The sequence below is a fragment of the Osmerus eperlanus genome, chromosome 10 (assembly GCF_963692335.1).
Source record: "Osmerus eperlanus chromosome 10, fOsmEpe2.1, whole genome shotgun sequence".
Taxonomy (NCBI): domain Eukaryota; kingdom Metazoa; phylum Chordata; class Actinopteri; order Osmeriformes; family Osmeridae; genus Osmerus; species Osmerus eperlanus.
The window spans coordinates 6,434,588-6,692,938 of record NC_085027.1 but is presented as its reverse complement, the minus strand read 5'-3'; the positions used below and the strand labels follow the sequence as shown (position 1 = coordinate 6,692,938).

Genomic DNA, 258,351 nt, shown 5'->3' with positions numbered 1-258,351 from the left:
CAACTTTCAGCCTAACCCCAGTGGCCTCAGCAAGAGGACCCACACACTGACATTTTCTGCCTTTCCACTTGCCCACACCTAATGAGACTGGGCCTGACTATTCAGAGGGAGGATAGAGGTTTCCTGAAACCCCAGCCTTCCCCTCATGGTGAGTCACCCCCCTCCATGTCACAGGTACCTTTGCCCCAAGCTGAGTATTGACCGTCACATCTCTTTGATCAATGGGTCTAATCTCTGGAACACTCCAGGGGGTAGCTAGTTGTTCATGGTGGAGGAAGTTGCTCCAGGCAGTTACATGTCAACTTGCCTCATCATCCCGGAGTGCACCTGATGGAGCCACTGATGGAGCCACTGATGGGGCCACTGATATGGAGGGTGGGGGTGGGGGGTAACACACTGGAGGGAGGGGAGCTGGGAGCAGGGAGGGGGACTCAGGGAGTCCTGTCTGTTTGTCTGTTGATCAGTTTGTCTGTCTCGTTGCTTGCTTGCCTGCCTGCCTGCCTGCCTGCCTGCCTGTCTGCCTGTCTGTCTGTCTGTCTGTCTGTCTGTCTGTCTGTCTGCCTGCATGTCTCTCTGTCTGTCTGATTATCTGTCAGTCTGTCAATCAGTCTGTCTGTCTTGCTGCCTGACTGCCTACTTGTATGTCATTCTGACTGCCTGTCTGCATCTTGAAAGGCCTAAGACCTGTCAGGACAAAGATGGAGAAAGTAAGAGAAATTAAAAACGTGCGATTCAAAAGATTTTCTGCCGAATAATAAACTTGATTGTCAACTGTGCCTTATTTCATGTTCATCAGGTTTGATACAGAGGGTTGGTCATCCAATGAGCCCTCAGACCACAGCTGTTGGGCCTTGGGCAGCTACAAATGGAGTGGAATTGCTTGCGTGAGTCCATTGCGTGAGTTAATGGATGGACAGCCTTCACCAGAGACACCATACACAGACCATAATAACTGCTCTGGAAAATATGACAATAATATGAGATAATTGGTGTGTTGCTATAGAGATAGGATCTGTTTAAAACGAGAAAGGGTACTCTGTGGGGAGCATTCCAGCTCTCATCTATCATTCAAGAAAAGCACCTTGTCTTGAACAGGATATTTGAGTATTTCTTCGTAGAACCATTTTTCATTAATTACATACTTTTTATTTGTTCAAGAAAAGGTTGAGAGTTAAGGTGCTTTAGAGACATAGAATAGATATGACAGCTACATATTGCACCAACTGGTTAAAAAAACAGTTTTCTGCCCAAGACTGCATAGCACACATTGTATACATTTCATTAGAGTGTATTTTAATCTCACCATTAGAATCGTAATTTCCTGTAACGTCTATGGGAACTGCACTACCATGACTGTTCTACTCACACAATCTACTTGACCGATGCCCTCTTGTGGTTTAGTGAGTTAAAGCATCTGTTGGCTCAACCTTTGCTCAATGTAACAGTATAGGGTGATCATGCATTTAGACAGGCTTGAGTTCATGTACTATTTTGCAGTCAGATGTAGTTACATTCACTCTGTTGCAAGGTGCGTGTATGTAGGGATGTGTATTTGTGTGTGTGTGTGTGTGTGTGTGTGTGTGTGTGTGTGTGTGTGTGTGTGTGTGTGTGTGTGTGCATGTAATGAGCAGCATAGAGACAGGAAAGCTCTCAGCACTCAGCTCTGAGCATGTTCTACTGGGTCCAGTATCTCTCTGGGGGTTGAGACCCCTATCAGACACACACACAGCCAGGAGCAGCACATTGCTTGAATGGATGTTTTCCAGAGTTTCAAAGGCCTGGCAGTCAGTCTGAATATCAACTGTCAGGTGAAGGTCCTGCTCTGACTCTCCGGGCAGACTGACCAATCTGTTTTTTCACCCCAGTCAGGTGACACCGTCACACTGACTTCCACCCCAATTTATAAACCTGTGGTTTCTATTACAGTAATGTCATACTTTGTGTCATGTCCAAACGAAACTGCTCTTCTCTCAGTTTTTCAGGGTTTGAAGGCCAAAGTCTGTTTTTGATTTGTGATCTCCCTTGTGTGCGTCTGTGTGTGTGTGTATGTGTGTGAGTAAATGTGTGTGTGTGCGTGTGCATGCGTGCTCCATTGTCAGCTCAAACATCTGGAGCTCACTAGTGTGAAAAGGAGGAGGCCTTGTAGAGGAACACAGTCGTGACTAACCCAAAGCTGAGCACATCCCCATCCAGCCTCGTGCTTTATGAGAGCTCTGTGTAATAATGATTAATGAATGCTCCAGCACACTTTTTGTATGGCTCTCACGCCCCCTCGCGCCCGTCTCTCGCTCTCTCGCCCGGCGGGCTCAGGTTGCACCCGGACCCAGACATCACAGAGCTGACTGGTCAGAGGGCCTGGCCTGTGTCGCACCAGATCAGAGACTACTGGATCGGAGGAGACATGAGACCTGTCCCTGTTGCATGTGTGTGTTTGTGTGTGTGTGTGTGTGTGTGTGTGTGTATGTATGTGTGCATAATGCCTAGGTCTAAAGATGTGTGAAGGTGTGTGTATGGGAACAAACATAGGTCACATACACACGGTCAGTATTTGTAGGATTTTAGAAACACGCCAATTAGGTATAGCAAAGATGGCATGAGCACACAAGTATCTCAAAATCTAGTTCACGTTTTAGACTATGCCCGAGGTGTGTCATTTAGCAAAGACATCAGAAATATTGGAGTCAGATGGCTGAGCGGTGAGGGAGTCGGGCTAGTAATCTGAAGGTTGCCAGTTCGATTCCCAGCTGTGCCAAATGACGTTGTGTCCTTGGGCAAGTCACTTCACCCTACTTGCCTCGGGGGAATGTCCCTGTACTTACAGTAAGTCCCTCTGGATAAGAGTGTCTGCTAAATGACTAAATGTAAATGTAAATATAAACATTTACACATACTGTTATGGTCTTCTCATAGCAGAGTGATGAGGAAAGATTCAGTAATACAATCTCCCAAAGACAGAACATTTTCAGACCAGACCAGTTCAAAGTGCTCCTCTCAATACAGTATAAACAATGATCTGGGAAATCCTAAACAAAAGCATATGATTCGTGTCTCTTTTCCAGCCATTTACTCTCGCTATTGCTCAAGTCAATGATTATTCCAGCCTTTTTAACACAGAACATTCTGCTCCACAGATTTGCTGAAAGAAAAGCATTCAAATACGGTGTGGGGGAGTGGGTCAAATCATTTAACACAGAATTTTTTTATCCCATTCTACAGGGACTCCGTGTCCTTGATTGTCCTCCCAACACTGTCAATAACAATAAATGCCAACTCTCAAGCCACAAAGCTAAGAATTCCACCATTTCCTGTTTATAAGCTTATGCTGCATTATGCCACTCCTCCTCTTTTCCTCCCCTTCTCACTCTTTCTCTTCCTGCATTCGCCACCGCAACTTCATTAGCTTCTCGTTTTCCACCAGCCTCCTCCCTTTGTTTCCTCGCACGAAAGACCACAGTTATGGAGCTGCCGGTTTCTTCCTGCTGTTTCATGACTGAATTCCCTCTCAGACCCATCTCCTCCATGGGTAACTAATTAAAGCAAAGAAGTCTTTAACAAACACAAGACTAACAGAATGGAGACAGGTGAGGAGCAGGTGCACAAGGCATGAGAATAGTTATATGGAAACACTTGGCCCATTGTAGCAGAACACATGCAGCATCTGCTTCAAAGGACAGTGAATGAATGTCAGATTTTTGAACTGATGTTGGAAGTCTCTAACCCCCATACGTACTTTCTTCTTCGTATAATTCACCTTGGGGAATCGGTGTATCAAAGTCTCTAACCCCCATACGTACTTTCTTCTTCGTATAATTCACCTTAGGGAATCAAAGAGCTTTTCTGAGGCGTGCTGTGAATAATAGGAAGTCTAGCTGGAGTCTCTCACAGGTGGTCCGGTCTGCGGTCCAGCCTGTGGTCTCTATGCACCTTTATATCTTTCAGCTTCAGTTAAGCTTCATCGTTTCAGACATAGTCCCCCAAACTTTCAGAGCAGGCAAAGTGTTCAAGTTCTGACCTTTGCCTCCTGTTGTAAACTTCCCCATGTGACCGGTTAGTCTCGAATAACGGCAGCATCATTGCTTCCTGGCTGTCTGCTGGGAGTTGTTCCTGTTGAGAAGACCCAGATCATGAATGTGGTTCAGCTCTGCTTAGCTCCGCTTCATGTTTTGCACACACAGTGATGACGGGTCACATCACCTCTGAGTTCAGCTGACACAAGGCCTCTCCTCCTCTATCTTTGGTACCAGTCCAGCTCCCAACCTTAGCAACTCTGAGCCTTTAGCATTTCACATTTACCGCCAGCTGCCAGCTGTACTTTTGAATTGTTCCCTCTACCTGCATACTGTACGTCATTTATTGTTAGCTGCTCACAGCTAACAGAGATGCCTTAATTTTAGCTACTAACCACCAAACATATGACAGTATCCATATAGCAGTAACCACTGTCTGCCACGAGAACTCCGGCAACTTTAGCACATTTTCAGCTAACAGATCTCCTTTACTGTTTACAACTGTTAAAAGACTGCTAACAGACCATTAGCCACTGACAGCAAACCGTCCTTTAGCGGGGGCCCTCAGCAAGGCTGGGCTCCGTGCGTCACCTCAGCTTTGTTTTCCTGCCAGGGGAAATTAATAAATGGGTCCACAGAGACGGAGTAAACAGATAATGGGAGTCATATGATTTTGTGACAGTGATGTCATTAGTAGGGAAAGGGGGGGCGGGGGGGGTTTAGGGATAATGTGAGTACCAGAATCGCCTCGTCCTGAACAAAGGCACACCTACTGTGTAGCTTTAGTCTATCTCCTCTCCTTCTATTTTCTCCTTTCCTCCTCCCCCTCTTTCTCCTCCCCCTCCCCTCCTCCCTTCCTCTCCTCCTCTCCTCCTCCCCTTCTCCCCTCCTCTTTTCACCTCACACACCCATGGAGTAGGTCACTGTCTACTGTGAGACCACATGTGCTCTTCGTCTTCCGACTCAGAGCTGTATACGTCTGTCTGCCACAAGGGAATCTAAACATCGTCCGATGGATGTTTACCTTGAGTGAATACTACAGACCATTCTCCTTGCCAGAAATGTGCAAATGACATCCCTGTTTGGTTGTGCACTGCCAAATCCTCTGGATTTCTATCCTCGCTCTCTCCGACTGACTCAAAAATAACCATAGCAAGCATAATACAGGTCATGCCCTTTACTTTCATCACTTGAGTTTGTGGTCAAACAGATCAAATAATAGACTACCCAGTGTAATACAGGTTTGTATTCTTCATTCGTTTAGGAGGTTTAGCACCCACTAGAGCTCATTCACAGTAACTGCCATATCTCCTCTCATTTGGTGTGTGCATTTTTAACAAGATATTATGCGTTCATGCTATGCCATTTTGCAAGATCGTATTATACTGATGGCTACACCAACATTGCCTCAGATCTCTGCACCCTGCCTTCATCAAGACCCATTCTGAATCCAAATGTTTTTTTTACAAGGATGAAATAGTCAAACCAAACATTTACACAGAGTGATTAGAGGGCTCCACTTACGCATGGCCACTGTCCCCATCTGCTCTTACTTACCCGTAACTTTACAATTTACAGAACAACTGCTTCTCACCCATTTCCAGACAGCCTCATAGCCCTATATAATAAACCCAGGCTCTTTAAAGACTGTAGGATTTATTTGTAGCCTGCGGTCCAATTTGTTTGGAATTTGCTTGCATTACTGGGCACACATATGAGGCCATTCTGCCTCTGTCAGGGCTCCAACGCATGACCTGTAGGTCTGTTAGGGCATGAGGGCTTAGTCCCTCTTCAGTAGAAAGACAGGAACGTTCAGGGCCTGAGGGTCTCTCTGGTTCACTGAAATTCAGGAGAGTTTCAGGTCTCTGTCGTAATAGGAGACCTGCACAGTCAAAGGAAATTGCAGCCTTTCAGGACTGGATGCATGAAGGTTATTATTATTATTTGAAGGATAATAGCATTGATCAGAGCAGAGGATAGGGGCTTCCTGTGACTGTCCTCCCTATCCCTAAAGAGGAAGAGAGAGGAGCGAAAATTTGAGGTCGGGAGAAAAAGAGAAAGATTAAGAGAAAAATGATGGGAAATGGGGTGAAAGACTGTGCTTCTCATAGCTGGGACTGATGGCCTGTCATCGCTAATCATTTCCTCTATCTGATTAGCCTGTGGTCCCTGGAGGGGGATTCATAAGGAGCTCCTCTCCTTCATTTTATTAAAGCACAGCGATTAGTCCGAGGAGCCTGCTGGTGCTGTGTGGACAGAGAGCAGGCCTTGGCAGCAGGCCAGCTGCTAAAACTGCTCCTTCTCTCTTTCTCTCTCTTCCTCCCCCTCTCTCTCTCTCTCTCCATCTTTGCCTCTCTCTCCCTCTCTCCCTCCACATCTACCTGTCCACAAACCCTCTCTCTCCCTCTCTTTCTATCCCTCTCCCATTCTCATTATTCCTCTCTCTCTCTCTCTCTCTCTCTCTCTCTCTCTCTCTCTCGCTCTCTCTCTCTTTCCCATACTCAGCTTCCTCTGGGACATTGTCACCTCCACACTCAAATTATAGGACGTTGGAACTATTTCCTTTGAATGGAAATGACATGATAAATATCCCCCATGTCGAGCCTCGTGTGTGTTCCACCACTTTAAGCACCTGACCCCCTCCTCTACCCTCCACCACCCCCTTCCCCCGAGACTGTACAGTGTAAGGGAATGTTTCTCCCAGCCGAGCTGTGGTGAATACAACACTATAAGGTCTAATCCTTTGACAGAAGTTCCACATGATCTTTTCAGAGCTCCTTGATTCACAACTCCCTGCGGGGTATTCAGTCTGTCAGCCCAGTTTTCCATTTAGCTTTTTTGCTACACCTGGATGAATGATACTTGAAATTAACACTAGATTGAAGATGTGTGAGGATTGAAGAAAATCCTTTGTCTGCCGTTCGTCTGCACTCGTCTCTCTTCTCGAACTTTGAACTTCTAATAGTTTTCTGCAAAGTGTCTTTATATGTGTCCTATAAGAGACCCTGTAGACTAGAGACTATTTACACCACTAGTTCCTGCTTTGCTGTTCCTCTGCTTGTCTCTATGGTTTCCGGCCAGTGAGTTCAACCGTAAGGTTGGCGGCACCACCGCAGGGGAATTGAGAAGGAGACACAAAGAGAGAGTGAGTGAGTGAGAGAAAGAAAGAAAAAGAGAAAAAAGAAAGAGACTAAGAAAAAGAGAGAATAAGAGGGAAAGAGGTTGTTTTGCATCCTTTGAGGTCATGGCCTTTCGAAGATGCATTCCAGTCCCTCTGAGGTTCGGTGATCCCCACTGATGACTGCACACACACAAAGTGAGACCTTGCCGCCTGACCACCACAGAGCTACTGTACTGTATGTTCTCAGGCCCTTCTGCAGATGTTCCACTCAATACACCCACAAGGACTGGACAAAGCTGCACTGTATTGTTTTTTACCGCTTCAAATGTGCAGGGGCCCCAGATGAGGTCTGAGTCATGTCAAAGCTCTTCCACCTGAGAGGCACTGGTCTCCACTGCTCTTGTGCACCTGCGAAAGAGCAGAGGTACTGTCCTGCTCCCCTCCTTCTCCTCCCCTCCTTCCTCCTGCCTCTCCCCCTCCCCCTCCCCCTCCCCCTCCTCCTTGTTTCTCCCCTCCTCCTCTTTCTAACCTTCCTGCTTCTCCACATAAGACTCCCATGCTGAAAACATTGGAGGAACATGTGAAGAAGGTGCATACGTGTGTGTGCATTTGTGTGTGTGTGTGAAAGTCTAATTATACTAAGAGGTGGCGTGAGTGCGGGTAAACAAAGCAAAGCAGCCCCTTGACAAGAACCTGATTCATTATGTTATTACAGTTTGTTCTCTGAAAGGCTAGACCTCAGGGTACCCCATATTCCAAACAGAGACCAAAGGACAACTCAGAGTAGCCTACCACACAAGGACAAAAACACTGTGACTTACTGCTGAGTCAAAACCATGGTACCAAGCCACAGCACATTCCCTCCCAGTCACTGTGCAGGTTTTTGGCTGGGAGCACACTCCAGACCCCTATCAAAGCCTGTACAATTGCAGAAGCGAAGTGTCAATAAATCAAGATTCGGGGAAAACAAAGGAGGGAGCGCAGCCCCAGCTGGAAGCCGTGGAGCAAAACAGCAGGAGGCTTGGGGAGGATGACCAACAGTAAATCCAACTCAAGTGTAAGTCCCTGTAGTGGACTGGTTCAGTCTTCTCTGGATTTGATAAAATCAACAAGGGAAAGAAAACACCTACATTTCACCTGTTTTTTATTTCAGAGGTGATGCCCTTGCTTCATAGTTGTTTTTATTGCCATGTCTCAGTACAGTAAAGGACGCCAGTTTGGGCCTCTTAGAGGTCCAGAAATGAGGCCAATGCTACTCGAACCTCCAGTCGTGTGTAAATGTGTCAGTGAGTCCCAATCATGTTAGAGGAGAGCATCTACTGTATAGTAAAAGCCCAGTTTGATCGAGTGAGGCTAAGCCCACCGCCTCAGTTCAGCGTATTTTCTTGTCCGTCACCGAGATGAAAACCCGATGTGAACACTTGCTGGACTCTGTTGGAGGTTGCATCCAAGGTCGTTCTGCTTTTGTTCGTTCCAATCAAAAACAATGTCCGCTTCAGTTGAGCTCAAAATGTTTACTAGTTAAGCAAATGGTTTTGAACCTTAAGCAGCGATGACAGTGATTCATGTGTTTGGAGCTGTCAGGTGTTTGCCAAGGGGCTGGAGTCATACTGAGGCGGGCTCCTCGCCGTCTCCAAGCGACTCAACCACAAACACTAAATAGATTCATTGCATTCAATAGTTAGTGCAAAAGATGCAAGACACAAAGGGAGGAAAATGGCAAGCAGGCTCATGCATATATACAACCACACACACACACACACAGACGTGCACACACGCACACTATCCTGGCTGTATTTCATCCACTGACAGATTTGGACAGGGCTGTTGCTATAGTACTATTGATGGCACAAAGACACATAAATCAAATAGATAACTGAATCAACTGACATTAATGTGAAAGGGCTGCAGTAAGCTATTCAGTCCAGCTTATGTTCATCTCAGTAATGATGTGTCTTGTTCCTCAGTGTCATAATGAGAAGATGGAGTGGGAGGACATTGGAATTGGCCGACCGACCTACTGTACATTCCAGAGGACAAGTGGATGAGCAGTATACTGGACTAAGACACTACTGGATGAATGTAGTGCACTAGGAGACTAGGGCACGAGGAGACTAGGGCACGAGGAGACTATGGCACGAGGAGACTAGGGCACGAGGAGACAACGGACGTTGATTAGAGAGTCGTTTAGATCTTGACATTGTATCCATGCAGTGCAGACAACCATCAAGCTGAGAGAGAAGACACAATAGTGTTCAGGTGTGCAACAACAATGACAACAACAACTAAAGCTACCTTGACCATCTCCGCCATTTCTGAAGCGATCTTGGAATGTTGTCAGAATGAAAATCGCTTTTGTTTCAGGGTTCGGACAGTTTCAGTGAACATGACCAATGTGGCCCCAGCCCTCAATGAAAAACACATTTTCTAAGGGTTTTGTTGTATGCAGATTGACAAACACCAAATAAAGAAAAAAAAATGTCAGTGGAGTGAGGAGCTGTGCTCCGTGGGAACTTGAGAAAGGGTGGCTTGTGTGGTCAAAATAATGACCAGGAGACTGCCGTCTAAACAACTGCTTTTCTCTGAGGTTCTTTAATAATGTTTCTTTATATATTTTATACATTTATTTAATTTGGAAGGGAATGTAACATGAGGAGAGTGAGGCAGCAGTTTAATTCAGTATGTTAGGCAAGTAAGGGGTGGGGGAGCAGTGAGAGGGTGGGGAGGGGTTGGTGGGGAGGTCTTGATGTGATTGGTTGGTGGAGAATGAAACCAGCTGTTGCTATTGACTGGTAGCCAACAAAGCCACTTGGGGAAATGAAGTTCGAGAAGACAACTGAATGCGGTGTTACCTAACATCCATGCTGACCATAGGCTTACTGACTCGCTGGCTGGCTGTCCACTGGGGTTGGATCACTTTGCACCCCTATCATCGTGGTAAACCTCTCTCTGTCTTACCTCAAATATTGCCCAGTTCTGCATGCCATTCTGTTTATGCCATTACCCCAAACCAGTACAACCACTGTGAGAACAAAGGCCGCTCACAAGAAAGGTTTCAATATGATGCACAGGAACACAACTTGATGTTTAGATACAGAATGCTTGATTGTTCTGCAATTTTATGGGTCTTCTAAAAGTTCTTAGAAATGATTCTAATTTAATTTATTAAAGGGGGTTATTATTAAATTGTATTGCTATATTATGTTATTAAAAACATAATCATGATAATGTTTTTAATATTATATTATATGTTAGACAATATGCATTTTTGTGGACACACCTCTGTGTTGACAAGTTTTCCAGCACAATTTTTTTTCCAATCCTTTATATTATTCTAATTTATATGATATCAGGACCTTGCCTTGCAATGGTTGGTATTTGCTACTCTGGTAGTCAGGTCATGGTGAGTAGGCTAAGTATGGTTCGATTATCTGGCAAACTACGTTCAGAGGAATTTAGGTTATTACATTTTTCAAAATTACATAAACGATCAAATTGGCCTAAAAAATAAATTCCAAAAGTTGAGAAGTTGGGTATTAATTCAATGTTTAGCAACCAATTATCAACCTAGTATGGACACACTTTAGTGAGATCGGAACAGAGATGCTAAAAATAAAAATGTGGATGCAACTTCGTTCCACAAGAGGACGATGTAGAGGTATGTCTACTCTTGTCAAACTGTTTTCTCTCCGCATAGTCAGCTCTTAAAAGCAGGAATGTAGGCTAATTCCGCCGGGGATTAGTGAAAGGACTCGCGCGCATCGCGACTCATGGCTATAAACCCATCTAGAATCGCTCGAGGGGGTCTGATTCAGTGCGCAACAGTTGGGACGGAGCTGCGTAATTCTGTGCCACTTATAAGCGCACGCTCTAAGTTACATTGAGAGTCTCATGTGTTTGCTCTCAGTTTATGATTTCTCTTTAAAATCCGCACAAGTGCGTCACTGACAAATGAAAACAGATCACGTATTTGGAGGCCAGCGACGTGTTTGATCTCAAGTCATCAAATTAACGTAAATCCTTCTGTCTCAAAGCGAGGGACATGGGTAAACTTTGCTGTGCGACGCTCTTACCATTCGTGACAATTTGTGTCATTTTTCTTTGGGAATCTGGAGCCAGTTCTATAAGAACAACATTTGGCGTAGACACGTCTGGGTAAGTTGCGCATTCTCGTACCGTTACAGAGCAGTGTTGGCAATATAGAAAATTAAAAGTTTATTAACTGATTCGTAAAATTAGGCTACTTAAATTCAGTCAATGTTTCACGGGAACGGTTGTCATTCCAATCACCTGTTTATTATGAACGACCTACTCAACAATGTAATGTCATAAGGTAGAAATGTAGCCTAAAACTGTATACAACAGTGTCTAAAGAGAACACAATTGGTTACCTGTAGGCAAAACACCCACAATATCAAAGTAGAGATATTCAAAGGCATTGCTGAATTAGGTATGGGCTATTGCTAGTTTGGGTTTAAAGGAGTTCCAGACAGCGCGTTCGTGCGCTCGCGCCCTTCGCAACATGTGATACACGGGAAATACCCTACGCTAGGCTACACACAAAAAGAAGGCAAACCAGTGAGTGCTCTCAATCATTCGCGGTACAGCGAGCCAAAAGACATTTGCTAGTAGACATATGATAGATCAAATTCATATGCCTAAAGAGAGTATCTCAGTCGGCTGGCATATGAGCAACGGGCGTATGCAGTTAATTATCTAATGGTGTCACGCCGACCCATTTGAGCATATTTAATTTCTGTACAGTAGCTTCATAATATATCCATCCTATATATATACATATTTTTTCATTTTATTGACACTAAACCGCCATGCATCTAGAGATTGAAAGCATCAATAATAACCGATTAGGCTGCCAGCTTCATAAGGCACAATCAAGTGTATTCCATAACTTTAACGTATTATTATTCTGACTTCATTTATTTTATTACTGTTATGGTGCCTTGTTGCTGTGCAAGAGAAGGCCATATGGGTTTTATGAACGTAATGAGAACTGATATGTTGTCAAATAAGATTGAAGACACACTATACCATGCTAGACAATGTGTAACGTATTATCTTGATTTTGTGTGTAAAACTGCTTTGGGATGTTTTTTCCCTGAGAAGTTTCCATTACGTAAAATGCAAAGGTGGTGAAATATGGATGCATTTGTGTTCTTTTTAATTATACCATTTATATTTGATTGGCAGGGCATGTTGAAGACGGCTGTAATATGCTTTTCGTTTGACAGTATATTTTCAACATGACCATATATCAGCTAATTCCCTTACTAACCCTTATCACACGTGTGTTCTTCTTCCTGAAAGGGAGGGGTGTCCTGAGAACAAGGTGTTGACGGTGGAGTACCCATGTGTTAAAACCGGCGGCCAGAATGGCACCTGTCTCAGGTAAGAATTGCCCTCCCGCCCTTCTTCCGGATGCCATTTTCCTTTCCTGACTGCAACCAGGTCCTCGACTTTTCCTCTGTTCTCCTTTACCACTCCTCTCTTTCACTCCCCCTGTTCTCTGTCCTTTCCTCCAACTCAGAATACTTGAGGAGAGCACTTAAGGTTGCACTCATCCTCAAAGCTGTTCCCTGATACGTGTAGACATAGTGAATAAGGGGGGCAGTAAAAGAGGTACGGATTTGAGAAATGACTTGTGAGATGCAGCACTGATCCCCTCTGAATCTGTGTTGCTCACCACACCTTTCCCAGAGCTGGACCCAGGACCAGTCTTCCCCAGGGCTGGGTTCAGACTCTCCTCTCCTACAGGGCTGGGACCAGGCCCCAACGTCTGCTCTGTGTCAATGTCAGCCTCATGGTTTACCAGGCCTCAGGTCTCCTTCAGTGTCTTGGCTTCAGACTGCTCCTGAAGTGGGGGTGGTGAGGAGTTTCTCCTGGCTCGTCTCAGAGAGGTCCTGGTATGGAATCTCCCAGCCCTGCTAGTTCTCATTATCACCATGATGGCCGTGCACAATAAGGAGTATAGTCAGAGCATGAACCAAGGCTGAGGAGGGCAGGGAGTCCTGCCAGGTCTCCGATTCTCTCTTTTTCCTCTTCATCTTAGCAGGGGAAGCTCAGAAGGAGATGTTGCTGTGGGTGAGAGAATCCATGCCAGCATTCTACCCCAAGACAGTGAGGATTCTCTCCTCCCCTTCCTTCTCTTCCTCTTTTTTCTCTTCCTTTTGTTTTCCTCTTGTTTGTCTACACCCTCCCCTAAAACTGAAAGGTGAATTATATTATTCCTTTCCTTTTGTATGTTTGTTTCTCACTGTGGGAGGTCAGGGCGAGCAATGCCAAGCGGAACCCGCAGGGAGTTACCCAGACCCATTTACTATCTAAAGGTCTCTTTCTTTGTCTCTTTTCCTCCCTCTCTCTATAATTCTCTCTCTCTTCTTCTCTCTGTCTCTCTCTTCTCTGCTTTTGTCTATATTACCATTGTCTTTGTTTTCTTCGCTTGGCAGAAACGTTGATGAGTTTACAAGTCCTCTACTCGGTTGCTCCCTCCCTCGCTCCCTCTCTCCTTCTCTAAGTGCTCTCAGCTGTGTATCAGGATAGGCTCTGCAGTGTCGATAAACCAATAAACGACTGATCCGTGTGTGTTGTTCAGCTCTAAACACCCTCCACAGCCAATTGCTCCAGAGAAGGACAGAAAAGCTGCATGCTTTGCTGAGGGCCTCTGTCTCACTGCAGAGCAACCATAGGGCTGCCCTGAGAAGACAGACAGATGAGTGTGTGGACGCATAAAAGATCCAAGCCAACTATTTGGGGGCTGGACTAGTGGACCCAAGTGCACAATACAAACAAAGGATGAGGAAGTCAATAAAAGGGCTATTGAATGAAGGATTGGGAGGGAACTGAAATGGAGGGCAAGGCAGGAGGGATGGGCAGGTTGGCAGGGCAGGTTGGCAGGGCAGGTTGGCAGGGCAGGTTGGCAGGGCAGGTAGGCACAGTTGGCAGAACGGGCAGGGCAGGTTAACAATGATATACAAGATTATAACAATAATACAGAGCAGCCATGAACAAAGCTAACATGTAACAACGATCTGGCAATGACTGACAGGCAAACCGGGGTAGATATTTTGCAAGCTGATGATGAGAGGCAGGTGTGTAGACTGAGGGAGGGAGGAATGATGTAATCGTGAGCTGGAGACTGAAACCACGCCCACCACACATACACACATCCACAGACACACAGACAGAGAGAGGGAGAGACTTGCTGCTAATAGGATGTGGAAGTTAAGGGCGGGACACCAACAAAACAGGAATATAATAGATTTTGCTTTCCAATTTAAGTTATTGTTCATAATCTGCTACTTGACAACAACCCTGTCTTGCTACATCAATTGTAGTGATAGATTGAGGGAAAGATGGATGGATGGAGAGATGGGGGGAGGGAGGGATGTCGGTGTAAGCTAAGGGTCTGAATCCATGTCTGTTTTCACTTGTCGGCTTGTCCAAACTGTTGTTTCAGTACAGTTGCAGGGGTGGTCCCAAGAGGACTGGAGAACTATGTTTAGATGTGGTATAGACATACACGCAATTCTTTCGCACGCACACACACACACAAACAAACACACTTCCAGGCATCATATTCCGGAGTATGTGGTTAGGTTTGGGCGAACACTGTTTTAACCTCAGGTCCCATGACAGAGAGAGAGTAAGAAGGGAAAAAACCTTTACTGTTGATGATTTTGAAATATGGTATCCAGAGAAACCTCTACGGTGAGTCATAGTGAGTTTGGGAAGTATTGTCTGAAATTTCCCTGCAAAGGGTCCTGATATGATCATTTGCGTCCTGGCTTTTTCCTGTTCGCCTGCCATTTTTGAACTGGAGATGGATTTCCAAGCATCTTACAAGTCATGCAAGAGCTCTCACGGGGGTGATCTTGAATGAACTGACATGAACTCACTAACTGGGCTTGACACACACATACATACACATACTCGCTATCAACTAAATAAATAACACAAATGTGCATAACGTGCAGATTTAATCATATGCAATCACTGACCACAGATTTAGAGTAGAACCGGCTTGTCATAACTCATTACACTGGTCAGACCCACTGCTCTGCTGTCCAATGATATGCCTCCGTGAGTGTGGTCACATAAGGAACACCCAAGGCAGGACACAACCAACCCCCCCAACTGCTACCTTTCAACTGGTCTATCACTTCTCCATTTCTCTCTCCCTCTCCTTCTCTCTCTTCCCCTCTTTCGTTCTTGTCTTGGGTGCCATTGTCCCTTTGAGAGTGGAATTTGTGTGTGGTGTGTGTGGCGGGCGATAGTTTCAGCCATTAAAACTCTGAGATAACAGCAAACAAGAAGACGCAGAGTATCGGCCAGCAGGGTCAACAACACCCCGACTTCACACACTTTCACTGCTGCCCCTGTTAGAACAGCGCATGTTCCAGAGTATGTGTGAATGTGTGTGTATGTAAGTGCTCCTAGTGCATTAAAGAGATTCTTTTACGTGGTGGTTTTATTCAATGTGCTGCATATGTGTGTGTGTGTGCATGTGTTGAGTGTGTGTGGAGACCATGAAGGCTCCAGAGGAGAGGTGAGAGCCAAGGATAATGCAGTAAATCCATAAGGAAACAAATAAAGAGAGCAGATGAGAGGGGGTCGAAAACTCTGGATGTACAGCTACTGACCCCCAACCCCCCCCCCCCCCCCCCCCCCCCCAACCGATACACACATACCATACACCGACACACATGCACACATGCACACATCGCTTCAGATCAACAGGGTCTACCGGGGCCGGCAGTAAACAAAACAGGGACATGACAAGGCGGAAAAGGAAGAGGAGAAGGAAGAGAAGGTGGAGTAGAGGGTTAGAGGAAGAGGAGGAGGTAATATACTACAGGGGGAGGTGGAGGGGGGCCATAGCATTCGATTCCAAATTAAATAAATCTGGTCTCTGGCAGACGGTGTGTCCCTCACGGTAGGGGCATGCCTGGAGAAGAGAGAAGAGGTCTATAAACAGAGCAGGAAAGGGATTCGCAGTGGGGAGTGGAGCTCAACAGGTCAGGCCCCTGGTTTTTACGGGGCCTTCATTCAGAGCTCCCCCCCATGTTAACCGGTGGCCCATACTGTAGCTGGCTGATGTTGGGGAAATGCTGAGGCCAGGCTGTTGAGGTAGACTGATGGATTTAAAACCAGAATGGTCGTGTAAGAAAGACTGTCCTCTCTTTCTCTCTCTCTCTCTCTCTCTCTCTCTCTCTCTCTCTCTCTCTCTCTCTCTCTCTCTCTCTCTCTGTCTCTCTCACACACGTCTTCCCTTTAAGTTTTCTTTATCCTCTTTCTCCCTCCCTCGCTCTCTCTCTTTCTATCTTCTTTTTGTCTCCCTCCTTCTGTGAGTGCGCTGTTATAATTTGAACTCTTACACCTTTGTTAGCCCTCCCCCCTTTCTCTCAAACTTGATCTTTCTTAGTATCTCTTAGTATATCTTAGTCTCTCTCTCTCTCTCTCTCTCTGTCTCTCTCTCACACACGTCTTCCCTTTAAGTTTTCTTTATCCTCTTTCTCCCTCACTCTCTCTCTTTCTATCTTCTTTTTGTCTCCCTCCCTCCTTCTGTGAGTGTGCTGTGTTTTCCACCTGGCTGCCGTCTGTACGGTCTGGCAGACACACAGACAGGAAGTGTTCCTCTCCCACGGCCCCTGAGCTCCCCGTGGAGGAGGAGCGGAGAGACGCTGCAGAGGACAGAGGGAGAATGAAGAGAGGGAGAGAGAAAGTAAAGGGTCGGAGGACAGGAGAGAGTGCACTCACATTCCTTTGTCTGCAGTGGTTGTAAAAGCAGAGTGCTTTTCTTTAGCAGGTGAGGAGAAGCAGGCCCGTGTGTATTTGTGCGTGTGGGTGTGTACGTGAGTGTGCGTGCGTGCATATGCGTTTGTGCGTGTATGAGGTGTGTGTGATGAATGTGTTCGTGAGGTAGAAATATTGGGGGGTGTGTGCGTGTGTTTGGGTCTGATGCATGAATGTGTTGGTCTGTGTACGTCCATGTGACACGCTATACAGCAAATCTTTCTGTTTAACACGCAGCACATAGTAATTGCCTTGATGTGTCCTTCCTGCCAATCACTCTGTGAAGAGACTGTCACTAATACACTTAAAAAAGAGCAAGAGAAAAATTTGGTGTTTAAATGACTTGTGTCAGAGTCCCGAATGAAAAACAGACAGGATCTGAGATAACAAGGACCAGATGCCTCAGGTTGTGTGTCTGTGTGTGTGTGTGTGTGTGGTCGGGGGCAGGGTAGGTGGAGCACAGGTTCAGCAGTCTAACAGCGGTCTGGTCAGATCAGCCCAGTGTGGACAGAAGGACCTCAGCATCCCAGCCCCTTTATTATGCTTCGTTTACTGAAGTTCAGGCACATCTCTTGCCAAAAGCGCGCCTGAAGTCATGACGTTTTCCATCAGAACAGCTCATTTAGCTCAACTCATTGTGAAAGGACGATTCATCACCACATGTAAGTCCATTGGGTTCCTTGAGCAAAACACCTCTCTCTCCTCTTTCTCCCTCCTCATTCTCCATTCTCTCTCCTGGTTTTCTTTCTGTGTGTTTTGGATGGGGATCAAGACTGAGCTGTGGGAAAAGAAACCTGTTCATTTTTCTCACACTTGTAGTTGACACAATAATCTATCTCAGCAATGTTACCCCCCCCCCCCCCACACTTCTGACGTATCATCACGTCAGCCAACGTCCCCCCTCCACCCACCTTCCTGTGATCCTACTGTGCATGGCCTGTACAACACCCCTCACGTAGGAAGTGGTCTAGTTTAATCATTTACATGGAATACTGATTTTATATTCACCTTCATCGTCCAGTCATATTTTTGACGTCTGATGACCCTGTACCTCAGGGGGTCTTTATGGGAACATCATGTTGGTTCATACCTCATGTTCCATAGCCCAATAGTAAGTGTGCTGTGCCCTTCTATGGTTGTGGGCTGTCACAGTTCATACCTCCGCCTAAATAAATCACCCAGCCATTGATTAGAGGCTGGCTTGCCGGTGTGTGTGTGCTGTTTGAACTCTAGGCCAGCTGGATGTTATGGAATATTTGTTTTTATTTGACGTAATATAAAAAATGAAGCGTAAAGGAACATTTGCAGCCGCTCTGATGAGACGTCACGACCTGGATCAGCATGGAGATATCTCCAGGGAATTCTCTATCCGAATGACCTCCAGGTTGTTCTCATCTGATGTGGGGAGGTTTTGAAAGGTCTTCAAGGCTTATCAGGTCGCTACCTTGAGTGGTGGTTAAGAGGTTTGGTGTGATGTCAGCGTATCGTCCTCCCTAAGAGGATGTCCACCCGTCGCCTGGTTTCCTGCCTCTGACAGGAGAGCCGTCATCGTCATTAGAAGTCATCTGTCATTGGTTAGGCCACGTTGCTTCACTGTGCAGTCTGGCCCTCCTCTCTCTCTCCCCCAACTTTCTTATTCTTCAATCTCTCTTTCACTGTTTTATCTCTTAAGCCATTTCATTCTTTTTCTCCTTTATTTTTCTCTCTTCCTCCATCTGTCCCTCCCTCTCCCTCCATATCATTTTTGACTGTTATTAGGGACCAAATGACCCTAACCTCCCAGTGGGTCACATGATTGTCCATCAATGGGGCTGAGAGGGGTCAGAGATTGAACATTCCTGGAGTGACACCAGAGCCCTATGGGGTCAGAGTGGCTAGAGGGCCCTGAATCTGACAGTCTGGCAATGGGTTGAGGTTGGAACTGAGGGCTAGGAACTGGAACTGGGGCTGAGGCTGTGACAGGGCTAAACTAGACACTCAACAACACACTTTAAGGCAGCGAAGACAGAAACAGTAGGAGGTAGTAGGAGAAGAAGAGGGGGTGAGATGGAGGAGCCTGTCTGTGCCTGAGAGGGAAGTGGGGCAGACCTTCTGAGCTCTCAGTCAAAGGCCCCTCTGTTAGAGGAGGGCTCTGATGTGTCCCCAGGGGGCCCGGCCCCTGGAAGTGTGCTGCCAGTGTAAATAAACACAGAGAGCACACACTCACACTCACCAAGCTAACACCTCCATATGTGTGTGTACTCACATGGCCAAGAACAGGCACTTACATACTAACACCCTTACCTGGACCGGCACCTCAGCCCAACACCTTCACACCTCCCAACAGCGGGAGGCGGAGGAGAATAGAGGCTCATATGCTGGTGCTGTTACTGTGACGCACAGGGACTGACACCTTCTAAGGTTTAGAGAGACAAAATCCGACAGCAGCGATTCCACAAAGGCTCAAGCATGTGGAGACGGCAGAATGTTATTTTACGGGAACGATGAAGCGATTCTAGGAACAGCAAAGGATGGCTCGCGCCGTGTAAACAGATACAAACATCAACACTTACTGCTCATTTTATGATCTCTTTTTCTCATTCTCTCTCACACACACACCCACACAAACACACACACGCGTAGACTCAGACAGCGAGTCTCCTGTCTCGTTGTTTTGAGAGGGCAGCGACCTTCACCTAGGTCTCTTCCTGTTCTTCTAACAGGACAGCCCCTCTCCAGGGATCACCAGCTCACAAACTGACACGCAGGCTGTGCCTCTCTTCCTCCACATCTCTCCCCATCCTCTTCCTCCGGCTCTTCCTGATGTCGTCGTCTCCCTCCCTCGTTCCCTGCACGCTGCCGTTCCTCCCCAGTTGCCATAACAACCCCACAAAGTTTTCTCCAGTCTCTGAGGAGTCTGACAGTTGGAGTGTTTACATACAGGAGACGCTACCCCCTGACACGTCACACAAACCTCACCCCCCCCTTTCCATCCACTCCTCCTCCCCTCCTCCGCCATCCTCCTATTTCACTCAATTAAAAAAAACTTCTCTACAGCCAAGGGAGTAGCTTTCTGGTTTATGAATTATATTCTTAACACGTTGTGACTGTAAACCTATTTAATGAAAGCATCATTCTTGTTATTGCGTGAGGGGGTTCAGTCCATGGAACCCTCTGCTTTCCAGACTTCCAGACTGTCCTACTCTTTTCAGAAAGGGGAAGAGTAGGGGGGGGCACTATAATGAATATCCCTCCTTTGTAGTGAATTCCTGCCGCGAACGAACAAATAAATCACACCAACCCCGGGTGGAAAACAATAACATGGTGTGCAGCCCCCTGGAGGGAGACCCCTGGCTAAAGTACATAATCTGCTGTGTAAAGTGATCCGGGCCCGGGCCTGGTTCTGGATCCTGTCTCACTGGTCCTCCCTGTAGCTCACTGCTGATTTTGGCAGCAGCACCTCCAGCCCAGGCCCTGTGTGGCCCCTCTCTGTCCCCCCGCCTCCCCCTGCAGGTAGCCCCTGGGTCACCTCCAATCTCCAGGACCCTGGATGAGGGGGTTGTTCTGATAAGGAAGCCCAGTGAGAGTGCTCTGAGGGCTGGCTTGGTAGAAAGCAGAGCCGGATGATCATAGTCTCAGCTTGGTAGAAACTATAGTCCCCTGGCACTGTCAGTGCAACATTAACAGAGCTAGTCCAGATCTCTTTTACCCTCTCTTAGATTTCCTCAAGGTCATACCGTTCAGGGAACAATTTGGAAGAAATCCTCAAAGGGTCAGGAAGCTGGCATCCAAGCAGCAGTGTTGATAATGTGAGAGTGGTATAAGGAAACTCTAGTATTCTCTATTTGTTGCGTGTGTGCCTGTGTGTTTGTTTGTGTGAGTCTCACAGTCAAGTGTTTGACAAGTCTGCCAGTGTCAAAGATCACTCTCACTAATAATATGTGGCAGACATTAACAAGCTGTAGCCAATTACTTGCCAGTACCCTGGCCTTTGGCACACACACACACACACACAAAGGCAGGGTGAGAACCAGCCGACAGGACAGTGATGGAGGTTTAGCAGCTTAGCAGTTTGGCCTTATAGGCCAATAGATCCCTGTCCATCAACAGACAGCAATCCCTCCCATTGCAAAACAATAACAGACAGGTCACCCAACCTCTGCCAATGCTCTGACCTGATTCTACAAGACTCTGTGGAACCAAGAGCCTGTCTCATTCATCAGAACCCCCATCAAGTGAGGATGTGTGTGGGTGTGTGTGTCAGTTTCTGTGTTTGTGTGTGTCAAAATGACTGACAGATGGTCTGTTGATGTTTACCAGGATACTGACAGATATTATTCTGCCTTTGCCTTCTCCACACCTCTCCACCTACGGCTCAGACAGGCTCCACATCTGCTCCACATTAGCCCAGCTTCTCCTCCCTGGGCAGAGACGTGAGAGAGAGTCCCTTGGTTAGGCACAGAGGTGGCCTTCGGCTGCCAGACCCCACAAGTCCCCAGTTCTTGTCCCAGATCCAGACCCCCCTTCACAATACTATAGGCTGTAGATTACCCCTCATCTGGCTTTCATCAAAGCCCTACCAGACCTGTCCTTCCCTGGGTTATTTTTCATTCAAGGGAAGGGGAGGAGAAGGAGGACACGAGAGGGGAATCCGGACAGGGTGATTTAGGGTTATGCTGCATGGAAGCTGGAGAGGAATAAAAGCAACTTGTCGTCTTGAGAGCGTTACGAATGGAGCACTGTGCTAAATTCTCCCTGACAAGAGCGTGCAGTCCTTGGGCATTCGTTTTTTTTTTCCACCCCATACTCGTCGAGGTCGGCGGCCCTGCTCTGTTTCGGTTCCGTGGTTCCGTTCCTAATCCCTGTAACATGTGGCGGATTGTTGTGTCTGGCGCTGCACCTTCCTCCGGCACAGCTGTCTCCTGGCTGGACCTCGAGCAAGTGGAACCAGAGCGGGATGTGAACCCGTGGACAGGCATGAACTGGCTGAGCCTGAGTGTTAGTGCAGGGGACAAGGGGGGTGGGGGGGGGGAAGGGGGAAGGGGGAAAGGGGGTAGGCAATGTTGTCTGATTGAAGACAGAGTAAATCGTAAAAACAGCATGGTTCCACCATGGTGATGAACTCTGTCAGAAGGACAGCTGACTCACTGCGTGCTGTCCATCTGGTGTGTGTGTGTTGTAATGATTGTCTGATGTTGTTTCTCTCCTGTTTGTTTGCAGGAGGAAATGCTGTGAAGGTTTCAGGTTTGTGATGGGCCAGTGCATACCTGAAAGTAGGTAAAAAAATGAGCATTAACATTAACATTATTATCATTATTATCATCAACATTAACATCTGTTCTATGGATAGATTTCATGTTCCACACAATGTCAAATGATTCTTTGTGAACACTAGAGGGCAATATTACTCCACTACTCCTAGAGTTTGTGAGGTCAATGCATTGAAAGCTAAGTGATAAACTAATGCTCTTCTTTGTGTCTGTGTGTGTTTGTCTTTGGAAGGTGTTGATGTGTGTGCTGGATCGCCCTGTGAACAACAGTGCACAGACAATTTTGGACGGGTCGTCTGCACGTGTTACCCTGGTTACCGCTTTGACCGGGAGCGGCATCGCAACCACCAGAACCCCTACTGTCTGGGTCAGTCCACTTCCTGTTTGTCTCTGATTGGATGCGTCATTGGACCAATTAGGACTAGCTACAGTTTCCTACAAAAAAATCACATTCACCACATGAAGCTTCCTTCGTTGTATACATTTTTACAGTTTAGTCATTTAGTAGACGCTCTTATCCAGAGCGACTTACAGTAAGTACAGGGACATTCTCCCCGAGGCAAGTAGGGTGAAGTGCCTTGCCCAAGGACCCAACGTCATTTAGCACAGCAAGGAATCGAACCGGCAACCTTCTGATTAATAGCTGATTCCTTAACCGCTCAGCCATCTGATATACTCTATATATTGTCTGAATTGCATGCCATATGTGAAGCGTGTGAGACATGATGTGGCTGCCTTCGTGTGTTCCATCTGCAGACATAGATGAGTGCGCCGAATCCAACGGCAGTGTGTGTGACCACGGGTGTGAGAACAGCGTGGGCAGCTTTCTGTGTGCGTGTCACACTGGCTACATCCTTGCACTTGACCGGCGCTCCTGTATCCCAAACCACAACTGTGAGTTTGAGCCCAAAGGCTTGTACACAGCGGTACACATATGGTATCTGTGATTATAGTGTGTTTGCGTGGGTGTCTACCACCAGGGGTGGCAAAAGTAAAAAAAATGTATGAAAAATATATTTTCGACCTTTCAAAACATTGTTTTCAGACCTTTTTTTTCGAAAATATATTTTCAACCTTTCAAAACTTTTTTATCAATTATTTTTTCAACCTTTCAAAACTTTTTGTCAAATCTGGTTTTCAATTTTCTTTTTTCATTCTTTCAAAACTTTTTTTCTTAACTTTTGTTTCGAAAATATTTGTAAAACTTAAAAGCTTTTTTTTCCACACACACAGTGAAAGGACAGGAGAGGAGAGAGAGATCATGCCACCAAATACAGATTAAAATTAAAGTAACAAGACTGTCTTGAAAATGTAAGAAGTAGAAAGTATAGATATTTGTATACAAATATTTAAGGAGTCAAAATAAAAAGTGGTCAAAAAAATAAATAGTGAAGTAAAGTACTAATACCAGAAAAATCTACTAAGTACAGTAACAATCTTGGTCTACCTCTTTACCACCCTGTGTATTTGAGAGTGTTCCTGACTGTGTGTCTTACCCAGTGAGCTCCCCAGGGAAGTCAGACACCTTAATGAGCGCAGGCTCCTGCTCCTTCACCTGCCAGGACTTTGTCACCATGAGGAACAGCCTACTGCAGCTCAAACTGAGGCTGGCCAGCAGCACTCAGCCACCCAACCAGGTACACTGTATGACCACACCCACTGTGGGACCACACACATACATTTTTAGTTTTTATTGTCACCTAAGTGGATGACCAACTGGCTTTATTGCACTGGTGTGTGTATGTGTGTGCAGGGGATGCTGTCCTATGGCCTGGCCAACAGCAGTGACAAGCCATCTCCTGGGAGGGTGGGGAAAGGGCCCGACACCTCCGGGCCCTCCGGTCCCCCTGGCCTTCCAGGGTCGCCTGGGGTCCCAGGTAAACGGTCCAAATCTCTCTCTGTCTCTCTCACTAACACACACACATCAGTTAAGTTATCAAGTCCTCTCCTGTCCACGTTTACCAGGACACCCAGGAGCTCCAGGGGAGAAGGGGGAGCGGGGGGAGACGGGGATGCCAGGGCTACAGGGACCAAGAGGGAACATGGGGCCAATGGGCCCCCAGCCTGATCTGGAGCACATCAAGAGGGGCCGCAGGGGGCCGGTGGTAAGATGACAATGCTGCTTCTCTCCAGGAACACTTCTCATACACATTAGCTGAGGTCAGCTAACAAGTGTTGTTTGCCACAGACAAATAAACCACAGATATGACAATCTGATATCATTAACTGATCATATTAACTGTTGTTTCCATACTCCAGGGGCCACCTGGTACAGCCGGAAGAGATGGACACAAGGTCATTATTTATCTCTCATTTCCACGTGAAATAACACTATGTCTGTGCATACATGCATGTGTGTTTGTGTGGATGGTCATAAACCTTGTTAATACATAACTTCTACCTAGTAAATGTTTATAAAGGTATTAACTGGAACATTAACAGTTTGGCGTTTCACGCTAGACTGAGAGGAGGCCTAGTGTGGAGTTATTGTTGGAAAAGACTTCCTATTTATGATTTTATCCGTTCTTCCTCAGGGAGATAGAGGAGCCCCAGGCCCCAGGGGTCCACCTGTGAGTCTGCACACTAGGCTCCCTTCCAACCCCGTCAGGAAGTCATACATACAAACTGCTGTACACAAAGCTTTCAAAGAAAAACATGATTACAGTAATATTGTTGTCCTGTTTGTTCCATGTTGATTGTCTTATTAAGACAATCTAGTCATTCAAAGGCAAGTTGAACCTTAATGTATTAATAGAGAATTCAGAGGAGCTGTATCTGAAAGAACACCTCCCGTCTCTCCTTAGGGTCCCCCCGGCTCCTTCGACTTCCTACTTCTCATGATGGCGGACATTCGCAATGACATCATTGAACTCCAGGAGCAAGTGTTTGGGAAGAGGCGAGGTATCTCCTTGGACAGCCCACCAAACTCCAGCGGGGAGGCAGACTTTATGGACCGGGGCTCTGGACAAGGAGAGCTCAGGCTCAAAACCTGACACCTAGGCAACTAGGTCACCTGAGGCAACTGTCAATCACACAGCCATGGGGAACCAGTTTTAGCTCCTACGGAGCATAAGACAATAAGTGAACTGACTCCTGTTGACTCCAGTGAAGCTTTGTCGCTACACACAACTATCAACTGTCTCCATGCCTCAGGACTGTCTGATGTTTAGAGACCTCATCTCTGCTTTCCCTTTGTCAGAGACAACAGACTGCAGAGAGAAAGAGAGAAAGGAGCTAATACAAAAGAGGACAGAAAAAAAGATACAAAAGAGCAATACAACCATGTATTGATCATTATTATATTTGTACATAGTTCTTTGCATATTACTAAGTGTTTTTTTCTCATGTGTGGAGGTGCTCGCTTGGATCATAAGCAGGTGTGTGTGTGTGTATGTTTGTGTGTGTGCATGTGCGTTATACATGTGCGTGTGTGTACCCATCTGTGTGTAGGCCTTGCATCTTAATTTAGTAAAGCAAAGTGTGCCACAGGCCTTGAAAACAACTGCTATTCAGAAACAGCATACACAATGAAATCACACATTCCAAAAGTGTAGACATATACTTGTAGTGATTAAAAAAGGGAAATGGAATGAATAAAACACAAAGGTCTGGCCAGCTGCCTGGTACAGGGTGATTTTCTTCAAGTGTGAACAGGCAGTTACAATTACTACAGACAAACATTTTAGTTCTGTTTTTTGTGCTTTTCAAAGAAAATCTTTTGACCCTCATTAAGTCAATGACAGTAATTACTTTACTTATTAGATACCACATTGTCACCAGTGGAGGGGGCTAAGCTACCGAAGATGAAGTTGCACAGGCATGGGACTGTCTTTGGTTCAGTGTTTTGGCTCTGTGTTTTGACCAGATAACAGAGAAGGTAAGCATGGCGGAATTTTGACTGGAACATCACCAGAGTGTTGACCAAACTCCTCTTCATAAAGCGAAGAGAAGTTAATCATGTCAATACTTATGTAAAACATGGTGGAACAGGGGTCTCTGGGGGGCTAACTGCCCCTGAACTATCGCGTGTTTCTTGCAAATTATCTCAAGTGTATGTATCAGGGGTCAGGGGTCAAATGCTTTGGCAGTGACAGCTGGAGGGATAATTACAGACCCTCAGTGTCAGCCAGTCTGAGCTCGCTCCCACCTATAATGACTGTGCACATGGATGAGCCCAAAATATGTTCTGTCTGAAAAATCACAGATATTTGCTTGATCTATGGAGAGGTGCACGCCATATACTCATGACTTTTCTTTGATCAAGACATGGATGTACACTTTTCAGTTCTCCGGATCCCTTGTTGTTGATAGGACAGGTGGAAGGGCGTGTGTGTGTGTCTGTGTGTGTGTGTGAACGTGCGTATGTGTGTGTCTGTCTGTCAAGTCTCTCACCTAACAGCTCCACCCCCTACCGTGCAGTTGCGGTTCCCAGTACAGACGTTGCTAGGAAACCTGGGATCATGAAAAACAACATTAAACAATTTGAGAACTATGTCAATGAAAGAAAAGAGAGAGAGACAGAGCCACTTATCTCACACCTTGTCATGCAATTGGAGATTACCTGATGGCTCCATAGGGAGGCAGTAGAGAGGGGGTCACATGAGTTTCTTCTGGTTTAACAAGACTACTGCTGTACCAGTGGTTGAGTGCAATATTACACAGTGAATGGTTGCTAGTTTTTCTGGTAAAAAAGACAGAATGAGCATTCTCGTTCTCTTTTCCCTATTTGTAATCAAATAACAACTTGTTGAATTTAATCTTGTCAGTTAGCCATAGTAAGCTTTCTATAGGCTACAATCCGTTAGTCATGTGGATAGCTAGCTAGCTCTTGATGGCCTCATCATATAACAATAGGTTGTAGCTAGTTATCCTTGACTCTTTGTCCCCCATGTTGCCCTCATTTCATGCCGATATGAGAAATAAAATGTTAAGTGACGAAGTGGAGCCTGTTGCCCAGTTTGTTTTGTGAGATCTGTGAGACAACACATTCACATGTGACACTGCATGTCCCTGGGTCCTGAGCAATTCACCCAGTAAATGTCAACTTCATACAATGCCTGGTTCTCGAGATAATCACGACACAGACTATACAGATTATATACAGACGATACAGATTATTGCCCATATGTTTACATGCACTCTAAAACAGGGGTCCCCAAACTTTTTCTGCGAGGGCCAGATCATTGTTCCTTTCTTTAATGTGGGGCCGGGTCGGTCTGTAACAGAAAATTACATGGGCCGTAGTGACTACCATTATTATTGTGGAGATTTTATTATGATTGTAAATGTATTTATTATGCTAGATTTGTTTATTATTTTGTTATGCACCATACATCCGTACATATCAAGGGATATATAGCCTATTAAAAGATCATTATTACTATCGTAATTACCTTTTTTCCTATTAATTGCTATTGAAATCAAAACAGTGACTTACTTATGCATATTAATCTTTTTTTTATTTTTATAAATGTTTTAAAAAAATGTCTCTGGCATTGTTCAGAGGGCCGGTCCAAATGCGTAGGCGGGCCGTATTCGGCCCGCAGGCCATAGTAGGGGGATCCCTGCTCTAGAACATAGTGCACACTGTCTTCAGTCTGATCTTCCCTGCTGTTATGCCTCAGTCGGGTTTACAAAACAGTGACAGGTATGTGAACTATGGTTGAGGAAGGAAATGACAGTCACTTGGTCCTCAACCGAATACATCTAATAGTTATACTCATCCTGTATTTGCCGTAGCAAACATTTCCATTTTATATTGGAGGCAATGCCACCATTGTTGCAGGTGAGGAGCAGGGCTAGGTGCAGCTATTCACTGGCAGATGTGGGTGAACATGAAGATGTGTCTGATAAAGCTGCACAAGAACCTCAGATAGCAAAGGCATTCCCCACTGACACGCTATAGTGTGTGTGTGTTTGTGTGTGCGTGTGTTTGTGTGCGTGTGAGAGAGACATAGGGAGTTCCAGAAAAATGTGTGTGTATACATGTATGATCATGTCCATGCCAAATTAATGTGAGTGTGCGTATGCTTTTGTCAGTGTCTAATTAAATGTGTGTTTATATCAATGTTCATATGTAGAGTACATATTCATACACGCTACCCACCAGTGGGTTATCCTGAGCCAGGAAGCAGAGGCAGTCACACACTGCCAGGCTGGCATCTGCCAGTGATGTCACTGATACGGCCACTAGCATTCCTGCAGATTGCCAGTGACCTTTCTCTCACCCCTCTGTTTTCCAGGTTCAGCAGAGACAGCCTGTCCAGCAAGCAGATAATCTTCATCAGTCATTCCTGCAGTGACGACATCCAGAAGACCTTATTGCCCTGGTCTATTTTCCATAGGGGGCACAAGTTGAGGACTTTAGTCCCAAGCAATGAGGACCTGTAGGACCTTTGCTTTACTGTACTTGGAGATACTTGCTCATCAAAAGCTGGCTGTGCTGGAGACCCAAAAATGTTGTTTTACACATTGAGTAGTAGAAATGAAGTTCCTTCTAATCATTTTTGGAATTTTTCCACAAAGATGGTCTTGGTGTGTGGGGGGCTGGATGTCAGGATTTAAACTTAGGTGTGCGCAGTGTTGTGTTGCCAGTATGAATCAACACCTAAGCTATGACGGTTGATGAGCAACTCAACTTTCCTCTATTTGTAGGTCCGTATCTCCTGCAGGCCCCTGGTCATGAAAGAGAGAGGAGAGAAGGAGAACAAACAACGTCTGTTAGAAGTGGTGGGCTCTGTCTTGGTCCATCTCCTCTCTGTGTCACATCTGCTGAAGAGTCAGGTGGAAGGGCAGAAGCACTGAAGGTGACATGGAATATGCTTTCCCTTTGCGTGTTGTTTACATAACCTGCCCAGACGTGTGCAGGTACAGAGAGGAAGAGAACTCCAAAACTCAGCCTCCCAGGTCTTGCATGACTTAGTAAATATTTAGGTGTTTCCAGGGTTGCTTAGCCATCGCAGGAGCGAGTTAAATAACAGGTGTCCATCACTGCTGGGGTATGCAGCTGCGTGCAACAGAGAGAGAGAGAGAGAGAGAGAGAGAGAGAGAGAGTACACACACAGACACATTTCTCTTTGAGTCTCTCACACGTACACACACACACATATACACACAAGCTCCTGCACGAAACATAGGCATGCCACTGAGCACCTGACAGGTGCAGGCGTGGTCTATTAGCAAGCAAGACACGCTATCTTGACACGCCAACTCATTCTTAAATCTGAGCTACGTGCCTGAGGCTAGAAGCAGGGCTGCATACTCTGAACCCTGCAGCTCCTCCACTCCATTTGGCCACATCCCACACGGCGGTACTACTCTGTCTGTAAGCCTGAAACTCAGAGCTGATCGGATGACTCAAGGGTCTATTGTACCTGGATCTGTAAATGTATGTCACTATGCGTGCATCTAGTGTCATGCTTTAAGTGCCTGTTTGAGTTTTCAGTACAATGAAATCTCTTTCTCAGAGAAGAACAATAATGGACTGTTCAGCCAAAAAAAGTTTCGATGAAATAGACAAGAGAAAGACACACCCGTATTTGTGAGGTGAACCTAGCTGGCCATACATTAAATAAAATAACTCACTATTAACAATCAGGGTTAGGGTAGGAAAGTTGGTAAGACGTGGAGAGGTAGTCTTTAGATGTATACATTTCTATACTCAACTTGAATATTGTAGATTTAAATAATATACATGCCCACTTTTGCAACTTGTTTCAGAAATGAATATCCCACAGTTTGATCAGCATATGCACATACATGCAGCTTCATTACTCCTTCCCATTGGACCAATAGACATAGAAATTAAGACTTCAATGCTTCATTTTATAATATAAATGATGCATCTGAAATCAGTCTCTGCACTGTTGTTCATTTTGGCAACATTAATCAAATGTCAAACCTGTCAAAAGTGTGGGCTAAACAGGAATAGTTGCCAAACACCTAGGAATATTTTCACAGGAAGGTTTCGCTTTATTGCCATCCTTACTGTTAGGTCGGATACAAAAATCCGAGAGGGCGGATTAATGTTGAGGCGCTGTGTAAACTCCCCTCGCCTCGAGCGCCTTGTCTCTACACCTCAGCTTCCTCTGCCTTTTACGAGCCGCTCGCATGCACACGGCAGAGCCAAGAGAGAGAAACCGGACAGACGAGTCTGTGGCCCGCCATAGGAGAAAAGAGAAAAAAGTGTGTTGTGTCGCCTCCAGTTCCGAAGCTACCTGTCTTGTGTGAGGACAACTGCTTCTTCTTATCATTGCTGCTGACCTCTTACAAGGCCTAAGGCAACAGATTTTTTTTCTTATTCTTACCTGGAATCGCAAATGGCCAATTGAGAATAGTTGAAAACGACGGTCTCAAGGTAGTCCATCACAGGGAATTGAGGGCCAGAATAGGCCTATAGGCTAGTCCACACAATTTTGTTACTTGTACTAAATCCGTTTTCTTATGTTTTCTTCATTTTCCAACCTACATTTTAGTTAGGTTACATGCTGTTGTGATTCTACAATGTCTTATCCACATCAAATCATTAGCCACTGTTTACAGTGACTGATCAGCAGGCCTGCAACCCTTTATTATTATATTATGTTCCCACGAATTCATCCCAAATTATCTTACCATGGCACCCATCCATGTTTTCTTGAAGGCAAATTTACATCAGTTGAATTGAGGTGATATAAACACTTTGATGACGTAACCAGTTTACGATCTTGACTTTCGTCCCAACAAACACAAGTTTAAACATGAACTGTCAATTGGCTCATTCAATACCAACAGCTCTACGCAATGGATGTGAATCTGAATGAATGTTAATCTCTCAGACCTGCTGTCCAATTACCTGTCATGTGAAATGGAGGAAGAGTTGATATTTTTTTGGCCAGGCCTCAGTGGGATGACAGGATTGACATGCCTGAGAACCACCAGCTCAACCAATGAGAACGATGGAGAAGGCCTGTTTTCACCAGGCATCAATAGCCACCATAATGTTGATTCAAGATTCAAAGATTGGCAAGCATTGTTGATATAAGATTTAAAGATCCAATCCAAAAAGCTTTATTTGGACATTCTGTATAAAAATTGTCATAATCTTATGTCTTATTTGTATCTCAAACAGTTGACAGGATAGCCTATGTTTCAGAAGTAGCTAGGCTACATACTATTTATGCTGAATCAGAGCTAGGGAAACATACATTACATAGTGTATAATGTTTTTTTCTTTTTTTCATCAATATCATTATAAACATTCACATTTACTCCATATCTCTATATCTATCCATATCAGATCATATAAATGTTTTGATAATTGGCCTACCAGTTGTCTACCAGTGAGTCCTGAGATGATGTGAGATTACATTAGTTATGTGCGCCAGACAAGGCTGTTGATCCTGTGGGATAATCTATCTCAGATTGTCACACACACCAGGATTTTGGCATGACACTGATGTTGCATTAGCGCAATTCTCCCAATGGTACCCAGGTCTTGGCTGACCAACCTGGGGGATAATTCAATTAGAGTCTGGCAACCAATATGGTGGAGACTAGAAACTAAAATGGCTTCCACCAAAACAAATGTCTGGCTTGAACAGGAGCTGTAGGACAGTATGTGCTACAGTCCTAGCTGTAGGACAGACACACACACAAACTGCCTGGATCTGTTGTAATCTACCTTTCCCTGGTTTGAAGTCATGTGCTTGTAAAACATGCTATGCTGTGTGTGAGTGTGTGGTCAATGGTCTGCGTGTGCCTGTAGTACGATTGTGTCATTAGCAAGCCATGCAGGAGTGTTTAAGTGGAAAGGTATATGTGTGTGTGTGTGTGTAGGCTATCCACTTGGCCTCCGCGGCCAGCTCAGTGTAATTGAATTATGGCCGAGTGCTGAGCGGCAGGCATTCAGGGTGTCTCCACCTCCCTGTTCAAACAGCACAAGAGCACTGGCCAGGCCACAGTAAGCCTGGCTGTCAAAGCACGTCAACCCCAGGCCTACCAGGGGGGACACTCTACCGCAAGGACAAGCATGCTAATTGCTAACGCGTCAGTGCTTTCCTATCATTAATGCTAACAAAAGGCTTAAAAGGACGTTTACTGATTGTTGGTGGACGTGCATTTTAAACAAAGTGGAACATTGATATGAAACTGAATGGGCCCAATAAGGCAAGTGAGTTGGAACAAAAATAGCAGTCAGTTGAAAGGGATGGTGACATTTTAATGTGAGAGAAAACAGAGACAGATCCTCTATTGAAGCTGGGAGGTAAATTCTGTTTTCATTACTATGTGTGTGTGTGTGTGTGTGTGTGTGTGTGTGTGTGTGAGTCTGTGTGTGTGAGTGTGTGCACGTGTTAGTGTATGTCTGCAGGTGCGCAAGCCAGAGGTGCCCAGAAACATGGGGCGTGATAGCAAGAACAGCAACACTCACATAAACATAATTTGAAGACAGTTGAAAGGCATTTTGATTTACAATCCAAAATGGCAGTTTGGCAGTGAGAGCAGCTTGTGGTGGCTTTTCATCTCAGTCTCTTTCACAGCATCCTTCCCTGCGGGCCTCACTGACATTTTCCAGGACATTTTCATCTGCAAAAACTTCCTGCATGATGAGAAAAAAGCACAGGTAAACAAATACAGTCATCAGACTGAAGCACGGCTGTCATGTGTTAATGGTTTTCTGCGCAAGAAATGTTGATTTAAGATGTGAACCTGTGATCTTGTCCTGTGTGTATATATGTGTCTGTGTGTGTTTGTTGTGTTTTATAAGGATGCACACACAGACATGCACGTCACTACTGATAGTGACAGTGATTACTATACCTGTTGGTTTGTTCGAGGGTGCAACAAAGAGACATGGTATAGTATTTGTGGCATAGTATTTTCTCTGATGGGGTCTTTCTCTCTGCGTGTTTCTTTGGGTTACATTCTTCATTGTGTACAAAATCGACTGTTGCACAACAGTGCTGGATATCACGCAAACCTGTGATGTAGGTGAATGGACATTTTGCAAGCACCTGCACACAGACAGAAACATCACACAAGCCATGAATCAACTTGCCCCAGATCCAATCAAAACACACAGTGCCATCTACTCTGGAATATTCAAACTGTACGATAGAGAAGCTGACCTGGTTCAGGTGTTTGTATCGGCAAACGAAAACAGAGGGTAATCAGTGTAAGAAAATGCTGTCTCTAAGGAACTCCTCTGGACTCTGGAGAGACAGACTGTAGCCCAGGTTGATGCATTCTATCTTATTGCGTGCAGCAGGCTATTCATTTTCACCAAAGATACATTTATAAAGTTCACACAGAGCACCCCGTCCTTAGAAAGAGAGGCCATCTCAGGTTTCATGAGCAATGGGGCGTTTCACATATAGGATGTTTCAAAAACACACACTCAAACACATTCCCTCCCTCCTGGCACGCACTCTTTTCCACAGCTCTCCTGAATGCACTCTGTTGCCCTCTGAGGTTGTTGTGAATATGATGGACAAGCCTTGGGGTTGGCGTGAGAATATCCTCTTAGATACTCTTGTCTTTACAGCTGGTGTGTGTGTGTGAGAGAGAGAGAGAGAGAGAGAGAGAGAGAGAGAGAGAGAGAGAGAGAGAGAGAGAGACTAAGATATACTAAGAGATACTAAGAAAGATCAAGTTTGAGAGAAAGGGGGGAGGGCTAACAAAGGTGTAAGAGTTCAAATTATAACATGTGTATAACATCTATGGGTGTAACAAAGGAAACATTTCCCTTTACATCCCGGGTGATCAAACCGCTGAAACTTGATAACTTTATTTGTGAGAGAGAGACGGAGAGGGAGAGAATCAAATAACCTTTGTCATTCACACATGTTGATTTGTGAATGGGAATTGCCTTCTAGGTTGTTTAGTCAGTGTGCAGACTTCGAGGCACTTGTAAACTGAAACACACACATTCCAACCCTGAGCAGTGTACTTGACAAAAGAGGTACAGATCTTAAGATAAAGGAGATACAGGAGTCTGTGAAATCCTTTCTGAGTTCACACTTCGTTACCGCACTCCACACCTGATATCAGAAGCTAAACGCCATACAATGTGTTGGGTGTCATTTGCAAGTCTAAGACTCCTTTGATGTTGTATTGCATCAGAGAATGGTAGGAGAAACTGATATGACCTCTGAATCCTTATTTTGAAGTAGGATTTTGTTGCCTTTCAGACAATCGATCTTGATAACTAGTTTCTGCAGCTTTATTCAAAGTAACAGGAGACGGTATGAGCCTGATGTTTTATCAATCCCTGACATCTCCAGTAACTAACCAAATTAACCTTGCAAGTAGCACGCCACTGTGAGGAGATAGGAATTGCTATCACTCACTGACTCACTTCCGTTTTTTTCATAACTTGAAAATGCATACAGTAACTCCCTGCTAAGCATTATTGGAACTGTTGGAAGTCAGACTTAGTCACAGTCTCATATAGTTAGTCATAGAGGATATGGCAGCACACAATGATGCATACCTATTCCTTGACTCACTGTTCTCCTCGCTGTCTATGTACACAGGTTTAAAACAAGCTGATCCACATCAACTTAAATGGAGGAGAGACAGCTGTTGTCACTTCCCCACCCATATGTGCATGTCTTTCATCTCCTCATTTCTGTCACTGCGGTCTCTCTTCCATCCCTTCTCTCCCTTCTCTTCCCCTGTCTCTCTCCCTCCTCCGGTTCCTTATTCTCTCATCCTCTACCTCCTTCGTACTCCGATTGTGTCCTCTCAGTCAGGCATGCTCTCCAAAATTGTGCCTAATGTCAGCCATGTGTGAAAGGTCATCTATTGTACATTTGCTGGCTTCAACTCACAGAGAATCATCACAGTATCTGTGTATAAAAGTGACAGGAAGCATATTGTTTAAAGTTATCAATTTAAGATCAAATATGTGGCTGGTTGGTGAAATCTCATTTGTACACTGATTATCCCCTTTTGTCATCCTGTTTCGCCCGGGAGACAAAAATGCTGCCTCCCCCTCCCTCAGTTACGACGCACTAAATTCTAACAAATATATTTTTTAGACGTTACACATGTTATACATCATTGGAAAGCTACGATTCTTGTGCTTCCATTGAAATAAACCAATTCAAGATCAAGTCGCAATAGCAAGCAAAGTCAACGTCTTTTTCCGGTGAACATTCCTTCAACAATGCCAAAGAAAAAAGTTTTACTCACCCTAAGTGGTTCAAATAGGTCCAGGTGTGCAAATCATGCCATCAAAACTTGATCTGCTTACAGTCCCAAGGGTTCAAAGTATCTAACCATGTAAAGTAATTCGTCCAAATACAATGTTTTACGTTCATGAATAGCCATTATCCTTTGTTTCATTATGCAAGTTAGCCGACGGAAGAAACAACTTGTTCACATAAAAATGTTCTTTTCTCCGGTTAGCAACGGAGTATTTACAATATGAAGGCATCAAAATGTCCGTTGAACCCTCCCCTTTTGATTGACACCTGATTGACCCAATAGGAGCTTCCATGCCCCGTTGACAGCCCTCTAAAGCCAACTAGGTCTGTGCGTCCCCCCCCCCCCCCCCCCCCCCCCCCCCACACACTCGTTCTAAACAAATTTCTCGAACTGGCTTCGACTGGCTCTGAAATTAGCTCGTTAGCCTTGTAGCTGACAGCTAGCTGAAAATGCCAATACCTCATTTGTATGCGTCTGTGGAGCCTTCAAAATAACAGTCGATTGCGCAATATGGTTGACAGAATCAGTGTTCTTTGTGCGCCAATCCTTGGAATCAGATAACGCACTACAATGTGTTCATGCTTAAGTTTTTGTGTTTCAGTAATACTAATTAGGGATTTAGCTATTATATATGATAGTTCTAAGTACCACCTTTCATTAGAGATAACAATTATGAAAAATAATACCTTTTTATCCTGAGTATTTGACCTTGGTTACAAAGGGTCATTTTGGAGTCTCCAAAAGGCCCTTTTAGAAAATGCCTGGATGTACTCTTATAAAAACATGTGTCAAATATGAATATATTGTGGTATTATGTTTGACTTTTGAATTTGAATTGGGTAAGGCTTCAACCTGTGGTCCAATTTAGTCTTCCAGCTAATACCTACCACCTCTAGGCCTCTTCAGGCCTCTGTTTTCAAAACAAAATCTAGGCGGAAATATAAATTTTCACTTTCCTTGTGTTCAAGCTTCTATTACTCAACACTAGTAGGACTGACAGGGGTCCTGACAACAGGGGAAATAACTTCAGAGTGTCAGCTTTCAAAAGAGATCATTTACATGCATGTACTCCAAATGGTTCAAGAACAGCTTCAAATTTACTTTGGGTATGCTGTTTAGGCGTTTTTAGGCACATTTAACAGGAGGCTTAACTGTACATTATTTAAATACATACTATTCATAATGACGGTGTTTGTCTTGGCCTTGTAAGTGACATGCCAGTGTATATCAGATTGTTGACCTCAAATACCGCATCAGATTGTAAGGAGCTCAATATAGCACATACCAGGCAAGAATAGCAGATCTAATACGGTGTTGGTTCCTGTAAAGGGGGAGTGTGTGCGTGCCACTACTGTTCCTCCTGCCCCTATCGTCAGTGCCATCTTCCACTGAAGCCTGCAGGATTTACCACCACTACGTGCCTGCAATCATATTCCTCTTGTGGGCAAACAGAGGAAGTGGGCACTATGGTGCCCAGAGCTTCCCCGGGAGACTCAACACGCCCGAACATTACACCAATGGATAAGGGGAGTGAGGGAGGGGAACTGAAAAAAGAGAGAGAAGAAGGGAGAAGAAGGAGATCAGAAAATGACAGGATATCCCGAGGCCGAACAGTAGCACACGAGTCGCATATACTTTGAACATGGAATAATTGCAGTGGCTCTTAATTGGCAGTTGGTTGTTAGGAACTGGCTGGGGATCAAATCGGAATAAGCTGTTCACACCTGACAGACAAAGTAATAAGCCTGTTGGCAGATTGATTTGTAGCCCAGTTTTAAAGTGACATGGAAACAAAGCATAAGAGAACTCAAACAGGACCTCTACACTTTCTGTAGCGGTCTGCCAAAAGTCCTCCACCGCAGCCTCAAATTCTCATCATCCACTGGTCAATCATTAACTTAAACTCAACTTGTTCTGTCAGTCACAGGGTTTGCAGCCCTTGGTGCATGCAGGGAGGGTAGTTTTGACAGAGTGTTCTCATCTGGGAACTGGAGACCCGCAGGGTGCAGAGAGAGGCAGCACGCCAAGAGAGGAGGAGAACAGGTAAAGCAGTTTCCTCCCTGTGTTACTGTAAGCAGGTGGAGGAGGAGGTGGATGGGTTAAATAGGGTGGGTGGAAAGAGAGGGAGGGAGGAAGAGAGAGTAAGGTAAAGGAGAGAGGCAGGTAGGGAGGGGGCAGGGTGGAGGCTTGTTGTCGTGTTTGTATTTGCAGGTAGCAGAGCCCCCGAGCCAAAGATTGGGTGTGTGGAGGGAGAACAGCTTGCTCCTACGGGGACTACAGTTTATTTAGGACAGGTACCTCCCTTTTCTCATTCATTGTTCTTTCCCTCTCACACGCACACACATATATGAATGCACATACCTGTGACTGTGTACACACATGCACACACGCAATGTATTGCGCCATGCGCACTGCAAAATTATACGTGTTAATTTAACACCGGGGGGGTTTTGGGTGTTCCAGATCAAAGCTGGAACACACATCCAGAAAATAAAGTGATTCACTGTTCTCTGTCTCTCCACTGCCTTTCTTTCACAATGTCTCTCTTTCTCTTGTTCTTTCTCTCACTTATCTGTTTTTCCACCTACCTCGTTAATTAGTTCAATATCGCTCTGTATCTCATTCACACACACACACACACACACACACACACACACACACACACACACACACACACAACCACCCACCTAAACTTGTTTAAACACATTGCACATTCAAAAAAATAAATAATATTCTCATCATTTTCTTCTTCTCTCAGTTCATCCGTATGAAGCATTGGCATGGTCATCATCGTTGCCACCAGGTTCATCAAACCCGTCAAAACCAGGGACAGGTGTTGTTTGTAATTCCAGTCTGGAAGCATGTCAGCATCACCACCTATCAGGCCATCAAGCTTCTGTTTTCTCCTTTGCGTGTAATGAAGCCAATGTGTCTCAGTCCTGGCATGCACAAATGATTAACTGGTGGTGAACAGACCTGATAAAGAGATAATGGCACACAAGTGCTCCACCGCTATGTGCGTGTACCTTTCAGACCTGGCCGTCCTCACACGAGACAATTACTCCACTCTTCAATTTGCATTCCCACCAAGACCCTTCCGGCAAAGTAAGAATAAATGTAAGAAACGTTATAACTTTACAAACATTGAACAGAGTCAACTTCTCTGTCATCCGTAGAGTGGAACGCTAGTCTGTCACAGTCATAAAACATTTGGTTTCTTCAAAAACAATGCAGTTGCACTCCTGTCCAGGTCAGGTGGGTTGAACCAGGATGGTTCTGAGGAAATGCTGGAACTCTTTCAAGTCGACCAGTGGAGTGATATGTTGGAGAGTGTATCTAAGGGGCACTCATGTGGGCTTACTATGGATGTTTATGAGTGCTCACAGGAAAGCTGCATATGAAGCAATCACCAAAGACTGCTTTAGGAAGAGGAAGCTGGAAAGTGAATAACACAACAATACCTCCTTATTGCTGATTATAGTAGAGACTATTGATGACGGGGCTACTCTCTTTAGCGGCACAGCCTCGGGTCACTTCCGGTTAGTGCCTTATACCTGGGAAAGCCCACAGAACAGCTGCAGCTTACAAGTACTAAAACAGAGACATGGCCCTATAGTGAAATGTACTACTGCTATTGCACTTACTACACTACTATACTCACTACTACTACAACTCTACAACTCTCACTACTTACTACAACTCTACTACTACTTCACTTATGATTACTACACTATCCCACTAACCACTACTGCTGACCACTACACTTACTACCATGCTTAGAAACTTAGCTTAGCTACAGTGTAACTTAGCCACAATTACTGCTGCTACACTACTACTGCTTAAGTACCACTGGGACTATGTGAATGTATGAATAATAGTGACAATGCATTTAGCAGAATTTACTGAGAGTGAGCAGGATCAATAGTTTTGTGTTGATGTTTAAGTTTAAATGTGTGTTTTTATGAATGTGTGTGTGCTTGTATTTGTGTATATGTATTGTAGAGTCTGTGTATTTTTGCAAGTTTTTGTGTTTGTGGGACTATGTGTGTTTGACAATGTAGCCTACATCTGTGTGTGTACACACACCAACACAGTAGCCGGTAGAGCCGGACATCCTGTGCTGGCAGGGTAAGGAGTATTGTTATGCTTGAAGCAGGTTCAAACAATTACTCAACAGGGCCCTAGGGATAAGCCTTTGCTGTCCAAGAAAAACACTACTCACTGCAGACACACATGCCTTACTACACACCCCACATAGATACAAACATACTTCGCCACATGCACAAGCCAACAGAATTATATACATACACCTCCCAAACTATGCACATGCAAAAAAAGCATTCCCACAATTACACAAACGCACACAGACACCCCCCCCCCCCCACACACACACACACACACGCACACATACATCATTGTCTATAGACTCAAGGTGGGGGCCTTAAGACGAGGCATAGTTAAACAGAAGTTGTTCTGTATACTCTCTAAATACTGTGCACAACATGCATTTTTTGTCAAGCACATGCTTTGACGTTTGTATATATATGATATGATATGATTGTTTCCTTGTACAGTTTTTGTTGACAGGACCATTTTGTTATAAAGGCTTTGTGAGTTACTTTTTTAAATGCTCACTATTTATTTATTGTTTGATTGAGGCCTAATTATTACCAGTGTGTTTTTACCATATGGGGTCAATGTAATACAAATCATGTGAAAAAAATACAGGACAGAACAATGAGACTTATTTAGCCTATTATTGTTTCATACGGCTATTATTATCCTAAGCATCAAAGCTAGGCCTATAGGCAACATATAGAACGGAAATATGCATACAAATGAACTGATTTCTATAGAGGAAATCCATGCGGAATCTAGCCAATCACTGTGAACTTTGGTATTTACACAACAGTAGCGTGCTTCCCCAAAACGGACCGTGATTGTTTTGATAAAACGGGTGACCCGCGAGCCTGGCCGATGCCTCCCTCTGCTCTTTTTGTACACAACCTCGCGACCCTTGGCACGGCCAGAGCAAACAGAGTCTGCACGCAACGGGCTGTGGCACAATGATTAACCCGTGGATGTGCTGTCGACTCATTCATTGGCTTGCAAGCAGTCCGCTGTGAGAAGAGAGGTAGAAGGGTAGACGACGTTAATGTGTCTCACGCATGGCTAGTTTTGCGTGTCACGCATAGCCGTATCTTCTTTCAATAGAGGTTAGGTCTGTCTTTGAACACGCGTTTCATATTCTCTTCCTTTTTATGTTCTCTTTCGCTCCCAGGGTCTCTGAGTCAGCGAGAAAACAACGTAGGCCTATGGCACCTTCGTGCCCAAATATAGAGAGGTGACAGAAAGATGGATGACCGAGATATTTCTGCACGCAACTATTGTTATCCCCGCAGAACTGAACATTGGCTAGCACAAGGACTGCTGGAGACGGAGACTGTTAGCTCAGTTACTAATCTGGACTGGTATACACTGTTGTCAGCAGGGGGAAGGTGATACAATTACTCCCCCTTCTCCCCCGTCCGCTGTCATGCTCCCTAACCAACCTCTTTGTGGTGGCTGCGAGTCAGAATGTTGCTCAATTACAGCTTGAGTGTGTGTACGATTGCGTGTTGAGAGGCGATAACAAGTAACGTTTAGCTGATCTTGATACCTAAATGTTGACCTTATTTTATATCGATTCTCACGCTATGGTTTAGCTCAAAGGTCATCAGTTTCTTTAATTATTGCCCCCAGTAGTATGTTAAGCTTTTCATCTTTTTGCTATCTCTTTTTATTGTATTAAACTATATCTAGAATACAAATGAATACATTCATTTTATATTTTATAAAATAGGAATGTGTATTTTATAATGTGTAGAATACATAAGTGCCTATCATTGTCGGTGTCTACTGAGCAAATGTATTCCCTGAATTTCGTGGGACTTATTTGGTCGAAAAATTCGATGTTAAACGAAGTTCATGCGGAGAGAATAAATTGAGTAAGTTTGTGTGAGGTCATAGTCAGCATTCATGTGTAAAGTGTCATGACCTGCAGTCCAACGTAATCCTATTAAGGTCAGACTGATCACAGCACACGCATAGCCAGAAGCCTGCTCACTTATGATCGACCTTCTCCATACTTCTCCTACAATTTCATACTTTGGACCTCAGAGGCCCAAAAGAGGCTGTTATGCAGTGTGTGTATATGTTCATTTCATGCAGATGGATCGTTTTCATGGGAGTTCAAAGAACACATCAAAACATCTGCTGCCATTCACAGCCATTTATCTGCAGGCACGTACACACGTGAACACACACATTGTAATGGAATGAACTGTATACATGTCCTCTCCATATGCTTAACTGCCTTATTGGCATACCCCAAAACATAGGCTACTCACAGGTACGTGCACGCACATATACACACCTGGTTTCAAGATAAGTGTGACAGGTTGTTTTAGAAGCTTAGATGTGACTGCATTCAGTCGTTAGACTAGTATCTCCCCAGAAAAAAAAGTGTTTTTATGAGCTTGCTTTGCTCAAGCGGGGAGCATGCCTTGGAAATGAACATTTGAGATAAACAAAACAGCCAATTGTCTGGTTCTATATCGATGCACATTCAAAATGCGATTGATGCAAAATTAAGAGACCACTGCACCTTTTTTTCAGAGCTGTATCTGTCTAGCCCTCAAATCATTTTGAATAGAGAATGTGAAAATATAAGTTTGTGATGAGAACATAGTTAAGAGAAAGGTCAGAGTGGCACCAGATGACAATATGCCAAATAGTGAAACTGATGGGATATTCACGCTCGTTTTAAAATCAGGGGAATTTCCATCACCGCCTCTCACGCTATATTCCCTTTCTTACAAAACCTATACACAACTGAATGGGCGATGCCGTTCCTTGGACATGGAAATTCTGAGTGGACTCGTTCTAAGAACAGTTGCATTACATCTGAACTTTTTAAAGCTCTTTGAAATTTCATAACAAGTTCTCCAGTTCACACGCAATAGGTACCTGCCATAGCTGGCATTACCGTGACTATCCCGGGCAATTGCTATTTGGTGGAGTTAAGCAGTTGACTCCAGTCCGGGCGTTTGCATGCCTGCATGAAGCCTGAGTGGCAGATCGCATGACTCAAAAGCCCAAGATCCTCGCATTTACAGAAGCTATAGCGCGCAAATATGTGCACCTCCGTGCCCAAGAAAAAGTCTCACGTCCTGCGCGCTTTGTTCTGCGAGTGTAAGACCCTTGTGTCTTTCCAGGGGCTGATGCCTTCGCGTGACTGACCAAGCAGATTTAGGATTGTCCCAAAGACAGATCCCACCCCTCCGCGCGGGAGCTCCGCGTTCTCACGCGAACTGCCCAGAGGCGCATGCAGCGTAGAGGGGCACAACGAGCGCGCCACAGGGGAGAGCCGGCCAGCCCACTCATCAGGTGGAGAATGAGAATAGATGAAATTATATTGAAAATGTAAAGATTGATGACACTATTCCCATGTTTATGGTTTATTTAAGTTAGTTCAGCCGAAGTTGAGCGTCTTCTTGAGTTTGGACATTAGTCATGGTCTTTCACTTAGGCCTATAATCTTTTATAAATGTATTTCTTTTGTACTTTACAGGTTCGTTTTTAGAACCCAGTTTACATGTTTATTAAGCTGGAACTTTACTACGTTAAAGATAGAAATTATTGGATATCTCATTTTTTACACTTATGAATATCGTCTTGGCGGGTTGAGTCGAGCGAACCACTATAGGCTACAGTGTAGTGGAAAAGGGTCATGGTTCAATATTATTGATTCAATATCATTCAACATCAATGGAAAGTCCCCCACCTGTATGCGTCGTGCGTAAATGTGAAACTCTCCAAAGAAATAATGGGACTCACTCAGACACATAAATACACGCCATATGAATTTATGGTAAATAACTGACAACATATGTAGCATATCCATTCCCGAAGGTGAATAGAATTCCTATTCAATGCATGCATTTAAATAGAACACTGCTGGAGGAGAACAGCGAGACAGAAACTGGGACTAATGAACTCATTTAGCCTTTCACCTCAGCAGTGCTGACAGACTACACCCCCCAGCATCCTCATCCAAGGGTCGGGGGAGGCAGGGGCTTGCCACGGCGTTCTCACGCAACTTAGCCAATCTTTAACTCGAGCGCTAACAGGTGCACTCACGCAATGGCTTCTGGCAGTTTTATCACGAAAACAGAGAATGACAAACTGTATGCAATGATCTAATCTGTCGATTTAGAAGCCTGTTCTAGCCTACCACAGATCACTAGACAATTGGTCAAGTAGCTGTGGATGTGAAGTAATTTGCAAAACAAAAGGGTTTAGCCCATGATATATTCTTATTTAAATGTATTTCAGGACACAAAGTAAATTTGCTATAAAACATGATTTAAAATGTACTGACTTTATATATGCTTCTATCAGACTTCAACCATACCCATTGTTTGTACAATAGAACTGTTTGACAGGTTAAGTAACATTTATCAGACTTTCAAGGTGAGTCCCTTGATTAAGGTCTTAGACTTGTTAGTTCCCCCGTCCGGAAGAGACTTGCACGCAATCGAGTAATTGCCTTGGGCCATAAAACAAATTGTCATCCCATTGATTAAATATACCGCGTATTTAGTAAGCTATTGTAGGATATAACGTTTCACAATGATATGGTCTTATATTCGTTCATCTTATCTTCTGGTTGAGGGAATTAATTAATTAATTATTATAATAAACATAATTGTATCTTCTGTTTGAGTAGCTGGCTACTATGTTAAATGCTGAGGCAACTCTCAGGCTTCATCGTTCGATCCTTGATCACGCTTTAGCGTGTGAAAATAAAGTTTAAAAAGATAAATGCTTTGGAGTTTTCTGAATTCGACTCAGTAAGATGCGTTGACAACAAATTGTGTCAAATAATTATATACACTTTTAATTCGTCTGTTATATGTCTGTGCAGTGAAACAAGTCGTTCCTCCACCCACAGTAAACTTCATTGATGTTTTCAGCTCTTTTTTTTTTTACCTCAGAGAGCGAGGGAACGAGATAGAGAGAGAGAGAGAGATTACGTCACAGACTGTAAGCAGCCAATTGAGCTGAAAGGCACACTATAAAACAAGTGCTCATTCAATGTTTAGACACAGCAAACTAAGAGTCAACTATTCTGGACGACAATCCTCACTAACAAAGAACTTAATCTATTCTCACAAGACGATCGACATCTAATTTCTTTCAAGGTAATTACATTTCCAATGCAGCATCTACTTTAAACGGGAAATGTAACTAAATATTTGAATTATAAGCCTGTAATTCATGTATTAGAATGCATAGAGTAATGTGAAAGTATAAAATATCGAACATTCTCTTGCAACGCAGTTGTAACCGCTCCTCTTCAGTGTGTCAGTTACCTGTTGCAGTAGGCTACTTGTTGTCATTGTATGGCTGCAAAATGTACGATTTTTCACGTGTAAGATCTTAAAGTATACTTAATATACTAATGCATGCATTGAGCCAGACAGTGTTGTTAACCTGAGTTTCAATTACTTCTTATGACTCATAGGCATATAATTAAACCACTATTTCGCTATAATTACATATTATACCCATCGCAAGGTACAATTTCCTCCTTTAAACCTCTGAATGCACACCTAAAACTCTTTTTTTTCTCAGGTTTGCAAAAGTCACAAATATCAAAATGGCTCTGATGATTCTACCCTTAATTGGGGCAGTGTCTGCAGCAGAGGGGCTGGTGGCCATAACAACCATTTGCTTGGTGTATCTGCTCCTCAAGTACTTGCACACAGATATTCCGGAGGGCTTGCGTCGCCTCCCTGGACCCAAGCCCCTCCCTATCATTGGAAACGTGCTGGAACTGGGCAACAACCCCCACCTCAGTCTGACCAAGATGAGTGAGCGCTACGGCCCCGTCTTCCAGATCCAGATTGGAATGCGGCCTGTTGTTGTCCTGAGTGGTGGCGAGACAGTGCGCCAGGCTCTCATCAAGCAGGGCGATGACTTCGCCGGCAGACCAGATCTCTACAGTTTCCAGTTTATCAATGATGGCAAGAGCCTGGCCTTCAGCACCGACCAGGCTGGGGTGTGGCGTGCCCGCAGGAAGCTGGCTATGAATGCCCTCCGCTCCTTTGCTACCCTGGAGGGCACCACCCCAGAGTACTCCTGCATGCTGGAGGAGCACATCTGCAAAGAGGGGGATTACCTGTTGAAACAGCTGAGCACCGTCATGGAGACGAATGGCTGCTTTGACCCCTTCCGTCATATTGTCGTGTCCGTTGCAAACGTCATCTGTGGCATGTGCTTCGGCCGTCGCTACGACCATAACGACCAGGAGCTTCTGAGTCTAGTGAACTTGAGCGATGAGTTTGGCCAGGTGGTGGGCAGTGGAAACCCAGCGGACTTCATGCCTTATCTGCGTTTCCTGCCTAGCAACACCATGAAGAAGTTTATGGCCATCAACACACGGTTTAACGCATTTATCCAGAAGATTGTCAGCGAGCACTATGCCAGCTATGACAAGGTAATTATTTCAATGCATCATGTTCATATCAGATTTTCTGCCATTGCAGTCACTATTGACATGTTATTTGTGATGTCAGTGATACTGAGGTTCTTCTTATTTACCACTTTTCAGGACAATATCCGTGACATCACTGACTCCCTAATTGATCACTGTGAGGACAGGAAGCTGGATGAGAACTCCAATGTCCAGGTTTCAGATGAGAAGATTGTTGGCATTGTCAATGACCTCTTCGGGGCAGGTGAGTCAAACTTCTCATCAGCTCACCTGTGACACGTTCATAAACTACATGTTATAAAGATGTAGTTGTCCCCCAGAGAGTTTCAGTGTTTCACGTTCCTGTTCCTCTTCCAGGTTTTGACACCATTAGCACTGCTTTGTCCTGGGCCGTTTTGTACTTGGTGGCTTACCCTGAGATCCAGCAGAGGCTTCATGAAGAGATAAGTAAGTGTGATATCACATTTATTTTGACACTTATTGCACACAATTGCTTTAAACATTGAGCATACTAATGTTTTGCTCTATCTTATCTTACATGCAGTCCTCTTAAGGTACACCAAAACGTAAACACCAACTTTGATCTGAACTTGATGTTCTCTTTTTTTTTTTTTTACAGAGGAAGTGGTGGGACTGAAGCGTTCCCCACGTCTCTCCGACCGCACAAAACTGCCTCTTCTTGAAGCTTTTATTCTGGAGATCTTTCGGCATTCCTCCTTCCTGCCTTTCACCATCCCACATTGGTGAGTTTCATCTGCTGAAAATCAGACAAAATACATTTTACATTTGGTAAATCTGGTTTACAGGATAATTAGTATGTTTTGTTTCTTTCAGCTCCACCAAAGACACATCCATCAATGGCTATTACATTCCTAAGGACACTTGTGTCTTCATCAACCAGTGGCAGGTCAATCATGACCCGTGAGTTGTATTTCTGCATCAATTGTTTTAAAAGTACAATCATTGTGTTTTTGTATCTCCAGTCTTATCCCTTCCTTATCTCCACTGTGCAGTGAACTGTGGAAGGAGCCTTCTACTTTTAACCCAGACCGCTTCCTGAGCAATGACGGCACAGAGCTCAACAAGATGGAGGGAGAGAAGGTCCTTATCTTCGGCATGGGCAAACGGCGCTGCATTGGCGAGTTGATCGGTCGTAATGAAGTATTTCTCTTCCTGGCCATACTCGTGCAGAAGATGCGCTTCAGAGAGATGCCCGGGGAGAAGCTAGACATGACTCCAGAGTATGGCTTGACCATGAAGCACAAGCGCTGCCATCTAAAGGCCAACATGAGGGCTATGGAGGTGGAGTGAGGTCCTTTTGACTTCTGTCAACTAAGATAAGGCATACATAGGCCAAATTCTGATTCAGACTTTTGTCACATGGGTGTTTTGGAGAGAGCAGTGACAGCTGTTAAAAAAGGGGCATTAACACAATCCCATTTTAAAGCATACAGAAAATCTGTGGCTTTCAGTTCTTCGAGGTTGTGCTTCTTGGTGATATCTGGAGAGACAGGCTGTTGAGGTGCCTCTGGGCCCTTAAGTACACATCTTTATGCATCAGATTATTTTGAGGAGACTAAATCCAACTGGTAGCAATACAATAAGAACCAAATTTAGGAATTTATGGTTGTTAGACTCATTGCTTTATTTGAATGTCACTGTTTTAAATGGCTACATCGCTTCTTTACTCAACAAAGTGCCTTCTCTCTTAATCTCATCCAGGTGGCCAAAGAGCCAAGACTAGAATAATTCTGTTTATAAGCTAAATATAAAAAATAGTCCATTGAGAACAGCTGTTGTATGTGGACATAAGACACCGAAGCTCTGTTTGCATCCCAAAATGTGATTGTTTCTGTATATGCTTAAGCTAATGTGTACTAGGTAGTACATTTTTGTGTCTAAAATGTGTATATATTGTGGTGACAGTTTCACTGAGGCATTGTGTAATTTATCAGGATACCAAAATACTTTAAATTCTTGACTTTGTAAACACATTTGTATTAGTATCTTGTATAATTAACGTTATGATGTAACGAAGGACTTTTTTTATTTTATAAAACATGCAGATGATTTGTGTTCAGTTGTTTTGTTGGAATTTCACATAAATAAATGAAAAGAAAAGCATCAACAACGGTATTTGTTTTTTTTTAACCGGGATTGCTTCTTTTTACGAACATACAAAAAAGAAAAGAAATGCATGAACAGTCTCGTGCACTCTCACCAAAGTCAGACATGTTTGTCGGCTTCAGTAAGCAATAATATACACCAAGCAACTATTCAGGTATTTTACTTGTTTGTTTATAAAGTGTCACCAAGACCTGTCTAAAATTCAACCATAGTTAATTTAAGAAAAATAATAACCGTAGCACAAAAATAAAAGGTAAAGGAAGTGACGCATCTAAGATCAGGAAATAAACATTCTTCGAGAGCTCCGACACGAAGTAGCTACTGATAACTTGCAAACACCGCGGAGATAGCAGTGTTTTTGTGGGGGTTTGTTGCTTGATAAGTAAGACTTAATGTATATATAATCATATATAATGTGCTTAATCACACGGGTTTTGGGATATTGCCTAAGTATGACAGAGAGCTAGCAAATGTTTGCTAGTACGTAACTAGCAAATGTGTGCATGGTGCCGGGTAAGGCTTTAAACTAGCAAGTATAGCTAGCTGAATAAATTTAAACAACGCGTCTGCCTTTTGTGGATCAAAATGCTTGAAATGAGTTTTCCGGTTTTGTGGAAACGACCCTACATTTTGTCCAAAGTATACCCAACCTGCTTTGTCAGTTAGCTAGAAAGCTATTTAAAAGTGTACTAACGTTTCCTTTGTTTTCCTGTCTTAAATCCATGATGATAGAATCATGGCTGCGGACTGGTTAGGCAGCCTGGTGTCCATCAACTGTGGCCTGACTCTGGGAGTGTATCAGGGCGAAGTCGCTTCCGTGGACCAGGCTAGTCAGACCATCTCACTCAGACAGCCTTTCCATAATGGGGTCAAGTGTCCTGTCCCTGAGGTCACATTCAGGTAAACGATTTGCTCATGTTGGAGGGCTAAATCCTCTCTAGACCATACACATTTAAATAGGCTCTGGTATTAAAAAACATAGCACAACAGAACTTATAATGGAGTATCAGGGTCAAATTGAAAGGTAGTCATTTAGCATCTGTATGTACTCTCAACAACATTATTTTGAACTATATTTGGTTTGATCTTTATTACCATCTGTGCCTGCAGTGCAATGGATATCAAAGAGCTGAAGGTCCTGGATATGGCCACTGGAAGCAGCTACAACAATAACAACAGCAGCAGCATCAGCAAGACCAGTTTGGGCCAGAGGGTTGTGACTGACATCCCTCCCAGCTACTCAGGCCACAGTAGCAGTCAGATCAGTAGGGGCAGCTGTGTGGTCAACAGCACCCAGGCCTCTACTTCTGCTCCAATCACCATCCTCACTCGCAAAGGTGCGTTAAGAGATCCTGTGACTTATACATATTAACACAAAGATCTTGAAGGAATTATTACCATCAGCCACAATATGCATGCTGTTCCGACGACACTTTCTCTGCACTGCTTCTTCTAAACCCTTCTCTGTAATTTAACAGCATAGTCAAAGCATGACTACAACTGAAATCATTAACTCTTACTTAACATCAGGATACATAATGTATTCTTGTGTAATACTGGCTTTAAATAGCCTACAAAAATGTCCTGGTATCAAACTTGCTTTGAGGCATTTTTGCTGGACAAGGTTTATTATGTTGGTATGTGTTGATGCGTACTACTGTTTTGAATCAATTCTTATTCTAAACTCTCACCCCAGTTTCAAGGGACTTTCCCCGTGTATGTTTTACCTGCATGTGTGTATGCTCTCAGATTTAGGCTTTGTGATAAAGTTGGTACGCTACAACAAATGAGTTAAGTCTATGAATATGCTGATAAACACGAATGCTTAGAGACCGAATGATGATGATGCCAAATGTAACAGTGATTAAGAAAGAAACACACTCACCCTGCCATGTTTATGTACGTTTTAAAATGGCACAGTCACAGACTGGAACCATCTTTTCTTTGTTCTTGGTTTGATTACAGAGCAGAAATGTCCCTGTGTTTATCTTTTTCCGTGTAAAGTGAAAGGAGGAAATGAAAGGACATATATCAGTGTCACACACAACTCCTGTCCTAATCCCTGGGCCCTTGCACATTTGTCAAGTGTCACTGAAGCTGAGCCAAGACATAATCTGACTGTCTGTCAGACTCGTTGTGTGTTGTGACTCACACAGGGCTGTATGAAATAAACAAGTCCTCATGAAATATCATCAAATAAACATAGGGTTTCTGTACACTCTTAGCTTGCATATTGAAACAGTGTTTCAATATAAACAATAATAATAATAAATGAGAAATGAAGGTTGGTGGTTCCAGGGTAAAACTTAAAAGAAGGACCTGCAGTGCCCTCTTGGTTGTATTTGGGGCTCGCTAGCATGATTTGTCCAATGCTTAAATCGTCAGTCTAGTTCACCTGTGCAGTTCCTTGACATGTAATACTTTTCTATCTATTGGTAGGCATATCGGTTTACCTGACAGCAATGTTTGGTTCTCAAAAATGTATCTGATTGCGTTACTATCTTCAGATGTGCCTTTTGAATGCGTCCAATACAGTTTTGGGCTGAGCTAACAAACCTTATAGTCTAGGGGCTAGCAGTCCTTGACCCGTAGCTAGCTGTTCACAGGTTCTGTTTATTTCAGTCTGATCTAGTCTTGGGTTCTTTACCATTTAGAGTCTCTGTTCTAACTAACAAGTCCGAGCCTGAAGGCTGTCAGCCAGGCACTGTGTGCTGTGACTTCCCCCAAGATTCCCATAGCGTGCTAAAGGCCTGTACCAAAGTTCCTCTTTACAATACGTGTGTGACTAAGATCAATAAACACCCCCTCCTCCACTCCCACCCCCCCTCCCGCGCTGTGTCTCTCTTCCTAAAGAGGAGATTATGCAAGGCCCAGTTTACGTGCCTCTGTGCCCCCTCTGTTTTCTGTCTGTTTCATCTCTCTCCCTCTCTCCCTCTCTCTCCCTCTCTCTCCCTCTCTCTCTCTCTCTCTCTCTCTCCCTCTCTCTCCTCTCTCTCTCTCTCTCTCTCTCTCTCTCTCTCTCTCTCTCTCTCTCTCTCTCTCTCTCTCTCTCTCTCTCTCCTCCCCCCCCCCCCCCACAGTCCAATCCAGTACAGGAAACCTGCCCCCCCACCTCCACACAGGAAGCTGTGTTGTCCCAGGGAGCTCAGAAGGCCAGGCCATATCAATTGTGGAAGCACTGTTTACCTTTGACTTTTTATTTTAATCTCCAGTTCTCGGGCCAGCGGCCAAGGAGCTAATGCACAAATTATATGGGGCCAAAGTGCTGAGTGGCAGGGGTTGGGCTGACCCTTTCACACGCAATGGCATGCTCACTGACTAGGCCTGGGGCTAGTCCATTGGGGAGGTGGGGGGGTTCTGCTTATGCAAGTCCACGGGTGCTACACAAACCTTTTCCAAATGTATCTGTCGTCAATCTTTCTGGGAGAATTGAATGGGAATGTTTGAATGGACTATCAAAATTATATCAACATTCCTGGAACCCCACTCCCCTCCCATTAGCCTGGAATCCACCCACCCCAAAATTCCTCAGAGCGAAACAGAGATTTACCGAAGAACGTATCATAAGGCTGTTAAACGTGTCCCCATATCCAGCAGACATCCCAATGTCAACATGTCAGATGAACTGGATGGGAAGTCGTGTGTAGGCCTGTTCCCCTGCCCCCAACTACGTTTAGTTGGGGGCAGGTTCACCTCTTCCTTCCTGCTCTTGATTGGATGGTGGATGTCACAAGGATAGAGGTGTGTGTGTGTGTGTGTGTGTGTGGGGTTCCTCCTGTCAATCTTACGTCTGTTCGCATGTGAACACACTTCCTCCCTCTTCGAGGCACGACGACAAGTCTCACGCGCTGTACGAGCTGTCACTCTGACCCACTTGTGTAGTGGATTGTTTTCTGACGACATGGCTCAACAGTGGCCATGCCAATATTGACATCCCATATCTTGTCACGTATGCTAAATCTCCGTATTGGCTCATTCACTGTAATGGCCTGCATGTAATTGTCTACATGTCTTGGAGCTTTGCCAAGGGGATGCAGGTATGTGGTTCACTGTCACCTGGCACTTGTAGCGTGAATCACAGCTGTGGATTCACTGGATTCACTCAACTGTTTGCTTCTCTTCCAAAGCACACATGAACAGTTAAATGAATTGAGTACTCTGTTCCTTATGTACCTATGTCTCTTAACAAGTGTGTCATCAGATCAAACACTTCAAGGTGATTTCAAACCACAGATCTGTGTTTTGGGAAGGTCAGGCCAACGTGAATGGTTCAAGGCTCAATGGTTCGGTTTGTTGTTGTGTGTCTTTTTTGCGTGAGAGCCTGAAGCACCTAGCTGTCACAGTGACACTCGCGTGCGACTATACCTCTCTCTTTCTAGGTTAGCGTGAGAGCTTGGCACTGTTCGAGTTGAACACCAGGTTTTTCCAGTTTTTTTTGTTCTCATCTTGGTTCTTTTTTCCTCTTTGTTTTGTTTGCACATGTATGTAAACGTTGTCAATCAGGGCCCCTGTATTGTTCCTCATGTTGAGGAGAGTATGCACTTACGATTAAATACAACGTTCATTAACACATAAGTCAATATTGAACAACTGGATGAGAAGCTTGTCGTTCCCGATAAGGACTTTTTGTACAGTTAGTGGAATCCAATCTGAATGCCTTCATCCTAGCTGCCTTCATCCCTAATGCCTTATTTGTTCCCTCAGGCCCTCAGGGCGTGTCCGGCGGCAGGGGCTCCGCCCAGGTCACGCCCAAGAAGAACGGCGTGAAGAGCGGCCACGTCGGAGGCCAGATGAGGCAGCGGGACGACGAGTGTTTCGGCGACGGCGTGGACGAGGGCCTGGACACCGACTTCGACTTTGAGGGGAACCTCGCCCTGTTCGACAAGGCGGCGGTCTTCTCGCAGATCGACGGCTCGGATCGCCACGGCAACCAGCGAGCGCGGCCCCGCAGCACGCCAAACGAGCAGACGCAGTCGCGTTACCGCCACGACGAGAACATCTTGGAGGTCAAGCCGGTGGTGTACCGGCAGATCAGCGTTCCTGTTCATGGAGGGAAGGAGTACTGCACCGGTAAGATGTGAAGGACAGACATCTAAACATGAGTCCTTACAACCTCTCAAAACACATCTCGGAACTCCAAGGTCCAGTGTGCTTTGAGAAGGAAGTGCCCCTTGAAAGGATCCCATGGTGGACCAGGAAATGAGTTTTGAGTTTCAGCTGTAGGAAACAGACACACAACCTCTCTTCGTCACACACACCCTCGCTCGTATATGCCCAGACTCAGACATGGCCTAAGATGCGTGTGTGTTGGGTCACCTCCCCCTGTATGCAGCTGCGCAGACAGGACATGGTGTACAAGCCTAAGAATAGCCTCTCAGACAGACAAATCACAAGATAATTGGGCTTTCTAATGGGACCCAAGCACGAGGAACAACAACCGTGAGGCTGGTCAGTGAAGCTAGCCGGCTGGGGCAAGAGGGGGCCACACAGCCTTGTGGAACAGCCCATATAGGATGCAAGAAGGCCAGACACAGTTCTCCACTCACTGACTTTTGGATGGAAATTGTAGAAGCCAAGTGGGGGAGTTGATACACTTGCTATGTCATTCTGTAATGTAACACAATGCACCTGATAGCCTTTTCCTTCTAGGAAAGGGGTAAATAGCTGCTTCCTCATTGGCCAGAGAGGCCACCTCCCCCTGTGGTCTGACTGTGAGGAATTCTACTTCAGGTTACTATTTAGCCTTTAACCCTTGTGCTGCCTTCGGGTCACATGACCCAAAGGTTCATAACGAACCATCGTTGTGTTTACACAATTTTACCCAATACAAAAACAAATAAAAATAATTTTCTTTTAACCTTCGCAATGTGGGGGGTCTGAGACAGCCCAACGGTTAAAAGAAAAAGCTTCACTTTGTTTTTGTATGCGGTAAAGTTGTCGCAATACGACGGTGGGTCACAATGACTGATGGGTCAGAATGACCCGAAGATAACACAAGGGTTAAGATTGAAACGTACTCCCTCTCCAATGTTCAATTCTGTTGGACCTTGATAGGATCGAGCCGTCCTGTCAGTCTTTCCTAACACAGCGTGTTACATAACTGGTTAGTAGATGGTGATAAGCCAGTGGTGCCCTCCATTAGCTGCAGCCCCGCAGCCCAGGTGTGAGGGGGGGTGTTCTGTGGGCGTATGTGCAGCCCTCTGTAACACGGCTTGTAAAAAGGGCTATACAAATACATTTAGATTTGCTCTGTGACAGGAGCAGGGACAGTACCCGGGCCTGTCCATAGCTTCGCCCCACCTGCACATCTCTAGCCTCTCATTCATACCTGCAGGCATCCACGCAGAAACTTAGTTGAGTAGACCTAAAGTCATGGGAGCCCTCACATGGGATGGTGTAACGTTGCCAAGCTTCTCTCCTTTGTGTTCATTGGTGACACACACTCCTAGAAACACACACACACACTGCACCTCCTGCAGTTCCGTTCATGCAAGGTGCGTACTGGGATCAGAGCTGCTGAATGAGGAAGACAAACCCCCTCCTACCGGCTGGGCAGGTCTGCGTCTAAATGCTGTCATCTTAATCCCCTTCCTCTGTACCCTGTAATTAGACAGGCCGTCCAGGGCTTTACATAAACAGCACCTTGCCTACCTCTCTCTCTCTCACTCACTCACTCACTCACTCACTCACTCACTCACTCACTCACTCTCACACACACACACACACAGGCAACAAGCCCTAGACTGCCTCGGCTGAATACCGGCCATGCCACTGTAAACATTTTAATCAACAATACCCCCGAGACTGAGACTGGGTTTAGAACAACAGACGCCTGGAAGGTTTGCGTTGGTGTAATGTTCCCATTGCACACAGACAGGGGGATGTGTGTTGACACTGCAGAGACTTGTTTACTCGTCTGGCTGTGCGGCCTGCTGTGGCACAGTGGCAATGTCGCCGCCTCTTGCGTGTATGGTGCACCCCAGACCCCACCAAGAGCCTTGAGCTCGTTTCAGTCTCCCCACTGCCGAGTAGCCCGAGCTGGGCTCTCTCCCGTCCTATCCCAGCCTGAGCTGGGCTCTCTCCCGTCCTATCACAGACTGAGCTTGGCTCTCTCCCGTCCTATCCCAGACTGAGCTGGGCTCTCTCCCGTCCTATCACAGACTGAGCTGGGCTCTCTCCCGTCCTATCACAGACTGAGCTGGGCTCTCTCCCGTCCTATCCCAGACTGAGCTTGGCTCTCTCCCGTCCTATGACAGACTGAGCTGGTTGTCTCTCCTGTCCTATCCCAGACCGAGCTGGGCCCTCTCCCGTCCTATCACAGACTGAGCCGGAGCACTACTCCCGAGTCTGGCCTGAGCCAGGTGTCTCTGGGAAAGGGAGGGCCAGAGACGTGTCTGCTCCCAAGTATCATTTGTTTCCCTCGACACGGAACCTGATGGAATGTTCCAATCAGTTGACCTGCATTCATCATCATTATGAGGTTGGGGAGGTGCAGCAACTGGCCTAGATGAGGTCCTCGGGGGCTGCAGTCCTGGAAGCCCCGCAGGCCTCATTCTCTTGCTATGCATCTCTCCTTTCTTCCTCTATCTCTCTTACTGTCTCCCTGTCTCTTTCCCTTCCTCTCTCTCTCCTTCCTCTCTCTCTCCTTCCTCTCTCTCTCCTTCCTCTCTCTCCTTCCTCTCTCTCCTTCCTCTCTCTCCTTCCTCTCTCTCTCTCTCTCTCTCTCTCTCTCTCTCTCGCTCTCTCGCTCTCTCGCTCTCTCGCTCTCTCGCTCGCTCTCTCTCTCTCTCGCTCTCTCCTTCCTCTCTCTCGCTCTCTCCTTCCCTCTCTCTCTTCCCTCTCTCTCTCTCCTTCCTTCCTCTCTCTCTCTCTGCCCCCCTCCCTTCACCTGTCTCAGCAGCAGTCTGCTCATGGCCTGAGTCCAGCCTGCGTGTATTGGTTTCAGCCTCCTCTGGCGTCCTTGTCATGCTTGAAGGATTGATTCCAGTTCAGTTTATTTTACCACCGCCGCCTGCGTGCTCCTCGCTACCCAGTTCAGCAGGTTGAGTGTTGCGTGTGTACCCGCACCCACCTTGCAGAGTGGGTGTGTGTGTGAGAGTGTGTGTTGTTTCCCTCGACACGGAACCTGATGGAATGTTCCAATCAGTTGACCTGCATTCATCATCATTATGAGGTTGGGGAGGTGCAGCAACTGGCCTAGATGAGGTCCTCGGGGGCTGCAGTCCTGGAAACCCCGCAGGCCTCATTCTCCTGCTATGCATCTCTCCTTTCTTCCTCTATCTCTCTTACTGTCTCCCTGTCTCTTTCCCTTCCTCTCTCTCTCCTTCCTATCTCTCTCCTTCCTCTCTCTCTCTCTCTCTCTCTCTCTCTCTCTCTCTCTCTCTCTCTCTCTCTCTCTCTCTCTCTCTCTTCCTCTCTCTCTCTCCTTCCTCGCTCTCTCTCTCTCTCTCCTTCCTTCCCCTCTCTCTCTCTCTGCCCTCTCTCTCCTTCCTTCCTTCCTCTCTCTCTCTCTGCCCCCCTCCCTTCACCTGTCTCAGCAGCAGTCTGCTCATGGCCTGAGTCCAGCCTGCGTGTATTTCGCGTGTATTTCAGCCTCCTCTGGCATCCTTGTCATGCTTGAAGGATTGCTTCCAGTTCAGTTTATTTTACCACCGCCGCCTGCGTGCTCCTCGCTACCCAGTTCGGCAGGTTGAGTGTTGCGTGTGTACCCGCACCCACCTTGCAGAGTGGGTGTGTGTGTGAGAGAGGCTGAGAACACAGTGTCGGAATGGGGAGGGTTAGGTCAGGGGGGAGAGGGGAGCAGGGGGTTGAGCTGCAACTGCAAGGGGAATTACAAGCAAACGCGCCCGGAGGCATGGTCAAAAAAGCAATTGGAGAAGAGGATAACCGCCCCCTCCCCTCACCCCTCACCTCCACTTGTCTTTCAGCCTCTTCAAAGTGGCGGGTTGCATGAGAAGGAGCAGTTGACTCGGCTGTGCTTATCGCTCGCGTGGTTTGATGAGGATGGGCTGTGCGGATCTACTTTCTTCCCCCCCTCCCCCTCCCCGCCTCTGTGTAACATATTACCTGTCTTTGTCAGGCTCTGAATGCGTAGGCGGGCCGTATTCGGCCCGCAGGCCATAGTAGGGGGATCCCTGCTCTAGAACATAGTGCACACTGTCTTCAGTCTGATCTTCCCTGCTGTTATGCCTCAGTCGGGTTTACAAAACAGTGACAGGTATGTGAACTATGGTTGAGGAAGGAAATGACAGTCACTTGGTCCTCAACCGAATACATCTAATAGTTATACTCATCCTGTATTTGCCGTAGCAAACATTTCCATTTTATATTGGAGGCAATGCCACCATTGTTGCAGGTGAGGAGCAGGGCTAGGTGCAGCTATTCACTGGCAGATGTGGGTGAACATGAAGATGTGTCTGATAAAGCTGCACAAGAACCTCAGATAGCAAAGGCATTCCCCACTGACACGCTATAGTGTGTGTGTGTTTGTGTGTGCGTGTGTTTGTGTGCGTGTGAGAGAGACATAGGGAGTTCCAGAAAAATGTGTGTGTATACATGTATGATCATGTCCATGCCAAATTAATGTGAGTGTGCGTATGCTTTTGTCAGTGTCTAATTAAATGTGTGTTTATATCAATGTTCATATGTAGAGTACATATTCATACACGCTACCCACCAGTGGGTTATCCTGAGCCAGGAAGCAGAGGCAGTCACACACTGCCAGGCTGGCATCTGCCAGTGATGTCACTGATACGGCCACTAGCATTCCTGCAGATTGCCAGTGACCTTTCTCTCACCCCTCTGTTTTCCAGGTTCAGCAGAGACAGCCTGTCCAGCAAGCAGATAATCTTCATCAGTCATTCCTGCAGTGACGACATCCAGAAGACCTTATTGCCCTGGTCTATTTTCCATAGGGGGCACAAGTTGAGGACTTTAGTCCCAAGCAATGAGGACCTGTAGGACCTTTGCTTTACTGTACTTGGAGATACTTGCTCATCAAAAGCTGGCTGTGCTGGAGACCCAAAAATGTTGTTTTACACATTGAGTAGTAGAAATGAAGTTCCTTCTAATCATTTTTGGAATTTTTCCACAAAGATGGTCTTGGTGTGTGGGGGGCTGGATGTCAGGATTTAAACTTAGGTGTGCGCAGTGTTGTGTTGCCAGTATGAATCAACACCTAAGCTATGACGGTTGATGAGCAACTCAACTTTCCTCTATTTGTAGGTCCGTATCTCCTGCAGGCCCCTGGTCATGAAAGAGAGAGGAGAGAAGGAGAACAAACAACGTCTGTTAGAAGTGGTGGGCTCTGTCTTGGTCCATCTCCTCTCTGTGTCACATCTGCTGAAGAGTCAGGTGGAAGGGCAGAAGCACTGAAGGTGACATGGAATATGCTTTCCCTTTGCGTGTTGTTTACATAACCTGCCCAGACGTGTGCAGGTACAGAGAGGAAGAGAACTCCAAAACTCAGCCTCCCAGGTCTTGCATGACTTAGTAAATATTTAGGTGTTTCCAGGGTTGCTTAGCCATCGCAGGAGCGAGTTAAATAACAGGTGTCCATCACTGCTGGGGTATGCAGCTGCGTGCAACAGAGAGAGAGAGAGAGAGAGAGAGAGAGAGAGAGAGTACACACACAGACACATTTCTCTTTGAGTCTCTCACACGTACACACACACACATATACACACAAGCTCCTGCACGAAACATAGGCATGCCACTGAGCACCTGACAGGTGCAGGCGTGGTCTATTAGCAAGCAAGACACGCTATCTTGACACGCCAACTCATTCTTAAATCTGAGCTACGTGCCTGAGGCTAGAAGCAGGGCTGCATACTCTGAACCCTGCAGCTCCTCCACTCCATTTGGCCACATCCCACACGGCGGTACTACTCTGTCTGTAAGCCTGAAACTCAGAGCTGATCGGATGACTCAAGGGTCTATTGTACCTGGATCTGTAAATGTATGTCACTATGCGTGCATCTAGTGTCATGCTTTAAGTGCCTGTTTGAGTTTTCAGTACAATGAAATCTCTTTCTCAGAGAAGAACAATAATGGACTGTTCAGCCAAAAAAAGTTTCGATGAAATAGACAAGAGAAAGACACACCCGTATTTGTGAGGTGAACCTAGCTGGCCATACATTAAATAAAATAACTCACTATTAACAATCAGGGTTAGGGTAGGAAAGTTGGTAAGACGTGGAGAGGTAGTCTTTAGATGTATACATTTCTATACTCAACTTGAATATTGTAGATTTAAATAATATACATGCCCACTTTTGCAACTTGTTTCAGAAATGAATATCCCACAGTTTGATCAGCATATGCACATACATGCAGCTTCATTACTCCTTCCCATTGGACCAATAGACATAGAAATTAAGACTTCAATGCTTCATTTTATAATATAAATGATGCATCTGAAATCAGTCTCTGCACTGTTGTTCATTTTGGCAACATTAATCAAATGTCAAACCTGTCAAAAGTGTGGGCTAAACAGGAATAGTTGCCAAACACCTAGGAATATTTTCACAGGAAGGTTTCGCTTTATTGCCATCCTTACTGTTAGGTCGGATACAAAAATCCGAGAGGGCGGATTAATGTTGAGGCGCTGTGTAAACTCCCCTCGCCTCGAGCGCCTTGTCTCTACACCTCAGCTTCCTCTGCCTTTTACGAGCCGCTCGCATGCACACGGCAGAGCCAAGAGAGAGAAACCGGACAGACGAGTCTGTGGCCCGCCATAGGAGAAAAGAGAAAAAAGTGTGTTGTGTCGCCTCCAGTTCCGAAGCTACCTGTCTTGTGTGAGGACAACTGCTTCTTCTTATCATTGCTGCTGACCTCTTACAAGGCCTAAGGCAACAGATTTTTTTTCTTATTCTTACCTGGAATCGCAAATGGCCAATTGAGAATAGTTGAAAACGACGGTCTCAAGGTAGTCCATCACAGGGAATTGAGGGCCAGAATAGGCCTATAGGCTAGTCCACACAATTTTGTTACTTGTACTAAATCCGTTTTCTTATGTTTTCTTCATTTTCCAACCTACATTTTAGTTAGGTTACATGCTGTTGTGATTCTACAATGTCTTATCCACATCAAATCATTAGCCACTGTTTACAGTGACTGATCAGCAGGCCTGCAACCCTTTATTATTATATTATGTTCCCACGAATTCATCCCAAATTATCTTACCATGGCACCCATCCATGTTTTCTTGAAGGCAAATTTACATCAGTTGAATTGAGGTGATATAAACACTTTGATGACGTAACCAGTTTACGATCTTGACTTTCGTCCCAACAAACACAAGTTTAAACATGAACTGTCAATTGGCTCATTCAATACCAACAGCTCTACGCAATGGATGTGAATCTGAATGAATGTTAATCTCTCAGACCTGCTGTCCAATTACCTGTCATGTGAAATGGAGGAAGAGTTGATATTTTTTTGGCCAGGCCTCAGTGGGATGACAGGATTGACATGCCTGAGAACCACCAGCTCAACCAATGAGAACGATGGAGAAGGCCTGTTTTCACCAGGCATCAATAGCCACCATAATGTTGATTCAAGATTCAAAGATTGGCAAGCATTGTTGATATAAGATTTAAAGATCCAATCCAAAAAGCTTTATTTGGACATTCTGTATAAAAATTGTCATAATCTTATGTCTTATTTGTATCTCAAACAGTTGACAGGATAGCCTATGTTTCAGAAGTAGCTAGGCTACATACTATTTATGCTGAATCAGAGCTAGGGAAACATACATTACATAGTGTATAATGTTTTTTTCTTTTTTTCATCAATATCATTATAAACATTCACATTTACTCCATATCTCTATATCTATCCATATCAGATCATATAAATGTTTTGATAATTGGCCTACCAGTTGTCTACCAGTGAGTCCTGAGATGATGTGAGATTACATTAGTTATGTGCGCCAGACAAGGCTGTTGATCCTGTGGGATAATCTATCTCAGATTGTCACACACACCAGGATTTTGGCATGACACTGATGTTGCATTAGCGCAATTCTCCCAATGGTACCCAGGTCTTGGCTGACCAACCTGGGGGATAATTCAATTAGAGTCTGGCAACCAATATGGTGGAGACTAGAAACTAAAATGGCTTCCACCAAAACAAATGTCTGGCTTGAACAGGAGCTGTAGGACAGTATGTGCTACAGTCCTAGCTGTAGGACAGACACACACACAAACTGCCTGGATCTGTTGTAATCTACCTTTCCCTGGTTTGAAGTCATGTGCTTGTAAAACATGCTATGCTGTGTGTGAGTGTGTGGTCAATGGTCTGCGTGTGCCTGTAGTACGATTGTGTCATTAGCAAGCCATGCAGGAGTGTTTAAGTGGAAAGGTATATGTGTGTGTGTGTGTGTAGGCTATCCACTTGGCCTCCGCGGCCAGCTCAGTGTAATTGAATTATGGCCGAGTGCTGAGCGGCAGGCATTCAGGGTGTCTCCACCTCCCTGTTCAAACAGCACAAGAGCACTGGCCAGGCCACAGTAAGCCTGGCTGTCAAAGCACGTCAACCCCAGGCCTACCAGGGGGGACACTCTACCGCAAGGACAAGCATGCTAATTGCTAACGCGTCAGTGCTTTCCTATCATTAATGCTAACAAAAGGCTTAAAAGGACGTTTACTGATTGTTGGTGGACGTGCATTTTAAACAAAGTGGAACATTGATATGAAACTGAATGGGCCCAATAAGGCAAGTGAGTTGGAACAAAAATAGCAGTCAGTTGAAAGGGATGGTGACATTTTAATGTGAGAGAAAACAGAGACAGATCCTCTATTGAAGCTGGGAGGTAAATTCTGTTTTCATTACTATGTGTGTGTGTGTGTGTGTGTGTGTGTGTGTGTGTGTGAGTCTGTGTGTGTGAGTGTGTGCACGTGTTAGTGTATGTCTGCAGGTGCGCAAGCCAGAGGTGCCCAGAAACATGGGGCGTGATAGCAAGAACAGCAACACTCACATAAACATAATTTGAAGACAGTTGAAAGGCATTTTGATTTACAATCCAAAATGGCAGTTTGGCAGTGAGAGCAGCTTGTGGTGGCTTTTCATCTCAGTCTCTTTCACAGCATCCTTCCCTGCGGGCCTCACTGACATTTTCCAGGACATTTTCATCTGCAAAAACTTCCTGCATGATGAGAAAAAAGCACAGGTAAACAAATACAGTCATCAGACTGAAGCACGGCTGTCATGTGTTAATGGTTTTCTGCGCAAGAAATGTTGATTTAAGATGTGAACCTGTGATCTTGTCCTGTGTGTATATATGTGTCTGTGTGTGTTTGTTGTGTTTTATAAGGATGCACACACAGACATGCACGTCACTACTGATAGTGACAGTGATTACTATACCTGTTGGTTTGTTCGAGGGTGCAACAAAGAGACATGGTATAGTATTTGTGGCATAGTATTTTCTCTGATGGGGTCTTTCTCTCTGCGTGTTTCTTTGGGTTACATTCTTCATTGTGTACAAAATCGACTGTTGCACAACAGTGCTGGATATCACGCAAACCTGTGATGTAGGTGAATGGACATTTTGCAAGCACCTGCACACAGACAGAAACATCACACAAGCCATGAATCAACTTGCCCCAGATCCAATCAAAACACACAGTGCCATCTACTCTGGAATATTCAAACTGTACGATAGAGAAGCTGACCTGGTTCAGGTGTTTGTATCGGCAAACGAAAACAGAGGGTAATCAGTGTAAGAAAATGCTGTCTCTAAGGAACTCCTCTGGACTCTGGAGAGACAGACTGTAGCCCAGGTTGATGCATTCTATCTTATTGCGTGCAGCAGGCTATTCATTTTCACCAAAGATACATTTATAAAGTTCACACAGAGCACCCCGTCCTTAGAAAGAGAGGCCATCTCAGGTTTCATGAGCAATGGGGCGTTTCACATATAGGATGTTTCAAAAACACACACTCAAACACATTCCCTCCCTCCTGGCACGCACTCTTTTCCACAGCTCTCCTGAATGCACTCTGTTGCCCTCTGAGGTTGTTGTGAATATGATGGACAAGCCTTGGGGTTGGCGTGAGAATATCCTCTTAGATACTCTTGTCTTTACAGCTGGTGTGTGTGTGTGAGAGAGAGAGAGAGAGAGAGAGAGAGAGAGAGAGAGAGAGAGAGAGAGAGAGAGAGACTAAGATATACTAAGAGATACTAAGAAAGATCAAGTTTGAGAGAAAGGGGGGAGGGCTAACAAAGGTGTAAGAGTTCAAATTATAACATGTGTATAACATCTATGGGTGTAACAAAGGAAACATTTCCCTTTACATCCCGGGTGATCAAACCGCTGAAACTTGATAACTTTATTTGTGAGAGAGAGACGGAGAGGGAGAGAATCAAATAACCTTTGTCATTCACACATGTTGATTTGTGAATGGGAATTGCCTTCTAGGTTGTTTAGTCAGTGTGCAGACTTCGAGGCACTTGTAAACTGAAACACACACATTCCAACCCTGAGCAGTGTACTTGACAAAAGAGGTACAGATCTTAAGATAAAGGAGATACAGGAGTCTGTGAAATCCTTTCTGAGTTCACACTTCGTTACCGCACTCCACACCTGATATCAGAAGCTAAACGCCATACAATGTGTTGGGTGTCATTTGCAAGTCTAAGACTCCTTTGATGTTGTATTGCATCAGAGAATGGTAGGAGAAACTGATATGACCTCTGAATCCTTATTTTGAAGTAGGATTTTGTTGCCTTTCAGACAATCGATCTTGATAACTAGTTTCTGCAGCTTTATTCAAAGTAACAGGAGACGGTATGAGCCTGATGTTTTATCAATCCCTGACATCTCCAGTAACTAACCAAATTAACCTTGCAAGTAGCACGCCACTGTGAGGAGATAGGAATTGCTATCACTCACTGACTCACTTCCGTTTTTTTCATAACTTGAAAATGCATACAGTAACTCCCTGCTAAGCATTATTGGAACTGTTGGAAGTCAGACTTAGTCACAGTCTCATATAGTTAGTCATAGAGGATATGGCAGCACACAATGATGCATACCTATTCCTTGACTCACTGTTCTCCTCGCTGTCTATGTACACAGGTTTAAAACAAGCTGATCCACATCAACTTAAATGGAGGAGAGACAGCTGTTGTCACTTCCCCACCCATATGTGCATGTCTTTCATCTCCTCATTTCTGTCACTGCGGTCTCTCTTCCATCCCTTCTCTCCCTTCTCTTCCCCTGTCTCTCTCCCTCCTCCGGTTCCTTATTCTCTCATCCTCTACCTCCTTCGTACTCCGATTGTGTCCTCTCAGTCAGGCATGCTCTCCAAAATTGTGCCTAATGTCAGCCATGTGTGAAAGGTCATCTATTGTACATTTGCTGGCTTCAACTCACAGAGAATCATCACAGTATCTGTGTATAAAAGTGACAGGAAGCATATTGTTTAAAGTTATCAATTTAAGATCAAATATGTGGCTGGTTGGTGAAATCTCATTTGTACACTGATTATCCCCTTTTGTCATCCTGTTTCGCCCGGGAGACAAAAATGCTGCCTCCCCCTCCCTCAGTTACGACGCACTAAATTCTAACAAATATATTTTTTAGACGTTACACATGTTATACATCATTGGAAAGCTACGATTCTTGTGCTTCCATTGAAATAAACCAATTCAAGATCAAGTCGCAATAGCAAGCAAAGTCAACGTCTTTTTCCGGTGAACATTCCTTCAACAATGCCAAAGAAAAAAGTTTTACTCACCCTAAGTGGTTCAAATAGGTCCAGGTGTGCAAATCATGCCATCAAAACTTGATCTGCTTACAGTCCCAAGGGTTCAAAGTATCTAACCATGTAAAGTAATTCGTCCAAATACAATGTTTTACGTTCATGAATAGCCATTATCCTTTGTTTCATTATGCAAGTTAGCCGACGGAAGAAACAACTTGTTCACATAAAAATGTTCTTTTCTCCGGTTAGCAACGGAGTATTTACAATATGAAGGCATCAAAATGTCCGTTGAACCCTCCCCTTTTGATTGACACCTGATTGACCCAATAGGAGCTTCCATGCCCCGTTGACAGCCCTCTAAAGCCAACTAGGTCTGTGCGTCCCCCCCCCCCCCCCCCCCCCCCCCCCCACACACTCGTTCTAAACAAATTTCTCGAACTGGCTTCGACTGGCTCTGAAATTAGCTCGTTAGCCTTGTAGCTGACAGCTAGCTGAAAATGCCAATACCTCATTTGTATGCGTCTGTGGAGCCTTCAAAATAACAGTCGATTGCGCAATATGGTTGACAGAATCAGTGTTCTTTGTGCGCCAATCCTTGGAATCAGATAACGCACTACAATGTGTTCATGCTTAAGTTTTTGTGTTTCAGTAATACTAATTAGGGATTTAGCTATTATATATGATAGTTCTAAGTACCACCTTTCATTAGAGATAACAATTATGAAAAATAATACCTTTTTATCCTGAGTATTTGACCTTGGTTACAAAGGGTCATTTTGGAGTCTCCAAAAGGCCCTTTTAGAAAATGCCTGGATGTACTCTTATAAAAACATGTGTCAAATATGAATATATTGTGGTATTATGTTTGACTTTTGAATTTGAATTGGGTAAGGCTTCAACCTGTGGTCCAATTTAGTCTTCCAGCTAATACCTACCACCTCTAGGCCTCTTCAGGCCTCTGTTTTCAAAACAAAATCTAGGCGGAAATATAAATTTTCACTTTCCTTGTGTTCAAGCTTCTATTACTCAACACTAGTAGGACTGACAGGGGTCCTGACAACAGGGGAAATAACTTCAGAGTGTCAGCTTTCAAAAGAGATCATTTACATGCATGTACTCCAAATGGTTCAAGAACAGCTTCAAATTTACTTTGGGTATGCTGTTTAGGCGTTTTTAGGCACATTTAACAGGAGGCTTAACTGTACATTATTTAAATACATACTATTCATAATGACGGTGTTTGTCTTGGCCTTGTAAGTGACATGCCAGTGTATATCAGATTGTTGACCTCAAATACCGCATCAGATTGTAAGGAGCTCAATATAGCACATACCAGGCAAGAATAGCAGATCTAATACGGTGTTGGTTCCTGTAAAGGGGGAGTGTGTGCGTGCCACTACTGTTCCTCCTGCCCCTATCGTCAGTGCCATCTTCCACTGAAGCCTGCAGGATTTACCACCACTACGTGCCTGCAATCATATTCCTCTTGTGGGCAAACAGAGGAAGTGGGCACTATGGTGCCCAGAGCTTCCCCGGGAGACTCAACACGCCCGAACATTACACCAATGGATAAGGGGAGTGAGGGAGGGGAACTGAAAAAAGAGAGAGAAGAAGGGAGAAGAAGGAGATCAGAAAATGACAGGATATCCCGAGGCCGAACAGTAGCACACGAGTCGCATATACTTTGAACATGGAATAATTGCAGTGGCTCTTAATTGGCAGTTGGTTGTTAGGAACTGGCTGGGGATCAAATCGGAATAAGCTGTTCACACCTGACAGACAAAGTAATAAGCCTGTTGGCAGATTGATTTGTAGCCCAGTTTTAAAGTGACATGGAAACAAAGCATAAGAGAACTCAAACAGGACCTCTACACTTTCTGTAGCGGTCTGCCAAAAGTCCTCCACCGCAGCCTCAAATTCTCATCATCCACTGGTCAATCATTAACTTAAACTCAACTTGTTCTGTCAGTCACAGGGTTTGCAGCCCTTGGTGCATGCAGGGAGGGTAGTTTTGACAGAGTGTTCTCATCTGGGAACTGGAGACCCGCAGGGTGCAGAGAGAGGCAGCACGCCAAGAGAGGAGGAGAACAGGTAAAGCAGTTTCCTCCCTGTGTTACTGTAAGCAGGTGGAGGAGGAGGTGGATGGGTTAAATAGGGTGGGTGGAAAGAGAGGGAGGGAGGAAGAGAGAGTAAGGTAAAGGAGAGAGGCAGGTAGGGAGGGGGCAGGGTGGAGGCTTGTTGTCGTGTTTGTATTTGCAGGTAGCAGAGCCCCCGAGCCAAAGATTGGGTGTGTGGAGGGAGAACAGCTTGCTCCTACGGGGACTACAGTTTATTTAGGACAGGTACCTCCCTTTTCTCATTCATTGTTCTTTCCCTCTCACACGCACACACATATATGAATGCACATACCTGTGACTGTGTACACACATGCACACACGCAATGTATTGCGCCATGCGCACTGCAAAATTATACGTGTTAATTTAACACCGGGGGGGTTTTGGGTGTTCCAGATCAAAGCTGGAACACACATCCAGAAAATAAAGTGATTCACTGTTCTCTGTCTCTCCACTGCCTTTCTTTCACAATGTCTCTCTTTCTCTTGTTCTTTCTCTCACTTATCTGTTTTTCCACCTACCTCGTTAATTAGTTCAATATCGCTCTGTATCTCATTCACACACACACACACACACACACACACACACACACACACACACACACACACACAACCACCCACCTAAACTTGTTTAAACACATTGCACATTCAAAAAAATAAATAATATTCTCATCATTTTCTTCTTCTCTCAGTTCATCCGTATGAAGCATTGGCATGGTCATCATCGTTGCCACCAGGTTCATCAAACCCGTCAAAACCAGGGACAGGTGTTGTTTGTAATTCCAGTCTGGAAGCATGTCAGCATCACCACCTATCAGGCCATCAAGCTTCTGTTTTCTCCTTTGCGTGTAATGAAGCCAATGTGTCTCAGTCCTGGCATGCACAAATGATTAACTGGTGGTGAACAGACCTGATAAAGAGATAATGGCACACAAGTGCTCCACCGCTATGTGCGTGTACCTTTCAGACCTGGCCGTCCTCACACGAGACAATTACTCCACTCTTCAATTTGCATTCCCACCAAGACCCTTCCGGCAAAGTAAGAATAAATGTAAGAAACGTTATAACTTTACAAACATTGAACAGAGTCAACTTCTCTGTCATCCGTAGAGTGGAACGCTAGTCTGTCACAGTCATAAAACATTTGGTTTCTTCAAAAACAATGCAGTTGCACTCCTGTCCAGGTCAGGTGGGTTGAACCAGGATGGTTCTGAGGAAATGCTGGAACTCTTTCAAGTCGACCAGTGGAGTGATATGTTGGAGAGTGTATCTAAGGGGCACTCATGTGGGCTTACTATGGATGTTTATGAGTGCTCACAGGAAAGCTGCATATGAAGCAATCACCAAAGACTGCTTTAGGAAGAGGAAGCTGGAAAGTGAATAACACAACAATACCTCCTTATTGCTGATTATAGTAGAGACTATTGATGACGGGGCTACTCTCTTTAGCGGCACAGCCTCGGGTCACTTCCGGTTAGTGCCTTATACCTGGGAAAGCCCACAGAACAGCTGCAGCTTACAAGTACTAAAACAGAGACATGGCCCTATAGTGAAATGTACTACTGCTATTGCACTTACTACACTACTATACTCACTACTACTACAACTCTACAACTCTCACTACTTACTACAACTCTACTACTACTTCACTTATGATTACTACACTATCCCACTAACCACTACTGCTGACCACTACACTTACTACCATGCTTAGAAACTTAGCTTAGCTACAGTGTAACTTAGCCACAATTACTGCTGCTACACTACTACTGCTTAAGTACCACTGGGACTATGTGAATGTATGAATAATAGTGACAATGCATTTAGCAGAATTTACTGAGAGTGAGCAGGATCAATAGTTTTGTGTTGATGTTTAAGTTTAAATGTGTGTTTTTATGAATGTGTGTGTGCTTGTATTTGTGTATATGTATTGTAGAGTCTGTGTATTTTTGCAAGTTTTTGTGTTTGTGGGACTATGTGTGTTTGACAATGTAGCCTACATCTGTGTGTGTACACACACCAACACAGTAGCCGGTAGAGCCGGACATCCTGTGCTGGCAGGGTAAGGAGTATTGTTATGCTTGAAGCAGGTTCAAACAATTACTCAACAGGGCCCTAGGGATAAGCCTTTGCTGTCCAAGAAAAACACTACTCACTGCAGACACACATGCCTTACTACACACCCCACATAGATACAAACATACTTCGCCACATGCACAAGCCAACAGAATTATATACATACACCTCCCAAACTATGCACATGCAAAAAAAGCATTCCCACAATTACACAAACGCACACAGACACCCCCCCCCCCCCACACACACACACACACACGCACACATACATCATTGTCTATAGACTCAAGGTGGGGGCCTTAAGACGAGGCATAGTTAAACAGAAGTTGTTCTGTATACTCTCTAAATACTGTGCACAACATGCATTTTTTGTCAAGCACATGCTTTGACGTTTGTATATATATGATATGATATGATTGTTTCCTTGTACAGTTTTTGTTGACAGGACCATTTTGTTATAAAGGCTTTGTGAGTTACTTTTTTAAATGCTCACTATTTATTTATTGTTTGATTGAGGCCTAATTATTACCAGTGTGTTTTTACCATATGGGGTCAATGTAATACAAATCATGTGAAAAAAATACAGGACAGAACAATGAGACTTATTTAGCCTATTATTGTTTCATACGGCTATTATTATCCTAAGCATCAAAGCTAGGCCTATAGGCAACATATAGAACGGAAATATGCATACAAATGAACTGATTTCTATAGAGGAAATCCATGCGGAATCTAGCCAATCACTGTGAACTTTGGTATTTACACAACAGTAGCGTGCTTCCCCAAAACGGACCGTGATTGTTTTGATAAAACGGGTGACCCGCGAGCCTGGCCGATGCCTCCCTCTGCTCTTTTTGTACACAACCTCGCGACCCTTGGCACGGCCAGAGCAAACAGAGTCTGCACGCAACGGGCTGTGGCACAATGATTAACCCGTGGATGTGCTGTCGACTCATTCATTGGCTTGCAAGCAGTCCGCTGTGAGAAGAGAGGTAGAAGGGTAGACGACGTTAATGTGTCTCACGCATGGCTAGTTTTGCGTGTCACGCATAGCCGTATCTTCTTTCAATAGAGGTTAGGTCTGTCTTTGAACACGCGTTTCATATTCTCTTCCTTTTTATGTTCTCTTTCGCTCCCAGGGTCTCTGAGTCAGCGAGAAAACAACGTAGGCCTATGGCACCTTCGTGCCCAAATATAGAGAGGTGACAGAAAGATGGATGACCGAGATATTTCTGCACGCAACTATTGTTATCCCCGCAGAACTGAACATTGGCTAGCACAAGGACTGCTGGAGACGGAGACTGTTAGCTCAGTTACTAATCTGGACTGGTATACACTGTTGTCAGCAGGGGGAAGGTGATACAATTACTCCCCCTTCTCCCCCGTCCGCTGTCATGCTCCCTAACCAACCTCTTTGTGGTGGCTGCGAGTCAGAATGTTGCTCAATTACAGCTTGAGTGTGTGTACGATTGCGTGTTGAGAGGCGATAACAAGTAACGTTTAGCTGATCTTGATACCTAAATGTTGACCTTATTTTATATCGATTCTCACGCTATGGTTTAGCTCAAAGGTCATCAGTTTCTTTAATTATTGCCCCCAGTAGTATGTTAAGCTTTTCATCTTTTTGCTATCTCTTTTTATTGTATTAAACTATATCTAGAATACAAATGAATACATTCATTTTATATTTTATAAAATAGGAATGTGTATTTTATAATGTGTAGAATACATAAGTGCCTATCATTGTCGGTGTCTACTGAGCAAATGTATTCCCTGAATTTCGTGGGACTTATTTGGTCGAAAAATTCGATGTTAAACGAAGTTCATGCGGAGAGAATAAATTGAGTAAGTTTGTGTGAGGTCATAGTCAGCATTCATGTGTAAAGTGTCATGACCTGCAGTCCAACGTAATCCTATTAAGGTCAGACTGATCACAGCACACGCATAGCCAGAAGCCTGCTCACTTATGATCGACCTTCTCCATACTTCTCCTACAATTTCATACTTTGGACCTCAGAGGCCCAAAAGAGGCTGTTATGCAGTGTGTGTATATGTTCATTTCATGCAGATGGATCGTTTTCATGGGAGTTCAAAGAACACATCAAAACATCTGCTGCCATTCACAGCCATTTATCTGCAGGCACGTACACACGTGAACACACACATTGTAATGGAATGAACTGTATACATGTCCTCTCCATATGCTTAACTGCCTTATTGGCATACCCCAAAACATAGGCTACTCACAGGTACGTGCACGCACATATACACACCTGGTTTCAAGATAAGTGTGACAGGTTGTTTTAGAAGCTTAGATGTGACTGCATTCAGTCGTTAGACTAGTATCTCCCCAGAAAAAAAAGTGTTTTTATGAGCTTGCTTTGCTCAAGCGGGGAGCATGCCTTGGAAATGAACATTTGAGATAAACAAAACAGCCAATTGTCTGGTTCTATATCGATGCACATTCAAAATGCGATTGATGCAAAATTAAGAGACCACTGCACCTTTTTTTCAGAGCTGTATCTGTCTAGCCCTCAAATCATTTTGAATAGAGAATGTGAAAATATAAGTTTGTGATGAGAACATAGTTAAGAGAAAGGTCAGAGTGGCACCAGATGACAATATGCCAAATAGTGAAACTGATGGGATATTCACGCTCGTTTTAAAATCAGGGGAATTTCCATCACCGCCTCTCACGCTATATTCCCTTTCTTACAAAACCTATACACAACTGAATGGGCGATGCCGTTCCTTGGACATGGAAATTCTGAGTGGACTCGTTCTAAGAACAGTTGCATTACATCTGAACTTTTTAAAGCTCTTTGAAATTTCATAACAAGTTCTCCAGTTCACACGCAATAGGTACCTGCCATAGCTGGCATTACCGTGACTATCCCGGGCAATTGCTATTTGGTGGAGTTAAGCAGTTGACTCCAGTCCGGGCGTTTGCATGCCTGCATGAAGCCTGAGTGGCAGATCGCATGACTCAAAAGCCCAAGATCCTCGCATTTACAGAAGCTATAGCGCGCAAATATGTGCACCTCCGTGCCCAAGAAAAAGTCTCACGTCCTGCGCGCTTTGTTCTGCGAGTGTAAGACCCTTGTGTCTTTCCAGGGGCTGATGCCTTCGCGTGACTGACCAAGCAGATTTAGGATTGTCCCAAAGACAGATCCCACCCCTCCGCGCGGGAGCTCCGCGTTCTCACGCGAACTGCCCAGAGGCGCATGCAGCGTAGAGGGGCACAACGAGCGCGCCACAGGGGAGAGCCGGCCAGCCCACTCATCAGGTGGAGAATGAGAATAGATGAAATTATATTGAAAATGTAAAGATTGATGACACTATTCCCATGTTTATGGTTTATTTAAGTTAGTTCAGCCGAAGTTGAGCGTCTTCTTGAGTTTGGACATTAGTCATGGTCTTTCACTTAGGCCTATAATCTTTTATAAATGTATTTCTTTTGTACTTTACAGGTTCGTTTTTAGAACCCAGTTTACATGTTTATTAAGCTGGAACTTTACTACGTTAAAGATAGAAATTATTGGATATCTCATTTTTTACACTTATGAATATCGTCTTGGCGGGTTGAGTCGAGCGAACCACTATAGGCTACAGTGTAGTGGAAAAGGGTCATGGTTCAATATTATTGATTCAATATCATTCAACATCAATGGAAAGTCCCCCACCTGTATGCGTCGTGCGTAAATGTGAAACTCTCCAAAGAAATAATGGGACTCACTCAGACACATAAATACACGCCATATGAATTTATGGTAAATAACTGACAACATATGTAGCATATCCATTCCCGAAGGTGAATAGAATTCCTATTCAATGCATGCATTTAAATAGAACACTGCTGGAGGAGAACAGCGAGACAGAAACTGGGACTAATGAACTCATTTAGCCTTTCACCTCAGCAGTGCTGACAGACTACACCCCCCAGCATCCTCATCCAAGGGTCGGGGGAGGCAGGGGCTTGCCACGGCGTTCTCACGCAACTTAGCCAATCTTTAACTCGAGCGCTAACAGGTGCACTCACGCAATGGCTTCTGGCAGTTTTATCACGAAAACAGAGAATGACAAACTGTATGCAATGATCTAATCTGTCGATTTAGAAGCCTGTTCTAGCCTACCACAGATCACTAGACAATTGGTCAAGTAGCTGTGGATGTGAAGTAATTTGCAAAACAAAAGGGTTTAGCCCATGATATATTCTTATTTAAATGTATTTCAGGACACAAAGTAAATTTGCTATAAAACATGATTTAAAATGTACTGACTTTATATATGCTTCTATCAGACTTCAACCATACCCATTGTTTGTACAATAGAACTGTTTGACAGGTTAAGTAACATTTATCAGACTTTCAAGGTGAGTCCCTTGATTAAGGTCTTAGACTTGTTAGTTCCCCCGTCCGGAAGAGACTTGCACGCAATCGAGTAATTGCCTTGGGCCATAAAACAAATTGTCATCCCATTGATTAAATATACCGCGTATTTAGTAAGCTATTGTAGGATATAACGTTTCACAATGATATGGTCTTATATTCGTTCATCTTATCTTCTGGTTGAGGGAATTAATTAATTAATTATTATAATAAACATAATTGTATCTTCTGTTTGAGTAGCTGGCTACTATGTTAAATGCTGAGGCAACTCTCAGGCTTCATCGTTCGATCCTTGATCACGCTTTAGCGTGTGAAAATAAAGTTTAAAAAGATAAATGCTTTGGAGTTTTCTGAATTCGACTCAGTAAGATGCGTTGACAACAAATTGTGTCAAATAATTATATACACTTTTAATTCGTCTGTTATATGTCTGTGCAGTGAAACAAGTCGTTCCTCCACCCACAGTAAACTTCATTGATGTTTTCAGCTCTTTTTTTTTTTACCTCAGAGAGCGAGGGAACGAGATAGAGAGAGAGAGAGAGATTACGTCACAGACTGTAAGCAGCCAATTGAGCTGAAAGGCACACTATAAAACAAGTGCTCATTCAATGTTTAGACACAGCAAACTAAGAGTCAACTATTCTGGACGACAATCCTCACTAACAAAGAACTTAATCTATTCTCACAAGACGATCGACATCTAATTTCTTTCAAGGTAATTACATTTCCAATGCAGCATCTACTTTAAACGGGAAATGTAACTAAATATTTGAATTATAAGCCTGTAATTCATGTATTAGAATGCATAGAGTAATGTGAAAGTATAAAATATCGAACATTCTCTTGCAACGCAGTTGTAACCGCTCCTCTTCAGTGTGTCAGTTACCTGTTGCAGTAGGCTACTTGTTGTCATTGTATGGCTGCAAAATGTACGATTTTTCACGTGTAAGATCTTAAAGTATACTTAATATACTAATGCATGCATTGAGCCAGACAGTGTTGTTAACCTGAGTTTCAATTACTTCTTATGACTCATAGGCATATAATTAAACCACTATTTCGCTATAATTACATATTATACCCATCGCAAGGTACAATTTCCTCCTTTAAACCTCTGAATGCACACCTAAAACTCTTTTTTTTCTCAGGTTTGCAAAAGTCACAAATATCAAAATGGCTCTGATGATTCTACCCTTAATTGGGGCAGTGTCTGCAGCAGAGGGGCTGGTGGCCATAACAACCATTTGCTTGGTGTATCTGCTCCTCAAGTACTTGCACACAGATATTCCGGAGGGCTTGCGTCGCCTCCCTGGACCCAAGCCCCTCCCTATCATTGGAAACGTGCTGGAACTGGGCAACAACCCCCACCTCAGTCTGACCAAGATGAGTGAGCGCTACGGCCCCGTCTTCCAGATCCAGATTGGAATGCGGCCTGTTGTTGTCCTGAGTGGTGGCGAGACAGTGCGCCAGGCTCTCATCAAGCAGGGCGATGACTTCGCCGGCAGACCAGATCTCTACAGTTTCCAGTTTATCAATGATGGCAAGAGCCTGGCCTTCAGCACCGACCAGGCTGGGGTGTGGCGTGCCCGCAGGAAGCTGGCTATGAATGCCCTCCGCTCCTTTGCTACCCTGGAGGGCACCACCCCAGAGTACTCCTGCATGCTGGAGGAGCACATCTGCAAAGAGGGGGATTACCTGTTGAAACAGCTGAGCACCGTCATGGAGACGAATGGCTGCTTTGACCCCTTCCGTCATATTGTCGTGTCCGTTGCAAACGTCATCTGTGGCATGTGCTTCGGCCGTCGCTACGACCATAACGACCAGGAGCTTCTGAGTCTAGTGAACTTGAGCGATGAGTTTGGCCAGGTGGTGGGCAGTGGAAACCCAGCGGACTTCATGCCTTATCTGCGTTTCCTGCCTAGCAACACCATGAAGAAGTTTATGGCCATCAACACACGGTTTAACGCATTTATCCAGAAGATTGTCAGCGAGCACTATGCCAGCTATGACAAGGTAATTATTTCAATGCATCATGTTCATATCAGATTTTCTGCCATTGCAGTCACTATTGACATGTTATTTGTGATGTCAGTGATACTGAGGTTCTTCTTATTTACCACTTTTCAGGACAATATCCGTGACATCACTGACTCCCTAATTGATCACTGTGAGGACAGGAAGCTGGATGAGAACTCCAATGTCCAGGTTTCAGATGAGAAGATTGTTGGCATTGTCAATGACCTCTTCGGGGCAGGTGAGTCAAACTTCTCATCAGCTCACCTGTGACACGTTCATAAACTACATGTTATAAAGATGTAGTTGTCCCCCAGAGAGTTTCAGTGTTTCACGTTCCTGTTCCTCTTCCAGGTTTTGACACCATTAGCACTGCTTTGTCCTGGGCCGTTTTGTACTTGGTGGCTTACCCTGAGATCCAGCAGAGGCTTCATGAAGAGATAAGTAAGTGTGATATCACATTTATTTTGACACTTATTGCACACAATTGCTTTAAACATTGAGCATACTAATGTTTTGCTCTATCTTATCTTACATGCAGTCCTCTTAAGGTACACCAAAACGTAAACACCAACTTTGATCTGAACTTGATGTTCTCTTTTTTTTTTTTTTACAGAGGAAGTGGTGGGACTGAAGCGTTCCCCACGTCTCTCCGACCGCACAAAACTGCCTCTTCTTGAAGCTTTTATTCTGGAGATCTTTCGGCATTCCTCCTTCCTGCCTTTCACCATCCCACATTGGTGAGTTTCATCTGCTGAAAATCAGACAAAATACATTTTACATTTGGTAAATCTGGTTTACAGGATAATTAGTATGTTTTGTTTCTTTCAGCTCCACCAAAGACACATCCATCAATGGCTATTACATTCCTAAGGACACTTGTGTCTTCATCAACCAGTGGCAGGTCAATCATGACCCGTGAGTTGTATTTCTGCATCAATTGTTTTAAAAGTACAATCATTGTGTTTTTGTATCTCCAGTCTTATCCCTTCCTTATCTCCACTGTGCAGTGAACTGTGGAAGGAGCCTTCTACTTTTAACCCAGACCGCTTCCTGAGCAATGACGGCACAGAGCTCAACAAGATGGAGGGAGAGAAGGTCCTTATCTTCGGCATGGGCAAACGGCGCTGCATTGGCGAGTTGATCGGTCGTAATGAAGTATTTCTCTTCCTGGCCATACTCGTGCAGAAGATGCGCTTCAGAGAGATGCCCGGGGAGAAGCTAGACATGACTCCAGAGTATGGCTTGACCATGAAGCACAAGCGCTGCCATCTAAAGGCCAACATGAGGGCTATGGAGGTGGAGTGAGGTCCTTTTGACTTCTGTCAACTAAGATAAGGCATACATAGGCCAAATTCTGATTCAGACTTTTGTCACATGGGTGTTTTGGAGAGAGCAGTGACAGCTGTTAAAAAAGGGGCATTAACACAATCCCATTTTAAAGCATACAGAAAATCTGTGGCTTTCAGTTCTTCGAGGTTGTGCTTCTTGGTGATATCTGGAGAGACAGGCTGTTGAGGTGCCTCTGGGCCCTTAAGTACACATCTTTATGCATCAGATTATTTTGAGGAGACTAAATCCAACTGGTAGCAATACAATAAGAACCAAATTTAGGAATTTATGGTTGTTAGACTCATTGCTTTATTTGAATGTCACTGTTTTAAATGGCTACATCGCTTCTTTACTCAACAAAGTGCCTTCTCTCTTAATCTCATCCAGGTGGCCAAAGAGCCAAGACTAGAATAATTCTGTTTATAAGCTAAATATAAAAAATAGTCCATTGAGAACAGCTGTTGTATGTGGACATAAGACACCGAAGCTCTGTTTGCATCCCAAAATGTGATTGTTTCTGTATATGCTTAAGCTAATGTGTACTAGGTAGTACATTTTTGTGTCTAAAATGTGTATATATTGTGGTGACAGTTTCACTGAGGCATTGTGTAATTTATCAGGATACCAAAATACTTTAAATTCTTGACTTTGTAAACACATTTGTATTAGTATCTTGTATAATTAACGTTATGATGTAACGAAGGACTTTTTTTATTTTATAAAACATGCAGATGATTTGTGTTCAGTTGTTTTGTTGGAATTTCACATAAATAAATGAAAAGAAAAGCATCAACAACGGTATTTGTTTTTTTTTAACCGGGATTGCTTCTTTTTACGAACATACAAAAAAGAAAAGAAATGCATGAACAGTCTCGTGCACTCTCACCAAAGTCAGACATGTTTGTCGGCTTCAGTAAGCAATAATATACACCAAGCAACTATTCAGGTATTTTACTTGTTTGTTTATAAAGTGTCACCAAGACCTGTCTAAAATTCAACCATAGTTAATTTAAGAAAAATAATAACCGTAGCACAAAAATAAAAGGTAAAGGAAGTGACGCATCTAAGATCAGGAAATAAACATTCTTCGAGAGCTCCGACACGAAGTAGCTACTGATAACTTGCAAACACCGCGGAGATAGCAGTGTTTTTGTGGGGGTTTGTTGCTTGATAAGTAAGACTTAATGTATATATAATCATATATAATGTGCTTAATCACACGGGTTTTGGGATATTGCCTAAGTATGACAGAGAGCTAGCAAATGTTTGCTAGTACGTAACTAGCAAATGTGTGCATGGTGCCGGGTAAGGCTTTAAACTAGCAAGTATAGCTAGCTGAATAAATTTAAACAACGCGTCTGCCTTTTGTGGATCAAAATGCTTGAAATGAGTTTTCCGGTTTTGTGGAAACGACCCTACATTTTGTCCAAAGTATACCCAACCTGCTTTGTCAGTTAGCTAGAAAGCTATTTAAAAGTGTACTAACGTTTCCTTTGTTTTCCTGTCTTAAATCCATGATGATAGAATCATGGCTGCGGACTGGTTAGGCAGCCTGGTGTCCATCAACTGTGGCCTGACTCTGGGAGTGTATCAGGGCGAAGTCGCTTCCGTGGACCAGGCTAGTCAGACCATCTCACTCAGACAGCCTTTCCATAATGGGGTCAAGTGTCCTGTCCCTGAGGTCACATTCAGGTAAACGATTTGCTCATGTTGGAGGGCTAAATCCTCTCTAGACCATACACATTTAAATAGGCTCTGGTATTAAAAAACATAGCACAACAGAACTTATAATGGAGTATCAGGGTCAAATTGAAAGGTAGTCATTTAGCATCTGTATGTACTCTCAACAACATTATTTTGAACTATATTTGGTTTGATCTTTATTACCATCTGTGCCTGCAGTGCAATGGATATCAAAGAGCTGAAGGTCCTGGATATGGCCACTGGAAGCAGCTACAACAATAACAACAGCAGCAGCATCAGCAAGACCAGTTTGGGCCAGAGGGTTGTGACTGACATCCCTCCCAGCTACTCAGGCCACAGTAGCAGTCAGATCAGTAGGGGCAGCTGTGTGGTCAACAGCACCCAGGCCTCTACTTCTGCTCCAATCACCATCCTCACTCGCAAAGGTGCGTTAAGAGATCCTGTGACTTATACATATTAACACAAAGATCTTGAAGGAATTATTACCATCAGCCACAATATGCATGCTGTTCCGACGACACTTTCTCTGCACTGCTTCTTCTAAACCCTTCTCTGTAATTTAACAGCATAGTCAAAGCATGACTACAACTGAAATCATTAACTCTTACTTAACATCAGGATACATAATGTATTCTTGTGTAATACTGGCTTTAAATAGCCTACAAAAATGTCCTGGTATCAAACTTGCTTTGAGGCATTTTTGCTGGACAAGGTTTATTATGTTGGTATGTGTTGATGCGTACTACTGTTTTGAATCAATTCTTATTCTAAACTCTCACCCCAGTTTCAAGGGACTTTCCCCGTGTATGTTTTACCTGCATGTGTGTATGCTCTCAGATTTAGGCTTTGTGATAAAGTTGGTACGCTACAACAAATGAGTTAAGTCTATGAATATGCTGATAAACACGAATGCTTAGAGACCGAATGATGATGATGCCAAATGTAACAGTGATTAAGAAAGAAACACACTCACCCTGCCATGTTTATGTACGTTTTAAAATGGCACAGTCACAGACTGGAACCATCTTTTCTTTGTTCTTGGTTTGATTACAGAGCAGAAATGTCCCTGTGTTTATCTTTTTCCGTGTAAAGTGAAAGGAGGAAATGAAAGGACATATATCAGTGTCACACACAACTCCTGTCCTAATCCCTGGGCCCTTGCACATTTGTCAAGTGTCACTGAAGCTGAGCCAAGACATAATCTGACTGTCTGTCAGACTCGTTGTGTGTTGTGACTCACACAGGGCTGTATGAAATAAACAAGTCCTCATGAAATATCATCAAATAAACATAGGGTTTCTGTACACTCTTAGCTTGCATATTGAAACAGTGTTTCAATATAAACAATAATAATAATAAATGAGAAATGAAGGTTGGTGGTTCCAGGGTAAAACTTAAAAGAAGGACCTGCAGTGCCCTCTTGGTTGTATTTGGGGCTCGCTAGCATGATTTGTCCAATGCTTAAATCGTCAGTCTAGTTCACCTGTGCAGTTCCTTGACATGTAATACTTTTCTATCTATTGGTAGGCATATCGGTTTACCTGACAGCAATGTTTGGTTCTCAAAAATGTATCTGATTGCGTTACTATCTTCAGATGTGCCTTTTGAATGCGTCCAATACAGTTTTGGGCTGAGCTAACAAACCTTATAGTCTAGGGGCTAGCAGTCCTTGACCCGTAGCTAGCTGTTCACAGGTTCTGTTTATTTCAGTCTGATCTAGTCTTGGGTTCTTTACCATTTAGAGTCTCTGTTCTAACTAACAAGTCCGAGCCTGAAGGCTGTCAGCCAGGCACTGTGTGCTGTGACTTCCCCCAAGATTCCCATAGCGTGCTAAAGGCCTGTACCAAAGTTCCTCTTTACAATACGTGTGTGACTAAGATCAATAAACACCCCCTCCTCCACTCCCACCCCCCCTCCCGCGCTGTGTCTCTCTTCCTAAAGAGGAGATTATGCAAGGCCCAGTTTACGTGCCTCTGTGCCCCCTCTGTTTTCTGTCTGTTTCATCTCTCTCCCTCTCTCCCTCTCTCTCCCTCTCTCTCCCTCTCTCTCTCTCTCTCTCTCTCTCCCTCTCTCTCCCTCTCTCTCTCTCTCTCTCTCTCTCTCTCTCTCTCTCTCTCTCTCTCTCTCTCTCTCTCTCTCTCTCTCTCTCCTCCCCCCCCCCCCCCACAGTCCAATCCAGTACAGGAAACCTGCCCCCCCACCTCCACACAGGAAGCTGTGTTGTCCCAGGGAGCTCAGAAGGCCAGGCCATATCAATTGTGGAAGCACTGTTTACCTTTGACTTTTTATTTTAATCTCCAGTTCTCGGGCCAGCGGCCAAGGAGCTAATGCACAAATTATATGGGGCCAAAGTGCTGAGTGGCAGGGGTTGGGCTGACCCTTTCACACGCAATGGCATGCTCACTGACTAGGCCTGGGGCTAGTCCATTGGGGAGGTGGGGGGGTTCTGCTTATGCAAGTCCACGGGTGCTACACAAACCTTTTCCAAATGTATCTGTCGTCAATCTTTCTGGGAGAATTGAATGGGAATGTTTGAATGGACTATCAAAATTATATCAACATTCCTGGAACCCCACTCCCCTCCCATTAGCCTGGAATCCACCCACCCCAAAATTCCTCAGAGCGAAACAGAGATTTACCGAAGAACGTATCATAAGGCTGTTAAACGTGTCCCCATATCCAGCAGACATCCCAATGTCAACATGTCAGATGAACTGGATGGGAAGTCGTGTGTAGGCCTGTTCCCCTGCCCCCAACTACGTTTAGTTGGGGGCAGGTTCACCTCTTCCTTCCTGCTCTTGATTGGATGGTGGATGTCACAAGGATAGAGGTGTGTGTGTGTGTGTGTGTGTGTGGGGTTCCTCCTGTCAATCTTACGTCTGTTCGCATGTGAACACACTTCCTCCCTCTTCGAGGCACGACGACAAGTCTCACGCGCTGTACGAGCTGTCACTCTGACCCACTTGTGTAGTGGATTGTTTTCTGACGACATGGCTCAACAGTGGCCATGCCAATATTGACATCCCATATCTTGTCACGTATGCTAAATCTCCGTATTGGCTCATTCACTGTAATGGCCTGCATGTAATTGTCTACATGTCTTGGAGCTTTGCCAAGGGGATGCAGGTATGTGGTTCACTGTCACCTGGCACTTGTAGCGTGAATCACAGCTGTGGATTCACTGGATTCACTCAACTGTTTGCTTCTCTTCCAAAGCACACATGAACAGTTAAATGAATTGAGTACTCTGTTCCTTATGTACCTATGTCTCTTAACAAGTGTGTCATCAGATCAAACACTTCAAGGTGATTTCAAACCACAGATCTGTGTTTTGGGAAGGTCAGGCCAACGTGAATGGTTCAAGGCTCAATGGTTCGGTTTGTTGTTGTGTGTCTTTTTTGCGTGAGAGCCTGAAGCACCTAGCTGTCACAGTGACACTCGCGTGCGACTATACCTCTCTCTTTCTAGGTTAGCGTGAGAGCTTGGCACTGTTCGAGTTGAACACCAGGTTTTTCCAGTTTTTTTTGTTCTCATCTTGGTTCTTTTTTCCTCTTTGTTTTGTTTGCACATGTATGTAAACGTTGTCAATCAGGGCCCCTGTATTGTTCCTCATGTTGAGGAGAGTATGCACTTACGATTAAATACAACGTTCATTAACACATAAGTCAATATTGAACAACTGGATGAGAAGCTTGTCGTTCCCGATAAGGACTTTTTGTACAGTTAGTGGAATCCAATCTGAATGCCTTCATCCTAGCTGCCTTCATCCCTAATGCCTTATTTGTTCCCTCAGGCCCTCAGGGCGTGTCCGGCGGCAGGGGCTCCGCCCAGGTCACGCCCAAGAAGAACGGCGTGAAGAGCGGCCACGTCGGAGGCCAGATGAGGCAGCGGGACGACGAGTGTTTCGGCGACGGCGTGGACGAGGGCCTGGACACCGACTTCGACTTTGAGGGGAACCTCGCCCTGTTCGACAAGGCGGCGGTCTTCTCGCAGATCGACGGCTCGGATCGCCACGGCAACCAGCGAGCGCGGCCCCGCAGCACGCCAAACGAGCAGACGCAGTCGCGTTACCGCCACGACGAGAACATCTTGGAGGTCAAGCCGGTGGTGTACCGGCAGATCAGCGTTCCTGTTCATGGAGGGAAGGAGTACTGCACCGGTAAGATGTGAAGGACAGACATCTAAACATGAGTCCTTACAACCTCTCAAAACACATCTCGGAACTCCAAGGTCCAGTGTGCTTTGAGAAGGAAGTGCCCCTTGAAAGGATCCCATGGTGGACCAGGAAATGAGTTTTGAGTTTCAGCTGTAGGAAACAGACACACAACCTCTCTTCGTCACACACACCCTCGCTCGTATATGCCCAGACTCAGACATGGCCTAAGATGCGTGTGTGTTGGGTCACCTCCCCCTGTATGCAGCTGCGCAGACAGGACATGGTGTACAAGCCTAAGAATAGCCTCTCAGACAGACAAATCACAAGATAATTGGGCTTTCTAATGGGACCCAAGCACGAGGAACAACAACCGTGAGGCTGGTCAGTGAAGCTAGCCGGCTGGGGCAAGAGGGGGCCACACAGCCTTGTGGAACAGCCCATATAGGATGCAAGAAGGCCAGACACAGTTCTCCACTCACTGACTTTTGGATGGAAATTGTAGAAGCCAAGTGGGGGAGTTGATACACTTGCTATGTCATTCTGTAATGTAACACAATGCACCTGATAGCCTTTTCCTTCTAGGAAAGGGGTAAATAGCTGCTTCCTCATTGGCCAGAGAGGCCACCTCCCCCTGTGGTCTGACTGTGAGGAATTCTACTTCAGGTTACTATTTAGCCTTTAACCCTTGTGCTGCCTTCGGGTCACATGACCCAAAGGTTCATAACGAACCATCGTTGTGTTTACACAATTTTACCCAATACAAAAACAAATAAAAATAATTTTCTTTTAACCTTCGCAATGTGGGGGGTCTGAGACAGCCCAACGGTTAAAAGAAAAAGCTTCACTTTGTTTTTGTATGCGGTAAAGTTGTCGCAATACGACGGTGGGTCACAATGACTGATGGGTCAGAATGACCCGAAGATAACACAAGGGTTAAGATTGAAACGTACTCCCTCTCCAATGTTCAATTCTGTTGGACCTTGATAGGATCGAGCCGTCCTGTCAGTCTTTCCTAACACAGCGTGTTACATAACTGGTTAGTAGATGGTGATAAGCCAGTGGTGCCCTCCATTAGCTGCAGCCCCGCAGCCCAGGTGTGAGGGGGGGTGTTCTGTGGGCGTATGTGCAGCCCTCTGTAACACGGCTTGTAAAAAGGGCTATACAAATACATTTAGATTTGCTCTGTGACAGGAGCAGGGACAGTACCCGGGCCTGTCCATAGCTTCGCCCCACCTGCACATCTCTAGCCTCTCATTCATACCTGCAGGCATCCACGCAGAAACTTAGTTGAGTAGACCTAAAGTCATGGGAGCCCTCACATGGGATGGTGTAACGTTGCCAAGCTTCTCTCCTTTGTGTTCATTGGTGACACACACTCCTAGAAACACACACACACACTGCACCTCCTGCAGTTCCGTTCATGCAAGGTGCGTACTGGGATCAGAGCTGCTGAATGAGGAAGACAAACCCCCTCCTACCGGCTGGGCAGGTCTGCGTCTAAATGCTGTCATCTTAATCCCCTTCCTCTGTACCCTGTAATTAGACAGGCCGTCCAGGGCTTTACATAAACAGCACCTTGCCTACCTCTCTCTCTCTCACTCACTCACTCACTCACTCACTCACTCACTCACTCACTCACTCACTCTCACACACACACACACACAGGCAACAAGCCCTAGACTGCCTCGGCTGAATACCGGCCATGCCACTGTAAACATTTTAATCAACAATACCCCCGAGACTGAGACTGGGTTTAGAACAACAGACGCCTGGAAGGTTTGCGTTGGTGTAATGTTCCCATTGCACACAGACAGGGGGATGTGTGTTGACACTGCAGAGACTTGTTTACTCGTCTGGCTGTGCGGCCTGCTGTGGCACAGTGGCAATGTCGCCGCCTCTTGCGTGTATGGTGCACCCCAGACCCCACCAAGAGCCTTGAGCTCGTTTCAGTCTCCCCACTGCCGAGTAGCCCGAGCTGGGCTCTCTCCCGTCCTATCCCAGCCTGAGCTGGGCTCTCTCCCGTCCTATCACAGACTGAGCTTGGCTCTCTCCCGTCCTATCCCAGACTGAGCTGGGCTCTCTCCCGTCCTATCACAGACTGAGCTGGGCTCTCTCCCGTCCTATCACAGACTGAGCTGGGCTCTCTCCCGTCCTATCCCAGACTGAGCTTGGCTCTCTCCCGTCCTATGACAGACTGAGCTGGTTGTCTCTCCTGTCCTATCCCAGACCGAGCTGGGCCCTCTCCCGTCCTATCACAGACTGAGCCGGAGCACTACTCCCGAGTCTGGCCTGAGCCAGGTGTCTCTGGGAAAGGGAGGGCCAGAGACGTGTCTGCTCCCAAGTATCATTTGTTTCCCTCGACACGGAACCTGATGGAATGTTCCAATCAGTTGACCTGCATTCATCATCATTATGAGGTTGGGGAGGTGCAGCAACTGGCCTAGATGAGGTCCTCGGGGGCTGCAGTCCTGGAAGCCCCGCAGGCCTCATTCTCTTGCTATGCATCTCTCCTTTCTTCCTCTATCTCTCTTACTGTCTCCCTGTCTCTTTCCCTTCCTCTCTCTCTCCTTCCTCTCTCTCTCCTTCCTCTCTCTCTCCTTCCTCTCTCTCCTTCCTCTCTCTCCTTCCTCTCTCTCCTTCCTCTCTCTCTCTCTCTCTCTCTCTCTCTCTCTCTCGCTCTCTCGCTCTCTCGCTCTCTCGCTCTCTCGCTCGCTCTCTCTCTCTCTCGCTCTCTCCTTCCTCTCTCTCGCTCTCTCCTTCCCTCTCTCTCTTCCCTCTCTCTCTCTCCTTCCTTCCTCTCTCTCTCTCTGCCCCCCTCCCTTCACCTGTCTCAGCAGCAGTCTGCTCATGGCCTGAGTCCAGCCTGCGTGTATTGGTTTCAGCCTCCTCTGGCGTCCTTGTCATGCTTGAAGGATTGATTCCAGTTCAGTTTATTTTACCACCGCCGCCTGCGTGCTCCTCGCTACCCAGTTCAGCAGGTTGAGTGTTGCGTGTGTACCCGCACCCACCTTGCAGAGTGGGTGTGTGTGTGAGAGTGTGTGTTGTTTCCCTCGACACGGAACCTGATGGAATGTTCCAATCAGTTGACCTGCATTCATCATCATTATGAGGTTGGGGAGGTGCAGCAACTGGCCTAGATGAGGTCCTCGGGGGCTGCAGTCCTGGAAACCCCGCAGGCCTCATTCTCCTGCTATGCATCTCTCCTTTCTTCCTCTATCTCTCTTACTGTCTCCCTGTCTCTTTCCCTTCCTCTCTCTCTCCTTCCTATCTCTCTCCTTCCTCTCTCTCTCTCTCTCTCTCTCTCTCTCTCTCTCTCTCTCTCTCTCTCTCTCTCTCTCTCTCTCTCCTTCCTCTCTCTCTCTCCTTCCTCGCTCTCTCTCTCTCTCTCCTTCCTTCCCCTCTCTCTCTCTCTGCCCTCTCTCTCCTTCCTTCCTTCCTCTCTCTCTCTCTGCCCCCCTCCCTTCACCTGTCTCAGCAGCAGTCTGCTCATGGCCTGAGTCCAGCCTGCGTGTATTTCGCGTGTATTTCAGCCTCCTCTGGCATCCTTGTCATGCTTGAAGGATTGCTTCCAGTTCAGTTTATTTTACCACCGCCGCCTGCGTGCTCCTCGCTACCCAGTTCGGCAGGTTGAGTGTTGCGTGTGTACCCGCACCCACCTTGCAGAGTGGGTGTGTGTGTGAGAGAGGCTGAGAACACAGTGTCGGAATGGGGAGGGTTAGGTCAGGGGGGAGAGGGGAGCAGGGGGTTGAGCTGCAACTGCAAGGGGAATTACAAGCAAACGCGCCCGGAGGCATGGTCAAAAAAGCAATTGGAGAAGAGGATAACCGCCCCCTCCCCTCACCCCTCACCTCCACTTGTCTTTCAGCCTCTTCAAAGTGGCGGGTTGCATGAGAAGGAGCAGTTGACTCGGCTGTGCTTATCGCTCGCGTGGTTTGATGAGGATGGGCTGTGCGGATCTACTTTCTTCCCCCCCTCCCCCTCCCCGCCTCTGTGTAACATATTACCTGTCTTTGTCAGGCTCTGATAAAGGAGCAGGGGGTGGAGCATGGACAGCTGAGAGATAAGGTTCATTACACCCAGGCACGACATCCGTCTCTGTGTGTGCGTGTCACCTCAGGTGTGCGTGCGTGAGCGAGCAGGACACCTGTGTTTGCGTGTGGGTTATCACGTTGCGTGTGCACTCGCCTCCGGTGTGTTTCGTGGGAGTGTGTGTTTGTTTATAAATCAGCATGCGCGCGCGTGTGTGTGTGTGAGAGAGAGAGCGTGCCTGCGTGCAGCCTTATGAGACTGCTGAACACCCGGTAGCTAGGGACACCTTTCAAGGGGCCCATTAAGGTATTAGTTGCCTCCCAGTGGCCTTTCTATCAAAGGGACACTGAGCCGGGCGGCTCATAGCATAGGGGTTGTTTCTGGGGGGTCCAGAGGGTCAGGGGGCTGCAGACGATGTGGTGCCCAGGCCCAAGCTGTGGATCCAGGGGAAGATGCAGAGACACAAGTGGGTGCGTGTGAACACAGACCTGAGCTGCTGCCCTATCTGCCCTCGGTAGTTGCTTTTTCGGAAGACTGCCAGTATTTCCCCTGGTTGTTTGGCGCTTCAGTGAAGGCTGACAGAGGAAAGAGGGACTCTTCCGTGATGGGGGGAGAGATCAGGTCAGAGGAAGAGACTTTCCCAAGGGAATGGGCTCCTTGCGTGAGGATGTGCTGCTGCTTAGGCAGAACCTCCCGTCCCCAGAGAGTGTGTGTGACCTAGAGCTGCATACTGGGGGTATTACTAGAGAGATATGTGTTTGTATGTATTTGTGTTTGGCCATGACATGTAACTTTGAGTATACCCACACACACACACACACACACACACACACACACACAGTCTATTACTATTTGCTTCAGAACCACATGGACTGGTGATTACCTGAATCCGTGCACAGACGTAGTCCTTAACCATGGCCTCCTCAGTCAGTCAACTGGAACCAATCCGTCTTTTTCTTGAAATACTTTATGATTCTGTTTAAGGACAAAGTAGAAGTACCTCCTAATGTCTTTCCCTGTCTGTGCTCAGCATGAGCTCAGACCCACTGGCCCAGTGCCACATGACCACTGCATGTAGACTTGTTTTATCTTCCTTCGTTTCTCCAGACTCAGGCCTGGTGGTTCCCAGCATATCTTACGAGCTCCACAAGCAACTCGTTGCCGTGGCGGAGCGTTATGGGCTGTCTCTGGAACGGAGGCTGGAGATGACGGGGGTGTGCGCCAGCCAGATGGCTCTTACCCTGTTGGGGGGGCCCAACCGGTGAGTATCTGACTGCTAACAGCCACATCCACACAACAGGGTTATATAAACATGCCCTAGTTCGAGGGTGTCCTTGTTCCTATGTTCTTTTTTTGTTTTGTTTCTTACATTGTTTTCATGGTTGCCGTGGCAATAGCGTGGTACGGTGTTTCTAAGCTGCCGACCTCAACCTTGCCCCCCCCCCCCCCACACACACACACACACACACACACACACACACACACCTTCCCTCCCACCTCCCATATCCAGGCTCGCACAGGAAAGAGCTAATGCAAACACCGAAGGTGTTGGTCTAGCTGAGAAGCTCCTTTCTCTCACTGTTATCAGGCTTTATTGCAGAACTGATATCATGATTGACACTTACAGGCCATTTCCGCTGTGTCGTCTCGTAACCTCACACATTAGCAATATTGAAGCCTGGTTTGGATGAAATGGGTGTCATCAAGACCAGTTGTTTTTCCCTCCTCCTTCCTCCAGGCTGACCCCTAAGAACGTGCACCAGCGGCCCACGGTGGCCCTGCTGTGTGGGCCCCACGTCCAGGGGGCTCAGGGCATCAGCTGCGGACGCCACCTGGCCAATCACGACGCGGAGGTCATCCTCTTCCTGCCCAACCTGGTGAAGATGCAGGAGTCCATCACCAGCGAGCTCGCCCTCTACGACAAGACTGGCGGCAAGCAGGTGGCCACCGTCAAAGGTACGTAACACCCTGGTTTTACTCTTTTCTAGGTATGGAGACTCAGTAGATGACAGAGATTGTAAACCCATTGTAAATCTTTGTTGGGTTTTCCTCAGTGCAAAATGGTGTAGAATGGGTGCTGAGATGTACTGATCTTTGACATAGAGAGACCATGAGGATCAGAGCTTGTCTGGTTCAGCAGTCCCATATTAAGACAGCGCTGCCCTCTGCTGGAGGGACAAAGAACTCTCGCTTGAAATGCTCCTCCTCTTCCCTCATCCAGACCTGCCGGTGAGCCCAGTGGACCTGGTCATCAACTGTCTGGACTGTCATGAGAATCCCCTGCTGAGGGACCAACCCTGGTACCAGGCTGCTGCGAGCTGGGCCAACCAGAACCGGGCCCCAGTCCTCAGCCTGGACCCTCCAGTGGGCGGCCAGCCCCAGGTTGTGGAGGCCAAGTGGACCCTGGCCCTGGGCCTGCCTCTCCCTCTGGCCGAGGGCCATGGTAGAGTCTACCTCTGTGACATTGGCATACCCAAACATGTGTTCCAAGAGGTCGGCATCACTTACCATTCGCCCTTCGGATGCAAGTTTGTTATCCCTCTGCACTCAGCATAGCAGGGCTTTGGAGCTTCTCAGGCAGACGTGTGTGCGTGTGTGTGTGTGCGTGCTTGTGTGTGCGTGCAGCTTTTTGAATGACCGTCACTAACATGCAACACATAAGCACTAGAGGTTGATGGATGTGTCCCTACTGATGTAAAAGCAGCTTGGGATTGTTCCACTGTGGGGAGCATGTCCATGGCCCTCTGAAAGGGAAATGGAGCAGTAGCCCCTGAATGGAGCATCTCTGGAAACGGCTTCAGATGGTTTTGATGGGGGTATGTTTTCCTGGAACTCTCAGAGGGTGCGTGAGCTGTCACTGCTAAAGGGAAACCCTCTGAAGGATTGGGGGAGGGGGGGGGGGTCCTGTCCTGTTGTGGGTGTTGTGATGGGGGGTGGGGGAGGGGGGTCTCTGTCTCTCCCTATCATCCAAAGTATGTTTACACAGCCCTGACTGCTGACCACTGTGAGTCTATTCATGACCCCTTTTAGCAGCGCTGGGTCTGAGACGCACTTCCTGTTGAAGAAATGTGTTGAGACTGGAGCTGAGCCAGGCCCAAAGTTGCCTATTTTGTTCTTGCCAATATACAGACAGCAATAACAATTTAGATTTTCAGCATTTTTGAGGATTCCGTTAGTTAAAAAAAAAAAAAGAGAGGAAAAGATACAAAAATAAACGTAAGCACAGATTTCACTTAAAGAAGTGTATTTCTTTTGCTGACCTAAATTCACACTTAACCAGCAATTATTTTGGTTCTCTTCTCAATTGTACCTCAGGATAACATTTTTTTATTATTATTATTGTGAAAATGTTTTGTCTGCATTTATTTAAATGCATATGTATTTTCTATTCAACAGCAGGTCTGTATTTGCAAGACTACTGAAATATTTGATGTACACTAAATAGATTTGTGTTTATTTGAATGAATTTGTATCACTACCCATCATAGGAGTTTAGGTTGGTTTGTTTTTTAACTTATGGCCATGGTCTCATATGGGCAGTATGAGATGTCTTTGTCAGCAGAGTTGACAAACTCTGTGCTCTACCTCCACTGGCATATCTCTTTTAACTGGTACCTGGCATCCTTGTATGTAGCATTTAACTATGACAAGCATTTCAGATAAAGATTTACCCGGCCTGTTCTTTAATTAGACAGACACGGCATAGGACGTTTGTTTCTTGGTAGGAGTAACCTCGAAATAATATATCTAGAATGCAAAATGTTGGTTCTTCTGCTTGGTTTTGTACAAGACCACTTCTACTCATCATACAAGCACTGTATACATCTCAGAAGAGTCCAGCGGCTCTAAACTGGGATAAGAAATTGTTTTCCTTCAGAAATAATGTTTTACAATCAGGCTCTTTAAAATATACTTGAGGCAATCTGAATTTGGATGTTTTTCTGTTCAGTAAACAAGTTTGTGATTGCCGGGCTCTTTGCTAAGCAACTTCCTAGGATGGATGAGTTATGTTTGTGGAAGATTTGCATTTTTTCCAAGCGCAGTCCGTCCATCTCTGTGTGGTTGAGTGGGACTCATTGACAGATATCCTGTAACAGGAGCTGTTGTCTGGCTTAGATTAGTTTGGCTGGGTTCTCATATGGCAGGTTTCAATCACTGAGTAGATTACACTGATTTATTGTTGTCTTCTTCTCTCAGCCTGGTGGATTTTACTCAAAGATCATATTTTCAATTTCAATCACAGCATATGTTGTGTGCATTGGCAAATCCTCTTTTCTGAGGTTCCTCACAGCTCAGATGATCGATACAGAGCCATTCGACGCTACCTGTCTGGCCTTTCGGATGGCTCCAAAAAAACACAGCCATAAGAAGAATTGAGTCCACCAATGTCTGTATCCAGTGGTTGCAATACCACACTGTATCATTTATTTGCATGTGATTCCAGTGTGTTTATATGCAGTTGCTGTTTGTTTAGGGAACAGCCGTTCTTCTTTTATACTGCTTTGTTGTTGCAGACGGTTTTGGGTTTGGTGCCAATGGGTTAGTTATATAAATTTATCTTTTCAACAATGTTTTGCCTGTGTATTGTGAAGAGTTGTTGTTCGATGTGACAGCTAAAATATAGTGTAGCTGTTCACTGGCTTGTTGGGCATACAAAATCGAGATTTGTTACCCAAAACACATACTTTTTTTCTATGGATTTTTAGTTGGTTTCTTATGGATCAAGTTACGACGTTTGTCCCCCAGGGGATATATTTTGAGATATAAGCGGATTTAAAATAGAGACGGAAACAATTCCATTGCTTTGGTTTATTTAACCCGTTTTTGGGTGCAAAACAGATGAGACAATTTATCAAATTAACACGTGCGCCTCCAGGATTTTTTAACAAGTGCGCCTGCAGGATTTGCCGTGGGGATTGTTAAGGCCTCGAGCTCTGTTGTTTACAGCTCATTATGTAGTGTGTTGATATATATGCTTCAAAAAGTACCCAGACTGCCAATTAATGTTGATACAATGTCATTTACGTATGTTTCAGTTGCCACTCACGTTTGAATAAAAGAAAATGATAATCATCGCCGTTGTCCTCATTCCTAACGCTAACCATTTCAACTCCATTTCTTTTTGCTGTGCTCACATGGCACAAATTCCAAATCTGACTGTCTTCGTGAATCAATTAGCTATCTTTGTGGAACGAGTCATTTACCATTCTCCATCGACATGATTGCTAATGGTATAAAGTAGTCTGCAAGTTAGATATCCAGACATGGGTAAATAACCTACATCAACAATGTTCAAGCAGCCTAGTTCCACATCGTTTGTTTGACCACACGGCTGTGCTCAGAGCTCACTAGTGTCCTTTTTTGTGCTTTTAGACAGGAACAGGAATGCGCCTGCGCATCACTTCTGGTTGGACGGAGGGGAGACCATTTCCTTTACAAGGCCTGGGCGAACTCGGCAGAGTACACAGCCGAACGTTGGGATTGTCCTATTTTTCCGTAGACATATTTGATGCCCGCAATAACAGACTTCTTTTCATGGCCTGCTTCGTTCATTTGTGAGAACATCTGGTCAACTTAAAGTGATATCTTACGGTGAGTTGCACAGAATACTCTCAAATCAAGCAGTGTTTTTTCTCCCGCTGTGCACTGCAACATCTTGACACAGGAAAACCTTTCAAATGACACATCTTTGCTGTTTCTTCTATTTGAAAAACGCCTTTGCCTCACGCATTGCTTTATTGTATGTATAAAAAAAAATCATGGGATTACCTGCAATATTTAGTATATCAAAGCAGCGACTGTAACCAAGCGCTTTAATTAGGTGATCACGAATTAGCTAGCTAGCTAGCTAGCGCGTATTATTAGCAAGGCTGCCAGCCACCTCTGACTGCGATCCACTCACACACACTATCAGTCACTACACAGTCATGGTGTGTGGCGAGGGATAGCCCATTGATAGAACAACAGCACAGATAGCGTTAAGCTAGCTAGGTGTCTGTTATTGCTGCTGACATCTGTGCAATAACAATTTATTACATTTCTATTTTTAAACCAAGAGGAACAAGTGATTGCAATGTTGGTAAACATGCTTTATCTTGATCGTTGCCTTTTGTGTGCGTTTTTACTATTGTGGATGTAGCTATGGTCGTCTATAGAAATTAATGTAACGTTAGCTACTTGCATTGTCTGTCATTGTCGCGCATTGCTTGCATTCAGTTTTTCTTTTGGTAGGTAGAATGATGTTGTTGTCAACACGTTCATTGTGTTGACGCTTGGTGTCAAGTGGTTTGTTACGGAATGGCCCTTGCCCCAAGAATAAGTCACACATGTTTTAAGCATGCTGTGGCATGCAATGCAATAGCCAGTGAGTCCTGGCCAGATATCTGATGTTCAGCAATATTTTCACTTGGCATTGTTTAGCCCTGTTTGTTAGTTTCTGTTATGTGATATAACAGTGTGCGGTTCTGTTACAATGTAAGACGTTTTCATTGATCTAGGATCGTATTTTCATGCTGTGATGATCTATATGGTTCAATCATTCATGGTGTTATTTGCATGTCCAAAATGTTGAGGCGGTGGGTGCTGGCAGCATCACACTGATTATAATGGGTTGCAGTCTATCTGGGTATGTGCGAACTGGAACACTGCGTGATAGCTCGGGGGTCCTCCATTAGAGAGGAGCAGAGCTTTGGGATTTTGGTCTGGGGTTCACAATGACATCAGGAAATAGTTTCACCAGACTGCAGCATGTTAGCCCTCCTTATGTCGTTGGGTCTGTTCAGACTAACCTGCTGTTTCTGTCTCAGGGTATCAGTCCACCTGGCACCTCTTGGCAGAGAGAGGGATGGGGAGAAGGAGGAGTAAAGGTCTCATCTCAATTTGTGAAATCTTAAGGCAAGGCACATTCATCTAATGAGGCCGATCCAAACATGAGAACATCGACCACATCGAGCCGCAGACCCCCTCTCAATCTAGGCTTGTCGGCTCCCTAGTCAATAGTTTTGTTTCTTCGCCATTGATTGGTTGATTGATGAGTGGATTGGGCTAGCCACTGGGAGGTCTGAAGAGTGGTGGACATGTCACACAAGGGTTGCTTTTTTTCTCTCCCGCATCTTAACTGACAGTCTGGAGATCAGTGAGGGCCTGGACAATTTAAATTGCTAGCCAGCTAACCCCAGGCTCTGAATTCAGTTTAGCCACTCAGCAGGGAACCTTCTAGCAGCTTAGTGTCCACACACTGCCTCTCATACACCCAGTCTTCAGACAGCTTAGCAGAAGCCCACCCACCCCACCCTGGCCTTTACTTGATACATTCTTTTCCACTTAAATGCGTGATATTATCTCTATCTTCTTCATGTAGGTTACGGCTTTGTGAAGTGAGGAAAATCGATAGTGGCAAGTGAGCTAATCTGCATTGTGTTCCTGTTTTGTTTCCTTTTGAATGCTGATAGCCCACAAAAAAACAATTGTCTGTTGTAATGTCTGTCATGTTAGTGGAGTTGTTTAGATTTCAGTTGTACTTGTTTTATAGCAGCGCCGCCACACGCACTGCGCCGCAACGGACAAGAATGAGAGACGCAGACAGTCAACCTTTTGTTTGGACACAAGCGCCGTGTCATGCTTGATACCTAGGATTTCTATGATAGAGGGCAGCAATGCCAAGGACCTTGTAATTCAGCTGAACCTGTAGATCACATTCGATTTTTCAATGCTGCTTTCAAAGACATCTGTAATTGTCTACGGAGAGGAGAGCTGATGGCCGGCAGCCACAGCCCGAATACCACCCCTGTTCTGTTTCCCTCTCATGTCCACCTCTGCCGAGCAGCTGTGGTGCCGTGTTAAGGCTCACCCCCTCCCCATCCCGTCTCCCCTCGCCCTGCCCTCTATCCTGGCCGTAGCTGCTGCCGCTCAGCAGAATGGGCCCCATTGTGGCCGCGGGCGAGGGGCACTGAGATAGTGGGCAAGCAGGCTCCATCTGGCCAGCGTATGGCCGGGCAGCCTGCTCGTCGAGTGGGTCATGGAGCGGCCTGCCTCCTCGCCTGCTGGGCGTCCTCAAAGAGGCGCCGCACGCCTCCGCCGCCACTCCATGCGCCTACGCCGCCACTCCACGTGCCTACGCCGCCACTCCACACGCCTCCGCCGCCACTCCACACGCTCGCACAGAGCCGTAAGCCTCCCCGCTGGGAGCCGTTTCACAGCAATCAGACCCTAATGATTGTTATCCTGTTGTTGTTGTCATTCTAAATGCGTGTGCAATGCTCAAAAATCCAATAAGCGTGTCGGATCTGAGTGTGTGTGTGGGGGGGGGATGTGGAAGCACATCCTCTCACTCTTTCATGCCACGCTTTCATGTTTGCAACCCGGTGGTGCTTGTGGACGTGTGTAGTCCCAGCCAGGTTCCTCCGGACGACACCGCTGACAGTTATATGGAGGCCAGAGGCCCCTGCAGGTCATCCTCTGGGGAGTGTGTGTGTGTGTGTGTGTAAATCCAGATCTGAGTCCTGCAATGGAAACAGGTATTTTACAAACCCTGTTATCATTTCCACCCATACGGGGTGAAATTAGGGCAGGGAAACGGCTGAAAACCGAGCGTTTCTGAAGCTGACCACTACTAGTACACAGACGCGAGCTGCCTGTGCCTGAAGCCTGTGCCTGAAGCCTGTGCCTGAAGCCTGTGCCTGAAGCCTGTGCCTGAAGCCTGTGCCTGAAGCCTGTGCCTGAAGCCTGTGCCTGAAGCCTGTGCCTGAAGCCTGTGCCTGAAGCCTGTGCCTGAAGCCTGTGCCTGAAGTCTGAGTCTGACGCCGGCACCTTCACTCATGTTTAACGCTCGTGCTGCCTTCGGGTCACATGACCCAAAGGTTCATAACGAACCATCGTTGTGTTTACCCAATTTCACCCAATACAAAAACAAATTAAAATAATTTTCTTTTAACCTTTGCAATGTGGGGGGTCTGAGACAGCCTAGTTGTTAAAAGAAAATGCTTCACTTTGTCTTTGTATGCGGTAAATTTGTCGCAATACGACGGTGGGTCACAATGACTGATGGGTCAGAATGACCCGAAGATAACACAAGGGTTAAGTAATGACATAAGTCATGCTTTAGATCTCATTAAAGCCCCTGCCTGGTATGAGGCGTCAGGTGGCTGTTAATTATTTAAATGTTCGCAGGCAGCTTTAGACGAGAGCTTTTGTGTTTTGTGGGAGCTGATTTGAATAAATGAGCAGCAGATAGATTTCAGCCGTCGGGACCAGAAGGTCACTTCCTCCTTCAGTCTGAGCCCTGAAGAGGAGCTGAGGTGAAGACCAGTGCACTCCACCGTGCTAGGATGTCTGCCTGCCTGCCTGCTTTAGGACTGACCCTGGGTTTGACCTGGCCATCCATAGCATTTCATTTAGTTCTCTAGGAACCATTGTAGATGATTAACCAGAATAGACACAGCAGTACACAGTCCCACACATCCACCCACGCACACCTGCTCAGCCACACACCATCACCAGGGTTGGCCATGCGCCAATCATGTGTGGAGGAAGTGGAAGAAGTTTAGGGGAACACACAAGCCTGTCCTTTCGACCTGGTTTTGCCTGCGAACCTTTACGCTCGAAACGCTGTCTGCTGCTCTGACTACCTGCTCTGTGGTACACGGAGTCCTGAGGGGATGGAAGTCAGAGATACGGGCCGTAACTAGGCTGTTGTTGTTGACCCCTTGTCTATATCATGCTGTAGCAGAGCAGTGGATGAGTCATCCACGATGCTTATTGTCTGTGTAGAGATCTACTGAATTTAGGACGGCTTGTACTATTTAGTCATTAGATAACAGCAGACATCAAAGATGAGATGAATCCACAGGAAAGAAGACACTAAAGTGAGATTTTATGCATTTCGCACTACATGTTTTGATGTTTCGCAACACCTTTGATCCCAATGCGATCGATAGTGAAAGGGTGTGGCCTACGCCTCGTCTCAAAGCTGTGGGAGAGAGAGAGATTTGCACAGCTTACAAGTCCCCTCTGAACCCTGGATGGTCGACTACAACAGATGTCCAGTCAAGCCAGGGTTCTGCGAGCCAATCAGGAAGACTCATGATGAGCCTTTGCGACAGATCAGACGACAGATGCAACAGTTACATCAGAATTGCCTCAGTCACCGATTGTTGAATCACAGCATGATTCAGTAGTCATTTTTTCTCCTAGCTTCTCCCACCAACGGTCTCTGTGCACGGCTGCTTAATGATCCGTCACTCTCACCTAAAGAGGGAAATAAATAGAGCTGTACTATTACTACTGCTAAGTGTGGTGTGTGTACAATCGGCTACTAGAGTTTGGCAACTTCACCTTCCTGTGTGTAATTATGGTACACAGATTGATAAAAACCTGGGACTGAAGCATTGGTAGTGTCTCTCTGACTGGACGAGTGTGTGACGGCTATAATAATCTACTGCTGTAGTCATTCAGTCAGTGACCAGTGATCAGCCAGCCATTCCCTAACTCACTCAGTCAAACGTATTCAAATGCTCTCCCTCACACACACATACACTGTCTTTGTGCACCCATCAGGCCTAGGGGTGAAAGGTCAGCTGCGCGACAAAATAAAGCCCAGCCCCTCAACGCCACGCTGTCCCCTCCCTTGGGGAGTGGAGGAATGTAACCAGTCAGCCCGCCCGCCTGCCCGACCCTTGGAAACAAGATATACATAGATTCCTTTTTATTTATTATTTTTCTTTCTTCCAGCTTTTTATTGAGTCAATGCAGGGGCGAGAGAAGACCACGGGCCCCCTCAGCAGAAGGGATTGTTTATGAGGTGTGGGGGGGGGACGTGTGGTTAGAGGATAGACTAAGGCCCATCTCTTTCTGTCTCTGTCGCTCTGTGTGGGTGTGTGTGTGTCTCTCTCTGTGACTGTGGGAACGGACACCACAGCTTTGGGTGGGATCCAGCTTGCCTGCCTGTCTGCCACACCCAGCCCCGAGCTGTACGCTACACACACTTTCTCTCTCTACACGCTCTCTCACTCTCCATCTCTCTCTTTGGGTCCCCAGCCTCCATTCAGGCTGTGCTGTGACTGGATGGTGACCTGGCTGGATGCTGGTCGGCTCTCTCTCTCTCGTCCTGCTGGCTGGATCCAGACCAGAATCTCACTCACTTCCATTTTCATCCCAGTTTTCTTCGGTTTCTTCTCAATGAGTTTCCCTGGGAGTTTTCTCATGTCTTCCTCGAGGGTTTAGGTTGGTTGAGGGACAGCGTGGCATTGAGGGGCAGGGCTTTATTTTGTTGCACAGCTGACCTTTCACCCCTAGGCCTGATGAGTGCACAAAGAGTGTGTGTGTGTGTGTGTGTGTGAGGGAGAGCATTTGAATACATTTGACTGAGTGAGTTAGGGAATGGCTGACTGATCACTGGTCACTGACTGAATGACTACAGCAGTAGATTATTATAGCCGTCACACACTCGTCCAGTCAGAGAGACACTACCAATGCTTCAGTCCCAGGTTTTTATCAATCTGTGTACCATAATTACACACAGGAAGGTGAAGTTGCCAAACTCTAGTAGCTGATTGTACACACACAACCCAGTTCTATGGGTTTATGTGAAACCCTGTGACATTGCTTGTAAAAGGGTAATACAAATAACAGCCTGTAGATCTGATCTTTTCTGAAGGCTTCAGTTGGATGATACGTGTTGAGATGCATGGTTTCTTTCAAAGAGCTCTGTGCTTCATGTGTCTGAAATAAATATACAAGTAATGACCATAGATGTAGGTGGTAGCTATCTGTCTATCTAACCACAACACAGAGCTAATCTGTTGTGAAAGGCACGCTGAGATGACAACACTTTCTTTGTCAAAACATTTTCATACGCCAGCATACTGAGGCTGTTTGTGTGGGCCCCATACACACGCCCACGAACAAGCACGCCATCTTCAGACAGTTTCGCTGTTGCTTCAGAGCCCTCATTCGCTGTTCTCATCATCCTTGGAGCCACAAATGCTGTCTTGACAAATGTTGGCAGAAGTGCTCTCTGAGCTATCTCAGTTTCCCTCTCTGAAACGCACACAGACACACACACACGCGCGCACCTTATCTTTAATGCCCTCCTTTTTTTACAGGTCAGACAAATGTGCACCTCGCATCATGTGTGCCCCCCCCCCCCACATACACACACACAGCAAATGAACATATATAATCAAGCAATTTCTTAAACATATTGACCGGAGTCAATTGTATTTATCTTAAATAGGATACTCGTCTAAATGACAAACAGTGTAAATAAATAATTGAATCAAACTACTTCTATTCCAGAAGGCTTTTAAGAGATAATAATTTACAAACACGAGCCTACAATAAATCACAACGGAGGTACTGAACTGTTTATTTGAAGTAGCTTATGCACAGAATCTGATTTTAGGTTTCCGTCTGGGCTATATGTCCTAGATTCCCAGAGCACTCATCCAATTAGCACACACACCATAAACACACACACACACACACACACACTTTGTATTCTGGCCTTTACGTATTGTGTCTATTGTATGTCGAATTGTGTGTCACACTCATTCATATGAATGTCTAACCTCCATTCAGAGGCGTCCTCGACACAGTCCATGTGGCAGACGCCTTCTCGCAAGCTCAGAGGTGTGAGACGCGTACCTAACTCTTGTTCAGGTGTCTTGTAATGATATCATTACCGTGTACGTGTTTGGATGTGCGTGTCCGTGCGTGTCCCGTTGCGAGTTTGCGTGCGCACGTGCCTCTCACAGCAGAGGCAGCTAATGGAAATGTGAGGATGAATAATTAAGAGCCGGAGAGGATGTAGGGGTGTGATGGCCGCGGGGGCAGAGCCTCCATTATTCATGGATGGCTCTGCTGCAGTCAGCTCGCACATTTGAACCTCTCTCGCTCTCGCTCTCCTCATCATGGCTCACCTTGGCTGAATGCAGGTGACAAGTGGTCGTGTTTGGCATGGCTAGCCTTCTCCTGCTCCACTGTGCATAATCGAGTCGATGGTACTGTGCTGTTCCTCTCTTCCCTCCTGTGTTTCGGTGTGAACAGGAGGCTGTCAACATTTGTGCTGATGAGGGAGGCAGGCAGGGAGGCAGGCAGGCAGGGAGGCAGGGAGGGAGGCAGGGAGGGAGGCAGGGAGGGAGGCAGGCAGGGAGGCAGGCAGGGAGGGAGGCAGGGAGGGAGGCAGGGAGGGAGGCAGGGAGGGAGGCAAGTAAACAGGAAGGCATGGCTCGCCTCACTGGGTGTTTCAGACAGCAGTGCTTTTCTGCCTGACACAATACAAGCCTGTCAGAACAAAGCATTGCCATGACACACACACACACTCCTCTCTTTTCTACCACTGAGTCCTCCCCACCCCCGTGCCCAAATCCCTTTTTCATGGCTGCAGCTCATTTTGTATCTCAGCCGCCCTGTCTGTCACTTTCAGGGAACTCCTCTCACACATCTGTCTGTTCAGCATCCTCTCTTCCCCTCCCCTCTCCCCTGCTCTACCATTCCCCTCCCCTCTCCCCTGCTCTACCATTCCCCTCCCATCTCCCCTGCTCTACCATTCCCCTCCCCTCTCCCCTGCTCTACCATTCCCCTCCCCTCTCCCCTGCTCTACCATTCCCCTCCCCTCTCCCCTGCTCTACCATTCCCCTCCCATCCCCCCTGCTCTACCATTCCCATCCCCCCTGCTCTACCATTCCCCTCCCATCTCCTCTGCTCTACCATTCCCCACCCCTCTCCCCTGCTCTACCATTCCCCACCCCTCTCCTCTGCTCTACCATTCCCCTCTCCTCTGCTCTACCATTCCCCTCTCCTCTGCTCTACCATTCCCCTCTCCTCTGCTCTACCATTCCCCTCTCCTCTGCTCTACCATTCCCCTCTCCTCTGCTCTACCATTCCCCTCTCCTCTGCTCTACCATTCCCCTCCCCTCTCCCCTGCTCTACCATTCCCCACCCCTCTCCCCTGCTCTACCATTCCCCACCCCTCTCCTCTGCTCTACCGTTCCCCACCCCTCTCCTCTGCTCTACCATTCTCCTGCTCTGCTCTGGGGGCTTACTCTCTCCAACTGTCCTCCCACCTTCCCCACAACAATTTCCTCCCTGTAGCATCTCTCTCTTGACAGCCTCAAGGCAAAGACAACCCCCCGTTATAAACGCACACACTAGCATAGTACAATATACACACTCACATACACAGCTACTTTAATGTATGCAATCAGGAAAATGAAGGCCGTCTCCCGTGCCTGGATTGAGAGGGGTTAGAAATAGCAGTGATGAGCAAATTGCCTGCATGTGCACCCAACAGCTCAGAGGGCCTTGCTGCTAACACGATAGAAGGACTCCTGCTCGCGTCTTCCCTTTTCTCTCACCTTCTCTCCCGTTCCCTTTTTCTCTCGCACACCTTTTTCTTCCTGTCTCCTGCTCCCTCAAAGTTCTCTCCCAGCTTGCTTCTGCCTTGCACTCTCTCATATGCTCTCTTTCTCTAGCTGTCTCTCTTTGTCTGTCTGTCTGTCTTGTCACTCTCTCTTTCTCTCGTTCTCTCTTTCTTTCTCTGCTACTACAGAAAATCTGAGGATATTCTCCTACTGCAGTCTTCCACATATTTTGCCACCCCAGTACTTTCCCTCAGCCCACCTCCTCGACCTCCAGTCTGTGCATGGAGCCGTAGCGTGTGCCCTTGGCCGCCCCCCTCATTGCATCCGGTCACATCTCCAGTCTTCCACCCGGTTATCAGGGGGATGCTGATGTCCGGGAGTCAGGTGGCTCAGCGGTTAGAGAATCGGGCTAGTAATCAGAAGGTCGCTGGTTCGATTCCCGACCGTGTCGAATGACGTTGTGTCCTTGGGCAAGGCACTTCACCCTACTTGCCTCGGGGGAATGTCCCTGTACTTACTGTAAGTCGCTCTGGATAAGAGCGTCTGCTAAATGACTACATGTAAAATGTAAATGTCCGCTGCTCCAGACTTCTGGCTCCACTGCAGTCAGATGCAGAACGTGGCCCGCTCCCCTCAGTCCTCCTGGAGTGGAGTGGGGCAGGGGGAAGGGGGTCATGGCAGAGGCCGGGCTGGCCCGAAGGTGCCCAGTCTTTGAGGGCCGTGGCAGGGGCCCAGGGCAGGCTGCCTGTCCCACTAGCAGGGCCAGTCAGGGAAGAGGCACTTCTCCAGATTGTCTCTCCTCTCTCCTGACCGTCGACTTGTTAATCCTTTCTCTGTTCATCCTCCCCACCCCTTTCCTAGACGAGGAAAACGGAGGGAAGGGGGGGGAGGAGGAGGAGGAGAGGAGAGCTGGGTAAAAACGGCAGATGGGTCCAGCCGTTTCAGAGGGACTGTGAAATAGGGACCATCATGCCTAAAAACGAAGAGAAGTGAGGGCTGGATAGGAGGATGGGGCGTGCAGCAGATGGCAGCTCCACGCACTCTGTTTAATGAGCTGGAGGAGAGACCTCCATCTCTCCATCATGTACTCTGACCCCCCCCACCTCCCCTTCTCCCCTCCGACAAAGAAACAGCACACCATGACACTGCTGTGCTTTCATCTCAGCGGCTCAGAAGAACAGAGAAAGCCTATTTCCTGTTCCCCTCCTAGAATTCCGTGTTATTTTGTGTCTGACGAGAATTGAAGCGGACCACATTTCCCTGAAGAAGAAGAAGAGAAGGAAGAAACCCTTTTACTGATCACAACCGTCGTGGAACACGCACGCACACGCGCGCAGGGATTGGTGGAGCGCTCGCATGCACGCAGGAGCGTCCACCGGTGAAATTAGTCTGGGCATCTTAACATTTACATGTAGTCATTTGGCAAACGCTCTTATCCAGAGCAACTTTCAGTAAGTACAGGGACATTCTCCCCGAGAAAAGTAGGGTGAAGTGCCTTGCCCAAAGACACAATGTCATTTTGCACGGCCCGGGAATCGAACCGGCAACCTTCTGATTAATAGCCCGATTCCCTAACCGCTCAGCCATCTGACATCTTGCCCCCAGTCCGTCCTCCCAGGGCAGCCACATCAGTAACACCCGGGGGCCCAGCCTCATGCCTGGCCAGGGACATGCTCTCGCAAGCACACTGTGCTGGTAGTGGACAGTGAGGTACAAGTCATCCCAGCAGCCCCACCAGGGCTCGGCGCTCCAGCCAGCCAGTGTGTACTGTGTGAAGCTGTGGTTGGGAATTTGCCTAGCGAGTGGGGCACATTTACATATTTCTGTCCGTTTCTTTGCCCCTCCCATGAACAGTACCAACTTTGTGCTGAGCCCGTGACACCATGGCCATCAACCTGACGTACTAATGCGCAAACACACACCTATACACACACACCTCTGTTGCCAAATGCTTTGAAACTCCCTCCACATGGCTTACTTCCTGTGTTCATTCTGACCTGTCAGGCTCTCGACGCGGGCAGGAGGTGTCACACCTGCTCCTTCGGCTGTTCCTAGTGGTCACATACCTGTGGTGCAGACACAAGCAAAGCTCACTGATGACGCCGTTGGAGAACCGTCGGTTTTCGCCGCCGTTTCTTCACAAAAACACACCCTTCGACCATAACCCTAGCCCGTCAGATTACATTAACAGGGACTTTTCTTCCTCAGTAAAGGGGTGTGTTTTATGTAACCTGCCCCCCGCCCCCCCACACACACACACACACACACCCCACCCAGGCCCAGACTGTGCCCCTCTCTGTTTAGACGTAGTGGAATGGAGGCAGGAAGGGCTTGTTTGTGAAGGGAAGTGCGACCGGCTGGCGGTCCTCCTGTGTCCTGCCGTAGCCATGGAGACCTCACATCACAACAATGAGAAGGAGAGGGAGCCTCGTGTACAAGTCCCCTTCCAGCTGAGCTTCACATTGAAGTCCTGGAGCAGCAATTGTGCACGTCCGAGCCCCTTGTTCAGCACAGGGGCCCAAGCTAGCTTAGTAGTCCATCAGACGAGACGAGAGACGGTACGTGTTTGGGGTGGGATTCATTAGCTGGTCACACTCTAGAAAAGGGGGGGCTCGGCTACACAACTAGATGGCTCAGTGCAGAGAATTGTGTTTTGTCGTTTTTGAAGAAGTATGTTTTTTTGGTGTGTAGGGAGTACTGTGTGTGTGTGTGTGGATGCTGTGTGGCTGCAACCTAAATGGTGCTCCTAATGACAGTCATTTAGAGGAGGAGGAAGAGGAATTGTGTTCCGTGAGGCAGGACTGCACTGCCCTGTGTTACATGACCCAGCAGGTTGCCATGGCAGTGTCTGCTAGACAGAAGGGTTTTTGTGAAGAGAGTTGGAGGTGGGGATGGGTCATCAGTGGAAGTGTAGATGATTGTGTGTGTGCGTGTGTGTGTGTGTGCAGTTTCTCTTGTGAGTTGACCAGATGCTTAGGCTACCCTTGGAGCAGTTGTGTGTGTGTGTTTTATTTTTGTGTCAGACATAAAAACAGTCCCCGACCTTGAACAGTGCTTAGCTTGTGTGTCTCCGTTTAACAACACACTAGCCTTTTATCATAGAAACAGACACACCGGCACAGCCAATATAATATTTCTTAATATAAAAATGGTGACATCCCCAGAAGGTCAGAGCCCCCCCCCCCCCCCCCCCCCAGCCCTCCCAACACCAGGAACAGCGGCCCAAGCCGCGTCATGGGCGGCCACTTTCTACTGTTTCCCGCTCCCCACCTCAGCCGCACGGCTGAGGCTCCTCTGCTGCCCAGCACCCTGCTCCGCTAAAGCGGACAAACAGGGCTGAGGGGAGAGAGCCTCGAGGTGGAGGGAGAGAGGGTTAGAACCAGCCTCCGGCATGAGGATTTCTGACCGATAACTTGAAGTGTTGCCTTTGTGCTTTCTGTTAAGGCCTGGGCAGCCCACCCGGGTGGAGCCAGGCCCACGGTAAAGACTCCCAGGAAGGAGGTCTTCTGTTTTGCTTTGTTCATTCAAACGCACGGTAGTTCAATTCTATCTCCGACCTCTTGAATTTGTACGCGTTCCGTGTTTGGGCCCCGTCGGTTTGCGAACTGATCTGCAGCCGTCTACAATTAGCCAGCTTCCTGTTGCTGCACAGGATATGGTGGAGCTGCGCTTCGAGGCCAACGATAGGCCGAGGGCCCCAGAGGAGACGGGGGGAACGCAGACCTCCCTGTCTGTATGCATCATTGAACAGGGCTGAAATTCTCCAGTCTGGTATTCGTGGAGAGATGTTAGGGTATTGGGTTACTACCTGTTTGATGCTCGGAGGAACTCTGCTGTTTTTCCTGGTTGCTATCAATCATGTTGTTTGTGATGTGGACAGTTGACCACAACAGTGGCCCAATTCAGCCAAGCACAGAGTGATGTCGTAATACGTGCAAATCCCGGCTTCCCATTGGTCATCAGACTGGGGGAGGGAGGAGGATGGGGGGGGCAGGAAGTGAGCCTACAAATAGTGCCCCCCCTCCCTTGTGATAAGGTCATCGGAAAATATCTGTCAGCCACTTCCTCCTTCTCAGTATTTCTTTTTTGTTCCCTCCCCCCCCCCCTTCCCGACAGACACTTCCTGTTCTGGGGCCAATGGGAGGGGGCACGCGGCAGGCTGTTCGCCACTAACAGCCTCTTTTGACTTCATAACCATGGGAGTTGTGACGTCAAGCGCTGGTTTAAGTTAAGACCACATCCAAAACACGACCAAAAATCGGATTCGATGATCCTCTGTAAATCTGTCAATTGAAACTTTGCAGTGTCAGAGAATCTTTGAATTTCCATCTTATGAGTCATTCCGTTTGTAACTCACTGTGTCCTGCACCTTGGAGAGGAGGTCTGTCCATATGTGGGGTACCGCATCAGCCAAATGGCTTCAGACATTTCCAGGTTACACATACTCTCACACACACACACACACACACACACACACACACACACATGCCTCAAGCCTAGGCATCTGATGTCTTATCCTGCATGCATGGGCTGCAGTGTAGTCTGATTCTGACTAACACATATCGGATCATTGCCCCCCGATCTGTGTGTGTGAAGCAGCATCTTGGACTACAAAAGGGATTTTTCTCTCTTCTCCGGGGGGGGTCCTCTCCCCTGCCGGCCTGCAGCTGCCTGTGAAGGTCACCCTGATGCAGGGAGAGACCCGCTTCTCAGAGAAACGCCCCCCCGCCCAGCTGCAGAGAGACTTACCTTCAGTCTGGTTCTGCCTTTCTCTCCTGCTGGGTTGTGCTGTACCGGGGATGGGAATGTGTAGAGGATTCACTGTGACTGAGCTGGCATCCGACGCACCGGCCCATGCCTGATCTCCTGTCTTAGCAGGGTTTAATGTTGGGCTGTGTTGACCATGTGGTCAGCTGAACCCAGCTGGACAGAGTGGGGCCATGCCTGCTTGAAGAGCTCATTTTGGGGCCTGGCTTCCTCTGCCTGAAACTGGGATAACCCGATTCCGAGTCACTGATTCCTCTTCCTGTCTCCTTTCTCAGCTCTGATGGTACCAGCTAACCAGTGACCACCTGCCCAAGGACATCTGCCCCCCCCCCCCCCTCCCTTCACCATGTCTGGGATCCAGGTAAAAGGAGCTCTCACACGCCGTCCTCTCTCACACCTTTCACTCTCCCATACACACACGCCACATGTTAACACACACGCCACACTGCAGTGCTTCAGGAGCAGAGCGCTGAGGGGATGGGATGGCAGCTCCCACACAGCTACCAGCTGCTCTGCACTCGCCCTGTCCTTTCATCTCTGCTGCCACAGCAGCTGCTGTCACCTAGGAGCTCCTAGCACCAGAGGCACCACACTGCTACTGTTAGGAGCTCCTAGCACCAGAGGCACCACACTGCTACTGTTAGGAGCTCCTAGCACCAGAGACACCACACTGCTACTGTTAGGAGCTCCTAGCACCAGAGACACCACACTGCTACTGTTAGGAGCTCCTAGCACCAGAGGCACCACACTGCTACTGTTAGGAGCTCCTAGCACCAGAGGCACCACACTGCTACTGTTAGGAGCTCCTAGCACCAGAGGCACCACACTGCTACTGTTAGGAGCTCCTAGCACCAGAGGCACCACACTGCTACTGTTAGGAGCTCCTAGCACCAGAGACACCACACTGCTACTGTTAGGAGCTCCTAGCACCAGAGACACCACACTGCTACTGTTAGGAGCTCCTAGCACCAGAGACACCACACTGCTACTGTTAGGAGCTCCTAGCACCAGAGGCACCACACTGCTACTGTTAGGAGCTCCTAGCACCAGAGGCACCACACTGCTACTGTTAGGAGCTCCTAGCACCAGAGGCACAACACTGCATGCTAGGCCAGGATAAACGTTTGGCTTGAACCCTATACAGAAAGAACAAGGAATCAAAGATACTACACTAATTCATGCGTCACTCACCCTCCTATAGTTTAAACTCTGAATCTGTAATTGAGTACTTGCGCTAGGAATGGGTTTGTGACATCAATCCCCCCTCCCCCCCTCCCCCCCCCCCAGGCCGCCTGGTCGCCAGGCACAGAGTGTGTGGCAAAGTACAACTTCCAGTCCACCAATGAAGAGGACCTGCCTTTCTGCAAAGGAGACGTGCTTACTATCATAGCAGTAACTAGGGTAAGTCGCAGCATTCTGCTGTCACCGTTACCATAGGAACGCCTTCATGTTTCGTTTTTTTCCCTGTGTTTCTCTTGGTCATGTTGTCATTTCATACTGATTAGCAACACAAAAAAAATTGTTCTGTGTTTCTTTTACTCGTAAGTCAATTTCAAGGTAATCGTTACTATTCCAAAGGAGGAATTTGTTGCACAACCAGCAGTGAATAGTAATACCTATACATTTAATAAACAAATGTAATAATTATCACCAATCAACACACAAACCATTCACACAAATGTATTATTTCTTGTAATTCCAAACGACAGTGTTAACTGTCGTTCTTTTTCACGACCGTTCCAGGATCCAAACTGGTACAAAGCTAAAAACACTGTGGGCCGAGTGGGCACCATCCCTGCCAACTACGTCCAGAAGAGGGAAGGGGTCAAGTCTGGAGGGAAGCTCAGCCTCATGCCGTGAGTACACCAGCTAATCTGCTGCAGCGCCGGGGAGAAACGCTAACTCTCTCTCCATGTCTCTCGCTCTCCCTCGCTTGTGTCTCGCTTGCCCTCTTATCTCTCCCCAGATCTCTCTCTCTCTCTCTTTCTATCTCGCTCTCTCTGTCTCTCTCCCTCTCTCTGAGTGTCTAAGCTTGGGCTTGATTTGAATCGGCCTCTCTGATGATGCTATTTCAAAAGAGGAAAGTCAAACGAGGGACTTATGCAAACGTCCCGCCGCAGGTGATGCTGAGCAAACAGCCGCCATTACACTGAGCGGCTGACAAAGGCCGGGCTTAGAGGCTGGCATTCTCTCACTCTCTCTCACTCTCACATGCTATATTCTAAGTCTGACTCATCATAATGACCCTAAGCACTTGTTGCAGAGGTCATCACATGATGGCTTGGTTGGTTAGGGTTTTCTCCTCGTGGATGAGTTGCAGATGTCGTACTTGGAGGTGCTCCCCGGCTCTGTCCAGCTCCCTCACCCTCTCAAGGCTCCTAGATGGATAGATGCTCCATGCTGACCACTCTCCACTGCCCTCTGCTGGTAAACGGTACAATCCTGCTCCTGCCGGAGTACCAGAGAGGGAGAAAGGAAGACACTGAAAAGAGCGAACGAGGAAAGAAAGTTGGGAGGGAGAGACAGTGGCGGAGGATTGCAACGCTCTGTCCCTACAGTGCTGTCCTCAAATGTGGTTTCCTCAGCACTGTCAATAAGCTGTGTTCCCCTCTCCATTCCAGTCATCTGATTGGATAAGGAGTAGGGGGGCACGAACTACACCTGATGTTACACACTAGGCTACACACTAGGCTACACACTAGGCTACACACTAGGCTACACACTAGGCGACCTAAGCCCTGCTGTCAACAGTCCACTGGATTGTTTACCAACCATCTTGCCCTCTCGAACAGAGAGAGTTTGTGTGTTATCTTGGGTCTGGCACACTCTTAATCTTGGGTCTGGCACAATTAATGGGAGTTAAGGATCCTGCCGTCCATCGAGAAGCTGCTCTCTCTCGGTGATCTAATCACCTCCAGCTGCATTAAGCTGCTTTGCACTGGAGCCTGTTCTGTCTGTGTGTGTGTGTGTGTGTGTGTGTCTTTCTTTCTGCCTGCCTGCCTGCCTCCTGTTCTCCTCCCTCCCTCCCTCCCTGCCTACTCTGTCTGTGCAACGCAGTGAGCGAGGGAGGGAGGGAGGGGGAGCCAGAGACAATGAGGCTAAATCAGTTAAAGCACCTTGATGACCCAGTAGTCACCAGGGCACAAAAGGGGCCTGTAGGTCTGGACGCCCTCCTCCTGCGGCCGCCCCGCTGGGTCCTAGTGCACCGAGCGTCAAGCCGCAGTAGAAGTATATGGAGCAGATACGGGACTGAGGGAGGTGAGATGTTGAACAGGGAGCCACAGCTGGGCAGCTTCCCAAGAAAGCCGGTGAGTTAGGTAAAGTCCTGCTGTGACCTGCAGCTTGTCTGGCCGTCTGCCAAGGCCGGGGTTTATAGGCTGTACTTGGAGGTGAGTGTGTGTTTAGCAGTGTGGGAGTGTGTTAACTGTCTGAAGGGGTCAGCTGTGGTAGCTCTCGCTCTCCTGTCAGGGGTCTGCCGGGCCCAGCGTCTCGCCTCCGACCATTTTCCTGTTATTGCTGCTGCCTGTGTGTTCGTTTCCGATTCAGCCCCCACTTTGTGTGTGTGTGTGTCTCACGTCAGGGTTTATGTGCGTGCACATTGTTTCCTGTTGTTAGGGTCCAAGGTGCTTCTAAATAGCTGTTTCAGATGCCCCCCCCACACACACACACACACACTCAAGTGGAACCGACTGGAAACACTGGTGTTCCGCTGCCATCTGAAACTGTCTCTCTGTGGAGACACCTGGCCCTACTTCTGCTTTCCACGCAGGCCTGTGAACGTCAGCTTGCCGGGCCGTTTTGAAGCACATCTGGATTCGTCACTAAGGGCGGACTAGGCCTTAACTTTGGCTACGTAAAATGACTAAATGACTCAATTTAAATGTAAATGCTACGTACTCGCTAAGGCCCTAACTCGCTCTCCCTCTCTCCCTCCAGATGGTTCCATGGGAAGATCACGCGGGAGCAGGCTGAGCGTCTCCTCTACCCCCCGGAGACGGGGCTGTTCCTGGTGAGGGAGAGCACCAACTACCCCGGGGACTACACCCTGTGTGTGAGCTGCGACGGCAAGGTGGAGCACTACCGCATCATCTACCACAACGGCAAGCTCACCATCGACGAGGAGGAGTACTTTGAGAACCTCATGCAGTTAGTGGAGGTGAGGGGTTCTGCTTCCCCTGTCCACTCGGGCCTAGCGGGCCCTGTTGTACTCATGTCACTAGCCCACCACTGGAACACCAGCACACACACACGGCTCTGTTTCTGTGGTCTCTAGCTTTCCTTGAAACCCCCCCAACTTCCTCACACACACACACGCACTGTGATCTCTGAGAGGGGGGAGCGTGTGTTGGGGACTGGAGATTGGAGAGAGGTATTTTACGCTGAAGACAGTTTAGAGAGGAGAGATTCGCGAGATAGTTGGCCACCACAGCTCAACTAGGCCGCTCTCTCTCTTCATCTGTTCATCTCTCTTTATCTCTCTCATTACTGTGGACTGGATAGCTGGCCCAGGAGCATGAAGGGTGGAACTGAATAGCCTCTTATTATAACATCACATTAGCAGCCTCATTTTTCTCTCCAGTCTCCCGCCCTCTACTCTCTCCCCTATACCCTCTCTCCTCTACTCTCTCTCCTCTACCCTCTCTCCTCTACCCTCTCTCCTCTACTCTCTCTCCTCTACCCTCTCTCCTCTACTCTCTATCCTCTACTCTCCTCTACTCTCTCCCCTCTACTCTCTCTCCTGTACTCTCTCCCCTTTACCCTCTCTCCTCTACTCTCTACCCTCTCTCCTCTCACTCCCTCTCTTGTTCACACTCCTCATCTTGGCTCAGCTCACCCCGCCTTCCGTTCTCTCCCTCCTTTCTTTCTGTCTTTCATGTTCTCTCTCTGGTGATGTTCCCTTGAGTGTTCTGCTTGGCTCGCCCTCTTCCTCCCTCTCTCTCTCACTCTCCCTCCTCCCCTCCCTCCCTCTCTCGATAATAGCGCCTGTGACTGAATTCCTTAAATTCTTGTGTATTTTTCTTGTCTGTTCTCTTTCCACCCCGAGCCTCTAAATGGCCTGTCACTGCAGCCTACATATAGATCCACACACATATACTGAGCAGTTTGGTGGAAACAGTCACACACAGAACCATGGCTCGTTATTGCTGTGGAAATTACAAAATCACACAGGTACTGCTCTAGAAAACACACACACACACACGACACACAATCAATACACCCACAGCCAGTGGGATTTGCGGTATTAACCACACAATGACAATCAAACAGCCTCTGAAGCCTTTTAAGGGATTATGGCGCGTGTGCACACACATCACCAGTTCTTTCAGCTTCACAACCATATGGAAGTTTCCTTCCTCAGCATGCCCAAGGAAAACCCTCCTTTGACTCATGCATACCTCAGTTCTAATGATTTTCTCCATGCTGAAATGCTAAATCAACAAAGCTAGGTTGACTGAAGGCCCCTGAGCTGTATTAGCTGGAGCATTGTTGTGCCTGGCCTGGAAGTGGGACATGTGTTAACATGTACAACATCCCCTAGCTATAGCATTCCGCACACAGGCGCCTCACACAGGCACTGGGGTGGTGCTTCCTGCACCATGCTGCCCCCTGGTGGAAGTAAACGTTACTCGCGTCATACGAGTGCCAGGGAGACAAGTTGGCTCCCGCACTCCTTCAGGTGGAAGAGGTCAGCTGTGTTTAACCACTCCCACTGTCCAACTGGCACGCTCGTCTTGCCGTCGGGTCTCACAAACCGCTCTCCGAGACCTCCCGGGGCTCCCGGGCGGTCTTCTCCTGCTCTGTGACTAAGCAGCAGGGCTGACACGTTGGCTCACCAGGCTCTCTCTCTCTCTCTCTGTCTCTCTGTCTCTCTGTCTCTGTGTGCGTGTTTGGTCCTCCTGTTCCTGGTTGCAGCATTACACCAAAGACGCAGACGGACTCTGTACGAGACTCATCAAGCCCAAAGTGATGGAGGGGACAGTGGCGGCTCAGGATGAGTTCTCCAGGAGTAAGGAAACACACACACTCTCACACACACAGTCCAAATCTCTGAGTAAACCTGACACTAATGACTTGACTTACTAATTTAACTACGTGACTTTGGCTAAGGGCAAATGTGCTGGTCTGTAACTACTAAGCCTTCTCTCTCTCTTCTCTCTCTCTCTCTCGCTCTCCCCCTGTCCCTGCATGTGTTCTCCCAGGTGGCTGGGCCCTCAACAGGAAGGAGCTCAAGCTTCTGCAGACCATTGGCAAAGGGGAGTTTGGAGGTGAGGATGCCTGCTGACCAGTGCTGGGGTCATGCTTCTTGATATCTCATTATGTAAATTAGTGGCCAACTGCACATTCACTTGGCTTCACTGCCATCTTCAGTGCAGAAGTGATTCGACAGTGTGTGTGTGTGTTCCAGATGTGATGGTCGGGGACTACAGGGGTACCAAGGTAGCGGTGAAGTGCATCAAACACGACGCCACGGCGCAGGCCTTCATCGCAGAGGCCTCCGTCATGACGTAAGGCTCCACGCCTGTCATTGTGACCGCCACTGTGTGTGTGTGCGCGCGAGCGAGCGAGCGAGCCTGCGTTTCTCCCTGAACCCTGTGTGTGACATTGTCCTGCAGGCAGCTGAGACACAACAACCTGGTGCAGCTGCTGGGAGTGATTCTGGAGGAGAGGGGCAGCCTGTACATCGTCACCGAGTACATGGCCAAGGTCAGACTCACTTTACAGCGCACAGCCCAGCATGGAGGGATGGAGCCTGTGGCCGTGGTGGAAGCTGACAGCTCTCTCTCTTTCTCTCCCTCTCTTCTTTCCCTCCCTCGCCCATTTTCTCTCACTTTCTCCCTCCTCTACAGGGCAGTCTAGTGGACTACTTGCGGTCTCGAGGCCGAACGGTGCTGGACGGGGACTGCTTACTGAAATTCTCACTGTAAGACATTGATTGTTTGTTGATGCCGTCGATAGTTACAGCCATTTTTCAATGCAGTCGTTTTGACATTTGTTAAATAGCGTTCATTCTGTTAAAGTGTTCCCCTCTCTCTCTGTCTCTCTGTGTCTCTCTCTCTCTCTGTGTCTCTCTCTCTCTCTGTGTCTCTCTCTCTCGCTCTGTGTCTCTCTCTCTCTCTCTGTGTCTCTCTCTCTCTCTGTGTCTCTCTGTGTCTCTCCTCGTCCTCCCCGTGCCCCCCCCAGTGATGTGTGTGAAGCCATGGACTACCTGGAGGCCGCCAACTTTGTCCACCGAGACCTGGCAGCACGCAACGTGCTGGTTTCCGACGACAACATCGCCAAGGTCAGCGACTTCGGCCTGACCAAAGAGGCGTCGTCCACGCAGGACACGGCCAAGTTGCCCGTCAAGTGGACCTCCCCAGAGGCCCTGAGAGAGAAGGTGAGGGGGGCGGGAACGGACAGATGCAAGAACGGAGGGAGAGAGGGATTAATGAAAGAAATGGAAGCATCTAAAAAAAACTCAGCATTCGCCAAGATGAGTCTGCATGTGAGTTTTGACCATAGCTTCCTTTTTCCAGAGGTTTTCCACCAAGTCAGACGTGTGGAGCTATGGTATCCTGCTATGGGAGATCTACTCCTTTGGCCGTGTGCCTTACCCCAGAATTGTAAGTAAATCACAGTTGCTGCTTGACTCATCTGTTGCCCATTCCTCCTGTAACCAGCAGAGGACAGTATTGACTGTATTTGTGATCTCTGAATTGGTATTCTAACCATGTCTCTGCCCTCCCCCCCTCCCATCCACTCAAACATCCGCGCGCGCGCGCACACACACACCCCCAGCCCCTGAAGGAGGTGGTGCCTCGCGTGGAGAAGGGCTACAAGATGGACGCCCCGGACGGCTGCCCCCCCGTGGTGTATGACCTGATGAAGCAGTGCTGGACCCTGGACGCCGCTGTGCGACCCTCCTTCCGCATGCTGCGGGAGAAGCTGCATCATATCAGATCCAAGGAGCTCTACCTGTGAGCCTGACGGGACAGGACACGCAGCCTATCACAGCCCTGCCTGGAGGGAGAGGGGAGGGGCAGGGAGGAAGGGGGGGGAGGGTTCAACTGGAGCTGGCCGCGCCTGTGTCCGACTGACTGTCAGACTGACTGACTAACTGGCTCGCTTACTTCTGGACCACAACCCCACCACTCCATCCACCCCCACACCTGAGTCTAAGGGGCTGTGCTGAGCCCCCTCCCTCTCTTCCTGACTCGACCCCCCCCCTCCTCTCTCCCTCCTCCACCGAGATGAAAAGACCTTTAACTGTACGTGTTGTATAGCTGGTTCTCCCCCTCTTCCTCGTCTCATCGCTCGTTCTCCATCCCCCTCTCTCTCCCTGTTCATCCCACCATTTCTGCAGTGGCTCGATCGTCCTCTCCTCCGAAGACCCCTCGCTTTTTTTTCTTCCTCTCCCGCAAAAAAACAGGACAACAAAGGAGTGAAGGCTGGTCTTTTCCTCCACGTTTGTCAAATGTCTCTCTCTCTCCTACCTATCTCGTACTCTCCCTCTACCCGCATCACTTCTGCATGCTTTCATCCCCTCCATCTCTCCGCCTGTCCTCTGGTGTGTGTGGGGCCGTCGCTCTGTGCCAAAGTGCCTCCAGTAGACCGGGCTCCTGACTCAGCCTCCAGCACACTCCTCCTCCAACTCGGGACTCCTCACTTTTTGTTCGTAAATTTTTTTTTATTACTTTTTTTAAGAGAGAAAAAAAATCTTTTTTTTATTGTTGTTGTTGTATTTCTGGTTAGGAGGGGAAGAATGGGGGTTTTAATGTGCCGTCACCCTTTGGAACGAGTTTATTTTTCGACCCTCTCTGCATTCCCTACAAGATAGACTGGAAAAAGAGAGAGAGAGGGGGAAGCACTCCCAGTAAACATGTGCTCATCTCTCCAGCTGCTCTCCTCTCTCTCCAAGCCAACCAACAGAACACAGGAGCAGAGGATTGTGTGTGGGGGTGTTGGTCACAACATGGTAGATTCATCATCTGTTGGCTTGTTTTATATGAAATATATTTAAAGGAACTAAAAAAAATAAAGAACAACAAATTCATATTATAAAATTAAAAAAAAGACTTGTGTGGGGGAGGGGGCGGGGGTTGTCCATTGGGAAGAGGAAGGGGGGAGTTTTAGAATCCAAGAAGAGAGAAAGAGAAAACGGAGTGTGTTGATGCGATGTAGAATGTTCCGTCTTGCTGTGACTGCAGGGTTGTGCATGCCATGTGAGAGGCCTTGGTTTAAACTGTCAGTGCTTTCAATGTTCATTGTTTTATTATAATGCTACCATGATTACAAATAAATCATTCCATCTGAGAAAAACAGGCGCTTTGTGACATCACCCGGATGGGACGGGGTCTCCATAGATATATATAAAGACTGGGGTCTCCCTCAAAATGCCTGGGTTAGTGTGCGTGCACGAGTGCATGCGCAGAAAGGCATGTTTACGACAACACAGCTGTCACAATGACCTCTGAACCAGTTAGCTTATATACACATCGAATTGTCTACACTTGACTTCTTCCTCAATCTCGGATCTGTCACCTCACAGATAGAGACCCGTATAAATAGCTTTGCGCTGCTGCTGACGGCAACCATATTGTGAAAGTGTGACGTTCTGATATAGCGGTAGTGTCAGAGATGTGTCTTAAAGGTGAGAAGCTTCTTCACGTGCTGAGCTGCTTCCCTGTGGACAAAAACAGCACCACATTGTTCCCTCACTAAGATATTTTTTTTTGTCTCTGGTCATCTATTCTTGCCTTTATTTTAATCTTCCAGCCTTCTCTCTTAGTCTCTTTCTTTCTCTTTCTCCCTTTGTCCTCAGTCTCCAGTAACATTCTGCCCTCATTCCAGTAACATTCTCCAGTGACACAGCCTGGAATAAGCACAGCTAGCCATGATCCAATACAACCGCTTTAAGGACTTTTGGGTGACACACTCATTATTTCTGTCTGTCTTTTTGTTCATCATTTCCACTAAATTATACTGTCTCTGTCTCGAATACTTTGTTTTACCGTCCCTGCCGTAGCGGACTGTTAGTATGAATAATGGTTGGCCCTCGCCAATCCCCTGTTGCTGCCAGTATAATAACAGCTATGCACAGCAGCCTACCCTTCGTGTGATTCTTATGTTAAACAGCGCTGACAAGGCAATAACAATGGATGGGTTGCGTAAGCGCTTGTGCTCATGGCTAGGACTGTGCTGCTGTCAAGGACCATCACTGCACTGTGGACCGTCACTCCAACTCAGGAACGATCATGGCCTGCCTGTATGGAGCGTGGGTGGGAGGCAGAAAGCGTGGGGGTTAGCTGTTTTAGGTGGCTGCATAAAAGAGCAAAATTATTTCTCAACCACGGTTCAAAGGAAGATGGACGTTTACGGTGAGTCCAGTCGTTTGCTGCTAGGGGGCGTTTGTGTGTTGGGGCCAGTGAGCAGTCTGCTTACGGATGGAGACTTAGACACAGCTCGAATCCTGGCTTGGTGATGATAGTAGCTTGTACGCACACGCTCAGTGATCCCAGGAGCACCATACATAAACCGGAGTCAGCCCTCTCGCATCTCTCAGTTGGTTAGGTATCAGCATGACGTCATCCTACCCAGGAAGGGCGATAGTTCACTCTAGGACTGTTCCGCATAGCCTACTTCAGTCTTTCACTCACACTTTCACAGTGAAACGCCGTAATCCTTACAGTCGCACATGTCTCCGTGTTACCCGCCAGCACAGTGCAGAGGAGAGAATCATCTTAATCAGGACTTAATCAGCTTTTAATACGTTACGGATGCCTACTGCTGACGTGTCTCCAGAGAAAATACAGAAAAACTCTTGACAGCTCCAAATTAAACCCGTTGAATTAATCTGATTACGCCAACAGTTTGTGGCCAAATCCTAGAGGATGCTGATGGTGGTCTGCGGTTTAGTGGACATAGCACGTTTATTGTCCTCTCTCTGGCCATTCTGAGTGGGTGGCTTTATAGATGTGTGTGTGTGTGTGTGTACGTGCTGCTGTGATTGCCTAGTACAATCAGATGACCTGGTCACGCTGTGAGTACGGAAGACTTATAGCCTGTACCAAGTCAGCAGTCCTGAGTGGGAAGGCCCTAACTCCTGGTGATCTGAAGGGAGTTGACAGGTGTGAGCAATGAAGGAATCGGTCCAGCTTGCCACCTGATCCACTAGTCCAGATGACAGCCAGGCATCAACCCTTTTTCAACCTGCATAACTGGTGACGTTAACTTAACCCTTGTGTTATCTTCGGGTCATTCTGACCCATCAGTCATTGTGACCCACGGTCGTATTGCGACAACTTTACCGCATACAAAAACAAAGTGAAGCATTTTCTTTTAACCGTTGGGCTGTCTCAGACCCCCCACATTGCAAAGGTTAAAATAAAATTATTTTATTTGTTTTTGTATTGGGTAAACACAACGATGGTTTGTTATGAACCTTTGGGTCATGTGACCCGAAGGCAGCACAAGGGTTAAGATGATGAGCTGTAAGTGGTGCACAACTAGAGGGATGTTTTCAGAACAAATGGGCAACCCCACGGTCCAAGAGGTGATTATTCCAGTCACTACAGGACGTTGCACACTGCTCTTTTGTTGATTCTGGCGACAGGAGGGGGTGTTGAGGTGATGGGCGCTAACAAGGCCAACAGCAACCTCGTCTCGAAACCCCACCCCTACCCCCCACCCACCCAAACACGCACACATCTTTATTTCTGTATCTGTTTTTCTCTTCCTGATAATTCCCCCTTCAACACGTGTACACACACACACTCTTCCCTCTTGTCAGTCCAGTGAGCAGCAGCACCCGATAAAGTTGTTGCTTCATCTGTTGACTCCACTGCAATTAACTTCTATTTGGGCCCATGCGTGCAGACAGCAGAACTAGCTTTGCAGACATGGGTGTCAGTATGGCCCCAGTGTGTGTGTGTATGTGTCCGTAAGTCTGCCAGCCACAGCTGCTAAATTAAACCTACGTATTTAGAATTTTTGAATCCCCTGGAAGACTTAACCCCTAAATTTAAGAGTAATTATATTCAGTGTCAGGCTGACTTGTGTTTGTGCCATGTATGATTTCCAGCCCGACGTGACCTTGCAGAAATAGCAGCTTTTCATCAACCCGCCCTTCCACGGTTCATACACATGCAAGCGGCGTGCCTTTAATGTCACCCCGGCATAGGGTGACTGGGATCAATGACTTGACAAGGTATTCAAAGAGAGATCTGAATCACACATAATGTAGCCAGGGCCATGCATTATGTATGTGCACGTGTACTACCAGCGAAGCCCAGTGAAATAGCTCAGGAGATGACGCAGAGCATGGCGGATCAGGGACTGAAGAGACCGTGGCGCGCCGCAGACAAGCAGCGCGTCATCGGTGCTCAGCATGGCAAACTTGAGGCAGGATGACGTGAGGCAGGATGACGTGACGCAGAGGAACCAGCGCGCAGCTCTGAGGCAGAGACTGAGTCAACAGCCCTGCCTCATCCCGGACTCCTGATGACCTGCAAACAGAGCTGTTCCCCGGCCCCAGAAAAGGAGAGAAGAGAACGAATGATACAGAGGAGAGGAAAAGGGGAGATAGGGGGAGTGGAAAGGAGGGATTGACAGATACAAGAGAGGATGAAGTGAGGGATAGGGCGCGAGGAGGAAACGAGGGCGAAAACAGCCCGAACAAACACTATCCAGTGACGCAACCAGGGTTACATTTCAGGGTCCCTCTTTAAATAACCCTTTTGGAGCCCTCGGGGACATGTTCGTTTGACTTTGTGAAATATCAAGGTTGCCCGAGTCAGAGAGAACATGTTTTCTGCACCGCTTGTCAGGCCACATTTGCATTCGGCTCCGTGACATTTCCCCACCACCCACCGCCATCCCCCAACCCCCCCACCTCCCACTCCAAGGCTCCCGCCCCTTGCCCACTGTCTGTCTGTTTGAGAGGCATGGAACGGGGGGTGTGGCGGCTGTGCCAATACACATCTATCCGAGCAGGAACCACCATTGCTCCCTCCCCAAACCCGCCTCCCCACCCCCACTCCCTCCTCCTCGCCCGCCCCACCCTCATATCCCGGTTCCTGTTACCCTCTAAATCGCCCTCCAGTTCAGACCCTGCCGACGGAGTGATAAAGCCGTCAGAGACTGAGGTGGAGCAGGATGTGGAGGAGGAGGATGACTGGTGCTGGAGGAGATGGGCTTAGGAGTCGCCGGGTGTAGCAGTGGGCCGCAGGCAGAGGAAGGAGATGCTTTAATGACTCTGCATGAGTCAGAGACATTAACACTGAGGACTGGATTAGCAAGCCTGGGCTTGTTTGTGTGTGTAGGTGTGTTTGTGTGTGTTTGTGTGTGTTTTCTCACGTTGCCTTCATGAGCACCAGTCTGATGACTGGCTTTCTGAGCAGACAGCTTCTATATCTCTCCTCACACCCTGCATTGTTCTTGACGCAACCATACCGAACATGAAAAAATACCTATTTAAGCTGATCTCATCAAGTGACTGGCCTGTAACTTTCACTTTTTATTCTCTTTCATTATTCTAGTGTAGAAAAAGAAAATGCCATGTGTGTTGTACTGTATAAGGCTGTATTGACTGTTGTCATTGACCAAATGATGGCATGTCCTCTTTTGGATTGTGGTAGATGCTGTTGTTTGAAATGTACCTTGGGCATCCCACATACAGACTCAGCGGAGAAAAGATTGTAAACATTCATGACACATGGAAGGCAGCGGCCAACCGTGAGTAACACCAGAGGTTCATGTTATGCCTGCCAGATTTGAAATAACAGCCTGTATTTAAACATCCGTCTGTGTGTGAAGAAGCACGTCATACTCTCCAAACAACGTGTTTGTGTGCTTATTTGTTTGTCTTTGAGTGTACGTGTGAGTGCGTGTTTAGCAGCTGTCTTTGAACAACCATACCTATACATGCATATCTCCGTGTTTGCTAACAATACATTTCAGCCATCACTAGTGGCAGATGAAGGCTACGCGAACCTTGGTGCACTCAGGTCCCTCTGGGTCTCAGTGTTCCACAGTCTGAGGCCGCCCAAGGCTACTGTACACCCCCTCCCCCACCCCACTCCCTGTGCCAGCCTAGGGAAGGCACAGTCTGAGTCAGAGTGGGCCCCTACCGCCCCCACTGCCCTCAGACCAGTGCTGACAGATGCAGCCAGAGGTCAGAGTATGGCTCTGTACACGAGCCAGTCTTAACCCTGATAGGGGTGCAGAGAGGGGTGGGGGGTTAGAGAGATGAATCCTCACATACAAACACACAAACATGTTTCCAAAATAGCTGTCTGAGTGTGTATGTGTGTGATGGAAAGAGAGAGAGAGAGAGAGAGAGAGAGAGAGAGAGAGAGAGAGAGAGAGTGATGTAACAGCCTGTGTGGCGTCCGTGGGCAGGAATGACTCGCGGCTCCAAGCACATTCACATTCACATTCATTAAGATGATGCGTTGTGGCAACTCACATGCAGAGAGACATATATAATCCCATAGCCTCAGCGCAGCAAGCTGTTGGTGAGGACATGTTCTTCATGAAACACTGGGAGAGAGGGGAGGAGTGGAGTGGGGGCAGAATGTGTAGACATTTGATCATACAGATGTACATCAGCGTACATTATGTGTGTGGCCTGCTAAGCTTAGCATAGTGTAACACAGCAGACTCTGTGGAGTGTTCTGCTCCCGGTTCAAGTATAGATGTGTTTGTGTCTGTGCTTATTTATGGGTATGTGTGTGAGTATGCAATGTCAGGGTGACAGACAGAGTTTGGGAGAATTGTATTCAAGTAAAGCTGCTGCTTCTACACCATGTGACCTTTGGGACAGCTAACAGAAAGGACCCCTGGTCTCTCATAGGTAGCTAGGCAAACACCCTCAGGTTACATTATTCAGCAGCCTAGGACCCTGTGCAGACATAGGTGGATATGAACGTGCCTGAATCATGTATTCCCCTCTTTCTCTCCACTCACTGTAACACAGGAAAGCTAATGCCGAAAGTCTTGGGAAGAGAAGGATGTTAAGCTAACAAAAACCTTTCCCTACAGTTGCGTATCACGGGTGCTCTTTGTGTTGGCATTGTGCAGGGAGGTGGAGGGGGGCGGGGGGTATGGTAGGAGAGAGAGCCTTTCCTAGCCTGGAGAGGCTGATAGTGACGGGACCTTTGGCATGCGTGACAGAAACGTGCTAGCGTGTGGCGGAGGCGCCATCTTAACAGAGCTGTGATGAGATTGGTTGTGAAGCCTGTCAATCATCCCCACCCTGACAGCTTCCTGGCTAGTGTGTGTGTGTGACGCCTTAAAGGGTACCTCGGGGGCGGGCAGAGGGCCAGAAGAAGTAGGGGATTGTGGAGAAGGGCCACCATCAGGGTCCCATAGAGGGGAGGGCCATTGCGTTGGAGAAAGGAAAATGTGGTACCACGGGCAATCAAAATGCTTTTACTCTTATCTGGGTGTTTGTGAAGTTCCAGAGAGACAGGTTGGGCTTGATACAGGTGAGAAACAGAGTGGTTGGTGGTCTGTGCGTGGACATTTTCTTCCTACAGTGGTGTTGCATGTGATGTTGCGGTTGGGGGGGGGGGGGGGGTAGGGTAGGGAGGGGAGGTGGCAGGTAGTGTTGGGCTGCTGTGCCAATGGTGTTCTTTCCCAAGTGTCGGAAGTCCGATGGAGGTGGGTGGTCACGTGTGTCTGTGTGTGCGTGTGATGTGTGTGTGTCGGGGACGGGCGACTCATCACAGTGCTGGTGACCTGACGCACAGGCGACGATGCTAACTCCTCCAGGCAGCCTGTCACATAAATCCAAGAGCTTGTCCAGTACAACCGGTAGTTTGATGGCTTCTGTATACAGTCCTGACACCACACACACACACACACCTGTTTGGAGCTCACCTAGCCTTCACCTAGCGTACACGTTCTGATTGGACTGAAATTAAGAGTTTCGAAAGCGAGGGACCCACGAAGAGGGGTCGTAGGGAGGTGGGAAGAGGAGGGAGCAGAAGAGGGAGAGAAGGAGGAGAGGAGGGAGGCTACAGTTATGGACATGAGCAGGACGTCTCCCCAAGGGAGAAGGGAGGATTTAGGTTATAAGGAAGTCCAGATCATCCGGGTTGATCCCCCCCTCCTCTATTGAACCCATGTCTAGCCTAGACAGAAGCATTTCTTTTGGATGTGGACGACAGTAGTGCGGAAGAGATCTTTTGCTCTGTATGTACATACTGGCTGGGATGCATGTGCGTACGTGCTTGCACGTGTGTGCATGCATGTGCGCATAAGTGCATGTGTGAATTTTGAAAATGTGTGTATTTGTTTTTAAGCGTGTGCGAGCATGCACGCAGTGCGCGTGGCCTGCATGCATGTTTGTGCGTGTGTGCGGGAGAGTGCACGTGTGTGTGTCTCCAGGCCCAGGAACCTGAGGAGGCGGAGGAGGGCTGGAAGTGACAGGATGAGGGCGCCCGGCTGAGCACTGCACACTCTCATCCTGCCTCCCTGGCTCAGAGAGGCAAAGCAGGACTCCACTGCTTTTCACTCAGAAACACACTCTGTCTAGCAAGGGTTTGTGTGTGAGCATTTATGTTTGCGCGTGTTTATGTGTGTGTGTGTCAATGACTGTGCGTGTGTGAATGTGCATGCACATGAGCGCGTGTGTGACCTATTTGAGGACACTCGCTCACTGGCGTAGCATGGACAGAGATCAGATGAGGTCATCAGAGGTAAGTGTGTGTGTGTGTGTGTGTATCCAGTCCTTCCTCACATGTTGATGAAGCAGACTCCACATGGTCCAATGTTTGTGGTAGTTCAGTTGCACTCAGTTTGAATGCGTCCGCTGGGAGTGTGTGAGCATGAGTGCTCCTAGCATTTCAGCCAGAGAATTAAGCCCAGTGAATGGACGAGCAGCAGTCGTTGTGTAGCAAAGCACACACACATGCCCACACACACACACACACACACACACACACAATATTAGCTCCAACTACAAACACACCCCATTTAAGAGTTGGTTGAGGCTGCGGGCTCAGGGGTCAGTGTGGCAGAGAGGAAGAGGAGACAGAGTTTCCTAAAGACAGGGAATTATTTTCAGACCCAAGGCAAAGGCCATCTCTCTTTCTCTCCCCCTCTTCCTATCTTTCTCACTCTATCTCTCGCTTTTTCCTCCCTCTTCCTCTCTCTTTTATTTTAGTTTAATCCTGGAAGTCTCGTGCTTGGAGTGGGCCAAGCCGAGGTACAGAGGGAGGGGGGGCCAACGCTGCCATCTAAGGACACTCTTGTCATATAATGTAAGCATGCCTGAACAGTGTGTATCATCTGACTCTGTGTGAATGTGTGGATGCTCTGCCATGACTCAAGCGAGGAACATGTCACTTGTAGAAGGCACAGTCGCCGCCTTCGTGACAGACTTGAAGGAAGCAGGAGCCCTGCATGCAAGTTTGAGTAAGCGGGGGGGGCAGTGGTAAGGAAAGGGGCGGCCATTGTCGCCAGACATGGGGGGTCACGTACTGCACACTGGCTAGTTTTTACATAAGAGGGTGATGGGGGGGGCTCGGGTGACACAGGAAGCAGACGGAGAGCCTCTAGGGGTGGGCCTGAGGGTGGGGACCAGATGACAGCACACAAGAGATGGAGATGATGGAGAAGTGGATGGATGGGCGATTTTCATTGAACTCAATGTGTTCCATTATAAGTCCAGTGTTCAACTTCACTGTAATACTGCTTATGTGGGATTACATCTCAAACAGGGCCAGTGCCAAGACCCTGAATCTTGTTTTTCCTTGGTGTCAGAATAGTTTGTCAGTACAAAACTCAGTGTAATCTAAACCATAGATGTTGCACACAGATATGCAATGCTTTCCTACAATTGGGTAACCTTCTCCGGAGAGTTATGCTAATGCGAGGACTGCTCAAGGCCTTGCTCTCCTCCTCTGACCTTCACTTTCTCTCCCTCTCGCCCCGTGCATTCCCACCAATCCAATCCTCTCCTACTCACCCCATTTCCCCTCCACCCATCCTTCCCAGCCAGCCCTGTTTAACCTCTCTCTCTACATTCACCCTCTGACTGCCGTTTGTTTGCAGTCATTAAGATGAAAAGAGTCTTCCGCTCATCGCATTCCACTTGACCACAGCCAGCACTGACCTATTGTGTACCAGTACTCTCAGGCTACTACTCGACATCAGGCAAGAGACAGGGCGGGATAAGGAGAGAGAGAAGGAGGGAGAGAAGGAGGGAGAGAAGGAGGGAGAGAAGGAGGGAGAGAAGGAGGGAGAGAAGGAGAGAGAGAAGGAGGGAGAGAAGGAGGGAGAGAAGGAGGGAGAGAAGGAGGGAGAGAAGGAGAGAGAGAAGGAGGGAGAGAAGGAGGGAAAGAAGGAGGGAGAGAAGGAGGGAGAGAAGGAAGGGGAGAAGGAGGGAGAGAAGGAGGGGGAGAAGGAGAGAGAGAAGGAGGGAGAGAAGGAGGGAGAGAAGGAGGGAGAGAAGGAGGGAGAGACGGAGGGAAAGAAGGAGGGAGAGAAGGAGGGAGAGCGATTTGATTGTAAGGAAAGCGAGAGGAGGGGAGACATGGCGTGAACGTACTGGTATGGACCAGTTCTGTGTTGTCTTATGTAACACACCTTATGCTCCTCTTCCACATATTTACCATATAACCTGCTAGCACATAGCAGGAAGAGCATGCTCAGTGTCTACAGGCAGAGCAGTGTCAACACCAGGGTTCTCTTCTTCCTTTTCCAAATCTGAATCTTCCTTGGAAGGAAAGGTAATGTGTGTAATCCATCCTGACTTACACGGGGAAAGCATGTGTTCATCTACACAGAAAGCACCAAATCTGTCATGTCAGATCAAGGCAGCCCTTTTAGAGGAACGGGTAGCGCCGTCCACCATTTTGAGTTCTTGCCCTCCAAAGCCACATAATGACGTGTCTGATGCTAGTGGAGAAGACAGTTGTCATCAAAGCTGAGAGTGGAGTTTAGCACCTAGAGGACGACCTAAGGGGTGTCAAATGTGCATGCCACTAGCCTTTTACACAATGCCACATTCAATGTAACACATTCATATGCTCTAAAGACCTTTTATTTTCAGAAAATGTTGAACAGTACCGGTATCATGTATAACTATTCTGGGCCTCTCAGACACCATCCATGGCTTGAGAATGACACCGTGGATCAGAGATGACAGGGCTCACTCTATCTTCTGTCCTCCATCTGTGAAACCCTGAACCTCACCTGTTTCCAAGGGCTTCCACATCAGTCTGCACCCAAGTAGCCCTGAATTCATGGACCCCAGCCAAACATGACCTCCAGACAGACTGATAGAGCTGTGCATGGAGATCAGCTGCCATGGCGAGAGCTTCATATTCTGTTCCTTTACACAGCCCCTACAGAAGTACAGTATACTTGACAGCTGCTCCACATCTGACTTGACTCATGTGGCCAAGTAGCTCCACAGCTGCTGCACCAACTGTCACAGAGACACACAAACAGACCAATCGGAAGTGGACCGAGATGGGTTGGGTTGGGTTGGGCTGGGCCGTACTGAGGTATGGCCAACTGTGCCCTCCTCTCTGCCCATCCATACCCACACTGTCGGGGTTAGTGTGTGAAGAGTGCATCCATGCATGCTCATTATATATGAGGGTGTGTAAGGGGTTTGCACTCATTCATGCAGCATGTGTGTTTCCTGCATTTAGCCTCAATGGTCATTTTCAGAGTGGTGTTGTTTATGTGAACTGCCCAGAGCACAAGAAGTGTCGGAATCAGTAACACATGAAGAAGTCTTCAAGCTTCCGTTTTTTCACAATTGTACATTTCTGCTTTACGTTACGTAAAATTTGATAGTAGTTTATTATAATTTTATATTTTCAAAATGATCGTCTGAGCAGGTTGGTGATGATTCAGAGATAGATAGAGAGAAATAGAGGGGGAGGGGTGACAGAGGGAGTTAGCGGGAGAGATATAAGGAGGGAGCGAGAGACAGAGAAAAAGAGAAGAAGGGAGGGAGAAATAGAGAGATAAAGAGAGATTGGGGGAGGGGAGGGAGTTAATGATTGTCTTCCTATTGTATTTTGACGTCCGTTTTCCCTTTCAGTCTAACTGCAATGATGAAGATATTTGTACAGGTTTCTGTAGACAGCCAATATACAAGAGCGGGCCTCATGGGAGTGGAGATCAAATTAGATAGATAACACTCCAGACCCTAATTCGTATCCTCATTCAGCAAAGTTACAATTCAATTTATTTGATGTAGAGCAAGCTTTAAAGTGTGGAGGGGCTTTGAAGCTAGCCAGGTAGGCCCTGGTAAGCCCGTGACAGAGAGCACTGAGAAATGATCCCACAGGAAAGTAGGCCACTCCAACAGAGCATGCTGCTCACGTCAGGATACTAATGCTGTTGACTTTGGATGCAGCTCCTGCTGCCTGAGAACGTCTGTTTCTTTACTTTTCATTATGAAAATAGAGAGAGGGGTCTCTGTAACTGTACGGCCCTTTTCTAACCCTGAATATCCATATAACTAACATAGTGGCTATCCATCTGACTTGGACTTCCCATTGTACCCTTAAAATACTGCTTTCACATAGTAACTGAGGGGGTTTCATGAGTTGTGATGGTACTTTTTGGGCAAAAAAGTAAGAGGGAAGTTGTCAGCATTGGCCATGCAGATATTCACCTAAATTATTCAAATGTTAAATGTTTTTCATGGTATAGACATATTTCTCTAGTCTATTGGTTGGGACACCATTTCCTATAGCCTATGCTTAATGTAGCCCCATACTTTGGATAGGCGCAACGGATGACGGGAAGGTTAAGGATCAAACTGTTGTAATTCAAGGGCGGGTGAGCTGCTTAAAGCAAGCGGACTCTGTGGGTAATATAAGCATGAGAGGCTAGCCGTTGTTGGAGGCGCGTGGGCGACTGTTTATTGAGGTTTGTGCAGCCTTCCCTTAAAATGCAATTACACACCAGTCCGCCGGCGCGAGCGCTCCCTCTTTGAGTGGCAGACAACTTGAGACGAGTTTTTATATGTAGGCTACTATAGGAAATCCAATATACCCTTGTCCACATTAAAACAAATACAAATAATTTTAATAAACGAAGGTGTAAGAGGTTGACGGATGAATCCAGTGCGCTATGCTTTACTGTAATTACTAGAAATGACACTGTGAATTACTGAAGAATTACAGTGAAAAATGCATCAGACACAAAAACATACAGATCAAGATAAATACTGGCACCAAACGAGTTCAAAGACTGGCTCGTAGAGTGGATATGTCCCTGCTGAAGTCCATATTGAATATAAAAGCAGCGCTTGTCTGAATCAATATTGAGTTATAATTAAACGGCGAATCACGGGATCCCATGTGTGATGTCTGGGCGCATCATGCTAGCGCACACTTAATCCAGCGGTCTATGGGATTGGGCAGAGGGAGTTGAGGTTGAGGAAGGGAATGCAGGATTGGTAGAGTTGAGAGTCAAACTTGTTGACTCACATATTTGTGCAGCCTCGTCCTTTCTTGCTACCCTTCCCATCGGCGCGGAGCTGTCCTTTGGCATTGGTGCTGAAACACGTTTTCTACCAGATCGTAAGGGGACGCTGGAGCGTTGGGAATAAAACATTTAGATTTTTTTGTACACGTTTTGTATCGTTTAAATAACTTTATCGACAGATTGAATACTTTCAGACAGTTTGACACTCTCCGGAAGATAACCGTTGAATTAGCCTACTCCGCTCTAATCAAGAGCGCGTAAAGATCCAATTTTCGACCCAGGTACTGTGGTCTCTTGAAAGCAGAAAGATGGCTTTTATGGTAAAGCACATGGTGGGAGGCCAGCTGAAAAACCTCACGGGGGGGAATGAAGAAAAAACAGAAGCAGAGAAATCAGACGCCGCGGCGAACGGGATGACCCAGGAGGAGTTTGAACAATATCAACAACAGTTAGAAGAAGAAAAGTAAGACGAAATGTTAATGTATTTTATTGGGAGAAATACGTCAATAAGGTAGGCTACTGCTGAAATTGGTCGCATTAAAGTCAATTCCCCATCTGAGCATATACAGCGCGTGCTTTTTTCAGCCATCTGTGCGCCATGCTTTACGCGCCAGTGCCATCAACAGCGCGAGTTTAACTGCAGCTGCTTCTCTCACTCATGTAGCTTACTTAAATTCTGCAAATGATGGAGCAAGTGAGCCAAGTAAAAGTGTGCGTACACATTATTATATGTATCTTACTTGCAGCAGTTTAGATTATAATTAGCTGTGTATAGGTAGGCTATTATTCATAGGTCATCTTGCTTGCATCGTATTCGTTAAAAGATTTGCCTTTAAAACAACGTATGAAGCCGGTCCATGATCGTGTTTGTGATCATATGTAATATCCTTGGTGAGCTAGGTTAATGTGTTTGTGCGACTCCCTGGGGATGCTCCTGGGAGGAGGTGTGGGTTAGGGGTTGGGAAGGTGAGGGTAGGGTGGGAGTGTAGTTTGGGGGTTTAAAACATCACCCCCAATGTCACTAATCCATCCTCATCCACCCCCCTCTCGATACGCCCATGCACTGACCTTCAATGGGTGTGAGTGGCTGTATGTGACTGCGGTCATAGATCAGAGAATCATATTGCTCAATAGAAAATGGATTGGGAGAGAGGAGTAGCATGAAATACTGTGACATGCTCATGCAATGGCTAGTGTGATTCTCTGATGTCCTTGGGAGAGGAGAACACAAGACTTGTCCTCACAATGCCATCAGATCTCTACTATTGGCTACCAGCAAGAGTTTGCTTCAGGAATTGGATGTTTGCTTGGATGCTCATCTACATCTCACTAGGAAGATCTGGAAGCCCCTTCATATAGACAATCTCAGTATGGTTCTCAGTCCACAAAGCTTGTGCGTGTCATTGTGTCACATTTTTATTTAGCCCCCTGCAGTTGATTCGATCAGACTAGTCACCAAATGTCACCTTCGCTCACAGTGTCTGTGCTTTGACATGTTTTGGTAATTGTGTGTCACTTTCATCATATTATTACAGTGTAATTGGTTTCTGTGAATGGTTAATGTCATTGATGGTAGAGGAGAACCACAAAAAATACCCCTAAATTCATAGAAATATGATGAAGAAAAAAAGGGAGCAATTCCATCATGTTGACTAGAACACAGGAGGGTGCAACTGTACAGCAATAATACTGCCCTCTACTGGACGCTACTATGTGTGCATCAAGGATGTGTCCATCACAATGTTCATTGGAAAAATGATGTGGGACATGTATTGGCTGTAATCAAAATCATCAGATGAGTGTAAACCATCACACTAGCCATCGCCAGGACAATCATTACCCAAAATAGAGGGTACATTTTGAGATAGAATTGCGGAGAGAAATCCTGTCTAATATATCAAGCAATGAACTGTAAGGGTGGGTTTTCCTGTGGTGGATCTCAGAGTGGGTTTGTCCCAGTTCCTCTGGCTACAGCCATGGACTGTCAGTAAGGGTGTTTGCCAGAATTTATGATGTATGATAGTACAAAGCAGTGGGTTCAGGAGCTGTGTGTGTGCGGTGATGTGCGTGTGTGTGTGTGCGGTGATGTGCGTGTGTGTGTGCGTGTGTGTGTGTGCGTGTGCGGTGATGTGCGTGTGCGGTGATGTGCGTGCGTGTGTGTGCTCATGTATATTAACAGAGTGGTGTGATCCCCGCCCCCATGGATGGGTTGTTTGGGTTGGCAGCTGCTGATGTAGATTAGTGGTAGCTAGCTAGTCAGACAGTCAGTCAGGGAACAAGCCTCTCAGTCAGACAGTCAATCAGTCAGTAAACTAGCCAGCCAGTCACTCAGTAGCGCTCCCTGTCCCGGAGGACTGAGGTCCCTCAGTGTAGAAGAGGCGCATACAACATCTGGGTCTCATCAGGATCCCAGCCTTCCTACAGCCCGCTATCCCTTACTTTCTCTCGCCCTCCTTTTCCGCCCTTTCTCTTTCTTTTTCAATCCTTCCCGCTCCTTTTTCTCCAACCCATTTACTTGCCCCTCATTTATCTCATTCTCTTTTCCTACTCCACTTTTCCCCCTCTTCCTCTCTTTTTCTAACTCAATCCCTCCATCTCTCTTCTTCCTACCCTTCCTCACTCTCTATCCTGGAGTGCTGCTGCTGCTCATCCACCTTCTGTTGGCCTAGACTCTGGAGTCAAAGCAGAGCGGATCAGAGCTGGTCAGCACCGGCTCCTTCCGGTTTGTCTTGATAGGATGCATTCAGGTTAAATCAAATACATCATGCTCATGTCTGATGACAACTTTATGAATAATATGACAAAAGGTCATTTCAAATGTTACACTTTAGCACATTGTTTTGGTCTTACAACAGGAAGACTGGAATGAAGGATGTTTTATTTTAAGAAGGTGGAAACGTCTCTGCCACATCTGTGTATGGACAATACCCTGATGTTGTTTTCATATACTATTTAAATGATTCTATCTAATTAAATTCCATTAGATAACCTAACAACATTATCTCTCCCTTTTCCAGACAAGAACGAGATGCTAGCTTTGCTCAGAAGAAGGCTGAGAGGGCAACAGTCAGAAGTCACTTCCGAGATAAATACAGACTCTCAAAGGTAAACTTGTCAGATGGCTGAGCGGTTAGGGAATCGGGCTATTAATCAGAAGGTTGCAGGTTCGATTCCCGGCCATGTGGCACGTCACCCTACTTGCCTCGGGGGAATGTCCCTGTACTTACTGTAAATCGCTCTACATAAGAGCATCTGTTAAATGATTAAATGTAAATGTGTTATAATGTGATGTTATTGTGCCACTTCCTTTGACCATTGGAATGTGTATTTGAATTTAGAGTACTACTTGAACTTGTTCTTTATTTCTGTTACCCTGCCTCTATCCCATCATCTTCCCTCTGTTGATCTGCTCTTGCACTCACTTGTTGTGTGTGTGTGTGACAGAACGAGCTGGACGAGACCCAGATCCAGCAGGCGGGGGATGACGTGGAGCTGCCCACAGAGCTGGCCAAGATGATCGCTGAGGACAACCAGGAGGAAGAGAGCAAACAGTCTGTGCTGGGTCAGCTGACCAACATCCAGAATGTTGATTTAGACCAGCTGAAGGACAAGGCCCAAGCCACGCTGGAGGACCTGAAAAACTCAGCCGAGAAGTGCAATCTCATGTGATGTGATGGGGATGCCAGGTCTATCCCCCTACATCCCCTCCCTCCCTCCCTCCCTCCTACCCTCCCGCCCTCCTTCCTCCCTCCCTCCCTCCCTATTTTCTCTGTACCTCACATGATTTATGACATCATGATGTATGCTCCATGAACATGTGCAGTTGTGGGTGTTGATGTTAAATAGCGACAACACACACTCATAGACATAGGTGCACAGTAAATATACATGTGTGTGTCTTGCTGTGTCTACAGGCCAATGGGATCAAGATATGGAGAGAGTCCTAAACAGTGTAACCTCTTATTATGCTTTACATAGAATGCCAAAGTCCCTTACAAAAACAACACTGCCACCATTTAGAAAATGGAACACATGCATTCCATATGACTATTTTTAGAGGTTGTGTAAGATGTTGTAGAACTATGTTCTCAGAACATATACAGTATGATACTAGGTTTTTGTTGTTTCTGAGATATAGGCTACATATAAATGTATTTGTGCTGTCAGCCTGACAGGCTTTCATTCAGTATCCAGGTCTCAGCTGAACATCCTCATGCCTACCCACACACAGTGACCTTTGACCTGTCCTCATATTTCCATTTGGTCCCCTTGTCCTCTCCATTTCAGTGGTGCCGTTTTGTGCTGGTGGTTTGGTGTCATGTAGCTGCTATGATGTGTCAAGTGCTGTCTTTTTAAAACGTCATCCTTCGGCTGAGCGTGCTGAACACAGTGTAAAGCAACACACGCTCCTGTGTATGAACATATACTTGGTATTTGTCTGACTTGTTGTCTTATAAGTCAAATTAGGTAAAGATAGGCCAGGAGTGGGGTTGTCAATTCTGTGTTACAGTTTACACTATTGTTCATTACCAGTGTTCATGTTGTGTGATAGTTAAAACAGCCCGTTTGTAGATTGCGGTATTTGCCATGTGGAATGGGAGTACAGTTACCTTCACCTGTGGCTTATTTGACCTGATAACTGCAGTGTGCTTCCATGTGTGTTTAAAGAGACATGAGATACACAACAATTCAATGAGCCAACTAACCTTATCTTTGTGTGTCAAGAGTCAATGATTTATCACGTTGTTCACCGAAGTATATCATTTTTTTGTTGCCTTGTCAAAAGCTAAATGAGGGTGGCCATGGTGATTTCAGGAATGAGACACGAACATGGTTTTCGTCATCCTCTTTATTTTGTAATTTATTTTACAGTGCATCATTGTTGTCGTTCAGCGCTGTATGAACCTTATTTTATTGATTTTGGACTGACTGTTGAAACTTCAATAAACAGTTTTTTATGAATTGTGCTTCAAGTTTCTGTGTTGTATTTCTGTCTTGTCTGAGCAGGTGTGGGGGTTGTAAATACAGGGAAAGAAAGCTCAGCACAGAGTAGTGGCCACGTAGTGGCCTGATTGAGACTGGTAGTGGGTTTCTGAACACCAGGTGGCGACATAAATAATAGATGTCTAACAAAAAGTGATTTAAGAAGTCAGCAATTGTCATCATTCTGAGGCTACAGATTTAGCTAAATCAGACAGTTATGCTGATAAAAACTTGGTTGTGACTGAAATACAGCCCATATTTAGAAAGTGTATGGTTATGAATGTGGTCATTACTATAATGGGTATGTCTATTATGATTGTCATTATAATATACAAATATATATATTTGGAGATTGGTGGCTATTTACACAAGAATGGCAATTACAATGATAATTTGTATTCCACTGAATGTTTAGATTGTAATCATTGTCATTAATATCATGGCATTATCATGGAATGTGTCATTATCATCATCATGACATTACAATGATTTATTAGGAGGTGTCCAGCCACATGACAGTGAAACCTGCAGTTACTTGCTATTGTGTCATGCAGCCATCTGGTCCTAATGTCCAAGACCAGCAGAGTTCTAGGAGAACTAGACTACTTTGTTGGAGAAAAAAAACCTAGACAGCCCGGGTGTTTTTTTCAAATCAAGTTAGTTACCATTTCAATAGCGGGGAAGCCTGAGCTATTGGTAGTTTTCAAGTGCGGAGTGAAAGGAGAGAGCTGTAAAATATATTGATGCTGAAACCCTTGTCCATTGATAGGCTACAGGGCGTGAACAATCTTCAGCCCAGAAAGACACTGGGCCACTGCATGGCCAATCTTGCACAATTGGGGTGAAACGGGCCAGAAAATACCATTCTCTTCCTTTCTCTGCTATCAATCAAGGCTTAAAAACTCACTAGAATAAAGAACAAGAGGGAGAGGAGAAACTGCGCGCGACAATTAGTAAAAGTTTTAGGTGAAACCCTCACAGTGCTACGGTTTTTATAGAGGTTTTCTCCTCGGTTCCTAATTAAAAGGGGACAGATTTGTTTTTTGCACTTAAAATTGGAGCGGTAGGTTGCAGATGTGAGGTTCTAGCTATGGAATGCGTTCTGTCGACTGCACTGGGGCTCGTGAGCCCCCACCACCTCCCCAAGCTTTGGCGTGTTTTGTAATAGGAGAGAGAGAGACCACACAGGTCGTGAGTTTCATGAAATTTATAAACATTTTATTTATCCTGTATATGCCATGAAGATTGCCAAAAACTACGTTGCTATAGAAATGAGTCCCAGACTGACTCCTCAATGACGACCAATCGTTGACCAGAATTGTAAATGGGAGAGGGGGGAAGGAAAACTTTCCTTTCTTTTCGGTAGGAGGAGGGGAGTTGTGGAGAAATGTTTAACGAAGCGTGAAGCGTAACTGCATGAGAGGGACAAAGACACATAGCGGGAGAAAATACGACAGTGGAGCCGTAATTCAACTAAAGCAGGATATGGAATACACAAAAACAAGACATGCACCGAAGTTGAAGATGTTTTGAAAACGAATGCTAACACGACGTGCATGCCAATCCAAGGCAAACTATACGACAGAAACTTTTGGGATAGAATGCGTCACAATTTAGGCAACAGCCGAGGCTTGCATGTGTTTGTTCTCTTGTTTTCTTCATCGACACCACATTTATGGAATAAGAATACGTCTGTCGTGGAAACGGTAGATTCTAAGTGGCGCTGTTTCAATGCTAAGGATTGCAACATTGTTTCTCATACTTTTCAGACAGTTGGGCTGATGCAGGTTTCTGTCAGCGCCTAACCAACTGTACAGCATCTATCTACGGCTTGGACAAAGTATATTTGCTAACCTATACATTTATATCACTATGATCACGCCACTCGAATGTGTTTTTTAGTTTAAGTCAAATTACTTTTTAACCAATCTAATGCCCTGTTCGACCTGGAGAAATAGGTGCGTTTCGCCGAACTAAACTTCTAATCAAGTATGAAGAGTTGGCATAGCGCTGTGGTGCTACTGTTGTGGGTGTTTGTAGTACTAGATGCCCAGTTAATATGTTGGCAAGCTTTGTTCCGATGCCACGACGAGCCCGAATGTGAGCTTGCATACAGTCAGTATGTAGCCGCGTGCGAAGGAAACCTTCGAGGGGCCCGGAGACAATGCCCCAGCCACTGCATCAACGCTCTGATACGACTGAATTACACTCGTAGCGGGCCAGACCTGGAGACCTGCGACTGTGGACAGGACGCCGAGTGCATCAACACGAAGAGGGCGATCGAGCCGTGCCTTCCCCGGAGGTATCCAGGGGATGCTGGTGGGATCGGATGCACAGAGGCCCGTCAGCGGTGTGAGGAGGACAGCAGCTGCCACACCTCCCTAACTGCCTACTTGTCATACTGTGGACAACTGTTCAATGGCAGGAAATGCTCGTCAAAGTGCAAGGCCACCATTCAACAGATGCTCTTCATACCAAATGGCATGCTCCTCAACCGCTGCGTGTGTGACGGCGTTGAGCGGCCATTCTGTGAAGTTGTGAAGGAGAACATGAGCAAACTTTGCTCCATTGGAGACCACAGCGTCATTTCAGACCAAGCTGATAAGGACGATGTGTATGAAGATGAAGACTATGATACAAAACTTGGTAGAGAGGAAATTGAGCAATACGAGAAAGACTCTGCTTCCAAATTGTCTATCTCCATGGGCCTGGTGTACTTTACTCTAGCACGGATACTATATTGAGACCGGGGTGAAAGTGCTGCTTCCAAGTAGAGCAAACAGGTTTTTGTACACCATAAAGACCAGTGACTCTTTGCCAGTCTCCATTTTGGTGGAATTTTGCTGACTGATTTGAGCCTCAATCATGGTGTGCAGCCCACATAACAGGGCATGGTTAGAATCAAAGTGTGAACTTTGAACCCTCAAGATAATAGTTCAACATAAAATCGTCCACCAATATGTCTAAATATTTCTTTGGACGGTTGTTTGAGGGGAAGTGAACCCAACTTGACTCCTTTTTGGGAAACATTACACCTATTAAACTTGAGGGTTCCCTTTACAACACTCTATTTGTTTTGTTTCGTCTCAATGGTCCTTGGAGTGTGGCTCTATTAAGACTAAAGATAAACATTGGACCGGTCCAGTCTCTGTTTGCTCTCCCTTCAGTTCCAGGGTCCTCTGCATTGTTGAAGCCATCACACTTCAAATATTTGGTGGGAACCTCCAGGAGACACACAAGGGTTTGGGATCAAGTAGTTAATTTAACTGAAGTGCCTCTTAAGACGCCCCCCTGGTCCCCTACCCATGACCCATCCCTCATCCAGGATTGTTTTATATGGAAGGTCTCCATAGAGCCCTCCACCCCCTCCAAAAAACAGCTATCCCTCTTTTTTCACTCATAACCATAAGGTGAATGTGAATTCATGACAGACTTATGTGGATATATGAAGGAGACGCATTCTTATGAAGACTTGACTGAATTATATTTGTCCTTGAAATACATCACAAAACTTGAGTAAAGTATACATGCTGGATAATATAAATTATTATCAACAGATTCCTTACTGGACAGAATAATTCAGAGTAAAAAAATGTGTATGTTCATTTTTTTTCTTTATAATGCTCCGTTTTGTCTTTTCAATCGTTCATGTGTTGTCTTTGCAGTACGCAACTTGAAGGTTTTTCAAACTAATCTTTGTTTTTGTAATGAATGTCTTCGTCAGTGTTATTTGACCTATCACGTAGCTGTCGGTCAGTTATGAAATGTAGTAGTTCTGTCAGTGTATGTTAAATTATAAAATCTCAATGACGAATATATGTTTTACCTACAAATTTTAAGTAATAAATGCAAAGATAGTGTGGAAGAATGCTGTGGACTAAAGCGCAAATATTTTGACGTCTCAGTCAATCCCATAGTCCACTCATGAAATCAATGGCAGTATCTTACATTGTCTTCAATTGTAAAGGTATGTTGATTGTTCATCTCAACAAGTGTTTGAATTACAAAAAATAACAAGAGACTTGCATATAATAAAGGCAATGTATAATACATTTATAATACAACTCTTTTAAAGTAATGTATGCTTCATTTAGAACAGGTGAACCAAATGATATACTATTTACAACAAAACACAAACCAATTCCTTGGTAACTTGATAAAGCCTTACTACCAAGTCTTCCAACATTTCAAATGGGAGTGTTTACTTGAAATTACATACTCTGCATAAATCTGGTTGTGAGATAAATGATACTTAAAGACCACAGGGAATGGATAGACATCAACATCTGCTGAGGTAACCTTCTGACTGGTGTGTGTGTAGTTCTCATAATGCCCTCATTGTGGAATACTTTAGGGATTAAGCACTGTGTAACTGAAACCTGGGAAGGAATTTTAAGTGTCTCGCTACACAATACGTCTTAATTTGACTGAAAGGGCAGAACTGTGCACGGTTGACAAATTCTAGGTTTAAGTTACCTTTCCCAGCACTCAGTGTTTTTAGAGAGACAGACGCAGTAAACGATACCCACATATTTGTATGTAAATAGAAGTCAGTGTCACAGTTGACTCTTACTAGTATTTAAGAGCTTCACTTGCATATAATGTTCACCAAGTCCTTGCGAATGACTTTCTAAGTACCCTCATAAATTAAAATCTTAAGTACAAACAACTTGTAAGTTATTTTATTTACTTCCGTATGTATTCACGTCATTAGATACCTCATACCTGATAACACACTATTTTATTCAACTATTCAAACAATGTGAATTGAGACTTGTATTACTTTTGGAAAAACATGATTTAACCTAAGCAGATTTGAAAGTAAAGGGTGTGGTTCTTGGCATCCTGCTTCTTAGTTGAGTTTGGCTTCACTCTGACCAATATGTCTAACCACTGCCATGCATCTCAAAAGTTCTCCAACACAGTCACCCCCTCCCCGCCCCCCCAAAAAACCCCAACCCTTCCACTCAGCTTCTGGGAACAAAATCAAAACAAACACAAGTAGGGGAGCCTTGGGTGAGTGGGGGGTGGGGTTTACAGAGGCTGCAGTGTGCTGGAGCCCATTTTCTAAATTATCTTTATTCAACGTTTCTCTGAAACAAACCTCTGCCCTGCACTCTCCTCCCTCTCCCTCCTTCCCCCATTAGCAGTGACAACCAAGATACAAGGATTTATGGGCTAGTTTTGTCAGTGTTGTCACCCCATCTGTAGAATGTTTCATTCATGGTGGCAACCTATCCTATCCGGGTGTCGAGGGTTGACAGTTCCTTGAGGATACCCCCACCCCCCCAATAACACACACAGAACACACAACCCCTCTTTAGAACTAAAGCTGAAGTCAATGCAGCTCCACCACCATCCCATTGACTCTGAGCGTGTGACCCAGGAGAGGTGGAAAGGCTGCAAGTGCTCTGGAAGAAGCTGCAGTAAAATGTCTGCCAATTAAAACAACAATGCTGTATAGGTTGACACAAAAACGGGGGGAGCCTGGGGTTAAAATATGTAACTGTAATCTTCTTTCCATCCCTCCCATCTTTTCTGACACTCCTAAAAGCCCTCCCCCCTCTCTCTGTTATAAGTATGGAATGTCCTCAGATCTTTCTCTGGGCTTATGGTGAGGGGCCAGCTGTTACAGTTCTTTACAGATTGTCATATGAGGCCACCAAGATGGAGTGCAGAGATTCATATTGCTTCATTAAAGTGATAGTGGCTGCTTCTCACTGGTGATGAAATTGAGATAATGCAGATACAAGCACTCTAAGAAAAAACAGCAGGCAATGGAGAAATGATTTGTAGAATTTTTATCACATTTCTTCCTTCAGATCATCAATTTAATAAATTTGTTTATAAAACCTCATATCCATATAAAACAGTTCAACAAATTCACATATGTGAGCCCTCAATTTGGACATGTTTTCTTCTCCCTCTCCCTCCTTAGTCAGGTATTTCCTGGTTGCTGTTGGATACGACCACTTATTTGTTTAATACAGAAATGTCCCTTATACAGCAGCAGATTCATGCACGATACATCTTGATAAAACATCCGAGAGACCCGCAACATAAGTTATTATTCAGCTACCGCAAAAAATGTCAATATTCACAAAAGCTGTAAACGAGTTTGCTAAAGGCCCGTCTTGACTGTATGCTACTGTATGCTTGGATCCTGAACCGTGCCAAACCAAAGTAAATGCAGGGCTTGTGTAAATAAGGCAGAAGCCACACCTCTCCAGTTTCTCCTCATAGTGGTAGGGACTGCCCCATCAGTGGAGTGAGCGTGGTGAGGCTGTGGTCAGGCCACAGCAAAGCGACTCGGGGTGTGTGTGTGTGTGTGTGTGAGAGAGAGCATGGAAGTACTGTATGTGTCACACAAGAAATACAGATCAAGCATGAGTTTGAGAGTGTGTTTGAGAGAGAGAGAGATGAGAGGAAACTAGATCACAACAAAGGCCATGCTTTTAGAGTGTCAAGTCAGACAGTCATCTGCTAAACACATCTGATGTGATGAATCTGACTAGCTGTCCCTTTGTTCTGGGGTCTAGCTTCCAAATGTCAGTCAGCCCTCATACTCTCACCCTCACAAACATTACACCATGACACTGTCCCAGCTTTACATAACAGTTCAGCATTATCATACAGGCTGCCCTGCTATCAATATGAATGGGTTGGCAGGAGGGCTTTGAGGGGACACTACAGTACATTGTGATGAAGGGGGGGGGGTGAGGTAACTGGACTGATAAGAAGTTGGCTGGATGACTTCCTTCCTCAAAGAAAACGTTTTGTTTGCAGGTTTGAAATTAATGCGGAATCTCTGTAATTACTTGGCCCTGGCCTGCAGGGGTCTGCCTTCCGTGCTGGATGACCCCTCTGGTGCCCATGGTTACGGAGGCCAGCTCACTGAACGCAACATGCTGAGGAAGAGGAGGGAAGAAGAGCAGAAACAGACTGGCATGTTACTGTATATTATCATATAGGCTTGGTTGAACCCTGAACTAACCCAGGGTTAGTTTTGTGTGTGTGTGTGGGGGCTACTATACCTGTGTGTGTGTCTAAGTGTATGTTGTTTTACGTCAATGTGTGTGAATGATGGTAAGTCTGAGAGAGTCTGAGAGAGAGATTGTAATAGTCCTCAGTCAGACATGACATCTTTGTTAGTGTAAGGTCAGCAGACAGTCTTGGACGTTGCTGTGACCCTCCAGCTGCAAGTGGAGAAATGCCAGTGAGACACGTCTGCCTGCCGCCCTGTCTGGGTGAGCTCCAATAACAGGAGTGCTGTACCTTCAGGAAAACAGAACTTTCCAGAACATTCATATAACGCGCCTTGCACGTATAATTCCTCTGGAATGTCTAACTAAAAACAGGATATTGTCTGGCTTTAGATATCAACTATCTACCATCTCAGCCAAGCTCTTACAAAGTGAGATATGTGAGTTAGGGGGATGGAGCTTGCTCTTGGCTAAAACCAAGACTCACTTTCACAAGGTGGGTTTTACTAGAGGGCAAAGGTCAGATCTGCCCAGAGCTACAGAGACATGAAACCAGAGAGCCAGGCGTTCCCAAGGGCTCCACAGCTTGGTAAGAGAGGAGCTCACATTTTACTAGTGGGAAAAAAAAACTACGCTAGAGGGAAATGTCATTATGGCTTCAGACGGCCATTTCACACTTAACCCCTCGTATATACTGTATCTACTGGTGTGTATGGCTACTGGCCATACACACCAGGGGAGGGAAGGTGGGGGGGGGGGGGGGGTGTATAGGACACACACACACATACACACATGTACTATACTTACAACTTCTCACAGCCTCTGAAAGGGGCTCCCGGTCCAGTGATACATCTTTCTGGGTCTCCTGCATCTGCAAGACAGATACAAACAGCAGATCAAACCAACACGCTTGAATTCAGAACACAGAATTCAGGCAACACTAACCGAACTAGCCCTACCTTCATTTGCTCTTTGAGGTATTCAGCTCTGGACATGAGGCTTTTAATCTGAAAAGAGAGACACGTTTAGTGTGTCGACCACATGGTCTCCTGTCCTTCTCCTTCAGAACCACAGGGATGATAAAGGGATGATGATGAAGAGGAGGTTAGAGCGAGGTTGATAGGTCCCCATAACCTCCCTCTCTTTAAAAGACAAAAAATTGCTGTGGTAAACTAATAATGGCAACGCAGCATCAACCTCGACTCCAACCTTTAATACTCCATTAACCACAGAACCAAGGCTGTAATACAACCCAATTACCCCCGCCATGGATTACAGTCATAATAGCACAGTATTAACCCACCAGTTAGATCAAGGCTGAGGCTCTCACATTCTATGAGGCTATGCTATTGAACCGGGAATTAGGGCCCTGAGAGGAGAGAGGCTGAACGGAGCTCAACGTCAAATTTCTGAACACACACACACACACACAGACACACACACACACACACACGGAGGCCAGTCCTAGCTAGCTGTGCCGCTCGCCTCTCGTGGGTTTTTACCCACACACATGCTTTCGATTGGCCAGGCCTCCCCAGCACAGCGTTAGATTATTACAGCCGCATCTGAATTTACTTAAGCCAAGCGCCCATAAAACTTCAAATAGGGAGGTCTATGCCCTCAGGGCTTGCTGAAATCTCTCTCTCTCCGTTTTTCTCTCTCTCTTTGTCTCTCTCGGGTTTGTTGTTTAAACATTGTTGTGTTGTGTTGGCCGAGTTACTGCCAAAACAGATGACCAAAACAAGAAAGGACTACAGTACTAGAGCTTAAGACAATGAGTATGTTTTCCAGTGGTAAATCAGAATGATTATATAAGACTTCTGAGTAGATCTTGCTATCAGTTTACAGAGTTTTACAGAGTATCACAGAGTATGATTCAGTACAGTATTATAGCTATAACATCGCTACCTGATGATTTAAAGCAGTATTCCAGTTTAATGGGAGGATGACATAGTGTGTGTGCTTGCAGCTGCAGTCTCAGTGATGTATTATGTTATTAGCGCCTACTCAGCTGAAGGTCCACATGTGACGGCTGGCTCCTGGCTGTTGTGTCTGAGATATACAGTAGCCAAGCCTGTTCTGGGTCAAACATAGGGAGGGTGGGGGGTTCAGGCCCAGTGGAAGGTGATATATGTACGCTCTTGCAGTGAGCACTGAACCACAACTCCTCCCCAGCATCCCCTACCCGTACCGCCCCGTTTACCCCCTCCCGGCATTTCCTCACCTCACTGTGGAGCAGATCTCTCCTTCGTCCCTGTGCCTCGGCTGGGGGGGGGGGGGGGGGGGGGAAGAGAGAGAATATAGAGAAAGAGAGAGAGATTGATTACTTTTTTTCTCCAATCATGGTGTTTGCACAGGAGAGATAATTTACAGCTGCAGCTTTGCTTTTGATTGGCTGTAGGGAGTTCAGGGGGAGAACACTGAAGTGGGACAGTCTTTCTCAATTAGTCAGCCTCAGGAGAGAAAAACAGAGAGAAAGAGAGAGAGAATGTGAGGGAAGAGGGGGAGAGAAAAGAGAACGAAAGAATCTCCCTCCCTCCCTCCCAGCAAAGCATGCTGGGAACATGAGCAACAAGAGGCCACTGCCAGACAAAAGGGCAAAGTTACACCCCCCTCCACTTCCCAACCCTTCCCATAATCCTCTGTGCTGCTCACTGCCGTGCCAGGATCCTGAGCCTGCTGATCCAAGGGGAGATGCTCGGAGCAGTCCCTCTATTAGAGAGATAATGGTTTTTATTTGTTTCCAGAGTGTAATAACACTGAGAAATGAACAGTGTGTGTCTGAATGGGAACCAGATGCTGGTGCTCAGTACCACACACAGGGCCCTGGCACCGGGCGCATCCCCTGCTCTCTCTCCCTCTCTCTCACACACACACACATCTGGCTCCCCTCTAGACTCCTCCTCCCCTTATCCCCCTTCCTCCTCCTCATTTTATCCCTGTCCACACCTTTCTCCAATAACTCTTTCTACTTTTTACCCTTCCAATCCATTCTCATCTTAACCTTCAACCTCCTCTCCCTCATGTCTGCCCACCTTCTCTAATCCCTCCCCCACCACCTCCTCTATTAGGACCCTCTACCAGATGAGGTCATGTGGAACCACAGCTAATGTATACCATGCCAGAGTCAGAGTCTCTCCACACACACACACACACACATCCATGTGTGTGCGGGCACACACACAAACACACACCTCTGATTTCATGGTCCCTGAATGCTGGCACTTGCTTGTTCGTTTCCCCCCTTGGCAAGCAGATCTGTATTTATACAAGTCTGTACCAGAGCTGCATGAGATATAATGAATGCTCTTGCGTTCTGTGACTTGACTGTCACTGTTGTCTTTGCCAAACAGTATGTGACAACAGTAATGTATAGACATAGGCTTACCTGCTAGAGCTAGCAGCAGTTCTCCTAGACTTTGCTGGTACAAATCCAGAGTGTCCTGGTCATCCAGTCCCCTCTCCTCCTGAGGTAAAGAGACATCTGTGACTATGCTTGTAGACCACCACAGACACTGCTAGAAACACATCCCGCTCTTAGTTTTTCTGGGCAGTAGAGGCTATGGCAGTAGAAGCAAGCCTACAATACCCAGGTACCCACGTTTACGTTAGCTATGGCGGCAGAGGCTAGCCTACATTACCCAGGTACACCAGCTTACATTAGATATGGCGGCAAAGGCTAGCTTACATCACCCAGGTACCTCAGCTCACCTTAGCTATGGCAGCAGAGGCTAGCTCCAGGGCAGCCAGCAGACGGGGTTGGTCTCGAGACATCTCTGTGGAAAAGAAAGAGTTAGGAGGGGTAAGTCCCTATGTCCCGCACAACCTTCCTCCAAACCATTAACTCAGATGGGGGAGAGCTGGATAGGTGCAGAGATGGCCCACTCACAAGGTCGGGTGGAACTGCGTTATTACACCAATGATATCTATACAAACTTCACAAACACTCTAGGCCTTGACAAACATGGGTGCTTTTTCCACAGCTTGTGTTGGAAGGTAATGCAACAAAAATACATATAATATATATATATATATACATACAGTATATTTGCATATATATATTTCTAGTGGGTGCAGAGGTGAGTGTTCCTGTACCTCTGAGGATGTCCCTGGTGTTCTTGGCCTTCTCAAAGCTCAGTCTGTTGTCTGTGGCCACCAGGGCTTTCAGCTCCTCGGCTCTGGATACATACTGACTGACCTGCGGAGCACAGCTCTTACATTCACCCTCTCTAATCCAATTACAGCAGCCTCACCATGTGCTGTTCATCCACACCATATGGAATTCATAGAGCTGAAATCATTTCCTTTGGAGTTAGCATGTGAAAGAAAAAACGGGGGGGGGGGGGGGGAACGAACAGTAGAGACGTTCTCCAAATGTGAATAGTCGTCGTGTTCTCGGCCTACCTTTTGCCTCAGGGCGTCTTTGCGCAGTCGGTCTGTCTCGTCTGTGAGGGAAAAAAAGGATGTGTTTTGGGTTGAAGTGTAGGGAGGGAACAGTTGAAATGGTGGGCTGAGATGTTTGGCAGTGAGAGGGGCTGGTGGTGTTCTTACAGTGAATGGCTGGGACAAAGTGCTCCAGAGAGCTGCAGTAGAGAGACAGGGCCGCAGACCTCTCCCCTGCTTGGTCTTTCTGGACAGCCTGGAGGACCAGCGCTTTCTGCAAAAGGACACAGGGAATTCTGGGAAATAACATCCTGATTTAGATACAATCCTCCCGACCCTGGAGTAACAGTTTCTCTCTCTCACCGCTTTCCCCAAACTATCTGCACTGGGCATGTGCTCCAAGTCCACAAATGGGTGAGAAAAGAACTGTGAGAAGGTGAGACGGGCATCTGGATCTCTCTCCAGTAGCCGCTGTAGCAAATCTCGGCAGTCTCTGGACACTCTGCCACCAGCAGGGAGCTGAAACACACACAATATAATCCACTCCGGCAACCAACTTCAGTCAGGTGTGCCCTTCATTTTGACAGGGAAGAACTAACAAATGTATTGGGCAAGGGCGCCACTCAGTGGTATGCAATATTTTGAAGAGAAACGGCACAGTCATTCTGAAATTATTATCTTCCATTGTAACACGACCCCCCAGGCCTCCTATCCATCAGTCTTTGTTCCGTAGGGCTGTACCTCACCTCAACGGGCTTGTTACTGCGTATCTTCTCCTCTAATTCAGTGTAGGACTTGGAGGCAAAAGGAGCACGACCAAACAGAGCCTCTACAAAAAGAAACACATCTCAGACAAACAAGGTTTTAGGTATTGCTTAATGTATTTTATTGCATTGTTTAATCATGCATTCAAAGTATGGTATTAGTTTGGGGAAGCAGACCTTACCGTATAGGATGACCCCCACAGACCAGAGGTCCACTCTGGAGTCATACTGCTGTCGACACACCATCTCTGGTGCCATGTAGAGAGGAGAGCCCCTAAGCACACTCTGCTCATCCCAGGGAGACATGTACTGGGCAAAGCCAAAATCTACAAACACGCATGAGAGGCTATGTACATTATAATGGTTATGGGCAAATACGTAAGCTGTGTAGTCAACCATTTTAGGCAGTGAACAATAATACTATAAACAGCAATAACTGACACATACCAGGCATATAACATTACAGTGCAGTATTATTTGGATAATGAACAATGAACGTCTCAGATACAGTGTGAACTGGCTTCAGCGTACCTGCTAATTTGAGGACCGAACCACAGAGCAGAATGTTCTGGGGTTTCAAGTCCAGATGGGAGATGTTTCGCTCATGGAGGAACTGGAGGGCGCAGGCTGTGTTTGTTTTTCAAACGAGGGTAGATAGATACAACTGATTATTGTCTACGGAGACCATCCTCAAATGGCCTCAATTGTGTCACATCTCCTTGGAAATCTTAGTCAAGTCAACCACTTACACCCGCATTCTGTCTAACACTGCAGTAAATAGGTGAAACAGAGCTATGAAGATAGAATACAGGCCCGCATGAGTCCGGCCTGGGTGGTGGACCTCACCTATCTGCTGCAGGAAACGGCGAGCCACCCTCTCGGGTAACAGACGCCGACTTCGGATGAAGCGGGACAGATCCCCTCCTGAGCACCACTCCAAGATCAGATAGATGTTCTCACTGTCCCACTGTCCAGAGGAAGAAGGGAAGTGACAGGAAGGAGAGAATGGGGCAAGTGGGGAGGAGGGCGGGCAAGTTCAGCTTATAAGTGTTTTTCGGCAATGGTTTTGGAAGTGTAGATCAGTTTATTTTCCAAAAACAGTTTTGACCAGTGGTCTACCTGGAAGTCCTTTAACTGCACTATGTGTGGGTGGCGGACAGTCTTCAGGATCTCAATCTCTGTCAGCAGGTTTTCCATTGATGCCTTGTTCAGACTCTTTTTACTAACTACCTTCACAGCCACTACTTCTCGACTGTCCCCCTGCAAGCAAACACACACACAGCTCACTTCCTGAAATTAACATAACTGTAATGGCTGAATATTGTGACATGATGGAGTTGGCTGAGGGCCGAGAGTGACCGACCTTGCTGTAGGCTTTGTAGACTGTCGCATAGGTACCACTCCCCAGTCTTTCTGTGAGAATGAAGTCGACCAGCTTCGGTGGGGCGAAACTCGAGGCCATTCTGACAGCTGCATGCAAAAGTCACTGTGTACGGGACGTTCTGTAACAGGACGTTTGCCACAGCTAAGTCACTACATTTACGTTACATTTACATTTAGTCATTTAGCAGACGCTCTTATCCAGAGCGACTAGCAGTGTGCATGTACAGATACATTCTCCCCGAGGCAAGTAGTGTGAAGTGCCTTGCCCAAGGACACAACGTAATTTTGCACGGCCGGGAATCGAACTGGCAACCTTCAGATTACTAGCCCGCTTCCCTCACCGCTCAGCCACCTGACGCCCCACCCCCCACTACGAGTTTGTTACTCTCTTATTCAGTGCAGTGTTGTCACAAACATCTACATAATCAGACTTTCTAGAAGTAAATCAGATATCTAGCTCGCTATAGCAATGCCTGCATGCAAACCTACCGTCAACTCCTCCAGTTCCCAGAAACGACTAGCGTCCAGCTAATAGCCGATTACTAGCTAGCTATACTGTACGTTGCATGCAACATAACCTGTTGTCTAAGAAAATTCTGCCTAACGCTATATACATTTACAGTTTGACAACATTGATGCATAATGAATACCGGAATTATGCACAGATTTGAAATGTGGTTACCTTCATTTATCTATTAGAAACACAGTCGAAACTGAATGTTTACATCCAATGTGAGCATGCTGTCAATGATCAGCTGACCCATTTCTGCAGTGGTGGCCAAAGGCTGTGCTGCCCTCTAGCTATTAGACCAAGTATGGCATGTTCCTAACTGCTCTCAGGTCTCGACATCTCATGTATTGATGGTACTTTTACACTTAAAAATAATAAAGAAATGGTAAGAAATTGTTTTTTTCAAGGCACACATATATATATATATATATATACTGACTGTTGATAAATTCACCCCACCGTTACTTTGTGGAGATAATCTCTTTATTTACACAGGGGGCGCTGAATCGGAGCCGGACATGTATGATGAATTGGAATAGTAATTTAAAGATGGCGGAAAACATGAAAGCACGTTTGGCTTCCCAGGAAGAACAAATTAAGATCCTCACTCGGGAGATTAGTGGCCTTCGTGACGGTTTAAACGGCGGCGGCACTCTCGCCAGTTCTTCAGAGCTTGAAGACTTGCGGAGCGAAAATGAGAAACTAAAATACCGGCTCGTACACCTTCGCCGGGGTCTTGAGAATGAGCTCGAGCTGGAAGCCCAGCAGGGCAAGAGGGACATTGTCAAAAGCCACGAAAAGAAACCAGACAATAAACAACCACCAAAGAACCGTGCTGAACATAAGGTCATACAGTTTGCCTGTTTGGTCATCTATGTTGTGTGCTTGTTAACTGGGTATTATAATAGCTGAATTTATTTAGCAGCTAGAGCTAATATTTAGCCATGGGAAGCTAGCCCTGAGTGTGACAGTTGTTGGGGGTGGGTGGGTGCAAGCCAGGCAGAGTATTGACCCCCGGCTGAGTTTCAGTGTCAGTATCTAGAAATAGATCGTGTTCATCACCCAATGTATTCCGCTTGTGCTTATTTCAGTTCTATCTGTTCCTTTTGTTGAAGACTTTCTGTGATGTGTCACATTGCTTGTGTTACTACTCCACGTAGGAACCGGCGCAGGCCAAGCCAGTGGAGAAAAAAAAGAAAAAGGAGAAGCAAGATAATGGCCACGGAGGTGGTGGAGTGAAAGAGGTAGGCCTAATTATCATTTATACAGCCTTCTTGCCTGCTATGACGGCTTGCTTGCTAGAACATTACCCTCCAATTGATGACATTCTCAATGCCAAGCTTATCTTCACAGTTGTGCTACAACAGCCCACACAGAGCTATTATTTATATCTCTGGTGTCTGTCTTTCCAGCCAAAGTCTTTGCCTGGGTTCATTTCTGAGCGCATGCAACTCTATGAGGAGCTGAAGAAGGAGAGTGATTCCTTGCTGGCAAGGAGAGTTGCAGACAGCCAGCCTATCACTGTCCAGCTGCCGGATGGGCAGAATGTCAAGGCCCATTCCTGGATCACTACACCCTATCAATTGGCGTGTGGCATCAGGTAGGCCCTGATTTTTTTGTTTTCAAAGACATGAAAGGTGATATATCTAATGAGGCATCAGACAAGGCTGTTCTGAGAAATTTGGTCATTTTCTGACTAAGAGTATGAGGTTGTCATGTCACTGGTTCCTCCCCCAGTCAGGGCCTCGCTGACAATGCTGTGATCTCGCGAGCAAACGGGGTCCTGTGGGACCTGGACAGGCCCTTGGAGAAGGACTGCTCACTGGAGATCCTGCGCTTTGATAACGACGACGCTCAAGCTGTGAGTCTGAGCCCTCCGGGCCACCATACCCCCCTGTATTAATCTGGCTCTGCTCTTTGAGGTTTTAATGAGATGCTTGTTTCAGGTGTACTGGCATTCCAGTGCTCATATTCTTGGGGAGGCCATGGAGAACTACTATGGAGGCTGTCTTTGTTATGGACCACCCATAGAGAATGGATTCTACTATGACATGTTCCTTGAAGGCCAACGGTGAGCACTTATCCATGCTTGTTACTGACTGCTGTCAGGCTTTCTTAAACATAAGAAGGGGGTGTTTTTAAGTGGCCCAGTGACTGTGCTGGTGTGCTGCCTATGGTGATTGGTGTTTGTTTGGTTTTTCTTTCAGGGGAGTGTCCAGTACTGAGTTTGGGGATTTGGAGACACTGTGCAAGGCTGTGGTGAAGGAGAAGCAGCCTTTTGAGAGACTAGAGATCAGCAAGGAGACACTGCTGAAGATGTTCAAGGTGAGCCCTGTCACTCCACACATTTCTCTTGTAATTCACATGAGCATCTACTAACATTGTATTCCTGCTCTTAAAATGTTTCTCGTAGTACAACAAATTCAAGTGTCGCATTCTCAATGAGAAAGTTACTACCCCAACTACAACTGTATACAGGTAAGCAGGACAGCAGAACATTAGTTTGGACAAGAGAAAATGTGAGTGAATTAAATGGGCCAATGTAATTGTAATGTAAAACATGACGCACTCCTTCAGATGCGGCCCTCTGATTGACCTGTGTCGAGGGCCCCATGTCAGGCACACTGGGAAGATCAAGGCCATGAAGATCTACAAGGTGCGTGAAGAACCACAGGGATACCCCATGGCCTTCTGACGCCCATCGGAGATCTCACACGCTTTTCATTTGTCCTCAGAACTCTTCCACCTACTGGGAAGGTCGTGCGGACATGGAGTCTCTGCAGCGTATCTACGGCATCTCCTTCCCTGACACTAAGATGCTAAAGGAGTGGGAGCGCTTTCAGGAGGAGGCCAAGAACCGAGACCACCGCAAGATTGGCAAGGTGCGTCCCCCTGTCTCTCGTTGAGCAATGGAGAAAAGGTTCGCTCTGGTCTGGAAGTGTCGACCTGTGAGTGATATCAAAAGTCCTGTAAACGCAATACAATCCTGCTGCCATTTAGAGCCGAGTTCTACATGTCCAGCAGTGTTGCTGGGTCCACCCAGTTGGGGGCGCTGTGTTTCTACAGATCTGCGTTAGGCAGCAGTGAGTCGTGCTGGCGCTCCAGCTGGTCCCCAGGCTGACTCCATCTATTTTCTCAGTAGGAGACAGACGGCAGGCCCCCCAGTCAGTACTGGTTAGAACATATCCAGCTCTAAATTAAACCTGGAAAGAAGCACTTTCCTTTTCATTGTTTTCAACTCGGAGGGAGAGTGGTGACAAAATGGCACGTCATGTTGAAAGGTGGCGTTATGTGGCGAGCTCCCAGTCCCGTCCATTAAAAGCCCTTGCCCTTTCGCCGAGGCGGTCTCTATCCGTGGGTGCCTGTCATTCATCAGAACAGACTTCCTGGCAGGCCCTGAGTATATCGCTCCCTGCGAAGTGCAAGATCTGTCTCACCATTAGCAACAGAAGTGGCTGAATATCTGTGAAGTCATTAAAGCCGCGTGTTTGTATGTGCTGTGCAGGAACAGGAGCTGTTCTTCTTCCACGATCTGAGTCCTGGAAGTTGTTTCTTCCTCCCCCGTGGAGCCCATGTCTACAGCACCCTGACGGAGTTCATAAGGGTAAAACACGTCATGCCTTCTAAGCATCTGTCCACTCAACACTCACGTGATACTCTGATATCATACTGTTCATGGAAGACCATCCAACTCCCTCCATACTCTGATGAACTACATGTGTGTAGACCTTGTTGGCAGATACATACTATTTGAAGTAGCTCAACAATGTCTTATCACTGTTCTGAAACAAACCTCTGATTCTCACTGTGCATTTCAACAAACTTTAAGCACCGACATAAGAATTCTCTTGCCTCCTGGTGTGCGGCGCCTGTGCTGCATAGGAGGAGTACTGCAGACGTGGCTTCCAGGAAGTGGCAACCCCCAACATCTACAACAGCAAGCTGTGGGAGACGTCTGGCCACTGGCAGCACTACAGCGAGAATATGTTCTCCTTCCCCGTGGAACAGGACATCTTTGCACTCAAACCCATGAACTGCCCAGGACACTGGTATGGGCAAGACATCTTGGTGTCCTTCCTTTTTTGTTGTTGCTGGGAAATCACGTTGTGTTACATCTTATTAGAGGGAATCCTGACAAGGAAGCTGTGGTTTACTGTTATATACTTCACGACAAGGAATTACACTCATGAGGCTTTTGTGTAATCAGATTTGATTGTTAATCCCTCTTTATTTTTTTTCCTGTGTCCTTCTTCCCCCTTGGTCTCTCTGTGCTGCTCCTCCAGCCTGATGTTCTCCCACAGGCCACGCTCCTGGAGGGAGCTGCCCCTCAGGTTGGCTGACTTTGGGGTGCTCCACAGGAACGAGCTCTCAGGAGCCCTCACAGGCCTTACCAGGGTGAGGCGCTTCCAGCAGGACGACGCTCACATCTTCTGCACCATGGAACAGGTGACTGGGGACATTTAAAGGAACAGTGCTTACTTTTGAACGCGGGTGTTTGGGTTATAGGGGTGATGTTATGCTATACCTGTATGTATATGCCACCGTGCCTGTACGACCCCCTGAAACTTTCCCTTGTGTAGATAGAGTGTGAGATCAAGGGCTGTCTGGACTTCCTGCGCTGCGTGTACAACGTCTTCGGCTTCTCCTTCCAACTGTTCCTCTCCACACGCCCTGAGAAATATCTCGGGGACATTGCTGTGTGGAATGAGGCTGAGAAGGTAACTAATGCAGTTTTGTTGGACAGTTCCCCACGTAGGGATGTAGAAGCCTTTTTAATTAGTTATGGTAAAACATTTTGACAATGACAACACATAATGGGATTTGATAATTTTCGTATCCGTTATTTGGAAGATAAAATAGAAAATCCTACATAAAGGAGACCAATTTAACTCATCAAAAATAACTGCCTCAACAGAAGGTAGAAATTGCATGATAACATATCCCTGTGATTGCAAGCAATTGGAGAACAGCCTGAACGAATTTGGGGAGCCATGGAAACTGAACCCAGGAGACGGGGCTTTTTACGGACCTAAGGTTTGTGTGATTAGCTTTCTTTCCCTCTTCCCCCCTCTCCATCAACACCCTTCAATGAAATAAAGCTCTTGAACTCTGTCCAGCACTGCTTTTTTCCTCCTCATTTCAGATTGACATTAAGATCAAAGATGCTATTGGGCGCTATCATCAATGTGCAACCATTCAGCTGGACTTCCAGCTTCCCATCCGCTTCAACCTGACCTTTGTGGGGTGAGTCACCCAATAAAACTAGTGACAGTGCTGAGTCTGTTTCCTGTATAGGAGCTAAGATTACTCTGTAATCCATGTTGAATAAGATTTCTTATCTGTACACCAACACTGAGTCCTACTCCTAATGCTGAGTAGTAGGGAGAGCTACTAAGCTGTGTTAGACAATTGCGCTGATTAGGGATTGTTTTGAACCTCAACTGGCACTGTTGATTAATATAGTGAAGTTGGTGATGTAGTGTGCCAATATTTCTTAACTGATCTACCTGTTTTCATAACTCTGTTTATTTTGTAACCTGTAGGAAGGATGGGGATGACAAGGATAGGCCTGTTATCATCCATCGAGCCATCCTTGGATCAGTGGAGAGGATGATTGCCATCCTCACTGAGAACTATGCTGGGAAATGGTACGTTTGTGTTCAGTTAAAACCAGTGAATATGTGCAGGTTTGTGAGTGTGAGCAAAAACCCCACCTAGCAGAGGCATCCCGTGTGATGTCGTTTGATCTTTGTTTACATTGAGACGTCTCTCTCCATCAGGCCCTTGTGGCTTTCTCCACGCCAGGTGATGTTTGTGCCTGTCAACCCCTCCTGTGAAGAATACGTCAAGGAGGTAAGCCTACCTCAAACCTTTCTGTCTTCATACTGTGGTTCGCGATGATTGGATCACAATCCTTTATATTCCTTTCCCTCAGGTGTGCAAGCAGTTTGTGGAAGCTGGCTTCATGGCTGACGCTGACCTTGATTCCAGCTGCCTTCTTAATAAAAAGATCCGCAATGCCCAGTTGGCCCAGTACAACTTCATTCTCGGTAAGAGAAAATTAATGTAGCTGGATTATCATTGTTATTTATTTGAGAGGGCTAGATTGAATAGCAGATGCTAAATGTTTCCAGTTGCTAAACCCACTGTGGTTCATCATCAGCATTTCAGCACTGGGATTGTTGTACAAGAAGGAAATGTGTGAGGGTAGCTGTGTGTGGTGTGATTTGGCTGAACTGCTGTGCTTGGTGCCTTGGCAGTGGTCGGTGAGAAGGAGAAGATGACTCACAGTGTGAACGTGCGTACGAGAGACAACAAAGTCCATGGAGAACTTGCTGTCAAAGAAGTCCTGGCCCGCCTCACTCTGCTCAAACAGACACGCTGCCGAAACGCTGAGGAGGAGTTCTGAAGATGACTCCATGGACATAGGAAGATATCTGATACAACTATCTTATTGTTTTGCTCAAACATAGTCTAGTGTGGGAAATGTAATGTATTTATGGTACAGTCTAAAATGGGATGGTGTGCGGAAGGCTCATCTGATTTATTGAAGTAAAGGTAATATACTGATATGAGATTCGTCTTCAGGGTTCAGATCTCTTATTGGTTCAAGATTTAGGTATCTTATTGGTTTTACGGAATTACATTACTTGAAAAATATTTAGGTGGAAGGAAAATTATGTTGCTATGAGAAAATTCTTAATGAAGTTAAATGGACTGTGTCAGAAGGACATTTTCTTTTAAGGTCTGGTTTACAACAAGAATCTGAAAAATAAAAGTGTAATGTTCTAAATGCGACTAATTTATGAGGATGTTTTGACAATCTGCATTTTTATGTAAATGTCAAGTGTAAACGTTCATACAGTTATTCTGGGATTATTTCAATTTTCAAGAAAAAACGAATGCAACCTCTGACCAAGAAAGTAACTTAAATTAATCAAACCGATTCCATTGACACATCTGACCATGCAGCATAACTTGCATTGTATTGTTTGTTTAAAACTGGTGAAATTACAGGTCAATGAAACTGACTTGCTTCGTGTAATGTTTCATGTTTAAGCCTGTATCAAAGCCTGTATAAATGACGTTCAATCAGGGACAAACTACTCGCGGTCTGTAACCTGTATTTTGTGGGTGGGGCATAAATGCGTTTTAAATTAAGCGGAAGTTACTGATGGTTTGATAGCTAGTCAGCCAGCATCAGGCAAAATGACTACGAGCGTTCAGATTTTCAGAGGAGAAAAGGGACGATGCTTGAAAGCCCACGGAATCTTCATACTTTTGTTCACGGATGTCTTTGTACAACATGTAAATGGTAAGATATGCTACACCACATACGAATCTTTGGGAACGTTGTCTTTCATTCTGATTAGCTAGCCTAGGATGCTCCCGTAAGCCAGCTAGTGTTAGCCCTAAGCTAGCTCTTCCAGTGCAGTGGCTTGTAAGCAGTCTAGCAGCCAACATGCTAACGTAACGACGTAGTTAGCAAGTTATTCCCAACTGTCAATACACAGACATCAGAGGTTAGTAAGATTGAAATGGTGGCGTACTACCTAGCAGTGTATTTGCAAGCAACGCCTTTGCCAGCTTGTTTGTTTGTCCCATCTTACTCACACTGGTAGCTACAGTTCAAGATTATAAATAGTTAGCTATATTAGCTACGCTAGTTGGCTCTATATTAAGTGAATACATTGTCGCACCAAGCAGAACAATCAAAATCCAACCAGTCAGCCATCTATCTTACCTTAGCTAACGTAAGCTTACAAAATAAACCATAACAGCGTCCCTTTGTAACATACTTGTGTTGATGTCAGGTAAACGGAATAGCTGCTTTTTAGCAAGCTATGCTTAAATATTAGCCTTGCTTATGTCAGCAAATCTGTGTTTTTAGGGTATATGAGCTCTCCACATTTGGGTGAAGACCCCCCCTACAGTCGTGAGTCCCATTACAGCCCTGTCACCACCAGCCCTGTTGTCCCTGCTGCAGCCTCTGGTGAGAGAGTGCCCTTGGTTTCACAATGTTGTGCTTGTTTGTTGGTATATGATTGGAGATGTCTATGCTGGGTTTGTAGGGGAACCTCCATCAGTGTTTACATGTATATTAATGTTGTGCCTCATTGATCTATATTTTTTCTTTAGCCTCCCCCACAGACATGGACAGTTATGCTCCTAAGTGCCCCAGTGGAGGTCTATGCAGCAAACTGCCAGCTGACTGTATTAGCTGTAGCTATCACCCCAACTGCAGTTATGGCAAACCTGCTTCTTTCAATTGCAAGCCCAAGAGAGGTGTCCACTGCATAGTGAGTTTGCTTTGTGGCACAACTTATTTACATTTACATGTATTCATTTAGCAGACGCTTTTATCCAAAGCGACTTCCAAGAGAGAGCTTTACTTCTGAACCCCACTCTGTGAAATGAAGAATACCAGTGAGACAATGTGGTCTCTGTGATTACAAGTGTCTGCTGTGGTGACAATACAAACAAACATCAAACCATGACAGAGAAAGTGTGTAATAAATTGTCTTAACGTGTATTTTTTTTATCTATAGGGGGAGACTGGTCAGCAGCAAACCAATTTTAGCCTCTCTGTCACGTGTCAGTTCTGCTGGCAGCTGGATGCTTCACAGTACAGATGTAACACCTCCACCAGTTGTATGACAGTCTCCTGTCCACGCAAGCGCTACAATGCCACCTGCAACGTTGTAGACCACATGCATTGCATAGGTATAGTCAATTCTTATACACATGGGCTGGTATTTCTTGCTAAATAGATTTTTGGTCTCAAAATTGACTAAATGAATACATAGCAGCTTGAAAATGTGTGGTTTGCTAATTGGTCATTTCTATGTGCACAGGTAAAAGGAATTTCCAGAAACGTTTATACTGCAACTGGACTGGAGGATACAAGTGGTCTACAGCGCTGGCTCTCAGGTAACTGTCCTAATGTGATTGAGCCAACTCATTGTTGGAGCAGGCTCCAAACTCATTAAAGTGTATGATTTAAGTTACATTTACATTTAGTCATTTAGCAGACGCTCTTATCCAGAGCTACTTACAGTAAGTACAGGGATATTCCCCCCGAGGCAAGTAGGGTGAAGTGCCTTGCCCAAGGACACAACGTCAGTTGGCATGACCGGGAATCGAACTGGCAACCTTCGGATTACTAGCCCGATTCCCTCACCGCTCAGCCACCTGACTCCTTCACATCCCTTTCCTCAACAGTTACATATCAACAGTAATCCTAACGTCTTTATTAAAATGACATGCACAAAAGACGAAAGCTCTGTCTCCCTCTGCAGCATCACGCTAGGTGGGTTTGGTGCCGACCGCTTCTATCTGGGCCAGTGGAGAGAAGGCCTGGGAAAGCTCTTCAGCTTCGGGGGCCTGGGAATCTGGACCTTGATCGACGTGCTGCTGATAGGGGTGGGCTACGTGGGACCGGCAGACGGCTCCCTCTACATATGAGCCACGGGGCCTCAGAGTTGCAGAGGCAAGACAGGATGATTACACAGTGCCCTCTCCGGTTGAGACCGCCTGACTCTTTAACCGTCCAAGATGCCACCCCATTAGCACGTCTGCCTGCCCAATCTCCCACAGCCCTCCTGTCCCATCTGCTAGAAACTCTGCGGCGTATGCCTCGTCAAATACGTCACAAGTTGCACGTGTCATATTCCAGCCCACTCATCCTCCAATGTTCTGTACTGTACACTAACTGGAGGTTAAGTTCTTTGGTGATGGCTTATGTTGGTTAAAGACAGTGAGAGGTTAAAATGTGAAGTGGAGGTTGGATTTTGGTGACAAGTGGTCTGCACAGGCAAGATGTGAGTTCGGGCCCCTGTGGCACCAGCTTCCTCATTGCATATTAAAGCATAGGTGGTTAAGGTGTAACGATGGCTACCAGACAATTCTGGAAAGACACACATCTGGAGAAGATGTTTGGTCCCAGTGGAGAGAATTTTCCAATTATAGTTAAGTGCTGTGCAGATTAACATCCAGTGTTCTTCCAATTATCCAAGATGGAAGATGGACGGACGTATATCATTTTACGGTTCTTCACCATGCCCTCTTGTAAGAACGGGTGCTCACCTGGAAAGAACATTTGTATTGAAAAAGTTGATTGCACATTGTATCTGGATTTATGACTACAAATGTTTTTTGCTATATATTATCAGTAATCTGTTGGATCTCAGGATTACACAGTATAGATGACACTATCTGCATGCCCAGACATGGTGTGCTGTGCACATGTTGTAATGTTCCTAAACCTGTTCATGCAACAAGGCTTGTTGATGTTGCAGCCATGTTTTTGTTCCATGCATAGCGTATCCCTGGTGGTATGTTGTATGACATAGCTGCTGAGAATGTTGAGAACAAACGTTTTCCAGTTCTTCTGAAAATGTCAATGTTACTGACATTTGTTCTTTTTGCTTGAATACTGTATATTGTTTTAAATGTTTTTAAAAAGGTTGTAAATATAACTTAATGTCCTAAAATATTTGCTGCCTTTTAATTTATTTTGTTGTACAACAACAGTGCACAGTTTGCTGTCTTCAATATCAAATTGAATACAATTTACTCTGAGTGACCTAGAATACACCCCTACATTCTGAGCTGACGATCATTTTCACAGGTGCCTGCTCCTTTTCACACTTATCCTGGGACTATGCAGTGCTAGATCTTAGGGACTATACAATTCCATACATTTATAGAAGACACTTTGTCAATTCAAAATCTCCATATCATTTACTCTTTACAAATACTGTGTGTAAGTTCTAAGGATTGACTAGTCTCCATGATGTGTAGTAGATTCATTGGCACTGAATCCATAACACATCCCCTGATCCCACACCACCCACACGTTATACCTCCTCCAGACTCAGCAGTTTGGCAAATGTACGGGAGGAGTCATCAGACCCTCTACATTTTTCCATCTCTACTTTGAACGTGTGACAGTGGTGGTCATCAGATCTATTGTACACCAATGCACCATCAAGGTATTCTCCACTACACTGCTTCCACACCTGTTAACCTTGTGCTGCCTTCGGGTCACATGACCCAAAGGTTCATAACGAACCATGGTTGTGTTTACCCAATTTTACCCAATACAAAAACAAATAAAAATAATTTTCTTTTAACCTTCACAATGTGGGGGGTCTGAGACAGCCCAACGGTTAAATGAAAATGCTTCACTTTGTTTTTGTATGCGGTAAAGTTGTCGCAATACGACGGTGGGTCACAATGACTGATGGGTCAGAATGACCCGAAGATAACAAGGGTTAAAGGTGCTATAGCTACACTGGTCTTCAAACAGATTGTTTGGGTTGTGGGGATTTTTCACAAACTCTTACCTTACCATAACTTACCACATATGTAATTGTCAATCTTACTACTGCAGCCTATATGCGGATCAGTGAATAACTATACTCACCTTTGGAAAAGTTGTGTCCAACTATTACTAATATGTCATGTTACAGAATTGGGTATTAGCCTGTTCAAGCTTTTGAAAACTGCAACAGGTGAATTAGAGTACAGCCTCCACTTAAGTAAATGGAGCCCCTAATTATTTAAATTGCAAATAGGGAGTGAAGGGACAAAAGACCATTCATTCTTGTATTACACAAGTACAATTACTTCATTCATAGAATTCTTGGAAACCGCAGTCGCTGACAAAATGCTCACTCATTAAAAGTTTTAAGCCTATACCATTATAGAGATTAAATGTAATATTTTGGTGGGTCTTGTCACTAGGCTGTAAAAAGAGCAAATCTGCACGGTTGCTTAGTAACATCTGAGAACGATCTTGCACAGTTGCACCAATTACATCCTGAAATGTAATTGACCCGAATAACGTGTCTATGATCACATCCTACTCGTCTGCCAAACCCGGTTTCACAGAGCCGACACAGAACATCTCTAAATTCTCCTTATGAGACTCCAATCTGTATAGTAAATCTCAAACGTGAGAACAGTATTGCATAGTGGAATGATGTCTGTCTGGCTCCAACAGGCCACTCACCGTGGTGAAACAGCACCAATTATAAATCATACAGTTGTCTAAACACTTGACACTAAATCATACCAAAAGCAATTTTAGTGATTTATTTGTACAATAAGAAATGCACTGTACATGGTCCAGCTCAAATGTAAAGAAGCCAGGAGGTGTCAAGCATCAACACACTCCTACCTGATCAGTGCACCCCTCAGACCCAGCTACCAGCGCACTACACTGATAGGAACAGATACCAGCCAAGGAAGAGTGACCCACCAAACTGGAGATCATCTTTTGCAGGAGTTGGGAGAGAATCCCCATTCACTTTGGAAGCTTAGGTTAATGTACTGCCAAGGCATAGAGAAGGAATGGAAATAATTTAAAACAAAGGCAAAAATTCAAAAATGAAATCCTTTTCCATGTATGATGATTGTTTCAACATTATGGCAGGGGAGATTATGGCCACAGTTTCAAGAGCATGTAACATAATCACAACAGACAATATAGCATAAGGCATATGGGGATATCTTAATATCAACTCCATGTGCCCATTTCACTGATCACACCATTTACACATTTACACCATTCAGAGACAATGTGATGATTTTTTTACACACACACACTTCCAAGACAGAAGACACTTTCCAATAAAATTAAATGATACTCAAGTCCACATCTACTCAAATCCACATCTACCCTTCCAACGTAAAATGTCTCTAGATAGCAGATGGAGATGAGTACAATACCTGACGTATTTCCACTTAAAGGAATATTAATTCACATATTAACTCAAAATGAACCTTCAAATGGTCAAACTAGATGTCCATGAAACCTAACAAAATTTAGAAAATTACAAAGACATCAATTACAAAAAAACAAAAGAAGAAAGTCAGTCATTCATATGTTGGTTCGTGAAGCATGTGGTGGCCAAATACTGGGTCAAATCTCATCTCCATACTGCTGTGATAATGCAGCGTGGCGTAGGGGAGTGAGGGACCTTTCTTCATCCAGTTTGGGTAGCAGCAGTCTTGCCTCTTTCACCAGTCGCGACACAGTGGAAGCCACGCGTTCCGTCTGGCCCCCGCGGTAACCTCATGACGCCTGGCGGCAGCCCATCTGCATTCTGGATCTTGCGGCCCAACATGGGGCTCCCCACAGGGCTGCTCTCCTGGGAGGCCACCTGCCTGCGCCTCTGTACCCAGGGACTACCCGAGGGAGTCAAGCTGCTGTCTGAGGAGTAGTCTGCCCAACGCCGCCCAGGCTCGGGACTCAGTCTGCCTTCACTGGCCAGTGGAGACTTGTGGGATTTGCGTTGAGAACAGGGGCTGGCACGAGGACTGGACCAGGGGCTGGTTCGCGGGGACACGGCCGGGCTCAGGTGATTGTTTTGGAAGGTGCCGATGATGCCGCTAGTGGGGCTCAGCTTGTTGTAGGAGCGAGACTTGCGTGCCAGTCTTGGGGACGTGGGGTTGCTCTCAGTTTCTGACGAGCTACAGGCCGAGTCATCTCCGTGGTACTGCAGCTCTCGTACTCGGCTGTTGAGCGAGCGGCTCTTACGCATTCCGCCCTCCTCGCGCTGCCGGTCTTTGGGCACCTTCTTCTTAGGCGGCTTAGTGCCAATCAAAACCACCTTCAGACCCAGAGAGCCCACCCCCTCCTCACTGCCTACCACTTCATTGGCTTTCACTGCTGCCTCCACTTCCTCAAACTCCACAATGGCACACTCCTCCGTGCCCAGCTGCATGTAGCGCCCACTCAGCTTCTTCAGGTCAGCCGGCAGATCTTTGCCAGGCTTCAGAACCCTCACGGAGGCGATGGCACCGTACACTCCAAACGCCTTCAGCAATAGCTTCATCAGTTGTTCCTGTTGGGTGGCTCCTCCCTCGCTGCAGTCTCCGGCCCCGCCTTCCAGCACAGCCAGCTCTGGCCAACTCTGTAGCTCGCTGAGCAGCAGCATGCGACTCGGCAAAGACTCACTGGCAAATACAGGCACAGACAATCTGCGCCGCACTTTACGACCCTCATCGTTCAGCTCGAGCAGGGTGGAGTGCCTCAGTGCATAAGCAGTTGTTCTCCAGTCTCTTGTCAAGTGCTTAACCTGAGGGAAGATGACTGTGTTAAAACAAATTAGCAGAGTAATCAGTGTTACTCACAGCATCCTGTACGATGAGACTTCCTCCTAGCCCCAACTTCCTGATTCTGAAACCGAGCAAACACATGTTCTGAAAATAGTGAGCTCTAACATGAAATTCAAACCCAGAAAGATCCATTAACTGGTAGCAACATCAAAGCACTTTTATCTAGTAAACCATTTATTTTGTTGTAGCTACTTCCTTCATCTGAGATTGAAACATTAAAAATATTCTGACTGCAGCTGTGAACAGAAAACTAGAAAGGAAGGTAGATAGAAACAGTTCATTGGCAGAGTAAATGGAAAAGAAAACCAACCAAATCAATGGGTATGCATGAGTCTCAGTCACACCAGCTGTTGCTTTTCTATGTGAGAATTGCACTACATCCTCCAACGGCTTGCCATGTTGACACTTGGAACAGCCGTTCATCCAATACTAGGCCCCATAAGGCCCCCTCTCCCCAGAGCAAAGGATGAAATTAAAAGGAAATTCAGAAGAGGGAATTTTACCTTCTTGAAAGAGGTGAGCAACTTGACGCTGACAAAACCTAGCTTGTTACGTCGGACATGCTTGAGCAGGAAGGCGTCATGCTCCAGGTTTTCGTCAGACAAGTAGTACTCAATCTGTGCCACCAGTTTCTGGGTAAGCTCTGGGTCTGGTGGCTGCCAGCTCTCCTCCTCTAACTCCCCGCCACTTGTGCCAGCACCACTGTAAGGAGACAAGAACATGCCAGCTTCATGTACACAAAAGAAAATTGAGAAGCATAACAGGACTTTTTTGGACAGCATAGTGGAAGCATCCTCAGCCATAGCAACATGGTAGAGGGAAATAAACCAGAGCTTCCCCCTCCTACAAAATGTAGATTCTCTCTACAGAGAGCAGATGACAGGTAGAGCAACCACAGCATGGCCATCGTCACACTGCCTCGGTGCCCAGAACCTCAACATGTCCCACCAACACTGGCAGAGCTGCTGAGACCTCCTAATCTGAAGAGTGCAGAGTCACTGATCTTCACATGTTCTGCCTCCCACGCAGGACATGGCTGATTACCAAACCCACTTCAAATCAAATGGTAAAGAGAATAATAGCCTGACAGAACATGGTTTTAATCTTTTTTTATTGATAGAAGGCAAGATACATAAAAGCACAGGTATGCCAGCGAGTAGACTAAGAGGTCTGAATGAAATTATGTGGATGACTCATCCACCCTCCTTCAGCCTCCCACACCCTCAATAACGATCACAACATGCGTTACTACCCCCATATACAGTCAAGATGCATCTAGGGAAAAAATAAGCTGAAGGGACAGGGGAAATCCTTAGAATAACCACTAAACATATGCCTCATATGCCTACTCACACGCCTCATCTAGACCGGGGAGTCAAGTGGCTGAGCGGTGAGGGAGTCGGACTAGTAATCCGAAGGTTGCCAGTTCGATTCCCGGTCATGCCAACTGACGTTGTGTCCTTGGGCAAGGCACTTCACCCTACTTGCCTCGGGGGAATGTCCCTGTACTTACTGTACTGCTCTGGATAAGAGCGTCTGCTAAATGACTAAATATATATATAAATATAGACCAATCTGACAGGCTAGGCTGTGCTTTCCAGAACTGTCCAACAGGTCGCTCGTATTGTTTCAAGGGTTTTAGGGTTAGATTTTTAGTAAAACTGCTAATGTTCCAAATTGGAACCGCCCTGACAACTACAAATGTTGTCACATTGTTTCAATTTCTCGAGCCCAGCACGTGCCTTCAATAAAAATATTGCTCTGATGGCGAACACTACAGTTTCAACTAGCTCCTATACTACTTAAACTGCTACAGTTGGCTGGGTGATTTGTTAAGAATAGACATTTGGTCTATAAACTGACCAAATAAATACATTAAATCGTTGGTCTTTCAGGCTACGAGCCAGGACACGTTGTTGCATGACGCAGGGGAATTAGCCAAGAGCACTGTCTGGAGGTGCCATCCTTTATCGGTCAGGTCTTTCTTTGGCTTTTACGTCACAAGGATTAGGCTACAACGCCCGTCAAACAGGTGGTTATACAGTCAAATTGCAGAATGACAACTGAATGACTAGTGGAATGTTGTTCCCCCACTGTGCAACATTACCAAACCACATTGGATGGGTCCGTCTCCAGTTTTACAACAAGCTTGAAAGTACACTTGACATGCCATTATACAGCGAGCAAAAACGTTACCTGGATTTATCGTGTCTTCCAATTTCGTCTTCACTACAGCTGCCACCAAGGAAATCTAAATTGTTGGAGGACACCTCCTCCTCTGGTTCCTCGTCCTCAGCTGCTTGAATAGCCACTGTTATTGTGACTTGAGTCCCCATTTCCTGCAGGTGTTGATCCACCGTGATCACCTCATCCACCTCTTGACCGCCCGACGAATCTGATATAGATTCAATCGGGTTCGGAAACTCCATGGTCGCACTCATTTTACCCGTAGAGAACGCGTTTCCGTCCGAACCGTTCGCTTCCCCAGCTACTGTAGAGCTTTCCTGGAATGTTTGATTCTTGGTGCTCGAATTAAAAGCGACAGAATATTCCGTACATAAACCTCGACGCTTTTGGCACCAGCGATGGTGGATGGTCAAGGGAGCCCCGATGATGCGCTCCACAGCTTGCCAAAGCTCCCAAATTCTACCCCACGGAGAACCCTGAGGTGTCGTGGGGCTTGCAGCAGCTAGCGAGACGCAATCAGGAGCTGGGGAGACCGAGGGGATGGAGCCGTCTTGTGTTGTTACTTCCTGATATGTAAGAGGCTTTCTGCTTTTGAAACGAGCTCTGGGATTGGGCCATGGCATCTCTCCGCACTCATCCCCAACCCAACAGCAAAACCCAAGCTGAAGCCAGGGGGGAGGAAAGAGGAAAGATAGACAGCGAAGAAATACATTCACTAAAGCATGCATGTTTTTTCTTGTCTTTCTTTTTGTTACTAGCCTTTAACTAGTTGGAATGGCTGACAAATCGCACGTGTCTATATAGAGGAAATAAAAGTGTGAATTCACGTGCTGTTTTACAATTGGGAAATTGCAGTGCACCAATCACCGAGGCCGACCCATATTTTAAAACCGCAAATTGGATAATAGGCTTTTAGCGATGAGACTGCAGCGGCTGTCCAAGGATTTGCTGTGAGAGAAGGACGAAATTAAATTAACGGGTGACATGACGCGTCATTAAAAGCTTATCTAGACTATTTGTCGATGTTTATATGTTATGCGTCTGATAGGGGGGGGGAATCATTTCTCTTGCAAGTACAGTAGGACAAAAATAGCTTACAGTAAATTAATCTGCAAATCTCCACACCCCTAATAGGTGTTGCCTAATCATATCCTTCTCAGCCCTGGCTGCAACTCACAACACTGTCTGTTGCCAATTCTGAGATGGCTGCATGGTGCTCCTCCCTGTTTGTTGGCAAGTGTAACACAGCTGGGGGACTGATCACTGAGTCACTGCACCACAGGCTGGCCTCACCCCTGTTGATGTGTACACACCATTTACCTCCCTGAGCAAGCCTCTGACTTCATCAATCAGTTGAAGGCCACAAAGCTACATAGACATGCAAACTTAAGTTAGGCCTGACCAGGTGTTGCTGCTTAAGCAAAGTTATCCAGGAGTAGATGTATTTCTTTACATTGAACTGTCCTCACATTTTACAATGTGAATTTACAATGTGTGTCCACTTTGTACTTGCACTAACCACACTGTACAACATGAAACATTTCAGTGCCAACATTTTTCTTGGCTCACATTAGGACTGATTCAGACTGTACATGTGGTCAAAGTTGTATTTAATTTTGTCATAAAAAACTTTCATTTTTCTTCAATGGTTGAAATATTTCTGTAATCAGTGTTTCTATTGTTGGTGTGTTTTTTTCTGCATCGTCACCTCCACCACCCTTTTTAGCAATACATCTGTGTTACTTCCACCCCTCATAATTGTAAAGGTAAGTTGTTCCAAGGTAATGAAGATCCACATTTCACATCCATATTGTGTGGATTTATGTCTTTGGTCTGATAGTTCTTGTTTTTCTTGGAAAACTACATGCACAGTTTTACAATAATAAGCTGCTGCATGTTCATAATGCTGACATCGTAGACACTGGTTCATTTTTGCAAACACAATATTTTTTTGGACACAAGAAGCCGTAACTTATATTCTTTGATTAACTGATGAGAGCTGCAGTTTACCTCTTTGCTCCATGCCACTCTCTCATTCTGAGTCAGACATGATATTTATAGGCCCACTGTGCCCAGGAGAGTTCTGACTGGCCAAGTCCCCATGCATAATACATTACAACAGACAAATTACATTGATCCCAGTGTCTTATCTGGACTTTTTTATGACCAATGTGAGAAATACCATACTTTAATCCACCGTTGAGTGGAGTGCTAATAAAAACAGACTTGAATGCTAGTTTATAATAAAACCATAGAGCCAACATTGTTTTGGACAGACTGAAGGTGGTATTCCATTGATCATTACTGCATTTCTTTTGTGCATGAAGGAAATTCATTTGTATTACATAATATAATGGAAACAGGAGTAAAACTGGATTTGGATTAACGCTGGAATTCACATAGAATTATTCTATTATGTACTTGTCAAACAAGTTATTGATCATCACGCCATGTCCCGCAAATATGTGTCAGCCGCATGAATAGAGGATCCTTTCGATGAGCAGTGTGTGGGAAGCCCCTTTGATGAGTGAGTGAGAGTAGCCTACTCTTTGCGCAAGCACTCATCAATTCAATCTGAGAGACTGTTTATGGCTGCTTAAATCACACCAAATCACAGGTCCCTGTGAGCCATCAGAGCAGATCATTTTTTTGGACTTGATGACCCAGTACTGCTGCTGATGTTTTTGAATCATTGTTGAATCAACACTCCTGTTGTGTTTTGTTTCACTGGTCCAAAATGATAGCCCCATTATAGCTGATTATGAATCCATGATAATACACATATTATCATCTAATGTTGTGTTAGATCATTTTTAAACTTAAGTTTAAACAACTCAGATACAACAGGATATCTGAGAACATGTGTCTGGTTTTGGGTTGGAACAAAAGACTTATTATATAAACTCAATGCAATCACTAAATAAAAAAGTTTCTGAAATTTGAAGATAGAAGCAAGTAACAGTGAGGTCGGGATCCGTCATGGAGACTGGATAGGGATGTAACTAAGAAAAGATGTTGTCGTTACCATAGAAACAAAAATGTATGGACGTTGCTAAGGAAGTGTGTATTACCTAACGAATAAACTCATGAACAAAAGACAAGCTAGCTAGCAAGCAGCAATACATTAAGCTTCAACCTTAAATTAACACAAAGCTTAACATTGTATTCTTTGTCAGTTTACAAACGTTAACAGAAACAGAAGCGTTAGCCAAACCTGCTACATAACGTTTGAGAGTGCAAACCCAAGACATGCACCAACGCTAGTTAGCTAGTCTAGAGCTAGCTACAGTACAGTACTGTAGCCAGACATCCTTGCTTTGTTGGTCGAATTGAAAATGCGTTCTCAAAAACATCAAGCCAACAGTTCTGGCAGGTTTCTTGCCCCCACGGTAAGATGTGCTCATAATGTTACAATTAACAGTTAGCTATCTTTCTAGTGGAGTTAACGTCTTTAGCTTGTCGCCCGGACTTGTCAATCAATGCGTCATTTGTCAAAAGGATGAGTCTCACTACAAACAAGCAAACATCTTAAAAGGACTGACAGAAAGAACATTCTCTACATGTACTTGTTGTAGGTTGCTTGGTGAATATGTGTACCAACTAATTTTCTAATACAGTCCTTTTACATTCTTCACAGGTCAACACCTATAAACTGCACCTTGCAGGAGTGAAGTCTATGATACCGGATAGATATGTGAGGCCGGTGAGTACATGTTTGAAGTGTATGTTTGGATGTCAAATACAGTAGATTATACTGTATCAATCATAATCAATTCAAAAACATTTTTAATGCAGAATATCTGTTAACCTACATTTAACAGCTTAACATACGGTTGTCTAAAGACACCTCCAAAGAAATAAACATGGACGCCCTGAGAACAAGTCCATTAAAACAAGGTAATAAGTATTGTCCAACAAAACAGTGACAACTTCAACAGCTTATCTTATACATAATTGCACCATGTCCATCTCGCTCTTTTGTTTTCTTTTTACTCTAGAGAGCAAGTTTAATGCACATGGTAGACTTCACCACACACCTGTGGCCTTTGTCAATGAGGTTGGGGGTCCTGAGCGGACTCTCCTACCTCCTGCGGCTGCTGTGCCTGGTGAGATGACTGGGGAGCTAGGGACTCAGGCACATAGAGTGAAGCCTCGGAGAGCTACCCACAGTGCCGGAGCTAGCTACTCCCATAGTGCATCACTTCTGATCCATCCAGCAACTGATACTGCAGGTACCCTCATCTTGCAGTGTTATCACACTTTTTGCTTGCTCGAATGATGGGCTTAAAGAATGCGATTGGTTGCAGAATGTGTTGTTTTCGTTTACAGGTGATGTTGAGACACATCACAAAAGTTCTGCTCCTGGATTTCCCATCGCCTTTCATTCCCGTGATGACTGTGCTTCGAGTCCAGAGCGACTAGATTTGGACAGGTAGTTTTACCCATTACATTTTAGCCTGTGATCCTGAGGATCATAAAAGGTCAATTTATCAATACTAGGGGAGAAAAAGGGTTACAAAGGGTAAAATTGTTAGTTTGAGTAGAACTTACAAAGAAAAACAGCTTTTTTTGTGAACTGAGTTTGCTCACCAAAAGATGGCAGCAAAGTGCCTTACGATGGACTACCTTGTTCCACTGAACTGGACAATTACATTTCAGTATGAAAACATGCCAATGCATTACATAAAGCAAAAAATACTAATCCGTTAATTATTTTTTTATGTTTAATTAGACGTGGTCTGGATAAGTACCCTCTACTAGAGGGTATGGATAAGCTACGACTGCTCAACTTGCAGCACAATTTCATCACTCGTGTTCAGAATCTGTCACATCTTCAGTGCCTGGTCTTCCTAGACCTCTATGACAACCGCATCTCTGAGATGACCGGTATCTCAGTCCTGAGCTCTCTTCGGGTTCTTATTCTTGGCAAGAACAGGTTTGTCATATTCACGCCCAGTTAATCAACAATACAAAATGTAGTAGATGGTTCAAAATGTCTTTGATGTACCGTTTGGTTTACTTTAATGATGTTACTGCAAGGGCATCCTGCCTTTTTAAAAACTACTGTGTGATATCACTGCCACTACGTAGCTAAACGCCCGAGCATTTTGATAAATGTTTTCCTGTAGGTGCCCAATTTCGGTCCCCAACTATGCCTTTCTTTGTTTGTTTCACATCATATTACTTTCAAAGGTCACCTAGGAGAAGATTAAAGTCACAAATCATAGGGCAAAATGCCATAGGAATATCATAGCACTGCTCTGGCTTTGTTTCAGGCTCTGTAAAACATGACATTTGTCTTTTAAGAATGGCTATCAGAGCCATCTGTGGTACCTTTCATGCCTGGCATACCGCAGATTTAGGTTTCAGTTGGCATTTCCTAGGGGCGGTGACTCCTTGATAAAGAGCCATACAGACAGAGTTGGATAGGAGGACATTGGATTACAGTAAATCTCCCATTAGTGAAGAAAGACATGCAGCTACAGCTCCATGCCAATAACTTTCTCAGCACCTGGCAACCCTTCAGCTGGCAGATCACATTCCAGCTGCCATAATAACATTCTGTAACAGGTTGAAGAAATACAATTGCTAAGTATGTGTGTTTGTGTGTTTTCCCCCCAGAATCCAGAGGATGTGCAGTCTGGAGAACCTGAACCAACTTGATGTCCTGGACCTACATGGCAATCAGGTATAGCATCAATACAGCGTCGTACAGCACACAACCACGTAAAGCTGAGCTCCAAATGTGCCCAACTATGTTTTCCGTGTGCCCATACTGTGACTGTTTGGAGGCTGTGATATCTGACTGTGAGTCTCAGTGGGAGCCTTAGTGGCCTCCTCCGCTCTGCTGCTTACTTTCTTGGTACTCTGCTACGTCAGAGGCATCTACTCTATTATAACCGGCAGGCTCTGACCAGCTTGGCGGCAGGGGAGTAACAAGCACATTAGCTCGTGTTGCAAGCTGGTTCCAGTCTCCTCTATTTTCTGGCCGCTCACTGTGCCAGGACTGAGATGGCCGATTCAGGGTCATTCTCCCCAAGCTGTCAGTGGCTTTCCTCGTCTGTCTCCCGACACCTTGTTTCTCTGGTGGGAACTGAGCTTTATCTACACCAGTGATTCCCAACCTGTTGGCCGTTGGCCCTGTAGTCTAGCTAGCTATCTAGGATTTGAGCAGTAACGTTAGCTAAGCTAGCAAGCCAACAATATTTAGCTACATTATAATGAACTAAATTATCTGCCTGTTCTGGTTATTAAAAGTCAGGTTTCTAACCTCACCGGAAGTTCTAGACCTGGCCTGGCCGTGGTAGTTATGCAGGTTACCTCTCTTTACAATGTTTGCTTACAGTGGCGCTGATGGACACTTTGTCTTCTTTGATTGTGCAAATACATTTTGCAGTGAAAGCGTGCTATTCGGCTCCCGTGGTGTTGTTAAACATGTGTGATAAGCGCTAATTAAGTTAACTGATGTGTTGGGTGGCCGCAAAAATATTTGAGCTATGCAAGTGGGCCGCAAAGTGGAAACTGTCGGCAATGGCTTATCTAGACTAAAAACCTGCCTTTGCAGTTTACATACTATACATTTGGATGTGGCATGAAGACTTTTAGTCATTTTAGGCATGAAGAGAGCTTTTCCTCGTAGACTTTCGGTAGCTAGTTTATCCACGTCATCACAACCTGTGGTATGAGTGGAGGTGGTTGAGTCCCACAGATGAAGTGGGTTCTTCAGCAGTGAGTGATGACAAGTCATTCTGTGGATTGTGGAGGTTTGCTGTAACGAGATCTTTCTCATAATTTTCCATTCAAATGGAAGAATATTGGACCAGAAACGTTCAAAACCATGTTTACAGTTTAGTCCCACGTCCATGTCCAGCTCTTTTACCTGACTGTGTTCCCTACATTTGAAATGATTTTTTTAACAGGCGCACTTAGGCTATTTCTAATGTTTTTACAGTGTAACTTGATGAAGCTGAGACACAGCTAGCCTAACCTGAATAGGGGGCAATACTATTTGTCAGTCTGCTCTGTTGCCAAATATTTGGCTCAGTATGGTTGTTGCCATTGTCACATGACGTTAAAAGCATGAGAAGATAACAGTAATCAGTGGTAGTGAAATGAAGACTGAGTGAAAAGCCATCCTCCAAAAATCTGCCAGCATCTCTCCCACGCTGTATCCCTCAGAGAGGGTTTAACCTGAACCCCAGCAAGACGTCTCATTGAATCTACAGATCTGCTCTCTTCATGTTGCTGGTTCACAATCATTGCATAGATGGTCTTTTGATCTACCCAGCAACCTTTTGTTTTCAATGAATCATGACCCCAGAACATGGGCCTTTGTCTTTCCCATCCTCCCCCTCTCTTCTCTCTCCGCATCTCCCTCCTGCATTCTCACCTCCCATTGCACAGCAGTGTCAAAGGCACCAGCGACCACAAACAGGATTTGGTTTTCTCTTACTCTGTCTGGTGCTCAGCCTCTTGCCTGCCCCCTCAGCTACCCTGAGGGGACATTCATTTTGGGTCAGGATGTTGTCATATTTCCAGTTCATTGAAAATATTCAGAGGATATTTTCTGTGGGAGTGTGTGTAGGACATTCAAGCCACATTCAACTGCCCTTGAGTGAATCTCTGGGTTACTGTATAATATTTATTGTTAAAATAATTTTGATCATGTTTTCTATGTTACATGTACATTTTGATTTCTTGATTGAAATATGCAAACGTATCCAACTGTTCTACCATGCAGCTTGGTATTTTTGACACTGGGGTATAATATTACCCACTTCGGTTGAGCAAAGGTGCTCACAACTGGATCCTGTCCCTGTAATCCAGTACAGACAGTATACCTTTCATAGAAGCCTGGGATCTCAATAAAGATGAATCTGATGACTTTCAAAGAGGAAAACACCCAAACATATCTTAGATGCCTGACCTGCCCCATTGGAAAGGATCTGTAATTTTAGCCGCTTAGATATTCTTAGATTTAATCAAGGTCTAACGAAAGATGGATGACGAAGGAAAATGTTACTGTGTTTGGCGAAAAAAGATCAGTGAAGACTGGACCTGTGGTCATACTTAGTTTCCTTAATGACGAGAAGACTATTTCGAAGGTTCACCCAACCAGGCTTATGCTCTGTCTGTTCACCCAGGCACTTTTCCTATCATTGTCAGCAGTTTTCGTGGAGACAAATGGGGTGTTTTAGCTATCCATTGATGCTAATGTGGAACTATAACTTAGCAGGATTGTATAAGGCCACCAAAGTGGGGCCCCAGCTTCAGGCTTCAGTGGAACAAGACCTCACTCTGTTTATCAGCCGTCATAACAGAAGGTGTGTTAATCTTCCCCTGACTGTCTCTCTGGTCACTGTCCAAAAACAACAGCCTTAAGAGACGGTTTGGACCGACCTTAATGGACTGGCGCCATTGTCAGGATGTTACAACTAAGCTGCCACCTGCACACTCACTGGCAGCTGGACAAGATAGCCACAGACAGCTACGATGACAAAGCACTCTGATGCCGTTAGCTGGAAACTGAGGAGTGATGACGCTGAAAGACTTTGCAATACTACTCGCAATGTTTTTCAGTGTAAAGAACACTCTGTCTTCTGTGCACTGTCAAACTGAAATCAAGGCTTGTTTAACTAAACGAAACCAAGTGCTCAGCCCCTGTCCTTGAACCAGTATGCTTCACTTCATCGAAAATCAACCCCATTAACATCTACTCATCCACAGCCTCAGTGAGCCTGGTTTAATGAATCTTTGCATCAGTCTCACCACATGAGTCTCTCTGAGGTCTCACATCTTGACCTTATGACTTCAGTAGAGCTTCAGGCATAGTATCGTAGGGGTCCCGGGAGACCAAAGGCTCCACTCTTTGTGCTGACTTGTATCTCTTTACAGAGAGGAGTGCAGCCACAACACCTCAGGTTCACACACAGACTGACAGCCACGGACGTTTCCCCCCCAGGCCCTGGACTAGTTACATTCTTAAATGAGGCCCCCGCGCCCTCCCCCTCCTCCCCACCCGAGAAAAGAAGCCAGGCTCACATTTCACCATCCACTGAACCTCTTTTCATCCCTCACATAGAGGCTTTCTTCATCCACACCCTTGTTCAATCAGAGGACTCACTGTTTTGACGCTGAAATTATAATCATCTGAGGGGTCACACAGGAGTCACCGGCCTAGGGAGGGGTAAGAGTTGAGTGTTGGGACACCAGATGCTGACATGTGTTACAGTTCATTTTTCAGTAACTATTTTTCAGTAACTATACTGTAATGAGGTCTTTTGGAGTGATGGGACACATCATGGTGTTGTTTCAGTTGGTATGGCAAAGTCCTAGGTTTTGGGAAAGTCACTAGGACAGGTGTCCAGAGCTCTCCTGCGCCAAACGTGGCTGGGCAGCCAATATCCTGCTGACCTCAGGTTTCTGACTCATTAATGCAAAATCCAGACCTTCAAACTGTGTGACTGTATCTCTTCCATCAGACAAAACTGGACATAAACTACACCTCCATACATTGTATCCCCCCCCCCCCGTGGCCTTGTCGTGGCCATATATTTAGAGCTGATGTTTATAGTCCTGTTCCTGTGTGTGTCCTCCTCTTCTCCCCCAGATCTCCCGCATAGAGAATGTGTCCCACCTGAGTGAGCTGCGTGTGTTGAACCTGGCCAGCAACAACATCTCCAGGGTGGACAATCTGCGAGGCCTGGACTCTCTGACGGAGCTCAACCTGCGACGCAACTGCATCTCTGCTGTGGTGAGTGTGTGTGTGTGTGTGTGAGGTTTGTGTTGTACTGGGACGATTGTGTCACTATATCTGCCTTGGTAAGTGTGTGTGTGTTGTGTGTGTGTGTCTGAGGGGGCCCATGGGAGAGTCCAGGATGGACAGGAGCAGCTGGACTGGTTCTGATCCTCTGGGCTTACTCTAACGGAGCGTGCAGATGTAATGGCTCAGACCTGGAGTGACTCAGATCTGGACTGAGATCGTAAACAGCTCCGCCGGCTCTGTCATCAGTTGGGCCTGAAGACGGCTCCCTCTGTGTGTGTCTGTGTGTTATTCTCCGAGAGAGGGGTGTGTGTTCTGTGTTCGTAGCAGACAATAACTAACATATTTAGCTGTCACACGTACACACGCACAACCATTGCTTTGTTACCGTATTGTAATGTTTGCTTTGGTATATCATTTAGCATGTTTTCCGTCTTGTGTTTCACTGCAAAACACATCAATTAAAGCCTCAGACATGTTCTTTCATTTTCTGTTGACACCAGTAGGAGAAAGGTAGCCCATTGTCCATGCTCCCACACTTATTTGTTTATCACTCTGAGGTAGAGAAATTGGATCTTTTTCAAACTGAATCTTACCCCCTTGAGTTAATGTTATAAATAGATGAACAAGTCTAAACTGGTTCTTCATTTGTATGCAAATCCCCCTCTCCCCGCACACACCCCCATACATGCACACACACAGCTTCCTTGCCAGAACTCTACTGCATAATTATTGCAAAGAAAATCTAACACCCCCCTCCATCTCTCTGGTTACCACTTCAGAAGCTTGGGATGTCTTCCACTGTTGATTATTGGATGTAATGTTTTATTGGAGGCATAGGAAGTGAAAATATGTCCTTTTTCAGAGACTCTTTTTTTCTCCAGTCTGTCATTAAAATTGAATTGCTGTCAAGTCCTTATTGCAGGCACAAACTTAACACGATCATTTCAGGTGTCTTTAAAAGGTTTGCTTTTTCATTCCAGGGGATGTAAAGTGGATTTTTGGAAGGGACTTCCAAAGACAAATATATTGATGTACAGTTTTAAAGCAAGTTCTAACACATGCTTAAACATTTGGCTCAATGACGTAGAATTACTCAATTTTAGATCTGTTATAAGCCTTTCAGCTCCATATCCAGAAACAGTATCACATTGTAGATAAAGACAGTGTGTTTTGTATGTTGCGTAACATGGAAAAAGCCCCTGTCCTTACTCAAGGTCATTCTCCAAAGCTATAGCAGACAAACCAACACCCACACACACACACACACACACGCTCACACACACACACACACACACACACACACACACACACACACACACACACACACGCACACACACACACACACGCACACACACCCACCCACACACACACACACACGCTCACACACTTACACCTGTGAATTGAAGAATGTTTTCTTCTCTTTGTGGAGTGTTGTTGCGTGCGACATTGAGAGAAGTGATGAGAGGAGCGTTGGCCAACTTATACTTGCATCAGGGTCAGGCCTCAGCATGTATGTGTTTGTGTGTGTGTGTGTGTATTTGTGCTGTGATGCCGCTGTGATGTAGAGGTGAACCCTAGCACACGCACACAGACAGGGGGATGGCGGCAGTGACACAGACTAACTGATGGGGAAGGGATCGGCAGCTCTGAGGCTGTGGTTCCAGCAGTAGGGATGCTGAGAATGTAACAATGGTGGGCTTTTTTTTAATGCGCCACATCAGCCCAGTGATGACATCACTGTCTGGAACACAGGGTGCTAAATTTAGACTCGGCTGTGGCTGGATACCCAGGTACAGGAACACCACAGAGAGGGGGAGACAGGCTAGGGGAGGGGGAGACAGGCTAGGAGAGGATGAACAGACTAGGAGAGGGGGAGACAGGCTAGGAGAGGATGAACAGGCTAGGAGAGGGTGAACAGGCTAGGAGAGGGTGAACAGGCTAGGAGAGGGGGAGACAGGCTAGGAGAGGGTGAACAGGCTAGGAGAGGGTGAACAGGCTAGGAGAGGGTGAACAGGCTAGGAGAGGGGGAGACAGGCTAGGAGAGGGTGAACAAGCTAGGAGAGGATGAACAGGCTAGGAGAGGATGAACAGGCTAGGAGAGGATGAACAGGCTAGGAGAGGATGAACAGGCTAGGAGAGGGTGAACAGGCTAGGAGAGGGTGAACAGGCTAGGAGAGGGTGAACAGGCTAGGAGAGGGGGAGACAGGCTAGGAGAGGGTGAACAGACTAGGAGAGGGGGAGACAGGCTAGGAGAGGGTGAACAAGCTAGGAGAGGATGAACAGGCTAGGAGAGGATGAACAGGCTAGGAGAGGATGAACAGGCTAGGAGAGGGTGAACAGGCTAGGAGAGGGTGAACAGGCTAGGAGAGGGTGAACAGGCTAGGAGAGGGTGAACAGGCTAGGAGAGGGTGAACAGACTAGGAGAGGGGGAGACAGGCTAGGAGAGGATGAACAGGCTAGGAGAGGATGAACAGGCTAGGAGAGGGGGAGACAGGCTAGGAGAGGATGAACAAGCTAGGAGAGGATGAACAGGCTAGGAGAGGGGGAGACAGGCTAGGAGAGGGTGAACAGGCTAGGAGAGGATGAACAGACTAGGAGAGAGTGAGCAGGCTAGGAGAGGGTGAACAGGATAGGAATCTTTAACTCAGATTCCTATTATAGACTACATAAGAATAACACATTAATGCTTTTATAGCACACATTATAAACGTCAACACGGAATTATGATAATGCAACAATGGCTTGAGTGAATTCTCTGCTTGTAAACATGTTTATATTGTGTGGCAGAAGCCTGTTCCTGTGCTTTGAGAGCCTGGCTGTGTGTGTGTGCGTGTATGTGAGAAGAAGCATGCATAATCGCCTCGTCTTTATTCCAGAAGCAGATACTGCCTGTCTCTGGAAATGGAGCAACCATGTTGTGAACTCAAAGTTGTAGTTTTATTGGATGTTGTTTGGCAGCTCAGCAATGTTGGAGGTTTTCTATTGTCGAGTAACTTGACCTCTGCTGGTTGTAGTCAACCAATTTTCACTTCACAATGACGACATGTTTTTTAACAACTTCCTTTCCAATTTGACGCAATTACGTTACCTACACCGAATGAGTATCTATAGCAGCAACACTGTAATAGCACAGCAGTGCTATTCTAGAAGTGGGAAGGGCAGCCGAGGTATTTGAACTGAATTAAATAAATGTTGATCACAATTTTCCAACCTGCATTTGTTGACTGTTGACACAGATTCCTCATTTGCCTGGTGAAGTAGGTCTCTCTTCTCTCTCTCTCTCTCTCTCTCTCTCTCTCTCTCTCTCTCTCTCTCTCTCTCTCTCTCTCTCTCTCTCTCTCTCTCTCTCTCTCTGCCTCTCTCTGCCTCTCTCTGCCTCTCATTGCTCATTTGGGACTGGCCCAAAAGATACTGATGTGGATAGCTAAACATGGGAGTGTCCGTATTAGGTAGTTCTCTGTGGGATTGAGGTGTGCCGGAGACAGTGTAGTCCAGCCTGGTGAGTGAGGAGGTGGATGAGGCGGGGAGGAGCTGGGAGTTGCAGTCTGGACTCACGCTGACGCAGCGCTTTCAGAGCCCTCCCGGGACTGTCCACTCCCCTTTACGCCTTCCACACCCACACACACACACACACAAACTAACAGCCGCACCTAACCATTGCATCTACCCCCCCTCAACTCACACACACACAGACAAGCTTAACCCGGCGGCGTCTCCACTAGCAGCTCTCTCAGGCAAGGCTGTGACATTGCGTCTGTGTGTGTGTGTCCTCGTCAGGATGCCAGCTGCTCCCCCTCTCCCTCAGCCCCAGAGCAACTCCATTGATCTGGCTTCTCATTCGCTAAAAACAGATTGTGCAGCGTCCCTGCTGGAGAAATGATCTTCTTGTTGAATTCCTCATCATCCCACGTTAGTTCTCTCCCTTTTGTATTTACGGGGGTTGCTGGTAGAGTCTCTCTGTGTGTGTGTGTGTCAGCAGCAGAGCTAGCAAGCTCCTGCTGTATGGGGATCTCTGCATTAGCCCAGCCCTCTCTCCCTCCTTTCCCCTCTCCCCTCCTGCTGGCTCACCCCTCCCCTCCCTGTGCAGCCGCGGCAGAGTGTGTGTGTGTGTCTGTGTGTGTGTGTGTGTGCGCGCGCAGGGCGGATGAGGATGTGTGCCGGAGCTGGGAGGCTGCAAGGTGACTGAGGGATGGGAAGGTCTGCATCCTAGCTGTTTCTCTACACCGTCCCTGCTCAAGCCCCCTCTTCCTCCCTCTCTGTCTCTGCATCGACTCTTCTCCTCTTCATCCCCCACCCTTCTCTCTCTCTCTCTCTCTCTCTCTCTCTCTCTCTCTCTCTCTCTCTCTCTCTCTCTCTCTCTCTCTCTCTCTATCTATCTATCTATCTCTCTATCTCCCTCTCTCTCTCTCCTTAGACAGAGGTGGATCAGCTGCCCTGCCTACAGCGCCTCTTTCTCAGCTGCAACAGCATCAGCAGGTAAGAGAGCGGCGTTGGCTGCTTAACCCCTTCCTCTCCACAGCACAGAACAGGACCTGGCAGGGTAGGACAGGACAGAGCAGACAGGACTGGTCAGACCCCTGCCTCCCCCACCCCCCCAACCCCCGGCCTCCCCCAACCGTCCTCAGCCGCCCTCAGCTTCATTTAGGGCTTGGCCTGAGCTCCATTCTGCAGAGAACCTACCCTACCTTGCCTTCCGTATCCGAGCTCACACACACACACTATGGGGTGAAGGAGTGCTGAGCTAGGCAGTCCTCTGGCTCTGAGCGGCAGGTGAGCTGTACTGCAGGTTTGCCTCTCTCAGTTAGCCTCTCTGTGGCCGCCGGGACTGCTGTTGCCACAGGAACAGGACAGATGTCTTTGTATAATAGGGAGTTTTTTTTTTAATGCACTGCACCGGAGTATTATGGCAGCATTGCTAAGCAAAGGTGTGTCACTCTGTAGAGGGTCTGTATTGTTGCTGGAGAGTTCTTTTTTCTCTCCTAATGTGCTGTGTGGTTTTGCCTTTGTGCCTCTGTAAAGCTAAGCTAAACAGTCAAGTTAGCGCTGAGTTTTCAGAGTTCCCTGGTTGATGTCCCGTGACGTCCAGAGATCGAGTGTGATGCTGCTTGGCCACAGGCCTACTGTTGTCTCTTCATGGATGGATCTCTCCTGGCAGGTCTTGCCAGCCCACTGCTCCAGCTGTAAATCATTCATTGTTTGTCTTTCCCACAGTCCCAACCTGTTATCTGGTATGATAGCAAAAGATAAAATACATTTTTCTTTATACAGATTTTTCCTTCATATTTTTTAGGTGAGAAATACAAAACAAGCTTTATTATGAGGCAGTGATTGGTCTTGGTGGGAGTGCCAATGTGGTTGCTATGGCTACAGTAGCAGTTCGATATTTTATTGTTAAGTCAGACCAGCAGAATATAAGACATCCTAGGCTAATCATTCAGCCCAGCGATCATTATCACAAATTAGCATGATAGAAAGTCCACAGCCTGATTGGCCGGTCTTCCTTGCTATCTCAGACCATTAGAGATACACTGGGTTAATATCTGTGTCTACAGCTTCTTTAGCCATGGGCATGTTTGTTAGTGGGGTGAGTGGGCTTTATAAACTCCCTTTTCCCTGCTCTCTCGCCTGTCTGTCTCTAGCCTGCATGCCTGCCAGACAGCCTGGTGGTCAGTTATTCACTTTTTAATACTCTACTTGATTATAAGGTTAATTCAGTAAAAAGTCAGGTCAAGACTTGTTGTCCCAGTTGACTTGCATTTAATAACTCATGTTTGATAGAATTTAGTAACTATGTGATGATGTTCTCCGTTTTCTTTCTGTGAATGTTTGTTTGTGTATATGTGTGTACGTGTGTGTGTGTGTGTGTGTGTAGTTTTGATGACCTAGGCTGCCTGGGAGAGTCCTGCTCCCTGTCTGAACTCACCCTGGATGGGAACCCAGTAGCCCAGGAGACATGGTACAAGCAGGCTACCCTGCGCTGCCTTCTTCAACTCCGACAGCTGGACATGAAGTGCATCACAGTAAGACTGCCCTGCCTCTCTGTCGGTGTTGTAGGCACAGGCAAATATACTAGGTTAGAGAGGGAGACACAAAATGTCTATACTATAGACATTTTCCACAGATGACGAAACATCCGACCTGATGTTGTTCAGGACTTTAGTGGCTCCCGGTCGTCAGGCAAAGATTTGACGCTCTATTGTAAACCGCCGCACGTCCATTCCTGAGTGCCCACGACAACACACAGAACATTTCCGCCCACCTTTGATATTCACATGCGCGCAAATCCTAATTGTCCGTGTCACATGATGTCATTGCATTCACACTCTCCGTTCACGGTGCGCTCCTTTTAAAAGCTCTCACGCTGGCGTCTCCCAGGTCTGAGCATGTAGCAGGAATCCCACCACACACCTTGCCCTCCAAACATATCCAGCGCTGCATTCAAAGCCTAGCTCTCTGTACTAGAGAGGAATTTCCCTTTCGGCCAGTAAAGTAGGGCAAGTTGACATATCTGAGTAGTTCCTTCTCCATATGATATGTGGGACTGGGCATGAACACCCTCATCGTGTGACTAGTAGTGAGATAGTCAGAGATGGACCGTAAGTCGGACAGCTGTCGTTGGGGCTGGCCAATCTGATTTATGAATGAAGAGAAAGTGTGTGTGTGTGTGTGTGTGTGTGTGCGTGTAGAGGCTGCAGATGTGGAGGAGCTCCACCCAGGATTCCAGGCAGAATCAATAGATGCCAGAAAATTGCTCCTCCTGGGATGTCTGTGTCAACAGTGGGAATGTGTCAACAGCATTAATAACTTGATATTCAGAGCTGCTCTTGCTAAAACTGTAGTCAGCTAAATACAGTGAGAGAGAAAAAGCAAGAGAACAAACATTCTATTACTGGAAATGTTTATTTACCATATTATTTCGGATTGTGGTATTTTGTATCTTGTTTATGATCTTAATTTTTTATTTTACAGAAGTTTAATTGTGGAGGGAATGACATCAGTCAGTGAGTGTACTGGTTAGGGGAAAGCAGGTGTTCCTGCCAGGGTCCACAGTCATGACTGACACCCCCTCCCTCCCCCACACCCCTAGTGCTAGAATGCCAGCCTCAAATAATGTCTGCAACACCAGTGCATTCTGGGAACCCTGGCTTCTCTAAACAGCTGGGCTCTGCTAGATTGCAGCTGGGAATCAGAATAATAATCCTGTGATACGGCATGAAAGAGATCTCTCTGTCCTCTCTCTCTCTCTCTCTCTCTCTCTCTCTCTCTCTCTCTCTCTCTCTCTCTCTCTCTCTCTCTCTCTCTCTCTCTCTCTCTCTCTTCATATCTCTCCCTCTCTGCGTCTCACTCCCTCTCTCTCTCTCTCCCTCTTGCTGATCCTCCGCAAAGAGGAGAGGAGGACTTGACGGCATGATCAGAGGCTGGGTGGCAGCAAACTGAATAATTGAAAGGTGCTGAGCCGAGGGGCCGCCCTGATTGGCCTGGTGCTTGTATTCTGCAGGAGGAGGAGAGACGCATGGCGTTTGTGCTGGCCCGGAAGGAGGAGGAGAAGAAAAAGGAGAATTCCAAGCAGCTCTCTCAAAAGGTACAACACACACAGCACATCTGGCCAAGCATCAATGCAGAGCTTTCGGTTTGGTTCTCTGGTTGCGTGTTTGAGTCTCATTTACTCATAATTATCTTTCAGGATGCTTTGTTTTTGAGACGAGCAAACATCTCTTTCTATACCCCTGGTGGGCCATCTGATATTATGTTCCAAGTCATTGCTAATAGCTAGTACATTATCATATAGGCAAATACTCATTTAGCACTGACAGGAACTCCCAGGTCGGTGATTTGAATGACTGTTTAGAGATCATGGGATACATATTAGCCCTTTGCAGACCATTCTAATGAGCTCATACAAATGGAATTCAGGAAACGTGTTCATTTGGATGATAACTAATGTATTTGTCTCACTTAGTTTGTGTTCATTACATCCTTTACTTCCAAACAATATTCAACAGATGAGCCAAGTTCATTGCCCTTTACCAATAACAAATGATTAAAAACCTAATATCTTGCTATGTCTTGTATTCAGTATTTCACTAAATACTTAGCTTGGCCATACGGCTGAAATACTAACTTCCAACACATATAATGTTCCACCCCACTGACCTCTTGTCAACAGAGGCTGAAACTGCCTTGTAACTGTTGCTGCTGTTTATGAAATCAGTTGCATCCCTGTGTAGCGCTTTGCTGTGGTCTTTCACTGTTTCCACATACAGCCTGGCTGTGTTTGTGGAGGGGTTCTTAGACAGGGGCCCACCCGCTCGTTTATTTAACTACTTGAAATGCACTGTGGTGGTTCAGCTATTTAACATTTAGCCATTCATTCTTCTGCTCTGCATTAGACAATCAAAGCCTGTGTTGATCAATGAGGGTATTATAGTGTTGTGCTGGTCTCCCCCAGCTAGATGAAGAGTAGCTAGGACAACCCTCCTCGCCTCCATACACACACTCTGGCTCGGATCTGGGTCTAATGTGTTCAAAACCTCCTAAATGTTTTTAGTCTTTATGCCGTTCAGTTTCAGGGACAATAATGTAACAATGGCCTCATTTGTCAGGTTCAGTTGATCTATTCATATCAGCATCGTTTCAATTTTTCTCTCTGCGAGTTCCTCATACTTTGCAATATATATATTTTTTTCTTTTTTTTTGTAAACCAACTGCAATTCAGGAAAACCCAATATCTAACATAGGTAAATACTAAGTGATGTAGAGATATAATTCTGTTCCTAATATAATTCTAGACAACCACAAACCACATGGGTGTTCTGTGCGTGTGCGTGTTTGTCCAGTGCAGCAGTGGACTGGCTGGTGCCGGAGGTCTGCTGGGAGCTAATTGTCTCTGTGCCCCTCCTTACTAATCCCTGTTGAGGAAATGATAAATGGAGCTCTCCGTGAGAGCTGCTGTCACAGGCTGATCCTGCACCGTGAACACCAGCTTCACCCCTCTCCTGTGCTGGGAGTGGCACATTCCATACCTGCTCTGATCGAAACTGAACTCTGTTATAGAGAGGGAGGGAATTAGAGAAGGATGTTGGGAGGAGAATGATCTGGGATGAAAGGAAACACATACAAAGAGAGAGAGAGAGGGGGGGGAGAGAGAGGGGAGAGAGAGAGAGGGGGGAGAGAGAGAGAGTGAAAGGAAAGAGAGGGGAGAGAGACTCGAGAAAGAGGGGAGAGAGAGAGGGAGAGAGAGGGAGGGGGGAGAGTGAGAGGAGAGAAAGGGGAGAGAGAGACAGAGAGAGAGGGGAGAGAGAGAGGGTAGAGAGAGAGGGAGGGAGAGGGGAGAGAGAGAGGGAGAGAAAGGGGAGATAGGGAACGAGAGAGAGAGAGAGAGAGAGAGAGGGGAGAGAGAGAGAGAGAGAGAGAGAGAGAGAGAGAGAGGAGCCAAGGAAGTGAGCAGCATTCTCCTGTGCTGCAGGGTGGACATGGCCCTGCACTGCTGTAGTCTACAAGAGGTCCAAACAGCAACCTTGTGTTTGTGCCAATAAGACCTCCCATGAGTAAGCATACGCGTGTGAGTGTTTGTGACGTTACAGAGTCCTTGTGCGTTTGTTTTTGTAGAGCCCTGCAAACACATTGACCGTGCAGTGTCTCCCCTCACGAGGACTCAGGTCTCAGGACACGTCAGACACAAGCAAGGCAGGTGGCATATCTTTGTCTGTGGCCCAGGAGAGGCGACAGCGAGTCAGTATTCGAAGATGTCCTCTGTGTGACTGCAGAGGAGCACTATCATCTGACTCCTGCTCTGCTGCTCTGTCCTGTGTGTGTGTGTGTGTGTGTGGGTGTGTGTGTGGGTGTGTGTGTGTGTGGGTGCGCGTCCAGGAGAAGAGGCGTCTGGCCATTCGTAATGCAGCGCAGCAGTGGGAGGGTCTTCGGGCCTGTCTGGAGCTGCCGTCGTCCCAGAATGGAGCCAAGGACGAGGTCAGCCCAGAGAACAGCCCCGCCCACAGCCCGGCGCAGACCAATGGCCTCACACTGGAGCCCTCCCCAGATGAGCCCAGGTGAGAGGCGCTATGCTATTGGGCCACATTGCCCAAAAGGACGATGGGAAATGTAGTTGCGGGACTGTGACTGAAGGGTTGTTTGTTGTGTGTTGTCAGGCGAGTGAGCCCAGTGTCAGCCCCGGAACGACCAACAGGGGGCAGCGAGAACAGGCTGCGCTCCACCAGTCGCCCCAACAGCCCGCGAGATCCCAGGCAATACACACTCACCCCCCCTCTCTCTCTCTCACTGTCCCTTTCTCTTTCTCACCACGTTTGAGCTGTGCAGAGCTGTCCTGTTGGATCACATTGTGGATCGAGTTTCAATCTCCCAGGCCTCATATCTGTCAGACAGATCAGAGCCAAGGTACTCTGTACTCTGTTATCAAAGGGCATACCTGACTGCTTCCACACATGTTAAACTGATGGGTTCTACATGCCGTGATCGTCCAAGCGCTTCGTGCCTGCGTGCGTAGTCTGTATCGCATGCCGATTAGCATGTCCGAGTGGACGTCATAGTGACCATGTGTGTTTGCACATTTATGTTGGTTAACGAGCTAAATATATTTACACAGACCAGCCCTACTAGACGGACTGTGTTGCCCAGGCAACTCCCAGACTTACTGGGCAGCAGTCTGAGATGAAAGCGGGGGTCGTGTCCAGGGCTATGATTACCCATTTCAATGAGCGCCCCTGCTGCTTCCTGGTCCAGGATATGAAAATGTCCCGAAAGCACAATCTGTCAGATGCCCGGTTCCCTCACAGGGTCCCCCTTAAAACCTTGTGTGTCACAACAGAGACAATGGCCAGGAGGACTCAAGTGATTTACCATGCTCCAATGACCTGAGAGTGGATTGTACCGTGAATCTAATAGAAAAAGACATGCGCTCTCCCATAACTCATTAAACTGTATATACGGTTTTGGGTGTATTATCTTATTATCTTACTGCATCTTATCTTGAGATGCAGTAAATATGCTGAATATGAAGCGTTTTATCTTTGTGTGTGTGTGTGTTCTGAAAATGTTCTGAATTTCTTTTAGTTTTGCTTCCCATCCTGCTACGCTGGTTGGTGAGTGTAGAAGTAGAGAAGTGTTGCCCCCCCTCCCCCCACTGGGAGTGGGGCGAGGCCAGGTGATAGATGAACGGAGAGGTGATTTATGTCCCCCCCGTACCATGACGTAGAGTATTAGAGGTGTCTGCCCGGGTGTGAAGGCCCCATGAAGTTCAGCTCCTCGCCATCCCAGTGTGAAGGACCAGACGTTTCACTTGGGGGGTGAATTGATAGTCCTGCTCCTGTGCACTACGGTTCATCCTTAATCCTCAAAGAGAGAGAGAAAGGGAGAGAGAGGGTGATTGAGAGGGAGTTCGGAGGCTTATGTATGTTCCCACATCCTGGGCAGTCCTGGGTCTGGGTTTTTTCCACATCTGGCTCTGTGGGGGGGAGTGGGGGGGGGGGAGGGGGGGGGGGGGCAGGGGAGGCAGCAGGGGACCCCCTGGTCAGGAGGTTTACCCTGTGAGAGGAACTGCAATCTGCCCTCTGATCCCCCCCTCATCTCTAACCCTGCTGAGAGAGAACCCCTCTCAACACAACCTCAGGCCTTCGCTCCACAGGCTTAGGACCAATTTGCTCTGGTTCTCCTTGTTCTTTGGGGCTGACCTCCCATGATAGATGGATGCACAACATAGGCAGCGTGAGACTGGTCTTCATAGTCACACCACTGTTGTGTCAACATGATGTCCTCTGTGTATGGGATGAACAACACACTGTTGGAAGACTAGCCCCAAACCAAAGACATGGCTATCACATGTTCTGTGTAACGGTTTGTTGGAGAGGGCACTGGTTTCTGCTTCCCTGTGATGGGAATGAATAGGGAGGTCTGTCGTTTTAATTAAACAGATCTATTTTTGGAGTAATTGAAGAGTAACTTGGTGGAATGTGCCCTGTGAAAGACATACACCTCATCATTTCCGAACCCTTTTCAGGGGAGAAGGGCACACTCAGGTATAAACCTCCCTTCTGAAACGCAATTATCGTTTAGAATTGATGTATTAGTGCTGTGAGGCAGTCTGTTAAGACAGTATCCTATTCAAGTTCTGGATTTCATTTGTTTCCAGAGGGGGGGTTGCTGTGGGCTGACTGGGAAAGGCACTTCATGCCTCAGGTGAAGGAAAATAGATGATGCCATTGCCTTCTCTGTTTGGAGTCAGTGGTGTGACTAGGTGAAGCATAAAGACAGGAGGGAATGTCGACAGTGTGCTCGGCATGGTGGATGCCGAACCTCTGTACCGGGCTAGCATGAGAGATGTCTTTCAGAATCTCAGGGGGGGTTTGGGGACATCCATGCGTGTGCACTTTTGATTTCTTTCGTGAGCAATGGAGGATTTACTTGGTGTCGTTGAGGATGAGGGAGGGAGGCACAGAAAGTGCGAGGGAGGAGGCAGGAGACGACAAGAGTTATGGCCTAGAAATCCAATATTGGGGCAGGGCAGTGTGCGGAGACAGCAATGCCCACTTCTATATATACATCCATTTAATCCAGACCCATGCTGGGGTGCCAAGCAGGTGGAGTGGCGGAGGCATCAATCTTCAAGTTATCCTCACCAAGCAGATATGTGGAAGCCTGTGGGATGAAGCCATCATGAAGACACATTTCAAGAACCCACGAGACATAATTCAGTATGCCTCACACAAGCGCCATTCTAAAGAGCTAACTAAAATGAAGGGGTTGAAAACAGGTTTTGATTGGTTAGATTTTTCCCACATCACAGCCTTGATAAATGTGTTGTTCATGTGGCAGGTATTGCAGAACGACATGTGCAAGCTCATATAATACACGCCAGGCTGTATATCCAGAAGATTAAACTGTTTTCAGAGGTGACAGACATGGCTGGATCGGGTCCAGATCATTACATATTTGCAGGCAGAGGGCGAGAACACCATGAAACATTTTTCAACACGGTGGTCCTTGGAACACCCCCCCCCCCCCTTACTCTCTCTCTCTCTCTCTCTCACTCTCTCTCTCTCTCTCTCTTGCTTTCTCTCCCCCCCCCCCCCCCTCTCTCTCTCTCTCTCTCTCTCTCTCTCTCTCTCTCTCTCTCTCTCGGGTCTTCTCTCCTTTGCCATTGCGGTGATCGTACCTGAGTGGCTTTCAAGGATAAGGCGGGGGTCACAGGTTGTCTATTCTGACGTGTGATGAGGGGAACAATATATGACACGTGGTGGCATGTTTCCAGATCTCGAAAGAGAAAAACTCTTAACTGGAGTTAGCAAGTCAGTTCCTCCCTCCATCCCTCCTTTCCTGTTGACTGTTTCTGATGCAGCATTGACAGAGCCACCATCTTCAAGGTGTGGCGTGTGGTCCTGGGGACGAGGCCTGTCTGTCAGTGACTGGCGCCTGCCTGTCTGGCCAGGACCTCCACTCGACCTTGGGCTCCCAGAGTGTGTGTGTGTGTGAGGAGACCCGATGCCAGTCTCCCGTCTCTGCCCCCCCCACCCATGAACCCCCTACATCCTAAGATCAACTCTGACATTCCACTCTGGCCCCTCCCAGTGTCAGACGGTGAGCTGCGCTGAAAGGCGACACGGTTAGGTTGAGTTGAGTTCTTTCCAGGCCTCGCGGAGGTCGTGGGCTGGATCAACACATATCAGCCGTACCAAGGCAGACCGATGCTTCACTCCTGATGGAGATGGACTCCTGTCAGTCACACGCTTCCTGGAAGAGGTTGATACTGTGTGTCATCGTTATCCCGGGAACTGGGTTTATTGGCCTGGGTTATTTGGGTAGGCTTAGGTTCTCCCTGTGCTTATTAAAAACTCTGGAGGGGAAATAGATTTGTATTACAGTCCAGTCTTTCAGCCACTAATGGCTGCACCCCGAGAAGACCGGGGCCATTCACTGTCAGATGATTGTGTATGTGCACACACACACACGCGTGCAGACGCACACACACTCTCAGTCCTGGTGGAACAGCCCAAGAGACCCAGAGGTTAAAGTGAATGAGTGTTTTCAGCTCATTCAGGAGACGGCTTCCATTCACTAGGATGTACTGCAGAGAGTGAGAGAGACAGAGAGAGAGGGAGACAGAAAGGAGGATAGTGAGAGACAGAGAGAGAGGGAGACAGAAAGGAGGATAGTGAGAGACAGAGAGAGAGGGAGACAGAAAGGAGGATAGTGAGAGACAGAGAGAGAGGGAGACAGAAAGGAGGATAGTGAGAGACAGAGAGAGAGGGAGACAGAAAGGAGGATAGTGAGAGACAGAGAGAGGGAGACAGAAAGGAGGATAGTGAGAGACAGAGAGAGAGGGAGACAGAAAGGAGGATAGTGAGAGACAGAGAGAGAGGGAGACAGAAAGGAGGATAGTGAGAGACAGAGAGAGAGGGAGACAGAAAGGAGGATAGTGAGAGACAGAGAGAGAGGGAGACAGAAAGGAGGATAGTGAGAGACAGAGAGAGAGGGAGACAGAAAGGAGGATAGTGAGAGACAGAGAGAGAGGGAGACAGAAAGGAGGATAGTGAGAGACAGACACCTCTAGGGGATAAGGTTTGGTATGTGGCCTTTAAGGTAGCATTAGTTTCATCCTTGTATAACTCACTCTTCTCTGTACCCATCCAAAAAGACTCTAGGGTTACCTACTTTGCGGTCCCTAGACGAGGCCTCCCCTGGCTCCTTCTCCCCCTCCCCCCTCCTCTCGTCCCTGCACAACCAGAGCCTGATTCTAAAGGGTGTGAAATATGAATACCCTGATTAGTTTGTTATGAGCTTCCCCGGTCGGCGTGGAGTAGCAGTCGACCTGGAGCCACCTGATACCCGGTATGCCCGCGCCCCCGGGGGTGTCAGCCGAGCGGCCTGGCTCTGCCCGGGGTCTTCAGGAGGGGGGATCGTGTCTCCCTGTGACTGGCCCCCGCTACCCACTCTCACGGCTCCCTTATCAGGGAAGGGCACTTCCAACCCTGATCAGGGAGAATAGAAAGCAATTAGGCCGGGCTGGAACATCAATGGGACATTCAGACTGGCCTTGCTGGTGATTAAACCGTTATCTGGTCTGCCTGATGTCCCACTTTTCTCCCCCAATTGTGTGTAAACAAAGGTGGTTTCGTGTTTAAGGAGGTCAGATCATCCGTGAAGCTTGATCTAAATGCCGGCCAGTAGAGGGAGATAACTTGGAATGATTGGCATCACTTACCTTGATAACTGCCCTCCCTGACAGCGTGTGTGTGTGTGTGTTCCAGGCTCCTGGAGGCCGGGGGCTCCAGCGTACAGAGCCTGTCCCTCTCCGACAGCCACCTGGCAGAGCTGGACGGTGACACGCTGCGCCTATTTGGCCCCGGGGCCCTGGAGGCCCTGGAGAGAGGCTGGGGGGTCCAGACAGCCGGGGCCGTCACGGTCATAACCTTCCGCTACATCCACTTTGACGCCATCGTGCCAACACTGCCACGCATAAGAGTCAAGTTCCCCAATTTAGCGGTGAGACACAGAACACAACCAGTGAGATTCCTCCCTTTCGGAACCTTCATAAGGAGGTCTGACTGATGCTCTGCTCCTCCCTCTCCTGGCAGCACCTGGTCTTCCTAGAGACCAGCCTCAGCCGTCTGCCCCAGCTGGCAGCGCTCGCCCAGGTGAGGCGTCTGGACCAGCTGACCATCCACCCCGAGGGCAACCCCGTGGTCAGCCTAGCGCTGTGGCGCTCCTTCCTCATCTACCGCCTGCACCACTTTAACCTGCAGAGGGTCAACGGGCTGGAGGTATGGGGACCAGGGGGGACGGACTTTTTTTCAAAACTTTTTTTAAACCTTTCAAACCTTTTTTCCCAAAAACTTTTTTCAAACCTTTTTTCCCCAAAATATTTTTTCAAAACTTTTTAATAAACCTTCAGAAACTTTTTTACTACAGCCACACCAAGAATTGTCTTAGCCCCACCATGAAACAAGCAAGAAAATAGTGTATTCTATTGTGTATGTATTCACATTGAAATCTAGACATTGATTTGAGCCCCACAACTGTATGTATTACTTAAATAGTGTTGCAAATAACCTAGACCTATGTCAGAATGGCAAAATTCAAAAACACAAGAATTTACATTTTGGGACAGGTCAATTTCAGTTTGTGACGGTGGATTTGGCACTCCGGGGTGGTACTGGGACAGTGAGGAAAAAAGTTAGTTGCGAGCCCTGAGTCTGGGGGTCTGGGGCCCAGGGGGACAAGGGTCCAGGGGCTAGTACTCAGCGCATACCGTAAGTTGCAGTTGATGTGTGATGCTTTGATAAACATATTTATTTGTGTGTCTGCTCCAGGTGACCATGAATGACGTCATCACAGCGGAACGTTTGTTTGGGACGTTGGGCCACATCGCCGCCACAGAGACCCCTCGCTGTCGTCTGCTTCTACTGCTGGAGGAGTCCAGGTGAGCGACACACACCTCTACAGACACACACGCACACAGAGCATTGTACCCCAGGCCTGTGTGTGTATTTGCTTGTGCAGGTGCCAGTGTAACTATATAAGTGTTCCTAAGTGTGTGTGTGATTTGTTTGTGTGCCTGAGGGTGTATGTGTGTATGTGAGAGAAGCCTGGTATGCAGGAGCCAGGGGAGTTAGGGTGGATACCTGGCACAAACACACACACACACACACTGTACACATTCCTCCCTGTAGCCAAAAGCTGTTCACCTAAAAATTGCTCATGGTCACTGAAGCCCAACCAAGCAAAGTGAGACATGCTGTTGAAGCAGCTCCGAGACCACCTAGATTCAGACTGGCTGCCCCCAGTGCCCTAACAGAACACTGAGTGAACCCCTCAGCCCTGTCGCCCCTCAGCCCTGTATCCCCTCAGCCCTGTCGCCCCTCACCCCTGTATCCCCTCGCCCCTGTCGCCCCTCAGCCCTGTCGCCCCTCAGCCCTGTCGCCCCTCAGCCCTGTATCCCCTCGCCCCTGTCGCCCCTCAGCCCTGTCGCCCCTCAGCCCTGTCGCCCCTCAGCCCTGTCGCCCCTCAGCCCTGTCGCCCCTCAGCCCTGTATCCCCTCAGCCCTGTCGCCCCTCACCCCTGTATCCCCTCGCCCCTGTCGCCCCTCAGCCCTGTCGCCCCTCAGCCCTGTCGCCCCTCACCCCTGTATCCCCTCGCCCCTGTCGCCCCTCAGCCCTGTCGCCCCTCACCCCTGTATCCCCTCGCCCCTGTCGCCCCTCAGCCCTGTCGCCCCTCAGCCCTGTCGCCCCTCAGCCCTGTCGCCCCTCAGTCCTGTCGCCCCTCAGCCCTGTCGCCCCTCAGCCCTGTCGCCCCTCAGCCCTGTCGCCCCTCAGCCCTGTCGCCCCTCACCCCTGTATCCCCTCGCCCCTGTCGCCCCTCAGCCCTGTCGCCCCTCAGCCCTGTCGCCCCTCAGCCCTGTCGCCCCTCAGCCCTGTCGCCCCTCACCCCTGTATCCCCTCAGCCCTGTCGCCCCTCAGCCCTGTCGCCCCTCAGCCCTGTCGCCCCTCACCCCTGTATCCCCTCGCCCCTGTGGCCCCTCAGCCCTGTCGCCCCTCACCCCTGTATCCCCTCGCCCCTGTCGCCCCTCAGCCCTGTATCCCCTCAGCCCTGTCGCCCCTCAGCCCTGTCGCCCCTCAGCCCTGGCGTTCGCTTCCTGTCCTCCCGCGCCGCACTCGGCGATGAAGAACACACAACAGCTCTGAGGGGGTGATTGTTTTCAGATCAGTAGTGAAATCACTGTGCCTTCAAATTATTTTTCCAATTCCTGTTTGTTTAAAGAAAACAGACTTTGCCCTCTCAGGAAAGGCTAGTTGCATAATAACGTGACCCCGTGTCGATTTTCGATATGGGTATGGACAGGTGCTGTATCGCAGGCTTCAGCATGAATCTGATGACTCAGCTCCATTCGTGCAGATTGTTCTGTAGTTGTTCACCCAGGTGGCTGGAATGCACTTAACATTTCTTTCTGTTTTTGAATAAGACATTTCTGATCAATGAAAACCCTAGTTTCTCCTTGAGCAGACTTCTCAAATGTATTGACGTCGTCCAGACTGAGCAGCCACCCCTTCCATGTTTATTTAATTCAGGAACAACTGGCAGTGTATGAAGCCTGTATCAACTCTTCCCCCTTAGTTTTTTTGATCTACTCTCTGACAAACTCCCACTGCAGCCACACAAGTCAGGAGAACCTCCTGAGAGCTGGAGAATGTCGTTTTTCGATGTGATATTGTAGTCCTTTTGGGGGAGGTTGAAGATCTAGTCCAGACATGTAGAACCCTGCGTTATGGATGGAACCGTCGTGTTAAGGCGTGGACACGTCCACGAGGGAGCATGTAATCACATGGGCCTAACTTTGACTGCACACAGGACTGAACCACCTCCGCATGAGTTCGGTTTTATGTAATATAGTTGCTCTCACTGATAGTAAGACAGGTCTGTTTGGTGGATACACACCCCAGTCAGTGGAGTCATTTTCTGCATACTATTCCCTTCTCTCTCTCTCTCTCTCTCTCTCTCTCTCTCTCTCTCTCTCTCTCTCTCTCTCTCTCTCTCTCTCTCTCTCTCTCTCTCTCTCTCTCTCTCTCTCTCTCTCTCTCTCTCTCTCTCTCTCTCTCTTTCACCACACACATGCAGGTATTTTAGCCTCCAGCCTCCCAAAATGCCTGTTTGAGAGTTCAGGCTACAGCAACAGCTACATGTTGGAGCAGTGCTGTAATCCAGGAGATTAATAATGACAGACAAGATAAGAGCGTCTGATGTAAAAACATCCTTTAATAATGTTTCTCCTCTCCTCTACATCTGTATAAACCTTTCCCTCCTCCCCAAGGATGAAGCTTAACACATGGGGGGTGTGGGGGTGGGGGTCCGAGGGTCACTAACCAATCTGTGTTTTTTTCAAGATATTGTTCTTGAGACAGTTTTATCACTCCCAAATCATTTCTGTGGGTGTTATTTGATGGGCTTCCTAGGAATTCGTATTTAGTATCCAGTTTTGACAAATGTCTTAATGCAGCATGGTTAGTCAGAGCAATTATCATGCCTCTGAGCTTAAAGTGTGGTACTTTGTTAAAAGTAATGTTGATGCCTACATGAGCAATGGCACTGCTCTCGGCACAGTTATCAGATGTCTAGATGGTCTAGCTGAGACTGGTAATCCCCATGTGTTCACTCAACCACCCACAGTTCCACTTTCCCTCCGACCTTTTTAATATCTCTGCATCCTTCCCCATTTCTCCCTCTCTCCAACCCTCTCTCTCTCTCTCTCTCTCTCTCTCTCTCTCTCTCTCACACTCCTTCTCCCTCTCAACCCCCCTCCGTAGGAAGCGTCAGCTGCAGTTCCTGCTGGACGGCCGTGGGCGCCGGGCGGGCCTCAGCCCTGAGGAGCTGAGGGAGAACGGCAGGCTTCTGGGGGAGGGCCTGAGCAGAGCGCTCTTCAACTACCCCAGCCGAGACTGCAGCGCTGAGAGTCCCGAGGTCAGCCCAGACACACACGCACACACACACACTAGTACACACAGCAGTAGTATAAAGTCGGGGTTTACAGTTTGTAACGTGGTGGAGGAGATGTAACCACCCCCTGCTCTCCCTGTCCTCAGGAGGGCGGTGTGGAGTCATCGGAGCGCAGCGCTGTGGCGGAGCAGTACCTGCGTGAGCTGGTCCAGAGGGCCTCCGACACCAACCTGAAGGGCGAGGCCCTCCACAAGCTGTGGCCCTCAATGTTCACAGACATGGTGAGGGACTGCGTGCTGGAGATGAAGGACCAGCCAGCCTTCCGCCAGGCCTCCCTCGCTAGGCTCTCCCAGAGAAAGTGAGGGGAGGGTGGGATTAGGGCGCCCAGGAAGACAGGCCTCTTCCATGCAGACCCACAGCTGTCCCACATACACATCCATCCGGGGCACTTAACTCTAGCGCCGTCTCACTCTCCCCCTCCGTCGTACCACGTCTAACCTCTCGTTAACCCTTCTAACTTCAATGTCCCCCGATCGAGTCTTTAGAAATGTCTTGAAGGTTTTTTCCGAAACTGAACCTGCGTCTTCTGGAGATGGACTTGTCGTTGAGGTACCACGTGACAGAAACCTCATGGTTGAATGTACATGTTCACAGAAGTGACTACTATATCAATGTCTGTTCTTAGTTTGTTCCCATGTAAACTGGCTTGCAGGTCAGAATGGTCGGATCGGCTGAAAGACTTTGTGACTGGCCATTGTGTGTGTGTGTGTGTGCGCATCGCCACCCTTAAGGAACACTCTCTGCACTTTAAGATGACTTCTGTTAGCTTTCAAAATGAAAGACCCTCCTCACCATCATCTCCAGCAGAAGGTGACTGTAACTGGTCTCTCATTGAGGCTAGAAGGATTGTTTTTGTCTTACATTATCCTGTCCTGTGTCACTCCCTGCCACGCTCTCCTGCCTGGGTGGGCGTGATGCGAAGCTGGCGTGACGCGAAGCTGGAGTGATGCGAAGCTGGCGTGATGCGAAGCTGGCGTGACGCGAAATTGGCGTGACGCGAAGCTGGCGTGATGCGAAGCTGGCGTGATGCGAAGCTGGCGTGATGCGAAGCTGGCGTGACCCGAAGCTGGCGTGATGCGAAGCTGGCGTGATGCGAAGGGCACAAATGACACGTTTTCTTTGGACCGTTTATTTTCTGTGACGTCCTTAGTATTAAAATATTCCCTAACGCTAATGTTTTCTATATATGATTTGGCTGTTTATTGACTCTGCAGGGGGAAAAGAGCAATTATCTCTACACAGCAAAGGAAGAGGCTCCCAGAGGTCTCTTTCATCTTTTGGTTTGTTTTTCTCATAAAAAAATGTGCATCAATACACAACAGCTATCTTAAGTCTTCTGGTGCCCCATGGGAAGGATCGTTTCTTATCTAACACTTATCCAGGCTGACAGTCCAACCAGAGGCGCAGTTATATTTGGGTCCACCTCTCGAGTACACTGTAGCACTCCAGTTCAACCCCTCTTGCTACCTCTCGACTCCTTTGATTATCTTTGACATTATCTTTTGATGTTCCCTCCCAGCTCTGCACAACATCACAGGTGATTTGGAGCTGAGCTTATGCTATGAGACAGGAGCTCTCCCTCTGCATGTTGTGCCATGCTCAGGGAGGTCCAGGGCCTGCTCAGGGTCCTGTGGGCTGGAATGTCCCTGTAGGCATAGTGAGAGCATACAGTACCTGGGACCCGTTCCATTCCGGAGAGGCATTTCCTTGTACAGTAAGTACCCTTGTTCACTTCCCTTCCCAGATCTGATTATAGGGATTGGGTAATTGCCAAGGTAGATACACCAAGGAGTAGGTGGGCAGAGCCATGTCTGAGGTCTGGGAAGGACATTGAACAAGGGTTTGTTTAGGAATGGAATCCAGTCCTGTACTATACTTGCTCACCTCACACCCCTCTCTCTAAACCCCCCAAAGAAGAGGCCCCGACTAGCACACACACACAGTACGTCAAGTATGACCTAAAGTCAAAGATGTCCAACATCAACGGCAGCCATCTGTCGCCTTAAAGAGGAGTGGTGAAAAGGGAAGCTGGATGTGTGCAAGAGAAGAGTGACGGGTCAGTATTAGAGGTACCCCAAAGGTTTTCCCTGGAATGCTAAATGCCCAACTGGGATTCAAAGTGCACTGTAAGCTCCCAGTTATTTCTTCACGCCCCTGGCTCCTCCATAACTGCCTTACTCGGAGATGAAAACGCAGTTAGCAACTGGAGCTGTCAAACACTTTTGACATTTGCTGTTATTGCATATTTACACAGTATAGAGCGATTTACATCTGCTGAGTCCTAATAAGAGCAAGAAAGGGCAATGCCTTGTTTGTTTCCCTTATCAACGGGTACGTTTACATTTTGACATTACATGTCATTCATTGTGCAGACGCTGTTATCCAGAGTGACATACAATGGTGCGGATAGAAAGTACAGTTGCAAATCAAAGATCAGAAGTGCGCAGTTCTAATAGTATTTCAGCGGTAGAAGTCAAGGAACAGTCTGTATTTACCAGGCACAGTGCAAAATAATCACATCTCCACGAAGTAAAGATGTGGTAATGATAAGGTAGAGTGATAATGACTGATCTGAAAATGCGTAACTCTTTCAATACCATACCAACTTGTAATCACTCAAATGGCAGGAGGTTGGTTGTCGCCACAAAACTCTTTTCTGAGACATGCAAACAAACACACGGCATGACAAGTGACGGCACGCTCAGAAGAGAGAGAGAGAAGAAGAAGAGGGAAAAGAAGGAAGTATCTCTTGGCGTGTGGGGTGTTAAGAGATGCTGCCAGGGCCTGTCTTCCCAGGCCTGGAGCTGGGAAGGAACCAGCCAGCAGAAGTCCATCATGAGGCCCATACTACTTAATGAGTTACAACCAGTAACTGTGTCTGTATGCTGGACAGACTTTTACTCTGACAGAGTACTTGTTCCCTGCCAACCGTAAAGACCAGAAGGGCGTGAGAACTACAATTTCTAACGTGAAGCCCGTTCTGGGAGTACAGAACTCTGGGACAGAGGGGCCCGGCTGAATTCAGAAAATAAAACAAAGGATGACCACAGAGAAATCTAGCAAGAAACATCTTGAAAGACACACTGGGAACTGGAGCGTCTCGCTAAGCAAACTCTTACAAAGTTTCTATTCCTGTAAGCTTCTCTGTTGACACTGCAGTGGATTCAAGCAAAACAGCAGGGGTGTTTGCAGTATTGCAGACCTGCAAAGTATCTGTCATGTCAAAAGGTTCAATTAATGTTGTGACCTGAGAATATCATTCCATGTAGGGACAGCTGCCAGGGAAGAATCTCCCCTCTAATCTGCTTGATCCCTTCATACCGGCTAGAGAAGAGAAAGCCCCAAGGAACACAAACTGATCAAATAAACGGGAGTTGGGAGCACTTGTGAACGATTATTCCCCTCACAAATAATGATTCAGCCCTCTGAGGAGCTGTTAGAAGTGCGAGGGGTACTAAAGACGCATTTGTGATCACCGTCTTCGGGTGTCAGGCAATACTTATTCAAACATGTCCTGAATATCACTATAGAATAATGACAAAGGCTCTATTCTACTATAGACCAAAGAGAAGTATAAGACTAACAATGTATGTGGTATTTTAGTCGCTTTTGTTGATACTACGTGACAGAACGGTAAACAAACACACTCGCTTGGCTGTTAGGCCAAAGAAGCTATGGTTATCATATAGGTTCACTCTGACATCTCAATGTAATGTAGGTTTTTACAGTAATGTTGTTTTTGGCTAAGTGTTAACAGAGTAAGTGATAGCAGATGGACAAAATGTTGGTGTTCCATAAAGTGGTGTAAAGCTGAGGAAGCAGCTGTTGACCCGAGGGGATGAGTAGTGTTGCTTGTGTGTGTTTGTGAATGTGAGTGTTTGTGTGCATGCCTGTGTGCTGGCTTAGGAAAACACCTGCCACCGCTGAACAGTCCACCAGTCTGGCCCTCAGGCTCTCTGTGGGCTTCACCTCACAGGGCAGAGTGTTGCTTTCTCCTCTGAACGAGCTCAGCACATTGGTTATTGTGAGCTCTAACTGGACGTCGTCTGATGACAGGACCATGCACATTTTTGTGTGATGACCCGGTGCCGGTTCAAGGCACCGGGTCATCATTTTTCCAGACCTGGTCTTGTAGGGTTTGAATGGGTCATCCGGAACGATAGTTCATTAAGATGCTTTAATTGGAGTGCGGTCACCCGTGATCTTGGTTGTGGAAACATGGGGGTTAAAGGCAGAATCCTGACAGCCTCAACATGGTCCCACCATTGATTACCATCCACAGGACTGACAACAATGACACAGTGAAGGAAGGGTTACAATGGAAATGATTATGGGGGCCAGCACCTTTACACACATACAACCACAAAGAGATGTGTGTGTCATACAGTTCACAAACACACACAGTACCAGCCTGTGAACAAGGTTTGTATGCCTGCCCAACCAAGCAGAACATTAATGAATCCCTTCAAATTAGGCAAATGTACAAGCCAAAGACAACAATGGGATGGGTTTTCCTGACGATATGTTTTATTTACTTTATGGAGCGAGACTTCTGATTCACACACACACACATGTTCCAGTTCCTCTCCTCCCACAAAATCAGGCCTGACCAGAATTAGAATACCCATTTAAGACCATTATTCTACTTTATGCCAACCAGTGTTTCTTTTGTACTGCAGTTCATTATTTATGGTGACACAACCATTTGAATGAATAATTGTTAAAAGTAGTAAATACTCTATTCTTCTATTCCCTGGCCTTACTCCTTGTGAGTGATGGACTGGTGCAGTTGGATTTCGTCTTTGACCTTGGTATTGGTTTAAGCTGTGACAAATCATTAGCCTGTGTAGCTAATGTGTTAGCATGTGTTGGTTGCGGTTGCTAAGCCTATGGCACTCCTCAGTGACGGCAGTAAAAAGCCTTGTGGCTCTACAGTTCTTACCCAGGCTGCCCCGGGCCTACTGTGTTGGGCAGCATGTAACAGCATGCCTACTCTGTAGTCATGGTGAAATGACATGGTCCATAATTCAGAAGGTTGAGGACGGTAATGACCACCCAGGATGGAGCTTTTAAGAGGTCATATAGGACAACTTGAATACAGGAAGGTCGCAGACCAGGATAGGGCTACTGTAGACTATTTGGTTTATTAAATCAGCCCCTACACTACTCTATCTATAACTCTTTCTCTCTCACTCACTTACTGTCCCCCTCTCTAGCTCTCTCTCTTTTTCTCTCTCTATACCTCAATCTCTCTCTCAGTCTTTCTCTATTTTACTCTTTACATTCCACCATCTGCCTGTTTACTGTTCTCTGGATTACACACACACACACACACCTACACACACACACACACACACACACACACACACACACACACACACACACACACACACACACACACACACACACACACACTTACTTAAAGACATTACATCCAGACATGTCCCTGCTGCATGGTATAACATGCATATGGCATTGGGACAACAGGGGGCGCAACAAGCTGTCTTGCTCTATGACGTTCCCATGGACTTCATTCACCAGTGTTACTGTGTTGCAGGACGGTCGAGTGGACGGTGTATAGGATAACATCCATGATGACCAGTGAGCAGTTTCTGCAGAGGCAGTCAAGAATGTGGACATGAACAGAAGTTTTGATACGGATTCATTGTTTCGGTGGGAGTTAATTTTAACTCAAGGACTTCAAGTTACTTTCGGATTATGAGGATACTTTGTGCGTTTGTTTATGAATCTCACGGGGCTGAAGTCTTAATACCTTTGAGGAGACATATTGCACCGCACACTTGATAAAAAGTAGCAGGTTGACATACGCATTTAGTTTTTCAAGGTAGGAAATAAAACATTATTTCCCCAATATTTTGCATGGCAACAAATAATAAAGATACAATTTACAGGTATTGACGATATAGCAAAAACACTCCTTTATTCTTGATTCAACTGCATCATTAGCCCTTAATAAATATTTTTTGTGGCCAAACCCTTAACAATGTTAACAAATGTTAGTGTAATTGGAATCGGGCTTTCGCCCTTTCAGGTTGCAATATTTTATTTCACTTTTCACTATAGCTGTTTTATTCTGATTGCTGTCCGGCAGACCACGTTTTGATAAGCTTCAGAAATGTTCAACAGAGGTTGTTGGCAAGCCCAACAACGTCATTGTGTCAAAGATTACTTCTAATTGTAGCCTACCGCATTTCCATAATAGAAAGTGGAATGAGTTTTTTTTCCATCTACATTAAAACATATATATTATTCAATCTATAATTAATACGTTATAAAATCGGTAAGTTAATTTATGATTAAACTATTCGGAACGACTCGGAACGCCGCTAACTTAATGTCAATGATTGGTTTTAAAGTCAGGACGCGCGTTTTTAAAGGCTTGCCCATGTTTCCATCAGGTTGTCCTTTTTTTTTGGAGAGAACGCAGGACCGAGGATTTTACCGGTGAGGGAGGAGGCTGCAGACCTGCTGTCTCCGAGCGGTGTAACGTTTCAGCAGGGGGACAGTTCAGTCGTTCATTCGAGCCTGGGGGTCAGGGGTCAACTCACATGGTCAAGTGGACAGCAGTCAGGGTCGTGGGTATACACTCTAATACGGGTTAAGGATCTAGTTGTAGCTGTGAGCTGATCATTCATGGCTCACCTTACTTATGCTTTATGCTGCAAATACAACTTTTATCTTCCCTGCAGAAGCTGGAGAAGCATTAGGAGCTATGTGTGGAGTGTGTGTCTGGAGCTTCAGGTACAGTAAATATATCCTACCCTACACCATATTATCTCAATAGTATGTTTGTACAACGGTTTACTAAGCATTCATTATGTTTCCCTAGATGCATCTTTATATATTACATTTAAATGTCACAGAAAAACCCTTGTGTATTAGAGCTGTTTCTCTGCTCCACACAGAGTCTCCATACTCCTGCTCTTTAGGCTATACACACTGGACTGCCAGCTTGCAACAGACCACAGAAAGGTGAGTTGATGATTTGATTTAGTGTGTGTGAGTGTGTGTATGTGTGTTTTCCCGGGAATTAAGCGACTGTTTGGGTTGCAGCAGGGGGAACATTGTTTATGTTCTAGCATGTGGGGTCTGTTTGATGTCCTTGGGCTCACGGTGAGAGACCTCCCCAGAGTGTTTGCAGGCTGAGTGTCACTTTCTACTTCCAGCTTCATCCAGTGGTTGGCACAGACACAGGGCTCACTGAACTCGAACCCAAACGTGGCATAATTGCGCCTTCCAATCTTAACTCAGACAGTTAGAGCCTTCAGCTCCCAGAGGGAGCATAATCCTTTTTAACTTTATAGGGAAAGTTTATAGGGTCTGCTAGCGACAGTGTTATTGTTAAACCACAAAGCCGCTAAGTACTGTACAACACAGCCTATCCCTGTATGCATGTTAACAAGCAATCAGTCAGTGAGGATGCCTGAGGGAAATGTGACCTGAGTGTAAATCTGTTGGCTGGCAAGGGAGCAGCAGTGAAAAGCCCTCTGGGTAGCAGAGGGGAAGACACAGGGGTCATGCCAGCTGTCAGTAAACCTCCCCATGACCCCCGGAGCTATGAGGAGGAGCGGGGCCGGGAGGGAGGGCGGGGGCAGACCGAAAACAGAGGACAGACAGATTAAACGATTAACCAAACATTTACAACCATAGCTTGTGGTTAGAACTGAGGGTTCGGAGGCGGGCTTGGCTATGGGCATTCCACTTTCAGAGAGAGTTTGTCAGGGTTGGCCTCGTGCGTTTCCAGGAGTCCAGCTGTTTGACCCTCAACTGACCCCGGAATGACAGTGGAGTTGAGTTACAAAGGCTGCAGTAGGAGGTGGGGGGACTGGCCTGAGGGCTCTCTGAATAGACCCATGCTGCTGAGTGACAGGAAGGGGAGCGCCCTGCCAACTCTCCCCACCGCTTATGTATTCTCTTACCATCTTCTAAAAGCCAAAGACAGCTGAGCTAAGCCTTTGGTGTGTTTCGTGTGTTTAGCTCAAAGAGGTTGGCATCAATGGAGACAAAGTGCTTCTTAAAGAGTAGGATTTCCATGAGAGTCCACGGGCGAAGCCATTTGGCACAGGAGGTGGGTTGGCACCGGGCTGGCACCGTCTGGGTCCTCAGACAGAGAGAGCAGTGATCGCCGCTAATATGTTTCTGGCTCAAAGTTACAAAGAGGGATAAAGTCAACAGTGGGGAATGCAGGTAGCCAATAGGGGGTGTTGGGAGAAACAGACGGCTACTATCAGCCAAATCTGGGCTTTATGCCCCCTGAATACAGGCCCATCTCATTCTCAGGGGGGTGGAAAACTACTTCCAAACACATGAGGTCATTGGCTTTAGTCCTTTTAGCGGGTTAGGTCTAGGTAGCCTCTGACTGAGCTATGGATGTTATCCCTGCCTTCCCTGTTGTGTCTGAGACCTATTTCCATGCTGTGTGTGTTTAAGGATGCTAACTCAGGATATTGTGTGTCCATGCAGGTCCCTCAGAGGGCAGAGACCCGCCAAGGAGCTGTAGCCGGGCAGGGAGCGGTCCAGGGCTCCTGGGGGGCATGGGGGTCATGGACCTCCTGCTCACGGACTTGTGGAGGAGGGGTGCAGGAGCAGACACGACCATGCCTGCCCTCGTACACCCCCTCGGTGGCCTCCTCCTACCCCTCCAGACCCGGGGTCCACCCACAGCACCCGGGGCATGTGGTGTCCGCCCTGCGTCCCTCCGTTCCCCTGCATCGTGAGGCAGGGAGACCCCCCAGCTCCAACGGTAGCAGACGAGGGGAGCTTAGGAGTCCACAGAGAGAGAGGGAAGCTCGGCCTGGTCGCAGGTACTGTACCCCTCCCCTCACGTGGTGGGAGTTCAGTGGAGCCCCATGGTCTGTTTGACTGCCCTATAGGGTAACGCTATTCTGTTATATATGGAGTCAATAGCCTGGCTTGTGTTTGGCAGGTTTGTGACCCCCTTCCTACTAAAAAGACTTTAAATAAATAGCGCTGACAGTTGAGTAATGGGGGGATGTTGGTACTGGAATCCAAGCAGCCAAACAACAACAAAGCTCAGAGCTTTTTGCCACAGACTCCCAACCGCTTCTTAGGAGTCATGTTCCTGGAGAGGATTTGTAATGGTGCTGAAAGACTCTAAAAAGAAATATCTCTTTCATAGAGCGTTTGTGTGTGTGTTTTGCTTGTTTGTTTAGGAGGGGCAGTGACAGCCAAATCGTTCCAGGGAGGTATGGTTATGGCAGGATGCCATATGTAGTTCCTCTTAAGACGGACACAGGCCAGGCGTCCGAGGGGGCACGCTCACACCGACAAAGACGTGCTCCGCTCCCTGACCCCAACTACCCCACTTCCCGACACACAGGCCACAGGTCCTCCTACTGGCAGCACTACAACAACCCCAACATCCACAGCCCAGCCCACCATCAGCCCCCAGCCCCCCAGCCCAGAACCAACCCAGCCTGGGCCCCATTGTACCAGCCAGGCTCCGCACACCAGCCCCAGCAGCCCCAGATCCAGGCCGGGCAGGATCGCTACCCAGCCAGCCAGGCCCCAGCACCCCTGACACCCCCAGATCGACCCTACAACCCCCTGCCCACCTCCTCCTGCATTGGGGAGCACAGCCAGTACAGGATTTGCAACACCAACGTAAGACATGACCTCATGACTCATTTAAACGGATTAGTCACAGCTCGACATGATCTGGAAACACAAACCCGCTCTGGGACTTACTTAGCTTACTCCCTATGCGTGCGTCTGTGTCTGTCTATCTGTCTGTGTACCGGCCCCCACACCGTGTTTTTATGTGTCTCCATCCCAGGCCTGCCCCCCAGCTAGCAGACACATCCGAGCTGTGCAGTGTTCCTCCTACAACAGCCAGCCATTCATGGGGCGCCTGTACGAATGGGAACCCTTCAACGAAGGTAGGGCTACTCTCCTGTCTCCCTCCTAGTCTTCTCTGACAGTGACTACCCTTGCCTCCGTTCAACTCATCCTACCTAGGTATGGTGATGTAAGCACCATACTATGTCACCTGTCGGACGCACCGTGATGTATCCCCGTCTTATTGACCTGCCAGGGTTCTGTCGAGAGATTTAGGTGTCTCGGGTATCCAAGCAACAGTCAAAACACACAATGACATATTGTTTCTTTTCAATGATGCTTTGCCCAAAAAGAAATGTTTGCCAAATGAATGTCTGTCAGAATGTATGACTTGACTTTTTGATCCTGTCTGTAGTCATGGGTTGCTGGCATGTACAGATGTACACATCAAGTTAATGAAGTTAAAATACCTCTGCCTTTATTTATGAGGTCAGCGACAGTTCAGTGATACCTATCTCAAACTCTCAAACATGGAATTACAAGTGTTTAAGCAATGTCTGGACATCTGAGCTGATTGACTGTGCAAGAAATTCACTCTGTGACATGCTAACTCCTACACACACACATTCCACACATTGTGTGAGAGACTGTTGTCTCACACACCACAGAGATGAGGGGCTCTAATAGGCACTAATTGATGACTTTGGAGGAGCAGAGCAACCTTCTTCCCTCACTCTGTGAGGATTTACAAGGTATTATCTTAGCTCTGGCAAGTGCAGCTCCCCTAAGATTGCCTATCCACAGGCATTACCTTTTACCACAAGTCATTACATGGCATACCGCAAATAAACTCAGACAAGTGATTTAGCCACCACAGCTAATCTCAGGGCAACCTGCTGTTATGTAAACACAACATGAATTTTGGCTCTTTGCAGAGAACGGTTATGAAGCAGGGAGTCAGGTAGCTGAGCAGTTAGGGAAGCGGGCTAGTAATCTGAAGGTTGCCAGTTTGATTCCCCGGCTGTGCCAAATGACGTTGTGTCCTTGGGCAAGGCGCTTCATCCTACTTGCCTCGGGGAGAATGTCTCTGTACTTACTGTAAGTCGCTCTGGATAAGAGCGTCTGCTAAATGACTAAATGTAAATGTGAGCAGCTTTGTACTAAATTGAAGAAAAGAAGCATTCGAAGATTGATTTACTTTAGAAAATGGTCAAAACTTCCTTCACTACAAAGTTCCTAGTCTCATGGTTTGACATGGCCTCAGATGACTTTTTCATTTGAATGTGACATTTGTTCTGTGCTGCCCCCTCATGGCGTGGAGGATATGTGGTTGTTGATAACTGGCTCGACCTACAGTATTCCCTCTCTCTGTACAGTATGTGAAATATACTTGATTCAAATAGGGTTTCCTCACCCTTGTTCTAAACCCTTGATTTCTGTTTATCCTCCATCCTCATGTCACAGTTCCTGGAGACCAGCACTGTGAACTCAACTGTCGGGCCATTGGGTTTCGATTCTATGTGCGGCAGTCGGACCGGGTCATTGACGGGACCCCGTGTGGCCAGAACGACTCATCCTTGTGTGTGGCGGGGCAGTGCCAGGTAGGAACCACCTCCTGAGGTCATCCAGACCATCATTTCATCTAACTTACTAGTTTTCAATGCTTTTTGCCATCGATATCAACTGATGCCGGGAGATGCTCGTTAGAAATGCAGTTCTGGTCATGTACTGCAGGGGGCAGCAGTGTATAGAGTGTGTCCAGGCCAGCGTGCCAAGTTGTGACAGGATCTCTTTCTTTGAGACATAGGATCTCTGTGACATAGGATATTTGTGCTAGACAGACAGACAGATGTATGTATGTGTTGACCTCATATTTGATGCACATCACTAAACCCTCACCTGTATCCAGACTTGAAAAGACATGAGTCCTTCTGTGACCCAGTACATTGCTGTTGACTGGATAAGTGATTAGTGAGGGGAATACAGTATGGTGGCCTTTTCAGTTGGATTTGAATCTTAGACATTTGACTGTGTTATTTTTTTCTCTTTTGATTCAGTGCCATGATTGTGAATGAACTCTGTCCAAGTATGCGCTAAGAACGTTTTCCTCCCAGTTGATTGTACTGATATTCCTCTGCTTGCCACTCTTGTTTCCCATGCATTGTAATCTACCAGAGATTTAGTCCATATTAAGATTTAATCAAGATAGAGTCCCTCTGATCCCATATTAGCCTTTGTGAAATTTCGACTGCTAATACCAGTGAAATTATGATTTGTCATGTGGGTAGGGGGGGGGGGGGGGCGGGGGGCGGGGGGCGGTGTGTGTTCTCATTGGATTCTAACCCTGTAGGTGGGAGGAACTTGAGCAGCCAACGTGTGTGTGTGTCCTTATGTCTCCTGCAGTCCCTAACCTGGTTTGCCCACGTCCCAGAAGCTGAGCTTCAGCACAAGAGACATCACCAAGACAACAGACCTCAGTCCTCTAGTCTAGGTGTTCTCTCAGGGAATCCTACAGGTCGGGGCACATCCCATAGTAGCAGACTAGCAGGGAGATTGTGTCAGAAAGTATGCTGGAAAACACAAACTGACTGGACGCTCTCTCCGAAACATCTGCTCCTCATACCTTGGCCCTCATTTGCTGTGAAAGGAAAAATAAATCGAACTTTTATTGTGATCTAAGCTTCTGCGGAGAGTGCCTGAACACAGTTCCTGTGTTTGTTTGATGTTGAATTTGTGGTGTTGCTGTTTTCTCTGTGAAGCCTCTTGTGAGCTGACTCGGAGCTGTACTGTAGATATGTGTTCTGCAGAAACGTGGACTGTAGTACTGTATGTATTTACTGTAGATGTGTGTGTATTGTACTGTGGAGCTGCAGTGTGGTTCTGTGGTTCTGCCTGGCCAGGCCTTGCCTGTTTCCTGTGACTGGGTCCTGCAATACACAAAACAGACTTGCACTGAGTGGGCTGTGTAAGTAAGCACATGGGCTTCATCATGGTAGAGTGTATGTGTGTAAGAGTGTATGTGTGTAAGAGTGTATGTGTTTAAGAGTGTATGTGTGTAAGAGTGTATGTGTGTAAGTGTGAAGAGATGTGGTGCTGGAAGCAATCATAACCTTCATCCAAATGGCCCGTATAATGGAGGAGGAGGTGTGTTTATTTAGGAACACACACACACCTGGCATATAGCCCAACCTTACATCTGTAGCTCTATTCTATTCTCACCATAGGCCCCGGACACACTACACACTTAACCAGGCCAAAGGCTGCTAGCTCCCTGAGCTTCATTCGCTAACAGCCAGCCTCTGACAGTTTGACCTTTGACCTGGGATACCATCGTGTGCCTCTCACCTTTCGGATTCTGACGCACTCAGAGCCTCAACTCAATACCGGAGTACTAGCACACGTCAATCAGGTTTTATGGTTCCACAAGGATGCAGACATTCAAGGCTTACTAGTCTCGGCCAGGGTTTATGGCCTTATAAACTGAAACAGTGGTGAGTTGTTGAAATTAATCGAATCACAAGAAAAAATACTTAACGTCTCATTTACAAGAGGCCCTAGATTGTGTGTAAAAAAGGATTTGGTAGATACACAGGTGTAGGTTTGGAATTTCAGTTGGCCCTCTCATATTTGGATGACCTGCTGAGTCGTTGGGCTTACTGTGAGACAGGCAGCCTATATCCTGAGTGATCTAGAGCTTACCGGTAGTTGGCTAAACAGTTGGTCACTGTTAGGGGCACCCCATTCCCTCTGCACTCAAAGACTGTACTCTCTTTTAAGATTTTTCTGTCTCCAGCTGTGCTGTTTTGGCTTATTCAGTACTGTGACATAGCTAGCTTAGCACACTTCATTAGCTAGCCTGACACAACTGATGAAATTAATTGGTTCAGGTCCAGCGTTTATGGCCTGTGATGTTACAGTCCAGTAGCAACTGGTGCTACAAGTATATTACACAATTCTGGAGCCATTGAGGCGCAGTAAATACTTATTGTTAGACAAGAGATATGTTTAACCACTTTTAATGGAAGATTTGACCTAACCCATGGTAGGCTACATTCCTCATTGCTTTCTGTAAGTGATGGCTGTGTGTGTAGAGTTCCTGGAATTCTGTATGGCCCCTACAAATCTGAGACATATCCAGGGGACAAATCCTTAAAGCTGTGGTTTTGTCTGGTGGCTTCAGCTCTTCTGTTGCTGTACACTGGACTGCAAGGCAGAGCGGATGTGGGTGGAGGTGAACCACAGGGCAGCACGGCATACAGAGCAATATCTGAAAGCATTGTTTATGTTATTTTGGTGTAATGTCAATACGACTCCATGTAAATGCACTGACACAACAGAAGGAAAGTATTACTTTGTCTTTATCTGCAGTCTTTCTACATTCTTCTGCTCTTCAAGATATTTGGTAGCAGATGTGTGTCTATAATGTGTCTTCACCATAGTCCACCAATAGCTGCTCTGTACTTTGTGAGACTGATGAATAGATGCCAGTAAAGGGTTCTCCGGGATTACCTCTTGTCTTAGCCGTGGAAAGACTGAGTTCTACCTATGAATCATGCACTTAATGTAAGGAGCTTGGATCCGGTCTGTGGGACTGCAGTGCGCTTCACACCCGTGCCAGACGTAACACTGCAAGAGTGAAAAGTCCGGAGCCGGGTCTAAAAAAATGCTGAGTGCTGTTACACATCTTAGATGGACACAGAAAAGAAAGCTCCCTTTATAGAGGGAGTTCTATTTAGCCTCTGAGAGCGCTCGCTCTCTGCCAGGGAGGTGCGCTCGAGAAGGGTGTGTGTGTGTTTTTAAAGCCTGATCTCTGACCACACACTTTTCTGCTGGCTATGGTGGGATGAGAACTGGTGAAATGTATCTGGGCTGGATGTGCGTGACTCCAGGTTTACTTTCTGGAGGGTGATCTCTCAGCACTCTGCGGATGGATAAGGTGGAAGGCTTTGCTTCAGTAGCGCTACTGTAAAGGTAAACCAATTCCCCCTAAAATCTCCATATCCCCTGGTGGTCAACGCTCGACACACTTTAATTTATGCCTGTATTTTAAAGAACACTGATGGGACCGTGGTGAACAGTTTTACTCCATGCTTAAGCTATTAAAGTTACTTCACGACTGTTAACGTTTTTCTCCGGGAATGTATTTCAGTAACTGTCAAAACTCTGCTAGTAACATGTGCTTCCAGTCCCCTTAGCTCCTTCATTTGTTTGTCTTCTGGCTTTCCATCCCTTCCCCCCCCCCCCTCTCCTGTTCTCCTGTGAGGGATGAGGGGCCAGGTTTGGCAGCTATGTTGGCTAAACAATGTCCCCCTCTGCTGTGTCAGGGGCTTGACCACTAGCCTGCTCCCTACCACCCTCTGCCAGGCCTTAGCACAGGCCCAGACCCAAGCCCAACCTAACACAGCCAAGAAACGCCCACACCTCTCTCTCCTAGCCACTGTCTCTCTCTCTCTCTCTCCCGCTTTCTTTCCCGTTCTCCTCCTTTGACAGCTGCATCTGTTTTAGGCATTCTCGTGTTGGGAAGGACTGACTTGTTTAAGGAGGGATGAAAGCTCTGAAATATGGCTGGCACAGACTGGCGAAGAGATCCCAACCTGGCCTCCTCTCACGACAGGCCCCAGCTGGAGGCTCACAGCGTGGTGTCCACCAATCTCTGTGGATGACCAGGGACTTGTCATCACAGGCATCCGTCCACAGTGATTGGACCATCTTTGGAGACGTGCGACTCTTTCATGCTGCCAAAAATGTCTAAGTGTCCGCTTTCAACAGGAACAGTTTTCCTGCTTTCCCCTTCCTCTGTGACTTACTTCCTTTGATTGTGATGTAAATAGTCTGGAGGATTCTCAAAGGTCTGATGTCTATTCTAGTTTGACACTGTCTGGCATGTAAGGCCTTGTAAAACTAATGGCCATGAGTATTACAATTTAGTTTTGCACTACTTGGCAGGCTAAACTCGATTTGAAATTATCCTGCCTGTTGGACAGCTGCTGCTACTGCAGTGCTGGGTAGCCGTGAGACTTCTGAATGAAGATGTAGGCTGTCCACATTGCGTGTCTTAGGGTCTCTATGGCACATGGACCTCCGTGCTGGTTTCCTGTGGATGTTGATCAGCTAAATGATGGCTCCTTCGTACAACGGGAGCCGTCAGTTCCAGTGACAGGTAGTACAGAAGTCCAGGGGATAGGACTGGCCCCGGCCTCTGGGGCCAGGCAGCAGACAGACAGTGTTTGTAGGTCAGAGGGCGGTGGTATCCCAGGTCTCTGACTGATTTACGTGGAGAATCTGTACGGGGCTAGGCAGCGGTATTAATAGCAATCAGCAGACACACACAGAACACAGCGAAATGTGTTGGTCGCTACAATACCTCTGTGTCAGTCAGCTCACCAGAGGGCAAGGTGGTGGAGCAGGTGATCACCTGTGTGTTTGTGTTGACTAAAGGGAAGGCTACTTACTGTGTGGTCAGTGGTCACTGTGTGTCAGGAATGTATGGTTCGTTGCGAGTGACAGATAAGATTGTCACTGCCTAAGTGACTGTGTCAGAGCAGTTGGTGGTCTGCTCCCCAGGGTCAAACGGTCATAAATTAAACCGTTATCTGTGTTCCTAACGCTTTCATAAACAACAGTCCATTAGCAGGTGTTTAAAGAAGCCTCACTTGAACAAAGCGGACTTCAGTTCACCAACAAAGAGGCGTTATCTGTCCTTATGTCAGCCACAGTCCCATGGCTCACAATGAACCAGCCGTAAACGTGTAGTACGGCCCACCATGGTCTCTGTGTCACTGGCCCTTAGCATGACCCTGTCACTCACCCTGTCAGCTGGCTTCAACAGCTCCCCAGGCTCCGCCCCCCACCCTCACAAACCCCCACCTGGTTTCTGCATTAACCACTCCGGCTCCTCCCTTTCCAGTCAGATACATACCTGCAAGGAAACAATCATACTGTACATGCCCGGCCTTGCAGATGCTAACATGTATCCCAGATGATCCTCAAATCGAGCCTTCGCTCCATTCTCCAAACTCACTCTACGTCCTCCATCCCTGTAGATCTTTATATTCAATCCACTCCAATAAGCGTCCAAATGACTTTTTTTCCCCAAATATGCATGCTGGTAGAATGAGGGTTGCTGTGTATGTATTGTACTGTATGTCAAGAAAATAATGGTAGTTAAACATTTTGACAGGTGGAATACACAGAATTCTCTGTGGACAGAAAGTGGAACGAGGCGTCAGAGTGTAGCTCTCACAGCCCTGCAAAATGGTGTGGAAATCTGTCTAGAGGCAATACATGAATACAGTCAGCCATTGTATGACTCTCTTTGTAACACATCCTCATACTTTACAGTAATGCTAAGACCACCTGCTGGATATCATGTGTGTGCATGCGTGGGTGTGTGTGTTTGCATGGATAGACAAGACTTCAGGAATCAGACATTTGGAGCCAAGTCTGCTGTGCTGACCCCCATGTTAAAGGAAACAGCGCTACAGGAGGACATCGTTTCTCCAGTGTAGCTTGCAGCCCCAGACCCCACCCCAGTGTGTGTGTGTGTTGATCTAGTGTAGCTTGCAGCCCCGTACCCCAGCCCAACTCTCAGACCAGGAGCTTTGTCCTCAATTTAGGGGTGCATTAGCTGGTGTCTTTGACTCTATGGAGATGGATATGCTGTTGAAAATACTTCACTCGACATGTGTGCAGCTGTTTGTGTGCCTGTGTAGGTGTGTTCATGGTGCGAAAGCTACTAGCTATCATTGCATGTGCCTCGGGGTGGGTGTGTGTTTTGAGGCGAGCGAGTGCCAGCAGAAGCCAAGCCATTTCCAGGTGTGGAGACTGCTCTCTCATTTAATAATGTCTTTACTAGTTTACTGTGGAAAAGGCTCACAGTTCAGTTTTCGTCTTCTGACTTTTGGCTTGCCATGAAGGGTTTTAGTTTGTGTCCTGTTGTTTGGTGAAATGATTGAATTCATGTAGACAAGCTATGTAACCCCAGGCCTCATTCAGACACTGATGGTTTCACTAAACTGGAGCACACTTTTTGATGTCTTAAAGATATATATGAATTCACTCAACAGTGTGAATTCAGGCACCTGTAGCCCAAGGGAGGGGATGGGTTCAACAACACTATCTACTGGACTGGAGACCTCTCTATATTCATTATTGACTCTCTTGCAATTTTAAGCGCACTCTTACTGTCACTTTGTCTCTTTTCTTTTTCTCTCTTTCTCTCTCCCTCTCCCTCTCTGTCTAATGCATTGTGGTTTCTCTGTACTGTTGACAACAGCACAATATGATCTTGTGGTCGCTCCAGACGCGTGGTCGAAAAACTCTCTTTTGTCTTCATGCGAATCCAGCTACAACGCCCCATGCTCTCAGTAGAACTATAAAACTTTAGGAAAAAAACAACTGTCAGATAGCACACTCCTTGCTTCAGTGTCTTGATGAAGTAGGATGTAATGTTCTGGAAACAATGAAACAGCTATAGGAAAACCATATGCTGACTTCAGTCTCTTTGTCCTCTTGGATCTCAAGAATATGTTTTCCTTAGTGGGTATCTAAAAGTCTTCACTGCCTTTTATTATTATTATTACTATTTGTTCCGCAATTCATTCTCTTGTATAGGATTTAGAACTGAAACGTGACCTTTTGTCACATCCTGAGGGGCCTCATCCAACCCCCACTCGATACTCTGTATTGAAGCTATTTGATTTGATTTCTGAAGATATATTTAAACTTTAAGCCCTTTTACCCATCCATCAAGTTTCACTTTCATGTTATAATAGTTCTTAGAAAGAGTTAAACTTTAGTATTTTTACTTAATTTAAGATTCGTATATGTTTAGTGTTTTGCACCTCCCTGCCACAGTAAATTCCGTGTTTGTATAACATACATGGCGAATAAACTGAATTTTGATTCTGATATACAGTACCTTATCTTTTCCTACTTTTCAGTATCTCTCTCACTCTTTATTTTGTCTCCCTGCCGTTGTCTTTCTCTACCAATCTCTCTCTCTCTGTCTGTTTAACCCTCTCTTCCCACCTCTTCTCTCCCTCCTTAACAACCCCCCCCCCCACCCGTACATGCCCCCTTCCCCCAGCTGCACCTCCTCCAGCTCATTTTACAAGCCCTTTCTCTCCCAGATCTGGCAGAGCAGGCGTTCACTGCTCTTCAGCGACAGAGGAGAGAGGAGCAGCAGCAGCCAGGGGATCGGAGCCCAACAAAGCCGCTCCTGGAGTTTGTTTTGTGTGTGCGTGTGACAGTGTGTGGCGCTGTGATATGTGCGTGTGGAGCGTGTGAATGCTTGACTGACTGAGTGCTTGGGTCGTTGGTGTTGGCCTTCATGAGAGAATGCTACCAGGTCTGGCTGAGCTGCTGCTGCTCATCTGCCTCCACGTGCGTGCGCAGGGGAAGCCGTGGTCACAGGTAGGACACACTGACTCTTCCTACCCCCTGCTAGCTCGTAGATCCTAGCCCCTGGCTCCTAGCCCCTGGCTCCTAGATCGTAGCTCTACCACCTGGTCCCAAATGGACTTTGGAGAAGGACGGGCGTAATCGTTGAAATTTGCGTGGTGGAGATGTCGTCTTGTGTGCTAGATGTGGTTTAAACTGAATTGTGGGATTGTAGTCATATACTTGCATGCTACACTAACGAGTGATGTTATTCTATGCCGCGACTGTGAAATGGATCAGTTAGGCTGTAGGTCATGGGGAGGGGGGGTATTTAAAGTGGGACTGTTTTCACAGCTCAGGAGCTCCTCTTTGGTGGGCTGTTATTTTTCCACATCACATTCACGAGCTGGTCGTGGTGTTATGTTACTGCACCCCAGCTCCCCCAACCCCTCCAGTGATAACCTTTATTGGAAGGAACAGTTCCATAAAGATAGTACTGACAATACGTTGAATGGAAACACTGTTGGAAACACTATTATTGGATACGTGCCATCCTGAATTAGCTTGTCATGAGCAGCAGCTTAGCGTTAGCAGCAGTTAGCATCCATGTGTTGGTGGTGGAGAGGTTTGTGCAGTAGCACTGGTTTTCAACCCTTGTCTTCAGGGCCCATTGTTCTGTATGTTTTAGATGTTTCCATGCACCAACACACCTGATTAAGATGAATGGTCATAAAATGAATGGTCGATGACCAGGGTTAAAGACCACTGCAGTGCAGTATGAGATATAACGGGACTGGTGATGGTCTGATTTGTGTTGTTTCATCTGTGAATATGTATCATCATGAGTTGTTGGTGTTGCTTTGTTTTGTGCTGTTCTGGTTTAGTGTCTATCAGTCTGCTTCGGACAGTCAGGGAGTGCTGACTGACACACAATCATTGTTTTTTGTATAAAGTCAATTTTTGTATTCTACATAGTTTTGATTGGCTGGCAGAATTAATCATTCTTGATTTCACCAGATATTTTCAGTATGAGTGCCAATATTTCTAAGTGTAAACACTGGAGTGTGTCTTAAGAAGTCAGACAGTATGATTAGTGACAGGGAAGTAGCTGTTACAATTCAGCACCTCTCCCCGAAGCAGATCCTGTACAAACACATCATCAACTCAGGAGGAACCCTATGCATTTTATTGGCAGTAGGATCAACACCCAGTGTGCTATTTCAGAGCCCTTTACAAGCAGTGGGCATTTATGGTGCTTCACTGCCCTTGGCCTAGAGCTGGGGGGTTGGAGGTGTGAGGGAGCAGTTATTGGTCTGACTTTGAGAATAACAGTCCTCCTGACATAGCTAGGCTATATCCCTCAACTAGAGTACACTAAAGACTGGTTGAATATAGCTGACCTCTTTAAAGCTGATGAAGGACATCCATCGGCCTACTCCTCCCAGGAGCAACAGCTTTCCTGATACTGGTACCCTCCCCCCCTTGTTTTTTTTGGGATATGTAGTCCAGTTTGACATATGGTTATGATTGATATTTGGGAAATGCCATGCTGTAAGGACAGAGCGCTTGAGTTATCACTGTCTTGTAAATGTGAGAGCTTGTGTTTCTATTAGTGGCTGCATAGCTTGGTGGGCCTCATGGCTTATCCCTGATACAAGTTCCAGAGCTGAAATCAAAGAGGGGGGAGGGGATAAAAGTAAGGATAAGCTGGCAAGTTGTGAGATTCTTCAAACACTTCCATCTACAAGCGGGTTGTGATGGTCCATTTGTCTGTATAATTTAGTTGAACAAAAAGTTTCTGAGACCCGTTGGGAGGGTTACAGCAGGACATCAGGTGGTTCGGTGTTTCATTGGTGCACATTGGTCGTCATTGCCAATTTTCCCTCTATAATTGCATTGCTCTCATAGCAGTCCAAACTGGCCAGTTTCTGATCACTTTGTGATGCTGCAGTCTTACACAAACGTTAGATCTCTCATATTGCTTTATTCATTACTGCATGGGGGAGAGGGGTGGTTAGGTCTTAGAACCTCCAGAAGGTATACAGTACTATACTTCAATCTGCCCACACAATTCCCAAGTGATAAATGTCACCCTCAACGTCATCTGTCCTCAGCATTACTGCCACAACTACAGATGTGTTCTTGGTGCTGACTGTGACAAAGGCAGGTCGTTAGCAAGCCCAGTTGGGACCAAAAAACATTGCACCATGTGGGCCACAGATGCTTGTGGCCATGGCGCCCACATGAACTTCACACGGACCAGTGAGGGCGGTTTCTCAATCCACAAACTATGATGTGACCTGTTTTTTGGGAAAGGATTGGTACAAGATTCAGTTGTAACACACATGCACATTCGCTGACAAGGTGATCTGAGAGTCATGGTGATCTGAGAGTCATGGTTATTGAGGGCAGCCAGATTAAATTAACAAAGATTTGTCTGTTCTGATTGTGAAATCAGAAATCAAATTGAATTATCATTAATCCTAATTGTATTAGCCCACCTGTTTATCCTGGCCTAATGTAGCCTGGCCTAGCCTAGCTTAACGTAACTAATCCTACTACTTGACAGTAATGAATTTATACAATATGTCTTGTCATGCTCACAGCCTTCCATGGGTGCACCTCAACCCTATTGTGATGTAGTGTTTCAGCAGACAGGAAGCCAGGACGGAGGTGAAATGAAAGGAATAGAATGACTGGTGCATGACTGAGGTTTGCGGGCTTTCGCAGCTCCAGGCAGCATGGCTTCCTCACATCCGTTGAGATGGTCCTGGGGGTGAGGGAGTCAGAGCCGAGTCAGGCCCTGGCTGGGACCACGTGATACCTCTGGAACATGTCTGGCCTTGCCGGGAAAGAAGATGGAGATGAGGGCACCTTGAGTCACCATCACCTTTACTGTAACTGAGCTCCGTTACTGGAACACTGGGCTGTGAACGATGAATCACACCGTAAATGATGCAGTTAGCATGTTAGCATTGTAGATGCTGTTAGCATGTTAGCACTGTAAATGAGGCTGTTAGCATGTTAGCATTGTAAATGATGCTGTTAGCATGGTTCAAATCCCATTTGAACCAATGTTTACAAATCCTGAAAAACTATACACTGTTATAAGTTGCAATGGATACAAGTAACAAGTAAATTATACTTTCTAAAAGCAAGAAAATTCAGTAGGTTCATCAGTGAGTGGTAAGACCTTGTTGTGTTTCTGTTTGCTCCAGACAGTGTGGCATCTTGGCTTTTGCAAATATCTATGGCTTCACCATATTTTAAATTTTGTCAGTAGCAATAAACCTACCAGTAGTATTTTATCAAGTGAACATTTTTGTATGTGTTGGATGAAAACAGAAAAGGGTTTAATTTGTCCCAGCTGATAAGCCATAGCGTTCCGTATTGTGTTTGATTTAAAGTGTTTCTAACCATAATATTTCTCACTGTCAACACCTTTAATAAGTTACACTCGTAAACACTCGACTGAGAATTTATTTTTGACCTGTTGTCTACATTACCTTGGAAACGTATAATAATCTGTCTCTTCTCTCAACCTCCCTGTGTTGTGTTCAATTTGTGAGATTTCTTTTCATTTCAGTAATATCATTTCCAGTCTGTGACCATCTTGTTTTAAGGTCACCTTAGCTATAAATTATTGGCTGAGACAAAGTGCCCCAGAATTCTGTGCACTGGAAGCTCACTAATGTAAATATTACATTTCCAGATGAGTTGGCCTGTCATTGCGAGCCAAGACTTGATAACAGTAGTGGCAACTCTCCAGAGTTTCCTGGCTGTACGTATGTTAAGAATTGAAGATGTTCCCATAATGTTCACAAAACAACCCCTGCTAGTCTCTGGTCATAAATTTTGGGTCTACAGAGAGTGACTCTTTCATCTTAAAGTGGATTTATAAAGCCTGAAGATGAGTTGTGAATTATCTTTGTCCTGCGTTTCTTATGAGAATCTCTGATTTCAGGCCAAACACTCAATTCGTTTAGTTGACGCCTTAATTTTTATGTTGTCTGTAAGATCAACATACAGTGCAGTTTATGTCCTAAATGTATAAAAAAATGACTTGAATACTGCAATGTGCTGGCCAACACACTAAAAGCCTAGCGCCCTAGCATACCATCATTGTCAACAATGGGAGTATTTAATCGACTAATTGAACATGGTGTCTTGGCACTGTGCAAGAGAAATGTCAACCTTACTCTACCTGACCTCCCTTATTTACATTTGGTCTGTGAAGTTGAGTTCTCCCTCTGGGCTTTCCAGCCTGGTGGGTCCTGGCACCCAGAATAGCGTAGCGTGGGAACACTGATCCCACCAGCCCAGAGAGAGCCCTGACTGCCAGCCGTGAACATGGCAGAGAGACACTGGGATCAGAAGACTTAGATTCCGGGATAGAGTTGTCTCTCCACACATAGAACTGAGAGCCAGAACTGGAGTTTAATGTGTACAGTATGTGGTCGATAATGGATAATTTGTGTAGAAGTGCTTTTCAGACAGCTTCATTCATTTGGAGTGTGTTGGTGTGGTTCAGTTCTTTACGTCTGCACCTGCCAGTGTCCGTATCTTAGTTAGCTGCTTCATCTGTCTGTCGGCAGTAAATTGCTCCATCTCACCAACATAGACAAACACACACAACTCCAACCCACGCTGCTCAGGCTCACACTCCGCTTCAACGCGGTCCACACACACTCTCACCATGTAGCCACGCCTTTGAGAAAACCCAGCAGCTCCTTTCCACCACATGACTGAATTTACTGTTGACGGCGGGAGAGAGTTAAGAGACTTTCTTGTTAATTTAAGCATGAAGTCACTCTGACCGCTCATTTTTATTCATATTTGCTTTCCTCCGGGGGAACCACAAACCAGAACCCCCACAGTGTTAAAAGACTGATTATTGCAAGACAAGTGGAGTTTGGGCCAAATATCTGGCAAATGCATTCAAGGACACTGTCTTTACAACTGTGTGTTGACAGTGTGCATGTTACAGTAAGTGTAGGGTAATGACATTACAGAAATGTTGATTTTCTCTCCTTTTTATATTCTTGCTTTTACTCCTGCACACTAACTGGATATTGATTAAGACCTTTTTTTTAGGACAATGCATGCCTTTGTAAATCTTTGTGAGTACTCTGTTGAGCTGTTGTTTAAAATTTCACAATTTCACTAGAATGTTAGAATAATGATCATGGTCTGTCTGATGACAAGCCAGTCTAAAATCATCAAATCTTAAGCAATACCTCTGGGATTACAGGAAGACTCATGTTGTTTTCCCCATCCCTCAGTCGACTCTAGCACAGTGACACATCTAACCATTTCCAGATGAAGGTAGATTTTAGGGACATTTTAAGATCTGTTTTCTTGAAAACGGGATGGCATCTGGTGCCAAGTGTCATAAACCACCCATGGAGTGAAGGTGAAAAAAGCAGCAGTGTGGTTGGACTTGGAATAAGTGAGCCCTTGAACACAGCAAATCACATTAGAGGAAAAACGTTGATTCTTCCAAATCTGGATCCTCATTTGTCTTCCACTCTGAGATTTTGAAAATAGTTGTTCTGAGTCAAGCCTCTGTGTACGTTAATGTGTCCCGACAACTGTGGCACCCCACTTTGACTGGTTCATGAAAGAGGTCACATTTTTCAAGGACATGCCGGAAGGTACAGTAGAGTGTTTGGGATTTTTTTGTCAGGGGATAAACAAGGGCCTCTCTCTTGAACAAAGTCTTGACTGTGACTTTGTTACAGTACAAGCAGTGATCTGCCCAAATCACTGGATATCGAATAAATCAGAGATTCTTTTACACTTCCTGTATTATAGGGGCCTTGCTCTAATCGCTCTCTCTCTCTCTCTGAAACCCCAAGTTTTCCACAAACTCATCAGTTGTGATGTTTTATACACCAAAGATTTAGATATTTGTAAATTGGGATTTTTTTGTATCTTTACACGGTAATATACTTTAATTCAGAGTCTTTCCCAGGCATGATAACCAAAGATGCCAAAGATAACCTTGGTTTGTTAAGCACTGCTGTGTGAGGGGAAGAACCATGTCTGTATACTAGAACTAGGCAAAAACTGTTACAATGATGTAAGAGATACTTTAGTTTTTGGTCAGTTGGTTTTAGAGTGATTCATGAGATGGGAAGACAGTAAGATTGAGGCGTATGGGTCTAAGTTTATAAGCTTTTCATGCTGCATTTTTCAGTCAAACTGGGACAAGAAATATTGTTTCCAAGGAGGATAAGTTATTTTGGTTTGTTTATTATTGTGTGAAATTAGGAGATTTCGGACATAATTTGTATGTATGTATGATGTAGGGTCCTGAAACAACATGAGTGTTTGGTCATATATAATCACAACCTTGAACTGTATCTGTCATAATGTTCATGTTAACTTTTTTCAATTAAACTAGAAAACCTCATCTTCAGTGTTCTCCATTTAGCTTCAGCAGCGGTAACCAGTTTTGTCGTTTTTCTTACTTTGCTATTACTTCTATCATCGTCCATTTCCTGTGAAGAAGGATGTGCTCTGGGTTTGCTTTGGCCACAGTACCGCTTTAGACCAGTTCACACTGTTGGGCTCTGGGTGAGCCAGAGCCAGGCTGCAGTCTCTTGAGTTTATCCCAATTCAGCCCAATCTCCTCAGCCCAACCCTGAACACCTGGCTCCCCGCCCTGGCAGTCCAGCCTGACGGATGCTTTAGTGAAGTGAAGACAGCCAAAATCTATGCTGTACTGTTGCTTAAACCCCTGTTTAATAACTATGTATTCTCTTCCCACTCAGCTTTAGAATGATACTTGATGCTTTAGGACCACACATTTACTGTTTAGTAACCATACAGTGGATATCCTGTGAAAGGCATTACCGTGTATTCACATAAACATGTTTTTATGAATGTTGGGACCCAATATATTCATTCAGTCTAAGAACATTTGTTTTTACTGCAAAGCAGGATGCTTGGTAATACCTCAACTGGGATCAGGAGGAAATTGTTTGTGACGGTGTAATGTCTAGGATCTGGAGGGCTTCACATGAACGCCGCTGCACTCGTGGTTCCAACCCTCCAGATATGCACACGGGCTGGAGAGACCAGAGATTGGCAGCCGTCCAATCACAGAGTAGCTTTGTGTCATTAATTCCAAACGACTTCATATCCTCTGGTGACTCCCCTCCCCTGGATGTCCACTTTCGTCCATGGCACTAGTGAGAGCTTGTCCTGCCCTGCTTGTGTCCACTCCCCAGCAATCTGGAACTACAGTGGGATCGGTCCCAAACCCTGCAGCACCTGTTCACACAGCGAGCAGCTTCTTTCACGGCTCGATTGGCAGAATTTATGGACTGCTGATTTAAGTGTTGTATACTTACCATATCCAGGCCTCCTGTGATTTGTGGCTGCCAATAGGAGACAGAGAGCTTGCTCAGCGCCTAGGGGATTAGACTGGAAACTGCCTGAGCATCTTGCCAAGAATATGCCTTAAGGAATGAAACAAGGCCTTAGCTAATTTTCTTGTTGTCGTGTTATGGTTTGCTGTTAAAGGCAGCTCCTTTGTGGAAAAGTTAACTGAAAATGGGAAACGCAGTTAAACTTTGTAGGTGAATATGGTGATATTCCGATGTATTTTTCTTTTCATGATTTTGGAAATTTTTGACAGTGGGCCCTTATTCCTCTACCAATAAGTACTGTATGGTATGGCATGCATTGACTTGTTCAAGATCCCTTTCAAAATATGTCTCTTTCGCTATGTGTCTTTCTCTCTTTCTCGCTGCTCCTCTCCAGAGCCTGGGCTGTGATGAGTACCTGGGCCCTGGGAAGGTGATGGACAAGTGTGGGGTGTGCGGAGGGGACAACACAGCCTGCAAGGTGGTGACAGGTCTCTTCCAGCACAGTCTGTCCAAGGTGGGCTACCACAAGGTGGTGGAGATACCCGAGGGGGCCACCAAGATCAACGTAACGGAGATGATGAAGAGCAGGAACTACCTGGGTAAGTGTCACGTCTTCATCAGAAACACGATGGTGGTGTGGGAGCTGAGAGAAGCTGCCTCTCATGCTCTCTTTACTCCACTGTCTCCAAGGTAACCGATATACAGGATTTATCCTCATGGCAGAGCCCAAAACACATGCAACAACAATTTCAGGGATTTCCTGTAGTCATATGTTGTATTATGTTATGTTACATTTACACCCTCAATAAGAAAGTTTCATTTTAAGATCAGCATCAAGTAATACATACTAATTAATATGAAACATCTGACTTTTTTTTTCTTTTACTGTGGATTTCTGTTCTGAGTGGCAGCTTTGAGGCAGTAGGATGGGAACATCTGCTTGTAAACGTGATTGCATTTGTTTAATTAAAAGGTGGAGGAAGTCGAGAGGAAGTGAGATCTGGATGAGGGCGCACGCCTCTCATTTATAGAACCCCATCACTGAAATGGGCTGGATAAGTAATTGTTGTCGTCTACGTAGCTCACCAGTGTGCTCAGAAGTGGGATACTGCTATTTTAGGAGTTACTACTGGAATGTCAGTGTTTTATTGTTGGAGACATAGTTTAATGAGAGGGGTTGTGCCATAGCACAGCAGTGGGTCTGACCGAGGGAGTGCCTCCGTCTTGCCCCCTCCTCCCCCTCCGTCTCCCCCCCACTTTCCTCCCTCCTTAGCTGCACCCCTGAGGGAAAGTGTATAAACAAGCTTTCATTAGAAGACCTCTTCCAGAAGCCTTCCCATCCTTTTTAATTAAGGTGAGGAATTTCATTCCTTCCGAGAAAACCAACACCGCTGATGGAACCCCCTCCCTCACTCTTTCTTTCTCTTACACACTCTCTCTCTCCCTCTCCCTATCTCTTTCTCTCTCACTATCTCTCTCTCTCTTTCTCTCTCTCTATCTCTCTGAGGCTAACTTTCAAGACACAGCTGCCAGGGTTCCAAAACATGCTTACCTTGTTTTTGGAGCTCAGCAACACACACACACACGCATACACGCATACACATAAAGTTAAACGAGGAAATACATATGCAGACAATGGCTCCTTTCAAGGACTGTGCTGCTCTGTGTGTCGGCGTTATTGTTGGAAGAGTTCTTACTGTATATCAGTGAGTAGAAGCTCACAGAGAAGGCAACATCCTCGGCATAGATGCAAATATTCGGAGGGGGTTAGGAAAACTGGACACTAAAATGATTCTTCCATAAACCTCTTATTGTCCACCTTTGACTCCTGAATAGTTCTGTGTTTGTGTAGTGTGTGCATTTCTAATGTTCTATTACTTATCCAAACACTTCTGTCCTAAGTAATTTTATGCTCTTAGTGGCTGTCTATTCATGGAAGCCAGCTATGGAAAATCTGTTTTTTCGCCATCCGTTTTAAATTCAGGTCTGCCAGTACTAAACAAACAGGTTGTCTTGTATAACTGACACAACTTTGAAGATCCATATGACAGCATTTATTCAGTTAACGGTAATTACTTTCAGAAAGATGGAAATGCACATTTTATGGCATTGCGTGTTACGATAAACTGTTTCACATTGAAGAACAATTTTGTGGATGTGGCTGCCATAGTAGCTATCTCAGGAGCAGGAGCAGTGGAGCTTATGGTGACAAAAACTATGTGTGTGTGTGTGCGTGTGTGTGTGTGTGTGTGTGTGTGTGTGCGTGTGTGCGTGTGTGCGTGCGTGCGTGCGTGTGTGCGTGTGTGCGTGTGTGTGTGTGCGTGTGTGCGTGTGTGTGTGCGTGTGTGTGTGTGTACTGCAGCTTTGCGTAGTCGTTCCGGTCGTTCCATCATCAATGGGAACTGGGCCATCGACCGTCCGGGGAAGTACGAGGGCGTGGGCACTATGTTTACTTACCGACGACCCAATGAGATCTCCAGCACTGCCGGAGAGTCCTTCCTGGCTGAGGGGCCCACCAATGAGATCCTGGATGTCTATGTGCGTAACCAATCTGAATGGAGTGGGGTGCCTCACACACAAGTACACGTTTACACAGTGATCAGACATTTTGCCCAGGATCATCATTCAAAAGCAAAGTTGTTTGTGTGTTTGAAAAACTGTGAATCCCTATACCTTATTATAAACCTCATCAGATAATTTTTTTGAGATCTTTTGGATAGATATATTATAAATATATAATAACTATGTCTCTGTTCCCAGGTCATCTTCCAGCAGCCTAACCCAGGAGTTCATTATGAGTACATCCTGCCCTCTGACAACCCTGTCAGTCCACAGTACCCTGACCACAGGCCTGGAGGTGAGGCAGAGCAACACTGAACCATAACAAATAACCAGACCAGATCAGAACCACAATATGAACCAGAGCCGAGCCAGAACCAAATAGATGACAAACACACACACCTGTCACAGGGAGATTCGGGGTTGAAACAGTCCATTAAAACATACCCAGCTGGAAACAAATGTACTGCATTTCAATGTGTATGGTTTTAAAATATTATTTTCACGGCTGAACCACTGTGTTGGATCCCTTAGGCAACACTCTGGATGGGCAGGGTGGGTACAACCATCGTAACCCCCACCCTGAGGGCTATGAACCCACGGGTGGGGGCAGCAGGTACCCGTCTCAAATCCCTGACAACCAGGTGCCCCTGGCCCCGCCGCCACGACGCCAAAGAGACTACAACTGGAAACTGTCTGGGACAACAGAGTGTAGCGCCTCCTGTGGCCGAGGTGAAAACAGCCTTGCACCATTTGCCAAAATTGATCCTCAATAGATCGCATACACCAAGGCAAGCCATTGCCGTGGTCGGTAGTGCTGATGTCAACTACTGCTAGCTGACCATCCCCTGTGTGAATCGTGCTCTGCAGGTAGCAGGCACACCATCTTCCGCTGCGTCCACAGGCTGAGTCATGAGCAGGTGTCAGAGAGCCTGTGTGACAGCAGCACCAGGCCCAGCTCGCAGGAGGAACCCTGCAGCCTGCAGCCCTGCCCGGCCTTGTGAGCGCCCTCCCTCCGACACCCATACACGTTACAGGCAGTGTTGCAGACACACACAGAAGCAGATGTGTGAGCACATACACGCTCACAGGCACGCCCTCTCCCGCGTGCCCTGCCGCGCACATCGCACGTTCAGACCTAACAAGCACTAAAGTATTTCTTGATAGAGATGTAGATCGCGTGGCCGCTTCTCATTGTGAAACGGGGTTTTCCTTCCAGCTGGGACATAGGGGAGTGGTCCGAGTGCAGTAAAACCTGTGGTCTGGGCATGCAGCACAGACAGGTGCTGTGCCGCCAGGTGTACGCCAACCGCACCCTCAACGTCCACACCACCCTCTGCCGCCACCTGGAGAGGCCTGAGACGGCCAGCACCTGCCAGCTGAAAATCTGCAGTGAGTGGCAGATACGCAGCGAGTGGAGCACCGTAAGTGATCGCCCTCGGCCCATCGGACAGGCGTCCAAAAATGGGCCCGTGTGGAGTTCATGTGCGGTGAGAAGTCCGGTATGGTCCTGAAGCTGTGTGCTGTCTCCCTCTCCAGTGCTCTGTGCCATGTGGCGTCGGTCAGAGGGCCAGGGAGGTGCGCTGCGTCAGCAACGTGGGGGACTTTGTGGAAGACGAAGAGTGCAACATGAAGCTGAGGCCCAGTGACGCGGAGAACTGTGACATGGGGCCCTGCGCCAAGAGCTGGTTCCTCACCGAGTGGGGGAACAGGGTAGGCGTGCCACTGGACCGAGAACACACTAGACTTCCTCTTCATTCCTTAGTTTTGTTTGGTCTGCATCTAAATATGCCCATGTGTACTGTACATACTGTGTCATTTCCATTGGTAGTGTACTAGTGTACTAGTGGGGTACTGATACTTTTGTACCTGTAGATACTGTAGTTTCATCCTCATCATAACGTGTCTGTGATCCTTGTAGTGTTCTGCCGAGTGTGGGATGGGTGTCCGGACGCGAGGTGTGCTGTGCCTGACCAATCACATCAGCAGCCTGCCCCTGGAGGGGTGTGGTCACGAGCGTCCGCCCGACTCACAGGTGTGCAACCAGGGTCCATGTGAGAGTCGCATTGACTGGTTCACAGGCCCCTGGAGCCAGGTAAGAGGAGAGGGTGTGTGTGTGTGCATGTGTGTGTACAGTACATACAGGATGTATGTGTTTCGGCCTGGGATAGCTATGGGTTGGGCTTATTTGATTTCACAGTAATTTGTTACAGAGGGTGCCTCACTACGTCCATGATATCACAAGCCCGAACGATGTGTACAGTTAGGTCCATAAATATTTGGACATTGACACAATTTTCATCATTTTGGCTCTGTATACCACCACAATGGATTTGAAATGAAACAATCAAGATGTGCTTTAAGTGCTGACTTTCAGCTTTAATTTCAGGGTATTTACATCCAAATCAGGTGAACGGTGTAGGAATTACAATACATTTTATATGTAGCCCCCCCCTTTTTAAGGGACCAAAAGTAATTGGACAATTGGCTGCTCAGCTGTTCCATGGCCAGGTGTATGTTATTCCCTCATGGGAGTTCGTTATTTCATTGACAAGGAGCAGATAAAAGGTCTAGAGTTCATTTCAAGTATGGTATTTGTGTTTGGAATCTGTTGCTGTCAACTCTCAATATGAAGTCCAAAGAGCTGTCACCATCAGTGAAGCAAGCCATCGTTAGGCTGAAAAATCAAAACAAACCTATCAGAGAGATAGCAAAAACATTAGGTGTGGCTCAATCAACTGTTTGGTACATTCTTAAAAAGAAAGAACGCACTGGTGAGCTCAGCAACACCAAAAGACCCGGAAGACCACGGAAAACAACTGTGGTGGATGACAGAAGAATTATTTCCCTGGTGAAGAAAAACCCCTTCACAACAGTTGGCCAGATCAAGAACACTCTCCAGGAGGTAGGCGTATCTGTGTCAAAGTCAAAAATTAAGAGAAGACTTCACCAGAGTAAATACAGAGGGTTCACCACAAGATGTAAACCATTGGTGAGTCTCAAAAACAGGAAGACCAGATTAGAGTTTGCCAAAAAACATCTAAAAGACCCTGTACAGTTCCGGAACAACATCCTATGGACAGATGAGACGAAGATCAACTTGTACCAGAATGATGGGAAGAGAAGAGTATGGAGAAGGGAAGGAACTGCTCATGATCCAAAGCATACCACCTCATCAGTGAAGCATGGTGGAGGTAGTGTTATGGCGTGGGCATGTATGGCTGCCAATGGAACTGGTTCCCTTGTATTTATCGATGATGTGACTGCTGACAAAAGCAGTAGGATGAATTCTGTAGTGTTTCTGGCAATATTATCTGCTCAGATTCAGCCAAATTCTTCAGAACTCATAGGACGGCGCTTCACAGTGCAGATGGACAATGACCCGAAGCATACTGCGAAAGCAACCAAAGAGTTTTTTAAGGCAAAGAAGTGGAATGTTCTGCAATGGCCAAATCAATCACCTGACCTAAATCCAATTGAGCATGCATTTCACTTGCTAAAGACAAAACTGAAGGGAAAATGCCCCAAGAACAAGCAGAAACTGAAGACAGTTGCAGTAGAGGCCTGGCAGAGCATCACCAGGGACGAAACCCAGCATCTGGTGATGTCTATGGGTTCCAGACTTCAGGCTGTCATTGACTGCAAAGGATTTGCAACCAAGTATTAAAAGTGACAATTAGATTTATGATTATGTTAGTTTGTCCAATAATTTTTGGTCCCTTAAAAAGGGGGGGGGGGCACATATAAAATGTATTGTAATTCCTACACCGTTCACCTGATTTGGATGTAAATACCCTGAAATTAAAGCTGAAAGTCTGCACTTAAAGCACATCTTGATTGTTTCATTTCAAATCCATTGTGGTGGTATACAGAGCCAAAATGATGAAAATTGTGTCAATGTCCAAATATTTATGGACCTAACTGTATATGTGTGTTGTTGTCTCCCTAGTGTTCAGCAGAGTGTGGCACAGGCAGCCAGCAGAGGGTGGTGGTGTGTCTGATGAAGACTGATGAAGGCCACACCGTCATGCCCCCCTATGAATGTTCCTCGCTGGATCGGCCCCTGGGGCAGCAGACCTGCCACATAAAGGCCTGCGGGGCCAAGTGGTACCACACAGACTGGAGCGCTGTGAGTAACTACACACACATATCCTTCCACATACATTCTTCTCCATTAGCTTCAGTTGACGTTTTCCTGACCTTTAAGCACACATTGGCTAACACGTAACTGAAGTTGAAGGATATTCTGTACAGGATTAGAAATGTCCCCCAAACAGAACTGATGAAGTCCATGTGTGTGTGAGGGTGATGTTCTGTGTACAATCGTGTGTTCGGGAGGCTTCAGTTTTCTCCTGTTGCTGTTCTTCTTGTAGTGCTCAAAGACGTGTGAGGGGGGGTTCCGTGTGCGGGAGGTGCGGTGTCTGTCAGATGACATGCAGCCCAGTGAGGACTGTGGGGAGCAGCAGAGACCTGCGGACAGGGAGCAGTGTCACCCAGAGCCCTGCGTGCCTCACATAGGTCAGTCATAACGACCAAGGAGACAAGCTGGACATGTCTCCCCGCTTTTGAACGCCTCAGTAACAATCCATTTCCACAAGTGCCACTAAATACTGTAGGAAACATGATGTAATAACGTAATCATGATGTCATCAATGACTTGTATTTTGTTGTGATAGAAATACAAAATAGTTTTATCTAGTGCTGTGCACAACTTAGAAAACATGAATAGTTTGCGATTCTGACTTGTTGTTTTACTGATTCCAGACGAGAACTGCAGAGATAAGTACTTCAACTGTAACGTGGTGGTCCAGGCTCGCCTGTGTGTGTACGACTACTACAAGACCACGTGCTGTGCCTCCTGCTCACGCGTGGCCCACAGACAGTCCACATACAGGGGGCGCAACAGCTAACCTTCCCCTCCCGCGGGCCTGCCATCTCCCGCCTGGGGCAAGCACAGTACCCAGGGAAGGTCCTCCGTCACTGGGTCATACGCTGACGCATGGGGGAGGGTGGTGGGGATAGCCTGGATCAAGCCTTTTGGTGGATATGGTTACATTGAAGTCCCATTACTATAAACTGAAAAAAATGAACAAGCCTCGGTGACGGCCATTGAGAAAGGGACTAGCTTGTGATGGTGGAGATTTACGGGGCACGAGTGGAGCTTTGATGGACATCAAACAGAAGAATCTGGAACCACTTTATGGACGGTAACCGGAACCGTCCAATAAAAATGATCCGTCTCTTCTCCTTGTTTATGGAAGAGCAGTTTGTGGCTGTCACTCACCTGCCCTGTGACCTAAAGACAAGGAGGGAGGCTTCAGTGTCTGGGGCTTGTAGTCCCAGCCACTGCTGGCCTGTGGATCACAGGCAGTCCAAACAGAACACATTTCAAACATTGTGTTTGAGAAAATGTATAGACTGTACACACATTCTAATAAGCTTTTTTTAATTCTAAAACAGCCACATATTTATGGTATGATGATTAATAAATCCATGTAGTATGAAGTTGCCCTTGCTCTTGAATCACCACTTACTATATAGCATGTGTCAGGAAGGCTGCATCAGTTGCCTTCATCACATAAACCCTTAAGTTGACCAAAGATGAGTCATATCCTCACACAACTCAGTATTTCCTTAAAAGTCTCTTTACTACTCTATACTCTTTACAAATGTCAGACAACAATGCTCTCCTCTAAGATCGAGCTGTCCCTATCATCTGTTTTGCAGCAATGCCTTCTGGGTATTTCGTAGATATGAATGAATGAATGGATGGATGGATGACTTTGAGGCTTGTTCAGTAAATCTGCCCAGTGACTAAATAGAGAGCCCTCTTTATTTATTTGCCAGGATCCCCCGGGGGTGGGGTCTGTTTTATGGGCCACCAGTGGCCCTTTTGGCGTCAGGGTTTAAGCATCCACTGGCCCCTCCACCAAACCGCTACATGGATGTAGGCATTCCAGAGCTCATTAGATGGTTAAAACAGATGGTTTGCTGCATGCTGATAAATTTTTTGAGAAGGGTAGAGAGTACACTCTAGTGAAGACTGGAACATATTTTCCAATAACTGTTATTTTCACCTATTTTTTAAGTTGTTTCAATTCTGTAATGTTGGTACGTAACAAATGGTGCAAATGCAAGGTTCGTTTTTAGGTATGTAGGCAATTTTCGTAACAACAAACATTGCATCACTTGATGTGTGATGGATGTAAGACTTGTGGAGGGAACTTGATATTTCTACATAGAATGACCATTCTGATTCCATCCAGTCAAGCACCCTCCAAGTAGTGTTCAGCTTATCCATGACAGCTATGTATGTCATTCAAAGTCACAAAGTCTGGTATGATCTCAGCCGCCTTAACAAGGTCTATAAAGTGTATGTTATAGTTAAGAAAATAACCATATTGAATGTGTCATAAATGTTACACTATTATTTATCAAAACACACCACACAGATACATCTGTTTTTGAATTACTAATGCAAATAATGCATCATTATTCATATTACTTTTGATGTCTTATGTTCAGGTTTTGATTGACATGCAGTGTTTTTGACAGTATGAATAAACCATTAATGATGTTTATACAAAATCTGAACAATGTTTTGTCAAATGGTTGTCAAAATGGTGATGGAAGTTGGCCCCATTGAGAAATGTCCATACCACAAACTGATAGTTGTAGTTCTATGTGAAAAGATTTATATAAATGTTTTCTTGCAAATCATCTTTTGTCTCAGAGGTAAGGAAAGTACTCCACCTAGTGGAAACTAGCCGGTTGTTCATCCAGAATGTAGAGCTAGACAGCCTAATGCTAAGGACAGCCAGGCAGGCACGAAGACCATTACAGCTGAGCAGACTGGCTTACAACCCTGCCTGGGAGGCCCCACAGCCCAGAGAACAAGCCCTGCTGCTGACTACATACAGATAATTACCTCAGGAGGCTCAAGCTGTGGCTAGTGGCTCACTGCAGGTGGAATGAAGCTCTGTAGATGACTACTATTTGTGCCCTCTGTCATTTTCTATAGAAAAATAAACACTTCACATATTGACTGCCAGGAGTGATAACATTACAAAAAACACTATTCTCCTGTTTCTACTCTCCCCTCTGCTCATTTTTGATAAACAAGCCATGATAGAAAGAAAAAAAGATCTTTGGGTAGTGCTGAAACCACTGCATGAATACTGAATCTTAATGTGCCATTTGCCTGAAAGAGACAGCTAACATTTAACTAATCACAATCCAGGTCTACAGGGCAAAAGCCGTTTCCCTCTGACATTCATCATCCCCTCATGTGGTTTGCGAGTCTCAAATTACACTGCAATTCACCATACCTCGTCAGGATTTCAATGAAAGTTGCCTCCTGATTCATTTGGGGCTTCTCGCTGATGGTTTATTTTATAGTTGGCATAATAGGCTACTGTTTGACAATACCATTTAAATTAGAAAAGGAATCTAGAAGCCGTGTCCATTTTCACACTTCTGTGAGGACAGAAGTTACCTACCAAGAAATGGTAATAGGCACACAATACCACTTGATGGTTGACACGGTGGGCTGTGTAGATTGGAGCTGCTCACTGTTCAAACATACCACATGGCTCTCTGCACACATTCATTCTTAATCTACATATCCCACAATAGACGACTGCAAATCGAAGGGTTTATTTTGTTCAATAGTTAAAGGAGAATTATAAAAAGCATATACCAAGAATAACATATTTAAAAAGCCAGAAAGCAATCTATCAGGCACTGGAATACTATTGACCGTAAACACTGTTTTATGGCAAGCCTGTGGGTGACTTCTGGCCATAGCAAGTCTGTAAAGTGTTAAGAGTCATTGTGAGTGCAGAATACAGCAAGAGCTTGAACATGCATGTTGAACTTGTTTTGGTAATACAGTAAAGTGTTGCTATGCTGAGCAGAAACCTCTTTAAATTGAAAGGTTAATCTTTTACAAAACGTCATGTATTTCATTAATCATTGATTTTGGTTGAGGTGATGTAAGGAAGTTTATTTGAATCCTTTTTAGACAGGTTTTCTCCATGTCAGGGAGTGAAAATACACTGTTGTATCTGGTAAGATTGGCTTGGTGATTGAATGAGGAATAGGATCTTCAGAACTTGTCGCTAACCACAATGGGACTGAAGGATTTGCTGGTGTCAGCCATGAAGGCCTCAATCTCCTCCACGGTACGAGGCACACAGGTGAGCAGTTCCACGCCGTTAGCAGTCACTGCAATGTCATCCTCAATGCGCACCTGGACACATAAACATGGGGCCTTTATTACATTTGTGATGACATGATAATTATACATCAATAATCAGTAAAAAAAAAATATATTAATAAAAAACAACCCTGGGCTGAAAATGGATTGGATTTCTTATATTACAATGTTGATATCCACTTTGTTATTACTACTAACCCCTCCGAAGCCACGGAAGCGGGCCAGCACTTGGTTGTTGATGAAGCCGTTCTGGGCTGGGTTAGCCAGGGCCTGGTCCAGGAGATGGTTGATGAAGTAGATGCCGGGCTCCACCGTCAGGACCATGCGCTCCCTCACCAGACGGCCCATCCTCAAGCTCTTCAGGCCAGGCTCGTCGATGCGCTCCACCCCCTGATAGACGATGGAGACCACGCATGCGCGCACACACCATTCCACTGACACAACTTCCAACTCAGGTTTGAAAATGCTACTGTGTACTTTATAATGTGCATTCGCCTGTTGTCATCTGTGCTAATCACAAAGGCAGTGAAGCTGCTTCACACTGTCCCCACCAACACAACCCATGTTAACATAAATGCATATAAAAAGCAGTGATATACCTCTGGGTACCCCCCGACGTCATGCACGTCGATGCCCAGCAGATGTCCCAGGCCATGGGGCATGAAGACCGAGCCCATGTGCACCTTCAGCATGTCCTCCACGCTGCCACTCAGGATGCCAATCTTCACGAGCTCCTCCAGGTGCACCCGGTCTGCCAGACGATGCATCTCAGTCCACTTCACCCCTACAACACATCATTTGATACCAGTTTTAAGGTCACATTTCATTAGGCCAAAATAGGTAAAATCAACAAGTTGGAACATATCTTGTGTGACCCTAGTTAGGGCTGTCGTCAAACTTGTCAGGTATAGTAGCATTACAAATGATAAACGTGTAGTGTGTGTAATTTTATTTCACATAAAAATAAATATCAAATTAAAGAATCATTTTAATACCCCTCCATTCAGCCGAGGCTTGAATGTCCTCTGTGGTCATACAGTACCTGGCTTGAGAGCAGCCAAGACGTCCCGTGATGACTTCAGCACAGCCTCGTAGATGGCCTTCTGATCTGGAGTGAATTTGCCGTTGGCTGGGAAGGAGCAGGTGATGTCGGATGAGTAGCAGTAGTACTCTCCACCCATGTCAAACAGACTGCAGGTGACAAACACACACACACACACACGCACAGTTGAGTGGGGCCACAGCTTGGCTCATGGCCTGTTATTTTTTTCTGAACATAAATCATAGAAATTGTTCACAGCATGTACATAAGAATCTATAAATGCAAATTTTGAGAGCAGTGGCTGTTTTCTTTCCAGAGTTGCTCAAATTGTGTCACGATAGGTGCTCCACACAACCACTTTCAATCTCCACACTTAAACGCAGAGCACACTGCCTCCGGTCCATAAGGAAACCAGTGGGCCATGAAAGATAAAGGACAGCTGCCCAAAGAAATTAAACAACAGGTTTTGCTGACTCACCACATGTCTCCATCCATGATGGTCTTGTCGTTGGCAGCCCCAGCATGACCATAGTGCAGAACTGAGGAGTTGTTTCCACTGGTGTACAGGCAGACACAACCATCACAAATAGGCTACATGATCAAGATGTGACCTCTAATCAGCATTGTGAATCAGCAGTTTGAATTTGCCCATTTGACAGCAGTGTGTTTCATTTGGAATAGTCCTCAGAAGTCTCTGAAAATAGTTGTCGTAGACATAGCCGCGGGAAAATATTTTTTATCAGGGGGGTGCTGGGGGGGGGGGGGGGGCTTCATGTTGCGGGGCGGTGCCGCGGTGGTGGATTTTCAAGTCTTATAATTTTAAATTCACGTGCTGTCAGCAGGGGGCGCTGCAGCACCCTCAGCACCCCTAGTTCCCGCAGCCATGGTCGTAGACAGGACCAGGCTGAAGCTTACAGAGGTCAAAGTGATTGAAGCTTGAGTTGCAGTGGCACTCCAAAAAAACTTTCCTCCCTGAATTTTAGTTTATTCCCAGTGCCATCTTCGGTTAGTGATGAAACAATTAAACCAGAAAATGTTTTCCTGGAAGGACGACCTCTAAGGAAAGGTGAGATGTCAGGAACATCCCTAACCCTAACCCAAGAACACTGGAAGTGTAAAATAGTGGTCATCTTATTGATTACTAATAACTCTGATTGAGCTATCTCCCTTTGGTAGGCAGTGTAAAATGTGGGTTGGTGGCTGGATTGTTTCATGCGCTGCTAAAGTCTTTCCTCTGTGTAATCTCTGTGAAAGTGTGGAGAAAGAGGCTTTGGTGTCTTACGTCCCACAGATGCAGGTGTAGGAGGTGTGACGCATCCCCCCGCGTGTGTAGCAGTAGTGCTGGAACAGGCTGGAGGCCAGAAAAACAGCAGGCAAAAACACATTCAACAACTAAACAGATATGCAACATAGAAAAATCATAGAAAAATCATCAAATGATCAGTTTTTTTGTATCCTAAAAAAACGTCATTCAATTATTGGAGATCAGAGGAATCGGGAGCTGGTCAGCTCAAAGGTTTTTTTTTTAGAAGGGAAGTTAAAACACTTCTGCCCTCCTCTTGACCTGCTGCTTTAACTAGCCTTCTTCTCTAATCATCACCCAGGCAGAACCGTCAAACGCCCCTGCATCTCTGGCAGCTCAATATTAGCATCAGGATGCAAAGCAGATAAAAGGTCACTGAAGATGCTTTACATGACGTTGTTGAAAAATAAAAACAATTTCTACCATGGACTTTCATCAGTGGTGGTGGGAGTCTGCAGTTCTAGTACGAAAAGCACATGACAATATTTGACAGGAAGCCCAGTGTTGTACTTCCTACACCTTCTGAAGAGGTGTTTGTTCTTAGTGCACCCCGTGTTCTAATAGCCAACCAACAAAACAGCTTCTTGTCAGATGCGTCAAGCATAAACAGATCAACAAATCCACAATGTCTGGTTTCAGCAGCACCATCACCAACATTGCAAGATGTTCTCTCACCTCTCCATCTCATACTCTTTCTGGCCAGGTTTCACATGCTTCATAAGCTGTGGAGGGAGGATCAAACACACTCATTTAGGTCATCTCATATCAGTCATGCTATGTAAAATCAAAAAGCTCCTTCCCCCCTGCGGCGGGGATATGGGGCCCTGCAGGATCTCACCTCTTTATGGGCTTCACTGGAAATACTGTTAGTGTAGCGCAGGACCTCCAGCTCCATATCAGTCTTAATCAGGCGGCTGCAGGACAGGAGGAACAAGGATTTGAGAAACGCATTCCTTTAATGTGTGAATGTGCTGCAACTAAGTGCCCTTCCAGGTGTACATGAATCAATGTTGTCATGCATAAACACATTTTGTAGCACCCAGCATCTAGCCACAGGCTAAACAACCACAGAGTAATCTGAATATGTGGTTGCTGTAAATGTTGGACTGTGGGAAGGGAATTTATATCACTTTAATACAGGAAATGTTGGTGTTTACACCATTGAGAAAAGGCCTACATTGATTTGTTAAGCAAACACCTCGAAAATTGATAAATTACAGAAGCTATACTCGTATCTCACCTGTGCAATATACTGCTCACTTCTCACTCAGAAAATCAGGCCATGCTATCTTATTAGTGAGGTGTTTTCTTTTAACATTAACGTCTATTCTTGGTTCCCCTCATTATTCATTCTCATTAAATGATTCTTCCTTACATTCAAAAAACAGTCACCTCAGATGAGTCAGTGTAAAAACAACCACAGTCGTCTAACATGGTTCAACCAAAAGTCCCAACAGACTTACACGTAACCCATGGTTACGGCTGCATTGATATCTCTCTGATTACACAATGGGTATTAAATGCTCTATTCCCGTTCTTCAATAAATATTTATATTAAAATTCCATATTTTTGGGATGCAGCTGGAAACACAAGGACATGTAATTTTCTTTTCTCCTAGGAGGTGTGCCTGAATGGCTCCCTTATTTCAGAAATGTCAGTTTCATCAGGATGGTGGAGCTAGACAGCCTAATGCCAAGGACAGCCAGGCAGGCACGAAGACCATTACAGCTGAGCAGACTGGCTTACAACCCTGCCTGGGAGGCCCCACAGCCCAGAGAACAAGCCCTGCTGCTGACTACATACAGATAATTACCTCAGGAGGCTCAAGCTGTGGCTAGTGGCTCACTGCAGGTGGAATGAAGCTCTGTAGACTACTTGTGTTGCATTAGCTATTTGAAGCCTTTGTAAATTTCTATGGAGGAATGAACACCTTTTTCCATACAAGCACTTGAAAGGATCACTAGAGAAAACAAGAAGTGAAATTGAATCTACTTACCACTCCACAATGACCGGATGCAGAAGGGTGTTGTTTACTTGGAATCTATTCAAATAAAAAGATATGGCCATTTAAAAAAGTATTTGAGGTAGTAATAGTTTCAGGACAACAGAACACTAGATCATGTTGGCATGCATGGATAACTTACAAGCAGAAGCTACTAAAGCTAGCATATTAATTTCCACCAAATTAGTTCCAGAATTTGATTAATAACCAACATCCTTCATGCTTGCTAACACAAGACCTCCTTTTAACAACGTACAATTATACTGAGTCATTGATGCCAATTCAACATACCGGCTGATTCCCTCAAAGGAGGCTTCGCGGCAGATACTCCCACTATCTGTGTTCTGTCCTCTCTGGAAGAGAAATGCACTTATGAGGCCGTTTTCCAGTCCATGTAAATATCAATATTTCAACATTGCAAGGGTACAGAACCATAGAATCGGATACCATCAGCATAGCCTACAAGGAAAAAATGAGCTAATCCCAAATGATATGACTGTAAGAGGAATGCAATGACACTTATAATAATGATAAGTGTGTAACTATGCATTATTTAAAAAATGGGGTGAGTTGACATACCAGGGTTAAAAGGACGGCTGCTGACATGTTGGCCAGGGCATCAGGGATCTGGAGGACAACAGAGAACTTTGATCACATTCTAGCATCAATACTATCTGTGTTGAGATCACTGCCTGAGGAGAAAGGTTCCATCTGATGGTCAACCTGAGGTTCCTTATGAAGTTGAGCTGCAGAATGGAAGGTCATGACTGCTCATGTGCACATGACGATATGACTCCACTGGTAGTGTTAAACGTCAACACTCAATAATCTTAGCACTGTTTATTAATCCTCGGAAACCAACGCAAATGTCAGCTAGTGCAGGCCAGGCGCACTGGAGAAATGTAATGAAAGATGGCGGTTTCACAACTTTGAAACCATCTATATTCTGAAGGCATCTGTACAGTAGCTTTAAGAGGATAACAGCTTTTGGTAGAAATAATATGACATTATTTTATATGAAACCTGTTAATCCCATACCCTGATACTGTGAATAAGTAATAGGGGCAATTCATTATCTACATTACATTCTACTCTTAAACTAGATCTCAAGGTTAAGAGTTCAAGGAATCAAACTTTCTGCTCTCCCTGTTCAAACTTAAGTATCAAACACACGTCTACGTCTTAAAAGACCATTGGGTAGAGTGGAAATCCACTGTACGAAAACTGAATCTAAATGTGCCATATGTCTAAAAGAGACAGCTAACATTTAGCTAATCACCATCCAGGTCTACAGGGATAACAGCCGTTTCCCTCCAACATTCATCATCTCGCTGTGTTTGGTTTGAGACAGATGTGATGGAAAGCATTTGAGAGAGGAGTGCTTGAGTGATCTGGCAAATTTCTCACCATAATTATGATGCACCAGTAGCCTCACCTATCACCCGTGCCCTTGTTCACTGTTTACGATCAAAGTATGAAGCAATGTACCCTAAGCAGTTCCTATAGTTATACACCGCAGTGTCTCTAACCAGGGGTGGTTCAAAGTCTGGTTATAGTCTTTGGAAAGATAAGATCTTGCAGACAAGCCCACTTGGATAAGCACTGAAGCACACTTACATCACAGGTGTACTGCACTTCATCCACTGCATACTTCTGCTGGAAATGTTCTCTTGGGTAGATCCTGTCAGCAAATACAGATAAATAATTTAAATAGAATGCTGTGGTTACTTTACTTCAGACAGATGACCTGCATGTAAACTGCATGAAGGCCAAATCTGAGAAAGTTTCAACATGAAGATGCAACTCACTCTCCCATCCAGGTTCCATAGCTTTCTGGAAGCTTGGGAACAAACAAAACAGACTTTCCTGTGTCCACATCAATGGCTGCATAGCAATCTGCTTCAGTCACTCCAAAAGCCCAGTGAAAGAAGGACTCCTACAGAATGACACGAAACAAGCACTGTGAATTAACACTAACTGGACAGACATCATCAGTCAGTGTACAAAAATAATAATATATATATCCAGATATTGCATTATATAGAGATATTGAACATAGTAGCCTTTTGCTAAGCTGAGACCTGTCAGCAGCCTACCTGTCTGAATAGTAAGTCTGTATCGGTGCAGTACCTCTGCTTCTGTTCGCCCCCCTGCAGCAGCACCACAGACTTGGGCAGCAGCCCCTCCTTGGCCCTCAGGCCCTGGCACAGCCGCCTGCGGTTCTCAGCAAACAGGGCTGCTGACACCCTTAGGGTGTCCTTCCCCAGCCAATACACAGGTCTGGATTCAACACAAGACAGGGGGATAGAGGTTACCTACAGTACCAAGAGACTTCCCATGCATTATACATACTTGCACTGTAGCTGGACACTTCTAAGAGGTAGCCTAGTTAATGAAAACAAAAGACAAATTACTTCTCTGAATACATTTTTAAGTAAGCAACAGTGGAAAACTGTTTGACATAGGTCTATGGGCAATTGATTGAGGCGGAGGCCTAGTACTTTTTATCAAGACATCCATGATCAAGATAAAGTATGTATAAAGATAAGTATGACTGTTAACTATAACTGAGTAACAAGGATGCTCTGGATAAGAAGCTGCAACACGATCAAAGTTCAAACAACGATGCTGCCTAAGCATAATTTATCACGCAACTGCACTGGACTTTGACAGGTCAACACAGACTGTTGTAGTTTTTTATCCTGCATTACATGGATGAATTGCAAAACACAGCAACAGACAACAAAGACAAATATTGCAAAACAATAACATTTAGAAACTACAAATACATTTAGCAGAATTTCCAACAATTCCTTCATGTTTCTAGTGAGACACCATTCAAGAGGTAATCAAAACAAACCTGTCCGATTCTGATAAACTGGCGTTAGCTAAACAAGCCTTAACGTTGTAGAAACAAAATATGCTAAGCAAGTCAATACGAAATAACTAATGACGCTAAAATATGAGTTGAAATTAAATGTATACATAAATATATCTGATGCGCAAAAGCTAAAGTCTAGACTAAAACGGGATAAATTGCAACTTACTCCTGACGTGCCACCATGATTCTACTTGGTGGTCATGTGCGTTTGGGCGGATATGTCACGTGGTTTTGTCAGCAATGCTGATCAGCTGATTTTGCTTCCCCAGACACTTCACTTATGTTCGTGCTCGTTAGTATGAACTAGTATGAACTGGTATGAACGAATTTAGATATTTTTATCACTCAGCCTTTTGTAGGGAGCACTCGCACTACACCTATATAGTTGGATTTACTGTCGTACATGTATCAGTGATAGTGTCACTGTCACCTGAGTAATCTCATATTGCAGTAAAGTAACTCATAAATCGAACTGTCCAGGGTAAGGGGTAAAATCATTTCAAAAGTTAATGAAAACAAAAGACAAATTACTTCTCTGAATACATTTTTAAGTAAGCAACAGTGGAAAACTGTTTGACATAGGTCTATGGGCAATTGATTGAGGCGGAGGCCTAGTACTTTTTATCAAGACATCCATGATCAAGATAAAGTATGTATAAAGATAAGTATGACTGTTAACTATAACTGAGTAACAAGGATGCTCTGGATAAGAAGCTGCAACACGATCAAAGTTCAAACAACGATGCTGCCTAAGCATAATTTATCACGCAACTGCACTGGACTTTGACAGGTCAACACAGACTGTTGTAGTTTTTTATCCTGCATTACATGGATGAATTGCAAAACACAGCAACAGACAACAAAGACAAATATTGCAAAACAATAACATTTAGAAACTACAAATACATTTAGCAGAATTTCCAACAATTCCTTCATGTTTCTAGTGAGACACCATTCAAGAGGTAATCAAAACAAACCTGTCCGATTCTGATAAACTGGCGTTAGCTAAACAAGCCTTAACGTTGTAGAAACAAAATATGCTAAGCAAGTCAATACGAAATAACTAATGACGCTAAAATATGAGTTGAAATTAAATGTATACATAAATATATCTGATGCGCAAAAGCTAAAGTCTAGACTAAAACGGGATAAATTGCAACTTACTCCTGACGTGCCGCCATGATTCTACTTGGTGGTCATGTGCGTTTGGGCGGATATGTCACGTGGTTTTGTCAGCAATGCTGATCAGCTGATTTTGCTTCCCCAGACACTTCACTTATGTTCGTGCTCGTTAGTATGAACTAGTATGAACTGGTATGAACGAATTTAGATATTTTTATCACTCAGCCTTTTGTAGGGAGCACTCGCACTACACCTATATAGTTGGATTTACTGTCGTACATGTATCAGTGATAGTGTCACTGTCACCTGAGTAATCTCATATTGCAGTAAAGTAACTCATAAATCGAACTGTCCAGGGTAAGGGGTAAAATCATTTCATACTTAATATGGACCCAGTCTGTTTTACAAAAGGCACAAAATACTATATATTTTAATTATCAGGTTGTTTGCTTTACTAAAAAAATTATTAATGAAAATGTATTCTAATCGTCAGAAGCAACTATCATGGCCCAGGTGTTATACATACACTCCACTTTCTGCTCATGTATAGTAAAACACACCCAAATAACCTGCTGTATGAGTGGATTGCTTAGCACCTAGACCATTTCAGCTTCAGTTTTTCTTGGAATAGGTTTTGAGAATTCACAACGTGTGTTATCTTTGACATTTTGAGCCGATAGGCAAATTATGACTTTCAGATAGACACACATTTTAAATGTCCACACATGAACAGAACAGGGCTGACCTTATTGCCAGCATCCCCAGAAGTGCAGAGGCAGCTCGGAGGAAGTTTACTGTAATGTTACAATACAAACAACAGGGGGAGATGTGACTGTAACTTTGAAAACATTGCTTTGACAAAAACAGTAACAGATCAGTATTTCTTTATTGTGCAGCAATATAAACTGCCCCTGGTGAAAAACCCCCACTAACAAGCAAGACATTTTTTTTATATTTACCTCACAATGTAAAGAAGAGGTCAAGATACAGTTTGCATATGGTGAACTTAGCTTCACAGTTAATCATATATATATATATTTTAATCCGATCAGTGCTTTAGATGACACAAAGTAAACATTCAGTCGATAAAGGTATTGACCTGGTATCAGTACTGTCAGTGAATAAGAATTTCTCTTGTTTTTGAGTATGTGCAGGGACAGTGTTGCTGAGAAGTGGTGGAGTTTAAACTTCATTAGTGAGGCTCTTGGTGATATGCCCTTTCAACCAGACGCACGCCGTCTCTGTGTGAGCTTGTTTATTCAGGATTTAATTTGAACTGGGAAATGGCTCTCCTGACCAAACACTCATAATTTGAATTTAGCCATTTTTCAGATTTCAGAAAGGCCAGAGAGCAATCAGCATTATCATCTTCACTATCATCTATCATCTGCATGCCACTAACAGTGGCAGTCAAGCACTGATGGATTGTACTAGTTGCAGAACATTCTGTGAGTCCTGGGCTAGAAAAAGCCACCCTCTGATACAGTACAGTGCCATTTCCCCTCAATCAAATTTTTTTTATCTCTGGTGCCAGCTGCGTGTCCTGATGATACAGTTGAACTGAAAAGCTTTGAACTCCAAACCTGACTCCTCAAGGGTTTGGGAGTGTTACAGTGGCTGGAAGGATGCCCTCCAAGAAAACGACACAAGGAAGGTAAAAAAAGGAAAAGTGCACACCACAATTTTTTCCGGGAAATGTAAATGTTTGAAGATACCTCAGAACAACATAAATGTAGTAATGTTTGAATAAACTAGGAACATTCTTTTTGTTGAGAAATGTATGTTTCTTCACATAAAAATAGATTTAAACACAACAAACTGGGAATAGCCTTCTTGAGTTGATGTACTAGATAAGTATAGAGACAGTTTTCTCAGATGATGATCTATGTTTAATAGCAGAGCCAAACCTGAGCCAACAATTCCAAGACAGGCTGGAGCTGTTCTGATTCTTCCTCCTCCATCTTAATGTAAATATCAGTGGAGAATGGCAGTACAGTAGTTTGTGAGACATGTAAGAGCATCATAGAGCATCATAGATAACCAGCCTCTAGCTTGTAGGAGGGAAGAATAGGAGAGGTGGCAAAGGAAGAGCTAGACTGAGAGAGAAAGAGGGATAGAGCTAGATTGGGAGAGTGAGAGAGAGAAGGGAGAGAGAGAGAAAAGGAGATAAGAAGAGCAGAAAGCACAGTCTCCAGAAGCAAAGCAGGTCTGGCTTTACCGTTACCAATGTGCTGCAGTCAATTAGGCAGATACTGAGCTTGCAAGGGGCTCCATCGTACTGTAACTCGGATTATTTACACTCCTTTGCCACCCAGATGAAGGTTTAATTAAAATACAGAATCCTGCCCGCGAGAAACAGGAAATGGATTCTGCTGACTGGGCGCTTGCTGTTACACCTTCCAGTGAATACTGTATATATTCAGACACAGAGGCCCTCAGCAGACAACACAGAGGAAGAAGGTACGGATGATGTGGGTGGTCAGATAACCAGATTACCTGTGTTCCCTCAAAAGCTGTTAGTGTAATCATCCCATAGATGGGACTCCTGGGGTTCTCTCTGTATTCCAACCCATAATCATTAACAGCTAAAGATAAACACGGTCTACAGGGAAGACTGCCAAGACAGCAGAAACAGGTCAAGAAAAGAGACAAGAAAATCCACACTGAACTGTTAAAAGAGGAATTATTTGTCAGCCAATTTTATTCAGAAGTTTTCGCAGTCAAACAAAATCTGGGCAGAGACTAACGCTATCAGCGGAAAGTGATCTTTCAGAAAGCAGTTCAAACATTACCCTGCTCCTGACCTGCTGCTTTAAGTAGTCATTCTCTCGTCCTCCAGTCATCACCTGGAAGACACATCAAGCACCTCTGAATCCCTGACAGTTAAATAACAGTATCAGTACTCCAACCAAAGAAATATGAAGAAAGTTATCTTCCCAAGTTACCTCCCACAGTCTCGACAGACTTACATTTTGAGTCATGTAGCTCAGGAGGTGACTAGGGACATGATGTGACTGAAAAATAATGTTAATATTGTACAGTACAAAGAATTAAAAAAAAAAGTTTTCTAATTATATGAGAGCCAATGCTCTTGTTTCAAATCGAAAGGGCTTCTTGAGTGTTCACAAATTGCTCTCACCTACTGTACCTCCCTAAAACCTAATCAAAACGTATAGGGGAGGTGGGCAGGATGGGGGGTTGGTGGGGATTAAGGTTAAAGAGGTGTCTTGTTATCCAGGATTGGAAAAAACTCTTGACTAAGCCAACGCAGCAGGAGATGTATTTGAAGCACTGTTTGTCTCAGTAGTTTGGCTGCAGCAGACAAGTAATAATGACTGCATCAAACCTCTTTGTTTCTTACCGGTAATGAATGAAGCTACTGCTGTTAATACAGAGGAAATAGCCATGTGATCTTACTGTTGCTCGTACAGTAGGATAGATGGACAGAGACTCACATCTGTCCACACCAGGGGATGATTACAAGGTCAGAGGGTCCTCATGTGCACCAAATTGTAAACCTGTCACGATGTTCATGGCCAAGGTACACTGATGCACATGCATGCATGCACACAACACCCCCCCCCCCCCACACACACACACACACACACACACACACTCACACAAAGAAAAACATGCAAGCACACAAGCGCACATGTTGTACACAAGCTTTCACAAGCCTGGCCTGTATCAACACAACAAAAAGGATCAAGGTAAGTTCAAAACAAACTGTCGTCCTTGCTTACATTTTTCAGTCCTTTTACTGACTTAAACCAAGACGGTACATTCTCTGGGCGCTTTCCCGAGCACTGTGGCTGAAACACAACGTTCCTAGTCCCTCGACGGCTACGAAGGTGCCAGGCCAGGAGATGGATTTTCTACCCATAGTCGGATCCGCTTGTTTCCATCTTGTTAATATCCTTGTGGGAGGCCCAGATGAGCCAGGAAACTCACTAAGGGGTTTGCTCTGGAGACTTGGACAAGATTAACATGGCAGCAGAAATACTGGGGAAACCTTCAGAGCAGCGTAAATAACCTTGCATCCAGCAAAGGACAAGTCTGGGCCCTGCTGCATGGGTACCAAGCATAAGCCGGCTGCTGATTGATGCCGGGCCGGGCCTGTTCCGCTGTCTCCACGGCTACAACACTGTGCTGTATGGAGGGAAGATGAAGCCTTCCTCTGAGTATTTCCATAGTGTCTATACTATAGCTTCTACACAAAATACATCAAACTGTTTTATGTTTTATGTACTGCTGAAATGTCTAGTTTTTACAGAAGTTTTCTGTAAAATTGTGGAAGGAGTCCAGACCTGATTTGATATTATTTGTAAACACTATTATTTGTGGAAGTTATTCCCAATCCCCTCACCACTCTCCCACCAGCACACACACAAATATTCTTAACTTTCTGTACTTTGGATTTACCTGCAGCAATATTCATGAATTCATTCTTTTTTACTGGCAGAATGAAGAAAATAAAATGAGAATATCAAATTTGACCTTGTATGAACAAGATACAGATTTAGCTGCTCTCACTCCTCTTCCTTTATGAGAACCCCCTGAAATCGGATGTAGCAAATCAACGTCACGGCTATTGTGCATGGAGTCTTCAGTGGGTTACAAGACGGAGTGACTCTGGTACTATGAAAAGACCCTGACCTTCAGCCATGTAAGCTCTGGATCACATTCAGTCATTATTATGAGTCACTGCAACATAGCAGTGATTCACTTCAGGGCAGCTCATTTCCATGGTGAGAAGAAATTCTGTATCACGAGTTTCAGAAGAAAGATCCTGGAACAAACTTTGGCCAGTATCTGAAGCAATACTGTTTGGACTCACTTGCAAATGTGTTTAAAGCGATGTAAATAGGGCAGATGGTGAGGGAAAGAGATCAGGATAGTCAGTGCAATCTGGGCAGAGCCAAATCCTGATCAAAGCCCTTTTCACTGCAGGTTAAGCAACATCCACATCCATAACACAGGACAGCTGTTTATTACGGGTGGGGGGATGGTGAGGGGGATTTGGTTTATGGGACAAGCACTCATATTTCATCTGGATTTATCCTTGTCATTTTTTTTTTCAGAAATGGATTGCTCCAAAGCCACCCAGTTTAGCTATTAAATCATTTCAATTATTATGCAACTACTTTTGAGGCAGAGGTCGTATGTGAGGGAGGAGATCTGATTGTTCCAGACTCACGACAGATGTGTCATCCCACCCACAACCTTCAAAAACCCTTCAGATTTCACACAGAAGACAGAAGAAGAACACCACACAGCCACTGTGCATTACCATACTCTCACCTGACTGTTGTGTCTATTTAATAATTTCTCTGTGGTAAAGTAGTTGTAGGAAACACTTGGGGTGAGCACAAAAGTAATACATTCTTCTTCAGTCATTCAACAGTTGGCTCTGACAGACTCTTGATCATGGTTTTGAAAAGCGTCCAGCAGAGGGGGTTCTGTGATTTGCCCTTTGTCCATGTGTGATCATAGTAATACATGAATGTGCAGGCTGGGCCAACCCTCAGGAGTCAATCAGACCGCCTGGCACACACATACATGGATGCATACACAAACACACACAAACACATACACACCTGTTTCTCTCTCTTCCACTCTCACATAAGCACTCGTCATAACTTATGGAGGGAAAGGTAATAATTGTATTGTCAATTTGAGGCTGTCCAGACCCTTTATCAGCACTTCACAGAAACACACCCAACTATTCATACAACTCTCTAATTGCCCCTTTTAACAGACCTCCTCATGTACACAAACCCCAATTAAACTGAGTAGATGCTGAGGATTAAAAAGGAATGAGCTGGACACCCACTCTTGTTTGTCTAGCGAATGAGATGAACCAGTTGCAAAGTGTAGCTAAGAGTATAAGATACGATCAAAGCCGTTGTTTACAGCCAAGGCAATTGGAATGATTAGCAAAGCAGGCTGAGAATAGAGTGTTCTGTAGCTAGATCCTTTTTAGGGCTTTAAGCACTACTGGGGATGCTTGAGTGATTACACCGATAGAAAAAAAAACTTTCAACGGCCATGAAAGGACCAAGTCAGGTCAAAAGCTGTACAACTACTGGCACAGAAAAAGTATTGACTGTATATTGTATTTCCCTTTATTGTTAAATGAGTAGTCTAATTAGAGTCTGACAATCAAGAAGAAAGGTGAAAGGTTATTACAGCAGTCAGCTGATCTAGAATTTGTTGCCACTATTTCTATGATTTGTTGATTTAAAGTTATGAAACTACAAGTACAGCAGCTTTGAATTGTTACAGTATACAGTACACTCCAAAATTCATAGTTAATTATGATGTTACAAATCTGTGGTAAGGTTGATACATGCAGTGTAGAACTCTGGAAATACGATGCAGCTCAAATGACTCTAAATAGAGAAGAAGTGGGTGGTGACTAGACCTGCACCCCATCACATGGAGACAACCATTTCTTGGTCCCTGTCAAGTAAAGCAGGCTGAACAGTAAAGTGTGTGGTGAGGCAACACTGAAAATAGTAGCCGGTCATAAATACTCATTAGGTGGAGAATGTGTAAAATAGTTGAGACAGCCAGATTAATGAGAATAAAGAGCCTGGAGTCTCAGCCACTAGAATGTGTTTAGATTAAAAGCCTTTAGTGCATGGTACAGAGATAGGCACCATTGATATTGTAGCTGTACAGTGGGAGTTTTTTGTTGGCACAGGCTGTATGTCATCTTCTGTGCAGCCCATGTTGGTGTGTTCTGTATAGTAGATCTATTGTGTGCCATACTGTTCGCCTTGGCACATGTAGTTTATGGCCTTTAACAAATACTAGGTGTTCCTCAAGCCCATGCACCCGCTGACCCCTGCAGGTGTTCCCAGCGTGTTCTCAAATACCAGCCAGGTTCAATGATTCAGATGCATTTTGGGGGGATAGAAGCAGCAATGACGAGCGTTTGTTTACCACGTAGGAAGCAGCATGTTGGCTAAATAGTCCCTATTTTCCAGTGCTGTGGGTGAAATTCCCTTATTTGTCCATTTAGCTATTCATCATATTTACTACCGCGGCCCAGTGTCTCCTTTGAAAAATCCAAGTGGCATTCATTACGCATGGCGATTATGTGCAGAACACAATGTTATACAACATTCCATAAAGGATGCACTGGAATGTTGACCTGTAGCCTAGTGCTCCCCAATCAGAAAGGCATTTTCTTGCTCCCAAATATTGTATTCAAATTTAGGATGATGCATGACAGCATTGATTGAATGCGTAGTGTCTCAGAGGGGGACTATGTAGATATGGCATAATGAGAAAGACATTCAATGGATAATCACTGTCTCCAATCTCCAGTCGCAAATTTTGCAGAAAACTTCAAATGCGTTTTTGACATTTGACAGCTGCTTTTGGCCATTTGACAGCTGCTTTTGGCAGCAATATTTCGCCCGCTAACATGGATGGAGATTTGAGTGAGTTGAGGAGAAATCCACAACTATGGTCTTGTATGTCACAAGATGGGCTACTTTATAAATTTTCTTTTTAACAGCTTGCTGCAATAAGGCAGAAGGAGCCCCACAATAAATTCAAGAGGCCTACACTTACCCCCCGAGTAATCCTATTACAGATATTTCCAAAATGATTAGGATTAAGATGTCTTATCTATTTTACATGCGTAAGGACTTCAAAGTTAGCGCAAATACATAATGGTCATTCAAGATGGAACCCCAGCCAAGAGGGCCAGAGATAAATAATCACTGTACACTTAAAAGTGCATCTTCAGGGCTTTCTCATGTAGGACTTCATAAGGGAGGGAAACTTAGCATGTCTCTCCCATTTCCAATTACAGATTAATAAACATAAATTGTAATCACTCCCAGATATCACTTATCATAGAATTATCTTTGAAATCTCATTCAAAAATACTGTTTTGCACTACTCAATATTGCTGCACTATTTATGCTGTGTAACAAAAACATGTAGAGGGCATTCATGAAAGATTTAATTATACAATTTATATAACAAAATTAATTATAAATCAGTTGAATGCAATTGGAGAGCATCTCATAGTGAACAAATGAGAGAGGAGGTAATCTCCGGGGGGAACTGGAGGAATAAAGGCAGTTAATATGTGTGGGTGGCCAACCAGTGTCAATTACATAGAACTGAATAGGAAGTATTTAAAAGTAAATAAGGTATGTTCGATTTGCCTCACACGTCTCTCTGGAGAGACGTGTGAGGCACCACACACACACCACACACTGTAGAGTAGCCTACAGACACCCTCAGTCTTTTCAATTATTTCTCAAAGATCAGTACAGTCAGGTAGTCAGATAGTGTATGTTAATGTTCAAACCTTTAGGCTGTAAAGTAAGTTAAAATACTGCAGTCTGAAAAAGGGGAATGGAAGAATAACCAGGCTACTAATGTTTAGCAAAAGTTGCTGTTGGGGTGCACTAATGGAAAACAGATATTCCCAGGCCTGAAAAAAGAAAACATGTTTTCAGGTTTTCAGCAGTTTCAATTTTCGGTCTAGTTAAAGGAGGGCAAAAATAAACATGTCTTGCTTTTCCCCTTAGTGTTTGAGTTGATCATCATGGACCAGAAGCTGCAAGCGCGAGACTCAAAGTCTCACATCTTTCCAACAACGCAAGCCGAGTTCTGACCAAGCATCAAAGCTGTTGATGATGTTATCCAAGTGCTCATTGGCACTCAATAGTTTTAATCACATCCAAAATTTAAAAACTAGCCCCTTTTATAACATCAAAGATGGCATAAACCAGGGGTCCCCAAACTTTTTTCTGCGAGTGCCAGATAATTTTTCCTTTCTTTAATGTGAGGCCAGGTCGGTCTGTAACAGAAAATGACATGGGCCGGAGTGACTACCAGTATTATTGTGGAGATTTTATTTTGATTTTAAAAGTATTTATTATGCTAGATTAGTTTATTATTTTGTTATACACCGTACATCCGTACATATCAAGGGATATATAGCCTATTAAAGAGCATTATTATTATTGTAATAGCCTGTTTTCATATATATTGCTATTGAAATCAAAACATTTACTTACTTATGCATATTAATCAGTGTGAACTGTCTTTTTATTTATATATATATATATATATATATATATATATATATATATATACAAAAATATATAAAAAGGTCTCTGGCATTGTTCAGAGGGCGTGGAACGGTTTTAGAACAGCTAAGAGTTGCTGTCGCCCTGGAACCTGTTATCCTGGCCAGGAGTTGACTCTTTTCCTGTCAAAACGCAAAGAAGTTGTTATAGATTGAGCACTGACCCCTGAAACGGCCCTCAAACTGCCTTGGTAGAAAAGAGGTGGGCTGAAGGGAGGGGGAAATGGGGGTGGTCTGCGAGTGGGGGTGAGTGGTTGTTATTGTGTAGCGGCTTCTGACTGGGTCTCAGCAGGAGGGGGAAGTCCAAGTGGCGTATATTATCTTGCCACCCACTCTCATCATTTTAGGGGGCTTCGTTTTTGACAACACCGAACGCAGCGCTCCCCTGATCATCCATTTGCATGGCCCTCGCTGACATGTCTCTCTATCCCGCGGACCCATACAGTAAGTGCCCTGGCATGCCACAAATCAAAAGAAAGCCACAACTTGTTATCTCCTCATAGCTTCTCCCCAGCCTGAGCAGTGTAGCCATATCTCCCTGCTTTGAAGTTGGAGCCACTGGCAGTGTCTCAAGCGTTGCTGCCATGAAGCGAGCGCCTCTTCATTAAATCCTCGAGCTGCTTCTAATTACAGGCAGTATCAGTGGTGCCTCAGATCTGGAAGCAGGCTGGAGAACATTGTGCATGACACAAATGCCAAACACCACAGGGAGAGCAACTGGGAACATGGACCCTATGATAAAAAAAGGGAACATTACAGTAAAATTCATCACATAGCTATCTAAAACCTTTAGCGTGTCTGCGGTAAATTAATTTAATTTCTAAATTAAAATAAAAACTGCACTGTTATGACAGGAGTTCCCAGTAGCTATTGACAGGGGTATAATTATATATTATGGAATCAACTAGACTAATCTAAATTGATAATTTCAGAAACAGAAAGAGCTAATGTAAGTAATTGATCCAGCAGAGTGCTCTTTCTCAAATTGTCCTCATGCCTGACTGAAAGCTATGCAGTGTGTTTGCCTCTACCATAGCAATGCATTCTGGGATAAGTTTTGCAGCAGTCTTTCATCCTGAATCTCTCTCAGTTCCCCTGTCACCTGCACTCCAAGCGGCTCTATTTATAACTTGTAACCATAACAACTGCTTTATTCCTTCACTAATCTGGGAGAGGTCTTGTCACTGGCTGTTTTGTTCCTAGGGGAATTTGGAAGCCTTCACTTCACTTTTAAAATGTTTACCAAGCTTTCATCAGTGTTGTCAAAGCCGTGAAGCATGCATACGATGTTCTAGAGATAAATACAATGTTCTTGAATACAACAGCAGCTCGGAGCTGGAATTTGCTGGAGAAAATCACAAGTTTCACTGGTTGGTTAATTAAAAGGCTTTAGTACAATGACATCTGCAAAATCTGAGGAAGAACTTTATGTTCCTTCATGCGAAACAAGATTGAAGGAGGATGTGGAAGATTAGAGAAATATATCATTCATTTACATTTAGTAATTTTTTTCAGAGAGAAAAGAGAAGCAGTGGTGTCTGGTGTGAAATATTTCATCTTCTAGATTTCACCTTTCAAGGAGGAAGAGAGTTGACAGGTGGTTACCAAGCTCCGATCTGGCATCCTCTTATTAGTCCTTTTGCTGCAGAGATTTCTAAACAACCTTGCAGCACGTTTGAGGTGTTGGTAACATTATTGTGCACAATACAGCTTTATGTGGAGCAGACTGACTTGTTCTCACTGTGATTCATGTGTGACATCTTCCTGTGTGACATCTTCCTATGTGCACCGGTCGTTTCTCCAACTGGACCAACTATTCAGACGAGGCAGGGGACAGTTTCTGAATCACCTCTGACCTGTAATGATAGCTGTTGCTAGGAAGCAATGACACTGAATGGCACTAGTTCACCCCCTGTGGGCAGGGGCGGGGGTGGGTTTGGATGGGATGGGTGCAGCATGAGTTTAGCTGATGGGAGGCTAAGCCGTAATTTGACATATATTGTTGCTCCCTCCATCCCTGGATACTTTAGTGAGGCCTAATTGCTCCCCGAGGGACCAATCCTCTGGTCACACTTCCCTGAACATGACCCAAATGCATGCTGGGTTCTCTTACACTTCCTTGTCAAACTGTCCAATCACACAGTCTTACTGTGACTTAGTTCTCCTACAATACAGTACAGCACATTACAGTACAGAAGTATCCATACAAAACAGTAAAGTGTTAATTATTCTATGGATACTCTGAGACAGTTGACTTCATAACCAATGAGACTGATCAAAATATAAATAAACACATTTGTTTTTGTTGCAGCAGAGCAGGATTAAAAATTGTTATTATAATCATATTATTTATTAATTTTTAATGACCTTGGCTTGTTTATGATACAATTTGATGTGCCCTAAAATATTACAATGAGATGAGTCACATACCAGTGGTTGAGAAAGGCTTGAATTAAATGGTCTTCTTATCCTCTGTCCTCTGAAGGACAGAGGATAGTTGGTGTCCTTAAAATAACTTGCCAATCGCTTACAATGTCTCTCCAAGGTTGTGTGACTAATGCCAGTATGTTTCTGGACTCTGGGACAGGGAATAAGTTGAGCTGCTTTGTGGAGAGCTTGTCCAGCTATCTGAAAAACAACAGCCTCTTTTCCTGGACAGTCCTGGTACCAAAGCTGAATGTTTTTTAGAGAAGTTACCCAGTTCTCTTTTTGTGTTTCTTCCTTTTTTTCACCAAGAGAACTTTTCTCTGATGCTTTGCAAGAAGAAACTCAGAGGGATATCTCTACTCAGGCAGCATTACACAGTCAAGTCAGTGCCAAAATCTATGAAAAGAAGCATCTGTAAGACAAGCCAAAAATAGTGGGATTGTTCTCTACTCAGAGATAATCAATGGCACTCTTAAAGCCCTAAAGTAATTCAGCCAAATTCAAAGCAAAATAAATCTCTCTACATAGTTCAGGAATGATAGTGGATCATGTACCAAACGTTCTCTCATGAGCAGACATAAGATAGCTTTCATTTTGATTTCACGTAATATACAATTTTACTATCGTATGACAAACCCAGGTAAAATAAATGTTAGTCTACAGCCTATTAATTATTTTAGCTCTACTTGCTAACAACCCTACAATTATTTGTTGATGCAATTGATTTACTGTGAATGTAACAAGGAACACAGAAATAAATGCTTCAGTGTCTGACAAACAGCTTTTACATATTCAGGCGTGATTGAGAACATGAACATGGTGCAAAGACAGCTGGCACATTGAGAGCAGTGGACTTGTATCGATGTAGTGTTTAAGCTTTATCTCTGCTTTCCCATCATACTTTGCTTGTTTAGCCCCTCGGCTGTCTTTCTGACCGTGATCCCAGAATCCTCAGGGCAGGTACGCATCATCACATTGTTCTGGCACAGCCCTGAAAAAATACAAAAGACACAAAAAAGATTTGCTACCCAGTCTCAGTTGTCCTTTACGGTGAAATATTGTGCTCAAAGTTTTGTTTAGTTAGATTCAACATGTTGAAATATCGCATCCATCCTTGGATTGACAATAGTTTACTAGTGAGGGACATCATTCACTTTTCTGCATTTGGGAGTTGATTTACATGTATTGTGACAACCAAGGGGCGTAGCCAGGCGTGAACAGGACAGCACCACTCAAAAGCACGGTTTGTAATATGCAACAGCAAGCATTTATTAAAATAACCCAAAAAAATTAAGAGATTCTTCCTTGGTCGAGGGAACAGTCTGGACTGGTCTGGACTGGTACCCCCACTCCTACCTGAAAAAACACACAGTAGGGTTAGATTACAGCCATAAATGTGTGTTGGAGTACAGCTCCTACTCCTACTACGTCTTTTATGGTGTGGCCACCCTCCATTCCACTCATGAGCCGCACCTGGGCAGCTCGTTGTCTCCTGTGGGGGCGGCACCCGGACATACCTGCCCCTGATCACCTGACCCTGGGCTTGTCAGTGCCGCTGCTGATCTGAGTGCTGCCCGTGGTGTCTACTGGGACGCTGTCCATGGTGCTGCACCCCTGGGTTGCCACAGTATGTTTTTGTTTACTCTCCAATGTCAAGTTATTAATATAGAGGACAATGCACATCACAATTAATCTAAAAGCAAGGACGAAGCACAGGGGTGAAAAGTATTAAGTATTCAATGCCATACGTCATACAGAACTCAAATGAATAATTACTTTCAAAATAATTACATTTCCAGCATTGTTGTCTGTTGAGAGCCTCCGGCTGTGATCACTCACTGCAACAAAACTCAATTAATAAAATCACTAAGTGCTCACTAATCCTGACAGATTGAATCCCACTGGATAATACACTCCTCCCTCCCTCCTCCCACCACCTTCTCTCCGGCATACAAAAACGATATCAAAGATATTTGTTTCTTAGACCTCTGAAGGTTTCAGGGGAAAAAAACTAATTATAAGTGGCTCAAAAACGATAGAATTTCTAAACCTTATGAAGGGCATCAGTGCCATTTTCTGAATAGGAGACCTGTTTTATGGTAAATAAAAGCATTTTAATCTTTCACATCAATCATTATGCATGTTTTGGATCTCCTATGGGTCGATACGTCTCCCAGGTGAGGAGATGTCATGGGGGTGGAGCTGAGTTGAGTGTGACGGTGTTAGTGAGGGGTCAATGTGTCTGTCCCTCTGTCACAAAACATTCCTCAGAGTCCGTCCGTCCCCCCCCGTTGCAAGCTTTGCATGACCTTGTCTGCAGCAGCGGCCTCCAACCTCCTCTCCACCCCTGCAGGTGGAGAGGAGGTTGGAGGGGTCCACAAAGGCTCCCCTGCACCCGCTCTCACTTCCTCTCTCCTCGCTGATTAGCGTGCCACCATTAGGTAGTGGCCTGCGATCCTGCCCTAATATGATGTCAAGGAGACCAAGGCAGACTGATGAAAGGACCAGCGGCCTGTCAACTCAGTCCTTTCGTATTAACTTCACTGGCCCCCAGTGCTGAACTGCAGAGTAGCAACTCCTCTTCAGGTGGTATAGGTACGCATGCAGAGACACATTTACATTTACATTTAGTCATTTAGCAGACGCTCTTATCCAGAGCGACTTACAGTAAGTACAGGGACATTCTCCTCGAGACAAGTAGGGTGAAGTGCCTTGCCCAAGGACACAACATCATTTGGCATGGCCGGGAATCGAACCAACAACCTTCCGATTAATAGCCCGACTCCCTAACCGCTCAGCCACCTGACCCCCCTCTCACACTCACACACATGCATACACATACACACACGCAGACCTATTGTACATACTTCCACATTCACATATTGACAAGCATGCATATTTACGTGCAAGCCCACCCACAGGCAAAAGCACAGACAAAACACACTTTGGCCACAGGAAGAATTCCATGGCTCCACGCTTCAATGCACAGACACGGCTAAGCTCTCCCATGGCTGGGATCTGGAGGAATAATGTCAGGAAAGCAGCCCAGTGTTTCCCTGACATCCATATAGACTTCTTCAATTTCTGTCCTGTTGCTGCTCAAACTAAAGCCCCTGGCAGCTCTATTAGATTTTGTTGACATTGTGTCCGTTTGATAGAGCAAAATAAATCCCATCAATATCTGACACAAAACACTTTGGCTTATCTCGGCTTTGTTGAGGGGGCCAAATAAATGTCAATGTGTTGGCTGTTTTTTGGTGAGGTAACAATGGTTCCTTATTGTTGGTGGTGTGAATGCAGTAAAGGCAGAAGGTCACCAGTATACAGTGCATGGACAGTGCCAGTTACAGCACATACTCATGTCACAGAAATGCAATATCTAGTTGATTCATAACATTGGCATGTCCTTAAATAGACATTACATTTCTGGATGATTTTGAGATGTCCTTAAAAGAATTCTCTAAGTTGTATACTTTATTGTCTGTTATCTGTGATTTCTTTCTTTTTTTTGATTGAGCCCACAGCTTTACATTTCATAACCTTTCCATGGAAGTCTTACATACTAAATCATAGAGATTCTTCATTTTCATTTCCTTTAAAAAACGATTACACCCTCCTGTGTCAACCTGGGACAGAGACTGACACAGAGCCGCTTGTTGAAGCTGGCAGTGATATTTGTGCTAATAATACATATTTTCACTCGAATGTTTGTAGCTGAATCCTGCAAACTGAGAGCAGGATGGAGTCTGGAAGTGTTTTAACCTTGATCTGAAAATTAGCAGCAATTTTCTGCAAATAACATGCAATTGACTGTTGAGACAAGTGTGATGATCTAAATGTGATAATCCTTTAGCAAAAGAGGGTTGTTTACAAATTGCTGTCAATTTTAAACAATTGAGCACTACTTTTGTCACAGAACAAAGCCAATATACTGTACAGCAACAGGAAAATAGAACTGTAGCTGTTGGTGAAGAAGATAATGAGCTGCTGTAGTGATAGCATTTCAAAGCTTTTTCCTCTCAAAAGAAAGAAAGCATGTGACATGAAATACATTACCAAAGAACTGACAGAATGACATGTTTTTGTTTGTTGACGTCATTAACGTTAGATCTTGCACTGTGGTAACTGCCAGCACCAATAATGTATTTGCTATTGGCAAATCTTTTCCAAGCCTAAAGGACACCATGAGGATGCAAGGTAAACACACATTACCAGTGTTTACTCATGGACCCAGGATATGGGGGGTGTTCAATAACAGCTCAATTCTACTATATTGTTGCAGTTCAATTCTGAAAGTTTTCTCTGACAATCCCTGACTCTGTGGTGAGCAACAGTCAAAAAACACTTGTGCTGCTGTTGAACACCAGGATGCAGGCTGACATTTTAAACACTTCAACAAAAGAAAAGCAGGGAAAGCATCAGTTTAGCATGAGGTCAATGTCTTTGTTAGGAGGCATGAAGATGGACAAGGATATACTGCAGGTCCAACTATCAATCATTTTTCTGCAGGATAACCCCATGTGAAATAACGTCCTGACCATAACCATAATGTCTGTAATGACCTGAGAGGTCAGTATACTGCACTGTGCTATTTTATAATAATCTGGGACGAAAGCTGCAGCGGTGTGGAAAGGATCACTCAACAGACCAGCTCTCTGCAGACCCCCAGAATACCATGGGGCCGGCCTTTTGGAACAACTTTTGATTTCAATTTGAGCCAGGCCACGGAACGAGGACATGACATCATACGTAGCGCAGTGGAGCCAGGGAAGGGACGTGACCAGAGGCCTCAAACAGGCTCAGGTGCTGGAAACAGAAATTTAATGACGTCTCAAGAGAGGCTACAGCCAAGGCAGGCCGACCCTGTCAAGACCAACCGAAGCTAGTCACCTTGGTAGGGCACAACAGTCCATGTAAATGGGCCTTGATGATGGAAAACAAAACTAGACTAGGACTAGAATATATAATTTGCCTCATTAAATGTTTCGAGTCTGGGGGAAGTTTTGGATGAGGTTGACTGTGATGAAGAAAGTGTTTTGTCCGTCTCTTCATAAACGGAGTGACTAAGTTCAGTTGAGTTCTGGATTTTAATAAGTATTATCAATCTGCAGATTGGGAGAGAAAACCAGCCCTCTGACAATAAATGACAACACAACACCAGGCTTAGGTCTCAATCATGTCTCTCTCAGCTCCGAAAGCCGGAGGACCATCTTTTATAGGGCACAAGAATGTAAACATAGATTGTGACAGTCAGGCAGTAATGACGTTTCAACAGTCTCAGAGAAAGAGATTCACTGCTCCCAACACATGACAACTCTCAGACTAGAGAGTTCATAGTTGGAGCTCTCCTTGTAGTCATGACAAGGAACGTTTAGCCAGTACTTTCTCCTGACCCCGAACATCTATTAACCCTGACACATAGACACAATATACTCTTATTAATAGCAATCTTACATGAGAACATACTAACTAGTATCCAATGACTAGTTCTATTGATTAGTGAATAATGTAAGCACACAGGCAATCCCAATTTCTTCCACAACTGTAGTTTGAGGATTTAAGAAGATCCACTAATGGACGATTAGCCAAATAAGGCTTTAAAACATGATATTGAAACATGGCATCAGTCATGTCACTGAGCTGCTGGAGCTGGTTCTGGGATGATGAATTACATCATCTGAACAAGCCATGAAATGGAAAAACAACAGCGAAGGACTTCACTGCCAACAACGGTTAAAACTCCATCTATATTGGCTCAGTGGATGTACAAGTGGTGTGACCTCACATCTGGCTTTTGTTACAATACACTACATCACATTTATATAGTGTCAGGACTATCTGGTCCAAATACTTTAACATTGCCTTGCAAAACCACCCTCTCATTAAGTGAGTCCAAGGGTCAAACAGCTGCACATGGCCCTTCTCCTGTCAGATTTATGACAGTGAGGAGGCCTTGAGACACATCTCACATGCTCATCCCTCAAGGTGTGACAGAATACACCACCTCCTTTATTGAGCATTCTTCCCCATCCACCTTAAATAGGCGCCTGTATCCATGGAGATCCGGCATAAATCAATCAAATTATATTAATGCAACGGTATCTAGAATTCACAGAAATGAACTTGCCTCACATATTGTCACTGTACAAATAATGTATTCATGATGTACTGTATTTTACTGTAGTGATAAAGTGTGCCAAAGGCCATACAGCATTTTCCCAGAGAGGGAAGCTCCTTCCTTCTCTTGGGGGAGGAAGGAATGTCTTATCACTCTGTTCCATATTGTTTGAACAATAATACCACCGCTGCTACATCATTTATATTCTTACAGTATAAAGCAGAGAAGACTAAGCAGCTGACTTCTCATTTGTAATTTGTTGTTTACTCAGAAATTCTTGTCTTTTCCAAAACACAGGGGGTGTAACTCAGTAATTGTTGGAATGCTGCTTCAGCATTCCAAGTATTGTTCTTTGAATCTTTATTCAACTTCTTCATATTCTTATTCTATTTCTTCCGTGGCACGTTTCAGCGCCTTCAAATCTTCAGCTATTAAAACCGTTCAGCTATCAAAAAATTCAGCAGTTTCAGGCCATTCCTGCTGTGACTTTTCAGCTTTGTACCTCTTATTCTTGAATTAATATAAATCAATATTCATAATATTTTTAACATGGGTTTCCAATGGAGTTTTCTTTCAAATCCTCTCAAACTTCTTTAAACTTCTTCAACTTCCAAATCCTTCTTCTTCCTCAATCTTTCAGCTAGAGCCACCATTTAAACTTTAAAATGTTGACAAAACCCTAAACTATTTTTAAATAATTCAGCTTTTTGATATCTATTCAGCTTTTTTCAATATCACTGATTATGTTTCATGACTTTTTCAAGCCGTTTCTGAGATTTACATGGGTGTGTACGTGAAACCCTAGAGTGCAGACTGAAACGCCTAGAGTGGAGGGCAGCTTCGGATGTCGTTGAAAAAATATTTCTAGTTTGCCAGCATTGCCACAATTTTCGCTCTTCATGCTTCATTTTTGGATCAATAGATAATAGATAATTTTGTGCTGGTCGTAGACAGTTGTCTGTTGAATCCAACAGACGTACACATTTTTTCAGAGCCCCACGAAAGCGAGACAAAGTCCAACTCTCGCCCCATAGAGACCAATGCAAATCTGGTGACAAAATCGTCAGAGAAAGCAAAAAGAACAAGATTTTGAAACAGCAGGTAGAGTCGTATTTCTGACTGCACAGACATATAAAGAATATCTCTGGTTTCGGCAGAGTCTTGGGTCTCTGAAAATATCCTTATTTTTGGGATTGGACGTACAGTTTTGCGTCTAGGTTAACTTGTTTGAGGTGTGGATTGTAGATACATTTCTGTTATTCTCTGCCCTCAGCGCGTTAGCAATCATAGCTGCACCATCACCGTAACGACAGACACGCACCACTCAGTCTCTCACACAGGTGATTGGTACGTTTACTTGACCATGAGAAACCCGATTACTAGCAATTGTCGGTTTATGCCAATAATACGATTACTCCGTTTACATGTGTAATTAGTTATGCGATTACTCAATAAACGCGTCTACATGATTCTTTTTTATTAATCGTTGTATGCTCCACGGAAAAAACTTGCACCATCATCCTTCTGCAACAAAGTGTCGCCGTGTCTTCCTGTGTCGGCTCTACTGCTGTATGTTTCATTCCATCAACACATTGAATCCTACTAAGAAAGCCGAGTAAACGCACTCAATGATAGGCTACAGCTATTACTACCCCAACTATAATTTCAGCTGTTAAAACTATAATATTCTTGTTATGACTAGCTAGCCTACTTCTTCTGTTTAACAGTGCAGCTTTCAGCTTCTCCCGCATTGTAGGCTATTTAAGCTCTTAGCTTTGTTAGATGATGCAGTTCAGCTTCCACATTCCCTCTTTTGTGTGAATCACACATTTTTAAAATCAATTTCAGCTTTCAACTTGCGGGTATTTTCTCATTTCTGTATTTTCAGCCATTTAAAAAAAAAGAATTCAGCATTCCAACGCATTTTCAGCAGGAAATGCCTTTTCTAGTTAAGATTAAATATTATAAATTCCAATGTTGATGTAAGTAAGATACTACACAACAAAAAGACAACTTCAGTTACATGACAATGGACGTGCCCCTTACCACTGGGTAATATGCTACATTTTAGCATCAAGTTGGTTTTTAGTTTTTAGTTTCAGTAGATATCCTCCGGACTTCATAATAATTCCCCACAACAGTTTTGTAATGTAACCTGCTCAGTTGATTATACAAGATGAGAGTGCATGCAGGCATGTGAGGTGCCCCTCTGCTGAACCCCCTACCATACTGGATTTATATCCTGCAAAATTCCTCTTTCAAATTAATTTCTGCTTTCATAATCCATTTGTTTTCACTTCCTTGTTGCCTCTGGTGTCCTGTCCCTCAACCAGTTCACAACAATAAGGAAGAAAAAAACCTCAGGTGAAGTTATTCGTCTTTATCAGACCCATGAGACTCTGGCACTTATGAAGACCAATGTCAGTTAATATACATCAGGCGCTTTATTGCAGAAAATGAGAGCACACAAAGTGGATTCAGCATTGCCGCAAGCAGCTGAAGGTCGAGCTAAGCTGCAGGAGTGATGGTTCTTGTCTGTCAAGGGCACCTTTAACGCTGATTGGTCAATTGAGACGCCATCTCTCTCTGTGGGATAGAAAACATATTTCAGAGTAAATGCTGTTGTATCAAGAGAATACTGTATATCATAGATGTATTGAAGAAAGTCAAACATCTGATGCTACATTTTGGAAGTTTCAGGATGTTGTACAAAAGGTTGCTGTACAATTCAACTTTGATACAGACATAGATTATGTGTGGGCATTATGATACAACACAATATTATTGAGGCTGTGTATGACCCACAGTAGGAAAGCCCCACTCCATTTTCATAAGCAAGCGGTTTTCCATCTATCAGGATGAGTTGCCAGGAACTATTTGTATTCGATTTTTAAGAGGGACCAAGAAAACAACTCATCTCAACATGTCAGTTTTTCATCAGGCCTTTAATTCATTTTCTAATATAGAAACAAGTCTGTGTATCCCATTTCCCAGAAACTCCTTTCACATTTTATTTACAACTAGCAATTATTTGCTTCTGTTACAGTGTGTGACCATCAATCTGGATTAGTCAATTACTCTGAGCACCTCAATGCACATTTCACTTCTGCTGCTTGGCTGCCTTTCTTGAGAAAACCCTTCATGTAATGGAGGATAATGAAAGTAGATATGGAAGCTGGGCCTCTGAACTGCCCCTTGTGCTCCTAAACACCCCCCCACCCCCAACCCCGAGCAATGCAACGACTGTTTGGACCACCAGGAG

General features: G+C 45.8%; 15 protein-coding genes and 4 long non-coding RNA genes across 32 annotated transcripts; 14 read left to right on the top strand and 5 right to left on the bottom strand.

Annotated features, from left to right (window-relative positions):
* The first annotated feature begins 10,697 nt into the window (after positions 1 to 10,697).
* LOC134028372 (collagen and calcium-binding EGF domain-containing protein 1-like) lies at positions 10,698 to 25,802 on the top strand. 4 transcript variants are annotated; one of them, XR_009931516.1, is made up of 12 exons: positions 10,698 to 10,786; positions 12,454 to 12,534; positions 22,138 to 22,190; positions 22,420 to 22,554; positions 22,944 to 23,081; positions 23,688 to 23,824; positions 23,941 to 24,064; positions 24,153 to 24,292; positions 24,447 to 24,482; positions 24,722 to 24,757; positions 24,992 to 25,541; positions 25,662 to 25,802. XR_009931516.1 is itself a non-coding variant. In XM_062471857.1 (11 exons), exons 1-11 carry the CDS (start codon positions 11,171 to 11,173, stop codon positions 25,178 to 25,180), a joined length of 1,182 nt encoding a protein of 393 aa, XP_062327841.1. In that variant the 5' UTR covers positions 10,887 to 11,170; the 3' UTR covers positions 25,181 to 25,651. The 4 variants fall into 4 exon arrangements, 1 of the variants encoding a protein (XP_062327841.1); XR_009931515.1 differs by lacking the exon at positions 10,698 to 10,786 and adding an exon at positions 10,887 to 11,283; XM_062471857.1 differs by lacking the exons at positions 10,698 to 10,786; positions 25,662 to 25,802 and adding an exon at positions 10,887 to 11,283 and having other exon boundaries at positions 24,992 to 25,651.
* Positions 25,803 to 32,214: 6,412 nt separating this feature from the next.
* Positions 32,215 to 33,613, bottom strand: LOC134028450 (uncharacterized). The gene is made up of 3 exons (XR_009931527.1): positions 33,293 to 33,613; positions 32,985 to 33,178; positions 32,215 to 32,763 (listed from the first exon to the last, which is right to left on the bottom strand). It is a non-coding gene; the product is annotated as an uncharacterized LOC134028450 (long non-coding RNA).
* Positions 33,614 to 35,725: 2,112 nt separating this feature from the next.
* LOC134028488 (uncharacterized) lies at positions 35,726 to 41,131 on the top strand. The gene is made up of 3 exons (XR_009931534.1): positions 35,726 to 37,669; positions 38,134 to 40,509; positions 40,657 to 41,131. It is a non-coding gene; the product is annotated as an uncharacterized LOC134028488 (long non-coding RNA).
* A 3,343-nt stretch (positions 41,132 to 44,474) lies between these two features.
* LOC134027630 (cytochrome P450 1A1) lies at positions 44,475 to 47,991 on the top strand. Its single transcript, XM_062470557.1, has 7 exons — positions 44,475 to 44,620; positions 45,054 to 45,918; positions 46,033 to 46,159; positions 46,273 to 46,362; positions 46,535 to 46,658; positions 46,750 to 46,836; positions 46,929 to 47,991. Exons 2-7 carry the CDS (start codon positions 45,079 to 45,081, stop codon positions 47,224 to 47,226), a joined length of 1,566 nt encoding a protein of 521 aa, XP_062326541.1. The 5' UTR covers positions 44,475 to 44,620; positions 45,054 to 45,078; the 3' UTR covers positions 47,227 to 47,991.
* Positions 47,992 to 48,313: 322 nt separating this feature from the next.
* On the top strand, positions 48,314 to 61,651 carry LOC134027631 (enhancer of mRNA-decapping protein 3-like). 2 transcript variants are annotated; one of them, XM_062470558.1, is made up of 5 exons: positions 48,314 to 48,424; positions 48,775 to 48,942; positions 49,153 to 49,379; positions 52,747 to 53,112; positions 57,855 to 61,651. In XM_062470558.1, exons 2-5 carry the CDS (start codon positions 48,779 to 48,781, stop codon positions 57,887 to 57,889), a joined length of 792 nt encoding a protein of 263 aa, XP_062326542.1. In that variant the 5' UTR covers positions 48,314 to 48,424; positions 48,775 to 48,778; the 3' UTR covers positions 57,890 to 61,651. The 2 variants fall into 2 exon arrangements, with proteins under 2 accessions (XP_062326542.1, XP_062326543.1); XM_062470559.1 differs by lacking the exon at positions 57,855 to 61,651 and adding an exon at positions 53,692 to 53,736 and having other exon boundaries at positions 48,334 to 48,408.
* LOC134027633 (uncharacterized) lies at positions 61,640 to 63,038 on the bottom strand. The gene is made up of 3 exons (XR_009931459.1): positions 62,718 to 63,038; positions 62,410 to 62,603; positions 61,640 to 62,188 (listed from the first exon to the last, which is right to left on the bottom strand). It is a non-coding gene; the product is annotated as an uncharacterized LOC134027633 (long non-coding RNA).
* A 2,112-nt stretch (positions 63,039 to 65,150) lies between these two features.
* LOC134028487 (uncharacterized) lies at positions 65,151 to 70,534 on the top strand. Its single transcript, XR_009931533.1, has 3 exons — positions 65,151 to 67,094; positions 67,559 to 69,934; positions 70,082 to 70,534. It is a non-coding gene; the product is annotated as an uncharacterized LOC134028487 (long non-coding RNA).
* Positions 70,535 to 73,899: 3,365 nt separating this feature from the next.
* On the top strand, positions 73,900 to 77,416 carry LOC134028239 (cytochrome P450 1A1). Its single transcript, XM_062471677.1, has 7 exons — positions 73,900 to 74,045; positions 74,479 to 75,343; positions 75,458 to 75,584; positions 75,698 to 75,787; positions 75,960 to 76,083; positions 76,175 to 76,261; positions 76,354 to 77,416. The coding sequence occupies exons 2-7, from the start codon at positions 74,504 to 74,506 to the stop codon at positions 76,649 to 76,651; spliced, it is 1,566 nt and encodes a 521-aa protein (XP_062327661.1). The 5' UTR covers positions 73,900 to 74,045; positions 74,479 to 74,503; the 3' UTR covers positions 76,652 to 77,416.
* Positions 77,417 to 77,738: 322 nt separating this feature from the next.
* LOC134028240 (enhancer of mRNA-decapping protein 3-like) lies at positions 77,739 to 89,446 on the top strand. 2 transcript variants are annotated; one of them, XM_062471679.1, is made up of 7 exons: positions 77,739 to 77,849; positions 78,200 to 78,367; positions 78,578 to 78,804; positions 82,173 to 82,538; positions 87,672 to 87,825; positions 88,303 to 88,520; positions 88,786 to 89,446. In XM_062471679.1, exons 2-7 carry the CDS (start codon positions 78,204 to 78,206, stop codon positions 89,118 to 89,120), a joined length of 1,464 nt encoding a protein of 487 aa, XP_062327663.1. In that variant the 5' UTR covers positions 77,739 to 77,849; positions 78,200 to 78,203; the 3' UTR covers positions 89,121 to 89,446. The 2 variants fall into 2 exon arrangements, with proteins under 2 accessions (XP_062327663.1, XP_062327662.1); XM_062471678.1 differs by having other exon boundaries at positions 77,771 to 77,833.
* Positions 89,447 to 91,955: 2,509 nt separating this feature from the next.
* On the top strand, positions 91,956 to 115,008 carry LOC134028241 (tyrosine-protein kinase CSK). Its single transcript, XM_062471680.1, has 13 exons — positions 91,956 to 92,156; positions 105,967 to 106,052; positions 106,979 to 107,092; positions 107,435 to 107,547; positions 109,628 to 109,847; positions 111,605 to 111,698; positions 111,892 to 111,957; positions 112,098 to 112,197; positions 112,306 to 112,396; positions 112,540 to 112,613; positions 112,874 to 113,069; positions 113,209 to 113,295; positions 113,471 to 115,008. The coding sequence occupies exons 2-13, from the start codon at positions 106,038 to 106,040 to the stop codon at positions 113,651 to 113,653; spliced, it is 1,353 nt and encodes a 450-aa protein (XP_062327664.1). The 5' UTR covers positions 91,956 to 92,156; positions 105,967 to 106,037; the 3' UTR covers positions 113,654 to 115,008.
* Positions 115,009 to 127,055: 12,047 nt separating this feature from the next.
* On the top strand, positions 127,056 to 132,074 carry cplx3b (complexin 3b). Its single transcript, XM_062471189.1, has 3 exons — positions 127,056 to 127,595; positions 130,150 to 130,237; positions 130,577 to 132,074. Exons 1-3 carry the CDS (start codon positions 127,441 to 127,443, stop codon positions 130,799 to 130,801), a joined length of 468 nt encoding a protein of 155 aa, XP_062327173.1. The 5' UTR covers positions 127,056 to 127,440; the 3' UTR covers positions 130,802 to 132,074.
* Positions 132,075 to 132,953: 879 nt separating this feature from the next.
* On the top strand, positions 132,954 to 136,774 carry si:ch1073-459b3.2 (growth arrest-specific protein 1). Its single transcript, XM_062471534.1, has one exon. It carries the CDS (start codon positions 134,107 to 134,109, stop codon positions 134,857 to 134,859), a length of 753 nt encoding a protein of 250 aa, XP_062327518.1. The 5' UTR covers positions 132,954 to 134,106; the 3' UTR covers positions 134,860 to 136,774.
* A 1,085-nt stretch (positions 136,775 to 137,859) lies between these two features.
* ulk3 (unc-51 like kinase 3) lies at positions 137,860 to 146,416 on the bottom strand. 2 transcript variants are annotated; one of them, XM_062470673.1, is made up of 17 exons: positions 146,118 to 146,276; positions 145,609 to 145,747; positions 145,365 to 145,505; positions 145,092 to 145,212; positions 144,777 to 144,872; positions 144,428 to 144,571; positions 144,228 to 144,310; positions 143,845 to 144,000; positions 143,650 to 143,755; positions 143,503 to 143,543; positions 143,194 to 143,296; positions 142,810 to 142,874; positions 142,487 to 142,565; positions 141,323 to 141,363; positions 140,058 to 140,105; positions 139,906 to 139,969; positions 137,860 to 139,023 (listed from the first exon to the last, which is right to left on the bottom strand). In XM_062470673.1, the coding sequence occupies exons 2-17, from the start codon at positions 145,705 to 145,707 to the stop codon at positions 139,007 to 139,009; spliced, it is 1,404 nt and encodes a 467-aa protein (XP_062326657.1). In that variant the 5' UTR covers positions 145,708 to 145,747; positions 146,118 to 146,276; the 3' UTR covers positions 137,860 to 139,006. The 2 variants fall into 2 exon arrangements, with proteins under 2 accessions (XP_062326657.1, XP_062326658.1); XM_062470674.1 differs by lacking the exon at positions 146,118 to 146,276 and adding an exon at positions 146,311 to 146,416 and having other exon boundaries at positions 137,861 to 139,023.
* tars3 (threonyl-tRNA synthetase 3) lies at positions 145,563 to 153,170 on the top strand. The gene is made up of 20 exons (XM_062470672.1): positions 145,563 to 145,639; positions 146,635 to 146,985; positions 147,300 to 147,383; positions 147,552 to 147,739; positions 147,877 to 148,000; positions 148,086 to 148,210; positions 148,347 to 148,464; positions 148,553 to 148,617; positions 148,717 to 148,795; positions 148,875 to 149,021; positions 149,645 to 149,743; positions 150,022 to 150,188; positions 150,423 to 150,585; positions 150,720 to 150,857; positions 151,096 to 151,173; positions 151,283 to 151,383; positions 151,683 to 151,787; positions 151,920 to 151,992; positions 152,075 to 152,189; positions 152,400 to 153,170. Exons 2-20 carry the CDS (start codon positions 146,662 to 146,664, stop codon positions 152,546 to 152,548), a joined length of 2,442 nt encoding a protein of 813 aa, XP_062326656.1. The 5' UTR covers positions 145,563 to 145,639; positions 146,635 to 146,661; the 3' UTR covers positions 152,549 to 153,170.
* A 47-nt stretch (positions 153,171 to 153,217) lies between these two features.
* On the top strand, positions 153,218 to 156,634 carry tm2d3 (TM2 domain containing 3). The gene is made up of 6 exons (XM_062470675.1): positions 153,218 to 153,454; positions 154,031 to 154,132; positions 154,279 to 154,439; positions 154,689 to 154,863; positions 154,995 to 155,070; positions 155,439 to 156,634. The coding sequence occupies exons 1-6, from the start codon at positions 153,349 to 153,351 to the stop codon at positions 155,602 to 155,604; spliced, it is 786 nt and encodes a 261-aa protein (XP_062326659.1). The 5' UTR covers positions 153,218 to 153,348; the 3' UTR covers positions 155,605 to 156,634.
* Positions 156,635 to 158,223: 1,589 nt separating this feature from the next.
* On the bottom strand, positions 158,224 to 163,352 carry larp6a (La ribonucleoprotein 6, translational regulator a). Its single transcript, XM_062471391.1, has 3 exons — positions 162,463 to 163,352; positions 160,770 to 160,968; positions 158,224 to 160,226 (listed from the first exon to the last, which is right to left on the bottom strand). Exons 1-3 carry the CDS (start codon positions 163,179 to 163,181, stop codon positions 159,132 to 159,134), a joined length of 2,013 nt encoding a protein of 670 aa, XP_062327375.1. The 5' UTR covers positions 163,182 to 163,352; the 3' UTR covers positions 158,224 to 159,131.
* A 2,162-nt stretch (positions 163,353 to 165,514) lies between these two features.
* LOC134028197 (leucine-rich repeat-containing protein 49) lies at positions 165,515 to 192,893 on the top strand. 4 transcript variants are annotated; one of them, XM_062471614.1, is made up of 19 exons: positions 165,517 to 165,842; positions 166,091 to 166,156; positions 166,275 to 166,350; positions 166,452 to 166,685; positions 166,783 to 166,885; positions 167,186 to 167,389; positions 168,076 to 168,142; positions 172,064 to 172,207; positions 176,634 to 176,695; positions 178,092 to 178,239; positions 179,718 to 179,801; positions 181,829 to 181,906; positions 182,090 to 182,268; positions 182,368 to 182,463; positions 187,480 to 187,714; positions 187,807 to 187,992; positions 188,542 to 188,651; positions 191,530 to 191,683; positions 191,806 to 192,893. In XM_062471614.1, exons 1-19 carry the CDS (start codon positions 165,789 to 165,791, stop codon positions 192,019 to 192,021), a joined length of 2,496 nt encoding a protein of 831 aa, XP_062327598.1. In that variant the 5' UTR covers positions 165,517 to 165,788; the 3' UTR covers positions 192,022 to 192,893. The 4 variants fall into 4 exon arrangements, with proteins under 4 accessions (XP_062327601.1, XP_062327602.1, XP_062327598.1 ...); XM_062471617.1 differs by lacking the exon at positions 182,368 to 182,463 and having other exon boundaries at positions 165,515 to 165,842; XM_062471616.1 differs by lacking the exon at positions 181,829 to 181,906 and having other exon boundaries at positions 165,518 to 165,842.
* A 4,372-nt stretch (positions 192,894 to 197,265) lies between these two features.
* Positions 197,266 to 227,846, top strand: LOC134027917 (thrombospondin type-1 domain-containing protein 4-like). 4 transcript variants are annotated; one of them, XM_062471152.1, is made up of 18 exons: positions 197,266 to 197,392; positions 198,430 to 198,481; positions 198,646 to 198,712; positions 200,204 to 200,544; positions 200,914 to 201,364; positions 201,537 to 201,639; positions 203,003 to 203,139; positions 218,690 to 218,894; positions 220,658 to 220,833; positions 221,056 to 221,152; positions 221,389 to 221,586; positions 221,725 to 221,854; positions 222,074 to 222,278; positions 222,394 to 222,567; positions 222,776 to 222,949; positions 224,804 to 224,983; positions 225,228 to 225,372; positions 225,619 to 227,846. In XM_062471152.1, the coding sequence occupies exons 2-18, from the start codon at positions 198,453 to 198,455 to the stop codon at positions 225,762 to 225,764; spliced, it is 2,958 nt and encodes a 985-aa protein (XP_062327136.1). In that variant the 5' UTR covers positions 197,266 to 197,392; positions 198,430 to 198,452; the 3' UTR covers positions 225,765 to 227,846. The 4 variants fall into 4 exon arrangements, with proteins under 4 accessions (XP_062327136.1, XP_062327137.1, XP_062327135.1 ...); XM_062471153.1 differs by having other exon boundaries at positions 197,273 to 197,450; XM_062471151.1 differs by having other exon boundaries at positions 197,273 to 197,564.
* Positions 227,847 to 228,494: 648 nt separating this feature from the next.
* On the bottom strand, positions 228,495 to 237,533 carry pepd (peptidase D). 2 transcript variants are annotated; one of them, XM_062471495.1, is made up of 15 exons: positions 237,466 to 237,533; positions 235,517 to 235,700; positions 235,229 to 235,356; positions 235,038 to 235,101; positions 234,000 to 234,047; positions 233,712 to 233,773; positions 233,415 to 233,459; positions 232,256 to 232,331; positions 232,093 to 232,139; positions 231,397 to 231,465; positions 230,593 to 230,670; positions 230,115 to 230,263; positions 229,672 to 229,856; positions 229,271 to 229,462; positions 228,495 to 229,105 (listed from the first exon to the last, which is right to left on the bottom strand). In XM_062471495.1, the coding sequence occupies exons 1-15, from the start codon at positions 237,480 to 237,482 to the stop codon at positions 228,962 to 228,964; spliced, it is 1,488 nt and encodes a 495-aa protein (XP_062327479.1). In that variant the 5' UTR covers positions 237,483 to 237,533; the 3' UTR covers positions 228,495 to 228,961. The 2 variants fall into 2 exon arrangements, with proteins under 2 accessions (XP_062327479.1, XP_062327480.1); XM_062471496.1 differs by lacking the exon at positions 237,466 to 237,533 and adding an exon at positions 236,468 to 236,604.
* Between the last annotated feature and the right edge of the window lie 20,818 nt (positions 237,534 to 258,351).

Excerpts from the sequence above, each read along its gene's own strand:
- LOC134028241 (XM_062471680.1), top strand. Across the intron at positions 109,848-111,604 it reads ACCTCATGCAGTTAGTGGAG|CATTACACCAAAGACGCAGA; the intron begins GTGAGGGGTTCT and ends TCCTGGTTGCAG. Across the intron at positions 111,958-112,097 it reads TGGCAAAGGGGAGTTTGGAG|ATGTGATGGTCGGGGACTAC; the intron begins GTGAGGATGCCT and ends TGTGTGTTCCAG.
- cplx3b (XM_062471189.1), top strand. The coding sequence starts at position 127,441 with ATGGCTTTTATGGTAAAGCACATGGTGGGAGGCCAGCTGAAAAACCTC. Across the intron at positions 127,596-130,149 it reads CAACAGTTAGAAGAAGAAAA|ACAAGAACGAGATGCTAGCT; the intron begins GTAAGACGAAAT and ends TCCCTTTTCCAG. Across the intron at positions 130,238-130,576 it reads ATAAATACAGACTCTCAAAG|AACGAGCTGGACGAGACCCA; the intron begins GTAAACTTGTCA and ends TGTGTGTGACAG.
- larp6a (XM_062471391.1), bottom strand. The coding sequence starts at position 163,181 with ATGCATGCTTTAGTGAATGTATTTCTTCGCTGTCTATCTTTCCTCTTT. Across the intron at positions 160,969-162,462 it reads GGAAGACACGATAAATCCAG|TGGTGCTGGCACAAGTGGCG; the intron begins GTAACGTTTTTG and ends GTCTCCTTACAG. Across the intron at positions 160,227-160,769 it reads TGCTCACCTCTTTCAAGAAG|GTTAAGCACTTGACAAGAGA; the intron begins GTAAAATTCCCT and ends ATCTTCCCTCAG.
- LOC134028239 (XM_062471677.1), top strand. The coding sequence starts at position 74,504 with ATGGCTCTGATGATTCTACCCTTAATTGGGGCAGTGTCTGCAGCAGAG. Across the intron at positions 75,788-75,959 it reads GAGGCTTCATGAAGAGATAA|AGGAAGTGGTGGGACTGAAG; the intron begins GTAAGTGTGATA and ends TTTTTTTTACAG. Across the intron at positions 76,084-76,174 it reads CCTTTCACCATCCCACATTG|CTCCACCAAAGACACATCCA; the intron begins GTGAGTTTCATC and ends TGTTTCTTTCAG.
- LOC134027631 (XM_062470558.1), top strand. The coding sequence starts at position 48,779 with ATGGCTGCGGACTGGTTAGGCAGCCTGGTGTCCATCAACTGTGGCCTG. Across the intron at positions 48,943-49,152 it reads GTCCCTGAGGTCACATTCAG|TGCAATGGATATCAAAGAGC; the intron begins GTAAACGATTTG and ends CTGTGCCTGCAG. Across the intron at positions 49,380-52,746 it reads CACCATCCTCACTCGCAAAG|GCCCTCAGGGCGTGTCCGGC; the intron begins GTGCGTTAAGAG and ends TTGTTCCCTCAG.
- pepd (XM_062471495.1), bottom strand. Across the intron at positions 234,048-235,037 it reads AAGTGCAGTACACCTGTGAT|ATCCCTGATGCCCTGGCCAA; the intron begins GTAAGTGTGCTT and ends GTTGTCCTCCAG. Across the intron at positions 233,460-233,711 it reads TCCTTTGAGGGAATCAGCCG|ATTCCAAGTAAACAACACCC; the intron begins GTATGTTGAATT and ends TTATTTGAATAG.
- si:ch1073-459b3.2 (XM_062471534.1), top strand. The coding sequence starts at position 134,107 with ATGAAGAGTTGGCATAGCGCTGTGGTGCTACTGTTGTGGGTGTTTGTA.
- LOC134028240 (XM_062471679.1), top strand. The coding sequence starts at position 78,204 with ATGGCTGCGGACTGGTTAGGCAGCCTGGTGTCCATCAACTGTGGCCTG. Across the intron at positions 82,539-87,671 it reads AGGGAAGGAGTACTGCACCG|ACTCAGGCCTGGTGGTTCCC; the intron begins GTAAGATGTGAA and ends TCGTTTCTCCAG. Across the intron at positions 88,521-88,785 it reads GCAGGTGGCCACCGTCAAAG|ACCTGCCGGTGAGCCCAGTG; the intron begins GTACGTAACACC and ends TCCCTCATCCAG.
- LOC134028197 (XM_062471614.1), top strand. The coding sequence starts at position 165,789 with ATGCGTTCTCAAAAACATCAAGCCAACAGTTCTGGCAGGTTTCTTGCC. Across the intron at positions 165,843-166,090 it reads GCAGGTTTCTTGCCCCCACG|GTCAACACCTATAAACTGCA; the intron begins GTAAGATGTGCT and ends CATTCTTCACAG. Across the intron at positions 172,208-176,633 it reads GCAACTGCATCTCTGCTGTG|ACAGAGGTGGATCAGCTGCC; the intron begins GTGAGTGTGTGT and ends CTCTCTCCTTAG.
- LOC134027917 (XM_062471152.1), top strand. The coding sequence starts at position 198,453 with ATGTGTGGAGTGTGTGTCTGGAGCTTCAG. Across the intron at positions 201,365-201,536 it reads ACAGGATTTGCAACACCAAC|GCCTGCCCCCCAGCTAGCAG; the intron begins GTAAGACATGAC and ends TCTCCATCCCAG. Across the intron at positions 222,568-222,775 it reads TCACCGAGTGGGGGAACAGG|TGTTCTGCCGAGTGTGGGAT; the intron begins GTAGGCGTGCCA and ends TGATCCTTGTAG.
- LOC134028372 (XM_062471857.1), top strand. The coding sequence starts at position 11,171 with ATGGGTAAACTTTGCTGTGCGACGCTCTTACCATTCGTGACAATTTGT. Across the intron at positions 23,082-23,687 it reads CTGTATCCCAAACCACAACT|TGAGCTCCCCAGGGAAGTCA; the intron begins GTGAGTTTGAGC and ends TGTCTTACCCAG. Across the intron at positions 24,065-24,152 it reads AGGGTCGCCTGGGGTCCCAG|GACACCCAGGAGCTCCAGGG; the intron begins GTAAACGGTCCA and ends CACGTTTACCAG.
- tars3 (XM_062470672.1), top strand. The coding sequence starts at position 146,662 with ATGATGAATTGGAATAGTAATTTAAAGATGGCGGAAAACATGAAAGCA. Across the intron at positions 147,384-147,551 it reads GAGGTGGTGGAGTGAAAGAG|CCAAAGTCTTTGCCTGGGTT; the intron begins GTAGGCCTAATT and ends CTGTCTTTCCAG. Across the intron at positions 149,022-149,644 it reads ACCACCGCAAGATTGGCAAG|GAACAGGAGCTGTTCTTCTT; the intron begins GTGCGTCCCCCT and ends TGTGCTGTGCAG.
- LOC134027630 (XM_062470557.1), top strand. The coding sequence starts at position 45,079 with ATGGCTCTGATGATTCTACCCTTAATTGGGGCAGTGTCTGCAGCAGAG. Across the intron at positions 46,363-46,534 it reads GAGGCTTCATGAAGAGATAA|AGGAAGTGGTGGGACTGAAG; the intron begins GTAAGTGTGATA and ends TTTTTTTTACAG. Across the intron at positions 46,659-46,749 it reads CCTTTCACCATCCCACATTG|CTCCACCAAAGACACATCCA; the intron begins GTGAGTTTCATC and ends TGTTTCTTTCAG.
- ulk3 (XM_062470674.1), bottom strand. The coding sequence starts at position 145,707 with ATGGCCTCGAGTTTCGCCCCACCGAAGCTGGTCGACTTCATTCTCACA. Across the intron at positions 144,572-144,776 it reads TTCGGTCCTCAAATTAGCAG|ATTTTGGCTTTGCCCAGTAC; the intron begins GTACGCTGAAGC and ends GCGTGTTTGTAG. Across the intron at positions 144,001-144,227 it reads GCAGTAACAAGCCCGTTGAG|CTCCCTGCTGGTGGCAGAGT; the intron begins GTGAGGTACAGC and ends TGTGTGTTTCAG.
- tm2d3 (XM_062470675.1), top strand. The coding sequence starts at position 153,349 with ATGACTACGAGCGTTCAGATTTTCAGAGGAGAAAAGGGACGATGCTTG. Across the intron at positions 154,133-154,278 it reads TGTCCCTGCTGCAGCCTCTG|CCTCCCCCACAGACATGGAC; the intron begins GTGAGAGAGTGC and ends TTTTTTCTTTAG. Across the intron at positions 155,071-155,438 it reads TCTACAGCGCTGGCTCTCAG|CATCACGCTAGGTGGGTTTG; the intron begins GTAACTGTCCTA and ends CTCCCTCTGCAG.